General features: G+C 39.0%; 3 protein-coding genes and 2 non-coding genes across 9 annotated transcripts in view; 1 reads left to right on the top strand and 4 right to left on the bottom strand.

Moving 5' to 3' along the window:
• Positions 1-418: 418 nt before the first annotated feature.
• atg16l1 (ATG16 autophagy related 16-like 1 (S. cerevisiae)) lies at positions 419-73,671 on the bottom strand. 3 transcript variants are annotated; one of them, XM_028794800.2, is made up of 20 exons: positions 73,524-73,671; positions 64,645-64,760; positions 64,410-64,503; positions 60,601-60,706; positions 60,247-60,320; positions 40,929-41,180; positions 40,461-40,526; positions 38,762-38,848; positions 37,468-37,524; positions 37,068-37,115; positions 35,826-35,928; positions 35,133-35,238; positions 31,132-31,202; positions 25,315-25,386; positions 18,608-18,728; positions 15,464-15,569; positions 12,968-13,117; positions 12,143-12,190; positions 6,852-6,953; positions 419-3,067 (listed from the first exon to the last, which is right to left on the bottom strand). In XM_028794800.2, exons 2-20 carry the CDS (start codon positions 64,754-64,756, stop codon positions 2,974-2,976), a joined length of 1,869 nt encoding a protein of 622 aa, XP_028650633.1. In that variant the 5' UTR covers positions 64,757-64,760; positions 73,524-73,671; the 3' UTR covers positions 419-2,973. The 3 variants fall into 3 exon arrangements, with proteins under 3 accessions (XP_028650633.1, XP_028650634.1, XP_051779541.1); XM_028794801.2 differs by lacking the exon at positions 37,068-37,115; XM_051923581.1 differs by lacking the exons at positions 37,068-37,115; positions 37,468-37,524.
• On the bottom strand, positions 33,946-34,224 carry LOC114647471 (small Cajal body-specific RNA 6). The gene has a single exon (XR_003715532.1). It is a non-coding gene; the product is annotated as a small Cajal body-specific RNA 6 (non-coding RNA).
• Positions 35,396-35,675, bottom strand: LOC114647470 (small Cajal body-specific RNA 6). Its single transcript, XR_003715531.1, has one exon. It is a non-coding gene; the product is annotated as a small Cajal body-specific RNA 6 (non-coding RNA).
• A 31,152-nt stretch (positions 73,672-104,823) lies between the features above and the next one.
• On the bottom strand, positions 104,824-232,740 carry inpp5d (inositol polyphosphate-5-phosphatase D). Its single transcript, XM_028794802.2, has 27 exons — positions 232,317-232,740; positions 222,506-222,569; positions 182,864-183,011; positions 179,905-180,070; positions 175,495-175,635; positions 173,667-173,757; positions 165,168-165,248; positions 164,908-164,985; positions 164,559-164,682; positions 159,804-159,910; positions 154,964-155,066; positions 154,139-154,335; positions 153,917-154,034; positions 149,071-149,167; positions 147,896-148,034; positions 147,577-147,685; positions 145,543-145,631; positions 144,647-144,728; positions 142,609-142,698; positions 142,329-142,442; positions 142,164-142,243; positions 131,218-131,305; positions 128,570-128,716; positions 120,900-120,987; positions 109,102-109,344; positions 108,552-109,015; positions 104,824-107,200 (listed from the first exon to the last, which is right to left on the bottom strand). The coding sequence occupies exons 1-27, from the start codon at positions 232,454-232,456 to the stop codon at positions 107,151-107,153; spliced, it is 3,438 nt and encodes a 1,145-aa protein (XP_028650635.2). The 5' UTR covers positions 232,457-232,740; the 3' UTR covers positions 104,824-107,150.
• Positions 232,741-265,760: 33,020 nt separating this feature from the next.
• Positions 265,761-288,358, top strand: part of sap130a (Sin3A-associated protein a) — a 102,842-nt gene continuing 80,244 nt past the window's right edge. For 2 of the 3 annotated variants that reach the window (XM_028794803.2, XM_051923587.1), the window contains exons 1-2: positions 267,074-267,292; positions 277,182-277,286. In XM_028794803.2, the coding sequence (XP_028650636.1) occupies positions 277,193-277,286 (94 nt within the window). In that variant the 5' untranslated portion in view covers positions 267,074-267,292; positions 277,182-277,192. Of the gene's footprint in view, positions 265,848-267,073; positions 267,293-277,181; positions 277,287-288,358 lie in introns of those variants that run through there. The other variant, XM_028794804.2, reaches the window with a different exon arrangement.

Consider the following 288,358-nt stretch of genomic DNA (forward strand, 5'->3'; position numbering starts at 1 on the left):
ACACTGAAAACAAATGCTAACACCATGGGAAAAAGAGTACTTTTTTGAAATATTTTATTTATTACATCAATTTTTATATAAAAAAACGTTAAAATATACACATATGTACATATTATACTTTTTTGTTACACAGTGACAGAGAGGCAAGACAGCTAAACCTAGTTTAATCCACAATGCAACATCAGTACCAACTCCCACCACGTTTCTTTATGTAATATGTAAGCAACAGACTGCTTAATGGAGAACATGCAACCTTCCAATCTTGCACTCTTAACAAGGCTGTATAAAGCACTAAGAAGTATATTTAAGTTGTGTTTTAATTTGCACTTAGTATACAAAACTTAAAAATACTGGTGTATTTTGAGATTTTTTATTTGTGGAAACGCCATCATTTAAGATTGTGACAGACACCCCCCCCCCCCCAAACAAATACAAATCACAAGACTTGATTTTCTAACAAAAGTAGCTAAACGTTGTTTAATCCATTTAACTGATCAGCAAATTATAGATTTCCATGGGTGAACTACAGCAGGGTTGTGATAAGTTTGAAACAGTTACACATGAATTGAAACTGTATGTGAAGGATTCAGTTATGGTCACACAAACCTTTTCTGTGATTATACACTTGTGTATAAAGGTTTATACATTCACAGTCAAAGCATTGACTTTAATGATTCTCCATTAGAAAAGCTGCTAACTCTACCTCTATACAGTATAATTCTAACATCCATTCATTTTTAAAACTGGTCTGTCCCAGTTCCAGGGTGCAAAGGCCACTCTCTATCCCAGCAGCACTGGACATAAGGGGAGATTCAGCCTACTGTTGAGTACAATCAACCACTGATAAAGACAATTTTAACATGAAATCTGCAAATTTCAATGACATTTTTACAGACTCAAAATAATTATTTAAAAACAAAAGAAAAAAAAAACCTAAATATATCTCCTGTGGAAAAAAGTAGGCATCTGGTTCATTAGGACTTTGTAACACATTTGACAGAAGTAGCAGCTTTCATACATTCTCTTTTGAAAAAAAAGCAATTCTGTTCTTGCTTTTGGAATTACTTCCTGCATATTACAGGATTGTCCTAGCTAGAAAATACTGGACTTTTTCTTGAAACGCTTGTCTTTTTTGTTAAACATACATTTTTCAGTTCTGATACAATATTGCAATTTATGGTTCCAAAGTCCAAACCACTCAAGCTTTCAGCTTATAAAGGTTTACAATGAGGTCAAAGAAGGAATTTCCATTTGGCAGCTCTGCCTTGAAAATGATTGCTAGGTAAATCGCATTGCATTGTGAAAATTTTCAGGTAGATTCATCTAAGAGTTTCAAATTTTTGCAATTCAACTCATTAAACTTCTGTTTCTTGATCATATTTATACTGTTATCTAGTTTTGTAAAAAAACAATTAGTTATTTTCAAATCATCACACAAGTGCTCTTCTAAGCTTTGGATAGAAATAGTCCAATTTCAATTTTTCTAATGGTTTAACTATGAAAATATCATTTTTCTAATTACTCAGTCCATAAATGTGAACTAATGGGCTTGTTAGAAAGTGAGTGTAACCTTCAATTAATGCAATATTATATTTCCTTTCATTATTTTGAGTCTGTAAAAGACGGACAATTTATTAAAACGTGTAAGTGGAGTTAATTTCTATAATGAAAAGGCTATGTCCGTTTATGTTTACTTAGGATAGTGATTCTTAAAGCTTGTCCAAGGACCTACTGTGGCTGCTTGTGTGCATCCAAATCAATGGATTTATTAGATGCCAGTCCCTTAATTGTCTTTATTCAGTACTAAACTGCTTGATCCAATCAATCTGTTGGCAAACTTAAAATTACCAATATTTTGAACTTTATTCTTTTCAAACAGCTATATTTCTAATGGACAGGAGTCAACTCACTGATCCCTACCCCCTTTACTTCATTTACCAGTTATGATTGAGCTTACTAACTGCTAACCACAGAGTACCTAACAATGACATGCACACAACAAGGTAACAAGCAGTGGAACAGTTACTTTGGAAGATCTTTAATCTTAATGTATCCAACATTAAAAAAGAAAAATTTTAAAACCCTGCCTGAATAAAAAATAAATAACACCATATACCTTAACAGGCAAAGTTGAGTAGTCCATGTATTTCACTTCCTCTCAGGGGTAAAAATAAACACTGGTTAAAATCTGATAGAGCAGGAACATCATGTCTAACCCAATAGGTTAATGCCTTGCATTGCTCTCTATTTAATAAATTCAATGGAGTGATAACAGTCAGCAACCACAGTGGACCCTTGGGGGTAGTTTTATGAATTTAACAGATGAATTAAAACATACACTTTGACCAGTCATGGTCAAAATTTCTCCCAAAGCTGTAAATGACACTGATCAAGAAACATAACCTTTTAAATGAAGAACTGAATAATTAATTTCTCAGAGTGGGACTAGACATGATAAAAACTTACTGAATGCTTGATAAAGACAGGAGGGGTCATTATTGTAGTGATAAGTCTGAAATTATTCAAGTTATATGAAGATGACCTCTCTTTATTGCACTTTATAGCTAACCATTTAACATAATTTCCTCTCATTCAAGACCACCTAGACATTTTGCTAAACACAGAGTTCCTGCCTCTCAGATTTTTTACGCACACACAGCTATTGTCAACGCAGTACTCATTCAAAACATTACACCACTCATTCTCAAATTATATTATTTTCTGAAAATTAAAAAAAAAAAAATTATATATATTTATATATAAACATTGGAAAGATTTCCATAGTCAGCAGCTTGCTGGGAGAGGAGATCCTTCAAGGAAATTTTCTGGGGAGTAAAGCAGGCAGTCCCCATATCTTTAAGGCTATCAAAGTGCATGCAGGGGAGCAACTTCATGTTTTATCCTTTGTCCACCTGGTTGCTGTATACAATGTTGCTCAATTTCAAACAGCTTTTGGAAGTGACTTGGCCACAGTTAAAGATCTGACCACAGTACTGCTTTATTACCCTTTTCCACACTGACTACATACGTCCCTGATGGAGACCAGGCTACAGCATTGACACATGAGCTGAAATGGAGAAAGAAAAGAAGTTAGCTTAAGTTGACCATGTGGTAAAGGGGTGTACATCTGATTTTGACAGGTTCAAGAGAAGAAATTCACCTTCAATCTGTTAACCATTTCTGATCTAAACTGTAAACACAGCTACACTTAAAATGCAGAAAGTATGTTTCTGATGAAAGGGCTCAAAAACATAAAACATTTTAAAACGTTTTGTTTAAAACGTTTTGGTGTTAATTTTGTCTACTAGTGGCTAAAAACAGTTGTACATACAGTAAAATAGAGTGCCACTTTAATTAGTACATCCACCAAACATTATCGAGTCTAATAAAATGTGCTACTGTATGGTATTACTGATCTGTTATCTATTAATTGTAAGGAAATGCAAATTTTGTAGGAATACAAAATTTGATCACATTTCATAATCAACAGTCAACCTCATTTGATTGATTTATAACCTGTAGTCTATAAATAGAGACACTTGGTTTAATACCACAGAAGTTAATGCAAGAATATTTTCTTTTTTTACAGAAAGTTTTATTAATGTATTATGTATACAAAACGAAAAAGAAGTCCAAGGGTGTGGGTACGAAGGGATAAGGTGAATTACATGGTAAGCTGTGTGTTTGGGATACCACCGATTTCATCTGGTAGTCCACAATAGCTACATAGGTGAGGTTTACCTCACAGCTGTGAGCCCAATCAAAAATGCAGTTCAGAGTTTGGGCTTATGCCACATTCTCATTTTATTTAACAGACAGGAAAGGAGCTTTATTTATTTAAAAAAAATAAATAAATAAAGTGCTCTTTCTATATTTGCAGCATAAGCTAGTTTGAATGTTCAAAAGGTAAAATTTACAAAAAAAAAAAGTGCATTCCTCGCAAAACATTGATAGAAAATTCATATTAACAAAATGACGTGGGAAGTAACACCCAAAAATACCAGAGCACAAAAATGAAGCATAATCATCAGAGGAAAGCTGTTTTTCAGCCCATTCATCTATCAGGCAATTTCTTTTTTCTTTACAGTTGCTGACAATCCCTCAAAATGGACTGTGGTAATCTGGATTAATATAATTGATCAGATGCTGAAACTGTACACAACCTCTAAATCAGTGTTTCTCAATCAGTGAATTCTGACACAGTACTGGGTCAAGAGCTGCTGCAATTGGTTTGTGAGTTGGTATTGTTTTAATAGTAGTGGGATTGTGCTTGATTCCCATCCCCCCTATAATGATCGCACTGTAAACAACAAGTGGGGAATGATGATTGAGCTAATATCACCAAGGGGAAAGGTAAGTCACGAAGACACTTTCAAAGGAAAATGTGGGTAATGACAACAAAAAGTTGGGAAAACTTTTTAAAAAATTCCTGACTATGCTACTATGGCAGATTGCTACAGTGCCCACAACAGCAACATGCTTTTTTTCCAGCATGGTAATGTATTGTTAACATTGTGCTTCAGCACTTCAGAACACTATGCAGCAATCACCACCATCCGGTTGAAATGCTGAAAATTTGAGATATGTTTAGCATGTTCACTTTTGTTGAACATCTGTTTTTCTTTATAGATAGAAGATCTTATTCACCGTCATCAAGGACTAACATAACGGAATATGTCAAAGTCTTTATCAGGCATTGCAATGCAGCAATTTCCTATCTCAACTGTAATGGTACATTCAATAACACAGTATAATAGTTTAAACTGTAATGCAAGTTAAACATGAAAAACTCCTTAAAAATAAATTTAAAAAACATTTTTATAAATGTAATGCTTTTCAATGATTACGTATGAAAGATATCCTAAAAAAAGTAGACACTCTGCATACTCAGTTATATACTGTTCCTACTGGTTTTAGAATGCAACAAAATTCTGACTTTGATTAAAACACAATATCCTATCCCCTACTCAAATGATATGAACAACAAAAATCAATAAAAATGGGTGTATTCACACCTCTGGCTTTCATATTTCATTCAAATACAATATTAAGTATGAGATTGGGATGGTTTTGCTACTGAAGTATATAAAATAAAAATTAAAGGACATGCAAAATTTCAATTTTTAACATTGAAAAAACTGGCTATTGTACTATTTGTTAGGCTTTTAGTGGCACACAAGGTCTTCTCTGGGGTGGAGGAAGACTAATAGAGATGCAAAAAAGTTTGTTGCTCCAAAACTGGTTTAACTAGTGTGAACTCCAATTCAATTAATTTTCAATCAAACCTGGAACAATGAATGACATGCAAAAACATACAGCACTGGACATCACCCTTAAAAGGTAAATGTACAAAATTCCCTGCTTGATGCTTAACCTAGGCAAGACACGCCCCACAAGACTATTGCGCATGCATGGTGTTTTGTTCCTGAATTGTAACATACTCACAGTCTCTGCCTGCTTGTTTGCGTTTTTCAAGTTATAGTTTGCTGCTACCTTTTGTAACTGTGTTGTGTGTTACTGACAAAGTGGTTTCCTTTTTTGCAGTATTCAATGTAGCTTAATATCTTAGCTAATACTATAACATAGTAATTTTCAGTGCAAATATACAAAAGCGCTATTATGGCTATGTTTGCTGTTTATGAATGAACATATTGTTAAATTTGTGCACTGTTGACCTTTAAGGAGAGATGCACTGTACTTTACTTCGATCCAAGACGTTAAAATGTCGATTTTTGCAGTATTGAAAGTTTTTTTTTTTTTTTTTTTGGTAAACGAATGCCTGGGCATTATGCTGTACTTTATTCTGGTTAATAGTGCCACCTACTGGTTTGATTAAACAACACGAAAAGTTGAGGAATTGATGTTTAGCATTGCTCTTCCTGAATACTATGTAATAATGTTCCAGTTTGACATTATGTTCATATATGTATTCCATTTGTATCTGTGTACTTATTGTATTCATTTATTTCTGTTTAGATACCACACATGCACTTACATATACATATCTGTTAAAGTACTTGAAGCAAGCTGGAAAAGGGTGTTATCTACTCTGGTGTAGCTGCGGTTATTTCTAGCCAAAAAATTAGGCCAGCAAGTGTACAATCAGGACAGTAACAAACAGTTTTACTGTGAGGGACAGGTGTACATCTGTGCCAAAGTAAATTAACATTAAGCAGTTAGTAAACTGGACCTGCTTTTTCATGAACAACAGTGTCAGGTAAACTTCTAGCTTTTATACATTTTTAATTTAGTGGGAGACAAGCAGCCCTGAGTTGCCTCATAGTAGTTTAGCTAACTTTCACCCAGAGTTGTGCATTTCAGCAAGAGGGGAGCATATTGAAATCACACAAATTCCAAAAGAGAAACTAAAACCAAACATGTTGTAAATTAAGAAAACCGGCAAAGACATCTAAATTAACAGGTGAGCCAGCCTCCTCTTTGTTAAAGACTTGACACATCAATCTTGATTTCCCTCTTTAATGTTGACATATAAGCAGTTATCATATATGTATAATGCTCATTTTAATCAATAAATAGTACTGTTCCGTTTCTTAAAAGAAATGCGGTTCAGTTACTTTGATATACTGTACATCCAATGGTCAGGAACACCCTTCTACAGAAAAATGTCAGGAAAAAAGACTGAGGGACCTTACTGAATTGTGTACTTAATAACTTGGACAGCCACATCTACATAATGCAAATTGATGAGAATAATAATATTTTGGACGCATTTTTAAAATACCAGACTCTGACAAAGCAAAATCAAAGTCAAATAGAAAAAAAAAAAAAACACAAGAAGGTATTTCAATCCAATATTTTATCTGCTTATCTGTATATTTCTAATGCATTACCTGTGGTGTTTTCCTAATACCTTCTCCACTTTTCCTGTCAGAACATTCCATACATACAACGTCCCATCAGCAGAGCCTGCTGCTACATAACCACCATCAGGGCTGGAGGAAGAACATGAAAGCCAATGAAGAGAGACACATAATTAGCACTCGAAATGAAAAATCATGTTCAATTTTCTTCTTTTTAAAGAATGTTAGTGTGCAGGATATATGAGGGACGTTCAAAAAGTTTCAGTATTTTGACATTTTCATTGGAAACAGTGAAGGTGGTGGGAGTAGTAATTGGTTGTGTCTGATAGTGTCACGTGACTAGTTCTGTCTGGCAAGCTCGCTGCCCTTGCAGTTTAGTATAAGAGTTGTCACCCTGTGGTAAAGATAGATGCAAAACTTTGCACCAAAGAGGAACAGCATTCGGTCATAAGCCTTTTATGGGCAAAAGGTGTGCCGGGATCACAAATTCATCTCTGCATGTGTGCTCAGTATGGGGATAAAGTTCTCTCTATCTATGAGTGGATTGAAATGTTAGAAAATGGCCATACTAATGTGATGGATGCAGAGCACTCTGGACGTCCAGCTACAGCAACGATGATGTGAAAGCAGTGGTGCATCAGTGGCTACATGCTCAACCAAAACCATTTTTTTCTGATGCCATTAAAAAGTTGGTACAACATGAGGAAAATTGCATCGCAAACGAAGTTGACTATGTAGAAAAGTGATGTAATTTGTTTTTGAAATTCTTAATAGAGTTAAAAAAAAAAAAGTGCAGAAACATTTTGAATGTCCCTTGTATTGACAACATGATACATTTTAGATAGTATTTCCATAAAAGTTCTCTCATTACATGCAGCATTAAAAAAAAAAAAAGGAAAAGCGTTACTTGCCCTGCATTTGGTTTAACACTAGAATCCCTGAAGCCTACGAAAAAAGTTGTAATTCTGGGCCACCTTAAATTCCTTTGCACCTCCGCATCAGCATGTGTCTTCCAAACGTGTTGATCGGCATTGGCAGTAGGCAGCTTGCTCACTCATCCCCCCACCGAGGTTCATTGTCCTTTTTTTTTTATTACTAAATTACTAAAAATTATTTTAGTAATTTTCATTGTAATCATTCCATACAAATAGATCAATTTATAACCCAACGAAATTGAAGACAAATCAAACCCCACCCCTGAGAAGGAGAGCTCAGCTAAAAGAAAATTGCTTAGGGCTTTTTAATAAAGCAACATTAAACAAAAGAAAGGGAGAAGTAAATATATATGTAAATATGAGATGGAGAAGGGAATTAAATGCAGTAATAGTTATTTCTCTTATTCTAAAATAATATTGATTAAATCCTGCCAGGTTTTGAAAAAATTTTGTATAGATCCTCTAACTGAGAATTTGATTATTTCCAATTTCAAATAATATAAAACGTCGGTTTCCCACTGACTTATCAGAGGAGAATTAGGATTCTTCCAATTTAACAAAATAAGTCTGTGTGCCAAAAGTGTAGTGAATGCAATCACCGTTTGCTTGTCCTTCTCCAATTCAAGTCCATCTGGAAGAACACCGAACACAGCTGTTAATGGGTTAGGAGGGATTGTGACCCCAAGGCTGTCTGAAAGGCACTTAAAATTTTTTGTCCAAAATGATGTTAGTTTGGTGCAGGCCCAGAACATGTGACCCAGTGAGGCAGGAGCTTGGTTGTAGCGTTCGCAGGTTGGATCCTGCCCTGGAAACATTTTGGACAGTTTTAAGCGAGACAGAGGAGCTCGATATATAATTTTTAGTTGAATAATTCTATGCTTTGCGCATACAGAACTCGAGTGAATTCTCTGCTTTGCTACCTTCCACTCCTTTTCTGATATATTGATTAAGAGATCTTCTCCCCACTGTCCTCTTGGATCTTTGAAAGGTAGGGACTCTAATAAGATTTTATATAATGCGGAAATAGTGTTTAATTCCTCGAAATTGAGCAGTATTTTTTTCAGCATTGTTGAGGGTGCGAGGTGGGGGAAATCGGGCAATTTCTGTCTAACAAAATTTCTAGTTTGAAGATAGTGAAAGAAATGTGTAGCTGGGAGGTTGAATTTTGAACGTAATTGTTCAAAAGATGTAAATATGTTGTCTATATAAAGATCTCTGAGCATTTTAATCCCAAAACTTTTCCAGGTATTAAAAACTGGATATACTTGCGAAGGATGAAAGAGGTGGTTCTCTTGCAGAGGTGCCACTGATAGAAAGCATTTTAAGATGGAAAATCTTTTAAGTTGGTTCCATATTCTGAGTGAGTAAAGCACAATTGGGTTATTAGTATATTTGCGATAACTTGCATTTATTGGAGAGCAGAGCAAGGAGTACAAAGAAGTACTACAGGATTTTAATTCTATTGCGGACCAAGCCTGTGTATGTTCATTTATTTGTGTCCAGGTTTTTATGGCTTGTATGTTTGCTGCCCAGTAATAAAACTGAAAATTAGGTAAAGCCATGCCACCTTCTGCCTGAGGTCTTTGTAGGGTCGCTCTTCGGATACGTGGGTGTTTTGAGTTCCAAATGAATGTGGTTATTGTTGAATCTGTTTAAAAAACGATTTATTGACATATATTGGAATGTTTTGAAATAAAAAGCTTAGGAAGGATATTCATCTTAACAATGTTAATTCTTCCGGCTAGAGTGAGATGAAGAGTTGACCATCTATGCAAGTCTTGCTTAATTTTTTCCATACAGACGGCAAAATTTTGTTGATAAAGAGCTTTATGTTTACTTGTGATATTTACCCCTAGGTATTTAAACTGATCTGCTATGGTAAAAGGTAGGGTGTCTAATCTAATATTATATGCTTGTGAATTCATCTTTTGAAATTGTGTTTTCTGGGTCTGATATATACAAGACCATATCATCTGCATATAGAGAAATTTTCTGTTCCAGTCTTTCTCGGACAATCCCCTTTATCTGATAAGAATTTCAGCAGTGAACCGCCAGTGGTTCAATAGCGATTGCAAACAACAGTGGCGACAAGGGACATCCTTGTCTGGTACCACGTTCTAGTTTAAAGTACTCTGAGCAAATGTTATTAATACAAACTGAAGCTTCTGGATTGGTATACAGTAGTTTGATCCATGCACAAATATTCGGGCCAAACCCAAATTTCTCCAATGCGGTGAAAAGGTAGTTCCATTCAATCATATCAAATGCTTTTTCTGCGTCTAATGATAGTAATAGCTCTGGGGTGTTTAATGTTATATATTCACCAGCAAAATCAAACAAGCGTCGGAGATTGGAAGATAGGTGTCAGCCTTTGATAAATCCAGTTTGATCCTGTGATATTATCGAGGGCAGCACTTTCTCCATCCTTCTAGCTAGGATTTTTGAGAGTATCTTAACATCATTATTCAGGAGTGAAATTGGTCTGTATGATGCACATTGTAACAAGTCCTTATTTTGTTTAGGAAAGACAGTGATTAATGCTTGTCGAAATGTCTGAGGTAGTATTTGGTTGTCTGTAGCTTCTGTAAATTTTGCCAATGGGGGGAGCTAGCTGAGTGGAGAATTTCTTATAAAATTCTACGGGGTAGCCATCAGGGCCTGCTAATTTCCCGCTTTGTAGTGACTTTATAGCGTCTAGTAATTCTGTTAGCGTTAGAGGTTTATCCAGTTCCTCAGCACTTAAAGCATCTATTTGTGGTATCTGTGATGTATCCAGAAATGCATTAGATTGTGTGTTGTCTTCTTTGGGCTCAATAGAATATAAAGACTTATAATAATCTCTAAATGTGTGCATTATATTTTTATGGTCAAGAATTTCTTCTCCATTCTTGTTGGTGATTACTGGTATTGCATTGCGAACTTCTTGTTTGTGAATTTGTTGAGCTAAAAGCTTATTAGCTTTTTCTCCGTGTTCATAGTAATGATGTCTAGACTTCATCTATTCTACTAATTTCACTTCTTACCTCTGACACTTTCTTGGTTTCTAATTTATTTCTGTGGGAAAGATATGAAATAATCTGTCCTCTTAAGAAGGCCTTTAGAGTTTCCCAGAGTGTTCCTGCAGAAACCTCTGTGGACGTGTTTGTCTCTAGGAAGTAGCTGATTTGTTTGGATAGAAATTCTGTGCAGTTCTCGTCTGCCAATAAAAGAGGGTTAAGACGCCATCTACGAGGTGAGTGTGAGGGGCTTAATGATTTTAGCTCCAAGACTAGAGGGGCATGGTCAGAGATAACAATTGTGTCATATTTGCATGATTTAATTGTAGGCAGGAAATTATTATCTATAAAAAAATAATCAATTCTTGAGTAGTTATAATGCACTGGTGAGTAGAACAAATATGTTCTTGAGTTTGGGTTAAGAAACCTCCAGGGGTCTGATAAGTTGTGATCATTTAAAAACTGTGTAATTGTCTTTGCAGTATTAGATGTCGTCCCCCCTGTCACAGAAGTCCTATCTAAGAGTGGATTTAGAACACAATTAAAGTCCCCAGCCATTATAATTTTATGAGTGTTCACCTTGGGAATGGATGCAAATAGATTTTGCATGAATTCCTTATCATCAACATTGGGTGCATAAACATTTACCAAAATCATTTTACTGTTATATAAGTTGCCCATGACCATCACATATCTCCCTTCAGGGTCCGATACTACATCTGATGCTACAAATGGAACTGTTCTGTGTATGAGAATTCCCACCCCTCTAGGTTTCTTTATAAAGCTAGAATGGAACATTTGGCCAGTCCATTCTTTTTGTAGTCTGAACTGATCCTTGGTTAGTAAGTGGGTCTCCTGTAAAAATACTATTTTAGCGTTTAAGCCTGTTAGGTGAGAGCATACTTTCTTTCTCTTTAATTCGTGATTCAGGCCTTTCACATTTCAGCTCACAAAGTTAACTTTCCCATCATGGAGACATTGATTCTGAGTTTTTAATGTCATTTTATAGTTTTAATTGGTAATGAGGCAGTTTTAATCTTAGTTTCAAGATTCCCCGTTACTGCACTTTAGCCTGTTGTTGCATTGATATTTATAAGGATTACAAGAATAGATTAGCTATAACCTGCTCTCCTTCTCTCCCCCCTTTATCCCCCACCCCCATTTTGCCTCCCCACATGAGGCTAGGAATTTAAGGTGGCCTTTAATATTAACTTTTTTCATAGGTATCAAGGATTCTAGTGTTAATTCTTCCATTTTCAGTGGGTACATAAACACCTTAGTGGGTATTTTGTGGTCTTCCACAGCATTAACATTAGGACTACTTTTAAAACCTTTTTTTTTTTTTTTTTTAAGATTTGTTAAAAAACAAAGGACCAAAATTTATAATTACCTAAATGTCACTCTTGTCCAGTCAGAGCCACATTTGAACCCTTGAACACTGTAAAAGCCGAAATGAAATCATCAGTCAGGAAAGAAAATCCACAGAGAATCATGCTACTATTGTCTCAACAGTGATGTTGGATTGTGTCTTTCACCGTGCTTCATGACATACCACACATACAACACATTTTGACAGTATAAATTGTATTAGCATTATGTTTATTATTCTTTATTATTATTATTAGTAGTAGTATCATTATTATACTTTCTACACTTCTGACTTTGTACTTTAAGTGTTTTCACATTTTAGAGTAGAAAGATCAGATTTAATAAATGTTATTTTTCAAGCCAAAAAATACAAAGCTTTTTCCATGTTTTTTTCAGAAAAAAATGTAACGTGAAGGAAACTACAATCAATATATCAATTTATAATCCCAAAATTAATCAGCAATATACACTGAAGTCCCTATACCTGCATAATTTCTTATGTGAAATGTAGGTATGAGTGACATTCCTTGCACAAGATTTTCGTAGAATTGACCATATTTTAAATCAGTAAACACTTAAGCACACCTTATCAAAATATTTTAATGAATAAAATGCAGCATAATCGCAATGCATCTTACTACAGGACAGCAAACAGAATTTCAATGTGCAAAATGCAAGTACTTCAATATTATGTTTTGATTTCTTTTCTATTCTCATGCAGGACAGTAAATTTTACTGTACTGTCCCAGTTTTCCCAATATGCTAATGCTTGATTTACTGCAACACTAAAACAAACCAATTTAGCTCTCCACAAATAATCACACAAAACATAAAACTCCACTCTTACGTGAACGTTTGCTTCACAGTGTTCATCCGCAAGTCAATAATTTTTAACAGATCATCCCTAGAACAGGTAAGTAGCTCTGTCCTCTCTGGATTCAAGTCAAGTGATGTGACCCTGCCAAGCAGCTCCAGCTCCCGTACAATGCATTCTGACCTGTCAACAAAAACAAAACAAAACAAAAAAACAGTAAATAAGCTTTTTACACTACACACCACACTTCTTGCAACAATGTAGGATGGCCTTCTCTAAATGTAAGGAAAAAGCTGCATTGGTTTTTGTGTTTTACATAGCTCTTCTAAATAAAGTCAATATGTCATTTTACTTCTCATTTGGAGAACTAGAACTTATCAGACACACTTTCAAAGTTGGCTTTTCTCAGAGGTTTCTACAGTAAATACTAATTTTGGTAGGCTGGCACTTTGATACAGTGCTCTATTATCCTAGAATAAATGAAAACACACTGATGAATATTGGTAGTTTTATAGATCCTATTAATGACCTCTTCAATTTTAAGTGTGAATATTTAGTAAATTGGATTTGTTTTAGTGCAAGTTTCAATTTTATGCCTGATTTAATATTTACTGTACTCAGATTTGATTATTAATTGTACTTGTTTTATCCGAGTGTTCTATTATTCATGGAACTTTTCCACATTAAAAAATAAGCGGGCTAGCCCACAATGCATCTCTCAAGAGTGTATAAAGGTAAAATACAATGTATCAAAAACAATCTTCAAACCTTCACTTTAAAATCCAATGCCAATTAAGTGCCTGATAAATAGTCAGTCTCTCTTTTTTTTTTTTTTTTTTACACTGTAGCAGGTGCAGAAATTTATTTTTGTAAAATGTGGAATGAAAGTAAGCATATGCATGTCTGAGCTAGTGTGCAATTATGAAAGAAGCCTACCTCCACATCAAAGTGGACAATTGTTTTGCAATGGGATGTTAGGATTCTACAAGTTTGTGTTTAATATTTTGGGGCTGGGCTATTTCAACTCCCAAATTTACCTATCATGATGCAAATAAAGCTGGCATATATAGCAAACTATCTATATAAAACTTTTTGCAGTCTGTATAACCTAAGCTGCCGGCTGCAGTAGGAATACATTGAACTGAAATTGCTCTCTCTGGACTGCAAACCTGAAAAACCTTTGGCTTTCTTGGCTAAGTTGTATTTGAAAAGTATGTGTTTCTTGAGTCAAAAGATGTGGTTTTTAGGAACATACCTAATCAACTACAGTCAGTCTAAAACTCTCACTTGTGTGAGACAAAGGTTTCATATCACATGATAGGAAAGTGAGTGGTTTGAGATGTGTACTGCCACAGGTGAAATGGCTACAGATTCTTCAATTGTTCATGTTAAAAAGGGTCGAAGACGGATCTGCTGCTAAAACAAAGGCGGCAGAGACAAAAACATTTGGCATAAAGAGGCAATCTAGTCAAACATACAGTAGCTTGTCAATCCTTAGGCACTTTACTTTAGGAACCATCTTACATATTTTATTACAACTTTTAACTGAAATATTTGTTAACTATCCTATGCTTAAATGGAACTCTCTTAAGTTAGTTTTACAACAAAAATCCAGTGAGTGGTCTTTAAATTAACAGCGATCATCTACCCTTTCAGGTCCCTTTACTAACTTCTGACTTGCTCTAAAAATCTGTATCATCTCAATATTAAATACTCTTCGATTGGTATAGTAAAAAAATAATGAATACTGAAATCCATCAAGCTTTCTTGACAGCTGATATGTTGAAGAACTAGAAGTAACCCAGTATTTCCATTCCAGAATTCTTCTAGCACCGTTTTGTCTCTTCAGTAATATGTAGATCAAAACTGCATACAAAATATTTCAGACAAGGCCTAACAAGTGTATTATAAAAGTTAAGGATAACCTCCCTTGACACATTTACTGGAAAATGCAGGAAATGCAAACCTACATACTATTTGTCTGCAAAATCCAATGCCCATTTAATTTTAGAATTTTGTTCAACAGTTATGGATTCATAGATCTGAATGACACCACAGCCATCGCAGACTGTTCCTTCACCTGCATCCAGGAGCTACTGGCTTATGCAAAGTTGCTGAATAGCATATCCAATGTGTCAACAGTTTGCTTATCATGTAAAAACTATAAAAAGTGTGGGAGTACAGCACATATGCAGTATTATTTAGTAACAATGGCACAAGATGCTACTGCCGACATTCTACTCATCAGATGATAATTCAGGGCAGAGAAGGGGGTGGTTATGGACACATCCAATGACTGCAAGTCTTGCATTGATTTACAAGAGGACTAAGACAGGGTAGACAGGGTTAGAAGAAAGCAGAGATACACTAGTCAGCTGTGCAACCTTTTCTGGTCACAGGTCTGCGGTGAGTATATACAACACTGACTATATCAAGAAAATAAGGGAACATTTGCATGTGTTCTTTAGCATTGATCTTCACATCAGAGCAAGTCCATTTTTGACGTTGTTGAAGTCTGCTATATCTCACCTGATATCCCAGTAACGGATTTTCTTATCAAAGTGGCCACTCATCACACACTGCTCTGTGCACACTATATCATTGCAGCTGGATCCAGCAAACACAGTCTTTATACCTGGATTTGAAAAGAAAAAGGGTTTTTGCTTGTTTTACTTCAATGTAAAGCATTTAAAGAATGTATACCTCAAGTAGATGATATGTAATGTCTGTGAGGACTGTGAATGAATGACTCACAGATCATGATTCAATTTTACTAAGATTTCAAAACACTTTCTCCAACACTGGTTTAAAACTATTAAGGAAAAACTGCATTTCTCTTTATTTACAAATTGTTGGTGTTTGCTTTTCATAAGGTTTTCCTCCTAATTCCACAGAAATGTACTTTGTTGTTATGCCATAAAGTAAAAAAGACATTCCGTTGAAGGTCTGTTTTTACAAACGGGGAATCTTCCCTACATCAACACGAAACACTTCATCATTAATATTTCAAACTGTATATTCTCCTTTTCTCTTAGCACTGCAGATCTGAGGAGTCATCCATTGAATTTCACCGCATTTCTCTACTAATGAGTGTACACAATTGATTTTTTGGCAAAAAGTGTTCCTTTAATGTTTTGTAATGAGCTTGTAGACAGAAAAATCTATTTGGTTTGGCTTCCGCCAGGATGTACAGGATGTGTGTAGTCTCAATTATTCATCCAAAGAGTTTTTTTTTTTTTTTTAAATATTATGAAACCTAACATTTTACAGACCAACTGTAAACTGCTATAAAGAAGAAAAATGCTAATATTGCTTCAGAAGAAGCTATGGCTTAAATGGGCTCAGTTAAAAGGTTGGATGAGCCACTTAATCAGTTAGCATTATAGTTTAGGGGCTGTATATAAGTATGAATCTGTGTTAAGGATACTTCATAAATAGGATGAATCTTTCTACATTTCCAAGGCAAGACCCTAGAATGGGTCCAGAGTTAGACTATACTGTTCTTGAAATTTTATTAGCAGGCTGCTCATAAACGCTCAGTACTTGGGATTCAACATACTTACACCCATTTAATCAAATACAAAACCATGGATGCAGTGGCCATCCCAGCAGCATTGGTAGGAAACTGCCAGTCCACCCTGGCATAGGAGCCAATTTGGAATAACAAATAAACCTTACCTATATACATATTTACTGAAGCAGTACTGGTAACTGCTTTGAACTGTGCCTAGTATTCACACTTTATTTAAATGTACAACTCATTAGGATAATTAAATATATTTTAAAGACACTTTTTTGTTACTGTTCTAAAATTAGATACATGCTCAAGAAAAGTAACTGAAATTAACCCTCACTGCCGGCATTCAAAGCTGTAAAATCTCAAAAAAATGCATTCTTTAAAACAACACCTATCTGCATTTAATAATTCAAAGAAAAGACAGAATGTGCACATACACAGAAAAACATGAAAGTGCAGCTGAACATCTTGCTAATTTTACATGGAAAAAGTGTTAAATTGTATTTCTCATTCTTAAATTACTACTTCATTGGCAAGTGTTAAGAAAATGGAAACAATGTGATCTTTGCACTACTCTCCAACCGATTACAATACATGTTGCTTATCTTATGCTATTTGTATGTGATGTTATTTTCTGTTACAAGTGTATCCAAAGCTTCTAAGTAAAAGTCCTGTACATTAGGTACTAACAAATAAAAGGGATTCTGAAATTCAGAGAAATACTCTGCAAAGAGCACGATTGTGTCTGAGTACAGTAATCCCTCATCCATCGCGGGGGTTGCGTTTCAGAGCCACCCGCGAAATAAGAAAATCCGCGAAGTAGAAACCATAGGTTTATATGGTTATTTTTATATTGTCATGCTTGGGTCACAGATTTGCGCGGAAACACAGGAGGTGTAGAGAGACAGGAACGTTATTCAAACACTGCAAACAAACATTTGTCTCTTTTTCGAAAGTTTAAACTGTGCTCCATGACAAGACAGAGATGACAGTTCCATCTCACAATTAAAAGAATGCAAACATATCTTCCTCTTCAAAGGAGTGCGTGTCAGGAGCACAGAATGTCACATAGATAGAGAAAACAATCTCTAGCAAACAAATCAATAGGGCTGTTTGGCCTTTAAGTATGCGAAGCACTGCGGCACAAAGCTGTTGAAGGCGGCAGCTCACATCCCCTCCATCAGGAGCAGGGAGAGAGAGAGAGAGAGAGAGAGAGAGAGAGAGAGTTTGTTTTTCAGTCAAAAATCAATACATGCCCTTCGAGCTTTTAAGTATGCGAAGCACCGTGCAGCATGTCGTTTCAGGAAGCAGCTGAACAAAAGATAGCAACGTGAAGATAATCTTTCAGCACTTTTAGACGAGCGTCCGTACCGTCTAGGTGTGCGAACAGCCCCCCTGCTCAATCCCCCTATGTCAGGATCAGAGAAACTCAGCGCAAGAGAGAGAGAGAGAGAAAGTAAGTTGGGTAGCTTCTCAGCCATCTCCCAATAGCGTCCCTTGTATGAAATCAACTGGGCAAACCAACTGAGGAAGCATGTACCAGAAATTAAAAGACCCATTGTCCGCAGAAATCCGCGAACCAGCAAAAAATCCGCGATATATATTTAAATATGCTTACATATAAAATCCGCGATGGAGTGAAGCCGCGAAAGGCGAAGCGCGATATAGCGACGGATCACTGTACACCTTATTTTATGTTCAACATCTGATGAATGATGAAATTACACTGAAAGTGATTATCCAAAGCTTTCCAAAATAAACAGTTAATGAACTAGAAAGTATTTCATTTATTTCAGACACTGCGACAATTTAATGGGAGTGAATGTTCCTTAAAAGTGAACAAACTCTCAGGAAGTACACAACACGTCATAGAGAAAAATGACAGTCTATCAGTTCTACTGAAGTTTTGCTGACTAGAGTATCCCTTTGAGAGTTTTACTCTGGAAATATAAAAACACAAGAGTACATCAATTAAAGGAAAAAGGTATTCACATTGACATTTTCAGCTGTTACTTTATGCTTTGCTCTAATTACATATAACAAATTAATGGAGGAATCTCAAGACAAAATCTTGGACATCGGCAACAGTATTCATAGTGCTTGCCATTAAAAGCAACTGATTTCATCTTAAGCTGCTGTTAAAAAAAAATGCTTACAGACTTTGCTGCGAAGATCCCACAGTTTAAGAGTTCGATCATGGCTGCCAGACACAATACGAGCATTGTCCAGCAAGAAGCGAGCAGACAGCACCTTCCCACTGTGTCCAGTAAGCGTATGCTAATGGATGAGAGTAGAAACAAACAAGTAAACAACTATTTGACTGCTAAAGACTGCTTTGTACAAGCAAAGCATAGTTTACTGGAGCAGGTCCAGGGGAAACATAATTTGACATTCACAGTTGTAGTAACTATCACAGCAAAACCAAAAACTGAAGATTATAATCTTCCTTTTATATCATGCCACACCAGGATTTTCGCCATGTAATTATGCTCTAAAAAAAACAATACCTGCTGAGTTGATGATGTTGTGATGTGAGATTTTATATATAACTTGATAAATATTTTGTATGTCTTTATTTGTAATTTAGTGTTACTTTGGTGAGAGGAATTCATGTTTGCCCCCTTTACGACCGAGTCTTCTTGAATTTTACAACAGGATTTGGGGTGCGTGTGTGTGTGCTTTAAACCAGTTTGGCGAGTGTTTCTCTGCTAAAGTCTTTCAACCACGGCATGGATGCCAGGTTACTTCAACAAATGGTTTTGGGGAATGGCAGGTATTAAGATGTTCTATTTCCCCATTGGTCTGGGGTATGATTGTTTGGAATTGGCTTGTCTCAGAGGCCTTTAAGTACTACGACGCCCTATTGGCTGTAGGGGTTGGACAGAAAATCTCTATATTTACTTGTTTAACCTCACACTCTCTCTCTTACCAACTAACATATGATGAAGTCTCTCTCTCTTGCTAACCTGTGATGATGAAGACAGCACAATGAAGAGCACAGTTTAGCAGCCATTTTGAACAGACATGTGGCTGAAAGCTGAGCACAAATGATGCCTTAACTAGAGACATTTAAGTAAGTACAAGTCTGTGTGCCGCCTGAACTACATATTACCATTTAATCAGGTTGTATGGTTGCCAATATTCAAATGTATTTTGCATATTGTTATTATTTATGAATATTACCAATAATACATTGTTTTGTGTGTAACTTAATTCCTGCTTATCTTTTTACTACACCTAATTGCCTATAGATATAGAAGGGAAGGTGGGGATAAGTTTTATATACTATAATACCTTATAAACAGTGGTAAATCTGTGAGATTAGGCATTCTGACAAAGGCTACATATTAATAATATAATAGGGGAAAGTAGAGCAATACATTACTCTACCAAGACAAAACAGATGGTAAAGGACTTTCAGCTCTAAAGGACCTTAAAGACAGGAGGTTGAGCTAATGGACATTACAAATGCATTTTATGATAAGTCATGAAGTATAGAAATGGAATGTTTTGAAAGCAAAATGCCAGAAGCAGTGAAACAAAACTAATTTAAAAACATTTAGCAAATTGTTTCATTTCACACATTCTACTTCCACACAGTATGGTATAGACTGAAGGGTACAAAACAGAACTAAATGTGATGGATTGAATAAGCGGCTAAAGCACACTTTTCACGAGAAACAGCAACTTTTTCACAAAATTATGGGACACTTACTGTAAGCAGAATAACAAAGGGTAAAAGAAGCTTGCAGGGACATTGTGTATTATGAATTTTTTTTGTGATAACTGGGTAGTTTTAAGCATTTTTAAGCATTCAGACTCAGTTCCGGCACCGCCGAGAGTGGCAGCCTTGTCAGCAGCTCCGTGTATGACTGTATGAGTATGTGTACTTTTCTACTTTTATTTTTCTATTTATTTTTATTTATTGATCACTCCTATCACTTTATTTTATGTGGATTCGTTCCCTGGACACACTTACTTTTACAACGTGGGCATGGATTTTTACACGCCAAGACTCATCTATTCAAGTACTCAACTTCGAGCGCGGAGAACAAATACCAGTGCCGGTGTGGTTCCCGATTTACCCGACGAGGTAAGAAGAAGGCGGTATCGTGGCAGCAGAGCCGGCACTAAGCTAAAAATGAAGCAGCTTGCGAGAAAGTGGCGTTTTAAGCCTTCAGTGCCTTCTGTGATTCTGGGAAATGTGAACTCAATCTCAAATAAGATTGACGAACTGGCTGCGCTGGTGAAAAATGTCAGAACCTACAGAGAATGCAGTTTGTTGTGCTTTTGCGAAACGTGGCTAACTACCACCATCCCAGATGCTAACGTGGAGCTACCCGGGTTTAGCACAGTTAGAGCGGACAGAGATGCAAGTACCTGTGGAAAACACAAAGGAGGAGGACTCGCTCTCTGTGTTAATACACGGTGGTGTAACTCTGGACATGTTAACGTCAAAGTCTCCACTTGCTGCAGGGACATCGAACTGTTGGCCGTAAGTTTGCGTCCCTATTACTTGCCCAGAGAGTTTGGACACGTCATTGTTGTCATCGTGTACATCCCTCCTCGGGCGGACCTGGAGACAGCAAGTGACATCATCCATTCTGCTGTTGCTAAGTTACAAACGCAGCACCCTGAGGTGCTTGTGCTAATCGCTGGAGACTTTAACCATGTGACGCTGGACAAAACATTACCTGCCTTCTCCCAGTATGTGGACTGTAACACCCGGGGAAATAAGACTATGGATTTACTGTATGCAAACGTTAAAGACTCATACAGCGCTACCCTGCTGCCTGCGCTTGGGAAAGCAGATCATAACCTGGTTCTGCTTCAGCCTCACTACAAACCAAAAGTGAGGGTCCTACCTGCAACCACACGATCATTCAGGAAGTGGACTCCGGAGGCAGAGAAGGCTCTGAGAGAATGTTTTGGAACTACAGACTGGGATATCCTGCAGGGATCACATAGTGAGAACATTGAGGAAGTTGTTGACTGCACTACTGACTACATCAACTTCTGTATGGACATTGTAGTTCCAGTAAGAACTGTACGCTGCTATGCTAACAACAAGCCATGGATTACAAGTGACATCAAGGGCCTTTTGAACCAGAAGAAAAGGGTTTTCAAAGGCGGTGATCGGCATGAGCTCAAGAGCGTGAAGAAGGAACTCCGAGTCCAGCTCAGGGTGGCGAAGGAGCAGTACAGGAGAAAGCTGGAGCAGAAGTTGCAGAATAACAGCATGAAGGAAATGTGGGATGGGATGAAGATCATCACTGGCTGCAGCTCGAAGCGGGGTACCACCATCGAGAGAGACGTGAAGAGAGCAAACCAAATGAACAACTTTTTTAACAGGTTTGACCACCCTAACCCACTCTCACCTCGGAGTACTGCACCCTCCACACATCCTTCTGCTGATACCAGCATAGGAGAGACATCCCCACCCATAATTACAACAGCGCAAGTGAGCAGAGAGCCGAGGAGACTTCGTGCCAGCAAAGCAGCGGGTCCAGATGGAGTATCGCCACGACTGCTGAAGGTCTGTGCATCGGAGCTGGGGGGTCCTCTACAGCGCATCTTCAACCTGAGCCTGGAACAGGGGAGAGTCCCGAGGCTTTGGAAAACATCTTGCATCACCCCAGTCCCAAAGGTATCACGTCCTAGTGAGCTGAATGACTTCTGGCCTGTTGCACTGACATCACATGTGATGAAGACCATGGACAGGCTGCTGCTTCACCACCTGAGACCACAGGTTCAACACGCCCTCGACCCTCTGCAGTTTGCTTATCAGGAGAAGGTGCGAGCGGAGGATGCCATCATCTATATGCTACATCGATCCCTCTCCCACTTGGACAGAGGCAGTGGTGCTGTAAGAATTATGTTTCTAGACTTCTCTAGCTCCTTCAACACAATCCAACCTCTGCTCCTTAGGGACAAGCTGACAGAGATAGGAGTAGATTCATACCTAGTGGCATGGATCGTGGACTATCTTAAAGACAAACCTCAGTATGTGCGTCTTGGGAACTGCACGTCTGACATTGTGGTCAGCAACACAGGAGCGCCACAAGGGACTGTACTTTCTCCGGTCCTGTTCAGCCTATATAAATCGGACTTCCAATACAACTCTGAGTCCTTTCACGTGCAAAAGTTCGCTGATGACACTGCTATCATGGGCTGCATCAGGAGTGGGCAGGAGGAGGAAGAGTATAGGGACCTAATTAATGAGTTTGTTAATTGGTGCGACTCAAACCACCTACACCTGAACACCAGCAAAACCAAGGAGCTGGTGGTGGATTTTAGGAGGCCCAGACCCCTCATGGACCCCGTGATCATCAGAGGTGACTGTGTGCAGATGGTGCAGACCTATAAATACCTGGGAGTGCAGCTGGATGATAAATTAGACTGGACTGCCAATACTGATGCTCTGTGCAAGAAAGGACAGGGCCGGTTATACTTCCTTAGAAGGCTGGTGTCCTTCAACATCTGCAATAAGATGCTGCAGATGTTCTATCAGACGGTTGTGGCGAGCGCCCTCTTCTACGCGGTGGTATGCTGGGGAGGCAGCATTAAGAAGAAAGATGCCTCACGCCTGGACAAACTGGTGAGGAAGGCAGGCTCTATTGTAGGCACGGAGCTGGACAGTTTAACATCTGTGGCAGAGCGACGAGCGCTCACCAGGCTCCTATCAATTATGGAAAATCCACTGCATCCACTAAACAGTGTCATCTCCAGACAGAAGAGCAGCTTCAGCAACAGACTAATGTCACTGTCCTGCTCCACTGATAGACTGAAAAGATTGTTCAACCCCCAAACTATGCGACTCTTCAATTCCACCCGGGGGGGTAAACATTAACATTATACAATGATATTGTCTGTTTTTTACCTGCATTATTATCAATCTTTAATTTAATATTGTTTTTTGTATCAGTAAGGTGCTGCTGGAGTATGTGAATTTGCCCATGGGATTAATAAAGTATCTATCTATCTATCTAGTTTTATCACTAGGGAACTGCCTATTAACTCATTTTACTCTTTTAATGAGATGTATTATTTGTGTTGTCCTAATATGTTGAGACACATGTATCCATGCTGCAATGCTTGCACATCATATTTATTTATACAAATATACACATACAGTACTGTGCAAAGGTTTTAGGCAGGTGTGAAAAAATGCTGTAAACAAAGCATGCTTTCAAAAATGGAAGTGTTAATCATTTATTTTCATCAATCAACAAAATGCAGTGAATGAACAAAAGAGAAATCTAAATCAAATCAATATTTGGTGTGACCAGACCACCCTTTGCCTTCAAAACAGCATCAATTCTTCTAGGTACACTTGCACACAGTTTTTGAAGGAACTCGGCTGGTAGGTTGTTCCAAACATCTTGGAGAACTAACCACAGATCTTCTGTGGATGTAGGCTTCCTTACATCCTTCTGTCTCTTCATGTAATCCCAGACACACTCGATGTTGAGATCAGGGCTCTGTGGGAGCCATACCATCACTTCCAGGACTTCTTGTTCTTCTTTACGCTGAAGATAGTTCTTAATGACTTTGGCTGTATGTTTGGGGTCGTTGTCCTGCTGCAGAATAAATTTGGGGCCAATCATACGCCTCCCTGATGGTATTGCATGATGGATAAGTATCTGCCTGTATTTATCAGCATTGAGAACACCATTAATCCTGACCAAATCTCCAACTCCATTTGAAGAAATGCAGCCCCAAACGTTCAAGGAACCTCCACCATGCTTCACTGTTGCCTGCACTCATTATTGTACCGCTCTCCAGCCCTTTGACGAACAAACTGCCTCTTCTGCTACAGCCAAATATTTCAAATTTTGATTCCTCAGTCCAGAGCACCTGCTGCCATTTTTCTGCACCCCAGTTCCTATGTTTTCGTGCATACTTGAGTCGCTTGGCCTTGTTTCCACGTCGGAGGTATGGCTTTTTGGCTGCAACTCTTCCATGAAGACCACTTCTGGCCAGACTTCTCTGGACAGTAGATGGGTGTACCTGGGTCCCACTGGTTTCTGCCAGTTTTGAGCTGATGGCACTGCTGGACATCTTCCGATTTCGAAGGGTAATAAGCTTGATGTGTCTTTCATCTGCTGCACTAAGTTTCCTTGGCCAACCACTGCGTCTACAATCCTCAATGTTGCCCGTTTCTTTGTGCTTCTTCAAAAGAGCTTGAACAGCACATCTTGAAACCCCAGTCTGCTTTGAAATCTTTGTCTGGGAGAGACCTTGCTGATGCAGTATAACTACCTTGTGTCTTGTTGCTGTGCTCAATCTTGCAATGACATGTAACTGTCTTCCACAACCTCACCTTGGTAGCAGAGTTTGGCTGTTCCTCACCCAGTTTTAAGCCTCCTACACAGCTGTTTCCGTTTTAGTTAATGACTGTGTTTCAACCTACGTGTGACACCTGTTTGGAATAATTGGTTGATCATACACCTGACTATAATCCTACAAAATCCCTGACTTTGTGCAAGTGTACCTATAAGAATTGATGCTGGTTTGAAGGCAAAAGGTAGTAACACCAAATATTGATTTGATTTAGATTTTTCTTTTGTTCGCTCACTTTGCATTTTATAAATTGATAACAATAACCATTATTTATATTTCTGAAATCATTCTTTGTTTACAGCATTTTTTTTTACACCTGCCTAAAACTTTTGCACAGTACTGTATATACACATATACATATATACATAAAATAAAATGGTTTATAAGTATGACAAAAAATCTAAATGCATTACAAATCCTTACTGTATAAAACACCAAACAGAATCATAAATATTAAACAGTTTAAAAAAAGATTAAATTTAAAAAGCAAAAACATTAAAATGGCATATGAAATGCATACCCGCAATCGGTAGTCATCAACTGTCCATATCCTGCTAGCAAAGTCATTAGAGGCAGCAAGTAAGTGGGTGCCCTAAGACAAAAATTAAAAGATTTTTAAAGGATGGTTGTCTAGCTTATGGTACTGCATGCTTAAACTGTGTAACATTCACATAATTCCACTGTAGGAAGAAGTTTATATAAAAAAACAAACAAAAAAAAAAAAAACTTCAGATGCAAAATGCACTTTACAGCAATGTTACCTCTAAGGCAAGGGTGTCAAACTCCGTTTTAATGATGGACAAAACTAACATTTTATATAACTAACATGAGTTGGAATATATCAAAAGCTACCACCACTGCTTTTACTTCACAAACAAGATACACAGGTACCTCCGTTTTTATCATAATTTTATGTTCTGCTGCAGAACATCATAACCTGCATGTCTTCTCCATCAATTTTTCTTTTCTTGGATATTATAGTGCATTGAGAAACCTACCAGCAAGCCTGGGACTGAAATCAGCACTCTGTGTAAAAAGTCTGTCAGTGCCAGTTGGAGAGTTTTTGATCCCCTATGTAAAGCTGTAAATGTTGCCACTATTGTGTCATGGAAAGAATCAGTAATCGCTGCTATTTTACACTTCGCTATAGTATAATTGTACCTATATACTGTATAACATTTTCCTTGTAATCTGATAGTTTAAATGGATTACAATGGTATATTTACATTCATGTTGTCTTTTATATTCATGCATTTGTTTTAATGAATTTCAGTTTTTGGCAAATGATGCCAAAGAAATATTGCAGTTTATTACACACATTAGGTAAGTGAATATAGGTTTGGCTTAGCGTTTTAGAAATGAGTACATTTTAGTTTAAAAAAAAAAAAAAAAAAAAAAAGTATTCAAGCAAATAAAACAAACTAATACACAAGTTAACTGCATGATTACAAACAGAATACCAGTTTTAAAAGTAAATAGTATGTTTAGTTCTTTGATAAAAAAAAAAAAAATCACAAAAATTGAAAATTGCTTTTTCCTTCTCTTTATCTTTGTGAACTTCCAGTGTCTTTAAAATTTATTGTTTGCACTAATTCACTCTCCACTGGCAAGATTGCTAACAATTATATGAAACATAAGGATACACATTATACAGTGCATCCGGAAAGTATTCACAGTGCATCACTTTTCCCACATTTTGTTATATTACAGCTTTATTCCAAAATGGATTAAATTCATTTTTTCCTCAGAATTCTACACACAACAACCCATAATGACAATGTGAAAAACGTTTGAGATTTTTGCAAATTTATTAAAAATAAAAAAATTGAGAAAGTACATGTACATAAGTATTCACAGCCATTGCCATGAAGCTCAAAACTGAGCTCAGGTGCATCCTATTTCCCCTGATCATCCTTGAGATGTTTCTGCAGCTTAACTGGAGTCCACCTGTGGTGAATTCAGTTGATTGGACATGATTTGGAAAGGTACACACCTGTCTATATAAGGTCCCACAGTTGACAGTTCTTGTCAGAGCACAAACCAAGCATGAAGTCAAAGGAATTGTCTGTAGACCTCAGACAGGATTGTCTTGAGGCACAAATCTGGGGAAGGTTACAGAAAAATTTCTGCAGCTTTGAAGGTCCCAATGAGCACAGTGGCCTCCATCATCCGTAAGTGGAAGAAGTTCAAAACCACCAGGACTCTTCCTAGAGCTGGCCGGCCATCTAAACTGAGCGATCAGGGGAGAAGGGCCTTAGTCAGGGAGGTGACCAAGAACCCAATAGTCACTCTGTTAGAGCTCCAGAGGTCCTCTGTGGAGAGAGGAGAACCTTCCAGAAGGACAACCATCTCTGCAGCAATCCACCAATCAGGCCTGTATGGTAGAGTGGCCAGACGGAAGCCACTCCTTAGTAAAAGGCACATGGCAGTCCGCCTGGAGTTTGCCAAAAAGCACCTGAAGGACTCTCAGACCATGAGAAAGAAAATTCTCTGGTCTGATGAGACAAAGATTGAACTCTTTGGTGTGAATGCCAGGCGTCACGTTTGGAGGAAACCAGGCCAATACCATCCCTACAGTGAAGCATGGTGGTGGCAGCATCATGCTGTGGGGATGTTTTTCAGCGGCAGGGGCTGGGAGACTAGTCAGGATAAAGGGAAAGATGACTGCAGCAATGTACAGAGACATCCTGGATGAAAACCTGCTCCAGAGCGCTCTTGACCTCAGACTGGGGCGACGGTTCATCTTTCAGCACACAGACCCTAAGCACACAGCCAAAATAAAGGAGTGGCTTCAAGACAACTCTGTGAATGTCCTTCAGTGGCCCAGCCAGAGCCCAGACTTGAATCCGATTGAACATCTCTGGAGAGATCTTAAAATGGCTGTGCACTGACGCTTCCCATCCAACCTGATGGAGCTTGAGAGGTGCTGCAAAGAGGATGGGCAAAACTGGCCAAGGATAGGTGTGCCAAGCTTGTGGCATCATATTCAAAAAGACTTGAGGCTGTAATTGCTGCCAAAGGTGCATCGACAAAGTATTGAGCAAAGGATGTGAATACTTATGTACATGTGATTTCTCAATTTTTTTATTTTTAATAAATTTGCAAAAACCTCAAGTAAACTTTTTTCACGCTGTCATTATGGGGTGTTGTGTGTAGAATTCGGAGGAAACAAATGAATTTAATCCATTTTGGATAAGGCTGTAACATAACAAAATGTGGAAAAAGTGATGTGCTGTGAATACTTTCTGGATGCACTGTATACAGGGTGAGCCAAAATGAAAAACCACGTTTCTCAAGTTCACTGCGCGAGGTAGAGGCAGAGGGCAGGGGTGAGAGTCCTTTGATAGGCGATCCCTTATAGTTTTTGGTTGGCAACATGCCATCATCACTAGGCAAAGCACCTTCTGAACTCATGGCAGCATTCCTCCCAACGATGACATCCCAAATCAGAAAACAATTCTTAAGTGGGTGGCTAAATTTAGACAGACAGGTACACCATTGAACAGAAAATCTCTCATCATTTGCAGAGACAAGGCACATTTCCATTTGAATGGCTGTGTAAATAAGCAAAACTTTCTCTATTGGGCTGAAACCAACCCTTGTGAACTTCAGAGACTCCCTGCACAGTGAGTGTGTTACAGTTTGGTGTGCCGTTGCAGAATTTGGCATTGTAGGCCCTTACTTTTTTGAGGAGGGGGGAGCAACAGTCACCGTCACTTAAGAACGTTACATTGAAATGCTACAGAACTTTTTGTGGACCCAACTAGAAGAAATGGATGTGGTGGATGCCTGGTTTCAACAGAATAGGGCAACAGCTCATATGGCACGGAGATCCATGCAAGTTTTGCAGGAGATGTTTCTGGGGAAGCGGATCTCCCTGTGCGGAGATATTGGGTGGCCTTCACATTCACCTGATCTCGCTCCGTGTAATTTCTTGTTGTGGGGCTCTCTCAAGTCGAAGGTATACACACACCAACCTCAAAACCTTGAAGCCCTCAAGGATACTATTCCCAATGAAGTCACCTCTATTCCCCTTGAAATGGCCAAATGAATCATGCGAGCGTTCAGGAATCATATCCAAGAGTGTATCACTAATGAAGGACCAACACCTTGGAGACATTTTTAAAACAGTGAAAAAAATCTATTTTGTATACCCTTTCTTGTGTTATAAAGAAATTTATTTTATCTTGAACCATTTTTGTAGAAAATGTTTTAAATGTGGTACTTCTTTTTGGCTCACCCTGTATACATATTATAAAGAACACACTGCTGCTATGTTGTTTGACCAGGTTTTTCTATAATATTCACAAAGTTCACAAATTATTATTTACATTAATACTAATACAGAATAACAATAATTATAGCAATAAAACATGCCCAACATACATGAGACTTATTGAATTGCATATTTAATGTCAAGGTTATAAAGTGTGTGCTGACCAGTTCATTAATTAGGCAGAAAACCAGCCTTGTAATATTTAAGTTCCTCATCTGGTGCAGATAAATTCTGTCTGGATTCATATCAGACACATAAGCAATGCTTCTAGAACTACTCAAAATGGCATGCATTGTGCTTGCAAAGTAAAGGAGGAAACAGTTATTAAAAAAAAAAAAAAAAAATGCTGAAATAACCCAAATCTGCATCAATAAGCAAATTAGGATTTAAAATAAGATAAAGAGCAAACGTGCTGCAGGATAAAAGGGAAACAGCACAAAACCAAAAGTAAAACTAAACTAAAAAGATGTTCAGCATAAACAGGGCTTCTGTGAAGTCAACTACATTTTTTCCCCCAAGATGTGGAACATATAAACGTTTATAAAAGTTTTGTGTAGGTGCCCTGGTCAGCAGAAAGTTTATTGAAGATACAAATCTGTAGTTAAAGCCAAATACATCGATCTATACCTGCATTACAGCTGCATGGCACTTAACCGTATTAAAAAACCCAGGTGTAAACACCCTGGCAGTACATCACAGAGAGCACATTTGTAGCTGGCTAGAAACAGATAGCAATCATATTTAATATAAGTCAAAATATAAATTTATTTATTTTTTTTAAACTACATACATCAGTCAGGTCAGTACAAAAAAAACAAAAAAAAAACAGAAGAATCATGTAGGGCGGTGGCAGAAGTCACATAAGCCAAAGATGGGAGGCCAGTCCTGAGACCTATACAGTTTTAAAAATTAATCAGAGCAGCAGCAGCTGTGGTTTTTTGACTTACTCGTTCCTTCATGAGACTATCACATATTTGACATGCTAAAACTTTTTTTACCATAGCATTATATGTCACATTCTTTTCACTTTTTCATTATAAGCAGCCAATTTGTATTTTAACCAAAAGGTAGTCTCTGTAGTCAGCTGTTCTGCGCAGATAAATGCAAGTACAACTAGAAACACATATTAATGCCAAATGTAAATATACAGATATATGGAAAGAAGCTATATGAAATGCACATTTGATGGGGATCTTTGTTAAGTGATCAAGAGCCCCATGTAATATGATTTGAATATTTATGATGCAGGCCGCATTTAAAAAAAAAACAAAAAAAACGCAAAAGTCCAAGTAGAACTTATACTTCAGTGCATAAGATTTTCCATTAGCACATAAAGAAGCAAGTCAAAACATAAATCAACCTACACCTCTGATTTACAAAAAGGACAAATCCTACAAGGTCCATAGACAAACTTTAAAAAATTAACATTAATAAATGACCCAAAAAACAGACAGTCTTTGGACAACAAATTAGACACGAGGGAGCCGATTTCCATATATTTTCAGTATATAGAGTACAACCGAATACATAGGGAGAAACAGATGGTGAACAGACAAGACACAGGAATAAATTAAGGTCCATTTCATTTCAACTCTGCTTTTAGACCCTGACGTCAACAGCTCTCAATTATTATTTTTTTTATTAATTTAATTTCAAATGCTTTCTGTAACACATACAAATGTTTTACATATGAATAGATAATGAATGACATGATGCAACAGTAAGTAGTGCTCACAGGGTGATAACTGAAAATGTTGAAGAAAAATATTTTTGCTCATGCCAAACCAATGTTTAGAGCATGTCTGTTGCTTTCCAGTGTCAAAACTCTGTATGGACTTTGAGGATTCCTTCAGAAATATTGGGGCAAGCATGATGACTACATATTAAAGCACCTATTACAAGATCTGAGACAAGTATTCACTTTAGTGACTCTAAGAAACCAGATTAAATAGTTCTACAGTCCACAATATTTTAAACATTAGGCATGAAATATTATGTAAGGAACATTTATGAACTGATCATATCCCATACAGTAATCTAAAACTAACTGGAAAAACTTACCGCACTATCAAATTCTATGCTGGTGATTCCTGCATTACTGCCCATTAGAGATCCTTTGAGCTCACATCGACCTAGAAACAAAGCAGCACCAAAACAAAGAGCACAATATTTAACATAGCAAAAATAAGGAACTTAAACTTATTAATAGAATTTGAAATAAATACAGAAAGGTTAAAAATAGATAAAATGAAATGCTCTTTTATACGTAAACTGAACCCAATGCATTTTAAGAAACTTTTTATAAGGTTTTTTCAAAAGGCCCGCTCTTCTAGAACCAAACACTAATATAGAAAAATGCCTTGTAAGAATGTTTTACTATTTTGCTATTTAACAAAACATGTATAACAATGAAACAAAAAAGAGCTGCTGGCAGCAACTTCATTAGTATTGTTTCCTCACTTCTTCAGAGCCAGGGGATTCATTATCCAGCATAGCGGTTACATGTGTGAAGTTTAAACATTCTTTAAGTGACACCTTGGGCTGTCTTTCTTGACTTGTTTCTTCATCAATATTTCAATAACACACACTCAAACCAACTGGCGCCTCTAATGGTCTAAAATAATTTTTTGTAGGTGTTTTACAGATTGTGCAGAAATGAACTATGAAACATTCAGCTCTGATTTTCTCTTAAGGGTAAATTATGCAGACAGGCTATGGCCGTGAATTAAGCAGAAGCACATTAAGAAAATGCCTGGATGGAAGAAAGATTGAAGATACAGTGGTGTGAAAAACTATTTGCCCCCTTCCTGATTTCTTATTCTTTTGCATGTTTGTCACACAAAATGTTTCTGATCATCAAACACATTTAACCATTAGTCAAATATAACACAAGTAAACACAAAATGCAGTTTGTAAATGGTGGTTTTTATTATTTAGGGAGAAAAAAAAAATCCAAACCTACATGGCCCTGTGTAAAAAAGTAATTGCCCCCTGAACCTAATAACTGGTTGGGCCACCCTTAGCAGCAATAACTGCAATCAAGCGTTTGCGATAACTTGCAATGAGTCTTTTACAGCGCTCTGGAGGAATTTTGGCCCACTCATCTTTGCAAAATTGTTGTACTTCAGCTTTATTTGAGGGTTTTCTAGCATGAACCGCCTTTTTAAGGTCATGCCATAGCATCTCAATTGGATTCAGGTCAGGACTTTGACTAGGCCACTCCAAAGTCTTCATTTTGTTTTTCTTCAGCCATTCAGAGGTGGATTTGCTGGTGTGTTTTGGGTCATTGTCCTTTTGCAGCACCCAAGATCGCTTCAGCTTGAGTTGACGAACAGATGGCCGGACATTCTCCTTCAGGATTTTTTGGTAGACAGTAGAATTCATGGTTCCATCTATCACAGCAAGCCTTCCAGGTCCTGAAGCAGCAAAACAACCCCAGACCAACACACTACCACCACCATATTTTACTGTTGGTATGATGTTCTTTTTCTGAAATGCTGTGTTCCTTTTACGCCAGATATAATGGGACATTTGCCTTCCAAAAAGTTCAACTTTTGACTCATCAGTCCACAAGGTATTTTCCCAAAAGTCTTGGCAATCATTGAGATGTTTCTTAGCAATATTGAGACGAGCCCTAATGTTCTTTTTTGCTTAACAGTGGTTTGCATCTTGGAAATCTGCCATGCAGGCCGTTTTTGCCCAGTCTCTTTCTTATGGTGGAGTCGTGAACACTGACCTTAATTGAGGCAAGTGAGGCCTGCAGTTCTTTAGACGTTGTCCTGGGGTCTTTTGTGACCTCTCGGATGAGTCGTCTCTGCGCTCTTGGGGTAATTTTGGTCGGCCGGCCACTCCTGGGAAGGTTCACCACTGTTCCATGTTTTTGCCATTTGTGGATAATGGCTCTCACTGTGGTTCACTGGAGTCCCAAAGCTTTAGAAATGGCTTTATAACCTTTACCAGACTGATAGATCTCAATTACTTCTGTTCTCATTTGTTCCTGAATTTCTTTGGATCTTGGCATGATGTCTAGCTTTTGAGGTGCTTTTGGTCTACTTCTCTGTGTCAGGCAGCTCCTATTTAAGTGATTTCTTGATTGAAACAGGTGTGGCAGTAATCAGGCCTGGGGGTGGCTACGGAAATTGAACTCAGGTGTGATACACCACAGTTAGGTTATTTTTTAACAAGGGGGCAATTACTTTTTCACACAGGGCCATGTAGGTTTGGATTTTTTTTCTCCCTAAATAATAAACACCATCATTTAAAAACTGCATTTTGTGTTTACTTGTGTTATATTTGACTAATGGTTAAATGTGTTTGATGATCAGAAGCATTTTGTGTGACAAACATGCAAAAGAATAAGAAATCAGGAAGGGGGCAAATAGTTTTTCACACCACTGTATATCTATCTATATATACAAAAAAAAAAAAAAAAGAGACAACAAACTGATGAGAAAAAAAAAAAAACAAATCCAAACCATCAACATTCACAAGTTATCATCTTTAATTACCTGTTGTTGTGCAATGTGAAAATATGCAGTATAAGCACTGACTGCCAGTTAATTTAAATAAATGTTCCAGCTGTGGGTGAAAGGTAGCCGATTCAATCAGAAACATAAGCAATTGTGTTTGGGGGAAAAAGAAATAATGAATGAACAGTTAGTGACAGGTTGCCATGTCATCTAGTAATTATTTACCCAGCCCACATTGACGAACTATTCAGTTAGTTGTTACGGAAGCAATCAAAAGTGTCAAAACTGATAAGAGCATGATAACCCAAACTAGTCAAATGTGTACCTTAAATACGAGTTTTGTGGGTTATGTAATTTTCATGCTTGTGCAATGCCACTCCTTAGTAAAGACAGACACAAGAAACAAGGTCTCAGATTGAAAACTTCAGATCATGCTTTGCCCCTTTCTCTTCAAGCCTATTAATTCTCCTTTACCATTATTTTTGTTGGGTGCATCTTGCTGCCATGACTCTAAGCTCTCAGAAACTTGGACAGGCTAGATACCCATTTAAGATGTCAGGGAGCATCACAACCAGTCAAGCACACCTTGAGCTAGACTGGAATGTAAGAGAGAACCCTGGGAGAGCAAGGCTCTGAAAAGTAGAGGGGTGTATAGCATCATACCTTTTACCTATCATCACAGACCTTGTTCCATCGATATCATTAAAAGGTGATTGAAATCAAAATGGCAGACATAATGTATGCCGAATTAACCAAGGACTCCTTTATTAAGTACAACCAACTATCACACACTTTTCAGCTACAGAAAAATAAGTATTAATAGTGGGATTCAGCTCACTGAAGCCAAGAGAATGAAATCAAAGAAAATATGAAACGTTGCCTAACAAAAACAGACAAAACAACACTTTAAGAACCACAGATCCATCCTACACCCGTCACTTCAGACTGCCTAGTTACAATTTACTGACAAAGCAGATGACTTTCAGTCTCTGAAAGATTTCAGTGCCTGTGTGGGTTTTCACTTTTCTAATGATCCTAAGACAGTGTCAAAATGATTGGAACTTCCAAAAATATAACTAATTATAGGCACAATATTCGAAAAATTGTAGGCTTGAAAATCATCGCTAAAAATTTTAGTATGCAGACAGAAAGGAGAAAAAAAAAAAACCTAAAAGCTGCTCAGAGTTCTGTACATGACATATTCTGTCTTATCTTTCAGCAATATATTTAATATTGTACCATGTAAGCACCAAGCAGGCGTGCAATTATTTGCATCTTCAAAAGCCCACTGGCTGGGTTGGGAGTCCAACCTGCTGGCATAAAATGCATGATAATCTATCCACAAGCCACACTCGTGTACATGCCCATACTCGCACCAGGCCAGCTCAGAGTCTCTAGATCATTATAACCTACATGTCTTTTGGGATTTAGAAGAAACAGTTGAAAAATGAATGAATATACAAATGAAACAAAGTGACCAGGCTGGAATTTTAAAGAGAGTCTGGATGCCACACCACTAACTATTGTGTCACAATACATCACAAAACAAGGACAAAAATTAATGAAACTGTTCCTCTGAACTATTTACTGTACCTGAAATGGTCTCCCAGAGTTTTACTCTTCGGTCCATACCCCCTGTCGCCATTAAGCGTGAGCCAGGACTGAATCTTACTGCATTTACCTCTCCATCATGGGCATCCTAATAGTCAGGAGCAAGCAAATGTTAAAAGGAACAGTGTTTGAGGCTTCTTTGGTATTAAATAGTGAAAGAAATAAGAAACCTAAAAAGTAAAACCATGCAAGGGAAAATACTGAATAAAAATATTATTTAATAAAAAAAATTTTAAAAATAAAGAGGTCTCAGCTTGAAAACTTGATATCACATGCAGGTCAAATGCCCAAAGCCAAAGTCCTCCTTACTACTTTAAAATGTAAGATAATCTTCATTGTTCAAAGCTCCAGAATCTTACCGGTGCTCAGACATGAGAAAGAGATTATCTAAAATGTCAGTAGCCATTCTACACCAAAATGCAAGCTTTCAGCATATTGGAAACAGTATGAGAATAGCAACTGGGAGCCCAGGCTTGGATGGGTAAAGAAACCATGCATCAGACCTTTTACTTTACATCACTGACCTCAAACTTAGAACAAATATTAAAAAAAACCATCATAGTTATGTCAATGTCTATATATTTATTTTTATATAGAAGAGAAAAACAAATAACCTTGATGTGAATGCTATGGTTCAATTTTTCATCCACATCAAGAACAACACATGATACTTACAAAAACATGAAGTGCTGTGGATGGAAGGCGTACTTCAGTACACATCCCCACTTGAACCTCCGAGTCTGCTGGTGTGCCCCCATATGAGTTCACAGAGAGACGTCTAACAGATCAAAAGACAACAAATTCAGAATACTGCAGATATTACAAGCAGAAAAACTCCACTGCCTCTCCCCTACGGCAATATGCCTCAATCTAGTGTATAACATATCCAGGGTAATAAAAAAAGGTAGTTAGCAGGCGTCCAGCAAAACACTCAGATTACAATGGCCCTCTTTAGGTAAACTGGGTAACACCTTTAAATATTACAAATGAGATTTCTATGCAAGAACAGCAGAGAGCTTCCACTGGGATTACACATACAGTAAATACATAATATGATGAGATTGCCACACTAAGAATTGTAATAGGATAAAAAAATAAGTGGGTTCAATAATGATTTTGAAGTGTTTACTGTGGGGAAAAAAGCTATGCAGAATTGTCAGTAAGGAAGAAGCCAAACTACAGTAATGTCAGCAAAGAGGAAGATGGAATCACAAATAGTACTAAACATTTTTGAATTTTATTTTAGCAACACAGGCATTTTAGCATTTTATTTTAACAGTATAGGCATTTTTGGGAAAACTACGTAACATTGTAACCAAAACTATCAGGATCTTTGTCTAAACATTAAATGTGAGATTCAGCAAACATGGAAAAAACTGAAATTTACTTAAATATAGTAAGAAAACAACATTATCAAATTTGTAGAAGAAAACCAACGTAGGAATGGATAGAATGTGCAAATTTCACACAGATTGCAACCAGGCTTAAAAATCCAACCCAGTCTTCTAGATCTGTGTATTACACAGAATAGGTATACTACAAATAATGTCAATTTGACATAAAAATTAGTTAGTTTTCTGTCTTAACTAACAGCTGTAGGATTTAAACTTGGGGAAAAAAAAAAAAAAAAAAAAGTAGTAATACTCTAAGAATCATGCCAGCACAAAATCTATAGCTATCAGTAATATTGTCCTTAGCATCATTAAAACATAGCCTGATGAAAAATTAAATTTCAGAGCACTAATCTGTTCAGAAAAATTGAGAAAAAAAAAGGTAAAAAGAGAAACATTTATAAGGCTCCAACCATGATGCTTATGGCAGAAGAATATATGTAATATTTCCCCTAATCTTGTACCTGATGACTGAAACTAAACTATGAACAATATCTGTCTTAATGTTAGGTTCATGATGCTTCACCTTGTATTATCAGGAAGATGGTGTCCAAGGACTGGAGACTCAGCAAGGCTTGCCAGCATAGAAGATAGAAAAACCCAAATGCAAATCCCAGAGAAAAACAAAGGACCAATAAGTAGGGCGTTAGGGTTAAGGGGAAATGGAGAGGGAAGGGAAGAAGAAGAAGAAGAAGAAGAAAAAAGGAGAAAAAAAACACAGGAACACATTTGAAGACAAATCACTTTAAAATACAGTTTAAAAACAGGACAGGTAAGATAGGAAAAAAAGACACGCTAAAGAGTAAACAGGGAAACTGAAAACACAAAAATAACCTGCAAGAAAGGTTCTTCAGGTTGGAAGGTGGCCAGACCACAAATAAGTTTTAACAGTTAATAAGTACCAAAAAGAGGAAAAGGGTTCTTACCCAAATATATTAGACAGAGAGTCCAAAAGTCCTAATTGTGGCTGAGAGGCTCGTTTACTGTAAGCATTACAAAATAAGGCAATTCAACAGAGCAGCTAGAATTATGGGTATTACACTCTATAGTGCATTGAATCTACTTTTATTAGAAAACAAACCTTCAGAACTTAACATTATTTTAAAAGTAAACGATATTTCATACTTTAACAGCACAGTATAATCTTTTGCATACTACAAAAAGAACAATGGCTGAGTAAGTGACTTGATTAGGGTTACCAAGTACAACATTTCAAGTGCAATAACTGTTTAATTACATTTAATACAAAGAATAATGTACATGTAAGTAAAACTGTAAAAGCAGAACTATTAAAAAATAAGAGAAAAAGCTAGGTATGGAAAGCAAATGGACATAAAGATATACTATTATGGCACCACTAACAAGATGGTTTTTTTGTTTTTCATAAAAAGCAAACATATAGTATTTCATCACAAAAGCACAATCACCACAGTTCTTGCTTATCATTTTACTCAAGTATAACTGCATATAGAATGATAAAGCATTTCTACAAATATTTGCACAGGCAATAAAGCAAAACAAATTAATCTAAAATACTAACTTTTAATATTTATATCCATCTTTGAATTTAAATTTAGCAACAATTTAAAAGAAAATTAGGCATCTGTTGAAGAGAAAACATTGAGAGGTTACAACCTTCCTGTTCACTTTCCAACTACAGCCTACATCAGATTATAATCATTAAATAAGCAAGTTGGCCACTCTTTGAGCAAAATTACAACATATGCACTTACCAAATCTGTAAATGCAGTTACAACATAAACAATTATTTTGCTGAAAAGTAGCAAATTTGAGTCTCATGGCTGGTGTGAAAATGGTAGAACAGTCACCCAAAGACAGTAAGAACTACTAAAATAATCTCTAGTTTTTATAAGTGACTTAAGATTTAAATATTTAACGACTTCCAACTTTGAACACTAATATCTGATGCCTCCAACATATTTCTTTGAGCAATAAATTCTGTGCTTTTATCTAATAAAAAAACCTAAGATTTAATTTACTCTAAAAATATTTATTTGCAATATGTTGGTCATAATTTTATTGAAAAAGAGAAGGAGAAAAAAAAAAAAAAAAAAAACACTAAAAATGTTTGTACTGCATTTTAGTTCCAGCAATCTAGGGATGCATTCAAAATTGTTTCTGACCTATTACATAAATCATAATTACAACCAAAAATGCACAGTAAAAAAGTCTTAATTTATTGCCAAACTTGTGTCTCACCTAGGTGTGCGTGTTACAGTTCTGGATGGTGACGTCTCTCCAGCCTGTTCAGGGGCCTCTTCTGCTAGCACCTCAATGTCATCATCCCTGTAAAAAAAGAAAGATGACAAATTCTTTTTTGTGTATAAATACAATCATTCGTCCAATGGGGTTGGAAGCTGTAAGTAACTAATCTACATGTAGCATTTCACACACTGACAAAAGACACCTATAATAAATAACAACAGGCAAGCCAATTTAAAATAAATAAAGAATTCTGCATCAGGAGGAAACAAGCCAGATGATATACAATATATTTTTATCATGCTCTGTAGCAAATACAAGGTGGTACTGCAAAAATTCTTTCTGCAGTAGTAGTACATTTAGAAGTAAATGTTGCCTATGTTGAATTCATACATTACAAAAGACTGTTTTGTTGATTTATGGATTTAAAATTGTGCATGACTAACATTCTGTAAGGAAAATAACTAGTTCTTTCTTCAAAAGTTTAAAATGCTCTGAATCTGATGCCAGTTTGTTGCATGGACATATTGAAAGATTTTCTTAATATATAGAGAAAAAAAAAACCTTTCCCATTAAGCAATTATTCAATCATATGAGGAGGACAACACACACTATGCAATATGCTAGCAGACCATGCTTAAAAATGTTTTGTAAGCAAGACCACACCAGAGCAAAATAACCACCACACACACACACACACATTTGGATAGCCAAACAAGTTTAAGTTTGGTGTCATAATTCCTAAATTAAAAAAGTTCTTTTTTTCCTAGACCACAGGTGTGGAACCATTTGCTTCTCAGACATTACAAGAAAGTGTTAAAAACATGAACATATAAACACTAAAAATTAAAGTAGGGCAAAAAAAAAAAAAAAAAAAAAAGACATTTGCATAAAAGGCTGCTAATCACTAGCCATCTTCCAGGCTATAAACTATCAAAAGTTGCTAATGTGCCATTAGTCCTACATGACATATGCAACAAAGCATTTCAGTACCAATTGAAAAACTGTTGAGCTGCACAAAGATCCAAAACAATAGCATGGCTAATGGAAGGCAGCAAGTACATCTCTTATCACCTAGAAGTAAAAACACCTGGTCGTTTAGTAATAGTTTTTTTTTTTTTTTTTTTTAATTTCCAAAAGTATTTTGTCAGAACACAAACATGAATCATTTATATTAGTAATATATACCATACCATTTTTATTTGTTAAGCGCTTAAAACACAGCATTACAACTGACCGAAGCGCTGATGATACATTTTTGTATCACAGAAAAATTTTTTTACAAATTGATTTCTACTTATTGACTTATTTTAACCAATAAGTACTAATTAGGAATGAACACAGGTAAAGCCTGGGTATAAGAAACCTTCTCACACAACTCAGGTCATCACAAGTGTGCAAAAGGGTTCTACAACTCCACTTGGGCCTGTTCATTTATTGGCAAACTTCTTATACTTGTCTAACCATTTGCTTTAAAACATGCAAGGAATAGGAGGGAATACTGCTGTCAACTTCAAATGCAATTCCTAGTACAGATGATATGCCACTAGCTATGAACAGAGTAAGTGTAATATGCTAGACATAAAGTCCAACCTCCTGCTAATAGATATATTGGAAATTCATAATTGTATTATACTCTAAAAAAATTATCGTTGAGCATTATCCAAGTGCAAGTGAAAAGATATAAAGTACTCACTGGTCCAGTGGTAGGGGCTCTTTAGCTGCATCAGCTAACTCCTTCTGCAGCTTTGCCTGTCTCCGCCTAAGATCAAAAGAGCATTTTTTTTAGTAATATGCTTCAACTCTAAGTACATTCCAGCTTTTACAATTGTTAGTTTTGCTATTTACTCTCTCTTTCAGCTCAACAGACCAGAAAACAACACTGCAAATGAATAGACAGAGACCAATTCTCTATAATAAGGTCTTCCTCTCCTACACCCTTACTCAAATCTACTGGCACACATTCAGGTTGCAAAGAGGTCTCAGCTGCAACTTTCACAAATGTTGTAGTTGAAATTTATAATACAGTGAAAATGAAAGGCACATATTTAACATTTTCTGAACATTCAATATATTATTAGGATATCAAGAATACTACATAAAAAGATGGCTCGGTACTTTGTGTTGTCATTACGTGTTGTGCCCAGTGATATGCCAATATTACCTGCAGTCCTTCTCATTTTCTGCATTAAGTTTGTTGGCTTCCTGGGCTTTCTCTGCCATCCACCGAGTAATAAGCTCCTGATTATCTTCAGTGGTACGCCGTAATTTCTCTTCCAGAGCGCTGAAAGTGATCTGAAGAGCATCATACTCATCTTTCAGCGTTTGGTTGGCTTGTTCTAGGTCCTGCAAACTGGAATGAAGCTCCTTGCACTCATCTTGCAGTTCAGAGATTCTCTGCTGGAACTCCATTATCCTGAAAATACAGATACAATAAGACATAGATGAGAGGAACAGAATATGCTGCATGTAACAAAGAAGATTAGTTGGTTCGAACAGCAAAAACTTAAAGTAGCACTGAATGTAACATTTAACATCCACCTTTTTAATATATCATGATTATGGTAGGGGATAAAAGCCGAAAGGCCTATGCATTAAAAACTCATTAAAAACTCAATCAATATTGTCCTATCCGTCCGTTATACCTAGTATTTAAATATTTCTAAAAATCCCCTTAATTTTTGTTTCAATTTGTTGATCTCAAGTAGTTGGTTGAAAAATGACAACCCTATTGGTCAATTTAAAAACTATTCAAAATTTTAAATTTTAAAACTACATAAGGTCAACAAACAAACAACTAAGTTCTACGTAAGGATAGGGGTAACCTTAACCTCAGGGTAATATCATTTTAGCCTCTGGGCCCCATTATAGTGTGGTTAAGGTTAGGGTAAAGGGAAGGGCAAGACAATCTAAAAAAACAGCTTAATTGACTACAGAATTGGGGAATCTTAAGAGCCATGGTACCACAAACTACAGCAATATTTCTACCGAATGACATTTAAATGTCAAAGCACAAAAATACAAAATGCAATGGAAAAAAGCAATTGACAACAAGCAATTGTGTGCTTACCTTTTAAGCCATAAATCTTACCAGTTAATCATATTTTATAATAGTAGAAAAAACAGACTTCTTCAAAAAATGAAGGAACAGGGATGAGTTTTTAAGTTTACATTTACGTAACACTTATCAGATGCTGCAAACATAATTATATTGCTGATCAATCAGTTGACTGCAGTCATGTTTCAATGCCAATGAGGAAAAGTTCTCACTATAATCAGATTTTTTTCTTTTAAAAATAAAACATTCCAACCACATTTATCAAATTTAAATTAGCATTTATTGTTAATTTTCCCTAGATGTAAAGGCATCAACAATGTATATTAAATTTTAAAAAATCTGTTGGAAAATCTACTGCACATTCTATAAATCACACTAAGCACCAAAATCAAATCAATTTTCAACAAGGAATTTAAACAAGTTATCATTAAGCAAATTACACTAATTATCTGCCATTTGAACACAACAAAATATGAAAACACCAGGGGCCTCAAGTCTAAAACGTGCTGGGGATACTCAGAGTTTTATTTATTTATTTATTTTTAAAGGGACAATACCAACAAACAATTTCATATTACTGGATTGGAATTGGCCAATTTTATTTTTTCTTGATCTCTTCAAAAAAAACTTTTTTATACTAAGGTCCTGCATAACCACACACGTAGCAGCTTTACGTTGTATTTTGTATTTTAAAGTGTTAACTTTGTTATTTTTTGGGCTGGGAATTGATTAAAAGAAAAAAGAAAAAACCTACTTAAATTGCATAAAGATATGTAAATTAATTGCAATTAATAGCATCGACTATTAAAACATCCATCCATTATCCAACCCGCTATATCCTAACTACAGCGTCATGGGGGTCTGCTGGAGCCAATCCCGGCCAACACAGGGTGCAAGGCAGGAAACAATCCCCGGGCAGGGTGCCAGTCCACCGAAGTGCACACACATCAAGCACACACTAGGGACAATTTTGGATCGCCAGTGCACCTAACCTGCATGTCTTTGGACTCTGGGAGGAAACCGGAGCACTCGGAGGAAACCCACGCAGTCACAGGTAGAACATGCAAACTCCACGCAGGAAGGACCCAGGAAACAAACCCAGGTCTCCTAACGGTGAGGCAGCATAGCTACCACTGCGCCATCCACATATTGAAACATGTAATTATAAAATAAATATATAAATCAAGAATAAATACACACTGAAACACAAATTTAATGTAGAATCAACACAAAGGAATTAAAAAAAAAAAAAAAAAAAAAAATTAATGGCATAATTTAAACTTAAACAATGACCTTAAACTTGAACTCTTAACAAAATACTACTTGAGCAAGTGCAACCTGAATTTAAATGCCTCCCTAAAAGGAAAATTGAAAAGAAGTCAATAAGAAAATAAGGCCAATGTACTAATTATCAAATTGGCATAGTATGAGACACAGATGTGTCAAAAAAAAAAAAAAAAAAAATTAATCTGTTGAAATGACTGTTGACTTTGAATGCGCTGCTGAAGACTGATTGAATTAAAATAATAAGCTTCTCTTAAATGAGCATAAATTAAAACTTATGCTGAAACTCCATAAACACTATTCTCAACTGTTCATCACCATCAATGACTTGATGATTATGCCCTACGCAAGTGTCTTTCAAATGGTGGAAACAACAGTGTAGTGCCCCTGGGTACTGACATGACAGAGACACACTTCTCAGATGGTCGAGACCTGTCTGAGGAGGGTAGGACTACCTGGAGAAGTTAGCATAAAAGCAGCAATATGATCACCATTTTACAGACACAGCACTTTACCAACCAGATGTAGTATCGGGGACCCATCTGCCTTGGTGTGTATTCGCCAGTGACTCTCACAGAGCATACAAGTTGCCTCTGACCTCGGATCAGTGGAGTGAGGACAACCGTACGAGTGGGCAAAGGGATGAAGAGGCTGGAAAATGCGTCCAAAGTGCTCACAGAAATCTCTGAGCTGCCTTTTTTGCTGCTCCCTGTTCCAACCCTTTGGACAGTTTAGCATGTGTATAGATTTAATGGCTTTGTGGTTGGTAGAATCTGTGTGCCTTGGGATTTTTTGGGTTACAGAAAGTGTGCCAACACAATGGTTGGGAAATACTGCTCTACCTGTACATTTGCTCCCGATACGCTAAGAAAAATCTGTGAAGCTGCAATCTTGCTTAAAAGCAGACATCATGCATTTACTTTATGTTGTGTTCTTTGCATAAATAGCAAAGATACTGCAAACTTGAATTATGGGAAGGGATAATCATTGCACTACTATTTCACAGAATTTTATCATTATATTAAGGCAGTCAGCAATGTAAGCCAGCAGGCAGACTGGCTAGTTAAAATAGAGAACTTTAAGAGACTTATTTTGTTTTTAATGCCACTCAAAGACAACTTAATTAGCATTTATGTAATATGGAATTGATTCAGTTTTCTTGTAGAAACAATTTTTTCCTTTACAACTTCTCTAGCATTGCACCAAGACTGCCATAAACTCTCTCTCCCCCCCCCCCCCCCCCATGTATGTAATCAACAAAATGACCACCAGTGCTAAGTACTGACATGTGGCGTATCACTGTGAACTGCGTAATACGAAATGTTAAACTAGTGCTGGGCGGCATAACCAAAATTCTATATCACGGTATTTTTCAAAATTATACCGGTTTCACGGCATTGGACGGTATTTTTTTCCCCTATGCATGAGTGGATGTTAACCAAATTTTCCACTGCAATTACTGGCTAAGAATAACCTATTCCACTCTCATGAGAATTGTACATTGTACAAAAAAACATTTTAATGTGTACACAAGTATTAATACAGGTTTGCATGGCCCCATAAAGTGATAGTTTTCAAGGGGGTGGCAGTAATGAAGAGAAGGAATCTCATTGCATGACAGATGCAGTCAAAATATAGAGCCTTTTTATTGAACAATGTTTGCAAACAACTTAAACTAAAATTCTGACAACATATTTTCAACCATCCAAAGAGGCATTTAGACTTATTAAAATATCCAGAGGTGCTTGTCAAAAGTTTTATTGCACTGAACATGTCTTAGAAAAGGAATAAACAGTAATTATTTTTTGTAAACCAACTACACTTTGTTAATGTTAACAATCTATGTCCACTGACATGTTAGTGACTTTTTAAACAACTTTACCATCATTAAACTGCATAATATTTAAACTAATTAATAATAAAATAAATAATAGTACAACTTCCAGTAATAATACTATTACTTCCAAGACTTGAAACCCAGGTGCATTACATAGTATTCACAGTATTTAAAATAAAATAAAACAAGTGCAACTTGGTGATGACATCTTTACCAACTGAACCATCATTAAGGCAAACTGCATTAATATGGACCTTGCTTCAAGCTAAGCTATATACATAAATAATAAAACTGCAACTTGCATTTATAATGCTATTTGTGGTATAGCCCTACGGAAACGTATTAGGGCCACAGTGAAGAAAAAAAAACCCAAAAAACTATATGGTCAAGATTAAAGTCGACATTTCCACTTTATTCTCAGTTTATTTTGTCATTAAAAGCAGAATGTCGTAAACAAATCTTAATCCTAAAATCAATGTTTAATTCACTAGATTTTCTCAAACCCCATCACAAGTTATGTAGCACATTAAATGCTTTGTGTTGTGTTCCCCGACCCAGTTGTTAATCACTACGCGTTTCTTAAACGGACTTCCTCCTCGATCACCGCACAGAATACATTCACTTTATGATATTCCTGCTCTCTGAAAATGTAGAATGCTAAGATCATTTTCATGATAAAATGCATTAAAGTACGTATTGAACAAGCATGGTAGTGTGGCGGTAGTGCTGCTCCCTCGCAGTAAGAAGTCCCCAGGTATACGTTCAGTGTAGAGAATTTTATGGCAGGTGTGATGAGGCTCCAAAAAACTGGATGTATGAATGGGTATCGCACAGGTTTAATTTAAATATTGTGTAAATTTTGGGTTTGTGATCTGGTGGTCGAAGACACGAACACAGAATTCAATGGATGTTCTTCTGAGCGGGCTTTCTTTATTGCATGCGTGCTGTCTCTTTCTGACGTACAAAACCCCCAGTTCCTATCCTTCCTTTTTCTTTCTCCACATAACCAATCGCCACACGATAAACGTCCTTGTGAAATTGAAACTAGTTATAAAAACTTAGACCACGGAGTGTTCAGAACTTAAAAAAAAAAAAAAAAATCTTCGTTATACATGTTTAGTTATGCCATCCATTCAGGGTTGCGCCCATCCCAGCATGCACTGTGTGCAAGGCAGGAGGAAATCCTGAACGTGGCACCAGCACATCGCAGGGTGAATACGAGCAATACATACACTAGCAGGGTTAATATAGCATAACAAAACCCGCCATCCCACAGGACTTTGAAAGGAAACTGAAGCACGGCAAGTAAACCCACCAGAAAAACATGGAAATTCAAAGCAGGGAACACCCCCATTGCTGTGAGGCAGCAGTGCAACCTTCACACCACTGTGCCCCCACATGATTAATACATGCTTTAATGCATTTCATCATGAAAATTATATCAAGTATTTAATCTTAGAATTCTAAATGTTTAGGGAGCAGGAATATCATGAAATTAATGTATTCTGTGTGCTGTCTCAGTTTAAGAAGCATGTAGTGATTAACATGGCTCCAGGAACACAACACAAAGCATTTAATGTGCTATATAACTTATGACAGCGTTTGAGAAAATCTAGTAAATGTAGAGAATAAAGTCAACATATTGTCACACTATTACACAGTACCCAGGTACATTACACAGTATTGAAAAAAAATAAAACAAGTACAACTTGGCTTGCAGTATTATCCAGTAGTATAGAAACAGTATTCACATATTTGAACATAATGGTCCACATCCGATCTTTTAAATCCAAAGTATCTCCAAACAACAGACGTGACTCCTTTTTCCAGCAAAAGTTCTTCTGTGTCATCATGTTCAACTTTATCGTCTGCTACAGCTTCAGTTTCAGAATGTTCTCTGTCCATTTTCACCGCACAATACCTCCACTAACGCATGTACTCCGTTGTATGCTTGTTTAGCGGTGTTGCAGTGAAAAAGGTCCCCCTTAAACAGTTTCCCGGTGCGCCACATTCCGAATGCTGTTTAGGCAATTTAAACCGGTGTTGCGGTATAAGAAAAATCCATATAACAAAAAATTAAAAACAGTTTTCAGTATGAACAGGTATACCGCCCAGCACTATGTTAAGCCTTTCTATGAAAATTTTATTTCATACAATTTTAAACGTAGTAATAAAATATGAAGAAAATATATATAATGCAAATGGCATAAAAGAAATGCTTCTCATAATTACAAGCTGTCATAGTTTAATTATTTTCTATATAACCCATTTTAAGTGAAACAAAAGCCTAACTACAAGAAAAAAAAAAGTTTTTACCATTTGTCTAACAAAAAGTCGCACAATGATTTTAATTAACTGATAATGGCAGTTAAACACTGCTTAAATGTAAATATTCACGCACTTACAGGTTTTAATCATTGATTCCACCTCAGCCTCTCTTTTGCTGTAAAAATATGTGTAACAATATTTGCAGGGTTTTTTTTTCCATTTTTCTGAGTGTACTAGCTAGATTACCAATTCAAGTGTAAATACAGGTAAAAATTCTGTTACAACAAACTGCCAAGGACCTAAAAAATATTTCTTAATGAAAATTTCATAGTAATGAGATTCTGTATTTGTTACTATACTGCTTTCTTTAACTTGCGTCCAGGCATTTGCAATTATTTCAGTAGCTTCTTTCACGTTAATTTTAATCTCCTCCCGTCTATATATTATGCTGACGAGAATTTTTCTCAGCATTTCCTTGCAATAATATGGGGCGAATGATGCCCAACTCCAATGGCTGAAGCACTGCTGTGCAATTGGGTAGGAGGAATTCAACGCAAACATTATCTAAATGTAGAAGCATGTTGTGGGCAGCACAGTTATCAATCAGAAGCCGAATCATCCTTTTCTTGTTCTTCATATTGTGAGGTTTCTGAACTCTTTTGGGATCCTCCCCACCCAACACCGAACGGAGTGACATGCCAAAGTGCGTCCCAAAGCACGGTTGCTGCGTCTGTGGAAGATTGCCCGTTGCCGGGGCAGGGCAACAGCAGGCTCACAACACTGCAGTGATGCCCCACAGAAGCAAATCATAAAAGATTGTGGTCGTGCTATAAGTCCCTGTCTTGCACCCCAAAACATGAGGCTGAGTCTCGGTACTTTAGCAAAACCAACTTTATTCAGCTTGAAACTGGAACAGCAATTATTTATTGTCGCATGATCTGCCATTCTCCTATACACAGACACAGCAGTCAGGCAGGATTGGGGCCAGGTTAGTGGCCAAGTAATCCAGTTTCCTGCATTTACAATGTTACTTGCATCACCAATCGACAATTTTTCTGTTTGCTTCAGTGAAGAGCCGCAGAAGAGCTGTGAGCCTGCTGTTGCCCCGGCAATGGATAAAATTTCTTCCACAGACACGATAATTGCACTTCAGGATGCTCGTCGGCATGTTGTGCATCTGTGGGAGGTCCCAAGAGAGTTTAGAAACCTCGTATTTTCTTGAAAGAGGGCCGCATTAATAGGAATGTTTGAATTTGTAGCGAAAATCAGCCGATTTCAATTAGCAACCAATCTATCGGAGAATCACTAATGTTCTTACACTTGGGGAACATGAACTTGAATGTGAAAACTATATTAATTGTACAGTAATTCTGTAAGTATTATGCAGATTTTTTTTGGTGTTCGCAATTTAGTGTCCCCTGGACAATAAAGTGCAGAGAAAATCTTGTTTTACTATACATTTAAATGAAGTGTCAGCCACATTCCAATGATCCTGAACTAATTATGCTACAGGTAACTGACATGTTCTCTCAATACACAGGTCCTCACCATTGGTGATAACACACTTAACATTATTTACCGTAGTGTGTAGCCTATTTATTTTATCCATAAAAAGGGTGTGCTGCTTTTTGTAGGACATAACTGTCAATGACAGAATTGGCTACTTTCTGAGGGTATAACCAATAGCAGGCATAAGGGATCACTGATTTTTTGGCTAGTAATAATAACTGGCTTATAAGTCAACTTATGCTTCTTCAATCCATCCTCTTGGAGTAGTGAGCCGAGCTGGAGACTAGATTACAGAGACCATGACCTAGAAATTATGTGCCCCATGTTTTGTCATAAGTTTTAATAATTGTAGGGTAACTGGCGAGTGCACGTATGAACACCCCTATGCTTGAACATGGTGTTCGTTATGGACAATCCGTGTCGAGCACAGAAGTCCAATAACAAAACACCACTCGGGTTCAGATCAGGGGGGCCATTCCAGGTCTCACTGTCATTGCACAAGTGAGCATTGAAGTCTCCCAGCAGAACGAGGGAGTCCCCAGAAGGTATGCCCTCTAGCAACCCCTCCAGGGACTCCAAAAAGGGTGGGTATTCCAAACTGCTGTTCGGCGCATACGCACAAACAACAGTTAGGACCTGTTCCCCCCACCCGAAGGCGGAGGGAGGCTACCCTCTTGTCCACTGGGGTAAACCCCAATGTACAAGCTCCAAGTCGGGCGACAATAAGTATACCCACACCGGCTCGGCACCTCTCACCGGGGGCAACTCCAGAGTGGTAGAGAGTCCAGCCCCTCTCAAGGAGATTGGTTCCAGAGTCCAAGCTGTGCGTCAAGGTGAGCCCAACTATATCTAGCCAGAACCTCTCGACCTCGCGCACTAGCTCAGGCTCCTTCCCCTTCAGAGAGGTGACATTCCACGTCCCAAGAGCCAGTTTCTGTAGCCGAGGATCAGACCGCCAAGGTCCCTGCCTTCGGCCACCACCCAACTCACACTGCACCGGACCTCCTTGGCCCCTCCCACAGGTGGTGAGCCCATGGGAAGGGGGTTCCATATTGCCTCTTTGGGCTGTGCCCGGCTGAGCCCCATGGGTGCAGGCCCGGCCACCAGGCGCTCGGCATCGAGCCCCACCTCAAGGCCTGGCTCCAGAGGGGGGGCCCCGGTGACCCGCGTCCGGGCAAGGGAAAACGCCGTCCAAAGTTTTCATTCATCATAGAAGGTTTGTTTAACCGCTCTTTGTCTCATCCCTCATCTAGGATCAGTTTGCCTTGGGTGGCCCTACCAGGGGCATAAAGCCCCGGACAACAGAGCTCCTAGGATCATTGGGACACGCAAACTCCTCCACCTTTATAAGGTGGCGGTTAAAGGAGCCTGTACATTGGGGTTAACCCAAGTGGACGAGAGGGTAGCCTCCCTCCGCCTTCGGGTGGGGGGACGGGTCCCAACTGTTGTTTGTGCGTATGCACCGAACAACACTTTGGAATACCCACCCTTTTTGGAGTCCCTGGAGGGGGTGCTAGACGGTATACCTTCTGGGGACTCCCTCGTTCTGCTGGGAGACTTCAATGCTCACGTGGGCAATGACAGTGAGACCTGGAATGGCCCCCCTGATCTGAACCCGAGTTGCGTTTTGTTATTGGACTTCTGTGCTCGTCACGGAACACCATGTTCAAGCATAGGGGTGTTCATATGTGCACTTGGCACTGTGACACCCTAGGCCTCAGTTCGATGATTGACTTTGTGGTCGTGTCGTCAGACTTGTGGCCACATGTCTTGGTCACACGGATGAAGAAAGGGGCAGAGCTGTCAACTGATCACCACCTGGTGGTGAGTTGGCTTCGATGGTGGGGGATGATGCCGGTCAGGCCTGGTAGGCCCAAACGTGTTGTGAGGGTCTGCTGGGAACGTCTGGCAGGGAGCCACCTGTCAAAAGTAGCTTCAACTCCCACCTCCGGCAGAACTTCGACCACATCCCGAGGGAGGTGGGGGACATTGAGTCCGAATGGGCCGTGTTCCGTGCCTCTATTGTTGAGGCAGCTGACCAGAGCTGTGGCCATGAGGTGGTCGGTGCCAGTCGTGACGGCAATCCCCGAATCCATTGGTGGACACCGGCGGTGAGGGATGCCATCAAGCTGAAGAATGAGTCCTACAGGACTCTTTTGTCCTGTGGGACTCTGGAGGCAGCTGATGGGTACCGGCACGCCAAGCAGAATGCGGCTTTGATGGTTGCCGAGGCAAAAACTCTGGCATGGGAGGAGTTTGGGGAGGCCATGGAGAACGACTTTTGGACGGCTTTGAGGAGATTCTGGTCCGGCGTCTCAGGAGGAGGAAGCAGTGCAATGTCAACACTGTATATGGTGGGGATGGTGAGCTGCAGACCTCGACTCGGGACGTTGTGGGTCGGTGGGATGAGTACTTCGAAGACCTCCTCAATCCCACTAACATGTCTTCCAATGAGGAAGCAGAGCCTGGGAACTCGGAGGTGGGCTCCCCCATCTCTGGGACTGAGGTCACCGAGGTGGTCAAAAAACTCCTTGGTGGCAGGGCATGGGGGTGGATGAGATACGCCCGGAGTTACTCAAGGCTCTGGATGTTGTAGGACTGTCTTGGGTGACACGTCTCTGCAACATCGCCTCTGGATTGGCAGACTGGGGTGGTGGTCCCCCTCTTTAAGAAGGGGGACCGGAGGTTTTGTTCCAACTACAGAGGGATCACACTCCTCAGCTTCCTTGGAAAAGTCTATTCGGGGGTCCTGGAGAGGAGGGTCTGTCAGATAGTCGAACCTCAGATTCAGGAGGAACAGTGTGGTTTTCGTCCTGGTCGTGGAACAGTGAATCAGCTCTACACCCTTAGCAGGGTCCTGGAGGGTGCATGGGAGTTTGCCCAACCAGTCTACATGCGTTTTGTGGACTTGGAAAAGGCGTTCGACCATGTCCCTCTGGGAATCCTGTGGGGGGTACTCCGAGAGTATGACCCCCTAATATGGGCTGTTCGGTCCCTGTACGATCAGTGCCAGAGCTTGGTCCACATTGCCGGCAGTAAGTCAAACCCGTTTCCAGTGAGAGTTGGACTCCGCCAGGGCTGCCCTTTGTCACCAATTCTGTTCATAACTTTTATGGACAGAATTTCTAGGAGCAGCCAGGGCGTTGAGGGGGTCTGGTTTGGTGGACTCAGGATTGGGTCACTGCTTTTTGCAGATGATGTTGTCCTGTTTGCTTCATCAGGCCGTGATCTTCAGCTTTCTCTGGATCGGTTTGCGGCTGAGTGTGAAGCGGCTGGGGTGGGAATCAGCACCTCCAAACCTGAGACCATGGTCCTCAGCTGGAAAAGGGTGGAGTGCCCTCTCAGGGTTGGTAGCGAGATCCTGCCTCAAGTGGAGGAGTTCAAGTATCTCGGGGTCTTGTTCACGAGTGAGGGAAGAATGTAGCATGAGATTGACAGGCGGATCGGTGCGGCATCCGCAGTAATGCGGGCTGTGCATCGGTCTGTCGTGGTGAAAAAGGAACTGAGCCGCAAGGCGAAGCTCTCAATTTACCAGTCGATTTACGCTCCTACCCTCACCTATGGTCATGAGCTATGGGTAGTGACCGAAAGAACGAAATCGCGAATACAAGCGGCTGAAATTAGTTTCCTTCGCAGGGTGTCTGGGCTCTCCCTTAAAGATAGGGTGAGAAGCTCAGTCATGCGGGAGGGGCTCAGAGTAGAGCCGCTGCTCCTCCGTATCGCGAGGAGTCAGATGAGGTGGCTCGGGCATCTGATCAGGATGCCTCCTGGACACCTCCCTGGTGAGGTGTTCCGGGCATGTCCAACCGGGAGGAGGCCCCGGGGAAGACCCAGGACACGCTGAAGGGACTATGTCTCCCGGCTGGCCTGGGAACGCCTCGGGATTCCCCCGGAAGAGCTACAAGAAGTGGCCAGGGAGAGGGAAGTCTGGGCATCTCTGCTCAAGCTGCTGCCCCCACGACCCGACCTTGGATAAGCGGAAGAGGATGGATGGAAGGATGGATGGATGGATGAGGGTAACTGGCGATGGTTGCTTATCAGCATGCCTAACCAGTAAGAAATCTCGCAGTCATCCCTATGCCATGTCATGCCATCTCTTTGGGATGTTACAATTAAGATTCTACACAGCCACATCCAATTTCCATCAAAAGGAAATTTGCAGTGACTGCAGATTTTTGTAATGTAATTTGCACAACAAACTGCAATAGAGTTGTAAAAAGAATCAAAGCATTAAGTGTTAATTCTAACATTTTAAAAATTGTTTCAATACTCATCTTTCATGTTATCAATTCTACAGTCCACATTATGAATGCACTACTAGTTAATTCTGGCTTTTGACAGTTGATTCTCATAAGCTACCAGTGGGCATAGCTCTATTTCTTAAAGAATTTTATTACTAAATTATGGAAACAATCAGTGTAAGCCTGTAAACTGTTGCATTTGAAGCAGGGATGTGATGTTTGTTGTTTGAGAGGCTAAAAACGTTTTTTGTAAACAATTGCGCTACTCCTGCTTGTATACATGACTAAAGTGAAAGTCAAATGGATTTGGCTGGCTGAGGCGACCATTTCACGGATGGTGTCTAGAGGAATGCAGGAGCATGGTGGAATTTGCTTTAAGTGGTATCACAAAAACAGCTGCTCAGCACAGCAGTGTTTATGAACTGATTTTTTTTTTTTACTTTGACATCCCAATTTTGGTGCAGTGTCCCCAATACTGTTCAAAAAACTGGCTCAAAACTACATAAATCTGCCTATATAAATAACACTGCAGATGGATGGGAACTTTATTCTTGAGGATGGGCCATAATACATTTAAGATTAATGCCAAGGCTATTGACTAATACTGTAGTTTATTATTATGCTTTACTGATTAAAATTTCTATTAGGTGTTTTTAAAAATGTAAGATTTGAATTTAAAATGTTTCTTTATTGACCATTATGTACTGTATACTGCAGTAAAGACACCACCACACATGGGTGGACCTTGACATTTAGGCTGGGTTGGGGCCTGACAAACAAAGCATTTTTACAGTTTTAAAACATACTGATACATATTTATAGCACATCCCATGACATATACAGTAAATTGTTTATGGTATAAATATACATTATAAAGTCTCACATTAACGTATTTAAAACTTTGAAAATTACAAAAAGTACACAACAGCCATTAATATTTAAATGATAGAAAACAATAAGTTATGTTTGTCCGTGTATTTTAATTGTGGCAAAATAAGCACTTGAGTGATAATTGTGTACATTTTTAAATTATTAAAATAAAGTGCAAATGTATTAACGGATTTGAAAATTGGAGTTTTTTGTTATTTGCTTTATCAAAGAGACATACCACATTTTTGTTTTTTTGTCACAGTTGTGTGACACGTGACAGAGGTTTGCTCAGACTGCAATGCTGTCAATGGCAGTGCATGCTGGCAGATACTCTGCTGCTATTTCAATCACTCGTGTTGATTATTGAGGTCCAGCTCTCATATATGTAAAAGAGGAAAATACTGTGGACAAAAATCTACAAATTGAAATCTCTCCTTAGCTAAACCTGAAGCAGTAAACTAATCTGTAAATGCATAATCTATCTTTTTAAATCAAAGGTGACATAAAAGAGAAATTTAGTTTAGGTAGGGCATATAATAATATTCATTGATTCATTTGTCATTTAAACATACATATCTAGGGCAAGGGGCAGCTGGAACCTATCCCTGCAAGCAACACGTACAGGCAGAAGCAATTCCTAGACAGAATGCCACCCCATCACAGGGTGAATAGACAGACAGACACACCCCAGAGGCTAATTTAGCATTGGCAATTTACTTAAACTGTATGTCTTTGGACTGTGAGAGGAAACTGGAGTAAACCAACACAGACCACATGCAAATTTCATGCAGGGTGCAACCACCTGGACTACTTGCAACAGGCAGCAGTGCTATCACTGCATCACCATATGCCTAATCTTTTGATTATTAACATATTTAAATTAACTGGGGCCTTAAACACAGAGGAAAAAATACCCTCTATTCAGTAACATCCCTTAGCTGCAACTCCACCAATGTCAGGAATATATTAAGTTCAAATTCACTTAAGTTTTGTTTCCTCTGTTCTCCCAAGGTTCGTAGTAAAGACCTCACTCAGGAAGATGGCCAAACTGATAGTGATTAGAATCAAAAATATATTTTTTTTTAAGCCATACATGGCACCTTGCCTTGTTTTTCCCCCCAATTCAGACTGTACTCGCAAGGAAAGAATTCACAATTTCAAGTGAATAAATCAGTCAGAGTGACCAAAATTACCACCACATGTACTTTATCTTAGTGCTGGGCGGTATACCGGTTCATACCGAAAACCATTTTTTATTTTTTTTATGATATGAATTTTTCTTATACCGCAACACCGGTTTAAATTGCCTAAACGACGTTCAGAACGTGGCGCAGCGGGAAACTGTTCAAGTGGAGACCTTGTTCACTGCTACACCGCTAAACACAGATTTGTTGCACTAGGGCTCTTTTTCACTGCTACACCACCAAATAGGTAGCATTCCAAAACTGAAGCCGACGATAAAGTTGAACATGATGAACAGAAGAACTTTTGCCAAAAAAAAGAAGTCACGTCCGTCGCCTGGAGATACTTTAGTTTTAAAAGGTCAGATGTGTAAATACTGTTTCTATACTACTAGATAATACTGCAAGCCAAGTTGTACTTGTTTTATTTGTTTTCAATACAGTGTAATGTACCTGGGTACTGTGTAATAGTGTGACGACATGTTGACTTTATTCTCGACATTTCCACTTTAATCTTGACGCTTATGACGAGAATAAAAGTTGACATGTTGACTTTATTCTCGTAATTTGTCATTAAAGTAGAACATCGTAAACTAAACTTCATCGTAAAATGAATATTGAATTTACTAGATTTTCTCAAACCCCGTCATAAAGTTATAGAGCACATTAAATGCTTTGTGTTAAGTGTTCCCCGAGCTTCTTAAACTGACTTCTTCTTGCACTAAGAGGAGGCGCCGGCAGCGATCGCCGCACACAATACATTCACTTCATGATCTTCCTGCTCTCTGAACATTTAGAATGCTAAGATAAATACTTAATATAATTTTCATGGTGAAATGCATTAAAGCATGCATTAATCATATGGGGGCACGGCGGCATGCCTGCCTTGCATTTGCATGTTTTTCTGGTGGGTTTATTTGGCGTGCTTCAGTTTCCTTTCAAAATCATGTAGGATGTGGGGTTTTGTTGTGCTATATTGACCCTGCTAGTGTATGTTTTGCTTGTATTCATCCTGCGATGTGCTGGTGACTCGTTCAGAGATGGGCGCAACTCTGAATGGATGGCATAATTAAACGTATAACGAAGATATTTTTAAAGTTCTGAACACTCTGTGGGCTAAGTTTATAACTAGTTTTAATTTCACAAAGACGTTTATTGTGTGGTGAATGGTTATGTGGTGAAAGAAAAAGGAAGGATAGGAACTGGGGTTTTGGCACGTCAGATAGAGACAGCATGCATGCAATAAAGAAAGCCCACTCAGAAGAACATGCATTGAATTCTGTGTTCTTGTCTCCGACCAGCAGATCACAAACCCAACATTTACACAATATTTAAGTTAAACCTGTGCGATAGCTATTCATACATCCAGTTTTTTGGAGCCTCGTCACACCTGCCATAAAGTTCTCTACACTGAACATACACCTGGGGACCCCTTACTGCGAGGGAGCAGCACTACCGCCTCACTACCGTGCAAGTGTAATACCTGCTTTAATGCATTTCATCATGAAAATTATATCAAAGTATTTATCTTAGCATTCTAAATTTTCAGAAAGCAGGAATATCATGAAGTGAATGGATTCTGTATGGTGATCGCTGTCTTCTCTTAGTGCGGAGGAAGTCAGTTTAAGAAGCGTAGAGATTAACCACTGGGTCGGGGAACGTAACACAAAGCATTTAATATGCTGCATTAATTTATGACAGGGTAAATTAAGTAATTGATTAAACATTGATTTTAGGAAGAAGTTTAGTTTACGACATTCTACTTTAATTATGAAGTAAACTATGAGAATAAAGTGGAAATGTCGACTTTAATCTCGACATAAACGGCGAGAATAAAGTGGTAATGTTGACTTTGTTCTCGACATATAGTTTGTTTTTTTCTTCCCAGTATAGCTTAGCTTGAAGCAAAGTCCATATTAATGCAGTTTGCCTAAATGATGGTTCAGTTGGTAAAGATGTCATCACCAAGTTGCACTGGTTTTATTTTAATTTGGTGAATACTGTGTAATGCACCTGGGCTTGAAGTCTTGAAGTAATAGTGCAACTATCAGTAATAATACTATTATTTATTTTATTGTTATTATTTATTAGTTTAAATATTATGCAGTTTAACGAGGATAAAGTTGTTTAAAAAGTCACTTTAACATGTCAGTGGACAGAGATTGTTAACATTAACAGAAAGTGTAGTTGGTTTACAAAAAATATTTACTATTTATTCCTTTTCTAAGACATATTCGGTGCAATACAATTTTTGACAAGCACTTCTGGATATTTTACTAAGTCTAAATACCTCTTTGTATGGTTGAAAATATGTTGTCAAAATTATAGTTTGTTTTTGCAAAATTTGTTCAATAAAAAGGTTCTATAATTTGACTGCATCTGTCATGCAATGTGATACCTTCTCTTCATTAGTGCCACCCCCTTGAAAACTATCACTTTATGGGGCAATGCAAAACTGTATTAATACCTGTGTGCACATTAAAATTTTTTTTTGTACAATGTACAATACTCTTGACAGTGGAATAGGTTATTCTTAGCCAGTAATTGCAGTGGAAAATGTGGTTAACATCCACTCATGCATGGGGAAAAAAATACCGTCGAATACCGTGAAACCGGGATAATTTAGAAAAATACCGTGATATAGAATTTTGGTCATACCGCCTACCCCTACTTTATCTTTTATTGAACTTATTAAAAGCATGCAATATTCAATATAATCAAGTCAAACTTAACAAAACTAAATTCAATTCAACACCCACCTATGAGAAAGAAAGGCAAACAGCCAGATTAAAACATTTGAGAGTAGAAAAGAGAGAAGGAAGTCTTTCGGGCCCATACTACACTTAACACAAGACCCGACTCTGTGAGACTAGCAACTGTAGCTACACAAGGAAGGCAAAAGTGAGGGGCGGGCAAACAAAAAAAAAACAAAAAGTTTGTGAACAAGTATATTAGTGTGCATTGTGATTATGCTGAAAAAACTGGTTTGGTTACTGGTGTTTAATAGGTCAGGCTCAAATCGTTTATCACCACTCATATTAGTGTATTCATATTAAATAATGAGTAAAGTCTTGTATCTAATAAGGAGTGGAGTCCAAAGAAAAAAATGTTAAGGTAAAAAATTAACTTAGAATTTTATTACATTTTTTTCCCCATTGTATTTCAAAAAAGAATTTGTTAAGAACTATTTGTGCAGAAAATAGCATCAAACAGCTTGATGGAAACATATAAAGGAGAAAAATTACAAGCAGTCTTGTTACATTTAAAAATTTTCAGTTCAACATTTGTCAAACTGATGGAAACATGTTACGTCTATATTTCTAAAAATGAAACAGTATAAGTAGAATAAAGAAAATTTAAAATCTGCTTAACCTATGTTAAGTGATCTTAACTGCTATGATGCCTTATACACACACACATACACAAACAAACACCCACCCACACATTTGAATACTGGATAGACTGAGTAATCCAAACATATCAAACAAAGCCATGTTCCCGATGTTCAATTTATAATTACATGGGAGGATACATTATTCAAAAATTAAAAAAAAAAAAATATATGGAAGTTACACACACAAGCAATGGTCATATGTACAGGATAAATTTACCATTACGTACTGGAGACAAAGGAAACTACAAAGAATGAAGTAATGATTTATTGGCACAGAACAAGACTACGTTTGGGTATCATTAGTATCAAATCAAACAACTGTTATCAAAGTTCACACTATGTCGAAGTACACACTTTCTACATCCATGTATGGACGGGAAAGAGTACTAACATTACAGGAACAGATATAACAGCAGACAGCATCCAGATTGGCATCACCCTACTAATAAATGGCAATAGACACAAAATATCACACAACATTACTGGTATATATTTAAAAAAAAAGATGACATTCATGCAGAGCCAAATTGCCCAAGTTGCCAAGGAGTTTGTCCAAGAAATTTCACAGGATTACCTCCTCTGCACAAAAGTTAAATCATCCAAGAATATGCTTTGAATTTAGTCATTGTCCACATGGTCTTTACTTGCTAATCCTGTGATCAGCCTAAGGGCAAGAAACCATGATTTTGAGACCTTGTCTCTGAAGATATGCCAAAGCTACAGCTGCTTGCACTGAAGTAGACACAAATGGTAGAGGCGTCAATAGCAATTACCATAATGAAAGCCAAGAACTGGGTTAAATTTGTTACCCAGGAATCACACACTTCTACGTTTTTGTAGATGGAAAGAACCCAAACAGAGGCTGTAATGTTCAGATGCATGATCTGTAGGTACCCTTATGGGTTTTTTTCTCGGAGTTTCCCAGATCTCTCCCTATAGGCATGAAAGCCTATCTGCGTTATTAGCAATAGGTCTACACGATCAGGCTTCAAATACAAAGAACGTTAACCCTTTCAAAGACAACCAATTAATGAATACATGGCAGTTTTTAGTATATTACACCTGTTTTACACCTAGAAGAACAGACCTTGAGTAGCAATCTTAAGTGTAATGGACACAGACCTAAACATGTTCAAGCCATGCTGATTATCCATGCCAGTTTTCACACAAACTGGAACATGGATACTACTTTGGTGGGGGAAGAGTACAAGCAACAATCTAAACAATGTATCACATACCTAAAATCTGTATAAAATGAATATTTGTTCATTTTGCTTTGAGTAATGGTTTAATTCAAGTTGCACTTCTAAAGTAATAGATCAAGGAGAATCAACATGTTAGCACATTTTTGTTCCAACCAGCCTCGTAATCAATGAATCAATATCCCTGCTTTTAAATGAGCTCGCTGGTTAAAACAGTAGAATATTTCTAACATCATATATAGGAAAAGAAACCACAGTATGTGACTTACAACTCTAACATTTATTTTTGCTATATTATATGGAATTTACTCTTAGTCAAATTCAAATTTGATCATTTACAAGGTACAGAGCAAGAAAAGGTGCAACTTGTTAATGATTAAAAAAGGAATAACTATTTCAATGTCATGACCACCTGTGAGCTCATGAGTAATGGCTGGAGAGAAAAAAAAAAAATCCAGTTTATTCCAGGACTGGAGTCAACAGTTCACGCACACCTATAGCAGAAAATTCATACGTAAAATTTGTAGCTTTTGCTCCATGTATCATATCTCACATTGAACAATATTTAAACTAAAAACACAAAGAACAGAATCAGACAATGTAATGTTACCTCACATATCGTGATTTGTGAAACTTACTTCAGTTCATTAGCCTGGATCTCTTTATCCTTTAGCTGCATTTGATTATTCAATTCTATGACACTCTGGGCAAGCTGAAAATTAAAGAAGTAGCACTATAAGTGAAACACAGACTTTATAATTTAAAAGATTAAATTACAAATAAAGTTATTTATATCACATAGTGGCTACAACTTTTGTGATCCATAGCTTAGAAACTACAATGAATGCCTCTTTGTTGTGTAAAATACCTTGCATTACTGAACCCTGGGAAAAAGCTCTATAAGGACTAAATTAAAAACCATTCTAAGAATAAAAAAGTCAAAGTGAGTAAATACTGAATGTCATACTGGTAGGTTCTACCAAGACCCTTACCTCCCCACGCTTCTTGTGCAACTCAGTGAGCTCTTCTTGATGTCGGATTCTAAGCTGGGCAATTTCCTGTAGCAAGGCTTCACTTCGTGCGCCATCACAGCTTGGACTGCCATTAAAAACACACACAAAAGAAATAAGACCATATATGAAAGTAAAACATTACAAGAATTTGCTTGTGCACTAATTTAATTTGCATACACCTGTGGTGTAGCAGGTCCACAGCTCACGTCAAAAAGGCCATTTTTTAAAATAAATAATCGCTGCACTTGCAGCTTAGCGAGGGGCGTTGTATGTGTGGCCGAAGCAGTTCCCTGGTGATGCGTGATGCAGATGGTCCTCACTTAAGTGCACAGGTGAGGAGTCGTCTGCATCCGTAATTGGTGCCGGGAGCTGCTAATTGCCACATCTGGTCCACATTCCCGTAATAAATAGAAGCGCAAGGCAGCTAAGGGGAGAGAGAAAAAAAAAAAAAAAAAAAAAAAAAAAAAAAAAAAGAGGACGGAGGTTATGAGTGAGGAGAAGGAGGCTGGAACCAGGTAGAGGTAAGCCGGTACAAGAGAGCGAGAACGAGTGAGCATAGGCTCACGGGCACCTGAGCGATGACCCTGGGTGTTTGCCAGCACCCTGGTAGCAGTCGATTGTGGTCGCTCCTGCTGAGCATTTTGTGAGGAGTGGGAGTGACCGGAAGAAGGATGGCTCACCACGTAAGGCCAAGAAGGCAGTGGGAGTCAGGACTTGGGATTTGAAAGCCCCAGCATGAGCGCCCTTGTCACTGGGGAGCCCAAGTCACGGTCTGGTTAAGCTTATTGGAGTTAGGAATCAGTGAGGCGAACGGATGAGCAGGAGAAGGCAGAGAGAAGGTCAGCTACAGGTAGGGTGGCTCCCCTGGTGCATAGCCTGTATGGTAGAAGCAGGGGAGTCACCAGTAGAAGAAAGGCACCGGGTTGATTTGTTTAAAAGGACAGCTTCCTTCCAGCCATTGTTTTAACCCCTTTTTTTTATATAAAAGGATTTTTTTTTTTTCTAACGGATTTTAACCTCCACCTTTCACTTGTTTTTATGGGATTATTTATTTAATGACTTATTTTTGAGACACTGCACTATTTATATGAACACTGTTTTGATTTTGCTGATTTTAATAAAAGCACTTTGTACTTTTGCACTATCTCCTTGCTTTTTTGTGCCTCACTGCCTAGCTCATCTATGACATTACCGACGGTGTCGGGTTCAAGGGCCCCCAGAAGCAAGATGGGAGCATGGAGTGAACCCACATCGTCACAACACCCTACAGCAGCTTGAACAGAAATATTAAAACAAATGCATTCTAAGCCCCCTGCATATTCATTATCTCTATCCCTTAAACTGGAAAGACAACCACTATTTTTTTTTTTTTTTTTTAATATACATAAACACAAGTCCATCCTTGAAGCTTATTAGCTTAACACACAAAAACAAAGAATACCCCTTATTCTGGAACATCAACCAATACTTTTTAAACACAAGTCTATCCTTGAAGCTTAATATGCAAAAACAAAGAATCAAATTTAAGATTCAGAAAGACAACAAAAAAATGTCTTTTTTTTTTTTTATATATATTTAGTGTGTGGTAATGATGTCAATAAATATACAAGTGAAAAGAATTATGGATCCATCTATTTTCAGATCCACTAAATATGAGGCAGAAATCACAAATCCACACAGAGGGTGCAGTTAATACCATTCACATCTTTAAGATGCAAAAAAAAAACTGGAGAAAAAGTACAAGCCAGGATTGGAACATAGGGCTCTGGGGTTGGGAAACATCACTGCTAACCACTGCCGTGGCTTGATGCTCCACCCTTTAATTTACATCCGATTGTCCAGTCTTGGGTGACTTGGAATACTGGGCACAAGGCAGGAACCAATCCTGGATGAGGTGCCAGCCCATCTCTCATATTAGCAGGGCTGACAAATATCTATGTGAGCAGGAGGCAATAATGTAATATTATGCAGCACCACAGAAACATAAGCAAACAAAATGTGAGGTGATTTTCAGTGTTCTAAATGTAATCTGAAATTACTTTTGCATACCTATTGTACATGCTGCTCAATAAGAGTTACAAATTCTCAGTATGCAAATTTAAATACCTGTAACCATTTTATTGACAAGATTTAATATAGGCGACATACACGCTACTGTTATACACAACAGTAATTTAGAATATTGAAGCAACTTTATTTATGCTTCCTCAAGCTGTATATTCCTAGTCAACTTGATAATGATAATAATAAACAACAATACACTCTGGAAAAAAAATGTTTTTATGTTAAATACTCATGATTACTTAAAAAAAAAAAAAAAGTCATCTGATCTTCAACAAAGCCACAATAATCAAACACTATTGGCCCACAAAAGAAGTGACACACTTTGTGGATATTGCATGTTTATTGTTTAGAACTTTTTCATACAGATCATTTGTACACTGCATGTACTGGAGGTATGGGTTACATATATAACTGTCGTCATTTGATTTTCTGTGATTGTGCAGGTGAAATCCAGTTATAGCGAATACTGAAGTAACAAAATTTTCAGAACAATAAATATCTTTTGTTGGCCTGGACAAACGTTTATATACCATCATGTTTAATGGATTTTGTTTTAATGAAATGTGAACTTCAGTATAACAAATGCTTTTCGACCAAAAATGGCCACCAAAGATAATAATGTGATGAAAAAAATACTTAATTTGTCTGATGCAAGAAAGGGTCCAAGGAAAATTCAAGACAGACTTGCAATGCAAACAGAATATATCACTAAATAAAAGGGTGGTGAATTACAGTGGATTTGTCCAGTATAAGGCGTAATATTATCGTACATAACTCAAAACTGCACAGACACCGACAACACAGCCTACATAGGTCAGTCAAACTGGATTTCAGTTTCAGATTGGAAAGTTAACAACTATTTTGAATTAAGCTACATCTTTGCTTAGAAATATGATAAAGGCCAAAATGAAATTAATTTCAAAAATACCTTAAAGCCCACGTGCTGTACACTGAATTAATTTCACTGATAAAAATACAATCATTGAAATAAGTACATGAAATCTATCAGCTACATTAAATAGTTATAGTGTAATTAACAAGCAGCAAACAGCACCCATACATTGAACAGTGGACCTCGGAGAGAAAAAGTCAATGAATCAGTCCTAACGGGACAGGCAGCAAACTTCCAAATGAATGGATTTATACAGCAACATCCAACCAAAGACTAAAGAACTGCAAGACATTAAACTTAAATAACATGCAACCTCCACTCAGTCAACAAAGATATGCAAACCATTTGAACGGTGACACTTGGGATTTTGGCTGTTTGTCAATTGCTTTAATAACTGCCAAGTTTGAAGGCAAACAGTTTAGCTCTCCTGTCATAGCTGTTTTAAACAAACTTCAGGCTATTATGCAATAAAGCGATCTGAACTAAAAATTGTCCCATCCTATTGTATTGTATTGTATTGAGAACCTTTACTTCATAGCTCACTCACTCCTAGATAATACAAGACAAATAAGGGACAAGATGGCAGAGATTAACTGTTATAGTATCAGTGCCCCATCCCACCACTACTCCGGGAAAGGTATTAATCTAGGACTCATTGCAAAGAAAAGTAACAAAGAAAGAGTCTACTCTTGAAAAATTAGACCTAGAAATATAAATTTTAAGAAATGTATGAATCAAACAGAACCACTACATTTATATTAAGTAACACTAATAATATGCAACAGTTGTAATAATAAAATGCAAATATCCTTGTTGATTTGTAGCAAAATACCTGATGTCATGTCTGTTCTGGGAATCAAATTTCTCTGCCTGTAGTCTTTCAGATAAAACGGCCTGTAGGTCAGACTTCTCCAACAGCCGGTTATCTATAAATGAGAACATTTGAAATGGGGATTAAAGGAATTTTCCATCTAAGCAAAAAATCATACTAATCAAGACACCATGGGGTCCTACTACAGAGGACAACAGACATTTCATGGACTTGAGTGGGACATATCCATACTTACACTGCTGAATGATTTCTTCAAAAGCTTGTCTCTGTAGCCTGTCTCTCCGTTTCAGCTGTTCTGCAATGTGCCGCTTCCAGGTGCGCTCTGCCTGGCATGCTGCCCCAAACATTGTCCTAAAATAAAATGAGATTTACACTTTAACGGAAGAAGCACGAACGCCGGTTTATTCTTTCTGATCAACTTAGAAGCACAAACAACTTGTTTAGAACCCTTCTACGGACCAGTACTGAAACTGTACTGCCCTAAAAAAAATTATGGCCATAAATGTAAGAATATAGGGCTAATGTTTTCACTTCTGCAAACAATTATGAAAGAATGCAGCATTTAGTAAAACTTAAAACTGTTTCAGTTCATATACACACCAAAAAAAAAAAAAGAAGTAATTCTGTCAAAATGTAGCCATGACATAAAGGGATGTTTACAAATTATAAGGAGCCTCTGTACAGGAACAGGGAGACCAATCTTATGAAATGATAAATCTCATTTGAAATTAAATAACAATAAAACAAAGAACCAGTGGAAAACTTTACATAAAGGAATTTAGATCCAAACAGCCCAAGTAAAAGGGGAGATATTGTAGCATTGCATAGGCAGGGAATGAGAATTATGACTTAACTACACCACTAGAATAATAGCAGTACTGACAGAATGCTGTATCACAGGTCAACAAAGAGGTAGAACTTCAACAGCAAAGTTGGTAGAGTTCAGTTTTCAAAATACACACTGGATGACCCATTGTTTGATGATGCAGGAAATTTTAAAACTGAATTGTAAGAAGAGGGCCACCAGTTGTTCATGGTAACAAGTTTAAGGGCCTTCAATCAAGGGCTAGTTTAGCTGCAAAAACAAAGAACAGTTTACAAGAGGAAGCATAGGTCTAAGAGATGAAGAGTATGCCATCTTCAACAGGGTGCAAGGAGCTTTTCTGCAGTGATGTGTTCTACAAAACAGATACCAAGGAAAACTTTAATATTTATCTTTAGAAAGGCAAAAAATGTCCTGAAGAAAAAATGGAGAAGTAATAGCAGATTCTTTGAGTACCCCTGGCGGTAGATGGGAAGGATGACAATATCATGAGGAAAAACGTCAGAAGGTGAAAACCCAGTGGTAGAATTTTAGCCCAGAAAGTGATACTCCATTTACACTACAGTAAAAACACTTTCACTTATGTTCTCCCTGTAATTGCAAAGGTTTCCACTGGGAGTTCCAGTTTCTTCCCACAGTCCAAAAACATGCAGGTTTGGTGGACTGGCGGAACTAAATTGGCCATATTGCATGACTGGGGTGTGTGTGCGTGCCATGCGATGGACTGGCACCCTGTCCACTGTTTGTTCTTGCCTTGTGACCCTATGTTAGCTGGGATAGGTACCAGAATTCCCCATTGACCCTATTAGGCTATCAAAAGACACCCATTTATTGCTGCAAAAAACAATAGAACTAGAGAACACTTATTGATGAATAGGCTATCTTGGTTAATGTACATAAAGAAGGGCCTTTATAAGCATCCAGGGGCTGAAAAATGTTATCTTTGTCATTAGCTGAGAAATGTACTTTGTGCTGTAAGAAAAGGAGCAGATATACACATATTGTAGTGCTGGGCGGTACACCAGTTCATACCGAAAACCGTTTTTAATTTTTTTTATGATATGGATTTTTCTTATACCGCAACACCGGTTTAAATTGCCTAAACGACGTTCAGAACGTGGCGCAGCGGGAAACTGTTTAAGTAGGGACCTTTTTCACTGCTACACCGCTAAACACAGATTTGTTGCACTAGGGCTCTTTTTCACTGCTACACCACCAAATAGTGGGCGGTAGCATAGGTATTCTGCACCGTGAAAATGGACAGAGAGCATTCTGAAAGTGAACTAAAAGTAAAGTTGAACATGTGATGAACAGAAGAACTTTTGTCGAAAAAAAGGAGTCACATCCATCGCCTGGAGATACTTTAGTTTTAAAAGGTCAGATGTGTAAATACTGTTTCTATACTACTGGATAATACTGCAAGCCAAGTTGTACTTGTTTTTGTACTTGCTAGTGTATGTTTTGTTTGTATTCATTCTGCGATGTGCTATCGACTCGTTCAGAGATGGGCGCAACTCTGAATGGATGGCATAATTAAACATGTATAACGAAGATATTTTTAAAGTTCTGAACACTCCGTCGGCTAAGTTAATAACTAGTTTTAATTTCACAAAGACGTTTATCGTGTGGTGATTAACACAAAGTATTTGATGTGCTGCATTAACTTGACGGGGTTTGAGAAAATATAGTAAATTAAACATTGATTTTAGGATGAAGTTTAGTTTACAACATTCTACTTTAATTATAAAATAAACTGAGAATAAAATGGAAATGTTGACTTTAATCTTGACATAGTCAACATGTTGAATTTATTCTTGACATATAGTTTGTTTTTTTTCTTCCGTGTCCATATTTTTTTTTCTTCACAGTGGCCCTAATGCGCTTCCATAGGGCTATACCACAAACAGCATTATAAATGCAAGTTGCAGTTATTATTTATGTATATAGCTTAGCTTGAAGCAAGGTCCATATTAATGCAGTCTGCCTAAATGATGGTACAGTTGGTAAGATGTAATGACATTGTCATCACCAAGATTGCACTTGTTTTATTTTAATTTGGTGAATACTGTGTAATGCACCTGGGCTTGAAGCCTTGAAGTAATGGTGCAACTATCAGTAATACTATTATGTATTTTATTTTATTAGTTTAAATATTATGCAGTTTAATGATGGTAAAATTGTTTAAAAAAATCACTTTAACGTGTCAGTGGACAGAGACTGTTAACATTAACAGAAAGTGTAGTTGGTTTACAAAAAATATTTACTATTTATTCCTTTTTCTAAGACATGTTCAGTGCAATCCAACTTTTGACAAACACCTCTGGATATTTTACTAAGTCTAAATGCCTCTTTGGATGGTTGAAAATATGTTGTCAAAATCATAGTTTAAGCTTTTGCAAAATTTGTTCAATTAAAGGTTCTATATTTTGACTGCATCTGTCATGCAATGTGATTCCTTCTCTTTAGTGCCACCCCCTTGAAAACTATCACTTTATGGGGCCATGCAAACCTGGATTAATACTTGTGTGCACATTAAAATGTCTTTTTGTACGATGTACAATTCTCATAACAGTCTAATAGGTTATTCTTAGCCAGTCTACTGCAGTAATTGCAGTGGAAAATGTGGTTAACATCCACTCATGCATGGGGAAAAAAATACCGTCTAATACCGTGAAACCGGCAGAATTTAGAAAAATACCGTGATATAGAATTTTGGTCATACCGCCCACCTCTAACATATTGATCTGCATATGTTTCGTGGTTGGGTTGGCTATAAGTCACTGGGGACTTTACAACAAGCCAGTTTTTAATGGAAAAAGAATACCATTCCATTGCCCACAAATCATAAAAGAATCTAGTTGGCATACTCTGAATAGTGAAATCTACAATATTTTTTAAAACTTGGTAGTCCTATTCTTCATAGGCCCCAAAAAAATGTATCACATGATGCAAGTTTTTTTTTTTTAAACTCTCAATTACACAAAACCTTGTGATACCTATTATAGTCCCATTATGTATGCACTGTGCACACACAAATAAACAGAAGTCACTATTTAAATTTGTTGGGCAATTTTAAATTGGGAGCAGTGCATACCTACGACAAATATGGATTGTGTTATGAAAATGAACAATGAAAAGTGCAAGGAGGAACAAATATATATTCAATATGTTAAAGGGCAGTTTAGATCCAGAAAGGCAGAGAAAACACTGATAAAACAGTGGTACTTTAGTTTTATGAGCTTGTTTTTATTATAACATTAGAACAATCTACACGAGAACAGACCATTCACCCCAACAAAGCTCACACTCCAATCCACTTAGTTCTTCTAAAAAAAAACATCAAGTGGAGTTTTTAAAGTCCCTAAAGTCTGTTTACCACAGACGTTCTTAGTTTATTCCAAGTGTCTGTGGCTCAAAAACACTTCTCAGGAGTGGGCAGGAGAAGGAGTATAGGAACCTCATCAAGGACTTTGTTAAATGGTGCAACTCAAACCACCTACACCTGAACACCAGCAAAACCAAGGAGCTGCTGGTGGATTTTAGGAGGCCCAGGTCGCTCCTGGACCCCGTGATCATCAGAGGTGACTGTGTGCAGAGGGTACAGACCTATAAATACCTGGGAGTGCAGCTGTATGATAAATTGGACTGGACTGCCAATACTGATTCTCTGTGCAAGAGAGGACAGAGACGGCTATACTTCCTTAGAAGACTGGCGTCCTTTAACATCTGCAATAAGATGCTGCAGATGTTCTATCAGACGGTTGTGGCGAGTGCCCTCTTCTACGCGGTGGTGTGCTGGGGAGGCAGCATAAAGAAGGACGCCTCACGCCTGGACAAACTGGTGAGGAAGGCAGGTTCTATTGTAGGCATGGAGCTAGACAGTTTGACATCCGTGGCAGAGCGACGGGCGCTCAGCTGGCTCCTATCAATCAGGGAGAATCCACTGCATCCACTAAACAGTGTCATCTCCAGACAGAGGAACAGCTTCTGCGACAGACTGCTGTCACTGTCCTGCTCCACTGACAGACTGAGGAGATCGTTCCTCCCCCAAACTACGCGACTCTTCAATTCCACCCAATGGGGTAAACGTTAACATTATTCAAAGTTATTGTCTGTTTTCACTTGCATTTTTATTACTCTTTAATTTAATATTGTTTTTTGTATCAGTATGCTGCTGCTGGAGTATGTGAATTTCCCCTTGGGATTAATAAAGTATCTATCTATCTCTCTCTCTGTGTAAAGAAAAACTTCATGATTGTGTGAAGTTTACCCTTAACACGTTTCCAACTGTGTTCTTGACGAACTCATTTTAAAAGAATAGTCTCGATCCACTGCACTAATTCCCTTCAGAATTTTAAACAACTAAATCATGTCACCTCTTAATCTTTTTCTTAAACTGAAAAGTCTCAGCTCTTTAATCTTTATTCATAACACATCCCCCAGGAGCACTGAAATGAGTCTGGTCGCTCTTCTCTGGACTTTTTTTAGCATTGCTACGTCATTTTTGTAGCATGACAGCCAAAACTGCTTACAGTACTTGAGATTAGGCCTCGCCGATATATTATAAAGCTTGAGCATAACCTCCTTGGACTTATACTCTATACACCGTGCTATGTAACCTAGCATTCTGTTAGCCTTCTTAATGGCTTCTGAACACACTATGACTCCTAAATCCTTCTTATAAGGTCAGTCAGTTAGTCATTGTCCAACCGGTTATATCCTAACACAGGGTCATGGGGGTCTGCTGGAGCCATTCCCAGCCAGCACAGGGCGCAAGGCAGGAACAAAGCCCGGGCAGAGCGCCAGCCCACTGCAGGGCACACACACCCCAAAGAATTTAGGATCGTCAATACACCTAACCTGCATGTCTTTGGACTGCGGGAGGAAACCGGAGCACCTGAAGGAAACCCACGCAAACAAGGGGAAAACATACATACTCTAAGCAGGGAGAAACCAGGAAGCGAATCCAGGTCTCCTTACTGCGAGGCAGCAGCGCTACCACTGCGCCACCCCCTTTTAATAAGGTGTACTTTCAATTTTCAGACCTCCCGTTGTGTATTCAAACCTAACAATTTCACTTCCTATGTGTAAGCACTAGCACTGACCTCTGCACAACACCACTCTTAACATCAGCCAATTCTGATAAGGTTCCCCACACCATCACCTTCCACTTCCTGTTTCTGAGCCAACTCTACGACCATCTACAATCATCACCCTGAACACCACTTTATGTTCTGGCAGCAAACAATGGCAAAACTTTTTGTAACTTTTAAAACACATCACTAGATATACAACAATATGACATTAGCTAAACCACTTAATCCAATTTAAATACTTTTTTTTTTTTTTTGGAATAAAAGTATTAAAATCCTATAATTATAAAATAAATTCCAAAAAAAGTCCTCCGTTACATCATAAGCATGCAATATATTTTTGGATGAGTTTAGTGCACATCGCCAATTTTACTTGCAAACAAAAATCAAGATGTAACAAACATTGCATGTACAAAAACTCAGCCAAATAAACCTATACTCTTGCCAATGTTTCACCCTGCAGGAAAGAACAATTCAAATAAACTTTAAAAGGAAAAATAAAGAAAAACAAACAAACATCTTCATTCTTAATCACCCATCTTCAAATGTCAGTTTCAGGAGAATACACCAATATGTCAAGTGCAAACATATAGCTAAAACAGACTGATCATTACCCAACTGGTCATACCACATTCATATTTTCAAATCATTTACCTTTTTTTGGTTTTTTTTGCCCAGCACCTTCTGGCTCATCATACGATATACTGTTCAGCTCACCACTGATGTTTAGTTATGCAAGACATCAGGCATTTTAACCCCCCACTCCCCTTTTTTGGCCCTCTAAACCCAGTAACCTAATTTTCAGGTCACTTTTGGAGCATATTTTGTGCAGGAAACTCCCTTACGGTAAAAAGTAAACCAACAGGTGCCCTCAGCAAAAATGATCAGAAAGACTTGGAACTTGTGGATGCCACATCAACTGACCCCAGAGGTCCACTAATGGGTTACAAGGTGTCAAAATTATATCTTTTTGCAAAACTTAGAAAAAATGGGAATCGGTAAAATATAGGCGTGTGGTGTCTTGTTTTATGCTAAAGTTAGTGATGCAACTGTCCAATTAAATAAAATATTCAATTTAAACTATTTGTATACTTTGTCTACTTGTGTTTAGAGAAACAATGATGCCGAGGCTTTACTGTTCTCTTGCAACCCCCGATTTCAACCACATCTCATACAAGTCAAGTGGGCAACTTTCAAATTTGCAACTTTTATACTACAAATCTTACCAAGATTACAAAAAGAAATATATTTTATGCCATGCAGCAGCAGTAATTAATACACATAAAAAAAACCACACCATTTGCCTCCATTTAAATTAAGGGTGTCCTGGAGGGCCACAGGATTTCATTTTCACCATCTTCTTAATTAATGGCGGAGTGTTGGCTCGGAGGCTAGGGATTTGCACAATCCCATAAATGCCAGAAAAGACTCTACTCTGATGGACCCTTGAGCTAGGCCCTTAACCTGCAATTGTTCCGTCCTGGGTATGACATTAATCTGCAAAATCTGCCTCCAGTCCTGCAAGCAGGTCCTCCGACTCCAACTTGCAGGGAAAACCTGGGGGTTGGTGGCAGGATTGGCACTCTAACCACTGTAAAAAAAATAAAAAAAAAACCTTAACACTCTTCAGTGTGGTGCTGATGTGTCACCCATTGCACAGCTGCACTCAGATCTCACTCCGGGTATTTCGTTGTGTGGTGGGTGCGGCAACGTGCATGCTCCCAACCTCTTAATTAGCGACCTGATCCTTCTCCTAATTGACTTCTTTTACCATACTTTTAATTAAGTTGACTCCGACAGCTTAGTTGTTTCTTTTTCCATAATTTAACAAAACAACCTGACACATGAACAGTTCACCAGAGTATATGAAAATAAAGAAACGGGAGGTAAAGCAGGGTTGATCTGCGCAGGTCACCACAGCATTTTGATGGTGTTCTAAAAATAAATAAAAAATGTAAAAAATCATAAGTTTTGGAAATGTCTGCTGTGGCAGAATCAGAAAAGCAACAAGCAATGGAATTAAATGATGGGTTTAATTTACAGCAAAAATCGACTTCTCATTACGAAGATGGCTGGTCATCTATTGGCTCCTTGCACGTCTCAATTCTGTTTAGCTGTCATTTAATGAAGAAATCAATTCAGATGACCGAATCCTTAAAACTGGGTTATTAAAATGAAGGAAACGTTCATTAGCAGTGAAAACTGGTCACTGATTTGGAAAAGGGTTATAATGAAAACCTGCAGCCACACGATCTAAATGTATACAAAAGTGTTGTGAAAACTTTTATTTTTGTACAAACGCAGACTGTTACATAGTACAAGCCGAGTTGCTGGAGTTAAGCGCCAATGGAAATTCCTATATTCCAGTGAAATTGCAAACATGCGTACCTAAAATTCAAAATAAAACACCAAAAAAAAAAAAAACATTTTGGTAAGCGAGCTAATGGAGACAGGGGCAGCATGCATATTAGTAGTAGAGAAAAGTAAAGTAGATTTAATCTTCCGCGTAAAGAGTTAAATCCCTACACCTTATACATGGAAACACAGTAAACAAAGAAAAACTTCCCTTTGCCATCAACTTTTTTTTTTGACCGAATCGGTAATGATTCGCCTACTATCAATCCTAACTTGGTATTTTCCTTATAATTTGAGTAGTTTAACGCCAAAAGGAAAATACTGAAAAACTGCCATACAACTTTCCACTTTTGCCGGCGATCGAATTCAAAGAACAGTGCGGCTTTGTCAAACAATTATTTAAAAAAAAAAAAAAAAAAAAGTTTAACAAAAGCTCGTGCCGCGATATTATGCACATTCATTAACTTACGTAGCAGCAGCTCACACGTTGCACCATCATGTCGTATAAGATTCAACGTTTAAAACATGAAGCAAAAGTAACGAAGACACAAATTTATTAAAAGCACTCCCGAATAAGCATCTTTTTGAAGAGGTGACCAACATTTTTTTTTTTTAAAGCAGCATTCTCGGTAATAAGACAATGAAAATAGTGCATCTCTACCAGTGTGCAAGATAATCGATGCGTATCGCGAAAAACAGGTTATTAGCAGATATTCAGGTAATGAATGTATGAAAATTAAGTTTTCGCATGCCAGCTGTAGACATATTTCTTCCGAACGCCAGTCACATGAGCGACAGACAGGTATATGGCAGAGTGTTGTTTCCGACATTAGCTCAGCCTACCTTTCGGTTTGGCAGCCAGATTTTCACTTCGTGCGATATTTTTTTCTACTATCTGTGTTTGCTTGTCAGCATTCAAAGGCGATCACCACTTGTTTTCAATCACCCACAAAGCCTCGCCTCCTTTCCGCCATTTTCGCTTCAGCAGTGGTCCTTCCAGCTGGAGGCGCACGGTATGAGCGTCACGCTTGGGCGGGAAGTGAGGCGATTATGTCAACGCCTGATTTATAGAGAACTAATGAAGCAATATGATACATAGATTGATAGATAGCTCGAGATATGTCTGTTTGACTAAGTAATTACGCATTTTACTCCGAAATAATATTATCGTCTGTCTGTCTACTTCTGAAGTCGCACAGATAACGGGGGCGGGGCCTAATCCTATCTACGAGACTGAAGTGTCCGTGTCTGTATTTATGAGTAGCCGCCGGTATTTAGAGTCGACCGCTAAGGGTAGAAGGCACATTTCAAGTACATTTTCAGCTATCACAGAATGCATTGCAGGATATCTGAAAAACACTTTTTATTATATCGTACATTTACCTCATATACATTTTCTAATATCGGAAGATCACTTTCTATTATTGTTATTTTTAACAGCTTTTCTATTTTCAGATATCCGAAAATGTTTTATATATCTGTCTGTCTATATAAAATGCTAAGGTTTGTTTGCCTGCCGTTACTGTCAAACGAATCGGGCTAGAACATTGATCTGGATAGTTTTTATTTTAATTGCGAAAAATAATATACCGTACAGTCAAGTCGAACTTAACAAAAATAAATTCAATCTCCTCCCGAGAACAAAAGAGAGGAGAGCCAACAGCATGGGAAAAATAATTTGAAAAAAAGGAAAATATCCACCTGGGTTCGCTTCCCGGGTCCTCCCTGCGTGGAGTTTGCATGTTCTCCCCGTGTCTGTGTGGGTTTCCTCCCACAGTCCAAAGACATGCAGGTTAGGTGGATTGGCGATTCTAAATTGGCCCTAGTGTGTGCTTGGTGTGTGGGTGTGTTTGTGTGTGTCCTGCGGTGGGTTGGCACCCTGCCCGGGATTGGTTCCTGCCTTGTGCCCTGTGTTGGCTGGGATTGGCTCCAGCAGACCCCCGTGACCCTGTGTTCGGATTCAGCGGGTTGGAAAATGGATGGAAAATATCCTTTTCACTACTATAAATGCTTATTCTAAATTTTTATTAATTGCATCTTGCCATATTTTGAAAAAGTTTTGAACAGATCCTCTAAGTGAGAATTAGATTTTTTTTCCAGTTTCAAATAGTACTGTATAGAACATCAGTTACCCACTGACTTATAAAAGGTGGGTTGGGATTCTTCCAGTTGTGCAAGATAAGTCTACATTGGCAATAACAATCAATGTGTCCTCCATTTTAAACCCATCTGGGAATACACCAAAGACAGCTGTTAATGGGTTTGAAGTGATTGTGACAGCAAGACTGTCTGATAGGCTTTAAAAGATTTTTCTCCAAAATGATGTTAATTTGGTGCACTTCCAAAACATGCGGCCCACTGAGGCTGGAAATAGATATCAACGCTCACAGGATGGATCTTGACCTGGATACATTTTGGGCAAATTTAAACAAGATAAATGTGATTGATGAAAGATTTTAAGTTCAATGATTGAATGTTGTGCACATATGGTGCTAGAGTATATTCTATGCATGACTGACTTCCACTCTTTTCTGAGATATTAAGTGAAAGCTCCTTTTCCCACTGTACCCTAGTATTTTTGAAAGGAAGAGACTTTAATAATATGTTTTTATATGTTGTTGAGATGCTGTCTGAGTCTTCAAGACTGATCAGTATTTCTTCTGGAATAGAAATGACTGGGAGGTGAGGAATATTGGGTAGGTTTTTATGGTCAATGATTTTATCTCCATCTATGCTGGTAATTTCTGATATTACTTTGTGAACTTCTTAGCTCAACAAACCACAAGCAAGATCTTATTAGCCTTCACTCTACGTTCATAGTAATGATGTCGCAATATAAAGATTAACTGTTCTATTTCTTCTGTTGTTAAGAGTTTAAATTCTGACCTCCATTTCCAAGCCAGTCTATTTCTATACAGTACCTCATTTGGAGACCTGGCATATTCTTTATCTATTCTGGTAATTTCACTGATTAACTCTGGCACCTTCTTGGTCTCCAGTTATTTTTGTGGAAAAGATATAATGTGTCCTTTTAAAAATGCCTTCAGTCCTCTGAGAATGCATTTGTCTCTAAAAATAATCAACTTGTTTGGAGATGAATTCTGTAAAGTTCACATCTGCTAATGACAGGGGATTAAGATGCCAGCTACGAAATGAGTGTATAGAACATAGTGATTCAAGCTTCACGATATGAGGGGCAGGATCAAAGATAATAATAGCGTTATACTTACAGAATTTGATAGTGGGCAATAAATTATTATTATTAAAGAAATAATCAATTCTTGAGTAACTCTGATCTACTGGTGACAAGGAATATTCTTGGTCTGATAAATTATAACCCATTACAAACTGTGTGATTGTCTTTGCAGTATTAGATGTTATCGCCACTGCAGCTGCAGATCTATTCAGTTCTGGATTTTAAACACAGTTAATGTCTCAATTTTATGAATGCTCATATTGGGAATTGATGCAAATATGTTTTGGATAAAATCTCTGTTATCCACATTTGGTTCATAGATATTTATCAAAATTATTTTATATTTGAATAAATTATCTATCACCATGACATACAGTGCATCCGGAAAGTATTCACAGCGCATCACTTTTTCCACATTTTGTTATGTTACAGCGTTATTCTAAAATGGATTAAATTCAACACAACACATACACACAACACCCCATAATGACAACATGAAAAAAGTTTACTTGAGGTTTTTGCAAATTTATTAAAAATAAAAAAAACTGAGAAATCACATGTACATAAGTATTCACAGCCTTTGCTCAATACTTTGTCGATGCACCTTTGGCAGCAATTACAGCCTCAAGTCTTTTTGAATATGATGCCACAAGCTTGGCACACCTATCCTTGGCCAATTCCGCCCATTCCTCTTTGCAGCACCTCTCAAGCTCCATCAGGTTGGATGGGAAGCGTCGGTGCACAGCCATTTTAAGATCTCTCCAGAGATGTTCAATCGGATTCAAGTCTGGGCTCTGGCTGGGCCACTCAAGGACATTCACAGAGTTGTCCTGAAGCCACTCCTTTGATATCTGTGTTTGATATCTAGGGTCGTTGTCCTGCTGAAAGATGAACCGTTGCCCCAGTCTGAGGTCAAGAGCGCTGTGGAGCAGGTTTTCATCCAGGATGTCTCTGTACATTGCTGCAGTCATCTTTCCCTTTATCCTGACTAGTCTCCCAGTTCCTGCCGCTGAAAAACATCCCCACAGCATCCGCTTCACTGTAGGGATGGTATTGGCCTGGTGATGAGCGGTGCCTGGTTTCCTCCAAACGTGATGCCTGGCATTCACACCAAAGAGTTCAATCTTTGTCTCATCAGACCAGAGAATTTTCTTTCTCATGGTCTGAGAGTCCTTCAGGTGCCTTTTGGCAAACTTCAGGCGGGCTGCCATGTGCCTTTTACTAAGGAGTGGCTTCTGTCTGGCCACTCTATCATACAGGCCTGATTGGTGGATTGCTGCAGAGATGGTTGTCCTTCTGGAAGGTTCTCCTCTCTCCACAGAGGATCTCTGGAGCTCTGACAGAGTGATCATCGGGTTCTTGGTCACCTCCCTTTCTAAGGCCCTTCTCCCCTGATCGCTCAGTTTAGATGACCGAGTCCTGGTGGTTTCGAACTTCTTCCACTTACGGATGATGGAGGCCACTGTGCTCATTGGGACCTTCAAAATTAGCAGAAATTTTTCTGTAACCTTCCCCAGATTTGTGCCTCAAAACAATCCTGTCTCGGAGGTCTACAGACAATTCCTTTGACTTCATGGTTTGTGCTCTGACATGAACTGTCAACTGTGGGACCTTATATAGACAGGTGTGTGCCTTTCCAAATCATGTCCAATCAACTGAATTTACCACAGGTGGACTTCAAGTAAGCTGCAGAAACATCTCAAGTATGATCAGGGGAAACAGGATGCACCTGAGCTCAATTTCGAGCTTCATGGCAAAGGCTGTGAATACTTATGTACATGTGATTTCTTAGTTTTTTATTTTTAATAAATTTGCAAAAAGTAAACTTTTTTCACATTGTCATTATGGGGTGTTATGTGTAGAATTCTGAGGAAAAAAATGAATTTAATCCATTTTGGAATAAGGCTGTAACATAACAATATGTGGAAAAAGTGATGCGCTGTGAATACTTTCCGGATGCACTGTATCACCCTTCAGGATCAGCTACTACATCTGATGCTACAAATGAGATTGTTTTATGTATTAAGATTCCCACATCTCTAGGTTTCTTTGTATAGCTGGAGTGAAACATTTGTCTGCTTCATTCTCTTAGCAGTCAGAACTGGTCCTTATTGTTTAAGTGAGTCTCCTGTAACAATACTATTTTAGCATTTAGGCCTGTTGGGTGGGAGAATACTTTTTTCTTTAGATTGTGATTGACATCTTTGACATTCCAGCTTACAAAGTTCGCTGTTTGGTCAGAGAGACACTGCTTCTGAGCTTTTGAAGACATTTTGTAATCTTAAGCAAAAGTGGTGTGTTGTTTCATGAATTATCTTTAACCTTGATTTAATATTATTGCCAGGTATTATGGCTAAAGAGCTCATTATTATGTTGGCACTTACAGCTGTGGTGGTAAAAAGAATAAAAAGAAGTAACTTGCTTTCTTTCTCTCCACCCCAAAACCTGCCTACATTTTGCCTCCCCAAGTGAGGCTAGACTACACGATCTTTGTCTTAATCAAAAGCTGATGAATTAAAAAAAAAAAAAAAAAAAACGAGATAGTGGCAAAATGGTGGCCATAGGGCAGAAAAGTGACCTTTGTTTGTGTATTTATGGCAAAGAGTTTGGAAGACCACATAACAACCACCATGATGGCACAAAAAAAAAGAAGAGTAGCAGCATCTGCTGAGCATCAGCCAAATCATGAAAGGCAATCAAGTGACAAAGAACAAAAACAAAATAAGAAGACAAGATACTGTAGCACATAGACAAGTAAGAAGTAGTCCCAAGTACAGCATGATATGTTCTGGAAATTCAAAAACGTTTAGGTCAGGGCAACCTGGTGGCCAGAAAAAGTTTATTTTAATAAAAGCATGGTCCCCTAAAACCCATCTATTGATAATGTGACATAGATTATTTTACAGAAATGTGAAATTAAAAAAAAAAAAAAACTGCCAAAACAGTCCAGTTGCTACATGTTTTGCAGATAGATTCAACAGTGATGATTCAGCACAAAACATCATTGAGCAGTGACCAAGTTACATCTGTTTGATTATTTAATTTTTATTAATTTGACAGATTTAGTATAGATGTTGGTACACAGTCATAACAGATTTGTATCACTTGCAAAGTTAATATGAACAGTCAAATTAGATACCACATATGAGCCAAAATACAAAGCTGAGACACTTAACTGCGGTCTGAGTTTCTGTAGAGTCAAATGTAACCAGTATGGATTTTTCAACTCATCTTTAAAATCACAACTTTTCTCTAGTATTGCTCTAGGATTGCACCATCTCAATAGGCAGCACCTATGGCGATTTGTAAAAGGCAGGGAAATGAATAGCAATACTGTGTACTGACATGGAGTGTCGAAATGCGCATGTGCCATGTTGACTCTTGGGTGCTTGCTTACTGCCAGCATAGGTGTGGAGTGTGGCATACAACAGTGGTTCACAAGTTCATTCCTGGGGTACAACTGTGGCAGCAACTCCCACAAAAGACAAGTGTATAAAAATACTGACAATAAAGTGATGAGCAGTGTAATAGGTGTGCATGGTATGTACAAATGATATTGAATTTCACTTGAAGTAAGTATTAATTTAGTATATTATGATAAATACAAAATAATACTCCAGATAAATGTCAAAAAATGAAAGCATGCAAAATAGAAAACTGTCTTTTGTGATAAGGCACTTTATTGGCACCGACCCAACACAGACTGACACCAGAGGCACGGGTAAAATAAACACAAAAGATTTATTTTTTCTTCCCCGTGTCCCACTGGCCCTAACACAGTCCCAAAAACACCCCAAAGTAAATTACACCCCAAATCACACTCTTCTCTTCCTCCCCTCCTCCCAGGGCAGCTTCGTCCTCCACCTCCTACCGACTCTGGCACCCTGAGTAGTGGCTTCAGGCTCCCTTTATACTCCACCCGGAAGTGCTTCAGGTGGTAATTAACCTCAATTTGACTGTACTTCTAGCTGTGGCTGCGTTGTCGCCTTGCAGCTCCCCCTGGCGGTGGCCACGGAGCCCAACCAGGATGAGCTCCAGTGTTCCATGCTATGGGCCCTGATGCAACCCTGGGGGGCTGCCACCAAGTGTTCCAGGGGACGTAGAGTGCATCCCATGGCTGTTCCCCCGGATCCAGTGTTGAAGGGGCGTCTTGGTAGGGCATGGGTCCTGGCCGTTCACCACACTTTCTAATTACACAGTTACATCAATTAGAAATAAGTCTGATTTGTTACACTGGTGGGAAAGAAAACTGCCAGCCACAGTGGAACGACAGCACTAAACCTGAGGACCACTACTGCAAAACATGGTGGAGGAGAAGAAAACCTCACATTCCTTCTTTTTCCTTTCACATTAAAAAATAATTAAACTTAATTCCATAATTTAACACATTTTTAATTAAAATTATGTATCCCTCAATGATTGTAATGTAGCCTGAATTTCTTTGTACTTTATATGTGTCACACTGTAACATTATATATTCAGCTGTTCTATATTTATGACAATACTTTTACAACCATGAGTGATCTTTTCAAATAAGACATAAACAATATTTAAGTATAGTGTGTCCAGTTCTAAGGTGTGTCAAAATAGATATTTATTTAGTGTCCACACCTTCACTTTTTATAGAAGTGCTCATAGGAGGCATTTTTGGGGCTTGGCACAGTCATGCAAAGTTGCTCCCCATGGGGGATTTTCTCAGTGAAATTTTGGCTTGAGGACAAAGGTTTTTCTGCTGGTAAATTTATATAGAGACTGTACATACACTTTATTCCACCATAGGCAGCTCTGGGTATGCCCTCTAATATGATAATATAAACAATATTCAGGAATACATTATACGTTATAAATCAAAATTATTAACAGGATTTCAAAATCCAATTCAGCATCATGGGGAGCTGGATCTCAGCATCCCTGGGTGCATGGCAGAGAACAGCCCTGGAGAGGATGCCAGTCAATCATAGGACTAATTTGGAATTACCTCCTAATGTAGCTACATGTCTTTGAGGATGTGGAAGGAAAACTGAAGTACCCAGAGGAAAACCCAAGCAAAAGTGGGGAGAAGGTCGAGACTCTACATGAGCAATAATTAATTCATGAGATTCAAACCCAAAATGCTGGATTTGTGAAGCAGCAGCACCACCATGCCACCTCCATTATAAAGTATTTTTTATTAAGTTAATATTTTATGACAGTTTACAAGAGGAAGATCCTGCAAGACATTTTTGAAGTAGTCGACAAAAGCAAAGTATACAACATCATTTAAGGAGTTTCAAAAAAGTTTTTTTTTATATATTTCTACAACAAAGATGAATTTAGAAAGAATTGCTATTAGGGGCAACTTATGAAGCTGGAGAAATAGCAAATACTATGCAGGCAGCAGAAGAAATTCAAAATAACTGGGGTCAAATTTATGAAATTTTCATACGCAGAAAAAGTGGCCCAAAATGTACGCATACAGCTTTCCAAGCAAATGTCAGAATTTTTAAAATAATACTTGATAATAGAATGTGCACATATTTATGACAAATCTGACCCATTTGTATGCAAAATTTTGCAGAAACTGGGAGATGATGACAACCTTGATAAAAGTAGGGAATCAAAGAAAAAACAGCTAACTGACTACTCATGCATATAATAATTCATATCACACAGCCATTATTATAATGTTTATTGATGTGACAAACATTAAACCTTAAAATGAATTAATGTGGTGTATAGACTCTATTTTAGTTCCCTTTTAAGAGGGCAAGTGCTGAGTACTTGCAATGAGGAACATTTTTTTTTCATCAGTTTAGCCTACCCGTTGTCCTGTCTCAACGAACTGGCCGATAGGTCATGAATGTCTCAGGCAAACTTAACTCCGTCATGCCTGCTGTGCTGGAAGCCATTAACTGACTGACGAGGTGTTACATTCAGTTTTCCCATGGTTGTGGGTGTAAATATATTAAACATAACGGGATTTTGCCAACATCAAAAGGCAGTTTGTAGCAGTGTCCGGTTTTCCTAATAGAATCGAAACACTTTGCTGAATTCATATTGCAATAAGGGCACCTAGAAAGAAAGCAGCTCCTTTTTTTAATTGTAAGCAGTGACATTCCATTAACGGACAAGTCATCTGTGATGTCAAGATGAGACTGACAAAAGTCATGTCTCAGCGGCCTGGGCTGCCCCATAATTCATTTATTTGGAGCCAAAGTAGCTTTGTCAGACATGATAGTACTGTATGTGGTGACTGGCTTGTTGGTAAGATATCTGATTGAACCCTCCCTTTCTCATATGGCTTATTCTTTTCACTGTAATAGCAATCATGTCATTACAGGTGATAGTGGGTACCCATTCAGATGCTTGTGCCTTACACCTTTGCAGACCTCAGAGTGAAGGGGAGAGGAACGACAATGCCACTCATGCTCCTGGTACCCTCAGGTGCAGAGTGTAACATGATGGATCAGGAGAGAGGCTGCTTTGCCATCCGGTGAAGGTGTGTTGCATCATGATGGCATAGTTCATACAGGTATGTGTTTTTTTCATGGTGGCAACTGGGTGGAGTTTAAGGGGTATTTACATATGTACATTGTCACAGACGGCCAGGGTCCTTACCCAGCCAGGAAGCCTCTTTGCTGAGAGGACCGGGGGAGCAAGCATGGGCATAACTGTACCTCTCCCAGGACGCTAGATGTTAGCCCCCATGGGTTGCAGTGGTGCCTTGAACTCTTGCTGGGCTTCATGGGAGATGGAGTTATCTGCAGCCCTGTTGGGATCTGAGAGGTGCTGTCAAGGGACACTGCAGCTGCTTCCAGAGCCCGTGTGGACGGTTCTTCCACCACACCCAGAAGTGCAGCCGGAAGTGGGGCAACGAGAATTTGGAGGACTTCCCAGGACGTTATTAAAGGAGCCAGCAGTCACCACTTTTGGGTTGGCGGGGGGGGGGGGGGGGGGGGCGCGGGGGGGTTATAGACAAAGCTTGCTAGGAGGAGTGGAGGAGACAAAAGAGGAGAAAAGAATAGAGGAATTGAGTTTTGTGTTTAGCTGTTGTGCTTATTGGGACTGTGTTGTGCCTGTGGGAAACGGGGAAGGCGTTGCCCACAGGTGAAGTAAGGAAAATAAAACATTTGTGTTTTATCAGTGTGCCTCCTGCGTCTGTCTGTGTTGGGGTGAGTGGCTGCTACGCCCTCTACATTTGTCACAATATTTACAAGGTGATTGTGATTTATAAAGGTAAATTGTGTAGAAATGTGCATACACCAGGTTTTTTGGTGTTTGCATTTTCCTGTTTTTTGGTATAAGCATATTTTCATACTCCAATCCAGGCAAAGTTTTATAAATGAGACCCATAGACTGTTTTTAATACTGTGTGAACTCTTGACAGATACATTTTAATGCAGAGAAGTTCAAAGCTCTGCGGGCTGGAATTAGGAACATTAATTATAAATACTTCATAAGTACTGCTGACCCATAGAACCAATAGTGTGCACATTTTGAAAGTGGTTTTGTTGTATATAAATCAAGGGATGTCTTACTCAGACACGGCACTGCATTATACTGAGTATTCTGATCTACTACATAGTAGAAATGATAGTGTTTCAATCACCATGTTAACTTTTTTTTTTTAACACTGACTGTACAAAATTAACACCCTAAAGAGTAAAATGTCTCTCAGTGCTGATATTAAAAGCTGGAGTTAAATTGTGGAGTTAAGTTCAATGTTAAACTCCACCCATTTACATATGACAGCTTTGAGCAGGACCCACCCTTTCTTTGACGTCGTCTAAGTGACTTTCGAGGCATTACATATTGGAAATATTAAAGTGAGCAATCTGTGATTGATTGGTTTGAATTTAGCAACTTTAACAAGATAGATTCTTTTTTTTAATCATAACAAATGGTAAGCTTTCAGCAGCATCACAAATCTCCACGGTACTTAATCTATATATATAAAAATGGAATGGGTGGGTCGTCGGGTGGGCCTTTTTTTTCATTCCGTCGTTTTTTCGACGTTTTGAAAATGTAGAATGATTATTTGATTTTTTTGTTTTTATTTGATCGTGTCTATGTAGCCGCCGTCGTAATAAAGTATCGCTAAAATCGTCATTTATCGTAATTTATTTTTGACGTATAACGTCGCCGTCGTCGAGGTCAGTGATACCAGTGCAAAAAAATCTGCTTACGGTTGAAAGACACACCCTACTCACTGGACAGTTAAAAACACCAATCAAACTAACGATGACATCAAGTATTACCCAATCAAAAGTAGGAAAGGAGGCATCTTCATAAAATGCGTGTGGGATGATTTGCATGAGACGCTGCTTTAAAAAAAAAATGATAAAAAAAATACGGGATAAATCCCGTCCAGTATTGATTCAAAACGGGACGCGCAATTTCATTCTCAAACGCGGCACGATTCCGTATTTTAAAGGACGGGTGGCAACCCTACAGTGCCAGGTAACCACCCATACAATCACAATGTGATTCAGACTAGGAATGCAATGAATGTAATTACCCCGATCTACATACAAGGCGAAAGTCTTGCAACATTCAAAGATGATGGTTTGGGATAAGTACACCATACAACATAAAAGAGCTTATGAAGCCTTGAACCGAAAAAAGCAACATCTCCGAGATCGTAAAAAAAAAAAATACGAGCTAATGTCGTTTTACTCGCTGTAGATTTTAGTCAAACATTACCAGTTATTTCACGAGGGAGACCAGCACATCAACTCAACGCGTGTTTAAAATCCATGCTTCTCCCACGCTCGGTTATATGTCGCGTGTTCTCGGGTAGGTGCACCAAAAAATGTATACATTTAAGCATGTAATGGGCAAACAAAAAATGAGGTATACCCGAAGGCACAGCAGTAGTACTTAATGTAACTTTACTTCTTAAATGTTAATGTTTTACTGTTTAATAATTTATACGCTTCTTATATGTTGTTCAAATTCTTTTATCAAAATACCACTGACAGCGCAATGCACGATAACATCGAGTGAATACACCATACGCATCCGCCCACGGCTGCCCTGCTGTGCGCAGATAGGACTTGATTGTACAATAAAATAAAATAAAGATAAAAAGACTAAAACAATCATCACCCATAAAGCGGATAGTAGACGTGACGTACTATATGTGTACCACATTTCAAGTGTATAGGTGCAACGGTTTGCGAGCTACAGGTCATTTAAAATCCTGGACAGACACACAAATTGCCACGGTAGCAAATTACAGAAGAAGATTTTACTGTTTAATAATTTATATTTATATGAAATGTGCTTCTTATATATTACTTCATATTCTCATATGATAATGATGTTAATGTTTATATTGATTTCTGTGTTATTAAAACTGCATGTATGTGTGTATATGTATATATATATATATATATATATATATACTAGCAAAATACCCGCGCTTCGCAGCGGAGAAGTAGTGTGTTAAAGAGGTTATGAAAAAAAAAAGGAAACATTTTAAAAATAACGTAACATGATTGTCAATGAAAGCCCGTTTCACTCAGTAAGTCTTATGTGTGTGTTTATGTATGTGTGTGTATATATATGTACATGTGTATATGTAGATATGTATATATATGTATATGTATATAAATGTTTATGTGTGTGTGTATATTATATATATAATATATATATATATATATATATATATATATATATATATATATATATATAAAAGACAGCAACAGTTATAACAATGACAACACAATTACATTGACAATCATGTTACGTTATTTTTAAAATGTTTCCTTTTTTTTTCATAACCTCTTTAACACACTACTTCTCCGCTGCGAAGCGCGGGTATTTTGCTATATATATATACGAGCTGTATATACCCGGCGTTGCCCGGGGCAGAAGTAACCTAATCGGTCAAACACTTACATATATACCAAAGTAAACCTAATCGGTCAAACAGTTACATATATAAAAAAAGCGAACCTAATCAGATAAACAGCTTCATATATACAGAATCGAACCTAATCGGACAAACAGCTAATCTATATACATAAGCAAACCTAATTGGTCAAACAGTTACATAAATACAAAAGCAAACCTAATCGATGAAACAGCTTCATATATACAGAAGCGAACCTAATTGGTCAAACAGTTATGCATGTGCAGAATAATTTTACAAAGATTATGCGTGTTAACAATCATTAAAAAGAAAAGATTGAGGAACTCTTCTTCTATATGTGATGAAGCTGGATGAAGCTGACTTGACGAAGACGTAGGTGGCATAGATTGGTTTTTCTAAAACAGAAGAAAAAAATGAGTATCTATTATTATTTTAAATTAGAATGAAAATGAGAACCTGGATTAGAGATAGATTATCCGTATTAAAATATGTGCATGAATAAACTTTTGCTAACTCTCTAGCAAAAGTTTATTCATACAAATTGGCATGGGATGGCTTTGTGAAAAAGTAAAAATTAGATAAAAATAAATTGAGAATGCGTACTTCGATTTGACTGAGATTATCTGTAATGATGAAAAAAAGTTTAGTATGTTTTTTTTTCCATACGGGAAGGATGTAAAAACCTTACATAGGCACCCTTCAGCCCGTACTGAAGGGTACTGTCAGATTCTTACTGACTAAAAAACACCCTTTTTATTCCACAGCTACCCCAAAAACCACTATTAGGCATTACTTTGGGGTGGCAGTAGTTTAGTTATGAAACAGCTGGGTCCTGAAAAAAATCTGTCTTATTAGTGGCTTCATCACATATAGAAGAACAGTTCCTCAATCTTTTCTTTTTAATGATTGTTAACACGCATAATGTTTGTAAAATCATTCTGCACATGCATAACTGTTTGACCAATTAGGTTCGCTTCTGTATATATGAAGCTGTTTGACCGATTAGGTTTACTTTGGTATATATGTAAGTGTTTGATCGATTAGGTTACTTCTGCCCCGGGCAACGCCGGGTATATACAGCTCGTGTAAAGTTAAAACTCAGTTGAGCAATATGTATCATTCGATAATGTATGTGAATTATATGTAAATACTCAGCTGGATAATGCATAACAATACACAGTAAAGAAACTGAACACTGTAGTGTAGTCCCTGACACATCACAGAGTGGGTAAACTTAACTTTAACTGTACCTTGTAGAGTATTAAATAAAACCCCACAGTGTAACAGAAGATTTGAATCTGTGTACACTTCAGGGAGTTAAAGAAGTGTTAGAGTATTTTTTATTTAACATTCAGGGAGTTGGATAGTGCCAGTGTTATACAGGTTGGTGTAGTGTAGTGTTAGAGTCTAACACAAAGTGGAGTAAAAACTACACTGGAAAATTTAACACAATACAAAGAGTAATCTGTAGGGTCGGACCAAATGTTATCTGAGATAGTGTTTAATCTAATACTATCACACACATGTGCGCACATTGGGGACACTTTACAGGCTCAAATTGTGTTATTTGTCAGCCAGACCAGGGGTTGGTGCTCTCACGTGATTCTCTCCCCTCTCCTCTCTGCAGTTCAGCCGAAGGCCCTGCCTCTCAATGACATCACCACCGGTCCTCCCACTGTTGACCTCACTTCCTGCAAACCCTGATAACATAATTTCCGGTACCCAGAATCTGCCATCCTTCCTCATCAGTTCCTGTTCCCAGACTTCACCTCTTCTTCTTATCCACCATTTTATAGAGATGACTCAACCTGTTAGTCAGTTCAGTTGTGAACTCAGCTTATGTAAAAACTTATTACTTTTCCTTTGCTGATTTTTGAATATCCCCAAAACTTTTTCTGTCTGCTGCCTAATTTTTTACCACAATGCTTAAACGTAGTATAATAAATTAATGGTGTAGTTACAAAAAAGACAAAGTATCATTACAAACTGTGCAAGAAATGAACAAATAAGTACTTCCATAGACTGAAGGACATTTCCTACTCTGACAGAATAAGACAATTAAACTTACAAAGTCTTAACCAGAGAAGGGTGTGTGGAGACCTAATCCAGGTCTTCAAAAAGAGAATGGTAATTCAAATACAATTATTTTATATACCTGTTAATGAAATATTCAAGGTTACTGATGGAAAATAAGAGGAAGGGCTATGAAGACATAATTCAGAAACCACTTTTTTACAAAGTCATATAGAAAAAATAGAAACTCAAAAATGTTTAAAAATATGTGGATGAAATATTATGGCAATGTAGCTTTAATCTCACCAAACAATCTTCTTAGACTGAATGGTCTTCTGCAGTCTGTAAAGCCTCTTATGTCCTTACAGTACATGCACATTTTCCTATTTTACATTATTATTTTTCTTACTCATCTTTACATATAATACGCTACCGTGGCTGTTCGTTTGTCTGTCCAGGATTTTAAATCACCTGTAACTCACAAACCATTTGACATATTGACCTGAAATGTGGTACATATATACTATCTGACGTCTACTATCCGCTTTCGGGGTGATGATTGACCTCTAAGGTTATTCCTGTATTTATTTTTATTTAATTTAATGTAGAATCAACTCTCAGCAGCGGCCAGCAAGGCAGCTGTGCTGCATATGTGTACGGACGCCGTTCTCATTCCTACCACCTTTGCCGTCACTTCCCCTACCTCTTCATATCTTAAATCATTCTTGAGATAGATTGAAGACTAAAGTGCCAGCTTAAGTGAAAAGTTAAAGAAAACATACTAAGTAACTGCAACACAAACACTGACTTAATCAGTTTTAACGTGAAAAGATGCAGACGAAAGAAGAGAAGAAGCGGGTCGCTAGAGTGTAGAAAAGAAGAACTGCTCAGGAAGCAGCAAGCGCATCAACCTCTGAGCAAACGAATGCTAAACTTACAGAGAAAGAGGATGAATACTATGAATGCTCAAATCAACTGTATTTACTGCGTATTGTGCAGTGCACCGTTACTTGTAAAATATAATAGAATGTATATTAAACTTTAATTTGTAATATTTATTATAAATATTATATTACAGCACATTGAAAAATGCTGTAATGAAGATGTCCAAAGCAAGGTTTGTGTTCTCTTCACAAAGCAATATAAAGTAAAATTCAAACTAAACAGTCACTTTTTTTGTATTTTTTTCTTTTTTGTTTTTTTGGTCAGCCTTTACAGTACTTAAATGGACCCAGACTGCTTTGTGTTTTGCCTGTCCTACGTAAGGAAGAAATGACACACAACAATATATTTGGCATAGCACATATGTTGTAGCATAAGATGAACTGACATAGAGAGATCTCCAGTTTACAGGCTATTTGTCAGTGAGTGAGTGTATGGAGCATTGGACTGCTGATTCAATGTTAGATATGGCACTGACAGTCAAATCATTTGGCACTGAAATGAAAGATTAGTGCTCTAATCTTTGTTAAATATGTTAACAATTGTTAAATGCAAATAAGATAAGTGAATGTACAGACAAAAGCACTTTCTTGGTCACATAAATTTAGGTTAAAGCAGTGATGAAAGTGTGCATCCTTTGACAAAAAGCAGTTTTCTTTGTGATATTCCTATGTGACACTGTATCTTGATGTACATAGAAATAGCTTGTTACATTTCATTCACATCAGAGTCTGCTTAGTGTCACTTTCCTGCTATTTAAAATAGCATTTAGGGAAAGTCAAGCACAGGGAAATAATTCTGTTTCACTCCTTCTCAGGAGAAAATCTAATTCAGAAAACAGAAATGATATAAAACAGGGTGCTTTTTGGGGTTTCCAACACATGAGATGTATATAACATGACCTTGTGCACAAGCAGCACCGGTCATGTAATATAGTATGTCCTGATAGTTACACTAGTTCTTTGCAGGATGCAAATGCATAATAACACTGACTAGCATACAAGAAATGAAGTTTTTGTCAATCTGATTTATGTCATTGCATACTGAGAAATCACTAAATTCTGACATTATGAGGAAATGAATCCAAACACTTGGAATAATGACCATATAATATTTACACCCTCATAAACCCACTTGTTTCTGTACAAAATAAAAGTACAGTAAGGTAGGAATCTATCCTGGACAGGACAACATTTTTACACAGGTCTTTGAATCCCTCATATTAGGCTAGTTTAGAGCTGCCAATAAACCCAACCTTCACATCTTGAGGATGTGAAAGAAACAGTTGTACCCAGAGAAAACACATTGTGGCGGCCGGGACACCCTAAGTATGGAAGGACCGGGAGCGAGAGACTGTTTGCAAGACCATTTCTCCCCCAGACCAAGAGAGGGCAGCCCCCTTGGTTTGCAGCGAGGTCAAGGTCTGTGAGCATGGAAGCTAAACCCTTCTGGGGCCCATGGCCACTGCCAGGGGGCGTCTGGACTTTTACAGGGCCCTATTTGGTAGCACTTCTGCCACACCTGGAAGTGCTGCTGGAAGAAGCTTGTTGGGAACCTGGAGTACTTCCGGGTACCCTATAAAAGGAGCCAGTCACCACCACTCAATGGCCAGAGTCAGGAGGAAGAGGACAAAGCCTGAGAAGAAGTAGAGGCGGGAGGACTGGCGGCAATAGGGACTGTGTCTTGTGTGCTGTGGAAGACAGCAGTGTAAATATTTGCTGTGTGGCAATTTGTGTCCTGCCTGTGTCGTGGTTAGGGTGGCTATACGTGCCGTGGGCTTCACAACATGCAGACACAGATGACTGGCCACCTTGGGTTATGAACAAAGGAATCTTGAACTGTGGGGAAGCAACACTAACCTCAATGACACACTCCAGTAATATTATTTACTACTAGAAACATGAGGACCTCTGGTCCTCCCAAGATCAAGTTTCCAGCCATAGCAGTTTGTGAGTACTAGCAGCTTGACATGCCGCATGTGCTTGACACTTAGCAGATGATGGAGCAATCATTCTTCTTCATAGCATGTATATAGCTTCTGCAATTTACTTCTCACTCAAAAGGTGTCACTACTGTTCTTTTCCTTTCTGCCATGTCACCTTCTCAATCAGTTACCTTATGCAGTTTGCTGTAGGGAAGACATAAACCCCAGTAACTTCATGGAGGTTCACCAGCAGGTACCATGTCATAAGATTTTGTTTAAGACCAAGTTCAAGGGTCAAGCCCCTGTGGTTCTCCAATACTCATGTGGCAGACAGACACAACCCTTAGCATTTTATATATATTACAGGATTTCTTGTAAAATGTTTCAAAACATCTTCCTGTTTTACTTTCAATTACGTAATCTTCAGTCCCACTGTGAAACATTTCAGTTCCTTTTAATTATGCAGTAGCTACTCTGTCACTAGGATTCAAGAATACTTATGAAAAAAAATAATTTGTGTATATTTAAAGCTCACTTGTTGTGATACAGTTTGGGGGCTTAATCTATCCATTGAGCACCAGATGGAAAGCAATCCTAGACAAGGTGCCAGTTAATCACAGGGCACACATATCCGGCCAGTTTAGTTTCTAATAAACCTAACAAATGCAGTAGAAGCTACACTTTTTATAATTAGTTCTCTCCTCTCCTAGCACTGAACATCTAGCTAATCTTTTAGTGTCAACTTGTTATGTATCCCCCTTTTGAACCCACTTTGGAATTCCACTCTTTTTGTCTCCTTTTCCTTTGTTTAATTCCTGTTCTTAATCATCAAAAACTATTCTACAAAATCCACTCCAGGTACACATATATTTACAGTATGGCTCAGGCAATGTATTTCTAACTTTCTTTTTACTTTTTTTCAATGTGGAATTAAGTTTTAAGTATTTTATTTGAGTTTAACTACCTCATTTCCCATAAATAGTCATCAAATACAAGTACAGCTATATCTTAACATAGAATGAATATGAAACTTTGGCTTTAATTAAGTGAAAAAGCCACACATAAACAGTCCTCTTTGATTCGAGACAGATTAGAAGATACATGTGTTTGCTGCAACTGAAATTATATCACTAAGCATGTACTTTACTGTACTGTACTGACTGGCTGTCTTCCTTATCAAGCCACCATCTTGGCTTACTCATTGAGTCCAATATTGCTGCCCCTGGGTTTGTGCCAGTTCTTCCATTAAGGCTTATTAAAGTAAAATCCAGAGCTCCCAACTTGATATCTTAAATTCACATGTAAATATGTTGCAAAGTTGAGAAGCACCTGGGCTCTTTTCCAATGTATACTCCAATCTTCAATAATCCAGACTTTTCTATTGATGGCAACCAATACAATGTTATTTTAATGACCTGAAAAGAATAACTGGGATTTGAGCAACCATATCTTTCCCTTATTTACTTTGTTAGGATATTGTGAATCTTTGGGATGTTTTTAATAATGCTACTCTCTGAGGTCCATCTTCACTATCATTACACAGTATGGCTTTGCAACTTTTCTTCGACACAGTTTTTTTCAGGAAATCTGTTTATAAGGAAAACCTAATCATATGTTTATCCAGTATAAGTTTGTGCATTGTTTGGATTTCATGCCTTGCAAGGATTATGCAGCAGGGTTTGGTTAAAGACCCCTGTTGCTACTCTTGCTCTGTAAACGTTTCAGGCACTTTTTATGTATAGACTGGGAGTCCATCTTTTGGTCTTTGTTAACTTTCTGTCTGCTGCTCTGTCTATTATATACTATATTAGGGGATATATATTATAATATACTATTCAGCTTCTCGCTCAAATATTCCTCCTGTTGGACCGCTCTACTTTTTTCTGTACTCACATTCAACCAAAGCTGTTCCATTTAGATATGATTGCTGCAAAAACAGTCCTAGCCTCTCATTAGAAATTTTACGAACTCTTCTCTTGCTAGAAAGCTGTCTTTGTCGACCTTCTTCTTTTGTACTTTCAACAGCAAATATTAATGACTCATCTGGAGCCAACATTTCAAGGTGTGAGTCTATGGTGCAGCTTGCCTCATGCGATCACTGATAGCATCCTATCTTTTAATTTCTGTTCCCTGCTGTGTGGGCTGCATCCCCTCATTGCCTTGCTTGGGCATCTTCAGACTCCGACTTCTTTCCTCTATAAACATGGGTGGAGTGTGGGTAGTGGTGATGTAGAAATGAGGCTGATGAAGTGGTTTCTTCTATCTTATTCTGATTTTTTTTGTTGTTGGTTGTTAAATATTCATGATTTCTTGTTGTAGTTTGTTTTCAATACATTCTGAACTTTAAAAACAACATAATTATACATATTGTATTAGTTTGTCAGTGTTTCCTGCCTTGTGTGTCAGTGCTCTAGGGATAGGGTTCAGCCTTCCATGACCATAAATTGGATTAACCAGAACTGAGAATGTTATATTATTTTGTAATTTCTTATGTTCCTTGCAGACAATTTTTGCTTTTCATTAATATAACACCATCTAGTGGCAAAATAGAAAACTATAAGAAATACATATATAAATAATGAATGTAAATTTCATTATTTGGATATGTTCGTGCTTTGACAGAAGGATTCAAGAACAGACATTCATGAAAATCATTTAGATTTTAGATATTTCTTCACTGGATCCCCTGCAGTTTACTTACCGCCAGAACCGTTGAACAGATGATGCAATAGCCACCACTCTCCATCTGGCTCTCATTTATCTGGACAATAAGGACACATACATTCGAATGCTGTTTATCGACTTCAGCTCAGCATTCAACGTGATCATTCCTCAGCAGCTGACGGAAAAGCTGAGCCTGCTGGGACTGAACACCTTCTCTGTAACTGGATTCTGGACTTCCTGACTGAGAGACCTCAGTCAGTCAGGATTGGAAGCAGCATCTTCAGAACCACCACACTGAGCACGAGCCCCTCAAGGCTGTATGCTCAGTCCATTACTGTTCACACTACTGACTCATGACTGTGCAGCAATGTACAGCTCTAATCACATCATAAAATTTGCAGATGACACGACTGTGGTGGGTTTCATCAGCAACAACAATGAGTCAGCATACAGAGAGGAGGTGCAGCGGTTAACAGACTGGTGTAAAGCCAATAACCTGTCTCAGAATGTAGACAAAACAAAGGAGGTGATTGTTGACTTTAGGAAGACTTAGAGTGACCATCTGCCACTGAACATTGATGGCTCAACTGTGGAGTTCGTCAATAGCACCAAATTCTTGGGTGTCCACCTGGCAGAGAACCTCACCTGGTCCCACAACACCAGCTCTTTAGCCAAGAAAGCCCAGCAGCGGCTCTACTTCCTGCGTAGGCTGAGGAAAGCACATCTTCCACCAGCTATTCTAACAACATTCTACAGAGGAACCATAGAGAGCATCCTGAGCAACTGCATCACTGTCTGGTTTGGAAATTGCATGGTCAAGGATCGCAAAGCCCTATAACAGATAGTGAAGACAGCTGAGAAGATCTTCGGTGTCTCTCTCTTCCCTCCATCATGAACATTTACACCACAGGCTGCATCTGCAAAGCAACCAGCATTGTGAATGATCCAACACACCCCTCACATTCACTGTTTACACTCCTACCATTGGGAAAAAGGTACCGAAGCATTCAGACCCTCACCTCCAGAATGTGTAACAGTTTCTTCCCCCAAGCAGTCAGACTCCTGGACACTCATGGACTGGACTGATATCTGATATATGTGTTCTGTTCTGCAGTGTTTCATATGGTTGCACATGTTTGCACATTTGACTCACATGCACCTTGTTATATATTATTTGTCTTTATGGTATGTGTCGTGGATTCTTCGTTGTCCTGTGTTTTATGTTGCACCATGGTCCTGGAGGAACGTTGTTTCGTTTCACTGTATGCTGTACTACTGTATATGGATGAAATGATAATAAATACTCTTTACTTGACTTGACTTGACTTCATGAACCTACACCCACACAATATACACATAAATTGTGCAACTATACATACATCCATCCATCCATCCATTATCCAACCTGCTATATCCTAACACAGGGTCACAGGGGTCTGCTGGAGCCAATCCCAGTCAACACAGGGCGCAAGGCAGGAAACAAACCCTGGGCAGGGCACCAGCCCACTGCAGGGCGCGCACACACATACACACCCACACACCAAGCACACACTAGGGACAATTTAGAATCGCCAATGCACCTAACCTGCATGTCTTTGGAGTGTGGGAGGAAACCAGAGTACCCAGAGGAAACCCATGCAGACATGGGGAGAACATGCAAACTCCACGCAGGGAGGACCCGGGAAGTGAACCCAGGTCACCTAACTCACATATGCATACTGTATATACACATACACAAATATGTTAGTCACACATGCAAGCCTAGGAGCATCTGTCCGTTACTGATAAGATAAGAAAGATGGAGAAGGAAAATAAAGAGACACAATGAATAACTGCCATTTACTGTTCATTTTTAGAATGGAGCAAGAAAACTGGGCAGAAAAATGACATTGATTCAATTACTGGCAATCTGCCCTTTCTGGTACCTTCAGGATATAAGTAACCTGAAAACTGGAACATTAGTGTTCTTTTGGGAACCATTTTCTTTAGAGGACAGAACCTCCTTATGGGTAGTTCAAATATGCACAGCGCAACACTCTGCCATTAATCTAGTTGAAGCCAAGGTCAAATGAACATGGACGTTCCTCTGTGGGATTGCACCATTGTTGATTTTTTGGCCAGAGGGGTTGAAACCTGCTGAAATTCACTGAAGGATGTTGGCTTGTGCAGAACAGTAAGCTGTTTGGGAACCCAAGTTGTCCAAACTTTACGGTACCCCAGGTCATCATGAACCATAACTGATACCTACATCTACAACAACAGTGGGCAACATAATCTGTTGGTCTTTTGTGATGAAGGCATTCACAATGTTGATGTGAGCTTGTGTGCCCGATGTGGACAGTCGACCAGATCGACGAACTTTGTCTGTTACACTTGTTCTTCCCCCTTTAAACACTTCTACCCATTTGTAAACTTTTTGTTGAGTCATGCTGTTTTCACTATGATACTGAGCCAACATCCTTTGATGAATTTCAGTAGGTTTCACATCCTCTGCACACACAAATCTCACTGCAGCTTGTTTTTCCACAATGGTGTCATCCTACAGCAGGGCATTCATGTTCATTTGACCTTGGCTTCAACTACAACTTTCTTCACACAATTTTCTTATGTGCCCTATTTAACTTCCTTTACTGTATTTATCTATTTGATAATCTACCACTATGTGTATTATATGCTCATATTTTTCACACATTTTGGATAGTTTATTACCCCCTTTCTGTATATTTTATTTATGATAGGTTGTGTTTCAAATTACCTTTCTCACCTTTCAGCAGCTTAACTTTAAAGCTATAATATCTAGTTTTGGTTCAATCTATCCATTTGTATCCAGTATCTATTTATCCTGAGTTTTATGTCTTCCGGGCGGCACAGTGGCACAGCGGTAGTGCTGCTGCCTTGCAGTTAGGAGACCTGGGTTCGCTTCCCGGGTCCTCCCTGCATGGAGTTTGCATGTTCTCCCTGTGTCTGTGTGGGTTTCCTCCGGGTGCTCTGGTTTCCTCCCACAGTCCAAAGACATGCAGGTTAGGTGCATTGGCGATCCTAAATTGTCCCTAGTGTGTGTGGCCTGCGGTGGGCTGGCACCCTGCCCGGGGTTTGTTTCCTGCCTTGTGCACTGGGATTGGCTCCAGCAGACCCCTGTGACCCTGTAGTTAGGATAAAGTGGGTTGGATAATGGATGGATTTATGTCTTCCATGTGAACCTTTTCTGAAAACACAGCTACTTTTATAATATTCACTGTGCCACTTTTTGGAAAACAATATTTCCCGGGGCCATTCTTTTTTTTATGTAGGGTCTGCATGAATCCGACAACCAAAGGGCTATTAATGAACACCAGTTTAAAGGTTTCCTTGTTTGGAAAAGCACATGTAAAGTTTCTTGCCTTGGAATGAAGCAGAGTTTTCCCAGAAGAATAAAGGTTACAAAGTCCTTACAGTTCATCTTTTCACTTCTGTGCAATATGACCTACATGCCGCCAGTTTGGAGGCACCAGTTAAACTAATACACACTGTACGTCTTTGGGATATTGAAGGAAAACAGGAATACTTTGGCAGCATATAAAGTCTACATAGACAGTGTTTGGGCTGGAAACTGAACAGAGTACTCCATGGTTTTTGTGGCAGGAACACTAACTGCTATGTTTCCATGTGCCTTCTGCATGTCTGAAATACTAAAAACTCTGTTACTTTAACGAGATACAAGAATGTTACTTTAACGAGATACAAGATTCATAATTTAAAATGTTATCAGCTTTGATGTTGAGCCAAATGTGATAACTGATTCTGACTTTATATCAAATCATTTCAATATATTATCATTTATGTTTAAAAGGTGTCACACACAAGCGATTAGGGGGCAGCCAAAGGGCTCGTTATGCCACGCGAACCTGCAAGACAGGTGAAAGGAACAGTCTACTCACCACTCTCTTTTTTCTCTCATAGGAAAGATGATCCACAAAAGAGCCCGGTACTGTGAGTTCACTTCCAGCCTTCCATTCAGATGGCCGGGCTACTTCCGCAGTTCCCAGTCATGTGCCGTCCTTCCATGATAACATCACTACCATCCCAGAATATCCCGCTCCTCCAGGCAGCCTCTGCGCGGTCCCCTCCTCCATAAATTCGCTGCCCGTTCATTAGATGGTAGCTTGTAGATGTTTACAGTGTTGATACTACTGTATAACCTTGCTCATCCTTCACTATACGGGGACGGATCCCCAAAACTTAACGTTGAGTTTGTGTATTCTTTTACAGTGGTGTAGTCGGCAGGATATTGTCCGAAGAATGTCTGAAGGACAAGACCTGAAGGTAGTATTGAACACCTTTATGACTGAGCTCTAGAGTCTAAAGTCGGAGATGGAAAGTACCCGGATTGAGCTTGCAGAGACCAAGACGCAGCTGGAGGCAGCTGAAGGAGGCCAGCACGGCCTCCGCCTTCTCAGTTAGTAATGCTGACCGAGCTGGACGACATTGAGTCTTACTTATTAATCTTTGAAAGGACAGCCTCTCGAAATCAATGACCAAGGGTGAATTGGGCCCACATTTTTGCGACATACTTGAAGGGGATGCGCAGTGGGCCTATCATGATCTCACTGAGGAGGAGGCCGCCAATTATGACCTCCTGCAGGCCGAAATATATAAGCGCTACCGCGTGATCTCCAGCCAGCAGGCGAGGGAGTGGTGACAGTGGAAGTTCGACCCCGAGTGCTCCGCAAGAACTCAGGCATTTGAGTACTGGGGCAAGCTCGGCCACTGGCTATGGCCGATATTAACAACACGCAGCAGGTGGTCGAACAGGTGGCCTGTGAAAGTCTAGTCCACGCCTTGCCCAATCACCTCACCCATCAGGTCCAGAGACATCCATACCTGCTGGAGGTCAGAGCGGCAGCTGGTGGTTACCCGACTTGGGGGGTCAGAGCGGTCTGTTTGCGGAGCTCGACAGGGATGCATCGCTACTCCTGAGCCCACTCGTCATGTCACTGAAGCTCCAGGAAGACCCAAAGAAAAAGGTCCCAGTCTACCCCGCGTGGGGACCTGGGACACATCATCACCACTTTCCCGTTGAATGTGGAACCAATGGACTGTACCTGGCTGAAAGGAGTGAGGTACTGTGCACTGTCTAATCCCCTGTCTATTCCAAGTACGGGAGTGGTGTTGGTAAATGGGCACAGGGTGCTGGCATTGTTAGATTCCGGGAGTAACATCTCTATTGTTGCTCACTGTTTTGTCTTACCGCGACAGTGGTTGGCTCAGAAAACGAGTGTAACGTGTATTCATGGGGAGACCAGATCTTATAAGTCCGCTAAGTGTTTTATAACCTGGGAGAGGGAACCTAAACAGATGTTGGTCACTATGTTACCCGAACGCCCCTATCCGGTTATACTGGGACGAGACTGGTCGGAAAACAAAAGTGATAAGCTCTTCAGCCCTCCCAATCCTAAGTTGGGTCTAGTTATGGTCTACCCTGGCTGTTCTCACGTTGTGTTTACCGGCAACTAGTAGTGACATTGAGACCTTGGAGACGGTCCTTCCCCCTGCAGACCTTGACCCGGAAGTACCTCTGGCCGGAAGTCCACGAGGCGACGTCGACCCTTTATTCGGCCTAGATTTCCAATTTCGCTCTATGCCAGCCACCATTAAATGTTAGCAGTGTAATGATGATTCCCTGAAGTTGGCCAGGAACGCAGTTATCTCCGTTGAGGGAAACCCCCTCGATATTTAGCGAAAACGTTTTGTTTTTCCTTTTGCTTTTTCTGATTTTGCCCCTGTTCTGGTTAAATTTGTTGTCCAATTCCTCTCTTCATTTCCTGGTCCACTTCACTTAAACAGTCTAGAGTAAAACTAGAGTAAAATGTTTGCATTGATTGACACTGTATGTAAATTCAATCTATACTAATAAAAGGCAAAGCCCTCACTGACTGACTGACTCACTCATCACTAATTCTCCAACTTCCCGTGTAGGTGGAAGGCTGAAATTTGGCAGGCTCATTCCTTACAGCTTACTTACAAAGGTTAGGCAGGTTTCATTTCGAAATTCAAAGCGTAACGGTCATAACTGGAACCTCTTTTTTGTCCATATACTGTAATGGACTGCAGCTCGCTGGCCGTGGGAGGCGGAGTTGCGTATCGCGTCATCATGCCTCCCACGTAATCACGTGAACTGACTGTGAACGCAGTACGTAGAAAACAAGGAAGAGCCCCAAAGAGCGCTGAAGAAGACATTCATTACACAATTGAGAAGGCAGCGAAACAATAAGAAGCAAGCGAGTGACGCATACAAGCATATTCATAAGTGCAGCTAAGGCGGAAACAAAGCACGGTGTAAACCGTAAGTTTAAATTAAGTTTGGCAAGATTGCTTTTCTCCTGTACAAACTATACGTTGCATTCTCAAAAGTAAGCTTGCACAACTTGGTCATATTACAACCGGAGTGCTGAACTGACAACGTGGTATACAAAGAGAACTATAACAATCGTAATAAACAAACAATAAAACAGCGGACAACCCGTGGATTAAATAAAAAGGCTGCTTCCTTGGCGAAGCAAGGAAAAAGGATGGCCTTATATGGCGTTCATTTATAAAACAGTGCAGAACCTGTGTAAAGACTGCTTCACAAAAAAACAGCAGAGCGCCTTATATGAGCAGGCAGTCAGCTAAAGAAGGGAATCAATAAATAACTATAATCGTAATAAATGAACAAAAAATAGCGGAGAATCCACGGATTACATAAAGGAAATGGGTACCTGAACAGAAAGTGAGTCTCAAATACCTACACAATAACTATAACAATCGTAATAAACGAACAATAAAACAATACAGAACCGCTAAGCAAGGAGAAAGGACAGCCTTATATGGCGTTCGTTTATAAAACAGCGGACAGGCTGTGTAAGCACTTTGAGCTACTTTTTGTATGAAAATGTGCTATATAAATAAATGTTGTTGTTGTTGTTAAAGGCAGCTTCACAAAAAAACAGATCCTTAACAAATTGTTATTAGTATATTTTCCTTCAATTTAAAAAGGTTTTCTTTTCTTCTTAATTAAAATTTAAAAGCAATACTTCACCGCTGCAAAGCACGGGACTTTGGCTATATGCGGTGAGTGTGTAAGCCTGATGAGCCCAGAATTAGGGCGAAACACGTGTCGCGTACTCTTTGCATTATTTAACAGTAAACTATTTTCAACCATTCTATGATCTGTTTCTCACAAATGAGGTCACCGTAGCGGATGTTAGCTGACTTGCTGGCCAACCACAAGCGTTACCTGGTAGGTAACCACCCATACAATCAGATTGTGATTCAGACTACGAATGCAGTGAATATATATATATATATATATATATATATATATATATATATATATATATATATATATATATATTTATATGTGAATGTATGTATGTATGTATATATGTATGTCTATATTTATATATATATGTGCATATGTATATATATGTGTATATATATATATGTAGATATGTATATATTTATATGTATATATATATATATGTACATATGTATATATATATGTAGATATGTAAATTTGTATATGTATATATATATGTATATGTGTATGTGTATATGTATGTATATATATATGTATATGTAGATATGTGTATATTTAGATATGTATATATATGTATATATGTCTGTGGTGGGTTGGCACCCTGCCCAGGATTGGTTCCTGCCTTGTGCCCTGTGTTGGCTGGGATTGGCTCCAGCAGACCCCCGTGACCCTGTGTTCGGATTCAGCGGGTTGGAAAATGGATGGATGGATGGATGGATGTATATATGTATATGTATATATATGTTTACATAACCTCTTTAACACACTACTTCTCCGCTGCAAAGCGCAGGTATTTTGCTAGTAGTTTATAAAATGAACCTCTATTCTTTGTTTCTCATTGTGCCGAGGAGTAATTAAAATATACAATGAACAGCTTTTCTCCTGCCTGATTATTGATTTGTCCTATTAGAGGATAAGTTGCTTTCATTAATTAAGATGTTGATTTCTACCACACAATCTGCCTTTATTTGGAGGCCAGATTGAGAGAACCAGCCAGTGCAACAACTGAGTTGTTGTTTGGGGAATTTGCAAGTTTTGGTTTATTTTTGGCATTTTCTGGTTGTGGATTTTTGCTTCTGTTATTGGATTTAGCTTGTGGATTTTGTATTGGGACTTATTTACCTTGGATTGCCTTTGTAGGCAAAAAAACGAATTGAAATGAAAAATAAATTTACTAATAGATACTTCAAAACCCTAAAACTCTAGAAATGATATTCAAAATAATTTTAATAGACGAAATAACTTCAGGAAGATCATGACATGGGACTGATTATATGTTAGGTAAGCACTTGCATCTGTCCATATACTGACAAATTAGCTAAGAAAATCATTGCAGATCTATAATAATAAAAGGCAAAGCCCTCACTGACTGACTGACTGACTCACTGACTCACTCATCACTAATTCTCCAACTTCCCGTGTAGGTGGAAGGCTGAAATTTGGCAGGCTCATTCCTTACAGCTTACTTACAAAAGTTAGGCAGGTTTCATTTCGAAATTCAAAGCGTAATGGTCATAACTGGAACATATTTTTTGTCCATACACTGTAATGGAGGAGGCGGAGTCACGTATCGCGTCATCACGCCTCCTACGTAATCACGTGAACTAAAAACAAGGAAGACATTTACAGCACGAGTCACACGTGGGAACGAAGGTAAATGACGTTAATTTTTGACTGTCTTTTAATACTGTGTAAGCATACATATTAACACATGTGCAATTAAACGTGTGCATTTACGGGGTGATTTCTCAGGCTTAAAAGCTCGCCTTTTACTAAAAAGGTAAATGCAAAACTATTTTCAATCACTTTATTGAAACGCTCCCGTTAAGGATTGCAATAACATATTCGCGAGATAAAAGAACGAAGTAGGGGGAAATGGAGGAACAGCCGCAAACAGCGAAGAGCAAAAATTAATTAAACAATTGAGAACGGAGCGAGTTAAGCATACAAGCATGTTCATAAGGGAAACAAAGCACGGTGTAAAACGTAAGTTTCAATTAAGTTTATAGAAACGCTCCCCGCTGCGGATTGCAATAACATATTCGCGAGATAAAAGTTTAATGAGAAGACACGAGGTATAAATGAACCACACGCCGTGGCGCAACGTTAGGGGCAACAGTTTCAACCATTCTATGATCTGCTTCTCGCAACTGAAAGACGGCACATGGCGGATGTTAGCCGACTTGCTGACCGCAACGTTAGGGGCTTCAACTATGGCGCTGACGCCACATCTCAGTGCCAACACTTTGCAGACTGTACTTAAAAGACACGCCCTCCTCACTGGACAGTTAAAAACACCAATCAAACTAACGATGACATCAAGTATTACCCAATCAAAAGTAGGAAAGGAGGCATCTTCATAAAATGCGTGTGGGATGATTTGCATGAGACGCTGCTTTAAAAAAAAAAATGATAAAAAAAATACGGGATAAATCACGTCCAGTATTGATTCAAAACGGGACGCGCAATTTCATTCTCAAACGCGGCACGATTCCGTATTTTAAAGGACGGGTGGCAACCCTACAGTGCCAGGTAACCACCCATACAATCACATTGTGATTCAGACTAGGAATGCAATGAATGTAATTACCCCGATCTACATACAAGGCGAAAGTCTTGCAACATTCAAAGATGATGGTTTGGGATAAGTACACCATACAACATAAAAGAGCTTATGAAGCCTTGAACCGAAAAAAGCAAGATCTCAGAGATCGTAAAAAAAAAAATAGGAGGCGATGTCGTTTTACTCGCTGTAGATTTTAGTCAAACATTACCAGTTATTCCACGAGGGAGACCAGCAGATGAACTCAACGCGTGTTTAAAATCCATGCTTCTCCCACGCTCGGTTATATGTCGCGTGTTCTCGGGTAGGTGCACCAAAAAATGTATACATTTAAGCATGTAATGGGCAAACAAAAAATGAGGTATACCCGAAGGCACTGCAGTAGTACTTAATGTAACTTTACTTCTTAAATGTTAATGTTTTACTGTTTAATAATTTATACGCTTCTTATATGTTGTTCAAATTCTTTTATCAAAATACCACTGACAGCGCAATGCACGATAACATGGAGTGAATACACCATACGCATCCGCCCACGGCTGCCCTGCTGTGCGCAGATAGGAGTTGATTCTACAATAAAATAAAATAAAGATAAAAAGACTAAAACAATCATCACCCATAAAGCGTGTGTGTGTGTATATATGTGTATATATATATGTTGATATGTGGATGTGTATATGTATATATATATATATATATATATATATGTACATATGTATATATATGTGTATATGTATATATATGTTTATATGTGTGTGTGTGTATTTTATATATATACAACACAATTACATTGACAATCATGTTACGTTATTTTTAAAATGTTTCCTTTTTTTTTCATAACCTCTTTAACACACTACTTCTCCGCTGCGAAGCGCGGGTATTTTGCTAGTTCATCAATAAGACATTCATACTTAGCTCCTAATTTTCAGGTTAGCACTGGATATAGCAGGGCGTCTAGCTCTGTATGCAATTCTCTTTGTCTCCTTGTCACTGCTCAAAGTCGCACGTGACTCAGTAACATGATTTGCAACTCCTAAATGATTTTTTATCTAATTTTTCTTGCCAGTTGAGATGTGATTCATAAACTTTACAGGTGGTAGTGTTGGAGCTTCTTTTAGTACACTTGTGGTCAGATATTTGAAAGTTATACAAAAATGTTCAAATTCCTAAAACAAATTAATAACTAGAAAGCAACTTAAAGCTTTCACAGTTGACTTTGCCAGAGGAATAGTTAAGTTCAACCACATTTGTTAAGGAAATCCATTTTCATGATGTCAGTTTCAAATCTTAACACGTCCACTTAACGTCACATCATGCACTACAAATGTAAAATGCAAATAAACATGGAACACAATAAAGTAAAATAGCAATCCAGAAAATGTTTTTGAAATATAACAATACTCACATGGATTTTATAATTTTTTGCTTTATTTATAACTTTTTTTATCACTCAGGTGCTCATAGCTTTAAAAGCCAAATACAATCAGTAATAACATAATCAAAGCAAAACAGTAAAGAGTTAAAAATAAATGGAAATATTTGGAGTACCGTCTGCAATGTTAGAAACATTAACAGTCATTCATGTTTTTCAACAAAAGATTAAAATAAAATAAATGCATGTAGATATTTTCTCAACAACCTCTCATCAGCTCTTGCAGAATTTGGCCAAAAGAAACCCTTGCTGGTCATTTTGACAGAATCGTTCACACACACAGTACATTTTTTAAAAGCTGAAGCTGTGTGCTTGAAGTTTGCAGCTGTATGGTACCGTATGGCTGAAGCTGGCTGGATGGCTGCCCTGTTTGGTCTGATGTATTTGCATTTGTTAGACATACATCTGAAGTTGACTGTTTCAGGCAGTATAGAATAAAGACAGACAAAGAAGATGCAATCAAATCCATCTGATTCATCTGAACTGAGAATGTCACAGTAATGCACTGGGTAAATTTGCCTTTTCATAGTCTTTAATTTTTCAAGATAGAATTTACCCCTTGTGCTAATGTAGCCCTTCATTTCATAATCCAAAGCCATGTTGTCACTTTCCCCCAAACCTAAAAGTCTGATTCATGATTTATGAATGCTGCTAACAGTTTAGGGTTTAGACTTAGAAAGTGACCCAGTATGTATTTGCTTCAACTAAACCATCAAGCATTGTGTTTCTGACTTCCTAATTAGACAAATATCAACCTTCATAGCATGCAAAAGTCAAAACCTTGAACATACAGTATTTTCATGCTGAACCATTCATGTGGCTCATGCAGCATTGTGCAAATACCACTGAAGATTGTTTCTATAAAGATTGTCAAAAGGTAACATGTTCAGGACATAAAAGTGGTTGAGGTGGTAATCTGGGTAAATAAACAAAAGGCAGCCATACTATTGGATGTTCTTGGTGCTAGCGTGATCAGATATTTCCAGTGGACATGAAATTAGAGGGGTGAGATTAGACATGCAATAGAATTTGTGATCACATCCCAGCATACTAAAACTGCAAGGCAAGCCCAAAGGTAAATGGTGTTTTCTTCTAGATTTGGACAAAAATTATGATGAAATAGAAGCCGACAATGTATTCATGGCAGAAAAACAAAAGCTTCATGGTTAAACCCTGTGGTTTTCTGAGAGCTCACCATCTATGGCCCTATAGTTCATTAGCTTCAGAAGATATCATTTGTGTAGTTCTATCATAATACCACACACATTCTAGGTCAGTATTACAATGTTTTTCTAAAATGCCAGTCAATATACTTTTTTTTTTTTTTAAAGAATTCCACCTAACTCATGCATAACTTACTCCCAGAAATCATGTGTGATATACTTATAAGAATATTTACAGGCAATAGAACTGCAGTGTGCTGACATCCCACCAGTGAGAATTCTCAGCCTTGACTCATCCTTCGGAACAGAAAATGTTAAGGTTTTTATTGGGAGGGAGGACATACCTGTTGTCCATTTTCCATCATGTTATATTAGTATGGTAGATCATAGGTTTAAGGTAGCCTCATAACTCTTTTTGTACCAGGTCTGTGCTACATATTCACTGTCTACTTGGTTGCATCTCGTTAGGCATAACTAACAGAAAACAAAATCAGTAATGCAGTTAAGTTAGCATTTGATGTATTTGTTCAGTAATAGCTGCTTGTCATGAACTCAGCATCCTTTCCATGGCTGAAATCGCTCAAAGATTTCATTTTTCAGATGGATACTATTACTGTTTAGGATTAGCTGTGTGCTTTTGTTCCACTCTGGTAGAACAGAGGGAAAGCAGTATTTACAGATATTAGAAGGGATAAAAGAATTAAACCACTTCTATAATATGGAAGTTTTGGGGTTAAGTTGCCTTTGGATTTCCTGACTAAATTGAAATGATATAGGCTATAGTATTATCTATATTACTAAACGAAGGTTGTATATATGCACGGATGCCAGATGCCAGAAGCCAGCAGTGCCAAAAGCGCACAGCGCCTCAGCGCCCCAGAGTCACACTCAGTGGCTTCCCAGAGTCAGTAGGTGGCACCCAAACAACACAACACAACCTGTAAACTAAACTTGAGGTAAAGCGTGCACGCCAGGTTGTATATATGTACGGGTGCCAGAGGCCAGAAGCAAGCCGTGCACAGTACAACTGCCACATATACAACTTTAGTTTAGTAATTTAGACCTCCAAGCCCGGATCTGCCGCCATGGTCACTTCAGCACGCGAATCCGCCGCCATCAGCAAACGACTTCTAGCTAATGATACAGCCATAGAAAAACAAACAGAAACTGATTGCCATTCTTGGATTTGCAATTCTTTCGAGAATCGGGGGTTTGCTGGTAAAATTATAAGAGACAATGAAGATTTATTTTCATTTGACACCCATCCATTCATCCAATATCAAACCCTCCAACTCCTTAAATATAGTGAGAACAGTCAAACACTGAAGGTTAGATAAGACACAAATTTATGGCTTGGGCCATAAAAGATAAGTTAGGTAATGCAGGCATCAAGACATTTGGGAAAGAGGACACCATGATGACAACTATCACATCTCTGTGTTTCCTGCAAGTCACCACAATGTGTTTAGCCACTTGAGCTTCAGAAACAAGGTTAAATGATTGTTCCTCAAGCAACAGCCTCTGTAGCTGTTGTAGGAATGGCATTAAAAAAGTATTGTCCTCTGATGATCTCCTTCCGACAATACAGCATGAAGCAGGTCTGTGACACTTGGAATGTGCAAGGTGGGGATAAGGTTGTGATATGAATCCAAGCAGAAGCTCATCTGACCTGCCATCCCTTTTTAGTCCCTTGGACAGCCTCCTGATTCACTAAAAAAAAGAATCACATAAATCATTATCCACAATATTCACATTCACTATTACAAGAAAATAGACATCTTTCTTTGCAAAAACCAAGTCCCTTCAACTTCAGAGATTTACTTATCTAAATAAATTGTGAAGTCACATTACATGAATTATCTATTTAGTGGTGATCACTGTGAAAAGCACTATATAAAATATTTATTAATTGATTACTTCTTTCATTGACTTAAAATAGGAACTGATCATTAATCATTTACAGGAGCAAAGAAGTGCAACTTATTGTTAATGCTGTCTTAGAAGAAAAAACAAGAACAAGGGTGGAACGTGCAGTATATGTACCCTGGAATTTACAAAGTTAGCTGAAAATTCAACTTTTATTCTGATATCACAGTTATCAAACATTGGATTTGTTTGTGCATCTTATCTCAGACAGCTGCCTCGCTGTCTGCCATGTTGTTAGCCTGGCCATGTCTATGTCAGTGACTGCACAGAATTGGATTGATGCTAAACCTGCTAGAAGTGGTGACAACAGACTTCTCTTGACAAACTGTAAGGTCATTCTTCTTAATCTCAACTGCAGTATTTGTAGCTTATACAAAATATACTTTTTTTAAATGTCTGGTATAGTTTTTATCACAACAGGGTCTTTTATGTCTATCTCTTTTCAACTTGTACAGTCTCATTATAGTGACCTGCGAGAGATCTGCTCTGATCATGTCTGACTCATGTTAACCAACCAAGAGTTATATTTTTGTTTAAAAAGCTTTTTATTTCTGTCTGATTGGAAAGTTTTATAAGTTTTACAGGCATTGAACTGGGGCACCTATAACTGTCCCATGTGACTGTGTGTGAGTGTGTATGTGTATATAAAGAGCGAGTCAAAATTATATTAACATTAATGGTACTGCTGTGTATATACTTATATACAATTTTTGTGGACAATACACATATATATATACTGTCATGCACATTCACATGGGAGACAGCTTAAGGACTCTAATAATGGTAATTACCCACCAAACCAGAGGTTGGCGCTGTTCTGTAATGCCTATTCTCTTCCTCCCTCTGCAGGATGGAAGATTGATGATCTCACCATCTCTGCCGTTATTTCCGTTGTTCATCCTCCTGGAACCATCCCTTCCTACCTGGGCTATATAAGACCAGATACACCACCATTTCGAGGCTACTTGTTCACTCCCATCTAAAAAGACTTTCTTGTGTTTTTTTTTCCTTTTGCTTTCATCCAGTTATACAGGGTTTACCACAGAGGTAAAAAAACCTTGCCCCTACTATATATACTATAGTATAGTCTTAAATGTACATATAGCTGAAATACCAGCAGCTCTCACTCTATTACCTTCTTTACTGGTTGCTGGGCCGGATCTAGTTTGGCTGCTGTCTGCACCCCAGGCCTTTCCTTTATTTGGAAACTCAGAACTTTCCCGGTAGTCCTTTACAGTAGGTACATTTTTGGCTGGGAGTGGTGGCCGGGATTGAGGTCCTGCATCAGAGCGCTGTGCAGCAATTGGTTTCTTGGAAGGAAAATTAGGGGGCTGTAGGTAGGAAGGGCTGGGCCCCTTGTTCTCTGAGACAGTTAAGGAGCGCATCCTGGGGCCAGGTATAGGGGGAGCCTTATCTGCTTCAGAACCTTGGGACCTCTGGCAATCTTGGGGTGCTGGTATCTCTTTACGGGCAGCAAATGAAGTATCCTGCTCTTTGCGGGCTGAATGCTTTTGCTTGTGTGACATGGCTCCATATAAGGGATTATCAAACATCTCTGGAGCCTTGCCATCTTCTGAAGTAGTGAGAGATTTCTGAGTACTGCAGTGGGAAGGAAAAAGAAAAAGAGAGATGATTATTTTAAATATCACAGTGAATGGATGTGTCTTTATGTAGCCCATGTGTACCTGAACTCTGTAGGTTTTCCAGGTGGGCGACTCACTGCCCCTTGATTGCTCTTTTTTGGGGAAAGTGGTGATCGGTTGGGAGGGGGTGAGCCTGCATGGCCCAAAACCCCTGGTGGACTTTGCTTTGGTGCCATATCATAAGTCCATGATCCCCCTGACAAAGCAGCATCTGGCGATCCCCCTGATTTCAAGCCCACTCCCATGTAGCTGGGATTGCTAATATCCATAGGGTTTTGAGGTAATCTGTAAGAAAAGAATATCATAAAAAAACTGTGATAGAGAAAACAATTAGCCAAACACCTCATAAATTTCGATTCACTTAACATGTCCAAAACAAAATCAAGCTGAGTTCTGAATCTCTTTAGGGTGCTATAACAACACTAATAGGCAACTTTTTATGTGTTTCTAAAGTTTTCTGTGATTATATTGTTTTAACATTTGTATAATCTTTACTGGGGCGGCACGGTGGTGCAGTGGGTAGCGCTGCTGCCTCGCAGTTGGGAGACCTGGGGACCTGGGTTCGCTTCCCAGGTCCTCCCTGCGTGGAGTTTGCATGTTCTCCCCGTGTCTGCGTGGGTTTCCTCCGGGCGCTCCGGTTTCCTCCCACAGTCCAAAGACATGCAGGTTAGGTGGATTGGCGATTCTAAATTGGCCCTAGTGTGTGCTTGGTGTGTGGGTGTGTTTGTGTGTGTCCTGTGGTGGGTTGGCACCCTGCCCGGGATTGGTTCCTGCCTTGTGCCCTGTGTTGGCTGGGATTGGCTCCAGCAGACCCCCGTGACCCTGTATTCGGATTCAGCGGGTTGGAAAGTGGATGGATGGATGGATAATCTTTACTATTAACAAACTTCAAAACTTCCCTATGTTCTCACTGAAAGAAATAAATGAAGTCCATTCTACATTTCCCTTCAAAATGTAAAAAATTTCAAATATGTCAATTCTTAATTTCCATTTGCTTTGCTTAATAGCTTCATCTCTTTTCTTCATTCCTCAAATCCGATAGATAGATAGATAGATAGATAGATAGATAGATAGATAGATAGATAGATAGATAGATAGATAGATAGATAGATAGATAGATAGATAGATAGATAGATAGATAGATAGATAGTGTGGCACCCGGTGGGGTTTTTCGCCCGGCCGGGATGCCCAGGAGGAGTGGAGGAGGGCTTGTGCCTCCTCCAGGACACGAGGGGGCGTCCTCCCTGGTTGCCTTGGGGACCACGGGTACAGAGCTTGGAAGCTCAACCCTGTAGGGGCCCGTGGATGCCTTGGGAGCCCTGGACCTCAGTACTTCCGCCACACCCAGAAGTGCTGAGGGGAAGAGGATTGGGGACACCCAGTGGACTTCCGGATACACCGACAGAGCTGCCGCCACACAGGGGTGTGGCTACAGAAGCCCTTAGGATGCACCTGGAGCCCATCCGGGGTGTATAAAAGGGGCCGCCTCCCTCCAATCAGGGGCAAGAGTCGGGTGGAAGAGGACGAAGCTTGGTGGAGAGGAGTGGAGGTGGACCAGAGACTAATAAGGCATTGTGTTGTGGCCAGGACTTAAAGGGGTGATTGGTGCTTCGGCACTGGGTTTGTGCTCACGATAAGTGTAAATAGTAGTGTGTACAGAGAAAGAGTATGAAAACTATGAATGCTCAAGTCAAGTGTATTCTGCAATGCGCAGTTACTGGTTAATTAATAATTATTAATTAATAAACTTGTGCAATTCGTATTTTTTTATTTCTCTTCATGCAGTAAACAAGAAAATATATGTAGACTTGTAACAGAATGTAGCAGAATAGATTACATATAATATGCAAGATTTCAATTAACTCTGTGGAATGCCTTTTAATACATCACTGAGATTAAGTGTTAAAAATGTACCTTGTTATCTTTTTTAATTTTGGAATTTTCAAACTGGTTGCAAAGAATTAGAAAGGAGGGTGAAGGTAAGAGAAGGCTACAAATTATGGACATTACATACAACAGGTAGTTCACACCTAGACTCCCATTGCTATTAAACTGTGATACTTTGGTGAACTTAACAAAGTTTTGATAAAGGCTAATGTGGCTGTGTCCTTAAAAACACAAATTTTGTGAGTTATGGATTATGGATGAAATTCAATTAATTCATCCATTTTCATACCCCCTTAACCTAAAAGTAGGGTCAATACTAGGGTAATTTAGAACTGGCAGTCAACTTAACATGCATGAGTTTAGAATGCTTGAAAGAATATTGGAGCATCATCAATGAATGCCACACAGAGAAAATGTGCAAATGCCACACAGACAACATCTGAGCATGATGTTTAAACCCATTCTTTTGGAGCTGTGAAAGAACGCTAGTAAAGACTGTACCACCATGCAACCCTCACAAGAACAAGTACAATATTATTTATAAGCAATAAAATCATCTATTTCTAAACACCCATGTTTCTTTGCTTCCCTTTGTTCACAAACACAATCAAGTTTCTGCATATGTTTAAAATTATATTTGTTTATTTTACCAGATTAAGATATATTAATTTTTTTAAGTAATATTAAACTGCACAGCCCCAGGTCAGACTCCCTCATGATATTTTACTTCCTACTATATGTTAAAACTTTACATTTGTTTCCATTAAATGTGACTTGTCATATAATGTCTTATCTATGAATTATGTCAGTAATTAGTTAACATATTCATGGGCATTGTTATGATTATATTTGATCGATTAATTGATTTTAAATCTTTTCTAGCTTGTTATGATGTTTTCCTTCTCTTCAGGAGGTTTTATTTTAAGACAGTTAATTGTTTCTCTCATCTTATTTTTGTTATTACATGAAGCCATTTTCTGTAAATGCCATTGTTTTGTGGTTTATTTGTGTCATGGACTAGGAGTCCCAAGTACTAAAGAGTTCCAAAGCACCTTAGAAGGAAACCCATCAAATCTGGTTAACAACAAGGGCAAACAAGAATCTTTACATATAAAAATATTTATTCTTCACAAGAAAAATGCTCTGAAGCTCTGAAGAGCACAAAAGGCATAAAATGCTTGTTAAAGGCAACTCCAAATTTAAACAGCGTCCCAATACAAATTCCCCAGCATAGTCGAAAAAAAGCAATACGTCAAAAAAATCCAGTGGATCATTAAGCACAAACAAAACACAAGAATTCACCACTCTGAAGCACATTCACAATGAACTGCCCGTGGAAGACTCTCAAGATTTATAGAACAGATGGCAGTTCCTGGTGGTTATTGGCAGGTGGACCACCCCAAAACACATGAAACATAAGAAAGGAAGCTTATATACATAAACAAAACCAAAAATAAAGAATGATGCACATAATCAACACAAATCAAAGACAAAAGGCATAAAACATGGATTTGAACCCATGACAGTGGAGGAGCCCTGGCTGAGACATGGCAATTTGTTGATGAATGCTGTCTTGTTGCCATACTGGTTACAGCCAGAAGTGAGCAGCATATGACATCATCATCACAACGGTTTAAAAGTTAGCATTGTGCACCTCCTGGTTGTTCAACATAGTGGATGCTAGTAAACCTTTCTTGACTGCATTTTTCAATATAGTTTTTCGTCTTCATTACTGGCTTTTTGCCTTCTATTTGGTTTTTGTGATTTGTCTGGGATGTTTTGATTTTATGATATTCTAGTTTTGTACTGCCATGACAAGGAGGCAGTAATCATTAAAAACAGGACCACAAGGCACTCTTGTGAACAAGCAAAGGTCAAAATCAAGAAAAATCAGAATCAACCAAAATACCAAACCAAAGGCAAAACTCTTACTTGTAGTCAAAGTACAAAGTGTTATTCTAGCAATACTAGCAAAAATATTTTGAGATGTGAACAGAAAAAGAGACAAAATCTGGAAGCCAAAAAAAGGTAAATACTGGAAGGACAGCCACAAAGTCACTAAAGCCAAAGCTTGACACAAAATCATAGTCAAAATATCAGACATGAAACAAAAAATTGGAGTTTCAAAGAAATTAATAGTTTTGAAAAGCAAGAAGGGTGTTTTGTATCCATTAGCTCAGGTAAGAAAAAATCCCTAGGGTTAGCTTTAAACTCATTGCATCTCTGACAACGGGGAACAACAATGCTACCCTAACAATGAGAGCACAATTTAGCACCGGATGCAAATAAAACAAAATGGTGGCTAAGGACATTAAAGTATCCTGTTTTCTTGACTTGTACCAGTATCAATCACAGTGGCATCTGTTTAAACTGTGCAGAAAATCCACAGAGATGCCTCAAGCTGCACTGATTATTTCATCACCTATGAAGAGATGGGCATCTAGGACTAAAATTGGTTTAAAGCCTGGGAAAGGAAGAGATGCCGATGCTTCAAGCTGTATCTGATTACTTTACAACCTGAACAGGTACATAAGGCAGTGACTTCAAAGTAGACAATCCCAAAAGCAAAGCATTCCCAGGATGAAATCCAAAAGCAAAGTCAAAAAAGATCAGAAGTCACAAAAAATTCAGACTAAAACAAAAACACAAGAATGATCACAAATCCAATTGAACTCACCACACCATGGGTGCATTCACAATGAACTGCAAGGCACTATGGGTTGTCTTCAGCCTTTAAAGTGCTGAGGGCAGTCCCTTGATGATGACAGACAGGTGGTCCAGCCTCTTGAGCAACCACCCACAAAACACATGAAACACGACAGAATACACATTGACATAAAGAAACTAAATAATCAGAAGTGTTAGCATAGAATATAAACACAATAAACATAAAAACAGCATTTAAATCCCAGCCATGCTGGCAGAAATAACACACACAATAAGCAATCAATCATCGAAATCTCACAGACTCACCAACACCTCAAGCACATTCAATGAACTGAAAGTGTCTGCTTGTTTCCTCAGCCTATATAGGGTTGATGGCAAACTGTTGATGAAGATAGACAGGTGGCCCCGCCCCTTGGGAAACCACCCACAAAATACAAAGAACATAACAAAACAAGCATAGACACATAGAAATTAAATAAAATAGAAAACTAATAAGAAGCAAAGAATAATGTAAATAATTAACAAAAGGAACACCATTAACATAAAAAGTATCACAAATGGACAAAACCAAAAAATGGAATTTAAACACCAGACAGTGAGTAGACTTGGATGAAATATAACACATGTGGGGCTCAATCAGGCACATTAAAAAAAGGATGGACGCTGTAGCAGAAACCTATGAACGAGGTATCCATTTAGTTGTATTCTAATTACTTATTCTATATAATATTCAGAAACAAGGTGCAGTGCCTAGCTTTCTTACCTCACAGCTTCAGGGGCTCAGGTTTATTTCTTAGCCTTGTTACAGTTGCCTTGTTCGTGTGGGTTGATTGCTCTCTGTGACTGTGTTCACTGAAATACAAGGGCTCTTTGCAGGACTGATTACCACCCTAGGCCCATGATAGAGGGTACATCACATATTCAAGGGCACCAGTGGAATTTAAGGAGAAGTGCATTTGACACTGAAGCCAGAAAGCACTTCTTTATGCAGAAAGCTTTGGAAATCTGGTACAAAGTACTGAGATATGTAGTTGAAGCCGAAACCCTGAGAACCTTTGAAAAGTATCTGAATGAGATATTTGGATGGATTAGCTATTAGGTAAACAAACGAGCTTGAAGGACTGAATTGTCTCCTCTCATTTGTCAAATTTATTATGTCCTTCTTATGTTTTATAGACATTGACATAATATATTTCTAAAAGATATTTGTGAGCAAAGTTGCTTGCATGCTGCCAACCAGCAGACTAGGACATGAGAAAATATATTGAGCAAGTACCATGGAGGACACATGTGCATACCAGCTGGACGAGTAAACATCTTTTTGCCCGGATGGAGGGATATAAAGGATGGACTAGAGGAAGTCGGAGGACAGGAGCAGTTCCATCTCCCATACGACAGGTGGCAGTAGTCCTCTTGAGGCATCCCAGTTTGGACACCCACAGGGGTACATGGTAGTTGGAATCCAGAGCCCTGTCAGGGTTCATGGGTGCTGTTAGTAGGGAAGACTTCCACATGCCCCAGAAGTACATTCAAGAGAACACCCTATGGCACCAGAAACATTCCTTGGTGCAACTTATAAGAAGTCCGCCACCTCACCTGGATGAGTCAGAGTCATGAGAAAGCAGGCAACACTCAACAGGAGGAGCAGAACAAGAAAGAAACAAAGACAATTCACTTGCCTATAGTTGTGGTTTGGTTGTTTTTGCAAACTTGTTGATTTCTATTGTGTAATAAAATCCTTATTTGAACCCAGGACTGTGTTGAGTATTATTGTGTCTGAGGTTTGGTACTTAGTGGCACCTGCTTGTGGTCACCACAGTAATGCTTATAACACACATGTAACAGTGAGGAGCTAGCAATATAGTGACAGAACATTGTTAAAATGTTTATTGCATATTGCTTATGTAGTGAATAATTTGAGATGCTGTTATCACAGAAGTACAATATGTGATGAAGATATACTTTTCGAAATGCACTATAAACATGGCACCACCTTTCTGCAATTACTATTGTTAATATAGTTCAGGTAGTTAAAAATAATCAGAGTAAGAATTCCCAGAGAAAAATACACTTTCAAAGTTCAGAAATGTCTAGATGACATAGTCAGCATCAACAAATATCAAAAATAAATATAGCATAAAAGAATATTCACAGCTTTCTTACTGATTGCAAAGGTGATTGCAAACTGGAAATGAAATGGATTTTGAAATTAAATAATAATTTTGCTTAAACGTATTGAAGGTTGTGAAAGTAACAAGTAACAACAGAGCACACTAGTTATTTGATTCTTGCATCTTTTAATTGCACTGGAAATCCTTGAACTGTCATCTTATAATTAGACAACTGAGCTCTGTCACTGGTATTAAAATTGCATGGTTTATGTATTCATGTACTAAGTTAACCAGTACGCAAGAAAATGACATAAAATATGACAACTATAAAGAAAATTGTATTTTTAGACTTGCAGAATAGTGTGTCCATGTTAACATATTTTAGTATTAAAATAGTATAAAAACTAATAAAATCAAACCAAAATTTGTTAAAAAACTAAAACTAAGAAAAGAATGATAAAGTAAATAACAACTAAAACTATAAAACAATGAAAAACTAAAACTTATTAAACACTAAAAATTGAATGAAAAATGAAATAAAACCTAAAACTAAAAAAATGCTGTCTCAAGGAGTTCTGTGGTTGCATTTATTTTTGTTTTGGTGAATTTTTGAATATGATTCATTTTGAATCCTATCTCTCACACTGCCATTATTGTTGTGCAGTTGCTAGGCTTATCAACCAGAGGTGTCTGTTGTGTCTTTTCCATGATGGGATAAAAGTTGGTGTCACACTTTCTGAATTGTGTGAGTTTGCAAATCCTAAGAAAGAACTTTGTACTACTTATTACAGATATTAGGTTGATCTTCCGGATTTGAATCTACTTTGTTACCTGACTTTGATTCTCGTCTCTCGCTTTGAATTAATCTCCTTTCGGACTCTTAATATTCCTCACTGTATCTTTATTTAATCTGATTTTTGTGTCATCTTTTGGGACCTGTTTAATTCTCATTTTCTAACTTACTGGTGTTTACTTTAGTTTGCTTTTCTTACTCCCCATATCCTGATCTTTAATTAAAGGCCGTTTTTTTACTGCTCCTATATACACAGTCATTACAACAGTAACAAAACCAGATCACTATAAACAAAATGGCCGCCACACTCAAAAATCAAGTACAAAGTGGCTATGCCCACAAATAACAAAATGGAGGTGAAATGTAAAATAAGCATAACAGTAAAAAATACTAACATCATGTAAATAATCAAAATTAATTCAGTGGTTATAAAAAATAACAACTAGAGTGCAAAAAAAATCACAACAGGCATTTCATCTGCTGAACACTTATTAACTTGTCCTAATTGGTTGCCTCAATGCCAGAATTAGGCATGTTCTTATCCAGCTAATATTAACATGATTTACAAATATTATTAGCTTAAATTCTGCATTTTTACATCATTTACATACATTACATTTACAGAAACAGCTCCAATTCTTTTAATCAAATTGCCCAACACAAGGGAAGAATACAGGGGAAAACTGTGGTAAATACGCAGTAAAATAATAAAATGTGTGACCTTTTTAAGACACTTTACACAGGTTTTGAACATCTGTCTACCATGTAGAGCAGTTTGTTGGCCACAAATCCCTCCCAAACTCAACTACTGTCTCTCATACTCCCTTCACTCTTGTCTAGGTCTGATTTTGTACTTTTTAGACCGTCACAGGTGGAAACGTCATCCACACATGCCTCAATGGTTCAGGACAAATCTCCGCCTCTTGATCCTCCCTCCCAAATTAATTTTCAATTTTTTAAAGGAAGGAATGGAATGATGACTCCCTTAAATTTGAAAAAAAATGCAGTTGTTCTCGTTAATGGCCAACGCACGCATCAGTCCATGCCACAAGGACCTCACTTCGTAATAGAGAATGACTTATTATATCGGGTCACCGAGCAGGAGGGGGAGGTCTGGAAATTGTTGTTAATCCCACGAACCTTCTAGCGGAAGGTTTGTGAATTGGCACATTCTCACCTCCTTGGAGGCCATTTAGGCACCAAAAAAACCTTAGAGCGGATTAAGCTCAGATTTTATTGGCTGGGAATTAATAAGGATGTTCGCCATTTTTGTACTTCTTGTCCGGAGTGTCAATTATGTCAAATTCCTTGGAGGGACCGTGCTCCTCTCGTTCCCCTTCCCCTAACTGACGTTCCCTTTGAAAGAATAGGGGTTGATATAGTGGGACCCTTAGAGCCCTCAGCCCGAGGACACAAACATATATTAGTCCTCATGGATTATGCAACCTGATACCCGGAAGCTGTTCCTTTGTGCTCAGCTACATCTAAAGCAATCACACGGGAACTAGTAGGGGTCTTTGCGCGAGGCGGCATCCCTAAAGAAGTCCTAACAGACCAAGGGACGCCTTTTACCTCGTAAACGTTTAGGGAAACGGCCAAATTACTGAAAATAAAGCACTTAAAGACCGTGGTGTTTCATCCTCAAACCAACGGTCTAGTAGAGAGGTTTAACCAGTCTCTCAAGCAGATGCTTCGCAAAGTGGTCAGCGGGGATGGGAGGAATTGGAATCAACTCCTGCCGCTCGTTCTATTTGCATACCGGGAAGTCCCACAAGCCTCTGCATGGTTCTTACCTTTTGAATTATTATACAGTCGACAACCCTGGGGTATATTAGATATTTTGAAAGAAGGTTGGGAAGGAGAGGCTCTTCCCTCTACAAATATATTGGAATATATTGTGCAATTACGTGATAGATTTGTAAAAATTCGGCCTATTCTAAAAGTCATATGGAAGAGGCGCAAGCAGCACAGGCCCATTATTATGATTGTGGCACAATGCTCTGAAAATTCCACCCGGGGGATCGTGTCATGGTGTTGGTTCCCACCACCCATTCTAAATTACTCGCCCATTGGCAAGGCCCTTATGAAATTAAGGAGAGGAAAGGACTTGTCGACTATTTGGTGAAACAACCCAATCGTCGACCAAGCGAGCGGATTTACCATGTGAACTTGCTGAAGCCATGGAAGGAGAGGGATCCCAATCCCTCCTCCGCTCAGCCATGCTCATTCTTTGCTCTAATAGACACCCTTAATTTCGGTGAGGAATTAACTTTCAGACAGAGATTGGAGCTGGAGTCAGCTATCCTGTCTGTTCCAGTGGTGGTGAGTGAGAAACCCGGAAGGACCTCTCTGATTGCGCATGACATAGTGACTGAGCCTGGAGTTATCATCCCAGAGGCAAAGAAAGTCGAAGTGGAGCTTGAAATCAAGTGAATGCTGGAACTAGGAGTGATAGAGGAAAGTTTTAGTCCCTGGTCCAGTCCAGTCATCTTGGCTAATAAGCCTGATAGCAGTTGGAGGTTTTGGCTTAACCAAGTCTCCCAATTTCATGCTTATCCTATGCCTCGCATGGACAACCTCCTCGAAAGGCTGGGCCAAGCAAGGTTCTTGACCACACTTGACATGACTAAGGGGTACTGGCAGATCTATTTAATGGATTCCGCAAAGGTGAAGACAGCGTTTAGCACCCCTAGCAGACACTGGCAGTATTGTGTCCTTCCATTCAGGTTACATGGGGCTCCTGCAACTTTCCAGCGTCTGGTGGACAAAGTCCTTCGTCCCCATAATGCGTATAGTGCTGCCTATCTGGATGACATTGTCATCTATTCCAGCACATGGAAGCAACACATACAGCAGGTCAGAGTGGTGTTGCGGACACTAGGATTAGCTGGGCTCCGAATCAGTCCAAAGAAATGTTTCTTTGGACTGAAAGAAGCTAAATATTTGGGCTACCTGGTGGGTCGGGGCACCGTGAAGCCACAGTGTTCAAAAATAGATGCCATTTTTAAAATGGTCCTGTCCGCGAACCAAGCAGCAAGTCCAAGCATTTCTCAGATTAGCTGGGTACTACCGCCGGTTTTCTGAGAGAGCGGCACCCTTGACTGATTTTCCGAAGAAAAGTGCTCCTAACAACGTGGTGTGGACTAGCAAGACGGAAGCTGTGTTCTGTGACTTAAAACAGGCTCTTACTTCAGCACCAGTGTTAATCGCTCCTAATTTTTCTCTCCCATTCATTCTCCAGACGGATGCTTCAGACACAGGCCTCGGTACAATTTTGAGTCAAAGTGTCATGTACCTGAGCCGGAAACTTCTGGGTTGAGAGACCAGGTACGCGGCGGTGGAAAGGGAAGCCCTGGCGATTAAATTGGCGATTACGCAGTTGAGGTACTACCTCTTGGGCCGACAGTTCACTCTAGTGTTGGATCATGCTTCTTTATAGTGGATGGCCATTCACAAAGAGATGAATCCACGGGTCACTAGGTGGTTTCTTGACCTACAACCTTACAAATTTTCGCTCATTCATCGTAAGGGCTCTCTTCATACCAACACTGATGCCCTCTCTCATGCTCATGACCTCTTGGTGCAGGTCGCACCAAGGGGGGGGGGGGGGCTTGTCACACACGTGTGAGTAGGAGGCAGCTGAAGGGCTTAAGTAATGGTAATACCACATCTGATCAGGGGGCAGCGGGGTGCACTAACTGTCTTTCTCAGTTCCCTGCAGACCTTTCCCGAGAAATCCTGCCAGGTTCAGGTACCTCAGAAGACGTCACTTCTGGGTCCGGGCCCTTCGATGACATCACTTCCAGTCCAGACCATGTCACTTCCTGGCCCCAGCCCTCTGACGACGTCACTTCCGGGCCCCGGCCCTTCGACAACGTCACTTCCAGGCCATGGCCCTTCAATGATGTCACTTCCGGTCCAGACGAAGTCACTTCCAGGTCCGTCCCCTTCAATGACGTCACTTCCTATATGAGCCTTTAAAGCTGCCATCTTACCACCAAGGAATCAGTTCTGTTTTGGAATCAGTATTGTGAACATCTCTGTCAAACTCAAAACCTTTTGCAGCCAGGCATATTATATGGGTGGCTACCCCAAACCTTTTTATGATTTCTGGTCTGTATAGTGCTTTTATTTTAACTACAAACATCTTTCAATACAGGAATCAGTGGGCATTTTTGACATAGGCTGACAAAGTGAGTTATTACTCAGGTTGGAGTGCTAGTGTCTAACAGTAACAAGGTGGTATTGGTAAAAAGAACAATCCGCAAAATATAATTTCTTGCAATGTAGAGGAAATTGGCCTATTTTTTTATTTAACTTGTAAACCCATATCTACAAAGCTTAGGAAATACAATAACCACAAAGCAGTAATTGAGTCTCACCTGATCGCTTGCTGTAAACTTTGGATTGGATCATATTTGTTGGACTTTAGCTTAGAGGTTGCATCATCTGCTTCAACTTTCACAAAATCTGAGCAAAAAAAGAGAATGTATGATGAGATACAACTTTGTCCTATTTATGACCCAAATGCTTTCTGAAACTCTTTTAAATCAAGTTTTCCTGGAAACTGCAAAATGGAAATCACCTCCTTCACCAAGCAAGGACTCTTGAATTAGTGTTCCCAAAACCATAATGTGTGCAAGCCCATATAAAAGCAGAGACCCCCTAAACCTATCAAATTATTTGATGCCCCCCAAAGATGAGGCCTACTCTCTTGAACGTCTGCGACATGGTTCCAACACAACAAATATTTATGTTCACCCTTAGGCCCCCTCACCTTGGCAACATATAAAGAGTCACATTGTCAAATTTAGTCAAATATTTACCATTCAACAGTGATTGATAGCTTTCAGATTCTTCATTATAGATTAGTTGTTTTGTACCCCCTCTCTTTTTAGATTGCCTGCTCTGTTCTGTCTGCGGTAGGTTGGCGCCCTGCCCGGGATTGGTTCCCTGCCTTGCGCCCTGTGTTGGCTGGGATTGGCTCCAGCAGACCCCCATGACCCTGTGTTCGGATTCAGCGGGTTGGAAAATGGATGGATGGATGGTTGCTCTGTTCTGTTGTCATTCTCGTTTATGTGATTTTTGTTTATGTTTAGATTTATTCTCATTTCTTTATCCTCTTCCTTATCATTGTTATTATTTATCAGCCTGCTTTCTTTTCACATTTCTTGACAGCTTCCCTTTTAATTCTTTTTCCTTCTAATGCTGTCAGTTTACCAGAGCTTACTGGTTCCACATTTTAATTGCCCCCACCCCCACTGTTTCTAATGCATCTTCCTTTCATTTCCTTTTTAAACTTAATAAATAAAGAAAAAGAAACAAAGCACTTTAGCAACTGAATTATCAGAAATGCTTATTTGTTTTAATAGGAAGTAACAAGTACAGTTTGTTTGAATCATGATGAAGAGTTAGGAATGTACTAGCTGGTGACAAAAACCACCTGAGATGTTAACTGATAGTATTGTGCCCTATTTAGTTCATTCATTTCAATGAATATTTCAGTAATTTTGTGTTTGGTGCATAGATTTTCCAGGATTTTTAAACAAGTGCAAAGACAGCTGGATTGTTCGGGCTCTGGTTGAACAAGCTAGGGATAAACTGAGCCACTACTTGTGAGCCTCTGCTCCATTCTATGTTGCTACACGATGGTAATGTCCAAGTCAACACTGAAGGACAACTGAATGTCTTACATTCATTTCTGTAGGTTTATAGATTTATATTGATAGGGTTATTACTGTCACATATGAAAAGAACAGAGATTCTTCCATGCATGTGCTAATCTATTTGCAACATGTCAACACTCTCCGGCTGTATGTAGTTGTTTAAGTTGTAAGGTTGCTGTGAAATGTATTTTTCTACAGGCTGTTATATTTTATATAATATATAGATTGCATTATATAATTTAGAATTTATTTATGTGACACTCTGAATATTGTCACATAACTGTTCCAATTGTATTTCTGATTTCACAGAATGTTTTACTTTAAAAATTACAAAAGTCACTACACTGCAATTACTATCCCTTCAAATCTCTTAGTTTAAGGTAGGTTTTCTTACCAAGTAGGCCCTTATGTTAGGTTCTGAATTCCTTTTGCTACTGATTTTAGATTCTCATGACCCCCTTTTGTTTTGGTTGCTCATTCTCTCTGATTTCCTGGCTCTAACACTCGACTGCATTTGACTTAATTTCGGTACTCTCGTTTCTCATCTTCTGGCCTTGCAATAATCCTTAGAGACAATGCAATTTGAAACACTTGCAGGGAATCCCTGATGTGTAAAAAATGAGAAAGTAAGAAAAATAACAGAAAGAAAAATTTATATGAAGTAGAAAAATTGAAAATTGTCTGCATCATAAAAAGAAGTCCAGGTGGAATGTGTCAGTCTATAGCAGCGTTTCTCAATCTTTAAGTATTTGCGACCCGAGTTTTCATAACAGTTTTAATCGCGCCCCCCCTAACATTTTTTTGAAAGGAACCCACTAATATCAAGTTGTTCTTTTTTAATTAATGATATATCATAGATGCATATTTTATTATACCTACTTAACTTTTATCGACATTTATCTAACTCTATATTTATTTTTCTAGTATCAGAATGTAGTTTAAGTTCATTTGTTTTGGTTTCAATAGAAGTATTTTTCATATTTTCGATTCTTGTTTTCTTTTTTTCACATCTTCGCGCCCCCCTTTTTATTACTTCGTGACCCCCTAGGGGGGCCCGCCCCACAGTTTGAGAACCACTGGTCTATAGGGAACTGGATACAGTACAGACACTTTTATTCACTTGGAAAACAGGAACTGATGCAATGTACGTTCAAGAGTAAGCAGTGTTTTTCAAATATTTTTGTGATTAAAATCTTTAGGCTGAATTGACTATCAAGAGAGTTATTAGAAAATTAACTTTGGATAAAATCACAGAGTTCAGAACCCCACATGGGGAAAACAGCATAAAAGATGGATCTTCTGAGGCTGACTAGAAGTAAAAAGGCTCATCCATCTGCATGTCAGCCACAACATTCATGCACCAGCCTGTCTTCTGAATCAAAACAAACCTTGTCTCTATCCTTCATCCAGATGCATCCTTTATGGGCTCATCAGCTTTCATATCTGTGCTGAAAGTAATATTTGGATTTGAGTGTTGTGAACCTTTGTTTTTGAGACAAGGATGATTTTTATTTGGGCTTTATATCCAGACTTCATGATTATTCACTATTATTCAACTAATGTTTGCTATTGCTTATATTTAATACTGATTTCCTTTAGATGTCATGGTGGCGCAGTGGGTAGCGCTGCTGCCTCGCAGTTGGGAGATCTGGGGACCTGGGTTCGCTTCCCGGGTCCTCCCTGTGTGGAGTTTGCATGTTCTCCCCGTGTCTGCGTGGGTTTCCTCCGGGCGCTCCGGTTTCCTCCCACAGTCCAAAGACATGCAGGTTAGGTGGATTGGCGATTCTAAATTGGCCCTAGTGTGTGCTTGGTGTGTGGGTGTGTTTGTGTGTGTCCTGCGGTGGGTTGGCACCCTGCCCAGGATTGTTTCCTGCCTTGTGCCCTGTGTTGGCTGGGATTGGCTCCAGCAGACCCCCGTGACCCTGTGTTCGGATTCAGCGGGTTGGAAAATGGATGGATGGAATGGATGTCTATACTTTGTCTGCACATCTTGTGGGATTAACGTTATAAAGTAAACACAGGGCTCTTTGTGCAGGTAGTCACCTCTCTCCCACAAGGTGGGAGACATTCCTCTGTTATGATGCAGTCATTTTTAAAACTTTATTAAACATTTAATACATTTTCTCTAAGCTTTCTTGTGTGGATGTTTTGAACATCAGAGAACAATTATAATTATTTTACACAAAGCAAGTTTTAGAATTCCTTTTGACTTTGATTTTTGGTTAGCATTTTAGGCTTAAGCAACAGTTCTTTTGACTTGCATGTTAAGCTTACTAGAGTTAATTTTATATAACAGGATAATATTTGCCATTTTCCACTCCTTCAGAATCTCCCCATAAAAATATTTGTCAAGGGTTTATATGTACTCACTAGCCTCCTTAAGAACTCTAGGGTAAATATTAAATGGTCCTGATGATTTGTTTGATTTTCGCTTATTTAATCTGAGCAGCACTTCTCCTTCTACAATTTCCAAATCCTTCAGTACCTCCTTAGTAGTCCCATTTACCACTGGGAGGTTATCCACTTGCTCACTTGTAAAGACCTCAGAAAAATGCAAGTTTAGAGTGTCCGCTATTTCACTGTTTGTATCTTTTAATTCAACTTTACTATTCCTGATGCACTTCACCTCCTCCTTGAATGGTCTTTTAATACTAAAATACTGAAAGAATCTCTTAAGGTTGTTTTTCGCCTTATCTTCTATATGTTTCTCAAACTGTCTTTTAGCCTCCCTAATATCCTTCTTAATGGTTGCCCTCATGTTCTCATACGCTCTATGATTCACTTTGGAGTTATTAGCCTTATATGCCTTATACAGCTGTTTTTTTTCTTTGCAGCTTTAACTCTTTATGAACCCAATGCAGAGCTTTTTTAAATTTCCTATTAATTCCAATTTTAGGTATGTACCTGTCCTGCATTATATGTAAAACATTTTTAAACCTGCTCCACTGCTCCTCGACTGTCTCAACAATTAAAAGCTTATCCCAGTTTATCTGCCTTAGACTTTGCTGTTTCTGATCAAAATTTGCCCTACCGAATATAAACTTAACAATTTTGCTCTTTGCATTCACACTCAAAACACTGAGAATTGTATTATATTATGGTCACTTGATCCTATTGGTTCAATCACCTCTACACCCTCAATTCCATCTTGATTATTACAAAATACTAAATCCAGACAAGCTTCACCCTGTGTTGGTGCTTTAACATACTGTGTTAAAAAAGTCACTAATTACTTCTAAAAACTCCTGCTCTTGTGCTCCGCCATTTGAAAGGTTATCCCAGTTAATATTCGGATCATTAAAGTCCCCCATGACTGTAATATCCCCCTGTAAACTTGCTTTTTTAATAATACTAAAAAGATGTGTGTTGAAATTACTGTCTGCATTGGGTGGTCTATAACACACTCCTAAAATAAGGTCTCTTTCCCTAATGCTGTCCAAGTGAAGCCACATGTCCTCACTAAGATGAGGTTCATCATCCAACTGAAGAGGTCTCGCATTTAAGTTCTTTTTGACATAAACAGCAACCCCACCTCCTTTTCTGTTCTGTCTATCCTTCCTACAAAATGTGTATCTCTCTATGTTATACTCATGCCCATCTTTGTTATTTAGCCAGGTTTCCGTTATTGCTGTATCATCATAATTATGCTCTGCTACATACAGCTCCAACTCACCTTATTTTTTATCCTTCTAGCATTAAGGCAAGTTATTTTTAATGTGTTACTCCTTCTACATGTAAATGTTGGGTTAGAATTTATATTGCTACTCTTCCATGTATAGTTCTAAACCTGGCCTGTCCTAAACTCCCTGTGTCCCCTTTCCCTAGTTTAAACAATCCTTGACTAACCTACTCATATGTCTCCCCAATACACTGGTGCCCCTCCAGTTCAGAAGTAACCGTTCACGATAGAACAAGTCACATCTGTTCCAGAAGGAGTTCCAATACCCCATAAACTTATACCCTTCCACCTTGCACCAAGATTTCAGCCACACATTAAGCCTTCTAATCTTCTCAGTCTTACTTGGACTGGTGCATATCACAGGCATAACTTCAGAGAAGACCACCTTGCAGTTCTGCTCCTCAGCCTGACACCTAACTCTTTGAATTTGGAATGCAGAATTGACAGACTACCCTTATATATGTCATTTGTTCCAACATGGACAATGACAACTGGATCCACCCTACTCTGGACAAGTGCCTATCCACCGTTCCAGGGAGGTCTCCTGCCTGTGTACCCGGAAGGCAACAAACTCTCAGACTCTCTGTCTCTGGAGCAAACTTGTGCTTCAATCCCCCTAATGATTGAGTCCCCAACTATCACTACCTCTCTCTTTCTGGGAACTGGTTTTGAGGTTGGGGCTCCTCATTCCTGCCTACCACATCAAAATCATCAGAGACACCATCCAACTCTGCAAGGACCTGAAAATTTTTGACACTTCTAATCCTGTCGTTGATGCCTCTGGACAGTGTACACTCTTTACCTTACGCCTTGTGACTGTGGCCCACCTTTCTCTACCTGTCTAGTCTGGAATCTCCTCCCATGCCACCTTAGGGGTGCACACTCTCTCTCTAATGGACACCTGGACAGGTCCATCAGTTCACTGCTACAACCCAGGCCAGCCAACTCCTCCTCCAGTTCAGCAAACCTGAGCTTGAAGTGTTAGATCAGTTGGCATCTCCTGCAGATGAAGCCCTCAAAGACAACTTGCTCCTCCAAGCCATCATCTAAAAAGTCCAACAACCAACAGGATTTGCACTGCACTGGGCTCATAATTAAAATTTTGGATTACAGAAACTGCCTTAATGTTTTTTCTTTTTTTAAATTAAAATTAAATGATTTAACTAAAATGGTAAAACTAAACAAATTAAGCCAAAGAAATTAGATTATTTAAGTGCTACAGCTATTTTACACCTTCGGGCCCCTTAAGCTCCTGTACTTTTCTCCAGCTCAACTGCCTGCTGTTTGTTCTTCCCTGGGGTTAATTTTACTTTTCTCTGTCTGTTCTCCTACTTTGCGCTCCTCTAATTCCTTACTTAAAAGCTCTCCACTCACACTGTTTGTATTCACCCATATTAACCCATAAACACTCGCACCATTTCTCATCTAATAAGTATTCATGAGGTGTACTTTATGCAGCAGTGTTAAAATGGCTATTTTTATGCACACTGTGAGGTTGTAATATAAAATACAGCAATAATTTTAAATTATACTGTATATGTTGTTAATGTAATTTAATACCACATTACTGAATAGTATGATACAGTCTATAATATCTGAAAATAAACCTGATCCAAACCTGTGTCACATTTCACTTCAGTTGCTGAATGTTCTTTGCAGACAAAGTCATTGCAAGAAGAACATCTCATCGTTGTCATACATATGTACAGTAATTACCCGCACTGTGTACCAAATGCGCCATATGGAACTTGCGACTGTGCATCCACTCATAAAACAGGTGGGGGCACACTGGAGAAAAACATTGCGACACTGTGCTTGTAATGAATCAAGCTGAGGATAGATGCAGGATGCTGCTGATTGGTTCAAGTAAAAGGACGTTGGACAAAGGTAACTTGAGATTGGTGTACAAAATACACCAGCGCGAGTAGTTAAGGGTTAATGAATTCTTGTCGCCCACTTAAGTGCTCTCCCTCCGGACCGCTAAGAACTGTTTAAAACTAAGATAGATAGATAGACAGACAGATAAATAAATAAATAAATAAAACTTGGTTAGTGAATATCTGCTGCCAGTTGAATTTCTTACTATCATATCAGCTCTTACAGCCCCTTGTGCCTGATCGGGCGTCTTAACGCTGGCCGCTTAGTTACGCACAGCTGAACTTTCCCGTTTATTGCTTCGAAGTCAGCAGCCGCGGCCTTTTTCAGTTACTTATAAACAATTTATTGCTATGACGCGGTTATTTATTTACAGATGCCAATATCAGTTACTACTGCTTTCTACCCTGCCTCCTTGATGCTTGTTCAAATACAGATAACAAGAACAAGTTCTTACAAGTACACGTACAAGAACTTTTTCAAGCGCACTTCCAAACACCTAACTGCTTTTGCTCCAGTGCGGGCGAAAAAAAAGCAAAAAAAAAAAAAAATTCTAATTGAAATGAAAAAAGTTTTAAAAATCTCCGCAAGGTTCCAAAACCCAAGTTTATAAGAGCAAAATGCATTTTTTCAAATTAACTTTCACACCGAAGAAAACACAAAAACTCTCAGCAACTGTCAGCCGCCTGTCTCGTTTGCAAAGTTGACGTCAGCACGTACCATACTGATATACTACTACTTCTATATTACTTAGTTTTGTGGCTTTCAATACTGCAAGGAAGATTTTCATGTTTATTCATGGTCATACTCCACATTAATTTGTCTCCCTTACCATAAAGTTTCTCTCTCTGTTTGCCTTCAGAAGTTTGCAGCTGGATGCTTCCACTGAAGTTCCCAGTGTATTCTCCATGATGAGTCAGAGGAATATTAAACTCATAGGTCGAATTTTCTGCAGCTCTGAGAGCCACAACAGCTTGCCCTGAATAAAGAAAAGAAGATGTGTTTGTAGTACTTACTAGCCAAGCAGACAGGCATTCAGAGTAATGAAAAGCTTCAAAAGAAACGCTCTTACCAGAAGTAAGCCCTGCATTATGCATGTGATAACTTTAATACTAATTGCTGAATTTCATGTTGAGCGACATCACACATATAATGGTATGCTGGCATCCACCATTTTTTATTGTTATGTAAAAATGACAACTTTTGCTTAAGTGTTCAGCTACTTCAACACAGGGCTACAATATGAGGGTAAATCAAAAAAGGCAATTTGAATATTATGTGGTAGCCACAATGGATAGAAGCTGACACAATACAACACTTTTCGCAATGGCTTATGGGTTGTTTGAACACGAACAATGCTGTGCTCTGCTGTTAGTCTAGTTGAAGCCAAGGTAAAATGAGCATGGATTGATAAATTGTGGAATAATGTGCCGTAGTGAGATTTTTATGGGCAGATGGAGTGAAGTCTGCTGATATTCAAAAAAGTGTGTTGGCTTGTTCAGATCAGTAAGCTATTTGGTACCTGTCTCGTGCAAACCTTCGGTATCACAAGTCATCATGCACTTTGGCAGATCTATAGCTGATATCCAAATGTGCAGCAACAGTGGACAACATAATTTTGCTGCTCTTCTCTGATGAAGCCATTCACCATATTAATATGTGTTCATGTACACAATGTTGATAGTTGACCAGATCAAGCTTCATCGGGTACACTTATTCTTTCCGCATTAAATCTTTCTTACCATTCATAAACTTTTTGTTGAGTCATATTGTTTTCACTTCTGTACTGAACCAACATCTTTTGCTTAATTTCAACAGGTTTTACTCCCTCTGCCAAAATCTCAGTATGGTGCATTACTCAACAATGGTGGAATCCCCAGAGCAGAGTCCATGTTCATTTCACCTTGGCTTCAACTAGACTAAAATCATTGTGCTGCGCTATGATGTGTTCAAACTACCCATAAGCCTTCGTGATTGTGTTGTATTGGATCATATTGCACCTGTTGCAGTTATTGCATCATTTTCAGATTGCCTTTACTTTTGATTTACCCTTGTAGGTGTTGTGGATCAAGCTCTCTTAAACCTCTGTTGTCTAGTGCAGACAAACTGTAGCAGGACAAGATTTTTTGTCATTTACAAATCAAGTGTCAGTACGTGCATTTGCACTATAGTTGGAGTCTATTCAAATGTTGCCACATTAAATGCTGCTGAATGAGAAGACTTATTATACTGAACTGAATCCACTTTAGCCAAAACCATTGGATTGTCTGGATTAAGGTGTTGTTGCATGCCCTTCAAGTTCCCAAATGCTTTGTGTACACTCCATTGATTGACTGATCTCATCAGTGCAAAGATATAGTTTTTGGAACTGTTTCAAAGAAATATGGCAACAGAGGAAAATAAGAAGTAAGAATTATTATAATCTTATATATAAACATCTATGCCTGGAAGTGTGTGTATCTGTCCAGCCCGGAACTGAGAGGTGGAGTCGGAATAAGGGCTCTACCTCTGAGGAAACAGAAAACTCACTTAGCCACTAATAACACAAGGGAGGCCAGCACGTCAGCAAAATGAAACCTCCAAAGAAAGACAAAGTCGCTTAGTCGCTAACATCAACAAAACGGTATCCCCTTTACTTTTCCTCGTGCCATTAATGCACAAGCGATGCAATCACATCTGCAAAATGAATCCTCCTAGGAGAGAGATGCCCAGAGTAGTTCCTTTCAATTACCTGACATCTCTACATTTCAATTTTTTTTCTAATGATTTCAATAGTTTCTACGACCTTGTGCTTTTTACAGCACGGGCTTAAACAACTCGTATAATCTAATCTAATCTAATATCATATAATATAATATAATATTAAATATTTGATAGGTTTTGTACTATTACTTCAGAAAGATCAATGCCAAAACACCAGAGTGATTCGGATTTATAATATTTCACAAGAAAGAACATCCAAAAATTCACCTGTCCATCAATTTTCTAGCTTGCTTGTCCTGGTTAGGGTTAGGAACTATCAGGACCAATCCCATTATCACTGGGTGCAAGGTGGGAACCAACCCTAGACAGAGTGTATGTTTGATGCAGAGTACACAAAGACATACTCATTCACAATGGGCCAATTTAGTGTTGGCAGATAAACTAACACACATCTTAGAGAGCCCCCAGAGAGAGACATGATGAAAACATGCAAAATTGACACAGACAATGACAAAGTTGATTTTCAGACCCAGAACTCAGGTATTTTGAGTCTAACAAATATGCCATCATTCTGTCCATAAACATTTATACTAATGTTTAATGTTAGGCATCATTTGACATAGATCCAAATTTATACTGTACACAGATTCCATTCTTTCCAAGGTCCTGACATGATGGGAAGCTCCAGTGCCACCTTCAGGTATCATTCTGGTTGTGGGTATTGAGAAATAACTTCATCTTTACACCTCCTGCCTAGGCCCTTGATACATTTCTTACCATAGGACTCATCGCAGTCTGTGGACTTGACGCAGATGCGGATGTGCTGGTCAAGCAGGTATTCTGGATCAGCAATAAAAGGTGTCAGCTAGGTGAAACAAAATAAGGCAGGCATTATTAGAAGATAAAGGTTGCAGATTATAGTTGTTACTTTTAATGCTATTTTTGCTAGTTTTGTAAAGTGCCTTGTGCAGATGTGCTCCATGAAAGGTTCCATGTAAAAGATTGTTTGCATTATTGAGAACACTGCTTTGAGAGACTGTCCTCATGAATCTGGTTAACCATCCCATAAATATAGTGGATATGCTCATTCACACCTATCTGAATGACCTTTACATTTTCCCAGTCTTTAGCCTTTCCAGATAAAAGTCCCAAGTATGGGACAGTGGACAGAAAAGTAAGCAAAAGGTCCGAAACCACCAATTTGTGGTCACAGACAATTTTATCTTTGTAAAAGAAATTGACCAGTGACCACAAATGATAATTTGTTGCATTTGTTTTATGAGTGCTAAACTTTTTTTTCTGTGCACAAAGAGCATCACAAATGCAATTGAGACAGAAACATTCCTGAAGTTGAGAGCCCAACACAAACCAACAATGACCTGAAGCTGTATGTTATTCATTTTTACTCATCTCAAAGGCCACACAAGGTTTAATTTACAGCAAATTAGCACCCTTTTACCATCAGTTTTTATTTTACTGCCAGCTGAGCTTCCCACACCCTTTGGTGATTGAAAAATGCTTCCAATTTACTGATGTGGAAGCAGCCGTGAATCAGGTAGTGCTTGGTTATGTCTGAGCGATATGAGGCTGCATGCTTATAAGTGTGGCCTGAAGGGGGCATAATAGAGCCCCAACCCCAGACACAAACTGCACAAACTCACTCCGAAGTTCAAATGACCATTCATGTTTAAAGAATTATGCCTTACACTGGCTTCTCTTCCAAAAATCAGCACAATCCCATTGTACAATTTTTTTTTATCTCTTTCTGTCTTATCTTCTTTCTTACTCTTTCCTCCATTCCTCCCAGGCAAGCATTGCCCATTCTTCCTCCTCCTGGGTGAGGCTGAGGGCTCCTTTTAACCCAGACCCTGGAGTACTTCTAGTGTGTCTGCACTAGTAATATAATGAAACATCAATACAAGGAAGGCAGCAGGTCCTGATAATGTGCAAGGACGTGTGCTCCAGGCCTGCGCTGACCAATTAGCGGAAGTATTTACACACATATTCAACCTCTCTCTCTCCTCTCCCCTTGTGCCTGAAATCCACAACCATTGTACCTGTTCCCAAAAAACTGAGGATAACCTGTCTTAATGACTATCAATCAGTTGCTCTCACCCCTGTCATCGCAAAGTGCTTTGAAAGACTGGTAATCACCCACATCAAAGCCTCCATCCCAACTGATCTAGACCAACACCAGTTTGCCTATTGGTCAAACAGATTAACTGAGTACACCATCTGTGTGGCTCTACATGCTGCCCTCTCGCACCTGGAAAAGCCCAACACCTATGTTAGGATGCTCTTCATTGACTACAGCTCTGCATTTAATATCATCATACCTAACCAGCTGATCAAAAAACTCTATGCACTAGGACTTGCTCTGTCCATATGCAACTGGTTACTGGATTTTCTCACCAACCACCCCCAGTCTGTCAGGATAGGCAAACACACATCCTCCACCCTTACCCTGAGCACTGGTGTGCCTCAAGGATGTGTACTAAGTCCCCTTCTCTATGCACTCTTCACCCATGACTGTCAACCCATCCACCAATCAAACATTATTGTTAAATTTGAGGATGATATGACTTTCATTGGGCTTGTAACAGACAACAATGAAGCTGCATATAGGGAAGAGGTTCAGAATCTGAGAGCATGGTGCAACACCAACAACCTGGTCTTAAATACCAAAAAGACCAAAGAAGTTATTCTGGACTTTAGGACCACTAAAAAGATCAATCACAGCCCGTTAATAATCAATGCAGATGCTGTAGAGAGAGTATCCAGCTTTAAGTTTCTAGGAGTCACCATCTCAGAGGACCTCTCCTGGACTGACAACAACTTGGCTATAATAGGCAAAGCACAACAACGCCTCTATTTTCTCAGGAAGCTAAGGAGAGCTGACCTCCCCCAGAAGTTGCTGGTTAATTTCTATAGATGCACTACAGAGAGCATCTTAACTAACTGCATAATGGCCTGATACAACTGCTGCACCAAGGCTGCTAAAGAAGCCCTGCAGCGGGTCGTAAAAACAGCAGAGGCCATTATTGGGACTGAACTGCCATCACTCAAACTCCTGTATAAGCCTCGCTGTGTGAGAAGGGCCAAAAACATTCTCAAGGACAAAACCCATCCTGGAATATGGTGTTATATGGTGTTCCACAAGGCTCTATCCTGGGTCTACTGCTCTTCTCAATCTACATGCTTCCATTAGGTCAGATTATCTCAGGGCTCAACGTGAGCAACCACAGCTATGCTGATGACACACAGCTGTATTTATCAATTGCACCTGATGACCCCGAATCTCTTGATTCACTAACACAATGTCTAACTTGTATCTCAGAATGGATGAATAGTAACTTTCTCAAATTAAATAAAGAGAAAACCAAAATCTTAGTGATTGGCAATAATGGATACAATGAGGCTATTAGAAATAAACTGGATACATTAGGATTAAAAGTCAAAACGGAGGTAAAAAGCTTAGGGGTAACTGTTGACTGTAATCTAAATTTTAAATCGCATATTAATCAGATCACTAGGACAGCATTTTTTCACTTAAGAAACATAGCAAAAGTTAGACCTCTTATATCATTGAAAGATGCGGAGAAATTAGTTCACGGGTTTGTTTTCAGTCGACTAGATTACTGTAACGCACTCCTCTCAGGACTACCCAAAAAAGACATAAATCATTTGCAACTAGTGCAGAATGCAGCTGCTAGAATCCTTACCAGGAAAAGAAAATCCGAGCACATTTCTCCAGTTTTGATGTCACTACACTGGTTACCTGTGTCATTCAGGATTGACTTTAAAATTCTGCTTATGGTTTATAAAGCCTTAAATAATCTCGCCCCATCTTATATATCGGAATTTCTGACACCTTATATTCCAAATCGCAACCTCAGATCCTCAACTGAGTGTCTCCTTAGAATCCATCCATCCATCCATCCATCCTCTTCCACTTATTCGAGGTCGGGTCGCGGGGGCAGCAGCTTGAGCAGAGATGCCCAGACTTCCCTCTCTCCGGCCACTTCTTCTAGCTCTTCCGGGAGAATCCCAAGGCGTTCCCAGGCCAGCCGGGAGACATAATCTCTCTAGCGTGTCCTGGGTCTTCCTCGGGGCCTCCTCCCGGTTGGACTTGCCCGGAACACCTCACCAGGGAGGCATCCAGGAGGCATCCTGATCAGATGCCCGAGCCACCTCATCTGACTCCTCTCGATGCGGAAGAGCAGCGGCTCTACTCTGAGCCCCTCCCGGATGACTGAAGTTCTCACCCTATCTTTAAGGGAGAGCCCAGACACCCTGCGGAGGAAACCCATTTCAGCCACTTGTATTCGCAAGTATTTCGGTCACTACCCATAGCTCATGACCTGAGGGTGAGGGTAGGAACATAGATCGACTGGTAAATTGAGAGCTTTGCCTTACGGCTCAGCTCCTTTTTCACCACAACAAACCGATGCAGAGCCCGCATCACTGCAGATGCCGCACCGGTCCGCCTGTCGATCTCAGCTCCATTCTTCCCTCACTCGTGAACAAGACCCCGAGATACTTGAACTCCTCCACTTGAGGCAGGATCTCGCTCCCAACCCTGAGAGGGCACTCCACCCTTTTCCGGCTGAGGACCATGGTCTCAGATTTGGAGGTGCTGATTCCCATCCCAGCCGCTTCACACTCAGCTGCGAACCGATCCAGAGAGAGCCGAAGATCACGGCCTGATGAAGCAAACAGGACAACATCATCTGCAAAAAACAGTGACCCAATCCTGAGTCCACCAAACCGGACCCCCTCAATACCCTGGCTGCGCCTAGAAATTCTGTGCAAAAAGTTATGAACAGAATTGGTGACAACGGGCAGCCCTGGAGTCCAACTCTCACTGAAAACGGGTTCGACTTACTGCCAGCAATGCGGACCAAGCTCTGACACCGGTTGTACAGGGACTGAACAGCCCTTATCGGGGGTTCGGTACCCCATACTCCCGGAGCACCCCCCACAGGATTCCCCAAGGGACACGGTCGAACGCCTTTTCCAAGTCCACAAAACACATGTAGACTGGTTGGGCGAACTCCCATGCACCCTCCAGGGTGAAAGTGATAAATAAATCAGGCTTTCCGAATTTATGTCTCTGCAACATCGCATGGACATCAGGGACAGTGCCTCTGGATTGGCAGACCGGGGTGGTGGTCCCGCTCTTTAAGAAGGGGGACCGGAGGGTGTGTTCCAACTACAGAGGGATGACACTCCTCAGCCTCCCTGGAAAAGTCTATTTGGGGGTTCTGGAGAGGAGGGTCCGTCGGATAGTCAAACCTCGGATTCAGGAGGAACAGTGTGGTTTTCGTCCTGGTCGCGGAACAGTGGACCAGCTCTACACCCTTAGCAGAGTCTCCTTAGAATTCCAAGAGCAAAACTTAAAAGAAGTGGTGAGGCGGCCTTTCTGCTGTTATGCACCTAAAATCTGGAATAGCCTGCCAATAGGAATTCACCAAGCTAAAACAGTGGAGCACTTTAAAAAACTGCTGAAAACACATTACTTTAACATGGCCTTCTCATAACTTCACTGTAATTTAAATCCTGATACTCTGTATATCCAATTCATTATAATAACTATTTATGGTGGCTCTAAAATCTGTACTAACCCCTACTCTCTCTTCTGTTTCCTTTTCCGGTGTCCTTTTGGTGGCGCAAAGCACCATGATGTTCCAACAATGATGGATGGATTAAAAGCCAGAAGTCTGTATGACAATCAGCATCAAGTGACTCCGTGAGAACCCTAACTACAAAGAGGACTATTTCATTTATGTTAGGTAGAATGCGAAAAGGGTCTGGGCAGTCTCGTGGCCTGGAACCCCTACAGATTTTATTTTTTTCTCCAGCTTTCTGAAGTTTTTTTTTGTTTTTTCTGTCCACCCTGGCCATTGGACCTTACTCCTTTTCTATGTTAACTAATGTTGTCTTATTTTAATTTCTTATTTTGTCTTTTATTTTTCTTTTCTTCATTATGTAAAGCACTTTGAGCTACTTTTTGTATGAAAATGTGCTATATAAATAAATGTTGTTGTTGTTGGAAATTCTTTGTTTGAGCTCCTCCCGTCAGGCAGATGCTTTGGGTCAATCCGTGTACGCACAAACAGACTAAAAAATACCTTTTTCCCATCTGCCATAAACTTTATGAACTCTGAATCTCCTCAGTCTGAGATCATTTTTAATTGAACATGTGCAATAAGCTATATTGGTAATGTGCAATATACTAATGTAATACAATATATAATACTAGGCGATGCCCGCCGTAGCATACGGCGGTGTAAGAATAGGAACAGAAAACGGTGAGAAAGGAATTCAGAAATCAAGAAGAAATAAATACTTCTTGAAAGACGCAGTGTTCATGTAGAATTTCAGGCCAAGCAGGATTACATGTCAAAGTGATAAATAAATCAGGCTTTTCGAATTTACGTACTATGGCATCCTGATAGTTTTGTTGCATGTATATTGGACTTCCTGGAAATGTGGACGGTAATAAGATCATTTTGGCCTACACGTTCAGTTAGGTCCATAAATATTTGGACCGAGACAACTTTTTTCTAATTTTGATTCTGTACATTACCACAATGAATTTTAAATGAAAGAACCCAGATGCATTTTAAATGCAGACTTTCAGCTTTAATTCAGTGGGGTGAACAAAACGATTGCATAAAAATGTGAGGCAACTAAAGCATTTTTTAACACAATCCCTTCATTTCAGGGGCTCAAAAGTAATTGGACAATTGACTCAAAAGCTATTTCATGGGCAGGTGTGGGCAAGTCCGTTGTTATGTCATTATCAATTAAGCAGATAAAAGGCCTGGAGTTGATCTGAGGTGTGATGCTTGCATGTGGAAGATTTTGCTGTTTTAATCAGACAACATGCAGTCCAAGGAGCTCTCCATGCAGGTGAAAGAAGCCATCCTTAAGCTGCGAAAACCGAAAAAACCCATCTGAGAAATTGCTACAATATTACGAGTGGCAAAATCTACAGTTTGGTACATCCTGAGAAAGAAAGCAAGCACTGGTGAACTCAGCAACGCAAAAAGACCTGGACGTCCACGGAAGACAATTGTGGTGGATGATCGCAGAATCATTTCCATGGTGAAGAGAAACCCCTTCACAACAGCCAACCAAGTAAATAAAGGGGGTAGACGTATCGATATCCAAGTCTACCATAAAGCGAAGACTGCATGAAAGTAAATACAGAGGGTGCACTGCAAGGTGCAAGCCACTCATAAGCCTCAAGAATAGAAAGGCTAGATTGGACTTTGCTAAAGAACATCTAAAAAAGCCAGCACAGTTCTGGAAAAACACTCTTTGGACAGATGAAACCAAGATCAACCTCTACCAGAATGATGGCAAGAAAAAAGTATGGAGAAGGCGTGGAACAGCTCATTATCCAAAGCATACCACATCATCTGTAAAACACGGTGGAGGCAGTGTGATGGCTTGGGTGTGCATGGCTGCCAGTGACTGGGACACTAGTGTTTATTGATGATGTGACACAGGACAGAAGCAGCCGAATGAATTCTGAGGTGTTCAGAGACATACTGTCTGTTCAAACCCAGCTAAATGCAGTCAAATTGATTGGGTGGCGTTTCATGATACAGATGGACAATGAAGGGATTGTGTTAAAAAAATGCTTTAGTTGCCTCACATTTTTATGCAATTGTTTTGTTCACCCCACTGAATTAAAGCTGAAAGTCTGCACTTCAACTGCATCTGAGTTGTTTCATTTAAAATTCATTGTGGTAATGTACAGAACCAAAATTAGAAAAAAGTTGTCTCTGTCCAAATATTTATGGACCTATCTGTATGTTGTTATTTTCAGCATTTGCTTGCAGTCCTTTGTATTGTTCCACACGCAGATCTTGTTGATGTAATCCGAGATAGTTGAGACACGCGCCCTCTGTTTTAACATACGCATCTACGACGTACTGTTGGAATAGTTTGCCGCTGGAGTGCAAAATACTAAATGTATTCCCCATTGCTAATCTATATGCGTAAAATTGGCATTGACTAAGCCTTATTCTATTGGCGGTTCTTTTATCGGGAACATGTTGTAAATCTTTGTGCCAGCCAATGTCTCCGTAAGGGAATAAAAGTGGATAAACCATAGGATCGCAATTCATATTGAGCATGGAAATCTGTTTACAGGAGTTGCCTATGGGACAGATGCAAATGTCCCTTTTGGCAGGCGGTTCGCCATCTTCTCCGACGAAAATCACTGCAACTTTGTACAGATGCTTTTGGATTGGACTGAGCGATTTCATGCATGTGTTTGTATGATTTAGCAAAGGGGTTGATGTTTCTGAGCATGGAATCTAGCTGGAGAAGTAAATTTTTGCTGCATGCAGAGTTTGCTTTATTTTGTAAGCGTACTTCAGTAGCTTGCACTGTGTCAAAAACATACAACTGTCCATATCCTGGAGAGGTAGAAGTGTTAGCGTATAGTGGAGTGATTTGGTGATAAATTTGCCCGTATATATTAAAACAGTATGGTCCGTGGCCAGGAGGTTGAGTTATCTGTGCACCCATGGAAGCAAACCCTAGAGAAGAGTTGCAATCTCGAATGTGTTCACGATAATTTTTAGCTTCTGATGTTTGCTGTGTAAGAAGCTTTTGTAAAGACACAGGTGGCTCCCGCAAAGGTGATAAAGCTACTTTACTGTTGTGGCAGCACCTCGAGTAGCATACAGCGGCATAAGAATAGGAACGGATACAATACTGCCCTATGTCGTAGTGAGAGTGCATTGCCTTCGTCAACCATTTGTGTCAAGAAATAACCCACTGATAGAAACAGGCAGTTGCCGGATCGTTGTACAAAAATCCGTCAACCAAGAAGATACTGTTGTTCATTTTATAACAAAGGCTTAGGAAACGACCACCGCAGTATAACGAAAATAGCAAGGTGTATGGGAGGTCGCAGGCAGCCTGTGGAAGGGTTTGGAAGAGGACGAATAGGAATCGAGAAATGCCGTGTCAGCTGCGTGTGGGCAGGACCGGTTTTGAAGAGGAGCCGCATGCAGCGTGGGGAAGGGTTTGGAAGAGGACGAATAGGACTCGAGAAATGCTGTGTCGGCTGTGTGTGGGCGGGACCGGTTTTGAAGAGGAACCGCAGGCAGCGTGGGGAAGGGTTTAGAAGAGGATGAACAGGAATTGAGAAATGCCGTGTCGGCTGTATGTGGGCGGGACTGGTTTTGAAGTGGAAGCAGGAAAAACCAGAAGAGAAATATATATAAGAGATGTAATGTACTTTTCATTAACAGGTGCAATAACAATTTATGCTGCTGTACTTTGAGCAATAATAATTTTCTCTGGTTACTTGATCACTTAACACTGTAAACGACATATTTGGAATTATTTAAGTTTTCTTTAAATGCACCTTGGGGCTGTCACAAAAAGTAATTTCGTTGTGTTACACAATAACAATAAAGTGCTTGAACTTGAACTTTCCATGTGACAGGGGAGTCTCCTCCCAATAGCACCCTCAAGTGGCCTATAAGGACCCCACCAGGGCCACCTTCCAGATCTGCAACTCCCATGAAGCCCTTTGAGTGCCCAAATGGGAGCTATGCCACCTGTCCTTCCAATATAACATCCCCCAACCAGGAAAGGGAATAGCAACCATCTCAGCTGAAATGTACCTCTGTGTGCTCCATTCATGCATAACCTCCTAGCTGGTTAAGGAAACACCATACATCCTAGTCAGGATGACGCTCCATCCATTATAATCATCACACTAGCTACTGCAGGAGTAATGAATAAAGGGTTTAATAGTGGCTCCAGATGAATTTCAGTAAAGGCCATGTCACACTGCATGACTTTTCCTGCGATTTTCAGTTACAGACTTCATTTACATAATCTTACCAAGTTGGAGTCAGTCACGGCATGGTCCCATGACTGCCAGCTGCGTAGCCTGAAATATCCAGTGACTCTCTGAGGGTGAAGCATGGACTAGTTACAGTGAGTCACTGGGTTTGATTTTGTCTTTAGCCATAGGGTGGCTTGAGAGCATATGAAAGCTGACAACCAATGAATGCTCATTTGGAAGTGCAATAAGTATAATACAGCAATGAGGAATTAGGAACGTTGGTTGTTTGATCCTTGTAAACAGAAGAGAAGCTTGTCTGTCTTATGTTTCCTACTTTATGTACCGCAACAGAATGACAAAAATGAAAAAAGTCAAGAGATTACGTCTGAACTCATCATATCTGTAAACCTTTCCTACAGCTCTGGCTTTGACAGGCAGCACATTAATGGCTGTCAGAAAAAGAGACGAACATGTGATTGTTTGAAAGTGCGAAACTGTGCTGGAAAGTCATTATATAACTGAGATAACAAGATCAGCGAATGCAGTCTGCAATGTTGACATCTCCTTTGACTCAAAATTGTGTGATGTAACATTGGCTTAAGTATAAACAACAAATGAATGCCTGTTAATGATATTTCACCTTGTCTAGCCTTCCAAGAAAGAGTAATACAGAAAGCCAGAACTGTCTGAGTGTCTAGTGCTATATGGCACCACAATGATATTTTAGGGTAAAAAATATGCAGAAAAGGGTGTGAACAATTGATTTTTTAAACTTGATTTGAACATTGATGGGATGACTTAGAGCAGGTCCATTATGGAACCCAGCAAGCGGTGTCCTTGTGCTTAATGAAAGACTAATATGTCCCATTGCTTGTGTCCCAGGGGGCTGCTGGTGGGGATGCAGTTTTATATTAATTAAAACAATTTCAGACTTCTTTCTAGTAATATCAGTTTGAGTCTGGAGGACAAAATCTAAGCTTTGTGCTAAATTGGGCAGATTAATCCGCTAGTGCATGAGTGCATGCATGTTTTTGTATCAACCCAATTTCTATATAAGAAGTCAATTTATTGCTCGATGAATATTTTTATGCATCATTTTAGTTGTCTCACTTGTTAAGATTCCTTACCATTAATTGCTTATTTTATTCTGAAACAGCTTCATTCTGCTTTTAATGACTCCTTATTAGCAATAAGAAAAAAGCAAAGGACTGAGAAATACAAATCTGCTTCAGGCTACAAATCATCCTTAGAAAGGAAAAAGTTATAGAAGAATGACATGGCAGAATGAACACACTACCAAGCCATAAAATTAAATAACATCTGCCATTGGCAAAGATTAATTTCTAATTAGGCAATTGAGTCAGAACAAAAAAACGCAGTCACTATAGCCCTCCAGAACTGATGTTGCAGACCCTGCCCATGGAGGAACTAAAATTGGAGTTCTTTTCCTCAACCTCTGGCTGTAAGGACACTGGGGTCTAGTGACTAAGATATTGAATGTTCACCCATAAAACTAGTGAGAAGTCAAGCAAAATGAAACATTTTACTGGCTAACTAAAAAAATTATAATATGCAATATATATTGTAATCTTTTTAGTTAGCCAATAAAAGGTGTCATTTTGCTTGATTTCTCACTACATTCATAATGGCTAACACGGTACAACACCCTAGTACTACCCATAAAACTGATATTTATCCCCTCCATAAATTTAATTTGGGAAACTCAGCATATCAGGTCCCTTTTGAGCAATTTTTAATAAAAGCTTTAAACAGTTGTAATATTGTGATGTGTACTTTATTGTGGATAAAGAGTGTCAACAAAATATAACTCCGATTTCTTGGCAACAGGAGGATCAGCTTAATGCTCTTCATCCAGTATCTAAAAAATTAATTAATTTACCTCAGTCACTCCAGTAAAGTGCACCCGGAGAAAGCCTTCTTTGTGCTCCTGGTTCTCTCCCTCATTGCTTTTCACAAATTCTGAAACACAGATTAGGACCGTTCAGTTACTTTGTTATGCATGAAGTCTTGGCTATTGTGTTCAGCTCCCTCCCCTCGCACTCACTTTCCAAGCAAGATGAGTGGTACTCGACCAAGAATTTCGTTTTAGACTTGGTCAAGAGAGTCGCCACACAGTTCATGAGCTTAATGGCTCCTTGGCAGTTGCTGTTGTTGGGATCTAAATTAAACAAAAAAGATATAGTACCGAAAAAGACAATTAGAAATCTGAGTGGCCATGCTCACACAGAGACAACAGATTTCAACCATTACTGTTATTGGGTGAATATTGGTCATATTTTGTAATAGGAGAAGGGAAAGGGGACATAAAAAACATTGATACTGACCATTTTTAGACACAAATTGTGATGTCACTTCAACCTCAAATGTGGCAAAAACTGGAGAATGGTCACTCGTCATTATATTATTTGTACACCCTACAGAAAAGAAAAAAAAACATTTATGGTTGATGGCCACATAGTAAATGCTTTTGAAAGAATGAACTAATCACCAATTATTTGTAAGGTGTATAAACTGTGTGTTATTAAAATATGGTGTACATCCAGTGCCACTTAATAAAAAGCAAATGCTGGCACAAGAAGGTGATGACTAATAATATAAAAAAATATCTGGTTAGAAATTGAAAACTGTACATTAGGATTCGCTTATCCAAAGTCGTGAAAAGAAAAATCCATGCCACTAAGTGTTTGGCCAGGTGTGACTATAGTCCAAAAATTGGATTACTAGTCCTAAGAAGGAAAAGACCTCACAGCCTCACAAAAGTAAGACCACAAATTAGTCTGGCTAAACCGGCAACAGCATGAGTTCTATATGGCAACCCACAGTCAGCTGTTCTTCTTTAAAATGTGTAGCCAAAGCATCAAGGTATATCCCTGAAGGCCACCAGGGGGCAGTATTTATCCTGATCCTGGAATTTATTTTAAAATGGGTTGCGGCATGGTGGCGCAGTGGGTAGCTCTGCTGCCTCGCAGTTAGGAGACCCAGGTTCACTTCCCAGGTCCTCTCTGCATGGAGTTTGCATGTTCTCCTCGTGTGTGTGTGGGTTTCCTCCGGGTGTTCTGGTTTCCTTCCACAGTTCAAAGACATGCAGGTTAGGTGCATTGGCGATCCTAAATTGCCCCTAGTGTGTACTTGGTGTGTGTGTGTGTATGTGTGTGCGCCCTGCGGTGGGCTGGCGCCCTGCCCGGGGTTTGTTTCCTACCTTGCGCCCTGCGTTGGCTGGGATTGGCACCAGCAGACCCCCGTGACCCTGTAGTTAGGATATAGTGGGTTGGATAATGGATGGATGGATGGATGGATGAAATCCATCCATCCATTTTCCAACCCGCTGAATCCGAACACAGGGTCACGGGGGTCTGCTGGAGCCAATCCCAGCCAACACAGGGCACAAGGCAGGAAACAATCCTGGGCAGTGGATGGATGAAATTCTTACCACAAATCTATATATATAAATGTCAATGTATGTGTGTGTGTGTGTGTGTATGTGTGTGTGTGCGTGTGTGTGTGTGTGTGTGTGTGTGTAGGTATGTTCCAGCATCACTTCCAAATGGCTGGAGCGATTTTCATGAAACTTGGTACACATGTTCCCAATTGGTCAACTAAAAATACTGTAGGGTGAAATCAACCCTAACCCACACCCACCCCCTTCTGGGTAGGGTGGGGGGTGATCTTGTGGTCTTGTATGCATGTTGTCATCCAGTTGGCACTCGGAACAACCACCAGAGGGCAAACTGGAGGTGACTGTCAGCATTCTTAAAGTTTGAGCACCACCGCGCCCCTGTTGCTTTTGAAATGAAAAAAAAGAGCGTCAACTGGATGATAACATACATACAAGACAGCAAGACAAGCACATTAGTGAGTCTTCATTGTTTGTTAATTTATTTTATTTTTAAAGTTGTCTTTTTTTATTATATTTTTCTTAAACAATAAAAAAACCACTTTATTTTCCTCCCGGGCAACACCGAGTATTTCCAGAGGCATAGCTAGGGTTTTCAGCACCTGGGGACAACTGAAGATTTTGCGCCCCCTCCTGTTTGCCAAAATGCAATGGGGAACATAAATTCAGCACCCCCTGGATGCTGCGCCCGGGGACAGATGTCCCCCCTTGCCCCCCCCCCAGCTACGCCACTGGGTATTTCAGCTACGTTAGCTAGTACGGGATAAGAAGTCAGTACAAGAATTTACTGATGAACAGAAGGGCAGTCAAAGAAAAAGATGCAGATAATGACTCAGATTAGTAGTCTCAGCCTATAGCTAATATTGAAGTTTGCTGACAGGTGAAATCTGTTATTTTTAATTTTTAGGACTACTGAGTTTAGTAGCCTCAACTTTTACAAACTGAACAGTGGCCAATTTTCAACTCACCATAAGACTGGCAGACCACATGCATCATAGGATAAGCCTTCCACAGAACTCGATCACACCAAGATGGAAGATTGTATTTGGTCTGAAGCAAAAAGAATAGATATCTTAGTTGGTTAGCAAATTAATGTTTAAAGCATTGGCTTAGGTATCAAAACAACAGCAATGTCAAAAAATGATGACTCAAATATAAATTTGATTATGGAAGCAATCAAATACTGACTACTAGCTGATCTTGACTTTGTGGTATAGTTCACTTTAATCTTGTTTTCATACTTGAGCTGAGCAGTCAAGTCTAACGTACTAACAGAAAATCAAAGGCCTGTGGAATGACATATCTTTAATGAGGAATCGTACATTCCTGAAACACAGATTGCTCCAGTATACTAATACCAGAAGCCCATTTGGGATGGCCAATTCATTACCTAAGGTAGTCACCTCATCGTTAAGATCCTAAAAGGGAGCGGAAGTAAAGGTCTATGCAGGTCAAATTTTTATTCTTAGTGGCAGAAACCTTGGAAATTTTACTGAATAATAGTAAAAATAATAAACTAATAATCTTGACAGGATTAAGGTTCACAGGAATTTTGCTTTAATTCATCTGTCACAAATTGACAAATATGGCGCAGTAAGGGTAGAATATTGGGACTGAACAATATGCAATATGAATCCTCTAAACTCCTTAATACTGTAGATTCATATATTTTGATTAATAATGATAATCATAAATAAATATATAGCAGATAGCAGACTAGGTAACCATTAAAAAGCCAATGTTTGTATTTTTAGAGCAATGATTACTCAGTTCACTTTCCTTGTAAGCATACATTAACATTCCCCGCACCCTTCCTCCATATCCTGCAACAAAGAGCAGATGCTCTATCGAGACTTAGACTTACTCCTGTGGTCTTGATTTTGGTGTAGGCATACTTTTCTCGGGTGTCACGTTCAAAACGATAAGTAGGGGCAAATGTGATGTCTTCTTCCTCTGGTAGGAAATGAGAAGAGAGCATTTTAGAACGAATTTCCTTGGCAATTACATGAAAAGCAACCTACAGACTGGGAATTATGAAATTTAAGAATGTGAAAAGTTCTGATGATTACAGAAACTCTGAACTGCACAGTGAAAAAAATATGGGATAACCCTTATTTCTTACGTTCTCTAACGGATGGCCAGGACCATTACAGGATGGACCGAGGAAGAAAGCACGGTTGGGTCATTATCTCCCCCAAGACGGTAGAGGGCAGCCTCCCTGGGTTGATACAGCGCCACGGATCCTGCAGGGCATGCCAGGAGTCATAGTTTGGAGCAGCCCTGTTGGGTTCCGTGGGCGCCGCCAGGGGGTCCTGCAAGCACAGCTGAGCCCTTTGTGATGCTCCTTAAGGCACACTCAGAAGTGCTGCCGAAAGAAGGTCAAGGAACACCTGGAGCACTTCCAAATGCACTATAAAAGGATCTGCCTCATTCCAGTCAAGGATCCAGAGCCGGGAGGAGGTGAACAAAGCTTGTGGGAGGAGGAGTGGAGACACACAGAGAGAAAGAGAGAGGAAGAAGGAAGGTCTGTGCTTGTTTGTACATTTGGTGCTTTGCATTGTGCTGTGTAGTGGGGAGCAACAGAAAAGCACTTCTCCAGTTAAATAAAGGCGTGATGTCTGGGAAGCCTTGTGTCTCTGCCTGTCTGTGTTGGGGTTGGGGGAGCCATACTCCCCCTGGTGGTCCCCAGTACGTAGATTATAACCCAGTTAGGAGATGAAAAAGTTAACATGATCAGAAACAGGCAGGGCCCATTACTGGGACATCAAAAAAAAACAAACATAAAGCCTAAAATGATATCTAACTAATTCAAAATCGAAAAACACTATGAATCTAAATGCCTGAATGTCTTTACACACACTGTGATAATACCTTTATTTCTTTCTTTAAATTATCCAGAACCCTAAATGCTTGTGATTGTATCACATCCCAGCAATCATTAGGTGTCAATGGGCAATGTCACCAACAAGAATCTGGCCATGGACATGCAAAAACAAACAAAACAGTGGCAATGCTGACCAATGATGACCAAAAATGGATTCTGCATGGAGCAAAACCTTAAAATCATTATGGCAATAATGCAGCTTGTCAAGTCTTGCTTTCCTACTCTTCCCTCATATCTAAGCTAAGATTTAACTTTCTCAAAGTATTGATTTCAAAGACAATGACACATATAGGTGACTGCTTAATATAAATATAACATTTTCAGAAGATTTTATGTGTATCTAGTCTAGCTATATAAAAATGTTGTAGTTTCATGGAAGCCTTTAAGGCAGTTTTCAGTCCATATATATCAAGCATATCAACTTTGACCTATTAGCTGCCACTTGAAAATTCTGCTTGCTGAAGCACAGCTACCTAGAAAAGAGTGAAGCCATTAAACGCTATTATTCTGATAAGAGCACCTCTGACACCCACACACTAGACTAATCAAGGTTTAAACGTTCTTAGAGACCTCTAGTCATTTTAAGTGGGAAGACAGATTTATGTTGCACAAATTGGAAAGCTAAACATTGGTCAATAAAACTGTACCAAGAGGACAAGTTTATAGTAAAATATCAGTATTAAGTACATAGGGGTGGGAAGTAGTTTTATTGTGGTCCCTTGACTGTCAAAAATGATTTTAGAGTCAGGTTCTGTTATTGTCTCTACAACAGCATCCCTAAATGTGAAGAAAGCACGCACGTGTTGGGTTAAACATGCTCAGGCTGAATGGCCTTTGATAATGAGGGCCTGTACTTGTGAACAGTATGTGGAGATGCTTTGGAGTAATGATGGCTAGGAAATACCAGGGGGAATGGTAGCCCTCACAGGACAGGACACCTCATGCAAAGGTGACTATTTGGGAATGATCACTGTGAAATGGATGTTGGGCAGTAGTAAGAGTTCATTGTCTCACCAAAGTGGAGGAAGACCTTCCCCTCATTTCGTTCAATGGTGAGCTGGTCTCTGCAAAGCAGCTCTGAGTACTGCTGTTGTCGGATCTTTGCAATGATGTTTTCAGCCTCCTGTTCAATATATAACAAAAAACATTAAAAATTAGTTTAACTCAATTGTCATTTGCCTAAAATGCATTCTCACATAGCAACAACCATCTGCTAGATGACATCCAGTTTCTGCATTTCACCCATAAAGTTCAACAGCACCCCTGTCTTGTTTTTCTTCAGATTTCATTGAAGCAACACTGTGAGAGGAAATGGTACACTAAGGGCCATTACCGAGGAGGGCATCTCAATTCGATAATTCAGATCTCCCAGCCAGAAGAGGTACGTGAAACAATGGGTGATGTCGAATGGATTCAACTTCTTATCCACCAAGTTGAGGAAGCGTAGAATGCTGAAGTAGTTTTGGTTTCGTCTATAGGGAGAGAACACAAAAGACAAGGTAGGCAAACCTCATATCTGTTTTATACTCTGCTTAAACTACTGTGTGTTGCCTCTAATTTAGGCAAGTGAGCGAAGCCTTGAGCAAATAGATAAATGCAACTGCTTGGCATGATAGTCCAAGAATGGCAGCAGAATACTTTTTTTACATTGATCTATTTTGATATAAGTGAACTTCTTGGCATTATCCCAGGTGTGAAGTGATACTAGTTAGGTATTTTTCTATTACAATGTGATTGTTGGTAGGAAAATCGTATGTGACAAACATTTATCTATCATTGGTATAGTAACTGCATATGATATTCTAATTGTGGATTTGAAAATATGGTTGTAGTGGCTTGCAATGCCTTTGGTCAACTCTGATTAATTATTATAGTTAGGAAACTTCTGACAGACTCAACCAATCAATCGGAGTTGAGGTAATTATCTTTCTACAGTGCCTATCATAAAAGGCAGTATAAAGAAATCACAAGAAGGATAGGAATTACAAAGTGACATTATAGGTTAATCTAGTGTGCAAAACAACATGAAACATATCATTACTCTCTAGTGCCATGATGAGATGGTATAACTACAGTACCTTGAACTGTCTATTTTCTTCTTCAAAACAACGGCTTTGAAGGTTCTCAAAATCCCATGGTCTACAGTACTACTTGGTCACTTATTTCATGAATCTATGGCTTTTTGTGTGATAAAAAAGTTTGTTCTAAGTTCTAAAGTTTTTGCTTTTCAGTGCAAATGACTGTGCCATTAGTAACCAGTGCAAAAACAACACTGAAATTAAGCACAGCTACATGGTAACAGCTTCTTGAAATATAAAATATGAATCAAGGAAATGTGTAGGTAAGTGTGAACATTGTGGAAACTATTAATTAGCATCAAAACTGCTTGCTACTTCCTGAAACCCAGCTCTCTAGAAAAGAGTGAAAGCAGCAAAATTTGATTTTCGGATAAGAATATTGGTGTCCAGAGCTGTTAAGCAAATATCTCCTTACTGTCACAACACATACCTGAGTTTCTTTTCACTACCAGAGGTTAGATGGCTATTTACAAATCCAAAAGCTGTCCCGTTGAACATGAAGGAGATCCCTACAGCTCCTTTGTTGCCTGGAAAAAAATAGTATTAACAACATTTGTTTCTAGCTAGTAAAAAATAAACAGTGACAGGAAATTAATGAACATGTTCTATGAAACACACATTTGATTTAAAGATTTTAAAAGCCAAGAAATTTGTGCACTACTGTACCCCCTGGGACATAGTAAATTAATTGTAAAAACTGTGGCCCAGGATCTCAGTGACAGGAAAAGGTCATCTTTATTGTAAAGGTTATGATAAGATGCCAAGTATCAATGCCAAGTAGCAATCTGTGAGAACTATTTCAACTATTCTTGCAGGCTGGAAGTTAACAGAGAGTAAATGTGCAAAAGGAATTTCAGTTTTGCTTGACAGCTCCAGGCCTTCTCGCATAGGAGCTGGATGAGCTCATGATGTCATGCTCTGGCTTTCCAGCAAGCCCCATCACTTACCAATAACTGTCTGTTAGTTTCAGATTTTCATCCATAAAAAGTAAGTACCATTGTAGCAGACCTAAACACTGTTTTGGCATTTAATTCATGGTATTCTCAAACTGTTCAGGAATGCTATATCTAAAGTTGCACTTATTTAATTAGATTATATTAATTATTTATTAATATTTATTTTATTTGTATGTATATTATATATTAATTACATTTAACTCTCATTTAACCTTAGGTAAAGAATTTACTTGCCAGATAGTGTACAAGATCTGCTTCTTTGACCGCAATCCTGTCATCCACTTAAAATCAGCCTGTGCTGACAAAGGCAATCAGTAGCACAGAAGGTAATGTAGCATTGAAGATTAGCTGTGTAAGTAAATTACACCAAAATATACTGAAGACTCATACACCTAGAGTTTCAGAAGGTGAACATCAAATAGAGGCTGAACAGTTAAGTACTTTCTTGGCAGCTCACAGGTTCCATAATGTAGCATTCTGCTGCTATATTAGTCAAGATAGTGGTCACTAGAACCCATTGTTTCCTCTTCCTGGTAATTTCAGGTGTCTGTTGTGGCTTTCTAATACAACTTTCAATTATATTTGTGTTCTCTCTTTGGTTACATACAGAATTTGTCTTTGGACTGTAAATACTGGAGTTTAAAGAGACTCCCTTCTATAATATTTTAGTGATTTTTTTTAAACATAAGTTTGTATTGATGCTTGATATGCCAAAAAAGGAGGCAGTTGTTTGCAATTGGATACTGAATGGTAAAATGTAAATATACAATCTACATGCATTATGTGGCTTTTATGGCAAATAAGTTAAACTTTTTTACAGCAATTCACACAAATGGGTTTTGCACCCATACTAGGTCCTAGTCTTAATGCTGTTGTTGTACTTAAAAAAGTGTTTTGATATATGTTGGAAGAAAGAAAAAAAGGCCTTGATGTTTAGGATGATCAGTAGGTATGAAGTTTTAAGACAACAGGCAAAAATCGTGATAAAATAAATGGGATTCAGAGGAAAACATTATGGTCAGAACACAGGGAATGGAGATAAGTCAGAGTACAGGAGGCTTGTGGAGGGCTTTGTCTTGTGGTGCAAGGAGAATCTTCTGCAACTCAGCATCAGGAAGACAAAAGAGTTGGTGGTGGACTTGTGACATGCCAAGGAGCTTCTGAGGCCAGTCACCATGCAGGGTGAGGATGCGGAAGTAGTGCACTTCAGTCTTCTTCTGTGATGAGTAGTCCACGGAGCTGTGCCAATTTATAAATAAATAAATAGTTGGACACGCTTGCACTGGGGAGTGGAGCAGGTGCTAGCAATTGCTCGTCTCAGGGTTGATACAAGGCAGTCAGCTGACCATGTGTTGCCTAACTGGCATGTGTGGACGGTCTGATTGTCTCATTATCAGCCTGGGGCAGCAAACAGGTAGTCTCACCTGCAGCCATTCCCCTGCATATAAAAGGGGAGTGCAAGGGGAGATCTGGAGGAAAAACAGAGAAATGAAAACAGATCAGAGGTTAAAGGGAAAGAAAGAGAAGCAGGAAGGAAGACAGGAGAGAGCCAGTGCAGGTGTGATCAAGAGTGAGAGAGAACGAACCAGGAGGCAGGCAGCTGTGAGGAGAGTCCCTCCTTGGGCTGTTGTGGGGTATCGCTACAGCTGAGTGACTTGAGAGCTGGTGTGACCAGGTGGTGCAAGCGGCTACCCACAGAAGTCAGGGAAGGCAGCAGGAGTCAGCGAGGCTCAGACGGGAAGCCCCATTGTGAGCATCATGGCCTTTGGGGACCTGAGCCTTGGGTCCAGAGTGGGAACCTTGTTATAGCCATGGAGTGGTAGGGACCTGGACTCAGAGAAGGATGGTAGGTGCCTGTCGGATATCTGTCTCCTTGGCTGCAAGGTACAGGCAGGATAAGCTGAGGAGACAGATGTTTTAAAAAGAGTGCATCCGTGCACATGTTTCTAAAGATACTCTACTGCTGTGTTTTAACAGATTATTTATGGGATTGATTTTAACCTCCACAGCACTGTGTTTTATGGGATTATTTATTTATTGAACATTTTACACTGCACAATTTTTGAATGCTTTTTGATTTGTTTGTTTTAATAAAAACACTGAACTGTTTTTCACCATCTCTTTGTTTTGTTCGTGTTTTTCCTCATCTGCCAAACTCATCCCAGTCATGACTATTGATGGTGTCAGGTTCAAGAGGCTCCCAAAACTGAAATGGGAGCATGAAGATGACCCGCACCATCACAACTTCACATAAACAGCAAACTGTACTGGTCACAGTGGTGTTATACAAAAAGGGCCAGAGCAGATTGTACTTAGTAAGGAGACTAAGCTCTTTTGATGTGTACAGCAAGTTGCTGGAGATGTTTTACCAGTCCATAGTAGCCAGTGTATATTATTCTACTGTACACTATGGTCTCCTGGGAAGGCAATCTGAGTTCAAAAGAAGCAGAATGCCTGAACAAAATTAACAGGGAAGCCTTCTCCATCACAGGGTGATCCCTGGACACAGCAAAAGCTGTTGTGAAAAAGAGGATGGTGGCAGAGCTGGATGCCATCATGAAAAATCCCTTCCATCCCCTCGAGGAGACACTGGCTTGAAGCATTTTTAGTCACAGGCTCATTCCAAACATGGTGTCCCAGATTAATATGTATACTATTTAATTTGCTATTACTGTGCAAATACACATTTATTTTTTTATTTATTATTTATTTATCTGTATATTGATTGATTGTATTACTTTCCTTGTGAGTCTGGATGTTTGTTTCTAAAAAGTTTATCTAATCTAAACCTATGTCATGTTTTAGGTGAGGCTGAGAGAAATCCTCTTCTATAATAGCAATATATATGAGTAAACATATGTATTAAACTGGTTTTAGACAGATACAAGAAACAAAAAAAACATTTCCTTCACACTGCGTTAACCAGCATCAGCGACCATCCAATGCAATACCTAGAAGTCAGCTGTTTGTGGTATCACAGATGCTGGTCATTCTCACCACTATTACTGCTGATGCTTCTAAGAGATCTTTAAATAAAATAGAGGGGCTGTTAACATAATGGCTGCTATCCAGTATCAACTGTAGAAGGTATAAAATGGTGGCTTCCTATATCCGTTACAAAGAAAATCAACTTAATGTTGATCTGCTTGTCTGAAATAAACAGGACTGTCCTGATGAGAGCTGCAAAAAAAAAAAAAAAAAACTCCAACTGAGCTTCATTTGAAGCTGGGTGATTGTGAACAGTGACATGCTCTCTGACATTAGGACCTGTACGGAGGGGAAACCTGCTGGTTATATAAATAAAGGCGGTCAGAAAACATAACAGGCGGTGTTAATTGGGTTTGTGCCAACCAATGGAACCCACAGGGGGTGGGAATTTGGCACCTAAAATAGGGTTTCACATGAACCAATATGCAAAACAGTGACTTAAAAGGTGAAAGTAACATTACCTTTGGTCAGGCTGGATAAAATCCAAAATACTAATGTGGAGGTGTGACTAGTAATAACAGTGCAACAAGCAGCAAATTATGGATGAGTGGTGGACAGGTGAGGATCTGTGCGAGGCTGCGGCCGGAGACAACCTAGAAACTTAATTGTAGCAGGAGTGAGAGTGACAGCAAGAGCAGTATATTTGAATACTGTTGTGTCTGAGTGGTATTTGAGGAGCAGTGTGAGATTTTCACTGCAGTGAACAGCAGTACATAATACACAACATCAGTTAAAGGAGTAAACTATGTTCAGGAGAGGCATGATGCCAGGTGAGAGACTTAAGGCTGAGGTGAGGGATAATATGTATCTTAGAATTTCAGACCAGGTTAAATAGGGCATCCTTTACGGTCATCAGTACAGTGAAAGTTTGATAGATTTGTGCATAATTTTAATGTTAGTCCCCTTCAGTTCTATTAGCATCCTTAGTGAATTGTACTCTATTGCTTCTGATTGGGTTCAAGTAATTAAAAAAACTACTCTTCAAAACCACTATATTGTCCTTCTGCACCCTCTTAAACCAAAAGGGATTGGGATTATTTTCTTTTAAGACTTCCTACTGCTGATCCAGTGAAATCAGGACATTTGAAGCGCTAAGTTAACATTGTTATTATTGATGTTGAAATCAATAAATTTCAGAAGTCATGTACTTCTGTAAAGTGCCAGAAAAATTAAAATAGGACTGGTAGCATGTAGAATTCTCAATAGCAGCATTCCAATGACCTTATTCACAATCCTGTTCCCAGGTATTTTACTTTTTGTGATTGGTGATTTTTATACAAAAAGTGAAAAGACCCATCCCAAACACATCCAATAAGAGTATTCTTTGCTTACCAAGAGTGTTGGCAATGCCGGTTTTTACACTGTCTACAAAAATGTGGCTGATTCGGTTTTCATGTTCTGGTTTGGCCAACACAACAATCCGGATGTTCCACAAAGTACAAGAGCTAATCTAAAAAAAAAACAAAAAAAAAAAACAAGGAATACTACTTTCATGTCCAGCATGCCCTCAAATCACTCATTTAAACAAAAGTTTAAAGCAAAAACCCACACTACCATTTTAAAATTGATGGTTGTGATGTTTTTCAGGGTCTTCTTTAAAATATCAATCCAGTCTTTTTCTCCAAGCGTGTCCTCTTGGGTGCCAATCACATAGATGTCATGAGGGATGTGATCAGCCGTGTCATCACAGGTCTTTCCTTGGCCTTTTGACTTGAACCATGAGCTGATGTCAGATGGTGGACTAGCATTACCTATAAAATGAGCATAAAATGAACAGTTCAGTTTGTCACCTCCGCCCCTCATGCTATTGTGTGAACATTAGAACAGTAACACAATCTGGATGAGAACAGGCCATTCAGCCCAACAAAGCTCGCCAGTCCTATCCACTTAATTCTTCCAAAATAAAATCAAGTCAGGTCCTGAAGATCATTAAACTCCTACTGTTTACAACACTAGTTGGCAACTTATTCCATGTGTATGGCTCTCTGCATGAGGAAAAATTTCCTAATATTTGTGTGAAAATTACCCTTAACAAATTTCAAACTGTGTCCCCATGTTAATGCTGAACTCATTTTAAAGTAAAAGTCTTCATCCACTGTACTAATTCCCTTCATTATTTTAAACAGTTCAATTGTGTCTCCATTTGCTTAAACTAGAAAGGTTCAGCTTTTTTAATCTTTCCTCATAATTCATCTGAAAACATATGAATGGAACTGGGTGGGGGACAAATTCAGAAAGAAAAGTGAATGCATTGGGACATAAAGGGAAATCTTTGTAGGAATGTGAATTTTATATCTTCTGACAGTATTATTAATGTTTTGGCCACAATTGAGCTTAACACACCTTTTGACAACAAGTTGTCCAGATTCTGGCACTCACCCATATTCCATGTCCCAATGAAGACAGTGATCATGTCAGGTTCCAGCTTGTCAGAGTGCTTATTCTTCATTTGTTGAAGCAGCTGGCAGAATCCTTCCCGTTTCTGAAAGACAAACAAGTGTGGTGTCACACATGAGCACTTGGGAGACAACTTGGAGGCTTATCTAATGGTATTCCTGCTCCAAGTTGAGGGCTGGCACTGTTGCCTAATGCTTTTCCTCTTTTCTCTCCTATAGATCAGAGGGCCACCAATCCCAGTGACACCACTTCTAGGTCATGGTTTTCTGGTTCCACCCCTTCTGGTCTGTCATTTTGAAGCAGTCTATATTTTGACTCCAGTCTTTAGAGACCTAATTGAAATGCTGTTGTTATTTTATTGTCCCATCAGTTATTTGGGGTTCGCCTTCAAGGTGCCCCAACATTTTATCTTTGTCTTGACTTAGCTTACTGTGGTTTGATTCATGGAACTCTTTGTGCTGTCATAATGAATTGGCTGAGTTGTGGTGGCAGGGTAAATAAGTAGAGACAAACATTTAGAGATCCCTCATCATTATTTTATTTTATGGTTCAGTTCCCATGGCTGGCCATTGTTTGCATGGGGTTTGCACTTCCTTCCGTTTCCTATGTTGGTTTTCCTCCAAGTACTCCAGTTTTCGCCCACATCCCACAAAGACCTGGAAGTTAGATTAACTAGTGAGTCTAAACTGGCTTCAGTGTGAGTGAGTGTGAGTGCATGCTGTCACACGGGTGTGCCTAGTAAACAACCTAATTGTAATTTACCGCCTAGACATGAGGGGGCATTGTGTAATAACATTCTCTCTTCTCCTTCCATTTCTGCAGAAAGGAAGATTGACATTTTAACAACCGTAACATCACTTCTGGGGTCAGACATACCTGGATCCGCCTCTTCCTCCAAGAATCCATCTTAAGAGAAAAGAACACAATCATGGGCAGACCAATTGATTGATTTACATGATGTCTCAACTTAGGGCTCTACCATGCATTTTATTTTATGCCTTTTGTGTACTTTTAATAGATGGAGTTTGTCTTCAGGTGCCCCAGACCAGGGGTAGGCAACGTCAGTCCTGGAGAGCCGCAGTGGTTGCAGGTTTTTGTTCCAACCCAGTTTCTTAATGAGCAATCAATTATTGCTGATGAAACACTTATTGCTTAAGTGATAGTTTGATGCTTCATTTTAGTGGTCTCGCTTGTTAAGTCTCCCCGCCCTTAATTGCTAGCAGCTAGATGGAGAACTTCTGGCTGCTTTGTCTTTTACATCTTATTACTAAATAAGGAGCCATTAACACACTGAATGCAGCTGTTTAAGATTGAAATAAGCAATTAAGGGCAGGGAGACTTAACAAGCGAGACCACTAAAATGAAGCATCAAACTATCACTTAAGCAATAAGTGTTTCATCAGCAATAATTGATTGCTCATTAAGAAACTGGGTTGGAACAAAAACCTGCAACCACTGCGGCTCTCCAGGACTGACGTTGCCTACCCCTGCCCCAGACCCTTTATCTTGTGCTTTTGTTCTTTACAATGGATAGTTGTGCTTTGCTCAGGAATGGTAGCCTGTCCAATGTTTTTCCCACCTTGAACCCAGTGCTATCAGGATCCTGAATTGGATTATGCAGGTTTTAAGATGCATACATGAAATTTGGCCCAATTATGTTAATTTCCTTCTAAAGGAAATATAAGAAAATTGTTTGATGTATTAACTAATAAAGAAAAGTCATGTTTCAAAACATTTTCTCATCCAGTAATTACCTTGTCTTAAAGAGTTAAGCTGTGAAATGTGGATGCAAAATTAGTCAACAAGTTTGTCCTGGAATGGAAAATCTTCAATGTTTGAACTGCAAATTGATTGATTAAATTTTAATTATTTTGCTCAAATGAGCCTGGATAAACTAAACTGAATTTACAGGACTTTAATTACAGATGTTGCAAGCATCCTCTCTTGTACATTCTTCCTGTATTGTACCAATACTCTATGCATGTGTTCCAGTCAGGTTTCTTTTCCAATTCGTTTATGACTTTGGAAAAGGAAATAAGTGCAGATGCCACAGAACCTCTTTTAATTAATTTATAACCTGGAAAAGGATGGATCCCGTAGGACTCAGAATTATAGAATAAGTTTGCATCTTGAGAAAGGAAGAAATAAGGTGGTACTTAAAAAATCAAACTATTTCATCAGAGTCAAGTCATTCATCATCAGGACAAGACAGCCAATCAAATGTGTGCAATGCCACATGTTCTGACACTCGTTGTAACATAAATACAGCTTGTCCGAGAGACCAAACATGATGATGACAGAAACAACATCAGAAATCAAGACACGTGTAACCATTTCATCTGGACATCAGAAAATGTAACCTGTGAATAATCCATCCATCCATCCATTATCCAACCCGCTATATCCTAACTACAGAGTCACGGGGGTCTGCTGGAGCCAGTCCCAGCCAACACAGGGCGCAAGGCAGGAAACAAACCCCGGGCAGGGCACCAGCCCACCACAGAACCTGTGAATAATACTGATCACTAAATCAAAAGCCATCCAGGACAACATCCACCTCTTGACATTTCTGATTTTAAGTAAGCTTTTCTAAGACTGTTCATATGCAGACTTTGCTATCTATTTTATTTTCTTATATTTGGTATTGTTACATATTAATAAATAGAACATTGCTTCAATATTTTCTATACTTTGTCTTTTATCTAGAGTGACTGAACTAATAAGAGGGTGCCAAGTGTGAGCAAAATTGCCACTTTCTTGCCCACAGGGTTTATCAAGGCTATTGAGGTATCTCCCCAATAATTAGAACAACTGCAGTGAAAGCAAAATATAGTTTGGTTAGTAAGTGGCATATAAACAAAAGAGTTGCGGTTTTATGTGTGTTGTGATGACACCTGCATGTTTGTTAGAGCTGGTTATAGTGAATCCCTATATAGAAACTGTTATGCTGAATATTGCGGAGTGACTGGCAACTAATACCATGCAAGATATTATCTGGCTGGGATCTCTGTGTTTTTGTATGTGCATCTATGTGTATGTTAATCTTCCAGGGTTGGAGTAGATGATCTCAATAAAGTCTCACAAACTTCATAATAATACAAAATGTCACTAATATTTAATGTGGGTAGTGTGCTGATGCAGTGATTAGCACAGCTTCACAGTCATGATTTCAAATCATGGCCCCATCCCTGTCTATGTGGATTTTTTTCCAGTTGTTCTGCTTTTTTTCCAACACCACAGAGATGGTAACAGGTTAAAAGTTGACTTGGACCCATATGAGTGAGTGAGGGTGTGTATGTGAGTACACCCTGTGACAGACAGGCAGCAGATGTGGCGTTTATGTACCTAAAGTAAATTAAATGAATTGGAAAATGTATGTACATATGATATTTAATATTTGGTTTGGCAATATACTGTAATAAATTTGTTTCGGTTTTGCTCTATAATTTTTTTTTTGTCTTGACCCCATCTTGGCCTTTTTAGTTTCTTTGAGACCCATACCTTTGTGAACACCAGGTTCTTGGAGAATCATTGACGATCCTAATCAAGGAGGGTTATCAACGACATTTGTTGGAGCAATTTTGATTGCTTAATCAACCCACAGTGACCCACTGCAACCCATCATTACCATTAAATACAACAGTAATTTCCAGACCCATAATTTAAGAAATCTTGTCCAATACTCATCAATTAATCATGCATAATGTTTACTAACTTATTTAAATTTGTAATCTCTACACATATGGTTATAAGAAAACAACAGAAAACAAGTCAAGGAGTACCTCATGGCTTCAGTACCAAATATACTTCTGTTTAATCTCCTACAGCATCTTTGAGTGTTGTGATTCACTATTTAACTTAAAGAATTCTGCTGGATCAGCTTTATCAATACTTTTGATAAGTTTTGAAGGCTTTAATTAGGTTTCTAGTAGTCTTGTCTGCTTGAGGCTAAATAGATTTAATCCCCTTAGACTGTTGAAGTAGACCTGGGATGAGTTTTTGGTTTATATATTTCCCTCATTTATTCAGAAACATTACACTTACGTTTTAGCTATATGTTAAAGATACTTAATGTTTACATTTTTGTGAAATATGCTTAAATACATAATTTGAATATTGTGAAACATTTTAGCACATTAAAGCTGTGTGTCACACATGCTAGTAGTAGGACCATGCAGGCTTTAAATGTGCGTTCTCTTTTAAGTGTGCAGATGATTTAGAATTAGACCACATTCATAAACTGGTAAGTGTATTTAAAAATATTTTGTGATTCAAACCTGTAACCTATGCGAGGTATTTTCTGGAAAAAAGGAAATGAAAATTAAAATTAAAAAATGAAAAATACCTCTCATTGTAACCTGCTCTTAGGCGCATTACTGTGGCAATACATTAATATATCTGTCCATTTTATGAGACCACATAATTAAGTTCCAGGGCCGTAAGAAGTTAGGCTATTATATGACCATTTTATCTGTAAGGGGTGCCATTTGTATTATACTTAAAAAATAAATATGTAGTTGAGCTGTGGTTTCACAATATATGGCGCCTAGAAATGTGAAAATATATATCTAAAACTGCTCAGACAATATATGTGAATGATGTGTGGTTAAATGCAGGTCATACAGAGTTACACATTGTATCAGATGGAAAATTTGAATACAGTCTATAACCACCAGGCTTTGTATTATGCATCTAAAAATGTTTTCATAGAGAAAAAAGGTAAGGAGGTGATTAGAAGCAAAGCCTGACAGACAACTGCACACCCTGTTCCTGATAAGATGGCAAAGCAGTCCTCATCTACAGAGAGTAACTTCTACCTCACCTTAGAGTCTGCAAAGACATATTCCTTCTTCATGGTCTTATCCTTCTCAGTGCTCAGCATAATCACCAGCTTGTTAGGGACCCTCTGAGATTTGATCAGCTGTAGGACTGAACATACAGACATGTCAGTAGCACAAATGTAGGGCTCATGCCTTGTACTAGACACACATTTTTTTCTTACTGTTTAGCACAAACTGAAAGATCGAATTGATTTCCAGCTGCCTCATGGACATATAAGAGAGATTAGAGAAATATTTTGCATTTTTTATTGCAGTACTGCAGGCCTTGGATCAACACTCTCTGTGTTAAAGTTTAAAAGCTTTAGTTCTAGATTTTATTTCATTCTTACCACTGTCTAAATGATTTTGAGGTGACTCAGAGTCCTAGCATTCTCGATTATACACAGGAATATTTTTATCATTGGCATCTTACCAGTTATAAAGGTTATCTCATAATGCATGGAAATCAAATTTAAAGCCATATGCTAAATTCCTGAATTTCCTGATAGCTAATCATTAACGTTAAACTGTAGTCTTACCTGGCATGAACATTCATAACTGTTAGAGTCAGCTTCTGCTCCTCCTGAGCAAGTTAACTGGGTGAACTGTCTCACAAAGTGAATGAAAAGATTTTGTAAACTGAAGAATTTGGGCTAATAATCAGCAAGAATAAGATGGGACTTTTGCAAAAGCCTGACAACATTTACTGCTACAGTACTACACATATCTGTGTCAATGGCTGCTTTTATTATAATTTATTTATTATCATAATTTATTTTAGCATAATGTCAGCTACAACAGCTATGCTGATGACACATAACTGTATTTATTAATAGCACCTGACAACCCCAACACTCTTGATTCACTGATACAATGTCTCACTTGTGTTACTGAATTTATGAGTAGTAATTTTCTCAAACTAAATAGAGAGAAAACAGAAATTTTAGTGATTGGCAATAATGGATATAATGAGGTTATTAGATATAAACTTGATGCATTAGGATTAAACGTCAAAACTGAGGTACAGAATTTAGGGGTAACTATTGACTCTGACCTGAATTTTAAATCACATATTAATCAGATTACTAGGACAGCATTTTTTCACTTAAGGAATATAACAAAAGTTAGACCTCTTATAACATTTCAAAATGCTGAAAAATTAGTTCACGCTTTTGTTTTAATTTGCCTAGATTACTGTAACGCAGTCCTCTCAGGACTACCAAAAAAAGACATCAATCGATTGCAACGAGTGCAGAATGCAGCTGCTCGAATCTTAACTCGGAAAAGAAAATCCGAGCACATCACCCCAGTTTTGATGTCACTACATTGGTTACCTGTGCCATTTAGAATTGACTTTAAAATAGTGCTTATGGTTAACAAAGTCTTAAATAATGTCGCTCCATCTTATATTTCGGAATGTCTTACACCTTACTCTCCAAATCGTAACCTTAGATCTTCAAATGAGTGTCTACTTAGAATTCCAAGAGCTAAACTTAAAAGAAGTGGTGAGGCCTTCTGCTGTTATGTACCTAAAATCTGGAATAGCTTGCCAATAGGAATTCGCCAGGCTAATACAGTGGAGCACTTTAAAACACTGCTGAAAACTCATTACTTTAACATGGCTTTCTCATAGCTTCATCTTAGTTAAATCCTGATGCTCTGTATATTCAATTAATTATCATTATTATTCATGGTGGCTCCAAAATCCATACTAACCCCTACTTTCTCTTCTGTTCTTTTTCCGGTTTTCTGTGGTGGCGCTCTGCGTCACCACCACCTAATCAAAGCACCGTGATGTCCCTACATTGATGGATTAAAGGCCAGAAGTCCACATGACCATCATCATCAAATTCTTCCATGTGAACTCTAAATACAATGAGGACTAATTGAGGTCATTTATGTTAGGTAGAATGCCTAGAGGGGGCTGGGCGGTCTCGTGGCCTGGAACCCCTGCAGATTTTATTTTATTTTTTTCTCCAGCTGTCTGGAGTTTTTTTTTTGTTTTTTCCTCCCTGGCCATCGGACCTTATTTTTATTCTATGTTAATTAGTGTTCCCTAATTTTAATTATTTATTTTGTCTTTTTTCTCTTTCTTCATCATGTAAAGCACTTTGAGCTACATTGCTTGTATGAAAATGTGCTATAGAAATAAATGTTGTTGTTGTTGTTTATCATGTTGCTGTACTTTCATTGGGGTTGTCTAATTTTTATGGTTTTGTGCCTTTTCTACCTGCTTATTATATGTGAGTGTGTGCAACCATGTGCTTTTCTTGTATTAAAAGTGTTCTGCTTCTGCAGTTTTTGTAGTTTCTTTTATACATTAGTTTCTTAGTTTATTTTCAATAAATATTTTGTTAGTTTCTATCTGCTTTAATACATTTTAATAGAGGGCAATGATGCTCTTCTATACAGTATACCTTTCTCTATCTATTATTATTTTGTTTTTATTATAGTTGTGCATCTTTTATTTAATTTTACCTACCTTTATTATTATTGTTTTTGTTATATTTACACTATATAATTTTGTTCAGATTTTACTTGCTTCATTGTTTTTGTAACACTTCGAACTATTTTCGATCACTATTTATTATCATCGCTACTGAGTTACATAACATTGCCTAGGTGAGAAAACTGAAAGGTGGAAAGGTAAAAAGTAATTACAAATTATACATTACCGAACTCCAATCTCTTGCACTTAATACATAATAAACTTAATAAACTATTGTTAATATTGGAATGTGTCATTTGTAGGACACACTGATATCAACCATTCGGTTGTTTTGGCTGAAACACAGATCCTAGTGTCGCAGGTGGCTGGGGGGGCGTCCCGAGGACCGGAAGAGGGCTTACGCCTTCCCCAGACCACATGGGGGCGACCGCCCTGGTGGCTATGGGGACCACGGGTACAGAGCATGGACGCTCATCCCTGTAGGAGCCCGTGGTCACCGCCGGGGGGTGCCCGAATGCCTTGGGAGCCCTGGATCTCAGCACTTCCGCCACACCCAGAAGTGCTGGGGGGAAGAGGATCGAGGACACCCGGAGTGCTTCCGGGTACGCAGCCGGCACTTCCACCACACTGGGGAGTGCTGGTGGAAGATTTCCGGGAAGCACCTGGAGCACATCCGGGTGAGGATAAAAGGGGCCGTCTCCCTTCATTCAGAACTTGAGTCGGGTGGAAGAGGACGAGGTCTCTGGAGGAGGCAAGGAGGTGGCCTGAACAGTAAGGCATTTGAATTGGCCTGGACTTGTGGGGACTTTTGGGGGTTTGAGTGCACTTTATTGTAAATAGTAATGAAAAATAAATGTGTGTTGGGTGACATGAACGTGTCCGCCTGTCTGTGTCTGGGCCGGCTTCCACACTAGCTTAAAAAAAACTAAAAAAAACTACAATGTCTCTGTCTGCATGGTGGGGCCCCTCACCGGAATGCAGCTTTGCACCTTATCTGTTAAGATGATCGATACCAGATCTTATAAAATCACACAGATGTCTCTTGGAGGCACAAATTGGGTGGCCAGGTTCTGAAGAACCATAAAGCAAGGATGACCAACATTGATGGGCAGAACTGTTTACCATTGGTCAACTAAGAAGATGTGCTTATGTATGCCCAAGAAGCCAATGACAAGACCTTTACTCCTTCCTTTAAAATCATCAACCACAGTTTAACTGGCCACATCTTCTCACCAAACTTAAGCTCAGCCTGGCCAACTTTGGCTGCACATAGCCAAAATTTGTAGCTGAAAGGGTGTGGTCACCAGAGAGGTTGAAGCAATCCCTTTACTCCAAAGGGCAACTGTGTTGGACTGGAAAGGTAGAATACTTGACCGTACTGGAGTTTGGAGAAGGTTGCCATAAGTCCAACCTTCCTGAGGAACAGCAAGTGCACAAGAGAGATCAAGAGAGACCTATGTAACTCACACATACACCTTAATAACAACCAGGGTTCATTGAACATCAGCTGACCAAGCAGGCAAAATTTTGCTAGCTACCAACTACAATGTATGTCCTACCAAAGGCAAAAAAGGAGATGAACTCCTGAAAAAGAAAGAAAATTCTTCCACATGTCCAGAGATTGCTGCCAAGGAAAGGAACAAACAAATACTCACCTCATTAGTTTTATTCTAAGAAGTATTAATTGTAATTTAATAGCTAAGAGAAAGCCAACAAATGCATTATGGTATTGGTGTAACTGTAACTGAAGATAATAACCTTGTGATGAGTACGTTCTAGCACTGTTATAAGTTTTTGCCTAAAATCAGTCAGAAAGTGCAGAGCAGCATCTCACATGCACCCACAGAGAGAGAGAGAGAAAGAAAGAGAGAGAGAAAGTTCTATGTGTGGGTTGAATGTTACACAGTGCAGAGGCTACTGTGAGCAATGAACACCATAGTATAAAACACGAGAAGCTTAATGACTAGCTAAAGAATTTATATATCTTGAAAATATGAAAGTTCAGAATTCCGAACTCCAACAGAGAAAGTGGAAGTATTAATGTAGACTTTAGGCAATTTATGAACTTCATTCATAAATTGTAAAAATCTCTTCACAATTCTGCCATTTCCACCGGAAAGTAATATACTCAATATACATTTAACTTGTTTCATTCACTTAAGTATAAATGTGAAATAACATAAACAGGCCAAACAAACTTAGTTATCCAGTCCAATGGGAAAGACCCAAGAATACATTAATAATGGTAACCTCTTCCTTTATTAGCAAAAAAAGCTTTGACGATTGCCAGCCAACACATGTTTCTTACTTTGTGTTGGTGTGTAGAACTTATCTTCAGGGCCATCTTTGGATTTCTTGACGATTAGCTTTCCCTCCTCCACATCTACTTTGAGGTGGATTTTTGTCAATATGGCCAGCATGTCTGATTTCACCTAGAGAGGCAGAGAGGCTTTGTCAAATTAGGACTTTCTTTTAGGGTGGTATCTTGTATCAGAATGGCAGTCACTCTATAAATTAGCCATCTCTTTAATATCTAGATAAAATGGCTACTGTATGTATTCATCTCAATTTAGAAAGAAAAATCTAAAAGTCTTCTAATGACTTAAGGAACAATTTGACACATCCTGGTCATGTACAAGACAGAAGCCTGCATTTACCTCAAAAGTGACTGGGGGTATTAAAGAGTTGCGATGTCCTCCTTCATAGCCTACAGATTCCAGGATGATACCTTTTGTCTGAAAGATAAAGTATGAAAAATTTAAATCTTACGCAGTTGCCATGCCATGTTAGAAGTGGGTATTCCCAGGAGTAGCTACTGTGTAGTCAATGCCCTATATTAGCACCAGTCATTCTTTGAGGATTAATTCTTATACTTAACATCAGACAATGACAGACCATCAGCTTAATCAAAAAATACCTTTTCTTCTATTGTTTGCAACAAGAAAGTCAATTCGCTCAGTCTGGAGAAGTCGGGACTTTGGGATCCATCACTTGAAATCTTTACAAGACAGAAAATCATGATAACATGTTAAAAACAACTGAGGTGGGAGGCCGATCAGCTAATCCATCAGTCAATCTTCTTAAAATTAAATTTAGAATATATTGATAAACATGTTTTGTTAAAACAGGCCATTATGTAATATATACTTAATTATTTTTTTAAATGTTGCCCATTCGATAAATCTTATATACACACATACTATTCATTCTCAGACCTAATTAATTCAATCAAATATCATAGAGATCCGGAGCAATGGATGCAAGGTAGTTAAAAACTAAGGACAGGTCCATCACTGGCAAACTTTTCAACACAAGCACACTCTAACAAGGTTGATTTAGTATCACCAGGCTACTTAACTCAAAATTTTTGGAATGTTGAAGAAAAACCCTGAGTACCTTAAAAAAAAAACCCATACAGACAGAGGAAGAATGTAGAGACCAGTCAAGTCAGGTTTACTGTTATGTATGCATAGTACTGTACAATGATGTTTGAACTAGCATTTCTACTTGGAACAGTTGACAAAAATATAACACAAACTGAATAAATCAATTAAATTTAATTCATGAATTAAAAAAATAAAAAAAAAACACCTGGATCTGGCATTCAGAATTAGCATAAAAGATCCATGAAGATGCAACACCCAGAACTACGTACCTATACTGCTCTAGTTGATACAGTATATCACCTTACCTAAATTAAATGTATTTTCATCGCACCTTTTAGAAGTGGGCTAACTCAAAGCACTGTAAATCTAATCTTGGGATGTGTGAGGTCCCTTAAGTCATATAAAAGGTCTACATGAACTCAAGGACAGCACTCCAAATTAATGTGGAAATCATCCCAGTTAGGTATTGTAGGTGCCATGGAGGACAGGCATCATGGCTGGAATAAAGGATGGATTCTTACTGGGACAGGAAGCCATAATGGATGAACTTGGCGAACAGGCACATCGGGAGAAGTTCATTCCCCCACATGACCGGTGGCAGTGTTCCTCAGGGCTGAACCCGAGTCACATGAAGGGTGGCATGGCAGTTGGAGTCCAGAAATGCAGCCCTGTCAGGAGCTTTGGGTACCTACAGAGGGCGTGGATGGGGGAGAACTGCCCTGGTCTTCACATGACCCGGAGGTGTTCTGGATGACCTGGCCATGATACCAGAAGCAGTTTCTGGGTTGGATTTAAAGGAGAGCTCGCAGCCTCACTTAATGGAGTCGGAGTCAGGAGGCAGTTGGCAATATGGGAGGTGGAAGGAGAGGATTTATATTTGTATATTATGGCTGGTGATTCTGTAAGAAAGGTGTTGGAGGTGAATAAGTCACTTTTATCAAACCTGGGCATTATTATGTCTGTGGTTTGGGGCTTAGTGGTGCCCCCTTGTGCTTACAGTATCAAAGCAGACTCTAAACGTTGCAAGACTACATGTAGTGCTGTTTTCATCAATTCAGTCATTTGTTTTTGGATTGTTGTTTTTATCTGTCTTTCACTCACTGATAACAAATTGTGCTGTGGCAGTATAGCAGGAACCTGCCCTTTACAAGGCACTATTCCATCATTGGTCACACATTAGCACTCTTCAAGACTATTCAAATACACAAAGAAACATGTCTTTGGGCTGGGAAATGAAGCTCATGCCAAATCGAAGAAAATGCCAACATCAGAGAGAGTGCACCAAGGCAAGCCCAAAGTGAGCCATGATTTAGGTGTTATGAGGAGACATGTGCAAAATCAGCACTCAAAACACAGTATCCATCCATCCATCCATCCATCCATCCATCCATCCATCCATTATCCAACCTGCTATATCCCAACTACGGGGAAACACAGTATCTCCATTACTTATTCCACATAAATGTGTATTGTAATAGAAATCAACTTCCAGAATGTCAGGGCAAGCTTTTTGGCCAATGCTGATTCAGTTGTATATCTTCTGGTGATGCAGTAGCAAATCTTTCAATCTAGGTATGATTATTACCGGTACTTTACAGCTAATGCTGCCCATGATCCTGATTTGAATAGGCAGGTTCAAGAAATGGGTAATATGACTGATTTGAAATCCCATCTGTTAAGCTGTGAATGGTTATTAATTGCTTGCCTTCTTCATACTGTTTTAATTATTGTTTTCTTTGTGTTGATGCTTATTTATTCAATTGGGGTTTTCTTCTTAAATAAGGCATTTGAAGCCAGTATTCAGACTAATGGGTGTTATGAAATTGTACAAGGAAGAATCACAAAGTAAAGGCAACATACCATTTAATACCAGTTAACTGTGACCATATGAACATACCAGTTAAATTACTTCTCCACATAGCCTCAATGCACTTCTTGTGCTGTTCAACTATCTTCTTCATTCCTTGGGAGAAGAAACTTTTCAGCTGCTCCTGGATCCATATGTGCACTGCTTCCTTAACCTCATCCTTAGAGGTGAACCTGCGACTGTGTAGAAACTCATTAAGGGGGGATATGGAAGACGTTCACCTGTTCAATTGCCTCCACCGTTGCATCCACTGCATGGGGACGTGTGTTGTCATGGAGCAGCTATGAAGTGGTAAACTTCAGCTTGTTTCACTGCCTCTGACTACAGCATGTTGTTCAACAATGGTGTAATCCCACAGTATAGCGTCCATGTTCCTTTGATCTTGGCTTTAAGTGGACTAATGCAGAATGCTGTGTGGTGCATGTTCAAACAACCCATAAGGCATCACAAATGTGTTGTATTGCCTCAGCTTCTATCTGTTGCGGTTACTGTTTAATTTTCAGGTTGCCCTTATTGTTTGATTTACCCTTGTAAGAACATGTGGAGATTATAGACTTTGTATATAAATGCACTCTTGACAATTTAAGCTGCAAATCAACTGCGATAGCAGGAGGACTAGAAAAAAAACCAAAAAAACTGACTCTGCTGCTTTTCTGCTAATGTCAGGAACCATGCAAAACCAAGTTAAAGCCACTTCTTGTTTTGTTTCAATTAACTCATTCTGAAGGTTCACGACATCAGCCATGACACTTTTTATGGTTAAGTTGGTTTTATCCTTGGATGCAGAAAAAGCATTTGATACGATTTAATGGAATTACCTTTTCACTACATTGGAGAAATTTGGGTTTGGCCCAAACATTTGTGCATGGATTAAACTACTGTTTACCAATACAGAAGCTTCAGTTTATATTAACAACATTAATTCAGACTATTTTAAACTAGAACGTGGTACCAGACAAGGATGCCCCTTGTCACCACTATTGTTTGCAATCGTCATTGAGCCACTGGCAGTTCACTTTCGAAATGCTTATGAGATAAAGGGGATTATCAGAGAAGGACATGAACAGAAAATTTCTTTATATGCAGATGATACGGTGCTGTATATATCAGACCCACAAAATACTGTGCCTACAGTCCTAACAGCACTAACAGAATTCCAAAAGATTTCTGGTCTCAGAATTACTTTGACTAAAGGTGTGCTCTTTCCAGTGAATTCTCAAGCACACAATATTAGATTGGACACCTTCCCTTTTATCATCGCAGATCAGTTCAGATACCTAGGGTTAAATATCACAAGTAAACATAAAGTTCTTTATCAACAAAATTTTGCTGTCTGTATGGAAAAAATCAAGCAAGACTTGCATAGATGGTCAAACCTTCATCTCACTCTAGCTGGAAGAATTAACATTGTTAAGATGAATATCCTCCCTAAACTTCTCTTTTTATTTCAAAATATTCCAATATACTTGTTGTGATGTGAGATTTTTCATATAACTTGATAAATATTTTGTATGTCTTTATTTGTAATTTAGGCAAAGGAATGTAATTTAGTGTTTAAAAGCCCCCTTAGGAATGGGTTTGTTTGAATTTTACGACAGGATTTGGGGGATGTATCTTAAACCAGTTTGCCGAGTGTTTCTTTGCTAAAATCATTTCTACCCCCCCCCCCCACCCCCCCTCAAATAGGCTAAGGTGTACTTTAACATATGGTTTGGGGGCAGGTTTTAAGATGTTGTATTCCCCCATTGGTCCTAGGTATGGCTGTTTGGAATTGGCTTGGATCAGAAGCTTTTAAGTACCATGATGTCCTATTGGCTGTAGGGGTTGGACAGAACATCTATAAATGTATGTGTTTAACCTCACAATCTCTCTCTTACTAACCAACATCTGAAAGAAGCATCTCTCTTGCTAACCTGTGATGATGAAGACAACACAATGAAGAGCACAGCTCAGCAGCCATATTGAACAGACATGTGGCAGAAAGCTGAGCACCAATGATGCCTTAACTAGAGACATTTAAGTAAGTACAAGTCTGTGTGCCGCCTGAACTACATATCACCATTTAATCAGGTTGTATGGTTGCCAATATTCAAATGTACTTTGCATTTTGTTATTATTTATGAATATTATCAGTAATTAGGGATGGGAATTGATAAGATTTTTACGATTCCAATTCCATTTTCGATTCTGTTTAACAATTCGATTCTTTATCAATTCTCCTATCGATTCTTATTTTTAAAAAAGGAGAACACACAGGTCGATTAACTTAGAACTTTGTTTTATATCTTATCTTTGAACAAGATAGAAATTTAGGAGTAGCATGACCTTACAAACCCAACAGTGAGATCTTAAGAGATCCACAGCCTACGGCTCCTCGATGGGGTGCCACGGGGTCCCCAGAAAAAAATGTGTAAATGTAAAATAATAATAAAATAAATATTCTTCTGTAGCAATAACAAAGTATAACATCAATTATTCTGTGGCAATTACACAAGAATGTCCAGTAACATTTACACTCTCCTTTTTAAAAGTATATATGAGCTGAGCACTCAAAAATAAAACTACATCAGCCAGCAACAAATACAATCAACTCAAGTCCAATGGAACTGTGCACAGTGCAATTCTGCAACCATCAACTATTTTGACAGCTACATCCATGTTGGCCGCATTATCAACAGTGGCTGCCACAACCTTGTCTTTGATACCATACTCCTCCAAGATCTCATCAGTCTCCTCTGCTACAGCTGTCCCTGTCTGTGCCTGGTACACTGGTTTGGTTTTGAGGACTTTTTCTTGAGCCTGGCCATTCCTGACATAATGCAGCGTTACTGTGAGGTAATGATCTTGACTAAAACTTGCCCATCCATCTGCAGTGACGGCTGCCTTCAACACGTTTCAGCTCAGAAATGGAAACGGATGAAACATCTGGTAAGAGGAGAACACGCAAATTTGACATTCCCTGACTTAGCCTACAATTAAACACATTCACTTACCGAAAATCGGGGGCATCTACTGTGGCAAATGGGTGCAAGCCTTTTACCACAAACTTAGTCACTGCTCGGTGACATTCGTCTATTCTGGCCTGTGTCATTTTACTTTTCCCCGCCTCTGTGAAAGGAGAAGCTACCGGTAGACTGCAGCGAGAACTGCCAGCATCTGAGACAGCCAGACTCTGTCTGTCTCTCTCGTCATGGTCATCTAAATGCAATGCACAGCAATAGCAGGTTTTGCAATAAGGCAAATCGCGCTAACATAATATGCAATGTTAGTTGATTAGTTACCTGCCGTATTAACTGGAGAGGACCTGCAAACGTTACCGCTGCTGCTGGGTTGAGATTCACTAGTCCGGAGCGGATCAAAAACACAACATTCATTTAAGGTTATTGCGTGTTTTGTGTGCAAATGCTTTTGCATATTCGTAGTGTTTCCTCCCTTTGATGAAATATCTACTTTGCAAGTATTGCAAGTTGCCCTGTTGTCATCCTTTCTCATAAAGTATAACCAAACTTTTGAGCATTTGTGCCGCTTAGGCGCCATGTTTCCTGCTGGGTAAATGATGCTACGCAACGCGGTGACGTCATTCGAGGCGACTGGAATCGATAGGGGAATCGTTTGCAAAAATGGCAAACAATTCCAAGGAATTGAAACAGTGGGAACCGGTTCTCAACAAGAACCGGTTTTCGATTCCCATCCCTATCAGTAATACATTATTTTATGTGTAACTTAACTTCTGCTTGTCTTTTTACTACATCGAATTGACTTAGGTTATACATATAGAAGGGAAGGTGGGGATAAGTTATATACAATAGTACCTTATAAACAGTGGTAAGTCTGTGAGATTAGGCATTCTAAGGCTACATATTAATAATACAATAGGGGAAAGTAGAGCAATATATATTACTCTACCAAGACAAAACAATACTGTACATCAATAAATCGTTCTTTAAGAAATTATATTCAACCATAACCACATTTATTTGGAATTCAAAACATCCATGTATCCGAAGAGCGACCCTACAAAGGCCAAAGGCAGAAGGTGGCATGGCTCTGCCTAACTTTCAATTTTACTACTGGGCAGCAAACATACAACATATAAAAACCAGGACATTGACACAAATAGATGAACATATCAGGCTTGGTCTGCAATAGAAACAGAATCCTGCAGTTCATCTTTATATTCCTTGCTTTGTGCCCCAATAAATGAAAAATATTGCCAATATACTAATAACCCAATAGTGCTTCACTCACTCAGAATATGGAACCAATGTAGGAAACATTTTAAGATAGTGAATCTTTTATCGGTGGCACCACTGCACGAGAACCACCTTTTTCAACCCTCGCAAACATATGCAGTTTTTAATGTCTGGAAAATATTTGGGATTAAATCACTTTGAGATCTGTACACAGACAACGTCTTTGCATCCTACGAACAATTACATTCTAAATTTAACTTTCCAGCAACACATTTCTTTCACTATCTTCAAATTAGAAACTTTGTTAAACAGAACCTGCCCAATTTCCCTCATCTCCCACCTCCCTCTATACTGGAAAAAATACTCAACAGTTTCAAGGACTTAGACAGAATCTCTGCAATATATAAAACCATTTTACAGTCCTTCCCTTTCAAAGATCCAAGAGGACAATGGGAAAAGGATCTCTCCCTCAACATATCAGAAAAGGAGTGGAAGGTAGCAATGCAGAGAATTCACTCAAGCTCCATATGTGCAAAGCATACAATTATTCAACTAAAATGTATATATCGAGCACATCTGTCTCGCTTAAAATTATCCAAAATGTTTCCAGGGCAAGATCCAACCTGCGAACACTGCAATCAAGTTCCAGCTTCACTGGGTCACATGTTCTGGGCCTGCACCAAACTAACATCATTTTGGACCAAGATTTTTAAATGCCTTTCAGATAGCCTTGGTGTCAAAATTCCTCCTAATCCACTACCAGGTGTTTGGTGTACTTCCAGAGGGGCTTAAAGTGGAGAAGGACAAACAAACTGTAATTGCCTTTACTACACTATTGGCACGCATACTTATCTTGCTCAACTGGAAGAATCCTAACTCTCCCCTTTTAAGTCAATGGGTAACTGATGTTATATATTATTTGAAATTGGAAAAAATAAAATTCTCACATAGAGGATCTGTGCAGAAATTTTTCCAAACCTGGCAGGATCTAATCAATAACATTTTAGAATAAGCTTTTAAAGCACTGAGGAAGCAGATTCTCTTCTTTTTTTGTCTTCTCCATTTATCTATATTCATTTATTACTCTATCTATTTGCTTATTTTTACTAGGTTTAAATTGTATTCTTCTGGCCATGCTATCTTTCTCAGGGGTGGGGGTTGATTGGTTTTCAATCCTATTCTTGTAACATTGATGTATTTGTATGGAATGTTGTGTGCTTTCGATAAAATCAATAAAAATTAAAAAAAAAAAAAAGTTGGTTTTACTCTTTACATGGAAATGTACCAATGTATCCAATCACCGATTGATTTCAGCATTGTGCCCACATGGAAATGACAAGCCTTTGTTCTTGAATTATTATTTCTCTTTTTGTTGTGCTTCACTGCTTGTTTTGCGTGTTTGAATTTTGTACAATGCTTGGTTTATGTGCATTGAAAACATTTATTGCAAAAATTAGCCTTACAGTAGTTTTCTTCATATTTTCTTTGTGGTTAAACTAATTTAATCAAATCAATATACAGTTAACTCCTCATTTAGTTTACAGGATTCCAGTGGAAAAACATTTGAGAACCAGACTGTCAGCATAATTGAAAAACAGCATGTTCAATATAGTGGACAATTTATTCAGGTTTGAACCAAATTTGAATGGTCAGCACTAATTCTTATGTTGGTTGTTTCATAAACCGTCTTATGATGTTGTTTGTCTTGAAAATGCTTCAATAAAAAAATAAAGTTACAAAGCATTGTTAACCAGAATAATATAATATACTCAAACCTGTTTTACCCAATTCAGTCTGAGCCTATCCAGGTGACAAGTTCCAGTAAAATAAGAGCACTGGTACCATGTCTCCCTTCTTTACAAAAATAAGCAATCTATGACTTCCCACCACCAAGGGTAAGCTGTTTCCCTCTTCTGATTCGAAGTGTGAGGACTGTTCTTGTGTGTGTTTGCATTGACAGGAGCTCCTACCTGGTTCCTGAGTCGCCCTGGAGCAACAGCAGGCTGATGATCCAATACTTTTCCAAAGCATTCAAGTGAAGGCATGATGCGTGAAATCTCACTGGAAAAACAACATAAAGAGGGTAGTCTGCAAGTATCTTAAGAGAAACACTGCAAAGAAAATGCAAACCCCCTTGTGAAGAGGGGCAGGGTTCATCCACAGTTTACTGCTGGATGGAATAACAGTTCTGGAAAAGCATCTTTCAAAAACCAGTTATATACATTTATTGGTTTGACCGGATTAATAATAGTGTTGTGCAATTAATTAAGAGAAAACAAAACCTAGAATAGGAAAGCCATGCTTGGGCCAGACTCACATCCTTAAAAGCAGAATTTTACCCATATAGTTTTAGTAGTTGCAGAAGGATAGTGAAATTTTTACTTGCATGTCTAAACCATATGCAACACATTACCATTCCATGGGGCCATGATAAACACTGTTGAAAGACCCAACATCAACTGATGTCAGAATTTCTGTCTGTTGTCCCCAACTCCTCCCCTCCCCCCTTCTTCCACTTAAAATACTGACAACGCCAAAAGAACTTTATCATTTACAATTTGAACACCATCCTGAGCTGATCTCTCTGACACAGACCCTTTCCAACACACACCACATCACTAGTGACAGAGTCATGTACTTTTTTTTTCTTTTTTTACACTGGACACTAAACAGGTTTACAGGTGGTACCCCAACCCTTCATCTTTTGCTGTGTTTGCTTTTACAGTGGTTATACAATACTTGTGCTATACCACTTTCTGCGTAATGTTCTTTTCCTAGATTTGTTTTTATATTTGCACTATACTCTTCCTTTTCTCATATATCAATCTCTTTCTCCAGTACTCTTCCAATCTGGGAATTGTGATTGTGTCTTTGTGTTTCCCTTCCTGGTGTTGTGTACTCATCATTAGTGATGCATACATATTTCTATTCTACCCATATGTTTCCCTTTTGTTATTTTTAATTCTTCCCATACTTTTCCCTAACGTAGTGTTTCATTTTGTATTTTCCTGCATTCTTTCCCTCTTTATGATGTGAGTTTGCTAATTCCTAAGGGATGTGCTTATACCTTTGCCTTCCTGAGTATGTATAATTTTCCTTCCTAGGGGTGTTTATAGGCCATTCCTAGTGTCCCTGCTTGTAATTTCCCATCACTCAACACTTCCTGAGGGTGCACCTTTGTTATGTTTGTTGTCCTGTTTTCTTGATTTGTATCCCTTTATAGTTGCCATTCACTCTTGACAAAATATAAAACCTGACTTTTATGTGAACTTCAGAGAAAATATTTACTGACAAGATAGGCATCTGTGAGAAACTGTGTTTTTCCTTAAAGTAGTCAATTTTACAGGAAAAACCTTTTGAATTTTTGAAGCCAAGAAGAGACTCTGGTTATCTGAGAATCAGAAAGAGAAGAGAAGCAGAATGCTCACTTCCTTTTTATGTATGACTGTTTTAAATCAGCTACAAGTCGCTAACCGCCTTTCACTTCCAACCTGTCTGCAAGCATTTCCTCAAACTCATCAACTTTCCAACTGGAACAGAGAACTTGATCCTAAAAGAGAAATCTCTCCTCTACTGTAATTGCTGGACTTCTTGAGTGAACACCAATGAAGGGGTCATGCTTCTTGATTAAATCTGATCAATGTAGTTAGACAAAATATGCATAGAAATTCAGAGATGAAGAATAAAATCAGAACACTGCTGACGGTTTGAAGGAGCCATCTATTAGATTATCCTGTTATGATACGGAAAAACAAGTTTGTGGACAGTGTCTTAAATGTATGATTTGTAAAAAGTTACCTGTTCAAATTCTTACAGATCAGTTGAATTAGCTTCTTAAGGTGGGGAAGATTTGTGTTCCCACTCTGCACCTGCTCTGCATCAAGATTGATAGAAGCTCTGAAGTACTCCTGGATGGCTTTTAGATACTCCTCAGGCAAGCTGTATCAACAAGAAACAGAAGGCCATGACAGTATAAATTTGGAATTTGCATGCTTGCTGCCTCACTGCCTAGAGGCACTCCAATTTAAATAACACACTCTCTTGGAGCTCTGTAGCAAATGTTTCTCTACCACTTCTGTTATCTGAAGGACAATTAACACTATTGTTAGTATTTGCTGGGCAGCACAGTCTGTTATTTCTTCACTTTAATAAATCATCCATATTACTAACCGAGAATGCTAAACCGGATGATGGACGCAGGCACATCCGGCAATGGGCCGTAGCTGCAAAAAGACGTACTGCGCAGGCGCAAAAAGAGTCCGCGAGGGTCGGCTGAGGAGCCGAGAAAGGCGGATAAAAGAGGGCGAGAGAGGCGGATGAGGGGCCGCGAGAGGCGGACAAGACCACAGAAAAAAGGAGTGAGCACAGGAAAAATTGAGAAATGAGGTGCAAAGAGCACCGAAAAAAGGAAACGGCACATAAAAAAGTATTCAAACGCAAGCAAAGCACGAAACACATTGCACACGAAACTAGACCCAAAAAAAAAAAAAAGAGGCTCGCGCACAACAGCAAGGCACACCCCCCCCCCCCCCCTACAGGCACCGGACGGGACACACACCAAGAGGGGGATTCAACAAGCCCATGGAACACAAAAAAAAAGAACACAAAACCACCCCACAGACCCTACAAGCAAGGGACGGGACACACACAAAGAGGGGGATTCGACAAGACACAGGAACACAAAAAGAAAGAAGACGCTCGCGCGACAACAATCCTCAACCCCCCCCAAACACACATCCATAAGAAGTGACACCCAAAGCCACATATTCTAAAGTGAACATCAACACCTTCACACTAGACGGCATAGGTGTCAGCATTGGTGGATCTCCTTACAATAAAGCACTATTAACCGTTCAACTGCAGAAAAAGAAACATATTAACAGTGACTGCGATCCTCCTTATTACTTATCCATATTTCGCATGCTGAGAAAGAAACAAGTCATGAATACACGGTCACGGGTACAAAACGAAAAGGAAATGATAACAGGAACAAACACACGAAAACGAAAGAAACAACAAAATAGACGGCTATGCAGCATAGGTGGATCTCATTACAATAAGGCACTATTAACCGTTCAACCGCAGAAAAGGCTCCATATTAACAGTGAGTGCAATACTCCTTATTACTTATCCATATTTCTAAAAGAAAAAATGTCTCGACTCCAAAAATGCAAAGCTCAACTAAAGCTTCTAACTAACGATGTACCTAAAAGTAAAAACTTTATGAACTGCATTAGATCCTACAATGGTTCATTTGCTTTTGCATATACCGGAGTAAATATCAGGCCACCAAAAGGCAATGGCCCATACTACTTTCGCATATGTGCACAAATACTGCATCGCATTGGAACAGTGCACCCTGAAACAAATCAACAACGCAAATATGCACAAATCTACATCCTAGATCCACATTACGCAAACTATCAATCAAAGTGCTGCATCGCAACAGGCACGGATTCAAAACGAAACACCTCCCGTCTCAGACATACGTTAATGGCAGCGAAGGCTACAACGGGCTTCTCACACAGCACAGGCAAATCGATTACAGATCCAAAACAACACGTCCCAAATACTACACATGCAACAACGCGCCTCTCAAACGGCACAAGAAAAACATACACCAGTACAATTCATTCGGATTAATGAATGTCATTTGCAATCATTGTCATTCAGTTCACTTCCCTGAAGAAACAACTGGCAATACAAGTTATACATTTACACGTTGTTGTCAAAAGGTTCAAATTAGACTGCCTTCTTTACATTCATATACTGAATATCTACAGAGGCTTATAACTGACGATGTACCTGAAAGTGAAATCTTTATCAACTACATTAGATCCTACAAATCGGTATCCACTATGAACATTAACGGTGGCACTGCACGTGACATCCGTCTTGAAAAAATGTTGTTTATTGATGAATGTTCAATGGCATGAAGTCACTTACTCAACACCATTCATAAACTTCTACAAACGTTTATGAATAATAATATTCGATTTGGAGGAAAGGTACTTTTATGAGGAGGAGATTTTAGACAGTGATTAGCTATTCTTCCAGATGCCATGCACTCAGCTATTGTTCAGTGCACCTTAAAATACGCAGACAATTGGCATTGCTTTCAAAAGATACAGTTAGTAAAAAAGATACGATGTCCAGAACCAGATCATAACAATTGCTTATTACAACTGAGAGATGGTACACTCACCAATACAGCTGGACTTCAGGCACATATTATTACAATTCCTCAAGCCTTTATCTGCGACAACTTAGTTACAGAGACATTTGGAACAGCAATCTCATTAGACCAAATGCCCCTTTTAACACAACGCACTATATTATGTCCAAAAAATATTAATATGGAAAACATTAATACCCAAGTCATTCCATTACTTCCTGGAGAGACACAACTCTTTCTAAGCTCTGACAAACTTGACTCTGATCACAACAATAACCATCTTAAATGACCTTACAAGTTCTGAGCTGGAATTACCTTTTACAATTAAACGGCGTGTACAAAGAAATTTTCAAATAAACCTTTACACTGTGCCACACACTTTATTGTTTGCTTTCTATTTGCATCATCTACACCGTCACACTATTCTATATCTCATTCATACATCACGCTCTTTGTCATTCCCAACACCAGGGGTTGGCGAGCGAAGCGAGCAGGGGGCGGAGCCCCCTAGTATTGAATATAATTCAATCATGTTAGTAGCCCCAGTTTGTATTAATTTTCTATTTCAGTGCCCTTACTTTTACCCGCTATAACAGCTACTTTAATTGACAAATTTTAAATTGGCCCTTTATAAGTAAGTGAAGGTGTGTGTGAATTTACTTTTTACACAAAGTGTAATGGGAATCTGGAACAAACTACTGACAAATGTAGTTGAAGATACCTTGATAACCTTTAAAAAGTATCTGAATGAGATTTTGGGACATCTTAGCTATTAGCTAAACTAACTAACTTGACAGACTGAATGGTCTCTTCTCCTTTATCAAATTTCTTATTCTCTTATAAGCATGGTCTGAAACAGAATTGTGTCCTGTCCAAATTTTGGTTCCAGCCTTGTGTCCAATGCTCCAGTCCTCCATGACTCTGAGTGAGTTAAGAGGGTTTGAGAATGTTATGCTTTGTTATGTTGTAGCAGTGCTATTGGGGAGTGAAAACTTCAACTCCCAACAGACCCTGCAATGGTTCTGATTGGTCATCTGCTGAGGGCACAGGGGCTGCTGGGGACAAGGAGGCTGGAGCAAGATTTGAATGGAGGCCAGTTCCACAGAGAAACAAGAAGTCTTTTGTTGTTTTGTGTCTTGAGTTGCCTGTCTGTTTGCCTTCCTGTTGTCCACCTCTGGATTCTTGTTTTGTCCCGGATTATCTTCTGCGCGTGTGTATGGAATGTTTGGTGTCTGCCTGCTGCATGAGGACTGATTTGGATTCTGTGTCGACCTTCGAAGAAAGGAACGCTTCTGATCTCATCATTTGTCATCTTCAGGAGATAGTGGTAGGACTGTCTTTACATTCACATACAGAGAGCTGGTATCTGGACTATCTATCTCCATCATTTCATACAGTGGTTGCCGTTATTTATGGACTTAATTGAGAATGGTTTTTGTTGGTCGTTTGTTATTGTTAAATTTGTCTTTATTGTATATTGCCATAAAAGGAACTGGGGTGGGATCGTTGTAGTGTGTATAGTTATATTTTGTATACTATTGTTTAATACAGTCTTCTGTTTCTGTTTTACTACCGGTTGCTTTTTTGTCTCTGTGAGGGAGTGTATGTGAGTCGGGCAAAGGCTGGGTGCGTTCCTGAGATCCCCACCGAAAAAATTAATAAATCACTGTCAAAGGTGAAAGTGTGAATCTTAGCTGGGTTTTTTAGTCCGCTACAATGTATATAATCCACTCTTCCCTGATGATTTATGGGGTTGGGAGAACCAGGTATATTTCATTTCTTTAAAGCCCTAACATATGTCAACTGGCTAGAGCAAAGATATTTTGTTGTCTGGGGTGGTGTTTTATTACCCCAGCCTATTAGTTAATTCACCTACACCACTCTTTCCCCTTCATATAAACAAACCTTTTCACATTTTTGAGTAACTCCAATTTTCTATTTTAAGTGATTTTTGTGTTTTGCTTACATCTCTATATAGCATGGACTCTTTATGAATTAAGGAAAACTTGTTTTTTGTTAAAGATATACAGTACCTGCTGGTGTCAAGGTGCTGCAGCTTTTGCAGGAAGGATTCAGAGGGCACAGCTTTCGCCAATTCTGGGCATTTACATATATCACTTGGAGACTCCTTGTTCTCCAAGACTGGAGAAGCCTGAGGGAAGTTTCGAGGAGGAAGCTGAGGAGGGATGATGGCTGGTTCTGAAAGAATTATAGAGAAGAAAGACTTCATTAAGCTAGGTGGAAAAGTTTTATGACTTCCAAAACAAGATCAGGATTGCTCTTTCTGGTACATTGTACATATCTCCCTTGGACCCCTGTGGATCTCACTGCTTTGTTCTAATATGATTCAATTGCATTACAAATTTCTGTAATACTCCTCTTTAAGTAAACGAACTAAGCTGAAAAAAAAATGTGAAAAGGCCAAAAGGGTACTGAAACCAAAATCCCCAGTCAGATTCTTCATTACTTTTACTGTAACTACAACAGACATTTGGAAAGAAGGACATGAGTTTGTAAATGCAATTGTAATGAGATGTGTCTAACGAATTCAGTATCAACTCCTCTTTCTAACAATCATTATAAAAAGTGAATTAAACTCACTAGATAGAGTAAAGGTGCAGTCAAGTAGCACTTTATTGAAAAGTTTAATTATGTCATACATGAATCAAAATCTCTATCACTGCCTTTTACAGATTCAAAATAGATCTGTTGGAGGAAGACATGTAATCCTGCAGCAAGGATTTAACTGAAGAAGATACATATATTGAACACATTTTGATGGGAGGAGCAGTTGAAACTTTAGAGATTTAGTCCACAACCAGCCTTATTCAATTCAATGTATTTTTGTACAGCACTCTTCACCAAGTACAGACTCTGAGTGTTCGCACAAGTTTACAAATAAAACGATCAGAGTTCAGTACTTAACCATACGACATACAAAATTACACACATCAGTGGTTAAACAAAATCATACCAATATAAACACCTTGTAACAGCATTCCTACAGAAAATAAACCTTTGGAGACCACAACCATTTGTCTGGTTATTACTGTGATGGGAGTAAAGTGATTTGTTGTATTGCCTCAGGATTTTTTAACAATCTAATAGCATTTATTACACCAGGTGCAAAAACTGAAAATGTTTCAACAAGCTGTACATGCCATTTTAGCACCATCTGACCCCTTTAAATTGTTAGCAGGCAGAGTGGATTGTGAGCAACTGCAAAGAAATTGTTAAAAATGGTTCGGGAGATGGGGTTGTTTTTAAGAAACCAGAACAAGACATTTTCTAGAATACTTAAGTATTGCTATCAAAAACAAAATCCAGAACCATAAGTGAAATCAAAATCATTAGAGCCTGAATATTAAAACTATGAACCGAATTGAGAAGTAGGAAACAATGAATCACTAAACAGAATACCTGACACTATTCGAGCAGGCAACTGAAACACTGCACTGAGTTTTATACAGAACCCTTGTCGTGTCTCTTGGGAGGCATTCTTTCTCAACACTGCAATAGGTCCAAGCAACTTACCTAACAAAATCTGAGACTCTAAAATAGTTGTGTGACATACTTAAAATAAAATAACAAAAATATTAATATCTTTCTCAGACTAAAGAATACAAATCACACATTAAGACAAAAAGCTTTTTTCAGTGAGATGTCCAATGTTTCATGTATCTTAATAGCATTGTCTGTGGGCAAGTTTACATGGGTACAGCATATAACATCTAGATGTAATAAAACTGCTTCTTCTCCCTCTCCAGCTGCTGGAAAATTCTACATCTATTTATGCATCCTGCCAAATCTGATATTAAAACAAAATATCATATTTATAGTTATCATCGCTTACACAAAAATGATATATAAAGGATAAAGAATATTGCAAAAACACACTTTGCACTAATGTGTACTGTTTAAGTTAATGGAAAATGCAATGCCATTATGTGGAAAACTATTATAACACTCTTATCTTTATCATACCATCAAAGACCTTAAATTAGAATCAGGCACACCCAAATAGAGAGTAACCCCTTTTTATTTAAACATCAGAAACCAGTGCTGTGGTTTGGTCTTAACAATTGAGATGGGTGGCTACATAATGCCAAGATTAAAAGAGCCTCTAAAGCTCTCAAAACAGACAGTTAAGGCCTCTTAGTGGAAAAACAGTTTTGAAGTGCCAAGCAATTTGTATTTGATCCTAAAGATCATCAAGACATGAAGAAAATTTCAAACATCTGGCAATATATCCTGGCCAGGACATCCCATTAAACTCAGTCCAACAGTTGACCAATAGATGTTATAGTAATTTTAAGAGCCCCAGGATAAAATCAGAGGACTTCCATGTTAGTCAAAGGGCATGTGACCAAACATACAAAAGGGATTTTACAACCCTGCTCTACATGCAAGGTCAGGAAGGAAATATCACCTGCTCTCAAAAATTAATATAAATGCATAACCTGAAGATTGCCAGGCAACATCAAAGTAAATAACACGACTATTGGAATGATGTGCTCTGGATGGAAGACAGAAAATTTGAGATGTTTGGCAACAATGCCAGACATCATTCCACCGACTGTAAAGCATGGTGGTGGAAGCATTTTGTATTGGTGCTGCTTTTAGATTACATTAGAATCAATTTAGGATAGATTAGATCAGATTTTATTCCTAAGGGCCTGGCCATGTTGCCATCATGAAGTCAACCATGAATGAAATATGTCATAGTTGAGGAGAATGTGAAACCATCTGCTTTTAAGTTGAAACTGACCCATAAGTGGACCTTGCATCAAGACAATGACCACCCTATTATTTGCTAATATCAAAATAGCTTTAACTGAAAATTATTGCCCAAGACCTGATTTTTCTCTACATCATACTACTAGTTCTTAATTTGGTAAACATTGCTTAAGTAATAACAGAAAAAGATACATATTTTTTATCAATTGAGTGAGTATTGCTTTGTGCAGTAGAATATAACAATAACCTCCTTACCAGACTCCTCTTCAGGCTCCTCTGCCTTCTCCTCTTCCCGGGGCACTGAGAAGCGCAGGTGTGTCACTAGACCCATATTCTCTTGCATGTAATGGTCTATTAAGTCGGAAAGATTTGTAAAAAATCGGATTGGTACCCCTTCTGAAGCCTGAAAGTGAAGTATAAAGAAGTAAGAATTAGGTTTTTCAGAAGAAGTGAAAATGTGATTGGCTACTCAATAATGCAATGATAAAATCCATCCATCCATCCATCCATCCAACCATTCAGCCATTTCCAGGAGTCTAAGCAATGATGTCCATTTTTCTCTCCACCTCTATCAAGGGGATACAAGCCAAGAGACATAATCTCTCCAGTATGCCTTGGGTCTGCCCCAAGGTCTCCTCCTGGTTCAACATACCCGAAACAACTTCCAGGTGCAACCAAATGCAATCAAAAATGAAATGCCTTAAACTCAGAAAGCAGGACTGCTTGTTGACACAATGGCTTGTGTTGCAGCCTCTCAGCAATTTGGCCACCAGATTCAAACAGCTAGCCTGTATATTTCCCATTAGTTCACATCTCCAAAGAAATGACTTAAGGTTAATTTTCAACACTAAAATAATTTGTTGTTTATGGTTGTGGATATGTGAAGTGTTCATTATGTAGTCTTGCTTTGTCCATCATTGGTTATTAAACATGTTCCTACTCTCCTGTAAATCCAAATCAGGTAAACATTTTTTCAACATAAAACAACTAAAAATCAGACAAGAATAGACTCCCTTTGGTTAAATAATGCCATTGCTGACATTTTGCTCTAGCTATTTCATTGTAGGACAGTATAAACCCTAATATACTCCTGATGTGTCCTTCCAATTATGTCATTAATTCTTTAATTTATTGATCAGCTTACATTGTCTAAGTATTATCTGGTTAAACGAAACTTCGACAAGAAATGCTTTATTCCTAGTTCCAACCAGCCAGAATTCCAATAATGTACTTACATGGAACTTTGACATTGGACAATGTAGGTAATATAATTACTATATTTAAATATTAAACAAAATACAGAGCAAACATTCAACAGTAATATTGAATAGTATTTAATCTTTATTTCAACTTGCTATCACAAAACACGGTAAAAATGAATTGTAAAGACACACTAAATGGGTTAAGAAACTGGATTCATGGATTACATTTCATATTTATACATTTTATAGATTTTTCCTATTTGACATTGTGATCTGTAGTGAGAGTAGACAGCAAGTTGAGACGAACCTGAAGATTTGGAGGTACACGAGTAAGACTGAGTACACATGCGTGAAAGACAGGGAAGGTGGTTGAAGAGTGGGACTGCAAGAAGCGGAGGTGGTGAAGGTAGATGAATTTAAATACTTAGGTTGAACAGTCCAAAGCAACGAATAGTGCGGTAGAGTGGTGAAGAAGAGAGTGTAGGCATGGTGGACTGGGTAGAGAAGAGTGGCAGGAGTGATTTGTGATAGAAGAGTATCTGCAAGAGCGAAAGGAAAGGTCTATAAAACAGTACTGACACCAGCTATGTTGTATGGTTTGGAGACGGTGGCACTGACAAAAAGGCAAGGGTCAGAGCTGGAAGTGGGAGGGTTGAAGATACTATGATTTTTGCTTGAGAAAAGAGAGTAGACAGGATTAGGAATGGGTATATTAGAGGTATAACTCATGTATGACAGTTTGGTGACCAAGGTTGAGATGGCGTGGGCACATACAGATGACATCAAGATGAAGGGTACATCGGGAAAAGAATGTTGAGGATGTAACCACCAGGCAAGAGGAAAGGAGTAAGGCCAAAGAGGAGATTTATGGATGTGGTGAGGGAGGAAATGAAGGTAGTCGATGTGGCAGAAAATGATGTATAAGACAAGGGTAGATGGAGATGGATGATCTGCTGCGGCCTCCCCTAAATAGGAAGTTGTATCAGAAGGTGCCAAGAGAAAAAATCAGGCATTATAGTGACTGACATCAGAAAAAATAATCAAAAGCAACAGTCCAGGCAATCATTATTTTATATTGTGTGTTTCACTTTTGGGCAGCACGATGGCGCAGTGGGTAGCGCTGCTGCCTCGCAGTTGGGGGACCTGGGTTCGCTTCCTGGGTCCTCCATGCGTGGAGTTTGCATGTTCTCCCCGTGTCTGCGTGGGTTTCCTCCGGGCGCTCTGGTTTCCTCCCACAGTCCAAAGACACGCAGGCTAGGTGGATTGGCGATTCTAAATTGGCCCTAGTGTGTGCTTGGTGTGTTTGTGTGCGTCCTGCGGTGGGTTGGCACCCTGCCCAGGATTGGTTCCTGCCTTGTGCCCTGTGTTGGCTGGGATTGGCTCCAGCAGACCCCTGTGACCCTGTGTTCAGATTCAGCGGGTTGGAAAATGGATGGATGTTTCACTTTTCTCACAATCACAGAATGATGTAGAAAGCAATCAAGGAAAGTATAATATAATCAAGCTGTAATGTCTTTTACCCTATTAAATGCATCAAAATCAAAAGTTTTCATTTTTAATATGGGCTTTTGAAGAGATCACTAATCAAAAAATGATTATGCACAGAGAAATAATACAATTAATCTGTCTAAAGTTCCATTCATAGGAAGCATGGCACAAAGAATCAAGAATAAGTTTATGACTGATCATTTTATATGCTGCCTTTCATTGAAATTCAGTCAATATTTATTATTTACACTACTGAAAAGAAATAAAATGAATAAAGAAAATAATGACCACAGCAATTCAAGTGTAAGAATTTCAGAACTAAACACAATGGCAAAATGTGAGAAGATGTCACAATGGCACAGATCTTATTGTAAGTCTTCATTTGTAGCTTTACAAACAGATTCATTGCTAAATGCTCTACAGAACTACATTGGTGGGCTAGAAGTACACTCGGCATGTAGTCACCAGGGACAATTCATGACTAGGCAAAGGGGGATTGTTATGTTCTGTGTCTTTACATACTCTTTTAATAGAATAATTCACACAAATTTCAATATTTCCCAGTTGTTTTCAGCCCCGTTAATGGGCAATTTTTTGGTATTTTATAAACAGGTCCCTAACCTAACCCAATGTAACTCTGTAAAGTATACACTCTCTGAAATATTGAAGTCTCCATTCAGTAGCTAAACATTTCAGCAAAGTATGTATGCCCACACTGATAATGTAAATAAAGTTATTTTTGTTATTTTCCTTTCATATTTTTTATTTTGGGCGGCATGGTGGTGCAGTGGTAGCGCTGCTGCCTCGCAGTAAGGAGACCTGGGTTCGCTTCCCTGGTCCTTCCTGCGTGGAGTTTGCATGTTGTCTGCGTGGGTTTCGTCCGGGTGCTCCGGTTTCCTCCCACAGTCCAAAGACATGCAGGTTAGGTGCATTGGTGATCCTAAATTGTCCCTAGTGTGTGCTTGGGGTGTGTGTGTGCTTGTGCTCTGCGGTGGGTTGGTGCCCTGCCAAGGGTTTGTTTCCTACCTTGCGCCCTGTGTTGGCTGGGATTGGCTCCAGCAGACCCCCGTAACCCTGTAGTTAGGATATAGCCGGTTGGGTAATGGATGGTTGGATTTTTTATTTTATTAACACTACATTAAACCAAGAGTAAATGCATTTTGTAGGTTTTATTGCACCATTTATACACACACATATTTTCTAATGTTGCATGCATTTTTAAGCTAAACATAACATTTTTGAACTGCACTACATCTGAATATGAGGAAGTACTGGATTTTTTCTTTTTTTTTTGCTAACAAGAACCACATTAATCTGAAACAAGAAACAGCAGATGAGGAACTTGGAATTTAAAGCAGTCCAGGCCTCACCTGCAATTCACTATGTTACCAGGAGCAAGGAGTTTAACTTGCTCATACTGTAATTGTAGTAAAAGCAAACACTACAATAACTGTAATATTGCTTGGTCATTTTTAAACACATTGGAATGATGCTGCAGTATGTAAAGATTCCACACAAAATAAAAGATTTTTTGTACTGCTTGCAGCTGTGTTTGTCAGGGGTTCCAAGTATCAAAATAACTTTCAAAATAGTTCAAAATGTAGCTACCAGAAACACATTCCGGTAGTTAGTATGACTTGTTGTATAAAAAAGAAAGTGTCTTTGTTTTAAAAGTTTCAGTGATATTCACAGAAACAGTTCACACAGGGTCACGGGGGTCTGCTGGAGCCAATCCCAGCCAACACAGGGCACAAGGCAGGAACCAATCCCGGGCAGGGTGCCAACCCACCGCAGGACACATACATACACACACCAAGAACACACTAGGGCCAATTTAGAATCGCCAATCCACCTAACCTGCATGTCTTTGGACTGTGGGAGGAAACTGGAGCACCCGGAGGAAACCCACGCAGACACGGGGAGAACATGCAAACTCCACGCAGGGAGGACCCGGGAAGCGAACCCAGGTCCCCCAACTGCGAGGCAGCAGCGCTACCCACTGCGCCACCATGCCGCCCTAGTATCTAGATTACATTTCTTAAAGTTTCTGTTATCACATACACTTGGACCTACATACATAGGCACATACACTCTTAAAAATAATGGTTCTTTACTGGATTCTGTGGTTCCTCAAAGAACAATTCCTTGACTAAGCACCATTTCGATCTGGGACAATCTCTGTACATGAAGTTGGTTCTTTGTGTTTTGAAAAACTTCTTAATGTCAGTCAGTCAGTCATTTTCCAACCCACTATATCCTAACACAGGGTCACAGGGGTCTGCTGGAGTCAATCCCAGCCAGCACAGGGCACAAGGCAGGAACAAACCCTGTGCAGGGCATCAGCCCACCGCAGGGCACATAAACACACCAAGCACACACTAGGGACAATTTAGAATCACCAATGCACCTAACCTGCATGTCTTTGGGCTGTGGGAGGAAACCGGAGCACCCAGAGGAAACCCACGCAGACAACATGCAAACTCCATGCAGGGAGGACCCGGGAAGAGAACCCAGGTCTCCTAACTGCGAGGCAGCAGTGCTACTACTGCCCAACTTCTTAATGTGTAGAAAAATATATAATATATGGTAGGTTACCTAGCAGAACACTAACAGTGGTATTTCACAAATCTGTTACCATCTATTCATGGTTATTTACTAGATGGAGCCCGTAATGGATCTAAATAAATGAAGATTCTTTCTGGAATCTTTATATGGATGGGTCTTTTGGGTGCCAAAAATGATTCCCCTATGGCATCGCTCTTAAGAATCATTCTGGCACTTTTATTTTAAGAGTGTAGCATACATAACGTACATACTGTCAGAAAACTATATACCTTTAATACCATTCTGTCTAACAGTTCTTGTTTCTTTATAGCTGTCTTAATTCATTCTGTCTAAATACAGAACTATAACAGAGCATTAAGAACATTCCATTAAGTTGTTAGTTTATGGGGAAAAACAGAATCTTCTATTTTCAATGTGAAGCCTGCATTCTATTCAAATTAAGAAGAAACTTAAGTACATTTACTATTAATATTAACGTTAATGATTTGGCTCTTACACTGCTGTTTTGATAAAGGAACGCTATACTCAACTGCTAAAGTGTTCTTAATGTACTTTAGAGAAGTGATAAAGAAAATATAAGAACAAAGCTGTAGTCAAGTAATCAAATTTGATTTAGTGTAACAGTTTAATTGTACCTTAGCAGAGCAAACCTCTAATTACTATACCAATAGCATACCAATTGGAGTCATGTCTCTCCAAGTAATCTTGCATTATAGTTTCACAAGACGTACAGCTCCATATGGTCATTTTTATGCATTCTAATAAATGCTACACAAGGATTGCAAAAGATAACACATTATTGCATTACACAAAATCCTGTGTTATTTTGAAATAAATTACATAATTAGATGACCTGACTGACTAATAATAGATTTCAAGTTTTGCAAAAGTTTCAGCTGCCAAGAACCTGCATTATATGAAGACTTTGTTTTATTTCAACATTTGTTTTGTCAATTTCCTTACATTTTTTCATGAGATTTAATTAATTGGAAATATAGAAACAGGAGTAAAGAGTACATCATGTGTATTTTAATGCTTTCATGTTTATCATGGTGCCAGAGAGCACTGATGTGTGACATTCTGTTAATCTAGACCAGGGGTGGGCAATGTCGGTCCTGGAGAGCCGTAGTGGCTGCAGGTTTTTGCTCCAACCCAGTTTCTTAATGAGCAGTCAATTATTGCTGATGAAACACTTTTTACTTAAGTGACATTTTGATGCTTCATTTTAGTCGTCTCACTTGTGAAGTTTCCCCACCCTTAATTGCTTATTTCAATCTTATACAGCTGCATTCAGTGTGTTAACTGTTCTTTATTTGCAATAAGATGTAAATGACAAAGCGGCCAGCAGTTCTCCATCTAGGTTGTTTCCATGTGTGTTCATCATGCACTTTTTGATTTGATTTAATAAAACACTTGATAGAAAAATGTGACAGACTGAAAATGATCAGTTTTAGGCTTCAAATCATTTGGATGATACCCTTGGAAAGGAAAAAATCTACAAAATAAGAAGTTAACATTGTAGACTAACAAGCAATAAAATTAAATAAGGTCTGAGATTGGCAATCATTGGTTTCTAATGAAGCAATTGGGTTGGAACAAAAACCTGCAAACCTGGGTCTTGCTCTGAAGGACCGACTTTGCCTACCCCTGATCTAGACAAAGAAGGAAAGGAATACACAAGACTGTACATGTCACAATTAGAAGGCATTTTAAAAAAAGTAAATATAAAAAATATGTTTCTATCACTCTGTGTGGGTTTCCTCCGGGTGCTCCGGTTTCCTCCCACAGTCCAAAGACATGCAGGTTAGGTGCATTGGCAATCCTAAATTGTCCCTAGTGTGTGCTTGGTGTGTGTGTGTGTGTGTGCCCTGCAGTGGGCTGGCGCCCTGCCTGAGGTTTGTTTCCTGCCCTGCGCCCTGTGTTGGCTGGGATTGGCTCCAGCAGACCCCCGTGACCCTGTAGTTAGGATATAGTGGGTTGGATAATGGATGGTTGTTTCTATCATATATATGCCATTTTTGTTACAGTAAAAGGAAGAAAAATGCACCTAAAGGTACCTGGAGAAAAAGCACTGACAGGTCCTATCACTACCCTTAAGAAGAAAGCTGAGTGGCAGAATTAAGTTTAAAGATTTTTTTATTTAGTTAAGTTTAAACAAGAAAAGAAGAAGTTTGCTTTCTGAGTGGTATCTTGTCAGACATGAATAAAAAGCACAAAGAGTTATCAGGCTAAATCTTTCACACAAAAAGTGGAAACATTTACATAATTTAAAAGTATACTTAGATAATTGCCTGTAATCTTTGTCAGTAGATGTTTACCTACATATGAATACACTCTTCTCTCCTCAGATTTTATTACCTCTGCTGATTTTTGTTGAAAAGCTATATGGCGCTGGGGAAAAAGAAATTACTGCAGGAGTTTAAGTGGTCCTTAATGTGACTTTATTAACTAATTTGTTGAAGGTAAGTGTTTCACAAAGTGGGTGTCTGTTCTCAGCTAACGTGATATCTTATTTCTTCCTCAACTCTCTCTGGCACATGTTTATCAAGCCATCCATTTCAGTTCCAGTAATTTTAAATGCTTATCTGGTAATCTCTGGAAGCTTTTTAAATTGTGATTTGTTAATCTACCAAACCAGGTAATTGAACTGAGAAAGAGGAGCACACAGCATGAGATTCCTGTCCATTTTGAATAGTCCCAGTTATATTATATTTAGAACTGATATATTTTACATGTATATTCAATTGTCGATTATTATCAATGTGCTTTTCCAGATATTTACCATTTTTTTTCCCAAAACAGTGACGTCTTTGCCACATTTTGTGATATTGATAGAGATTTCCAGTCTTAGATTTTATTCACATAGTCTTACCAAGTAGGAGGCAGGTAGCAGAGCACTCCCATGAATCCTTTCACCAAATGTGACAACAATTGAGACCAACTAGTCTGCAACTGGCTCCGTTAAAGTAAAACAGATTTGATTGTGTCTTTAATCCTAGGAGTAGTTCTGTGCATGACAGCTGACAACTGATGAATGTTCACCAGGAAGTACAATGCACATAATATGGCGATGAGGAATATGGAGCGTCGGTGGTTTGGACCTCACAAACAGAAGAGAAGCTGTCTGATGTCTCATGCTTTATGTACCACAATGGAATGTAGTGGAGAGGAATAAGGAACACTGTGTTTTGAACTTCACAAAAACAAGAGATGCTTACCTGTCTGATGTCTTCTTCCTATGTACTATAACATAATGGAAAAAAGAAAAAAAGGCCCGAGACTGTGGCTGAGCACACCATAACTGCTGACCCTTTGTACAGCACCAGTTCCATCAGGCAACACTGGGACTGTGGACCTCACAAACATTAGAGAAGCTCTTATGTCTCGTGTTTAACATACCATAACAGAATGGAAAAAAGAAATAATGTCCTGAGATTGCTGCTGAACTCGGCACAGCTATTAAGTGTTTGTACAGTGCCACCTCCATCAGGTAGCAGGGTATCACAGAAAGGGCCGAGGACAACATGATTGGTGCTCAGTCAGTAAATGTGACATGGGCTGTGTTTTGCAATCATGTAATCTGACATTATGCACTGACAAGACCAGAGACTGCTGTCAACAAATCTGATATAGCCCATGACAAAAAGTTACCTAATACTATATGACATCAGCTTACTGTAAGCAGTGAATATTCTAATTTGCACTTTCTAAAGTTTAATGGCAGTTATTTTCTCTTTTTGACATTCACAGAAAGACAGTTATTATTGCCCCAATTCACTAAGCAGTCAACATGACTGGAGTAAAGACTTCATACACTCAAGATATGTGTCCTATCACCATAAAGTCATCAGCATACCTGATAACAAAGCAACAGTGATTGTTCTGTCCTAGGTCACTGGTGTGCAGTTTAATAGATAAAGGGCCAACATTTAGCTTTAAGGAGCTTCTGTTAGAGAGAAACACCATTATATTCAAACTCTTGTTGAATATTTTAAAGGAAAGTTTTGAATCCATAACCTATTATATGAATTTACATTCATACACTTCTCTTTCTCAGTCAGTATATGAAGCTGGATAATATATAATGGTAAAGAAATGTCCAGAAATAGGAACTAAGCTTATTAAGATAAGAGTAGACATTATATAAAATAACAAACACTGTGTGTCTACTACACTTTAGTTTGCCTAGTAAGCAAATTCGTGGTTATCTTGAAGAGGTTTAGCCTGCGTTTTTAAGATTTTTTTTTTACCAAATTTTCAAAATATTTCATTGGAATAGAGGTAAATGCTGCTGGCCTATAGTTTTGCAGACTGTTTGGCTTAGATATCTTAGGAACTGGGGTAATGATTGACTCTTTCCACTGCCTAGGCTCAACACCATAGCTCAGGACCAAGTTAAAAAAGCAAATATAAAAACAGGAGAAAGCTGCTTGAAGCAGGATTTCATCAGCTCCCTTGATCTGCATTCTGGCCCCACTGCCCTGTTGGTTTTGATTTGACACAGAGACTTCTTTAGCTATGCTGAGCTCCCTCCCAGTAACATTTCTAGAAGCTTTACAAAACATCACGCTGACTTGTTCATTTAAACACTGTACTTTGGCAGTTTTCTCCTTAATGTTCATTGACTCATTGAAATTTGTATACTTACTGACATGCATGCTAGTGAACTTATTTAGTGAGTGTTTGGACATAGTACATTCTAGACCTAGACAGTGCAAAATAAACACTTCCCTTTCTCTGCTACAATCTTACTGCTCTAGGTCTGAGTCTTGCACATGGCTGTGTTTTTATGTTTCAGTTTCTATTTCTATTTTAATATTAACTGAATAAAGTTGTGGTCAGATGTACCCAGAGTTGCTATGCAAAGCGATTTGTAAGCACTAGAGGTATTTCCATAGAATGTCTCCAGTATGCTCTTCCCCCCTTGTATTAATAATGAATAAACTGAAATCAGTCTTCAAGAGTTTGAATGAGCTAGATAATTGAGTTTACAGTTCTTCTATAATTTTGTAGATCATTTCAGCTGTAGCTATGACATCTGCACACTGTGACACATAAGGTACTGTAACAAAGATTGATGTAAATTCACAAAGCATATAGCATGAACACAGTTCAGTTGTTTGTAGTTCAGTATTTGAAGAGCAGATGTGTTCTTTATACACCATCTTTTATTTATATACAAACAGACCCCTGCTCCTGCCTGCTTACCAGATGTTCAGTTACTGTCTTGCCATTCACAGATAAATCCATCTATTTCAATGTTTTTATTCAAGTTGTTATTCTTAAAACAAGCTGCAGCAAAGCACAGGGAGAGATTGACTGAGATACCCTGCCTTGACCAGAGAGGGTCTTCACAGGAACTACTAGTTCCTAGGGTCACCTAGAAATTACAGAGAGCTTTCAAGATCAGGCTTTACCCTCTGACTCTGCATAGTCAGAGTGAGAACCTGACTACTCAGAAAAAAGGCAAACTGTTTACAGATACAAAAACTCAATTCTATAGCACATCACTTTCCATACATGAAGCTGTAATTTTATAGTAAAATATACAATACTGATAATTGTGCAACGTTTCATTTGGATTGAGTAATTCAGGCAAACACACAACTTATATACAAACATCACACCACCAAATGGGTGGTGTGACATTTGTATCTAAATTCCTAAAATGAATAAATCCATTAAAAATGTGAATTTGAATACAATAGTACATGAAATTATATATACAAGGGCCAGAGTTCGTCAATACATTAAGCGACAATGGCAGCTGCTTAGGGCTGGCCCTGTGTACGTCCATTGACTCTCCCTACAGCACCTGATTTTTGTGCTGTTGCTTCCTCATAGATGTGTAAGTTTCTTTCACCGTCTTTTCTGCCCTCTTATTCTGCTAGTTTGGTTTTCTTCTTAGGTCTACTGATCACTTCATTTTTGGTTTTGGATTTTTGACCCTATTCACTTTGCATTTCGAAATCATGTGTTTTAGTTGTTTGAAAGTTTGAATTCTGTTTAAGCTTTTGTTGTTGGTTTTGGATTTTTTCCTCCTTAGTGAGGTTAAGCTTCTGATTTACTTTAATAAACTAAATTAAATTACATGTTTCCTTTTTTATTAGAATTTTGCTGTACTCTGTACATGTGACCCTATAAAGATATAAATATTAACGATTTTGTTATTGTCCAAATGATCTCACTGTTTAGTCTAACATAACAGCATAAAAAATAGGGACCTTTATTTGCATATGTGATCCTAAACAATTTTATGCAAGAATACTAATAGCTGAAATGTTCCACAGTGACCCATTCATAGCTGAATATTGTTTTGTGTCCACAAAGGGAATGTGTTACAGTTGCTACAGTCGCTAGCTGAAAATGTGCAAAACAAATGCTTTTTTGTAAAAATATCTTCTTATATAATACGCTACCGTGGTTGTCCATTTGTCTGTCCAGGACTTTAAATCGCCTGTAGCTCACAAACCGTTTGACCTATTGACCTGAAATTTGGTACACATATACTGTGTGACGTCTACTATCCACTTTTGGGGTGATGATTGACCTCCAAGGTTATTCCTCTTCTTTTAATTTTTATTTTATTTTATTGTAGAATCAACTCTCTGCAGCGGCCAGCAGGGCGACCGTGTGGCGCATGTGTATGGGCATCATTCTCATTCATACCACCTTCTCCATCACTTCCTCTACCTCTTCATATCTTAAATCATTCTTGAGGCAGATTGAAGACTAAAGTGCCAGCTTAAGTGAAAAATTAAAGAAAACATACTAAGTAATTGCAACACAAATACTGACTTAATCAGGTTTAATGCAAAAAGATGTCGACGAAAGAAGAGAAGAAAGTGGGCTGCTAGGGTGGAGAAAAGAAGAGCTGCTCAGGAAGCAGCAAGCGCATCAACCTCTGAGCAAACAAATGCTAAACATACAGAGAAAGAGTATGAAAACTAGGAATGCTCAAGTCAAGTGTAATCACTGCACATTATCATGTAGTGCGCAGTTACTAGTTGTTAAATAGTTACTTTGTGAATTATCGGCCTACGTGTCAACAGGAAACTCAAAGACTCATGGGAGTGACTTTTTGAATTGAAGACAGCAGTCTTTACCAACGAATGACAGGGAGAGGCAGGTCTTCAAGTCTAAAAGTCAGTCCTATGTGGCTTTGGGTTTACTGTTTCCATACATATTGATATTTTAGGTAGTAACTACTTAACAAATTTTAGCAAAAAAATCATTCATTTTGCAAGTTTTGACTTAGCAACTCAATTAAAGACATGTAGATATGTGACGTGAGTGAATGTGAGATTTTTCTTTTTCTTTTTTACATGGACGCTTTCACAGTGTTTACCACTGTCCAGTGCTGGTCACGTATCAATCCCAAATATGAGAATTTTATATACAGTACTTTCTTCAAGAAAACATGAGATTAAAAATTTTTCTTGGCCACCACTACATAGTACATGGGAAAAATAACACAAAAAAAATTCATTTTTGGGTGGAGTATTTTAAACAATTTTGCCTCGTTTTTTTTATTTGATTAATCAGTGCCATTTTGAGAAGCCTGTTTTTTGAAACTCTGCTCTACTGGATATTTGCCTTTTGAATGAGTTTATGGTTTTAAGAAGTGGGCAAATACTCTGCAGTAATCGGGGGTCCCATTAATGCTCCATTTTTAGCTAAACACTATAGCTCTTACAGTGGAATATACAGTTAGCTTTATAGAATGCAATCAGTTAGGATATACATGACTTAAATAGACAAATCTCATTTTACACAAATACAAAATCTGAAAACAAGTGCCACACCACCTTGTACTTCTGACCAGTAGCATGCAGAACAGCTACTATTCAATACAAACATGTGCTTCTGTGAAGAAAAGCAAAAGCTGCAAAGTCAGTTGTTGTAGCCCTCTTTAGGCTTCATTGAACAGCAGCAAAACCTTTGGTTGAAATTCCATGATTTGGGACTTTATGGTTCTGTTTGACCTTTTAAATAATAAATCTAAAATTCTGGAGAATCTTTCCTTTTTTCTTCAAAACCTAGGCTAATGAACATAATTACTATCATTCTGGCACAGAGCATCTTTGCAGTCCTAGTTAGTTAGGAGTGTGGATTGCAGAAACACATCATGTCAAGAGAAAAGCAGGCTCAAATAAAAGGAAATATCTTAACAATAACCTTCTTAATTCTGAAATAACATTTTAACATACTTTCTCACAGGCCCAGTAATGGGAGCTAATTGATTCTTAACATCACAACATGTTTTTAAAATTTATTTTCACTGACCTCACCCATAAGTTTTAATTTGAGGCTTTGACATGTTCCTAAGGGTTATTCAGGGTGTCCCAGACCCACTAGGACAATTCATAGTTCGCACCTAGGTTATAAGGCCCAAATTCTAGTTCCTGATCTTGGATCTGTCTCTGTACCACATGTTGTAGACCATCTATATATTTAATTCACTAAGCTGCTGACAAGTAGCCACCCATAGAAAGCACGCCGGAAGGGGCGTGGATTCACTAAACCACCGACAAGTAAGACGCCAATGGCGCACGCAGGAAGGAGCCACGCCCACCAACTCTTAGACCATTGGATACAACGAAAACTCGCAGAGCCACACCCACCAACTTGGACACGACGCCTCGGAAAACATGCCATCATTTCTGTTTGTCTGTGCCACAGTCCACTTGCAGCTCTGAGCCACGTTGACTTTTCATTAGTCAACCTCAGTGCAACCTTGGTTCACACAGAGGCAGAGCCAGAGAGAGACAGAGGCACACACACACACAGGCAGCGCGAGAGAGAGAGCCGCGCACACACAGGCAGCGCCAGAGAAAGACAGAGGCACACACAGGCAGCCCGAGAGAGACAGCCGCGCACACACACAGGCAGCACCACAGAGAGACAGAGGCACACACACAGGTAGCGCAAGAGAGAGAGCCGCGCAATCCCTTAAAACTGAGGATAAAACACAATGAAGGAAGCAGTCTTTAAAAACCAATAAGCCCTGTGCCTCTTTTTCATTAGCGTCTCACCTGCTTCACCGATGCAGGACCCTGCAACAGTCGAGACGCTCTCTCACCAGCTGACCTTTTCTGTGCCTGACTCCACTACTGTCAGTCGCCTGATTAAAAATGGCCTTTTGAAGGGGAGCTATGGACCCGCTATACCACAGGAACACATTGCCTTCGAGCCTGCTCTCGCTCACTCTAACGTACCGGCTTTCTCTCTCTCTCCTCACTCGCTCACACACTGCACAGGGGAGAAATGCCCGCAGCACGACTCCACCCAGAAACTGTTTCAGCCACACTTCCACGCCCCTCGCTACGCTGTGAGTGCGATGATTATTTATTTAAAAATGGCCTTTTGAAGGGGAGCTGTGGCCCCGCTATACCACAGGATCACCTGTGACATTGCCTTCACATTGTTTTCCTTTTATTTATAATCCTGTTGAGCAGATCAGACACCCAGGCAAACAACACTGAATAATCAATAGCTGCAATCACTTTGCACGCCCCAACTCCTCACCTGAGTCGGTTTCGTCTCTGTTCAGCAGTGTTTCCCAAACTCGGTCCTGGTGAACCCCTGTGGATGCAGGGTTTTGTTCCAACCAGATTCCTAATCATTAATGCCGGTGAAACTCATCAGGGATAAGTCGGTTTTTCAAATGCAGCCGTGTAGCAAATTAGTCTAGCAGGATGTAATAATCCGAGATGAATGCGCGCCCCCGTGCTGAGTGAAAAGCCAATGTATATTGAGTCTAAAAAACATGATCAGCAAGTCTTTGATAGGCTGCAAAAAATGATGAAAGAACGGGCGCATTTTTTTCTCACAAGCTGGGTGGGTGGGTGTTAGTTAGTTAATTAGTTACTTGAAGGATTTCAAGATTTAATATGCACAAGCGGTAACACTGCAAAAGAAGCCCAAACCAGAAAAGACGGCTGGCAAAAAGTGGCCGACAAATTAAATGCATGTGCATTGTACTTACTGAAAGCAGTGTTACGGATTTTGCAAATGTTCATTTTTTCCCTCTGCTTAAATAACATTAAAAAAGCGGCGTGATTATGCGGTGTATACTACGCCGCGGGTTGGTATGCAGCGTGTAAAACAGTTTGTCGCGGATAATTTGCCTTTTACTTTAACATGAAGATAATTTCCTGTTAGATTTGCCTTTGCGATGACAATTAATAAGGCACAGGGCCAAACTTTCAAAAAGATGTGCATGTATCTGCCAAAACCAGTTTTCAGTCACGGACAGTTGTATGTTGCTCTCTCCAGAGTTCCATCTTTTCTTTCACTTACTGGTATGCCTGCAGGAATACGTGCAGCGAGCGAGCTACATACACACACATACAGGCGTGCGCGCGAGAGAGAGTGAGCGCTGGACGCATAAGAATAAGAATACTGCATTACATTGATATACCGGTGTTTTCAGTATTCAAAGCGCTATCCACACAGCGAGAAACCTAGAAGCGAACCCAAAATCTTCCACAGTCTCCTCACTGCAAAGCAGCAACACTACCACTGCGCTACAAGGCAGTTAAAGAATGCACTGGGCTCCATATTGTTTTCACTTCTGTTTACAGCGATTGGATTGTAGCGTGCATTATTGCAATGTTACTTTTCTTGGTGGCTTATTACATTACGGATGTTTCACATGTTAATTTTTTTCCCTGTGCTTAAAAGACATTAAAAAAGTGTTTCTCAACTGTGACTCCGGAACAACTCAGTACGCAAACTATATTAAGCGTCAACAACGAAGACTCGCTACACCTTAATGAACAAGTGCTGAAACTTATCCATACCGACGAAGTAACTTTCATCAGCGTGGCCTCCATCGTCACAAACGATCCCCCTTTCAGTCACGGACAATTGTATGTTGCTCTCTCCAGAGGTCCATCTTTTCATTCACTCACAGTGGTATCCACAAACCCACCCCATTTGAACAACCGTGTCGTTCAGGAAGTGTTCACCCATTAATACATAATTATGCGGCGTATGCTACACCGCGGGTTGGCTAGTTTAAAATATTACAATCAAATTCAACTTATTATAATGGTCAGCAGGTTTGGTTGCCCACCCTAAACTTCCAGTTGAGAGTTCTTTCATGGAGTCTGGCTCCTACGTTTATTGGTCCTTACAAGGTAATTAAACACTTAAGTCCAGTACCTTACAAGTTGACATTACCATTGTATTAAAAATCTCATTCCATTGTATTCCTGTCAATTTTAAAGGAGAGCTAAAATATGTGGTTCAAAAAGATATTGTCCTATTATTGTCTGACATTTAACAAGCTATATTTGATCCATTGGAATGGAACATTTCTGGGTTATGACTAAGGTTGTTCATGATCTTTTTCATTACTTTAATATTATCAATGGCTTCCAGGGTCTTTTAATTCTTGTTATCGTTGACATTATTTTGTCAAGCCCATTGTATGTCACAGCCTAATAATTTTAAAAAGACTTGTGTATAATTTGGTATTTGTTCTCTTTACATGCTATGGTTTAATGCTTTAAACAATTTGGAAAATTCCCTGATGTTTTGGTTTTCTCAATCCTTGCCCAATTATGAGTTTAGGATGCAAATACCATTTTTGTTTTTGCTAATTGTTCTTTACTTTACTTGCACGTCTCACTGCCCCCAGTCTTTTTCCTGGACCCGCCTACCCACCTCAGCAGCCAACCGGCTGCTACACTATTTTCTGAGCATTACACTCCTGTATTTATATGAAATTTCTTGGTTGCTTTTTTTTGAACTGCAGTAAAACTAACTGGCAACCTCTTTCACAAAGGCTATGTTGCCAAAATGATGTGAAGGGTGTGGGGAGAGTAATGCACTTCTGAAATCAAGAAAAATTCTAAGCACAATGTTATAAAAATGATTCATTCAGAAAGGCATGGTAATCCTTAGCGAACAACATCCAATATTAAAATAAACACTTTTGAAAAAAGATGGCAAATGAAACGCTCAGAGGCCCAAATATGTTTCTTGTTAATTCTGAGCCACACAGCAACTACAAACTTTGGCTTGGGTCCATCAAATTTTATGATGTGAATTACTTAGATTGGTAAATATTTAATAATAATAATTTTTTGCATTTATATAGCGCTTTTCTCATTACTCAAAGCGCTCAGCAATTGCAGGTTAAGGGCCTTGCTGAAGGGCCCAGAGTCCCTTTTGGCATTTACGGGATTCGAACCAGCAACCTTCCGATTGCCAGTGCAGATCCCTAACCCTCAGAGCCACCACTCCGTCCTCTATTTGTTATGGTGAGAGAATAAATTATTTAGATAGATAGATAGATAGATAGATAGATAGATAGATAGATAGATAGATAGATAGATAGATAGATAGATAGATAGATAGATAGATAGATAGATAGATGTTTGTTTGTTCCTGGGAGAAACTTGGCAATGTATTTGTAATATGTAATATATTATAAAATATGCAAGATACATTATAGATAGAGAGAGAGAGAGAAAGGAATATAGTATTTATCATGTGTGTAAAAAATCTGATATTTTGTTTTTGCTTAACTTCACTATTCAGTGTCAAACGTTCAAAAAGAAACAGAAATATACAGCATTCTATTTTATATCAAACAGTGAAAACATTCACTTTGTCATTATTTTTCATACATGCATCAGTGCTGGTTCACATTTACAGGTACCTGGTTTCCTTTCCCAGCCTGACCACACAGTGTACAAATTGTATATTCTACTAGGGGGTTCGCCCCCTGCTTGCTTCACTTGCCAAATGCCTGTGCTACGCGCCTGTCACTTCGCGTCTCTGCCGCTTGTGTTGTGAAGAGGGGGGGGGGGGGGCTGAACACACCCCAGGGAGACGTGGTCGTTCATCCGAAACCCCCTCTTAAACGTTGATACAATGGGAAACAAATACAGTTTTTTTTACCTCCTCTTTGCTCGATCAGCTGCTGGCTTGCTGCTGCCGTGCTGCGTGATCTGCATCTCATGCAGTGCTTATAACATTTAAAATCCTGTACAGCAGCTGTCCTACTCTTTGTCTTTTATTTCTGGCCCTGGGTGTGGTTAAATCTCTTGGCACAAAGTCTCATCTCACGGGAAGTGAGTTCTTGATATTTTTTAGTTTATAATTTAAAAACAGAATAAGAATCTGAAAATCTAACAACATCAGATTAAAGTTCGATAATTTCTGAAAAGAATGATACCAAACATATATAAGTAGGTTTTAAAATAAGCCTGATTTAAAGCGTGACAAAAAACGTGACATAAAAATGTCACATAAAATAGTTGCACAAAATCGTTGTACTTTTAGGCTTGCCTCCACCACAATGACTTTTTAATTAGATGAGCTATTTGAGAAAAGCATTGAGACATTCTGGTATCAAAATTGATCAACGGCTACACAACAATAATGGTTTAGCACACCAACGCACTCTCCTTTTAAACCAAAGCAATGTGTTGATGCATCTGCTAAATGATTTAAAGATATCTGATTGGTTCAGTTAGGGGGTTGGGGAATTTACATGGCACCTTATAATCAGACAGTCATTTCTATCTTTTCTCCTGCCATTGTGGACATGAAAAACTTAATGCAAAAGACCAGAGTTCTTTCTATGGCTTGGTCTTCTTTTCTCAAGTTGAGCACTGTGATTGTGTTATGAATAACAACAACAACAACAACAACATTTATTTATATAGCACATTTTCATTCAAAATCAAAGTGCTTTACATAATGAAGAAAATAAAATAAAAATAAAAGACAAAATAAGAAATTAAAATAAGACAACATTAGTTAACATAGAAAAAGAGTAAGGTCCAATGGCCAGGGGGGACAGAAAAAACAAAAAAAAACTCCAGACGGCTGGAGAAAAAAATAAAATCTGTAGGGGTTCCAGGCCACGAGACCGCCCAGTGCCCTCTGGGCATTCTACCTAACATAAATGAAATAGTCCTCTTTGTAATTAGGGTTCTCACGGAAGGACTTGATGATGATGGTCATGCAGACTTCTGGCTTTTAATCCATCACTGTTGGAACATCACGAATAGGGTAAGTTTTTTTTTTTGGAGGACTTTGGGTTCATTGTGTTTTTGTTTTTGAATGTTTTTTTTCAAATATTCTATTTGTATTTATTTTTGAATGTATTTTGAAGGTAAAATGATTTTCCATATTCCCGTGACGCCATTTAGTTTTGTTTAAGGTTATAGCATTGCTAGGTAGGTTAACCATACGTGTGTATGGAATGACATCACCAGGTCAAAGATATTAAGATCAGTGTTGTGCACTGTTGTTCATGATTACAGATCCCAATCCAAAGAATGAGTGAGGTTTGTGTTTCTTTCTAATGTTTAAAAGTTATTAATTTCTTACAATGAATTAGAGCTTAGTTAGAATTTTGAACTCTGACAATTCATTTTTGATATCTCTGTGATGCACTGTACCCACCACATTCCTTGCAATAGTTAACCCATGGGGCATCTACTAGTCATCAAGGATAAACCAGGATGAGTGAGACAGACACAGACAAGATGCTACAAAAGAAGGCAGTTCTTCATTAAAAACAGGTGATATCAAAAATATCTCAATATCAAAAGTTGAAGCGAAGTGAAAAATCACACTAGTAAGTCAATCAATATACAGTTCATATCTGGGTAAAAATGATGGAATAAAGATTCCAAAAACAGACCAAAACACAAAAAGTCCCATTATTTCCCTTCACTCTTCTGTGAAAAGGAAGACACAAAAATAATCCCAGTTGTTTTTCCTTCTCCCCTTTTCAGGCTGATCAAGGAACAAAGGACTTCTTAAGAGAAAAATAAATCAAACAAATGTCCATGCTCATCACATTATCCTGACTTGTTAGAGTTCTAAGGAATAATCCAAGAGTATGTGCTCCCCCTTCTATCCTTACTCAGACTGCTCATGAGTGCAGCCTCTACTAACAACAGACACAGAGCTGCAAAATGAGGACGATCCCTGATGTTCATCTCTATGTTTTAATATGCCCAAAGGTTTCCTTCCTCAAATCCCAAAGGAGGCCTCACATAGCCCCTTTCGATTATATATCTCACATACACAAACAAACCAATAAATTTGTGCCCACACTAGCGCATGCATGAGCAACTATGGACACTCATCTCTAACTTGGGCCCTTTGCTCATACCCAAATGGCTTCGCTAAGTTTCATTCACTTTCTCACAGCTCAATTCCTTGCTCCTGGATGCCTCCTCACGTCACGCCTCAGATGAGCAATGTAGCGCTCCACTGCTTGACTTGTTTACTGCCATCGACACACACACACTCCCATGCAGCTACCTTGCTGCTTCCTCTATAGATAATAATAATAATAATAATTCATTACAGATCTCTCATCAGCACCATCTTTCAAACACTCAAGGTAAACACCCCTGTGTTACCATTTAAACCAAAAGTGAGAATCTATAAACAGTTACACACATGGTTTGTTTTTTGTACACGAAAAGGTGGTGGTACACATACATTGCATTTGGATCAAGTTTGAGGTACTGTGAACTGTTAGCAGCACTGCAACATAAACAACAATGGCAGTGTGGTGACATCACCATGGAATTATTAAACAGTGATAGCATTTTAATAAAACCAAATAAGGACCAACAAGCCATTAAGCAATATGGACGAATGTAGTACATATTGGAAGCAGCAATGAGTAAAAGTATATTAATCTGTACAGCACACAATTGATTATAGAATTATTTAATATGTAGTCGATGCCATGACCAGTTGTCATGGCTGAGGTACCGGTACGCAGTGCCATCACAAAAAAAGCTGTGGTTATACACACAAAACCATTGCCATCGCACAAACTACCACACTCCTGGTTTTGAGTCTTGATCCACTTTTATCTTGCTGTGCTTCTTGAGTGGTCTGTTCATGCTAGTTGAACTCCAAAAATGGGAAAGCCAAAACCACAAAAAAATCTCAAATTCCAAACTAAATTAAACCTAATTATTTTTTAAATTAATTGAAATAAAGAATTCAAAATGAACAGAAAAAGAAAATGCAAAAGCCCATACACCACATATCCAAAATCTGAACTCCTAAATCACAAGCTAAAATCTGAACCAGAACAAAAAGAACTAGGTGTTTATTAGCAGCTTATGAGTATGCCCCAAAAAAGCCATCAAACGGAAGGGAAACCATTAAAACCTTGACCTCAAAAATCCAAATAATTAACTATAATAAAGTTTTAATCATTTAGTTTAGTTTATTAAGTTGAATAAACGTTTTACAATTGACCCCTAGTTATTTTTTTTAACAAATGGAGAATGGGGAACAAAGAACACAGTTTCTAAAGCCAACAGTGCCATAGGAAAAAGTTCCAGTCTTTATTTAGTCATCCCAGGTACAGTAACTGCGTCCTCATGACTGTAACACCTGAGAATCCTAAATGAAAATAATTTCTTGATGCTGCAGACAGACACAACTTAGAGTAAAACAAATATAAAAAACAGGTCGAAATAAAGGGAACTTTAAATATAAAGAGAAATTAGTATGGAATGATTCATGCTGTATTTCCATGTAAATGTCACTAACACAGGAAGTCACCTAACAGATTTTTGTATAATAATATCCAATCAAGTACATTAACATATATAATATTTATTATGTGCTCAAATAAATGTTGAGTAAAATGACCAGGAAATAGAATAAAGAGAACAACCTTAATAATATTTAATTTGAAGTAAACAAGCTGCATAGACCGACAGATTGGCACCTTTGTGCTTGTCAACCTTTACAGATTTATTGTGTGTGTGTCTGCTTGTGTGTGTTCATTTCTTTCTCTTCATCATCCATCATGTGCTCTGGACAAAGAAACTGTCACCTGTTTTCCCATATACATTTCTTTGAGTGTTTGAATGTGTGTGCCTCTGTGTGTATACATGTATATTTACATAAATAAACAAACAAACAAGCAAACAAACAAATAAATGAATATAACTATAACTAAGGTATATCTCAAAAAGAACTGCTTTTGCAAATATTTTGCATATCAATAGGCCTGGTCCCATGACTCTACAGAGCAGACTGCAAAAATCCCGGTTAAATTAAACAATTGCTATGGCAGTTATCATTGGACAAAGGTCACGCCATTTTTGAAGGATATGAGGAAAAATACTGGATTGAACTAGTCCAAACACAATAGACCTGGAACCTATTATAAGACAAACATGACGCAACATGTTTAAAAAATCTTTGTCATTTTTTTTCTCTAGTTATTGTTTCCACACGCATACAGACACCACGCTGAAATCAACTTCTCTTGATGTTATAATGTCATAGAATCAAAATCTGAAGTTAAGACAAAGGTGAATTTTCGACTCCATCACCAAAAGTTAATCTACTTGCAAGTAAAAATGAAAGCAGCAGGATTTATTCAATCCTAATTGTGAACTGCTATACTATATTTGAGCCAGGCTTTGTCTTTCGGTTTTCTTACAGCCACAGCCATCTACTAGTTTCAGACTACTCCACAGCCACAGCTAGTTGTAACTTCTGCTCACCATGGGCTCGAATGAAATTGCTTGCCTTGCCAGCTCAGAATTCACAAAATGGCCCAAGTGAGGTGACACAAGCTTGTGTGAGGTTTTGCGATATCTCAGCTGAGCTGTCAGTGATAAGGAAACAGCTACAAAGAAAAGAGGACAACTTTGTAGTTCCTCACTACCACAAAGAGGGACAAAGAGTGACAAGACATAGCTGTTTCTGTATCTAAAAATAGAGAAATGGCACCTTATGAGAAAAACAGGTTAGTGAAGAGGTCAGAAGAGGCTCATGAAAAGTTCCATTCCTTGCCCTTAAAAGGCCTTTTGGAAATGCTATAATTCTGAGTAGTTGTTTCCAGTTTTTACTGGTTTGAGTGGGTAGGGTGAAGTGGGATATGGCACCACATGTTAAATCAACTCTAGTCAGTGTCATTCACCCTGCTAAAGTAAAAAAATAAAAGGTGTTCTTGAAAATTCAGAGGATGATGGAAATGGAGGATATTTCAGATTATGTAATGTAGTTGATGGAGGAAAGGAATGCTTACGACAATACTTCTTACTTTAAAATGAGAGCTGTCGAGGTCTTCTGTGTCTTCACTGAATAGATATGAAAAAAAATTGATACTGAATGTTCAAAACCTACTCAACTACAATTTTTTGTGCAAAGCTACTTATCTCAGTACACGGTTTCTCAGAGATGACATTTATCCTGAAAGCACTTGGAACAACGCTGGAAGCACACTTGAGCTGAGTGTCAGGGCATCATGCTAAACCAACTTTGATTTGTCAACCTGTCTATCTGAAAAAACTTCAGTTCCTAAAGAAGACCTATGCAGACAAGAAGGTATAGTGTAAACTCAACAGTATTATGATATTATGGGTTTGCACATCACAGAACCTGTTTTTGTAGGAATCTTACCCCAGTATTTTGATTTTATCCTTGTTATGTGATAAGGTTTTAATGTTAATTTAGTGATGTCAACTCATGTCTGCTTATGAAATATTGCCATTTTATATTTTTTGTTTAGCAACAGCCTCTTTGTCTCTAACCTGGCATGGCGTTGCTGCCACATGGGGGCTGGTAATGCAGTGAGTGATGTTATTGTATTAAGGTTTATCCATATTTAAAACAAATAATGTGGTTTGTTAGTATAATGAGGGCAAAAGATTTCAAGATATTTTGATTTTTGGTAAAATCTTTTCTGACTTTCATTTCTGATTTCTGATTCATGTTCTAGTTGTTGCAATTTGGATTTATTTGGTTAAGACTACTGTCTGTTTTTCACCACAGTCACTCTTTTATCTTCCCAGTATTGCCTCATTCCTACTCACAGGCCTAAATTCTGTTTTAGGCATAACAACTGAAAAGTGTGACTGGACCAAGAGTTCAACCCCGGCTCTGGTGCAGTGAGACTACAGGAGTTTTTCAGAAGATATTTTTCTACATAGGTTTCCATATCCACACATACAGACAGTGCACCACCATGCCTCACGGGAGTATTAAAATACATTTGTGTAACTTGGTGTGTTAATGAAAGTTGGGTTGCTGCCACAGGTACCTTAAGGCTAGGGCATACTTCACACTTTGCTTGATCTTGCTGAAATCGAACATCACTCCCTAAAAGTGCTTTTTTGTGTGATTTCACTTGGAAGATTTGTGTGTGAACATTCCAATCCTGTAGATGTGGTAAGCATGACAAGCAGCTGTCACATATGAGTGTCAGAGGAACATCTTACTGACTCATTACAGGTACACAATACCCCGTTGGGGCAAGAGGGAGTGCTGTCACTAATAGCCTCATCTTTTCTCTCCTCTGCAGCATTAAGAAAACACCCTTTGATGGAAAGTAACCCCACCCTTTCCAGCCATAGGGCTTTAAAAGTTCAATCCCTTCTGACATTAGCGTCTCATTTGGATCCGAACTTGGTGAAAGGATGGAGTTTCCTATGACTGACCTGCTCTCAAGTGTCATGAAGACCACTTTATATTATTTCTATTTTGTGCCCTCAAAAATTGATTTTGAGTTGTCTTCTTCTTCTTCTCCTTCTCTTTTCAGCTGCTCCCATTAGGGGTCGCCGTAGCAGATCATCTTTTTCCATATCCTCCTGTACTTTGCATCTTGTTCTGTCACACCCACCATCTACATGTCCTCTCACACCACATCCATAAACCTTCTGTTAGGCCTTTATCTTTTCCTCTTGCCTGGCAGCTCTATCCTTAACATCTTTCTCCCAATATACTCAGCATCTCTCCTCTGCACATGTCCAAACCAATGCAATCTCACCTCTCTGACTTTGTCTCCCAACCATCTAACCTGAGCTGACCTTCTAATGTACTCATTTCTAATCCTATGCATCCTCATCACACCCAGTGCAAATCTTAGCATCTTTAACTCTGCCACCTCCAGCTTTGTCGCCTGTTTTCTGGTCAGTGCCACCGTCTCCAACCTATATAACATAGCTGGTCTCACTACCATCCCGTAGTCCTTCCCTTTCACTTTTGCTGGTACCCATCTATAATAAATCACTCCTGACTCTACCCACTCCAACCTGCCTGTGCTCTGTTCTTCAACTGAGCTGTATTGTTTGAACATTAAAAAGGGTTAACCCTTTTAACATCCCCAACACTTTTGGGACTCTCCCTGCAATTATTCACATGTCCGCACAGTGAAGTTCCGTGTTATGATGTTCTGATCACAGCAAGGTGGAAGATGAAATCTTAAACCAGATTACGAAATTACAACTTTTCACTTGGGTGAATCACACAATGACTTGGAGAGCTGCAAGTCTTAAAGACAGCTTGGCAGTGAAAAGATATTTTAATGAGTTTGGCTTCCTTCATGTTGTTGTTTCACTTCCTTGATAAAGAACATTCACTGCCCTGTACAAGAATGTTAACTTGAAAAGAGTGGTAACTCAATAATGTCCATTGCAGCTCACCACAAATCAGATAACGGCAAAGCATTGTAACACTTAATGGAGTGTAAGTGGATTGTAAGCCCAAGTGATTGTTCAAACCTGCTCGCTAGTTAATAGAGTAATTTTACATCATGGAAAAAATTAACAAAGCTGTTTGACATGCACCAGCTAAATAGTTGTCAGCGGTACCTTAAGTTACATAGGTAGGTTCAAGTTCTTACACTTTGCTCCAGCTTTTCTGGCCAGTATGCTATTCATGCATTGATTTGCCCTACTGTTTATTACAATTTGTAACAGCTCCATAATCTGTTGGACTGTGTGGTGTCTGCGTGAGCATTTCTGAGTACTCCAGATTTCCCTATATCACTCCAGGAATGGCAAGAACATTAACTGAAGGAGATACTGGTTAGTCTGATTGATGACCCTATGATTGTTTTTCCCTGTCCAGAAATACTTTCTGCCTTTCTCCTGATGCCTAGATAGGCTGCAATCACCATAATTCTGAACTGGATTACATGGTTTTAAAAATAGATGAAACTTCAAACATGGATCTGTTTTACTTCGAAGCACAGCTTTGTTTTTTTCACTTATGTCAAGGCAGGGGGATGAGCTCAAAACATCATTCTTATCTCACTTCATCCTGTGCATTGTGTTAAATCATTAGTAGCACACAGCACAGCACTGTAAATCAATCCATGAAAGTTTTTTGGCTTGGTTTGCAACAACTTTATTCCATTCCTTTCACGTGCAGTGTGCACCAACACAGACTTTTTCACAAAACCAACGTATGTTGGAAGTTTTTGTCTAAATTCACTTAGTACATGTTAAACATGAGGAAAATCAGAATTTGAAATCAAGAGATGGTTTAAATTGTATTAACCTGTGTCCCTTAGGAATTGAACAGGCAATAAACTAGGACTTCAGGATACAATGTGTTCAAATTTCCATATTTGGGAGAGGAGGACTCTGAATTGGAATAGCTAGATGTGAAAAAAATTCAAAATCAGGACAAGATTATACTCAGATCAATTCAATAATACACAATGTATGCACAGTAGACATAGGTGCTGTAATGTAATTAATAAGGTAGTAAGACAACTAATAAGGGAAGTAAGCAGGCTGCTGCATAATAGTAGCCAAGCAAGCAAACCATTCATTTCAAGGGAGCTTTGAAATTAAGGTTTGTTCTAATATTTGTATTTAGAACTATGTGTTTATTAGCAGATACTATTATAAGTATGCCCCAAAAAGCCATAAAGGGGGAGGGAAACCATCAAAACTCTGGCATGAAAAAAACAAAATATGTATCCTACATTATTTTAATCAAATAATTTAGCCTATTAAATCCAATACAAGTATTAACAAACGTTGATAATATTTTTAAGCAATATTACATTTCCAAGTAGGGTGGAAGGGAGGTGAACTTAAAGGATTTGCTTTTATCTGTGATTACAGACTCAAGTACCTATGTATTTTTCCATATTAAATGTTAAGACCTGCGTCTATAGAAAAGCTAAACTGGTTCAATAAAATGGTGAGATTATCCCAATCTACAGGTTATTATTTAACTAGCAAAATACCCGCGCTTCGCAGCGGAGAAGTAGTGTGTTAAAGAGGTTATGAAAAAAAAAGGAAAAATTTTAAAAATAAGGTAACATGATTGTCAATGTAATTGTGTTGTCATTGTTATGAGTGTTGCTGTGTTTTATATATATAAAATACACACACACATAAACATATATATACATATACATATACACATATATATACATATCTACATATATATATATATATATATATATATATATATATATATATATATATATATATATATATATATATATATATATACACATCCACATATCAACATATATATATACACATATATACACACACACACGCTTTATGGGTGATGATTGTTTTACTCTTTTTATCTTTATTTTATTTTATTGTAGAATCAACTCCTATCTGCGCAGAGCAGGGCAGCCGTGGGCGGATGCGTATGGTGTATTCACTCCATGTTATCGTGCATTGCGCTGTCAGTGGTATTTTGATAAAAGAATTTGAACAACATATAAGAAGCGTATAAATTATTAAACAGTAAAACATTAACATTTAAGAAGTAAAGTTACATTAAGTACTACTGCAGTGCCTTCGGGTATACCTCATTTTTTGTTTGCCCATTACATGCTTAAATGTATACATTTTTTGGTGCACCTACCCGAGAACACGCGACATATAACCGAGCGTGGGAGAAGCATGGATTTTAAACACGCGTTGAGTTCATCTGCTGGTCTCCCTCGTGAAATAACTGGTAATGTTTGAGTAAAATGTACAGCGAGTAAAACGACATTACCTCCTATTTTTTTTTTTTACGATCTCTGAGATCTTGCTTTTTTCGGTTCAAGGCTTCATAAGCTCTTTTATGTTGTATGGTGTACTTATCCCAAACCATCATCTTTGAATGTTGCAAGACTTTCGCCTTGTATGTAGATCGGGATAATTACATTCATTGCATTCCTAGTCTGAATCACAATCTGATTGTATGGGTGGTTACCTGGCAGTGTAGGGTTGCCACCCGTCCTTTAAAATACGGAATCGTGCCGCGTTTGAGAATGAAATTGCGCGTCCCGTTTTGAATCAATACTGGACGGGATTTATCCCGTATTTTTTTTATCATTTTTTTTTTAAAGCAGCGTCTCATGCAAATCATCCCACACGCATTTTATGAAGATGCCTCCTTTCGTACTTTTGATTGGGTAATACTTGATGTCATCGTTAGTTTGATTGGTGTTTTTAACTGTCCAGTGAGGAGGGCGTGTCTTTTAAGTACAGTCTGCAAAGTGTTGGCACTGAGATGTGGCGTCAGCGCCATAGTTGAAGCCCCTAACGTTGCGGTCAGCAAGTCGGCTAACATCCACCATGTGCCGTCTTTCAGTTGCGAGAAGCAGATCATAGAATGGTTGAAACTGTTGCCCCTAACGTTGCGCCACGGCGTGTGGTTCGTTTATACCTCGTGTCTTCTCATTAAACTTTTATCTCGCGAATATGTTATTGCAATCAGCAGCGGGAGCGTTTCTATAAACTTAATTTAAACTTACGTTTTACACCGTGCTTTGTTTCCCTTATGAACATGCTTGTATGCTTAACTCACTCCGTTCTCAATTGTTTAATTAATTTTTTGCTCTTCGCTGTTTGCGGCTGTTCCTCCATTTCCCCCTACTTCGTTCTTTTATCTTGCGAATATGTTATTGCAATCCTTAACGGGAGCGTTTCAATAAACTGATTGAAAATAGTTTTGCATTTACCTTTTTAGTAAAAGGCGAGCTTTTAAGCCTGAGAAATCACCCCGTAAATGCACACGTTTAATTGGACATGTGTTAATATGTATGGTTACACAGTATTAAAAGACAGTGAACAACGTCAGTTACCTTTCTTCCCGCGTTTGATAAAAGGTGAGCTTTTAAGCCTGAGAAATCACCCCGTAAATGCACACGTTTAATTGCACATGTGTTAATATGTATGCTTACACAGTATTAAAAGACAGTCAAAAATTAATGTCATTTACCTTCGTTCCCGTGTGTGACTCGTGCTGTAAATGTCTTCCTTGTTTTTAGTTCACGTGATTACGTAGGAGGCGTGATGACGCGATACGTGACCCCGCCTCCTCCATTACAGTGTATGGACAAAAAATATGTTCCAGTTATGACCATTATGCTTTGAATTTCGAAATGAAACCTGCCTAACTTTTGTAAGTAAGCTGTAAGGAATGAGCCTGCCAAATTTCAGCCTTCCACCTACACGGGAAGTTGGAGAATTAGTGATGAGTGAGTCAGTCAGTCAGTGAGTGAGTGAGTGAGTCAGTCAGTCAGTCAGTCAGTGAGGGCTTTGCCTTTTATTATTATAGATTTAATAAAGTTAGCTTATCTAAAAAGGCCCCTACACATGTATGCACCACTGCTGAACCAGAGTTCCTTACTGTTTGATATGTGTTGTGTTGTAATTGTCCCCTTTATCTCTGATCTTTTAAAAACTGTAGAAACCTAAAGGAATACTCCACCTAAAAATGATATTTTTTATATGTTACCTACTCCGTGTAGTGTGAAAAAAAAAAGTGGAGAAAGTACGTAAGAGAGATTCTCATAAATGAGAGCAATAGATGACCAATCCATTTGTATGGTCAAAATGTGCAAAATGCATGCATTTTTTACTGAAACATTATTAACAGTGCCACCATTTTAGAGGTTTGGGAAGCTATATGGTTGCTAAGGCCATGCTGACCATTCCATGTTACCATTGACATTATGGCAGGAACTATTTAATAAAATGTTTATGTAGCAATATATAGTCCCAAAAAAACTTTTTTGAGCGCTTTCCTTGTCATGAAAATTTTGTTTTTGACTGATGTGGTTTTGATTTATTCACAATTCATGAATTTTAAGCTATTCTATTAACTTTGAAAATCAATCACTTGTCTTACAGACCTACCCATTTGTGGCTACTCTAAAATCATGTGATTAATATAAATTGTCTACATACTATGTATATGGAAAATGGTCATGGCAATGAATTATGGGTTATATAGTGAGCCATATCGGCTTGCAGCTGTATGGCGCCAGGTGTTACAAACCTCCCACCACTTAAATAGGATACATTTTGAATTAGGTGTCATCCCAGGCTGTCCTTGTGGGAATGTTACCACATACTTGTCAGTAATGTCACTGATCTTACATGCCATCTTTTCTGTGGTCATTTGTCACCACAACTGACCTCCCTTTTTGTCTGTCAGTGCCCCGTGTGCAAATTTTGGTGATCAGCTATATAAGCACCATGTGACAAAAATTATTGTAATGCTTATATGGTACAATTTTCAGAAAATGGAAAGAAAGATCAGAAAGGCAGTGCATACACTTGATTTGGTTTAACTTAATTCAGCCACTATAGGTCCATATAACATACCTGTCACCAAAATTACTGGAGACCATCAGATCATAGCAATTTCAGGATTCTTTTATTCCTTCTACAAAACATCAGTAATGCCTCGAGAACATTACTATCATAACATGAAATTTGTGCATTAAAGGCCAGTGGAGCACAGCTCCACCAGATGTTGTGCAAAATAAGCAATAAGCTTCCCTCGGTAGTTTAACCTATTATTAAAATGTTTATAACAATCCTCAAGTTTGTCTTCTTAAGCATTTTCTTCCAATTTTCTTCCATATACTTAATGTAATTTCTTATCTTGAAAGACATTCCTTCTTGTAGTATGTAAAATTGTATTTGTGCAGGGCGCTGAAGGCCTGCTTCCAGCTGAGGAGCAGCACCAATTGGCCCTGCAGTGTCCTCAATATCCTTGAGTGTGTGTACATGTTACCCTGAGCTTTCCAGTTCAGTGATGGACTATGGCTTGCCTGCCTGATGAAATTTTCTGACAAGACAATGCCTGATCACACCCAGCTGCCATCTTCCAGGAATGTCTATATACATCAGCAACTTTGTCTGGCCAGTCATGCCCCTACAGTCTCTGAAGAAACTACTGCAGAACGCTTTGCTTGATGTGCCTCAAGTCACCCACTCTAGCATTTGTACAACTCCATGCCACAAAGCAGATATTATCAGATGATGTAGAGGTTTCATGCAAACATAAAGACACCAAAATTTTAGCTCCATTATGGACAAAATAATTTCTTACTCATGTGTTACAGTTTTCATGTAAATTAGACCACAGCTTTGCACTACAACTATTTTGGTCACAATATCCATTTTGTTCTTTAGAATATATGCAAATCTCCCCACATGAATGAAAGTGAGCATTACAGGTACACTTCATGCATTTCAGGGATTACCTGGAGGACATCATACTTTTGGGAGGGATCAAGGACAGCAGTGCTGATGAAAAGTTGGAACAGATGACTTGTGTATCCATCTATCTATTGTAGCTCAATCAAAGTCCTTAATCTTCATGATAGAAAAATTATGCAAAATCCCAAAATAGTTGAAGAAAATAAACATTACATTTAGAGTACTGCAAGGGGTGTGTTTCTGTACTTGTCTATATAGATCAGTGTGATTGTGTGGGAGAAGGCATGAATGGCTATTAATGCAGCCACAAACTTTGTCAGCTTTTTAAAATGTGGATAAAGTACTGTGCTAGGGATATAAGAGAGGCAGCTTTTCAGTCTTGAAATTAAATTCAAAAGCAGCTTTGTTAGCATCTATTCATGATGTATTCTTGGTAGCAAGTACTCCATATGCTACAAAGCTTGATATGTGTACACACAGAAGTTAGAAATACATCTTGGAAACTTATTTCAACATTGCCAAGTGAAAGAAAAAATCACAAACAAGTAAGAGACAATTTGGTGTCATCATCCATGAAGAAGAAAACATGCCAGTATATATTTGTGTGATGGTATCCATGCATTTTCGAGTATTATTAGCATTTGTGGTGGGCAAGTGGAAAGCAAGCTAGCCAACATAGACATAGCACATGACACTCCAAGAAGATCTCCAATCTATAAAATTCAAAAAAGTAGATGCATAAGACATAGCATATTGAATTTGATGGGATGCATTTGTTGCCCAGTCTGCCAACTGGTACAGAAGGACCTAAGTCTAAGTATGTAGTAGTAGTAGTAGTAGTAGTAGTAGTAGTAGTAGTAGTATTATCAGATGTATGGTGGAATTTTCACTTGCATGTCCAATCAACTTCAACAACATAGCACTCGCTAGTGCCATGATAAACAAAAATGCATTAAAATACATAATTTCACCTTATTGACTAGAAACCAAAAATGAGCTCCTTGCTCCTATTTCTATACCCACATTTTCTGAACCCTCCGAAAATAAACTTTCAGAAAAACTCCATAAAAATATTTTAAAAATGTTTAAAGAAAACAAAATCCTTTAAAAATGGTTCTTGTTGATTAAAGTTCTTGGTGATTAAATCTTTAGAGCAGCTGTTATTGGTCAGTCACCTCTTTGATTAATATATGGAAATGTACATGAATGTTCTTCTTAGCATTTAATTATCCTGCTTTCCGAGCTTGAATATGCTTATTAGGGTATATAAATGACACATGTGTGCATAATTATGTACATATGTGCACATGTGCATGAAAATGCATGCATTTACATGCACATGATACTATACAGTCATGTACATACATATGGGGGTGCACGACTTTACATGTTGGGATAAGGGTACAAGTAACTTTGCTTTTGTGTGTGTGATGAAAAAAGTAGGAAGCCTAGGCATTAATGAGGCTTTTAGAAAACTTTACTTTAGCAATCTGTTGAAATATCTCATGTGTGTCTAATACACCGCCATTACTAACAATAATCACAAAGAAGGCAACATATCTGTACTAGTGAGGGAGTGGGTGTTAAAAAGAGAAGAAAAAAAACCCACAAAAGCAAAATCAGCAGCCATGCTGACACACTTAAAGAGTAACAAGCTGCTTCCTGTATAAGCAACACTTTATAGTATCAGAAATGGGAGAAAACGAAAGCAAGATGCAGTGACCATGGCCTGGGCATCAAAACAGGCCACAACTGAAAGAGTACAAGAGCCAAGTAGCAGAGGCTGTTTGATCACTTTAAGTAAGGATAGATGGAGACAGAAATTCATCTATGATCTTTACCCAAATACCATACCAGAAAAAGTACTACCCATATTTATAAGGCCTTTTCAAAAAGTTCCCAACTTTAATGTCACAAGGAAAGTAAATTTATTATAAGAAATAGTAGAACTGCAGATATAGGTTCCTGGACTTGTGCTTCACACTCACCGAGGTACAGTATATGTTACTAGAACTTCTGGGATAGCACTATTAACAACAACAGGTTTAATTTTCTCTATCTACTGTGTGCAGCACCTTCCTTATCTATTAGATAATAAATATCTGTCTCTTTCTTACTTTCTTGTTTCACACACAGAAACACATATTTCACAATAAATTAGTCTCTTAAGTGTGCCAAGAAAGGTAGGCTTTTGAAAACAGGACAACACCACTTGCAGCTGACCTCAAACTCTCCTGCACACTCTTGTCACAGATGAAAGACCACAGCTCTTGTGAGATGTTTCACATTTGGCATTAAAGGTCACCATGTTCTTAAAAAAAGACCATTTATGAAGGTGGCACCATGTAATAATTTGGGCCAAAAAGAAGGACCTGAATTAGTGGCCTGTGGCGGGATGTATAATGCAACATTACTACACACAATAAAGACCCAACACCATCCTGTTGTCTACGTAAGAGAGTGGGAAAGGAGAACGGTAAAAAGTAATTACAAATTTTAGATTATAAAATGTTATTACCCTTAAATGTGTTGTGTTTAGTACATAGTTACTGTCAGCATTTGAAAGCATCTTTGTATAGAATATTCTTGATTTTTATTTCAGGTGTAAAGAACCTCAGGTTGTAAACAAAAGTCAATGGCTTGGGACCATGACAAAAATCAAAATGTAGTATGTGGGATTGAACATGGGTCTCTTGATTGAAAGGCATCACAGGGACCTAAAGGTTTAAAGGACAGGAAGTCAACAATAAGAGGTTCAATGTGATGATAATTCTGGTTCATTGACTCTTTCCTTAAATAAAATAAAGTTATATTTTTTAATGCATCCTTGATTATCATGACATTGGAGAATAATGATGTGTTACATGTTGTTTGGACAAGTAAGAAGTTCATCCTACTTTATACATGTGACAATATTAATACTACAATAGCTACTGTAACTTCTTCTACAATATTGTTACACAAAACAAGGATTCTTACAGGCAATACATTCTAGTACATTGTATCTTTGGCATGAATATTCTATGGGGCCATGTGGACCCGGAAAAGACTCGCTGTCAGAAAAGGCGAGAAGCTATGTAGAGGGGTGTGTGTGTGCGTGAGTGTGTGTGTGTGTGTGTCATTGTGAGAGAAGGAGAGAGAGATGATCGAGCACATAATAGCAAAACTTACAAGTTCCACTCCTATCCTTAAATCAATTGACCTGGGTTGCCAGTGACCCTTAGGAAGAATTCTGGTTTAGATTGTCTGAAGGAGTTGCAGAACAAGATTGCAGATGCTGTTTCTTCTAACCCCAAGTGAGTGGTATGAGTGGGATCTGGCAGCAGAAAAAAAAGATTCTTGGAACTGCATGGGAGTAACTGGAAGATTGGAGCTGTTACAGTGACATTGAAGGGCAGCCAGGGAAGGAGATGCCCTTCAGCAAACCTCATGTGAGGGCACGAGTGAGAGATGGTGCCTTTTATAATGTATTAGGCTACCAGTAACACTAATGATACAATATCAGTTGGATAGTGCCATAACAAAATCACATCAAATGAAAATGATTAACTGCTCAAGGAAAATTTTAACAGATATCTCATCACCAGCATCAAATACTCAACACTGAAAGCAGACCTTCAAATGAATATTAATAAATTTCCAATTTTGTGTGCAATGCACAAAGTACTAAATCATACATAAGCAATCAGCATGATTCATGATAATAATGATCATAGTAATGATACTCAATAAATAGTGAAATGTGCATGTTCACTTAGAAAGCGGTATAGCTTCCAATCCCCCCCAACTCAAAAGATCAGACTGTACATGCACACTCCTAAGAAAAGATAAGCCAATAATGTATATGGTAGAAGGGCCTACCCAAATCACCCAGAAATAGGCAAGTGACACCAAGCAGAAAGAAAATTTCACAAAATCCAAAAAGAAACATCTTTCTAGATAACAAATTGCTTTTAGCATCTAATAGAAAATTAAAAAGAAAACTGATTCTCATGCCTAAGATGAGTTTGATATAATCATTTGAACAATATGTTATTGTGACAAGTTTACTACTTCTTTGTTTTTTGTTCAACAGCACCATCTGCTAGAAGGTGTGTGGGCAGTTTCCCACTTGCCCTGAATGCAGAGGTGCATAATTACACAGAACAGGAATTTCTACAGTCAATGCTATATCATCGTATACCTTAAGGTCCTGTACAACCAGAGTAATGTAATTATGAACTATACTAACCAGAAAATTTAATGCAATGTTTCATAAATGTAAAGTAGGCCCCTCCGTGTTTTACAATCTGATAATACACCAAAGACAAGTTTGCAGGCTGAGCAGTTTTATTACACAAAATAAGGGCAACCTCAGTAAATGCAAAATTAATAAAAGCAAGATGATTTGATTCCTAAAGCATTTTGAGCCTTCTTTCCTTGAGGAAATGGAAAAGTCACACTGCATTTAAAAAATGTATGTGTTTGTTATACAAAATCCATTCATTATTGAACCACTTAATCCAGAGGTTTATCACTATTGTATTGGATGCAAAGGAAGAGCTAACCCTGACCTGAACACCAGTCCATCACAAGATTAATGCACCAACACCCCTCCACACATGTAATTTGGAGATGCAGGAAATTTCTATGCAGATGCAGTGGCCAGGCTAGGCTGTCAGGGTGCAGTATTAGAGACTGTGCACCATGCTACCCCAGAAGCAGACCTTCCATCAGGGCATTCTAGGTGAGCACCCAGGGGCCCTTGACAGTAAGAAGCCTTTTCTCTAAAAGCCACCCTCTCACTTGATAAAACAATGGAGAATCAATCCATGATCTATAAGAGACCCAACCTTGATTAATTGATAATTTATGTGTGAGATTAAATGTCCCCTACAACTTGGTGAAACAATGAAGTGTTCATGGGCCAAAATGATTAAGGAGCAGGGGAAGATGAGTGATAAAGTCTATTGCTGAAATCAAGAGTGGCAAATGCTGCGCTGCATTAAAAACAACCCTATGTCCACTTGCTATATTGTTGAAAGTATAATCACTTTCTGTTAAGGAGTTATGTCACCCAGGGGCCTATGGGGGTCTTAATCTGGCCTTGATGCCAAACTAGGACCACATGCATTAGGGTCCCATCCCATCTTGGTAATGACCTTAACCTGCCAAGGCAGCCTCATTATCCATAACAAGAAAATGCAACAGTCAGGTGTACCGTATATACTCACATATAAGTCGGGTTTTGAAACTCGAAAAATAGATCATAAAATTAGACCCCGACTTATACGCCCATTCAAAAATGCGACACTTAAATTATAATTTTTTTTTTTACATCTTCTTGCCTCCTCCAATCTCGTATCATTTTCTCAGACACATTGAATTTTGTTGCAGCAGCGCAGTTTACCAATTTTTTTCGTTACTTCAACAACGTTGAACGCTCCATCGTAGATAAGGGATTCTCTTACGATAAAGGTGTATGAGGGTGTGAGATAGAAGAAACACAAAACAGTGCAAATGTTGCTTCAGAATAGTTCGGGTATTACTGTGTGGTCATGTGAGCACAATAGAGAGAGAGAGAGAGAGAGAGAAAGAGGTTAGGAGCACACGCTGATACAGCGCATTGCCGCACCCACATAGAAAAAAAAGGCAGTGTTCTCCATGGTTACTCTCTCAGGTGGGTGTTACCATATCATAATCTCTTGGACCAATAGCGTGAGTTTTCTGCATTTGACTTATATGACCAACATTATAAAATACCAGAAATTATATGATAAAATCAAGTCCCGACTTATCTGCGAGAGAACTTATCCAGGAGTATATATGGTAAATAATGTAAAAGAAGCACCCCTACATGCACAGCAGTCATAAAATAGAAACCCAAATAGAAAATGCAAGATAATATCATATAAAAGAAATCCTTATAAACTTTACAGTTAAATTATACCAAAACCCCCGGCAGCCTGACTGTCTTCATGCAGCAGGTGGGTAGCAGTGGCAGTCGCAGTGTGATGCAATATGGTTTGAACTTCTTGTCAACATAAGTGGCTGACCTCCCTGGCCTACCTCCATAGGCGCATCAGCTACACAAACGTGTTCAGCACCACGATCAGCTTGGGAACAATTGGCTAATGCTGATACCTCACTTTAGTTTTCAATCTCCATCTCCTGATCACTAGCATCAAAATCAGAGGTCTGACAGGTCAGGGTCCGATACAGTCATAATACGAAAAACGACGTCCACAGAGTTTTTTGCTCTGTGCATTCGCTTTGGTCTCTCGCCACATGTCGATGCTATTTTAGAGACTTTTTGCTCTTCGCTAACTCATACACGTGCAGGAAATTGAGGGCAAATCAACAAAGCTAACTTTCCTTCGAGCAAAGAGAGTCAAACTAAAATGTAACGGCAAGTTTTGTAGCAGTTTACAACTGATTACTGTCCCCTAATCCTGAATTTCGACAAAAGTCGACATTCACCCTGAAAGAGTTAATCATGTAATTATATAATACAGGTAAACAGCAGCATTCAAAAGTTTGGAATCAACCAGATATTTATGTGTGTTTGACTAAAATAGATACATTTTCATTAAAGTACCATTAAACTGATTTTAAAATATACAGTGGTGTGAAAAACTATTTGCCCCCTTCCTGATTTCTTATTCTTTTGCATGTTTGTCACACAAAATGTTTCTGATCATCAAACACATTTAACCATTAGTCAAATATAACACAAGTAAACACAAAATGCAGTTTGTAAATGGTGGTTTTTATTATTTAGGGAGAAAAAAAAATCCAAACCTACATGGCCCTGTGTGAAAAAGTAATTGCCCCCTGAACCTAATAACTGGTTGGGCCACCCTTAGCAGCAATAACTGCAATCAAGCGTTTGCGATAACTTGCAATGAGTCTTTTACAGTGCTCTGGAGGAATTTTGGCCCACTCATCTTTGCAAAATTGTTGTAATTCAGCTTTATTTGAGGGTTTTCTAGCATGAACCGCCTTTTTAAGGTCATGCCATAGCATCTCAATTGGATTCAGGTCAGGACTTTGACCAGGCCACTCCAAAGTCTTCATTTTGTTTTTCTTCAGCCATTCAGAGGTGGATTTGCTGGTGTGTTTTGGGTCATTGTCCTGTTGCAGCACCCAAGATCGCTTCAGCTTGAGTTGACGAACAGATGGCCGGACATTCTCCTTCAGGATTTTTTGGTAGACAGTAGAATTCATGGTTCCATCTATCACAGCAAGCCTTCCAGGTCCTGAAGCAGCAAAACAACCCCAGACCATCACACTACCACCACCATATTTTACTGTTGGTATGATGTTCTTTTTCTGAAATGCTGTGTTCCTTTTACGCCAGATGTAACGGGACATTTGCCTTCCAAAAAGTCCAACTTTTGACTCATCAGTCCACAAGGTATTTTCCCAAAAGTCTTGGCAATCATTGAGATGTTTCTTAGCAAAATTGAGACGAGCCCTAATGTTCTTTTTGCTTAACAGTGGTTTGCGTCTTGGAAATCTGCCATGCAGGCCGTTTTTGCCCAGTCTCTTTCTTATGGTGGAGTCGTGAACACTGACCTTAATTGAGGCAAGTGAGGCCTGCAGTTCTTTAGACGTTGTCCTGGGGTCTTTTGTGACCTCTCGGATGAGTCGTCTCTGCGCTCTTGGGGTAATTTTGGTCCTGGGAAGGTTCACCACTGTTCCATGTTTTTGCCATTTGTGGATAATGGCTCTCACTGTGGTTCGCTGGAGTCCCAAAGCTTTAGAAATGGCTTTATAACCTTTACCAGACTGATAGATCTCAATTACTTCTGTTCTCATTTGTTCCTGAATTTCTTTGGATCTTGGCATGATGTCTAGCTTTTGAGGTGCTTTTGGTCTACTTCTCTGTGTCAGGCAGCTCCTATTTAAGTGATTTCTTGATTGAAACAGGTGTGGCAGTAATCAGGCCTGGGGGTGGCTACGGAAATTGAACTCAGGTGTGATACACCACAGTTAGGTTATTTTTTAACAAGGGGGCAATTACTTTTTCACACAGGGCCATGTAGGTTTGGATTTTTTTTCTCCCTAAATAATAAAAGCCATCATTTAAAAACTGCATTTTGTGTTTACTTGTGTTATATTTGACTAATGGTTAAATGTGTTTGATGATCAGAAACATTTTGTGTGACAAACATGCAAAAGAATAAGAAATCAGGAAGGGGGCAAATAGTTTTTCACACCACTGTATGTAAGACATCACTAATGTTGGAAATGGCTGTAACAGGATGATATAACTGATTTATAATCTATTATTCACATATGGCACCATAGCCTCAGTATCATCAGCCACTACTCCAACATCCTAATGACAAACTCTTTTAGTTCATCTATAATTAATCATTTGACCAAGCATATGCTCATACTCTTTAAGTGTGAACTGAAGCAGTCCCTACCTGGACTGAGATCCTCTTCTCCTCATTGGGAAGGATGCGGTAAGTGTAGACACAGTTCTGGTAGCTGCAACAAAGAAAGAAATTTTAAAATGCTTCTTGGTAGTTTGGGATAGTTAAGAGTATCTGCTACAATACTGGTAATAAATTATTACTTAAATTACATGTTTTAAACCACATTACAGAAGAGGTGGGTTTGTCTGGTGTGTCGTGTTTACAAGTTGCTAACAAGGCACCTCATTGAGAGAAGCTGCTAAAACTGAAACTGAAACAAAATTCAGTTGTTGCATAAAGGGATTCAAAGTTCATCTCACTCAAGTTTGAGGACACAGTCTCAAGATCTGTGGAAATTGGTGCCCCATGCTTCTTTCACAAATAACAGGGAGTGGTGACTGTTGAGATTTGCATAGTTCTTTGTGTGCTTTCACTCCCTGGGCTTCCTCAAAAAGTCACTGAACACTTACTGCATTATTAGTAATTGGTACAAATTAGATCTGTTCAGTAGCCATCACAAAGGCAGTAAAAGAAAAGTGAAGCATTTTAAGAACAGTAATAATAAGATGAAGAAGAAGAACAGAAACTGACCCACCCAGCTATTGGATACTAGTGCATAATTAATTTTAATAAATGCAGTGGCCTTAAAGTACCTTTTTATGTATGTCTTGATCCTTTTCTGTGTTTTTTTAGACCAAGTGTTGTATGGATGAAAAAAAAAAGTTCATTTTTTGAAAAACATGAATGTGAACTGTACTTGAATGGGAATGAGTATTTGCTCGTTTGTTTGGTGGACTGAAGTTCAGGACTGGTTCCTGCTTTGTGCCCAATGCTGCTGGAACAGGCTCCAAATCCCTATGACCTCAAGATGCATTAAATAAATTGATTAGATTAGATTAGATTAATTCTAAAGAGAAATTCAGCTGCATACAGTACAAGAACATAAAAAATGGACTGGTGGAGCTGCAATTGATTTGCCTTTCAAAGTGATCATATTATTATGATGGGTTAAGGGCTGGTTGCTTTGCAATGTGTACTGAGGGGATGCTTAGAATGAAAGGTGCCTTAAAAATGAAGTGTGATATTAGGAAGAATGAAAAGGCACTATATATCCATCCATTTTCCAACCTGCTGAATCCAAACACAGGGTCACGAGGGTCTGCTGGAGCCAATCCCAGCCAACACAGGGCACAAGGCAGGAACCAATCCCGGGCAGGGTGCCAACCCACCACAGGACACACACAAACACACACCAAGCACACACTAGGGCCAATTTAGAATCGCCAATCCACCTAACCTGCATGTCTTTGGACTGTGGGAGGAAACCGGAGCGCCCGGAGGAAACCCACGCTGACACGGGGAGAACATGCAAACTCCACGCAGGGAGGACCCGGGAAGCAAACCCAGGTCCCCAGATCTCCCAACTGCGAGGCAGCAGCGCTACCCACTGCGCTACCGTGCCGCCCAAAGGCACTATATAATATATTAAATATTAACCTTATAAAGACAACTGTTATAATGCTATGTAACATACTATTTGGCTGCTTTACAAAGTGTATTGCAATAGTATCCATGATTAAAGGCACTATCTAAAATAAAGCTCAAGTTATTGGCAAGTGTTCAAAATGAAAGTTGTTACATAAAATAAAGACTGGAGGCTTGGTAAATCACATTGTAATTTTGCTTAGAATGACAGCAACTACAATGCATTAAATTATTAGCATATGAAAGTTAATATTATTAGTTTATGATAGTGCTCAGATTAAAATCCACTGCAGAAAGACATAACTTTTCTAAGAGCATAGCGATCATGTTCGAAATGAAAGATGCTATACAAAAGTTTGGTTTACTTCGTAAAGCTCATTAAACCAGCCACAGTGGATGTACAAACTAGTGTTACTTCGCGCCAGTCCCAAGCCCAGATAAATGAGGAAGGATACATTAAGAAGGGCATCTGGTGTAAAATTTTGCTAGATCAATATGTGGACAATACAGATTTCCAAATCGGATTGGTTGAGACCCAGGTTAACAACGGCTACCACCAGTACTCTTAGCCAACAGGATGCTGGTGGAAATTGGGCTACTATTGGCTGAAGAAGGAGAAAAAGAAGGGGAAGGGGAAGGGGAAGGTATGTCCAGAGGCAGGAGGAGAGGAGGAAGGTAAAGAGAGTGGAAATGTGGGTAGGAACTTTGAACTCTGGCAGTATGACTAATAAGGGGAGAGAGTTAGCTGATGTAATGGAGAGAAGGAAGGGTGATATAGTGTGCTTGAAAGAGACTAAATGGAAGGAAAGTAAGGCCAGGTGGATCAGAAATGGGTTCAAATTGTTCTATCATGGTGTGGAAGGGAGGAGAAATGGGGTAGGGGTTATTCTGAAGGAACATTATGTCAAGAGTGTTTTGGAGGTGAAAAGAGTGTCAGACGGAGTGATGATTATGAAGCTGGAAATTGAAGGTGTGATGATGGATGATATTAGAGCATATGCCCCACAAGTAGGGTGTGTGATAGATGAGAAAGAAGATTTCTGGAGTGAGTTGGATGAAGTGGTGGAGTGTGTACCCAAGAGAGAGAGAGTGGTGATTGGAGCAGATTTCAATGGACATGTTGGTGAAGGGAACAGAGGAGATGAGGAGGTGATGGGTAGGTATGGTGTGAGAGAGAGGAATGCAGGTCAGATGGTTGTGGATTTTGCGAAAAGGATGGACATGTCTGTGATGAATATATATTTTAAGAAGAGAGAGGAACATAGGGTGACATACAAGAGTGGAGGAAGATGCACACAGGTAGATTATATCCTATGCAGGAGGGTCAGTCTGAAGGTGACTGAAGACTGCAAAGTGGTAGCAGAGGAAAGCATAGGTAGGCAGCATAGGATGATGGTCTGTATGATGACGTTGGAAATCAAGAAGAAGAGGAGAGTGAGGACAGAGCCAAGAATCAAATGGTGTAAGCTGAAAAAGGTAGACTGCAAGTTTGAATTCAAAGAGAAAATAAGACAGGTACTAGGTGACGGAGAAGAGTTCCCAGACAGCTGGTCAACTACAGCAGAAGTAGTAAGGGTGACAGCAAGAAGGTGGCTTGGCATGACATCTGGGTAGAGGAAGGGGTAAAAGGAAACCTGGTGGTGGAATGTGGAAGTATAGGAGAGTATACAGAGGAAGAGAATGGCAAAGAAGAAATGGGATAGTCAGAGAGATGCAGAAAGTAGACAAGAGTACAAGGAGATAAGGCGCAAGGTGAAGAGAGAGGTGGCAAAGGCTAAAGAAAAGCCATATGCTGAGTTGCATGAGAGGTTGGGCACTAAGGACGGAGAAAAGGACCTGTACTGATTGGCTAGACGGGGGACCAAGCTGGGAAAGATGTGCAGCAGGTAAGGGTGATAAAGGATAAAGATGGAAACATACTCACAAGCGAGGAGATTGTGTTGAGCAGATGGAATGAAAGACAGAGAAGGTTGGATGATGTGGAGATAGTGAATCAGGAAGTACAACGGATTAGCATGGAGTAAGTAAGGACAGCTATGAAGAGGATGAAGAATGGAAAGGCCGTTGGTCCAGATGACATACCTGTGGAAGCATGGAGGTGTTTAGGAGAGATGGCAGTGGAGTTTTTAACCAGATTGTTTAATGCAGTCTTGGAAATTGAGAGGATGCCTGAGGAGTGGAGAAGAAGTGTACTGGTACAGATTTTTAAGAATTAAGGGGATGTGCAGAGTTGTAGTAACTACAGAGGAATAACATTAATCAGCCGCAGCATGAAGTTATGGGAAAGAGTAGTAGAAGCTAAGTTAAGAAGGGAGGTGATGATTAGTGAGCAACAGTATAGTTTCATGCCAAGAAAGACCACCACTGATGCAATGTTTGCTCTAAGGGTGTTGATGGAGAAGTATAGAGAAGGGCAGAAGGAGTTGCATTGTGTCTTTGTGGACCTAGTGAAAGCATATGACAGGGTGTCTAGAGAGGAGTTGTGGTATTGTATGAGGAAGTCAGGAGGGGCAGAGAAGTGTGTAAGAGTTGTACAGGATATGTATGAGGGAAGTGGGAGAGTGGTAAGGTCTGCTGTAGGAGTGACGGATGCATTCAAGGTTTAGGAGAGATTACATCAGGGATCAGCTATAATCCCTTTCTTATTTGCAATGGTGATGGACAGGTTGACAGACAAGATTAGACATGGGTCCCCGTGGACTATGATGTTTGTGGATGACACTTTGACCTGTAGCAAGAGCAGGGAGCAGGTTGAGGAGACCCTGAAATGGTAGAAATATACTCTAGAGAGGGGAGGAATGAAGGTCAGTAGGAACAAGACAGAATACATATGTGTAAATGAGGGGGAGGTCACAGGAGTGGTGAGGATGCAGGGAGTGGAGTTGGCAAAGGTGGATGAGTTTAAATACCTGGGATCAACAGTACAGAGTAACAGGGAGTGTAGAAGAGAGGTGAAAACGAGAGTGCAGACAGGGTGGAGAGGATGGAGAAGAGTGTCAGGAGTGATTTATGAGAGATGGGTATCAGCAAGAGTGAAAGAGAAGTTCTACAGGACGGTAGTGAGACCAGCTACGTTATACAGTATGGGTTGGAGACAGTGGCACTGACCAAAAAACAGGAGACAGAGCTAGAGGTGGCAGAGTTAAAGATGTTAAGATTTGCATTGGGTGTGACCAAGATGGACAGGACTAGAAATGAGTACATTAGAGGATCAGCTCAGATTGGATGGTTTGGAGACAAAGTCAGAGAGGCAAGATTGCATTGGCTTGGACATGTGCATAGGAGAATTGCTGGATATATTTGGAAAAGGATGCTAAGGATGGAACTGCCAGGTAAGAAGAACGCATGAGTGGAGGTTCATGAATGTGGTGAAAGAAGACATTCAGGTGGTAGGTGTAACAGAACAAGGTGCAGAGGACAGGAGGGTATTGAGAAAGGTGATCCGCTGTGGTGACCCCTAATGGGAGCAGCTAAAAGAAGAAGAAGAAGACTTCGTAAAGCTCATTGTGGTAGTGTTCACAATTAAAATTACATTAAGGGCTATGAGTTAAATCCATCTATCCATTCATTGATTATCCAACCTGCTTATCCAGTTTAGGGTCAGGGGGATCACTAAATACAACATGAGAAGCAATCCTGGATAGGACAGCAATCCATCACAGGGCATATTTACATGTGGCCAGATAAGAATTGTCAATTAACCTAAAACCAATATTTTGGGAAAGAAAACTGGAGTATGTTGAGGAAACTGAAGTATGCACAGTCAATACAGGCAGTGCCCAAGCTGGGATCTGAACCCAGGACTTCACTCAATCCACTTTAATGTCACAGGGCTGGAGCCTATCTTGACAGTGAAAGGATATCGTCAAGTGACTGGTGCAATACAGCATAAGACAAAGACTGTCCAGTCCTTCTCTAGACAGATAATTAAAAAAAAATAATTAAGGAAGAGCTTCAGAATAGACCTTCCTGTGTCAGACAGGCAATCCATGATTTATATGGACAGTTCTTTCCTTTGAATTCACCTCAACCTCAGTATAGCTCTCTGCTTTTCTGGTTTTGTCCACTCCATGAGCAGAAGGGTTTTCTTTTTAATATATCATCTTATCTCATATGGCATTTATCATAGTGGACACCATGGTGACCATGTGGGATATTTGATCCTGTTGTGTCAATTTCTGTAGACCAAACTGTTATCAGCTCAGTAGAATTATTGCCCTCAGATCACATGGGTCAAACTCCTATACACCCCCTCAGCAGTATTCTTCAGTCCTTGCTCCAGACGTCTTACCTCTTTTGTGGATTATCATGGACAAGCCTTTCATTTTCTTAGTTTTCCTTTTGCCACTGGGTCTACCAGAGTTGGGTCTAGTAACCTGATTAAAATTCCAGTCTGCCCGCTCACACACTTCTCACTGTCTAGCTGGTGTCTTTGAATATGCTTAACAGTCAGCTCAAGGACCTGCATAATGAATGCCACAACCCTGCACTACTTCCTCTTTCACAAACCAGCCACATCTGCACACTCAAGCAAGCTTACTGGCTTTTGAAGTACAGTATAATTATGCAAATTTCAAATTAAGGATAAGAAAAATAGGTGCTTTTTGAAGGGCAAGCATAGGCGGTGGAGTCCAGTAACCTCCTAGACTGTGCCACAATCCACTTTGTTATGTTTCAGCTGGGGACTTGATAGAACAAAAGAGAGCAAAAAAATTCTGTTTTACACAAAAGAGTTTAGTGTACTGGCTTAAAGGTTTGAAGCATAATCTACGTGACTGCTAGTGAATTCTTGAGTAAGTGCCATGTTGATACACATCATATGTCAAATGAGCTGTGCACTTCCCATATCATTTGCAAATATTGTGAGAGGCGACAATGAATAAAATGACACGGTCAAGCAACATCATCTTTTCATATAGATATGTTACTTATTTAGATGTATAGGATTTATTATAATCAAGAGAAGTTCCATTAAACACAGGTGGTACTTTAATGACCATCAGTGCCTGTTGGCACGAACCCATTATAACAGTATAAAGTAACAGTTACTCACCAGCCTACTCACATAAGCACCATTCAGCTCTTTATATTGTACAACACCTTTCATAGCAACAATCATCAGAAGATGCTGATCAATACAAAAAAAGAGTACTAGCTAAAGAGTCAAAGAAAGAAAAGAAACAGCATTTTGCAGCAAAGACCCCAAATATCAGTAAAGGAAATTCATACAACAAGCTTAGTTATCTTGTCCACATCTCAAACACTGGTGTAGCATGACATTTAGAAAAATGTTGATTGTGTAAGGTTCGATGTGATAATAATTGATTGATTGGGTGATAGCAGCATGTTGGCTCAATGATTTTTCCTTCCTGCTTCAGGGAGTTGCATTCAAATTCTGTGGCAGGAAAAGGTTCCAACTTTCTCTCAAAGACAACAGTTTCTTTTTGTTTTCTGGATACCTCCCACATCCCAAAGATATAGGCTGATTGGTACCGCTAAAATGTCCTAGCATGAGTGAGAAGATGTGAACATGTACTACTTGGGAAATGCATCCTAGAAATAATTAATTTCCAACTCTTTTCAGAACCCATTGTTGATTATGAGTATTGAGGAAATGGGTAGATGGTTAGATGATAAATTACTAAAACAACCACTTAGTGCTTTCACATGTTGGCATTGTTTGTTGCAGCTTTCCTAACACCTGGAGGGATCGTTACCTTCTACTGAAGCTTATTGGAATTTAAAAGACTAATTTAAAAATAAAAGAAATTGAACAACTTTCAAATTTCAAAGTTTATGCTTGATAAACTGACTGTGCTCACTGCAGCAGTCTTCCAAGAAGCATTTGAAATCCAATAAGATTGCCAACTTTGTTTACAATGTCTTTCAGAGTCCATTTTTGGGATTTTTAAGTTAAGGTTAAATTTCTTTTTGATCCAATAAACTCTGCAAGGTGGGCATCTAATGACTTGTGTCAAAGAAGAAGCCCTTACTGGCTGATTTCAAACCCAGCCTTAATGGGGATGTATGTTTATGTGATAAGATATGAAGTGAGACATGAGATGTGAAGGCCTATTATATCTGAGAGCAGGTAAAAAATGAGGCAGGGTGTGAATGAAGAAATCTCCCATCTGTGACAAGAAGCCTTATATATCTAGATCCTGTAAAATGGATTGTTGCAAGGAATTATGTGGTGACAGTCTGGACAGAGGAGATCACAAGGGCACAACAAAGAAAGCAAGGGGGTGTCTAAAACTACTTTTACAAGTGTCAAATTTTATAACTGTGTGTGTGAGCTGACTGCATGCATATTGGTGTGAGCTGTATCAAAGTGTCATAATAACAAATTCTGTAACATAAAAAAACACTTTTTAGATAGATAGATAGATAGATAGTGCTGCTGCTTTGCAGTAAGGAGACTATGGAAGATTGTGGGTTCGCTTCCCGGTTCCTCCCTGTGTGGATAGCGCTTTGAGTACTGAGAAAAGCGCTATATAAATATAATGAATTATTATTATTATTATTATTATTATAGATAGATAGATAGATAGATAGATAGATAGATAGATAGATAGATAGATAGATAGATAGATACTTGCTGATCTATAAAGTATCTGTACTGTCACATACTGTATGTACAACAGAGGCTACAATTCAGGGCACATTTGAGTTATGTAACACCAATCTAGGACTAGTGGGGGCGTTGTTGCTAATTGTGTCACCTCCCCTTTCCACCACAGTGCAGAGAAGATGCACAGTGAGGGCAGTCGACTCTGCCCGTTTTGGTCCAACCACAATAAAGTCTACTTGTGGACTGAGCACACTGTAGAATGGAGCTCTGACACGAACCAACTAGCTCAAGAGAGCCAACTGACAGGCTATTTTTAGTTTTTTGTTTCTCGTGCCAGTGGCTGCCTGTTTTGCTTTAAGTTGTTTAAATGAATTAAATGGGACAACCTGGTTGGCGTCCCAACATTTCTTTTGGGTACAGTGATTCCCTTGACTGACAACAATATATATATTTGAATTTTGGATTCTGTTTATGCTTGTAACTTGTCTATTTATACAAACTTCCATGGGTGTATTTGTAACATCCTGGGGGCATGTCTGTTTCCAGTTGTGTATTTGCTAGAAGTGCAAGACAATGTCATATACTGTACATCCTTGTCATTAGCTGCATTGCAGCAATAAGCGTGTTTCAAAGTTTTGTCTCATTGTCTGTGCTCGCATTGGCATATGTGATCGCGTCAGTGTTTGAGAGTGTGTGAAGTCACAGTATGGTTGTGAAATTCTCCTCATATTCGCATACTTTTCCACATCTGTATGTCAAGTTGCTTTGGTTTGTCTCAGAACATAATTGTGTTTGAGTCTCTGTCTTTGTAGACACTCTAGGCCAGGATGGTTGTGTGTCATAGTGAGACTGTGCATGCAGGTCTGTGCCTTTTTGTGCCTATACATGAAGTTTTGTCTGTTGTGTATATCACATCACAACCACAAGCAGGTCTACTCCCAATATGGGATCGCAGATAAATTAACTACTAGAAGTGTCATGGAACCATGCTAATTTTGCAGTTGCTTCCCACTGAGCTTCAGAGTCTCCGTCTCATTCCCTTAATAACCAAACTTGAAATTACTTAACAGCTGCACTTGCCTAGTTTTGCGAATATCCTCTAGTGAGACGAACTTTAAATGCCCATTTTGCTATAGTCCAGTTATGAATTTACACCTTTTTATTTGGCAATGGGAATGTATGATGCAGTTTCAGCCTGGCATATAGCTCGAGCCAATTTTCTAATGGAGTTTGGGGCCTTTATTGCACATTTGTTTCAGCCTGCAGAAACCCAATTAGACCACTATTACACATTTGACTCTCTGCTTTTCTGTCAAAGAGCTGTTCTTCTTTCTCCTTTGCGGTGCCCAATTACACCAGTACTGCTAAACTAGAGACAGAGAGGGTGACAATTTTGGCTGGGAAGTTGATTTTTGGTCAGATGACAAAGCATTTTGCAAAGGGCAGTCAGTTAGAAAGTGTGGGAAGAGCTACTGAAAGAGAGAGCTGCACGCAGGCAGGCAGATGATGCCATCTCGAGATTTGAAGATGGACATGCTGCACGAAGACAGAAGTTTAGCCACACATTAATGCTACTAAAGCAGAAAATGGGAGAGTCTTCTCCTCCATCCTAGGAATAGGACCAAGGCAGAGAACTAGAAGTTAGCATTATTTCTCAGGCACCCACTATGCATAGCTCACTCTTCCTATATAAAGCACTACATGTATTGCAAAGCTAACATCCACCCTCCAACCCCTAAATGTTGACCCCAAGAGGCTACTTACAGTAAGCAGAGGGCATAGGCCCCTGGAATAGATTCACTGTCCCGTAGCAAGAAGCTGCCATCCCGGGATGCCTTGGATAGCAGCTCCTCAGCTTTAGTGCGAGTGATATTTCCATGGTACCAGGTCTGCGAAGTCGTCATGCTGCTTCTAGGAAGAAGATTTTTCTCTTGAAGAGGAGAAGCAGGGATGGGGCAGGGGTTGGGGTGGGGGAGGTGAGAGCACTAATGGCAGGCGTCCTCTTCTGTCAGCTCGACTCGTCTCCCACTGGGGTAGCGGGTATGCTGGCTAGTTGGCAGTCTGGCAAAAGCCAGAGGTGGCTGGAACGACAGAGTTCGCTGCACACGCTGCAGGGCCTCTTGCTGGCTTTTCTATGAGCTCTTCCTGTATGTAGCACAAAGAGGAAAGAGCCGAGGCAACTTCCTCATTCAGATTTCTTAGCAAGTGCTGAGCCCAGCACCTCTGCAGAGCCAACTAACTTGTACATTGTGCTGCCAACAACACCCACAGAGCCACTTGCCCAGCAATCACAATCCTTGGTCTCAAGAGCTGTTCTTTAACTTGAAAGATGCCAGCTGTGCCACCTGAGAATACTAAGACAGTTGCAAAGACTCATGGGAGAACATTTCCCTGCTTGCTCAACAAGAACAGCCCAACCATTCCATTCTTTTCCTTATACTTCTCCATTTGGGGATGGTTAGGGTCAGGTTGGCATTAGCTTTTTTTTAGATCGGTGGAGCTGATCATTTAGGCTTAGGCCTCTTCACAATTTCTGCAGACTCATAAATGCACCACACCCTCCAGTGTGGCATATGCTTGCAATGCTGGAAACTCCCAGGCAAGCAGCTTTAGGGAAATCCTCATCCATATTTATTTTGATATAATATTAGGGTGTTTAAAAGGCACTTTATAGTATAGCTTAAAGTGAGTCCATGTATCTTCTCTGCCTTTCTGCTGGAGAGAAATCAAAGCTATAGTACCAAGGATCTAAAGTTGTTAAGTCATATGAGAAAGAAATTTAGCAAACTGAAAAAAAACAAATGAAACAAAAAAGCATATATATATATATATATATATATGTGTGTGTGTGTGTGTGTGTGTGTGCGTGTGTGTGTGCGTGTGTGTGTGTGTGTGTGTGTGTGTGTGTACAGAATAACAATAAGTGCTTAAATTACAATTACTAATGGCACTGCATAAACACAAACAAAAAAAAGCAAATACTCAGGTCTTTCAAAGTGCCTTCTTGGGCAAGAAATCTTGGTTCTAAGAAATGACACCTCCTTCCGGGGCTGACTGGCTTTTATAAGACTGCAACCAGAAGGGGCGGGGCCTTCTCTGTGTGTGCCATATGCACTTATTAGGCAGCTTCTTGGTGCTGCAGGAGGAAGAGATAGAACAGTTAGAGTCAGTGCCCCATTGCGTTCTGGAGTGGTTTTACCTACTTGGTTTGAGCCCTGAAGTTGATCCTCCCTCGGCTCAGCCCTAGAGGTCGTAAAGGTTGTGGACTTGTGACAGCTGGCATGGAAGGTCCGGTGCCTGTGTAAGACTATAAACTTATAGGGCTGCAAACTCTAGAACCACTTGATGACCCAGGGTTTGGAGACCTTATGTGATGACAACCAGAGTATGGGTGGCATGGTCAGTCACTAAAGTAATCTCCTGCCCAGGAAGGGGTAGTATCTGAGTTGGGTAATGGCCCACTAAATCACCAGGGCCTCCCACTCAATCACTGCATACCTCAGTCCAGCAGTTTCCAGCTGAAGTACATCATGGGGTGTTCTTGACTTAACATGGCTTCAAGGCTGGTGTCTGAGGTGTTGATCTGGAGGAGAAACTGGGAGATATTAACATCAGAGTTGACATTAGGGTCATTTTCATGTCACAGAATCCTGCTTCTGTTTCTGGGCTCCATACCAACTAAATGGCAGTTTGTTTTCATGTAAGGTTTGCTAAAGGCATTGCCCTCTTAGAGAATTGCAGTACAAACCTATAATAATAGTAACTTGTTAAACCCAGAAAAGCTTGGATCTGCTTTTGGTTTGCACTCAGGGCCAATCATGAATGGCTGCAGCTTTGGTCCATTGGTGTTTGACTCATCCTACCCCAACACACAGCCCAGATATTAAGCCTCAGTCAATCCAAAATAGCATTTTCTTTTAATTATCCAGAGACTGGCCTTGTGGATGTGTGGAGAATGGCCAACACATGCCAGTTGTACTCCTCCCAGGTGCTTGAATTTATGATAAAGTCATCAATGTAGGCATCACTATAGACATTATAAAGCTAAAGCAGTCTGTCCACTAAATGCTGGAAAGTTGCTGGCTCCCGGTGCAGCCCGAACAAAAGGATTCAGTACTGCCAGTAGCTGCTAGGGGTGCTAAAGGTCATGTTGAGAATGGACAGGATAAGAGAACCTCAAGTGCTCCAAGAGGTTGTCCACCCTCAGCATGTGATAGGCATTAAAATGGGAGACCTGGCTGAGCTAACAGAAGTCATAGCAGAAGCATCAACTTTCATTGGGCTTGGGGACAAGCACAATAGTGCTGTACCATGGACTGTGGCCCTTCATATGATCCCTAGGTCCAGCATGTGCTTTATTTCCATCTCCATCTCAGCTTTCTTGGCTTCCTGCAGCCGGTATGAGTGTTCCTGGATTATGACCCCTGGCTGAGTAATGATGTCATGGGTGATCAGTGCTGCCTAACCCGGCTTGGGATCTACCACTCTGATCACAGAAGTGATGGTGGCTGTCAGCTGGAGTTTTTGTTGTGGGAAAAGGGATTAACCAAAGTTGAGGTCCTCTCCATCCTATTAGAGCACAACCACGGCACTGCCGCCAGACAGTAGTTTTGCCGATCTCGCCAAGGCTTAAGAAGGTTGATACAGTAAACCCGCTCCTGCGGACGTCAGTTGGACTGACAGATAAAATAATCCACTGGTCACTTCTGCTCTCAAGCCTCATATGGTCCCTGCCAATGAGCTAGCAGCTTTTACTGGGATGTAGAAATAAGCACCATCACTCTGTCTCCCGGATGGAACTCCTGGAGGCTGCAACCCCAATTATACACCTAGGCCTGTGTGTGTTGAGCAGCCTGCAGGTGTTCTGGAACAAGGGGAAGTAACTTTGTGAAGTGTTCGCATAAGTCTGTGATGTTGTTGATAATATTATGGGAGGAGGGTGTTGTGTCCTCCCTTCATCTCTCTTTTATGAGATTGAGCAGGCTGTACAGCTGTCACCTGTATAGCAACCTTGAATGAGGAGAAGCCTGTTTATGGGGCGGAACATCCCAGAAGATGAACCAAAAGGCAAGAGCTGGGGCTTTATGTATAAATGGTGCATACATACAAATATGTTGTGTAAGCCCGTTTCCACGTTCACATCGCGATGTATAAAACCTAAACTTGGTGTAAAGCCATGCACATTTTCACGCTAGCTAAATGCTTGGCGTACGCAAGTTCTCTGCTCGGTTTTGCAAACTGGTGGCACCCAGAGTCAAAGCAGTGCTTTTGTTCCAGTGTGGTTTCCCTTTCTTTTTTAGATCCACATCCCTGATGTGGCTTTATAAATACACTGAAATTAACCGTATATTGTTTATTAGTTTAAGGCATCTGATTGTAATTAACCTGTAACAATATAATGGTCCACGGAATGGCCAAACTATTCCAAATACTATGCCTGCTTTAGCGTTGTTCCTCTCAATGCACCACTCAGACTATTTATCCCACTGTATCTGAGTGTGCAATCTGATCGGAAAGAGAATTATTGGTATACAGCATCAAGCACAAGCTGCCTCAGCCATACTGTTGAACTACAGGAATTGAACTACTCTCAAACGGCAAAAGCTTCAAAGCCATTCCTGTAGGGACATCGCGGTTCAGAAACAGTTTCATTCCAAGAACTATAAGCGGACTCAATCCGTCCATCAAGTGCTCCTTGTAGAACTGTTTGTACTTATTAGTACAATTACCTCACTGTAAACTTGCGATACAGTTATAATATTGCACAACCTGCGCCACTTTATAAAGTGCATATTTACATATGACGACGATATCATTTTAAGATGAAATGCAGCAAAATATGTTTATTACATTATACAGATACAATGTTAACATCATTTAAATAATCTATATTGTTAATAATTAAACATGCGAGGACATGGTGTCGCAGCACTAGCAAGGAGCTGGCGCCCATTCAGGGATTGTTCCTGCCTCATGCTGTATTCTTGCTGGGGCTGGTGCGACACTGGAAGGATAGATGGATAGAATAATTAAACATGTACTATGAAAATATTTCAATGTTCCTTAAAAGTTTTGAAGAATCTGCGTTCTAAGCTTATACATGGCTTAACATCTATTAAAGTGCTGATTGTGTCGCGATTGGTTACTTGTAGAAAGAAAAGGAAGGACAGGAATTGGGAGTTAGTATGTTTGAAAGAGACAGTACTGCTGCAATAAATTATTTCATTGAAGGTCGCGCACGGCACAGCAAGCTTCTTGCGTGAGGCAGTCTCTGGACAGGGCACCAGCTCGTCACTATTACAGCGCCACTGTGTTGCCATGTTTAATAACATGTTTTAACTCCTTTCATTATGAAAATGATATCAAGTATACATCTCAGTATTTTAATTATTCAGAGAGCTGTAATATCACGAATGTAATGGATTCTGTGTCCTGTCAGAGGAAGAGAAAGCCTGTTTAAGAAGTATGTAGTGATTCATACACGTAGACCACATAGAAGAACACATACAAAACAAAGCATTTAACATGCTACTATAGTTACTATGGTATTTGAGAAACTAATACTGTAAATTAAACAATTTAAAGATCAAGTTTATGATGTTCTACTTTAATGACAAAATAAACTACGTGATTAAAGTGGAAATTTCATATGACACTCAGACGGTGGGCTACAACTCGCCTTTTCACAGTGACTTTGATATCTGACAACTTCTTTTTTATTTTGGGCACTGTGTGAGTTTGTAAACTTGAGCTTTCGAGTTTCTCTGACACTATGTCACTCGATCAACTTCCTTTTGTTGTTTATACCACTGTTTAAACTAGGGGTGTGCAAAGTCATTCCTGGAGGGCCGCAGTGGCTGCAGATTTTTGTTCCAACCCAATTGCTTAATAAGAAGCACTAATTGCTCTAGAAACACTTCTGCCTCATATTAGTTATCTCCCTCGTTAAGATTTTGAACCCTTAATGCTTATTTAAGTCTTAAACAGCTGCATTCTTGGTTTTTAATTGCTCCTTATTAGCAATAAGATGCAAATGAAAAAAGAAACCAGCAGTTATCCATTTTGCTTGTTACCCTTTACGCCTGTGTGTATTTATCAGGCACTATTTGGTTTAATTAAATACTTGGAAGGAAAGAGAAGAGAAAAAAGTGAAGGATTGAGAATTACCCATCCGATTTACACTTCAAAATATTTGGATGATATCTTTAGAATGGAAAAAAAAATCTAGGATTTGAGAATGACTTGACATAGCAGAGTTAAAGCACTAACAAGCCATGAAATGTAATTATTGGCAAGGATTGTTTTTTAATTAAACAACTGGGTTGGAACAAAAACACGCGGCCACTGCGGCCCTCCAGGAATGACTTTGCACACCCCTGGTTTAAACCAACAAATAGTACGTTTTCCCTTGCCTCCACTTTGTATTCACTGAAATTCTTCTATTTTTCCCTGTGCTTTTGCCATTGCCTTTTCACATAATGCTGAGCTTAAGGGCTATTTATATTGATTTGCATATTCAAAGAGGCGTAATTCTGAGAGGAGTTTGGGTGGGGCAGCAGGCGTGTGCACGTGCGTTTCTTTTCACGCTGACCGGGATTTATGTAGCGGAAGAATGTGGAAGTTAGCGAACGCACAGATTTATGTATCAGGATTTTATTGAGCGTACGCACATTTACGCTTTTGTCTTTACGCCATGTTTTAGTGTGAATTTTACGGACGCTATTATGCATGAGGCCCCTGGTCCCAGCCTCTCCCGTCTGCCCATACCACTCACCTCAACCTCTGTTTGAGAGTCTGGTTGAAGCACTCAAGCAGACCGTCAGTCTGTGGGTGGATGATGACAATTTTGAGATGTGTAATATGCAACAGTTTGGCAACTTCTCTGAACATAGCAAACGTAAAGGGCATCCCCTGATCCATGAGGATCTCATTGTGTATGCCGAACCACACAAAGACCCCAACAAGTTCTTAGGCAATAGACTTAGAGTTTGATACATGTAAATGTATGGCCTCCTGGTAGCAGGTGGCGTAATCTACGAGAACCAGTATGTATTTGTAGTCCCTTGCAAAAGCATCGAGCGGTCTGACAATATCCACACTGATCCACTAGAATGGGTTGTTGATGATCTTAAGGGAATAAGAGGCATGTGGTCCCACCAGGATGACTGGGTCAATTGACATGACCTGCAAAAACAATACACCTCTTTGTGCATACAAGGCATATAAAATGTGCAATAATGTGCTCTACATGTTTTTCTGTTCTCATTTGAGCTCCAAGGAGTTGGCTCTTTGACTCATCTTGGTGATCTGCCCCCCAATACACCAGATCATTTTCCAACACAAAATAAGGCTTGGGCAGCAATGAAGGACCGAAGGGTTGTCCATCAACAGAAGCAACCACATTCCTTGAAAATTTAAGTGAGTTGTCATGACACTGTTCACATTTAAAGCAAGCAAGATGTGAATGAAACCTTGCAAGGAGGTAAGGGAATTGGATGTTGCAACAATTTCGATTCCAGGAGTGGGACCACCTCCAGTGTTTAAGCCATGGTGATGTTAGTGTTCCCAAAATCAGCCATATCATACTAGGAGGCCACACTCTTAACTGATCTTTTGTATTGTGGGCTGTCATCATGGGATGAAGGTTTGCCATTCATAACCAGGCTCCTTTTCCTTCTTAGATGCAGCTAGTTTCAGTAGCTTTTACTTTGTGACTGGTCTGTGCCCAGTATGACATTGTATGGCGGCCATGGCAGCACCACCACTTTGAGTCTGTAGAGCTGACCTTGGGTGTACAGGAAACAGATCACAGTGGGGTAGTTCCAGGCCCCAGCATTGTATACAAGTAAGATTGTCCTGGTTTCCATTATAATGTTCTAATGAGATGTAACAGCGTGCAACAATGGTGGCGTTGCTGCCAGAGTCAAACAGGGTGTGCACAGACTATCCATTCAACAAGGTTGCACATGTAAACGTTACACTGAGAGGGTTAGGTGCAGCTTCCATATAGTATCTATTTGCATGGGCCCAACTGCAGTCTGTGTCATACTCTTGTCTTTCCAGGCAGGGATAAACCTGAGGCAAGACTAGTTTTTTTATGTATTGTGCCCCCCTCCTTCTATTTATTCTTTGTTGGTTATTATCCTACCCAACATTAATAAATAACCATTGTTTGGATGTTTGTTGGTGCCTGTCTGTCGGTTTTGTTTTGGGGCACACTGAAAAGCACCTCCTGCATTTCGCTCTATAGAGAAAGGAATATATATTTATTATGCGCAAAGGGTGTCCCTGGATCTGTGAGGATCACCCTGGGTATGCCGACTGTCGTGTAACTGGGGAGTTCCAAAAGCACAAGTACCAAAACTCTTTCAAAAGTTGCCCACTAGAGGGGGAAAGACACCATCAAAACCCCTAAATAAAAATCAAAAAGGACATTACACATTTTTTATAAAATAAAAGGTTTATTTTAACCAAAGGCTGTACAAGCCCAAAAGCTCCAAAGAGCACAAAGGAATTGTCAGAAAGACAAGGTAATTAAGCAAACATAGTCCCAAAACAGAATCCAACAATCATTATTGAAAACAGAGCAGAGGTCCAAAAAATCAATAAACATAATCCCAATAAGAAATCTAGAGGTGTGGTCAAAAACAGAGCAGAAGTTCAAAAATCCAGAAAATCAAAACCAATAACAAGGCACAGATACAGTACTCCCCACTCCCTAGTGTGTTTGAGTGACCCGCCAGGAATTAAGGGAGGCCCTCCCTTAAATAGGGTGGAGGGACCATTCCTTGTGGTGTTTGGCAGGAAAGTTACCCCTTGGGGTACCACCCACAAAACACAAGGGACATAACCAATGCCACATTCACGTATAAACAAACACAAAGAAAAATGTACATACATAGAAGAAACATAAATACAAATAAATGACATGAAATTAGACACTACAAACAAAAACGCAAATGTGAACCCCAGCTATGGGGAAAATGCTGAATGAAACAAGATACCAACCTGTGCCAGGAAGTGACATGAACACACAAAATTGTTGGCGTACCAATCAGGTCACCCTGTTTAGATGAAAGAAAAAGATGGCTATTGGGACCCAAACAACAACCATAAAGAAGTGGCTTTTCACCTTAGGAATACAATAAGGTTTTGCTTGTCAGTTCAGACTGCAACACCACCTTCTAGCTCATTTTTTTATTGTAGTGACTGGAAGGTGAAGGGGCTTCTCAAGTCTTTGAGGGTGTGGCTGAGTGTCCCCCTTGGGCGACTGTTTGGTTCTGTAGGGAAAGGAGAAGATACAGCAACTCAGAGCTCGCAAGGTGGTCCCTATGTGTACATGCATGAGAATAAACACACACACACACACATATATATATATATATACACATATATATACACACATATATACTGTATATACTGTAGATTGTCACAGGAGGCTGGGGGTCAGACCCAGCCGGGATGCCTGGAAGGACCGGGAGGTGTCTTATACGTTCCCGGGCCACGAGGGGCAACCGCCCTGGATAAGGAGGGGACCACAGGGAAGGAGTAAGGAGCCTCAAGCCCACTGGGGACCGTGGCCACCGCCAGGGGGCACCCCAAGCATCGTAGAGCCCGGGAGATCGACACTTCAGCCACACCTGGGAGGGTAGAGAAAGGACCTTCCAGGGACCCCTAGAGTGCTTCCAGGTGCAAGGGCAGCACTTCCGCCACACCAGGAAGTGCTGCCGGAAGAGTGTCATCAGGCACCTGTAGTACATCTGGGTGGGAATAAAAGGGGCCGCCTTCCTACAATCAGGGAGATAGAGTCGGGAGTGGGAGCAGGACGAAGCTCCCGTGAAGAGAGGAAAGGCAGCCCACGGACAGGGAGAGAATGGCCCGTGTGCAGGGTGATTGGTGCTGGGAACACTGTGTGCTGTGCGGGAATGTGTTTAATTTAGAAAAGTGTGGTTTTTATAAAGAAGTGGTGTTTGTCTGGTGGTTTTCGGAACCGTGTCTCACAATATATATACAGGTGCTAGTCATAAAATTAGAATAACATGACAAAGTTGATTTATTTCAGTAATTCCATTCAAAAAGTGAAACTTGTATATTAGATTCATTCATTACACACAGACTGATGTATTTCAAATGTTTATTTCTTTTAATTTTGATGATTATAACTGACAACTAATGAAAGTCCCAAATTCAGTATCTCGGAAAATTAGAATATCAATTAAGACCAATGCAAAAAAAGGATTTTTAGAAATGTTGGCCAACTGAAAGGTATGAACATGAAAAGTATGAGCATGTACAGCACTCAATATTTAGTTGGGGCTCCTTTGGCCTGGATTAGTGCAGCAATGCGGCGTGGCATGGAGTCGATCAGTCTGTGGCACTGCTCAGGTGTTATGAGAGCCCATGTTGTTCTGATAGTGGCCTTCAGCTCTTCTGAATTGTTGGGTCTGGTGTATTGCATCTTCCTCTTCACAATACCCCATAGATTTTCTATGGGGTTAAGGTCAGGCGAGTTTGCTGGCCAATCAAGAACAGGGATACCATGGTCCTTAAACCAGGTACTGGTAGTTTTGGCACTGTGTGCAGGTGCCAGGTCCTGTTGGAAAATGAAATCTACATCTCCATAAAGTTCCTCAGCAGCAGGAAACATGAAGTGCTCTAAAACTTGCTGGTAGATGGCAGCGTTGACCTTGGACCTCAGAAAACACAATGGACCAACACCAGCAGATGACATGGCACCCCAAACCATCACTGACTGTGGAAACTTTACACTGGACCTCACGCAACATGGATTCTGTGCCTCTCCTCTCTTCCTCCAGACTCTGGGACCTTGATTTCCAAAGGAAATGCAAAATTTACTTTCATCAGAGAACATAACTTTGGACCACTCAGCAGCAGTCCAAAGGCGAGACGCTTCTGACGCTGTCTCTTGTTCAAGAGTGGCTTGACACAAGGAATGCGACAGCTGAAACCCATGTCTTGCATACGTCTGTGCGTGGTGGTTCTTGAAGCACTGACTCCAGCTGCAGTCCACTCTTTGTGAATCTCCCCCACATTTTTGAATGGGTTTTGTTTCACAATCCTCTCCAGGGTGCGGTTATCCCTATTGCTTGTACACTTTTTTCTGCCACATCTTGTCCTTCCCTTCACCTCTCTATTAATGTGCTTGGACACAGAGCTCTGTGAACAGCCAGCCTCTTTAGCAATGACCTTTTGTGTCTTGCCCTCCTTTTGCAAGGTGTCAATGGTCGTCTTTTGGACAACTGTCAAGTCAGCAGTCCAGCAGTCTTCCCCATGATTGTGTAGCCTACAGAACTAGACTGAGAGACCATTTAAAGGCTTTTGCAGGTGTTTTGAGTTAATTAGCTGATTAGAGTGTGGCACCAGGTGTCTTCAATATTGAACCTTTTCACAATATTCTAATTTTCCGAGATACTGAATTTGGGACTTTCATTAGTTGTCAGTTATAATCATCAAAATTAAAAGAAATAAACATTTGAAATACATCAGTCTGTGTGTAATGAATGAATCTAATATACAAGTTTCAGTTTTTGAATGGAATTACTGAAATAAATCAACTTTGTATATATATAGTGAAAATGAACAGACTTGACACACTTAAAAAGGTTTGGGGCAGGCACTCGTATAATATTCAGTTATGTAGCACTTGTTGTTTCGGGTCTGGCTGTCATACAACAATGCCCACATCATAAATGGTGTCGCCTCTAGAAGACAGTATAGTAGTCGTTAGAAACTCTGTATTAATTAGAAGAGCAATAATGGGTGTGGAATGTTTCTACATTGCATCTAGATCAAGACTGAATAATAAAAAAAAGCTCAATAAGAGGAATGGTACCGTGATCTGCATTTTTTCCTATCCTGTCTTCTATGGCCAATAGAGCAGAGAGAAAAGGAGACATAGTATAGGCTGTACAGAGATAAACCTGGCACCAAACCTGTGATTCTGACTGAGGGGGAACTAACTTCCGGTTCAGACAAAAAATGTGAAGTTGTTCACATCCAAATTAGGAAAATGTTCCAAATGTTCATTATTTGCCTATAGAATTCCGGCTGAAACGATCTAAGATTCTGAAATCACAGAAGTAGCAGAAAGAAAGAGAGACAGACAGACAGACGCAGTCCCTAACCATGTAGTTAGGTGGTGGTGTCCCTGTGATCTAGAAGATGCAATATAAATAAACCTGCACTCACACAGGACATGTAATTCCAATCCCAGAGGATGGAACTGCATGTACACTCTGAGCATTTGTGATTTCCAGTAAATTATGTCTGTATTAATAAATAGGGATCTATTATGAACTTGAATTCTTTTCATAAATTATGACTGTCTCATTGTATTTGTAATAGTTTTATTTCATCCAGATCCAAGTTAGAAGCATGGAGAATTAGATTTTTCACAACAGTTTTCATTTTTAACATTGTTAAAATAATTTGGCGAAATTTTTGATGTCATCTTTGCTTCTCATGGGCACCAACACTTTTGAAAAGTGTCACCTAGGAACTGTCCTGGAGTGACAAGGTAAAAGTTCAGCGCTAGCATCTCATCTCTCTCTGAGATTGGCCACTACAGGGGGAAATCACCATTAAACCCCAGCTAGTAAGTAAAAGGGCCACGTATAATCATTATAAATAAAAAAAATTTCTTTTGACAAAAATTCTCTGTGGCAAAAATAAGCTCAAAAGAGCAGTGGCAGAGCTAGATTTTTGGGGCCTTGAAGCTTGAACTGCTATGGGTCCTCTTCATAACCAGCAAAGAGGTCTGGATAACCACTGTTATCTTCTTCAATGGGGTTGTTCCATGACAGATCACTACAATTTTTTATTTTAAATTAAATTATTATTAATTATTACTGGATTATCTCACATGTCAAAGTCATTGGTGTGAATGGAAATTTCATATGCCTTATAGTTTTTGAGTTATGGGGGATGAAAATTAAAGTTAGCTCTTTGGCCCTTCCAGGATTAGGGGCCCTGAAGCTTTAGGTTCATTATTTTCATAGTGGGTTCACCCCTGCAAAAGAGCACAAAAGGTACAGAAGACAAATCTTTAAAAAGCCAGTCCTAAAAGTGAACAAAGTTCCAATTTATATCCAAAAAACAAAGCCCTAAAACAGAGCACAGTCAAAACAATCAGTATAAATCAAATAAAGCAATAAAACAATAATCACTAGAGCAACTCACCACCACCAACAGGCCATTCAGAACGAACCATAAGGGACTGTGGGTTTCCCCAGCCTTTACAGAGCTGAAGGCAGCCCCTTAACAGTGATGGACAGGTGTTCCTGCCTCTTGGGGAACAATCCACAAAAAACACACAGAACGTAAAGGAAGATACATAGGCACATACAGTGGAAACTAAATGATAAACAATATTAAAATAAACAAAGGAATTAAAAATGAACATAACAGACATAAAAATGATATTGGAACCTGGCTGAAACATGACACTTTTCAATTCCACAAAAGCCCTGTGGAGCCAGTCATAAAAATAAACATTCATGTGTGCAGCAATCTGGAAGGCAGCATTTCTTCTTTTTATATGCCACCTGGAAATGAGTGTTCCTCTGGGACAAAACTTGAAGCGGATTGGTTACAAGGAAGATGCAAAACAAATTCTGTGAAAGTTTGGAAACTTTGGACAGTTTTGTGATTGTATGAGATAGGCTGTCAGATATAGCCAATGGATGCTGTGTCATGATTTAATGTGTGTTTATGTGTTTGATTGTTGTTTTTGAAGTGATATTTTTTATATTTTTATTTATTTAATGTGACATTTGCAATTATGTACCGTTCCTTTCAATTTCCTGATTCTTCTTGTGCATTGTGGGTCGACACCCAGGAGGCAGGGCCACCCTGACATCATTCCTTCTGAGCCCTCACTCTGCCTATTTAAGGTCACAGCTGAGTAAGCTCAGATCAGGAGATCATTGCTCTTGTCTTTCAAGATTTAGCGAGTATTGATATTTTTGTTGGATTTACAGGTTTTTGTGACTTTCTTACTTCTGTTTAAGGATTTCATCTTCTGGATCGTAAATTGGACTTGTTTTGCTCTTTCCACCTTTTTACTTGTATTTTCTTTTTTCTTTCTAAAACATCCTTTATTTATGAAGATTCTCTGCTTGCCATGTTTGTACATAAACTGAGTGTTTTATGGTCACTTCTTATTTTGTGGGAGTTTGGCAATATTTTATGACTTTGCTAGCTATTTGACCCAGCTTCCCATTTTTGAGGTCTGCCAGGCTGGAAGTCTGCAGTTAGCAGCTTTCAGGCTAGCTGGATTTAGAGTGTGTCTGTTTGGGAAGGCTGTTTAATTTGTGGTCCTGCCCTTATGGTTCTTTTATGATGCCTCACACTCATTGTGCTGTGTTTGGGACTCCTATTTACAACTTGTTGCAGCTCAAGAGTGCCAAAACAATGCCTTATAGACTCAAATTTCTCAGTTTTGGAGGGGCAAAAAGCAAAGTGAAGTTTACATGCTGGGATGGTCCTTTTAGGAGGCCTCACACCCATTTTGCTGAGTTTTGGACTCCTAATTTCGACATGTTGCAGCTCAGAAGAGCCAAAATTATGTCCTATAGACTGAGATTTCTCAGTTCTGGATGAGCTGGAGTAAAGTGAATTTTACTTGCTGGGAAATGTTAAAACATTTTGGCTGTATTGAAAGATTCCTAGGTGAAACTTCCACCCAGAAAGACCAAGTATATCCAGTGATGTTTAAAAAGATTGTGGGAACACAGAAAGTGCATTGCCCTCCAGGCACAGAAGAAGAAGCACCTGCAGAATTGTTTGAATATGTCACAGAGAGGTGAGAGACAAGAAGGGAAATTCTTGCTAGACAAATGGTAGAGCCAACTTACCTGAAATAAATGATTTTCCATTTCATAACTTGTATGTGTGTTATTGTTGCACAGGCAGAAAGTGAATTTTTTTTATATTCTCTTCAAGCAGTGGAGAAAACAAGAATCTAGCCCTGTGTGATGGCTAGGGGGCATCACAAAGCCGCAAACCCCAAACACAAACACACAAACAGTTCCAGGCTGAAAATGAAGGGGTGTTTATTACACAAAATACTGCACATTTTTACAAAGAATGTATACAGTGTCTGTCTCTCCCTCCCTCCCTCATTCTCTCCACACTGCCAATCCTCCAGTTAAGTGTTGCTTTCCTTCCTCTAAACTAGATAAAGAAGTACAGTCCCTTTTATTGGGGACCTGGGAGTATTTCCGGTGCCAGGGCTTCACCAGTTGGGAGCACCCAAAGGACTCCAGCAGGGCTGTGCTACCGGGCTACAATTCCCAGTATTCCCTGCTGGTGTCACAATGGATATCGATATCCAGGGCTGCTGCCATCTAGCTTCTGGGGGGAATAAACAGCCCTTCCTGTCCTTCCCTTTTATCCAAACCAGAAAAGGTATTGTAAATACATCTGGTCAGGTTGCCTGTCCATCAATCTGGGGCTTCCCATTCGGGCAAGGAACCTTTCTCTCTCCTGGTCAGGATGCTTGTCCATCCCGTATGGCACTTACAACTGTTACTAATAACATTTATGGTGCAAACACATTTATTTTATTTCTTTGGGCTTTGCCCAGAAAATCTGTGGAGGAGTTTCCCAAGAATTTCAATTCTGTAATAGAGTAGATGTAAAAATGATATTGAATGATATTGAATAATAAGATTGCACAAGGTTTAAGGATGGAAAATCAGTCATCTGATCTTGTGTTATTTCTGTTTGGGCTGTCTTTTTGTTAAATACAACCTTAATGCAAATCTTAAGACCCTTCAGTCAGTACTACAGACAATCATACCAAGTACTAAAGACAGAAATGTTAAACAATTCTGGACTGCTGCCAAATGTTTCTCTTAATTTGTCTTAGATTTTAAAAAAATTTTATGCCTTAGCTAAGAATCATTATCCACCCACATGTCAATGGATGAAATCTTGCTTTTGGCTAACAACATATTGTAGCCTTTGCACATGCATTTCTGAAAAACAAACAAACAAACAATTTACCTATTAATCTGTTTACCCTCTACCTACATGTGTGCAATGCCTCTTTGCCACTTCTTCACTATACAAGTTTTTTTTTATTAAAGATTGCTTATTTTAGACACAAATTATTTTTTAGAGAACTTTAGTGCAAAGTATGAACCAAATCTGCGTGGGGAATTGATTTAGTGCAAGGCGTGTGCACACAACTGCAATCACTTATACCAGACCAACTTAAATTTGACGATGGAGTGTTTATTCGTGTTTTACTGTGCTTTGCACCTTTTAGGATTTTTCAACTCGTGCTCTGTTTTTGACTTTGTTATTATGTCCAGATCTTAATGAAGAATTTCATCCCGAAGGGTTATCAATAGAAGAAAAGAGTACACAGGCAATCCTAGCATCGAGAAACGATGAAGTCAAACGAATTAACACGAAAATTGTCGATCGGTTACACGGAAAATTAGTTAAATGTGTATCAATAGACTATGCTGAAACAGTTGGTGGTGATGGTGCAGAAGATGAAAACATCAACTTACAATATCCCATAGAATATCTACAACCGTTAACACCGTCCGGTCTTCCACCGGCCAAATTATTGTTGAAAAAAGGATGTATCACAATGTTATTGCATAATTTATGTATGAGTGATGGGCTATGCAATGGGACAAGATTAGTTGTATTCAAAATTGGACGAACAATTCTGACATGTAAAATTTTAACAGGCAATAAGAAAGGTGATGTAGTACATCTTTTGCGGATAACATTAGACACCAAAGGAGATCTTGATATGCCATTCGTATTAAAAACGTTTACAGTTTCCCGTTAGAATAGCTTCTGCTATGGCAATTAAGAAATCACAGGAACGAACATTCGAAAAAGTCAGTTTATCTATTAGAGAGAAAGAAACGATATTCACTCACGGGCAGTTATACGTTGCGTTGTCACGATGTAACTTCAAAAACGGAATCAAAATTTTACAGGAAATCAAAGTTTTACAATAAAAGTGTAAGTTTAAAAAGTATTTGCATGTTAATTTCAAAGCCAAACAGAAAGAAAACGTATAACACAATGAATACCTCTAATGCAACATGAAACATAATTTTCTTTCAATTTATTACGTTCTACTATTTTTTACTATGGTTAATTACTTGTTGCAATGTAAAATAGTTAGGTCTATTATGCATATGTAACAATTCCCATGAAAATAAAAATCTGTTTAAATTGTATATATCCACTTCCCCATACGCGAATGGCAGAGCTGCTTAGTGTCTAGTGTGTAGCACCCGCATGGGGGTTGGCGAGCAAAGCGAGCGGGGGCAGAGCCCCCTAGTTTGTAAAAAATAAGTTCCTTTGAAGCCCTTTTTGTTGCTAATCAGGGTCAGTCAGTCAGTCATTTTCCAACCCGCTATATCCTAACACAGGGTCACGGGGTCTGCTGGAGCCAATCCCAGCCAGCACAGGGCGCAAGGCAGGAACAAATCCTGGGCAGGATGCCAGTCCACCGCAGGGCACACACACACACACACACACACCCACACACCAAGCACACACTAGGGACAATTTAGGATCGCCAATGCACCTAACCTGCATGTCTTTAGACTGTGGGAAGAAACCGGAGCACCCGGAGGAAACCCACGCAGACACGGGGAGAACATGCAAACTCCACGCAGGGAGGACCCGGGAACCAAACCCAGGTCTCCTAGCTGTGAGGCAGCAGTGCTACCACTGTGTCACCATGCCACACTTCTAGTCAGGGTTCTAACAGTAATCCCTCCACCTTAGAGGACAATTTTAGAAGTATTTATGGAACTTACGTGCTTTTGGAACTCCCAGTTCATGACAGCAGGGCCACCTGCCAATCACCTCCAGGAACTGCCCTCTAAACTATAAACTGTAGGGTCTCCCATAGTTCCTGATGGTTCATTTCAAAGGCACTAGAAAGGATTAGTAAGTTCGGACATTTTACTGTGCATTAGTGATTTTTTTTGTGCGTGGTTTGTCCAGATTCCTGACCTTTTTTGCTGTTTTCTGACCATTCTCTGGATTTGTGATTTAGAACTTTGTCCGCTTGGCTTGCCTTGTGTTTTAGACAACTCCATTTTGTCATTGTGCTCTTTGAAATTTCACTCATTTTTATAAGGTTTCTGTGTATGCCGGTTTTTTTCTAGCCAGGGTTTGGTAGTATATCTCCCTCCAGTGGGCATTATTGGAAGTGCTTTTGTAAATTTATGCAAATTGTTTTTTTTTTAATATAGTTTTGGAACTCCAAGTTCACAGGAGGAGACAGGTGAATTCCCCATTGGAGACCCATATTACCTTGAAGATGAAAAGAAGGCTGCACACAATAATGTCACAGCAGGCAATGATTCCAAGTTCAAGTGCTGTTAGATGCCAGTGCTTCGTTTGACATCTGCTATATACACATTGTAACCTCTCAGAAGGTTTGACAAACTATGAGACACAAATATGCAGAACTTTTTAATACCAGATATAACTGTATCTTAATTTAGTGCTATTTACAGGGGTTTTAACTCTTGGATTCACTCTGTCTTCTAAGAGTGCTGGGGAATATATTCAGGCAGAACTCTTTCTTCTCAGAAGAAGACAAGGGAACTTACATTTTCTGAAAGGAGTAAAACTCAAATGGTCAGTCCACATCCTTTTCTATTGCCATACTTGAGTGTTAATTTGAGGCCTTCAATTCTTCAATACCCTGCTCAGGCATGTCCTGTTGTCCACATTTTAGGTGCCCTTCTGAGAATAGGACAGTACCTGAGGCATATGGAATACTCAATCCCTTTTTCAGTAGCCTCTCCTTTGCTCTAAGAAGGTTCAGCATAAGCTATGAATCAGCTGTGATAATATATATGAAGTGAGGCAATTTGCATTTTTCTACATTAAATTGCATTTTCCACATTTTATTTCCCTTCCATGAAATTTTAATTTTTAGATATTTTTAAATTTTCCTTCTTTAAAGGTTGTCCAAGTCTTATCTTGAATTGCTTGTGCTGCATCTTCAGTTCCCATTTTACTGTCTGCTGTCATGCATGGGTGCCTGAGGATCCCCCATTGGACTATACTGACGCTTGCAACACTGCTCCCAGGAAAGATGGGGTTCCAACACTAACTGTATTTTCTCATTTTCCCTCTGCAGTGCTGAGAAACCAACCAGTGAGGACAATTGAGCCCCGCCCATGACACTCCCAGAAACCATGCTCCTCAGAACCCTGTCTGATGTATCCAACTTTGACCAGCTTGATAGAGCCTTCAAAGTAGAAAATCCAAGTAGGCCACCCAGACACTTTGCATGCCTGTTTTTTGTTCTTGGGCCACCCAACACTTATTTTAATTCTTATTTTTTTTTTACTTTGGCATTAAACAGGGTGGCCCAGTTGGTCCCCCAACTTTTCAAAAGATCTCCTCCACTTTTTTGTCCCTTTACCATGTATATTTCACAAGTGTATTCACTATATCTGCATAAATGTTATTATTACAGTGTAAATTAGAAATAGTAATGACACTCCACTGGGACTCCATTGATGACCACACTCCATGAGGAGAATCCTCCACTTATTGGTACTCTTTGTGTGCAGCCAATTAATCTTCATTAAATTTAGTTCTGCAATTTACCTTGGATATCAACAGCTTCTAGTGCCAAAATTAATCTTTGGTGTGGATCTTTATCATAGGCTTTTTAGAAGTCATGGTGCAGGTTTCGCTATTATCTTCTGTTCCAGTTGCTTGTATACAAAAGGTTTACAGATTTATTTGATAAAATCTTTCTCTCATAACCATATATTGTATTAGTATTTTGTTTTATTTTACGGCTTAACTAAAGTTTTTATTGTTTGTTTTTTTCTGTCCTTACCATACTCATCTTTACAGAAATAGAATGCAATATTATATATTAGAATCTACTTTTCTACTCATTATACAGTATATTATATATATATATATATATATATATATATATATATATATATATATATATATATATATATATATATATATACAGTGGAACCTCTAGATACGAGTTTAATTCGTTCCAGCACTGAGCTTGTATAGCGAATTTCTTGTATCTAGAACAAACGTCCCCATTGAAAATAATGGAAATCCAGTTAATCCGTTCCGCATCCCAAATATATTAACATAAAAATCAATTTTCCTAACAAATAACACTGATAAATTATATATACTGTAGTCTACCTTTAATAAATAACACTGGTAAATAATATAACTGATTATTAAAAGAATCAAAACAGGTGTCCAAAGTGCAGTAGAGCATTCAATAAATCTTTAAATAAATAATCCTTAAAACAGTTGTGAAGTGGAGGTTTAAAGTACATAAGAATAACAATCCTTTAACACGAGGTTAAAACGTCAACAGGAAGCAGTCTTCAAAAAACAGATGACAATCCCCGGTGCTTCTTCTCTGTTAGCGTCTCACCTGCTTCTCCCATGCGGGCTCTGCAACAGGCGAGACACTTAATGCAGCTGACCTTCTCTACACCGTCCTGCTTCAGCTGTTTGGCTCGCCTGTTCAGCTACACGCGAGCCTGTACTCGCTTGCTCTCTCGCACCGACTTCCTACTGCTGCGGATTCCTGCCTCCTCCTGCAACCTCCGTTCTCTCTCCTCTCCTCTCTTTTCTTTTACTTCTTCTCCCCCTTAACTGGCTCGCGCTTCTCTATATATGCGGGGAAGACATGGCAGCTGCTAGGGTTACCACTTTTAATACAAAAAAATAAGGGACGCATATGTATTGATTCAAAACGGGACGCGCAATTTCATTCTCAAATACGAGACGATTCCGTTTTTTAAAGGACGGGTGGCAACCCTGCCCAGCCCATCAGCCACAGGACAAATCATGGATGTGGGCAGTTTCCCACCTGTGCACTTAGGTGAGAAACGCAGACACCGCAGATCGCCCTGCGGCTCGCTACAGCTACCACGCCCCCTCGCTAAGCCGCGAGCTATACCCACAGCCTGGCTCGTGGCTCGTTACGTGAGCCAATGCTCGTATTTAGATCTGAATTTTTCGCTCATACTTTCCTCGTATTTTGAATTTCTCGTATACAGAGGTGATCGTATCTCGAGGTTCCACTGTATATATATATATATATATATATATATATATATATATATATATGCACCCTGCCCCGGATTGGTTCCTGCCTTGTGCCCTGTGTTGGCTGGGATTGGCTCCAGCAGACCCCCGTGACCCTGTGTTCGGATTCAGCGGGTTGGAAAATGGATGGATGGATATATATATATATATATATATATATATATATATATATATATATATATATATATATATATATATATACACACACACAGTAGAGTCTTGCTTATCCGACATAAACGGGCCGGCAGAACGTTGGATAAGCGAAAATGTCGGATAATGGGAGGTGTAAGAAAAAGCCTATTAAACGTCAAACTATGTTATAATTTTACACATTACGAGCCTAATACAGTGGAACCTCAGTTCACGAACATCTCTGAACACGTACAAATCGGGTTATGACCAAAAAGTTCGCCAAACTTTTGCCTCTGTGCACGACCACACACTCGGTATAGGAACAAGCCAGTTTCCCTTTCGGTTTGTGTGCGCCTATGATTTCCGCACGTGTTCAGTCTGTCCCTGTGCATTCCCTGTGCAGCATTAGAGAGAGAGCGCAAGAGAGAGACACAGGCAGACACATGCACACGCAAGAGAGAGAGAAACACGCACACACACACACGAGAGAAACACATGCACACGCGTGAGAGAAAGAGAGACACACACACGCACGAGAGAAAGAGAGAGACACATGCACGGACACATACACGCGCGAGAGAAAGAGAGACACATGCACACACACACGCGTGAGAGAGACGCATGCACACACACGCACATGCACACACACACGCCAGAGAGGGCCAGCCACATAATCCACTGTAATCATGTTTTACAACAAAACAACAGAAAAATGTAACTGAAAAAATGAACTTAGCAACAATAAATAGACTACGCTCACGCTCGCAACTTGCAGTTCTTGTTGCCGATTGATGCATTTTTTTTTTTTTTTTTTTTTTTTGCGGTGGGACGTCGGATAATACAGAAGGTTGGATAAGCGAGACTCTACTGTATATATATATATATATTTAAGCCTGGATTGATTTTTTTTTCACTTTCTTCATTATTATTCTTGACATAATTCACTTGTTTATCTTTTCTTCTGACTATTTCTTTAACATGTTGTTAAGTACTTTAAGCTACATCCTGTGCATGAACATGTGCTACAGAAAAATGTCATTGTTTTCATATAAACACCCTTCTAATTTATTTCTGAATTTGAACTTGAAAAGTGATATAATGGAAGCATTCACATTAAGATTATGAAAATGAAAGAATTTAGTTATGATAAATTCCTTACATTGATTATGAACTCTCAAAATCACATATTGATATTTATTTATAAATAAATATTAATGTGTTATCTTTTAATCATTTTTTTAGTTCTTATTTATTTACTTAAGTTTATTTTTCAAGATTTAGTGAGTCAAATCATTTATGGAAAATTTCAATAAAAAGCGCTTTGGAGTAATTCTAAATCAGATTAACACCACACTATGAAACTCTGATTGTAATATCCCATACATGCATTTACAGAATCAGCAGAAGCAGTCTAGGCCTGTGTTAGAAACCCAGGTGTCATTTTTGACTCCAATATCAAATAAAGCAAATAAATGCTGTGCTTAAAATGAGCTTTTTTTATAGGGACATCACTAAGCTATTTGTGACTTTTACTGATCTGTAAATATGTATGCATGCCTTTAATGTAGTTTTATCTGTACTGGTATTTGCCAAACACCACCAATTAATTCAAATACTGCTGCCAGAGTTTTGACTGGCACTAATGAGACAGAACATATTTCACCTATGTTAGCTTTTCCCCATTGGCTTCTTTAAAGGTACAGAGTGAATTTTAAGAATGTATTGTTTGTATTCAAGTAGTAGTAGTAGTTTATTTATATAGCACCCTTCACAGACAAAAGGTCACAGAGTGCTGAACAGCAAATACAGTACAAATAAAACAGTTAAAACAAAACAAACAAAACCATAAAAAACAATAAATAAACAAACTGGAACTATTCAGCACTGATTAAAAGCTTGTTTAAAAAGAAATATTTTTAGTTGTTTTTTAAAAGAATCAACAGACTCGGCTCCATGCAGACCACAAGGCAGGCTATTCCATAGTCTTGGTGCCACAGACTGAAAGGCACGATCCCCACAGGTTTTTAGCTGAGTGCGTGGGACAACTAGAAGGCCCTGTTGCCCAGATCTGAGAGTCTGGTTAGGTACTCAGGAGCTTGTCCATGCAAAGCTCTGAAAGTAAGTACCAAAACTTTAAAATTAATTCTATAAAACACTGGGAACCAGTGCAGTGTGTATAAAATGGGGGTGATATGATCACTCCAGCTATCATGAGTTAGGAGCCTGGCAGCTTCATTTTGAACTAACTGAAGGTGTGAAAGAGAGGACTTGCTCAAATCTGTAAAGAGAGCGTTACAGTAATCAAGCCATGAGGAAATAGAAGAATGAACAAGCATCTCCAGTTCTGGTTTTGAAACAGCATTTCTTAGTTTTGAGAGATTTCTTAAATGAAAGAAACACGATCATATTCATCAAGCATCAGGGACTGGTCAAAAATAACCCCAAGGTTACGTAGACTCGACTTAATAACAGGAGAGACAGAAGATAATTTTAAACTGATCTCAGAATGAAGAACAGGAGGAGAAACAATTAGTTCCTCAGTCTTTCCTGAATTCAAATAGTACCTATTACTACTGATCCAGTCATTAACTTGAGACAATTGACCAATGTCACCAAAGTATTAATTTGGTTAAGCTTAAATGAAAAATAGAGCTGTATATCATTTGCATATAGATGATACGAGATATCCTTGAAAGAGTTAAGAATCTGTGATAGGGGAAGAATATATAAAGAGAAAAGTACAGGTCCAAGAACTGAGCCCTGTGGCACTCCACATGTCAAAGGAGCAGAGTCGGATGAAAAGCCAGCCACACTGACTACGAAACTCCTATTCGACAAATAAGAGGAGAACCAGTCCAAAGCAGAACCATAGACACCTAACAGCTTTCCATGGTCATTCCCAGCTTATCTTGCTCATCTCGTCTGTCCTTATTCATCCTCCAGGTTTCTTAGGTCCTCCGATCTACTATTACGGTCTGTTCTGTATACATGATTGACTCTTGAGTGCGACCATGCTTTTGTTGTAGTTAGTCTCAGGTTGCCCCTCATAACAAGATCAGTCCCTACTACTGACAATTTTAAATCTCAGTTACAAATGTATTACTATTCACTTTCTTTTATGGTGTATTGATGAACAAGTTTTAACCTTGTAGTTTTATCTCTGTTGTTTTGTATATGTAGGTTGTATATTCAGTTGCTGGCAACTTTGTTGGCTTTGTGTTATTACTTGTTTCCTTTTATTTTAACTTCTCATAATTTCATTTTTTACTTTAGTCTGTTATTGGCCTTCTTCATGGAATGCACTTTGGTCAACCTTTAGTTGTTTAAAAAGTGATATATAAATAAACTTGACTTGACATAATTATACCACATGACTTGCATAAAGACTTATTTGCTCTAGTGGTGCAGAATGGCTGTCATTGCATCATAAAGGTGTATGCTGCACATTAGTGGTTGTTGAAGTGTCTCCCCACTCACTATGTAAAGCATTTTGAGTGGTGAGAAAAGCACTATATAAAATGTGAAAAAGTATTATTATTATTATTATTATTGGTATTATTATTATTAACTACTCAAGTAATTTAACTCTCTGTTTTATAAATTCTGTTTTATAGAGTTTTGTTATTGCATTTTGTTATTTAATAAAAAGGGTTCTGAAAACCTTCATTAAAATTCAAGTAAATTAACTTAAAATTTTTGAAGCAACAAAATACTGTATGTTAATTTGTGTAGTATTTTTTAGCTTTATTTGTGAAGAGTGTACATTTATTTATTTCTGTCTTCATAACACTTCCAAACCATCCATAAGGTTTGTATTCATCTCAGCAACTTTATTTATCTCCAGGGGGAAATTTGGATTTTTACAAAAGCCTTTTAAATAAATAGTAGATAAGTTCAGAAACAAAAAGAAAAACAGTAAGAAATATACAGCTTAGAAGCAGCTTCCAGAAATATGGAGTCTTCTCCTATTAGTCCTTTACCATTTGATTACCATGTTGCTCCTCTACATATGACTTTCCAACAAATATTTAAATACCAGTAATGGCACACTGCACGATAACATGCAGTGAATACACTTGACTTGAGCATTCCTAGTTTTCATACTCTTTTTCTGTACATTTAGCATTCATTTGCTCAGAGGTTGATGCGCCTGCTTCTTCCTGAGCAGCTCTTCTTTTCTCCACCCTAGCGGCCCGCTTCTTCTCTTCTTTCGTCTTCTTTCGTGTTAAAACTGATTAAGTCAGTGTTTGTGTTGCAATTATTTAGTATGTTTTCCTTAATTTTTCACTTAAGCTGGCATTTAAGTCTTCAATCTGCCTCAAGAATGATTTAAGATATGAAAAGGTAGTCGAAGTGACGGTGAAGGTGGTACGGATGAGAACGGCACCCGTACGCATGTGCCACACGGCCACCCTGCTGGCCACTGCCGAGAGTTGATTCTACAATAATATAAAATAAAAATAAAAATAAAAATAGACGTTACATAGTATATGTGAACCAAATATCAGGTCAATAGGTCAAACGGTTTGCGAGCTACAGGTGTTTTAAAATTCTGGACAGACAAATGAACAGCCACGGTAGCATATTATATATAAAGATGTGCGATCCTTCAACAAGGACTGTGAATAATGTGCTTTGTGTTAAAGATATTTGTAAACTGCAACAATGATCAGACGCATTTTAAATAACATGTTTTGCTCATTTTTACATACAACACATGGGTCCAAAATTGAAAGTGGAAATGTCGTTATCCAGAGAAACAGGACTTCACTGGAGAGAGTATTTAAAAAAGAACTACAACTCCCAAAGTGTTTGACTTGGTATGAAAAACACCAGAAAACTAATAAAGTTAAATTTCTCAGTAAAATCCTCATGAACACCATTACCATTGTTATAACATCAACTAAGCTGTTGTAGATAGATAGATAGATAGATAGATAGATAGATAGATAGATAGATAGATAGATAGATAGATAGATAGATAGATAGATAGATAGATAGATAGATAGATAGATAGATAGATAGATAGATACTTTATTAATCCCAAGGGGGAATTCACAAGATGTTGTATGTATGTATGTTTCTAAAATAAAATGTTTTCTCTTGTTTGTGCAACTAGCTGGAGATTCACTAACCTAGGTAATGTACACAACTTCACTACTTTTGTCTGCTCTCCAATTAACATGAACATTGTTGCCATTTGTCACCCTTCAGGTTTGTTCAGGAACTTCCTGGATGAGCTGGATGGACCTGCTCTCTTCCCTCCCAGATGATGGCAGCCCACTTCTAATTCTCGGGGACTTGAACATCCACCTGGACAACTCTCCTGCTGCTGACTTCCTCGCTTTTCTTTCCTCCCTCAACACCACACAGCTCTACATCCCACTGACTCACAAGGCTGGCAATCTTCTTAAACTCATTCCCTCATGCAACTGTACTCCCACAAATGCAACTGTCACTCCTACGATGCTTCCTACTTCTCACTCTTCTCCTCTCCCCCACTGTATCATTTTGCCATCACCACCTCTTCCATAGTATCCTCTGCTCTCCATCCTCCTCTTTTGACACCAATACTGCCATAGACACCACCCTATGCTACCCTATAATACAGGACTCTGTACTCCTGTCTTGACAATGTTTGTCTTCTATCATCCAGTCCTGAACATGAAAGACACTCCTGTCCTTGGCTTTCTGAAGCACTCCACAATCAACAGACCAAACTCAGCCAAAAGGAAATGGAGGAAGTCAAAGGCTCAGGCAGGCATAGAAAAGCACCAATCCCTTCTTGCATCCTATTCTTCTGCCACTATCAACGCTAAGGTAAGGTTCTATCAAACCAAAATTAACAGCACCATTGACACATGCTCTCTGTACTCCACTTTCATCTCCCTTCTTTACCCTTCTCCACCCCCTCCCCAAAACTCCTTGTTTCCTGATGACTTTGCCTCCTTTTTTCAGGATAGAGTGGCTGCTATCAGCAATCAGTTCTCACCCTAAATGTCACCCATTATGCCTCCTCCCAAGCATCACCCAATATTCTCCATATTCTCTCCACTCTCTGCCACTGATGTTTCCGACCTCCTTTCCAAACAGCCCACTACCTGTCCACTTGACCCTAACCCATCACATCTCCTACTGGCCATCTCCCCTTCTCTCATTTCTGTAATTACACACATCATGAACACTTCAATCAGCTCAGGCACATTTCCTACTATCTTCAAACACACTCTGATAACCCTGCTTCTCAAAAAACCAACACTCATTTCATCCCAAGTTAACAATTACAGGCCTGTCTCTCTCCTTTATTTTCTTTCCAGAACAGTTGAATGTGCTGTTCCTAACCAGGTTTTTTCCTTCCTTGTACAGAATGAACTGCTCTATATCAAACAGTCTGGCTTCAAGAGGAACCACTTGATTGAGATGGCTCTACTGACTGTAGTTGACCAGCTATAATTTGCTAGAGCTACCAACATATCATTGGTCCTAATCCTTCTAATCTCTTGATTCGCTAACACAATGTCTAACCTGTATCTCAGAATGGATGAATAGTAACTTTCTCAAATTAAATAAAGAAAAAACCGAAATCTTAGTGATTGGCAATAATGGATACAATGAGGCTATTAGAAATAAACTGGATGCATTAGGATTAAAAGTCAAATCGGAGGTAAAAAACTTAGGGGTAACCGTTGATTGTAATCTGAATTTTAAATCGCATATTAATCAGATCACTAGGACAGCATTTTTTCACCTAAGAAACATAGCAAAAGTTAGACCTCTTATATCATCGAAAGATGCAGAGAAATTAGTTCATGTGTTTGTTTTCAGTCGGCTAGATTACTGTAACGCACTCCTCTCAGGACTACCCAAAAAAGACATCAATCGTTTGCAATTAGTGCAGAATGCAGCTGCTAGAATCCTTACCAGGAAAAGAAAATTCGAACACATTTCTCCAGTTTTGATGTCACTACACTGGTTACCTGTGTCATTCAGAATTGACTTTAAAATTCTGCTTATGGTTTATAAAGCTTTAAATAATCTCGCCCCGTCTTATATATCGGAATGTCTGACACCTTATATTCCAAATCGTAACCTCAGATCCTCAACTGAGTGTCTCCTTAGAATTCCAAGAGCAAAACTTAAAAGAAGTGGCGAGGCGGCCTTCTGCTGTTATGCACCTAAAATCTGGAATAGCCTGCCAGTAGGAATTCGCCAGGCTAATACAGTGGAGCACTTTAAAAAACTACTGAATACACATTATTTTAACATGGCCTTCTCATAACTTCACTGTAATTTAATCCTGATACTCTGTATATCCAATTCATTATAATAACTATTCATTCAAAATCTGTACTAACCCCTACTCTCTCTTCTGTTTCCTTTTCCGGTGTCCTGTTGGTGGTGGCGTGTGCCACCACCATCTACCCAAAGCACCATGATGATCCAACAATGATGGATGGATTAAAAGCCAGAAGTCTGTATGACCATCAGCATCAAGTGACTCTGTGAAAACCCGAACTACAAAGAGGACTATTTCATTTATGTTAGGTAGAATGCCCAGAGGGGACTGGGCGGTCTCTTGGCCTGGAACCCCTACAGATTTTATTTTTTTCTCTAGCCTTCTGGAGTTTTTTTTTGTTTTTTTCTGTCCACCCTGGCCATTGGACCTTACTCCTTTCTATGTTAACTAATGTTGTCTTATTTTAATTTTCTTATTTGTCTTTTATTTTTCTTTTCTTCATTATGTAAAGCACTTTCAGCTACTTTTTGTATGAAAATGTGCTAAATAAATAAATGTTGTTGTTGTTGTTCTAGATCTCTCATCTGCCTTCAACAGGGTCAAACACGATATCCTTTGTGCCACCCTTTCTGACCTCACCATCACAGGGACTGTTTTCAGATGGTTTGAGTCCTACATCTTGGTAGATCCTACAGTGTGTCCTGGCGAGGTGAGCTGTCAAGGGCGCATCAGATATGCACATGGGTGCCCCAAGGATAGGTGCTGGATCCTTTACTTTTCTCTCTGTACACCACCTTGCTGGGCTCCATCATCCAATTACATGGGTTCTCTTATCAGTGCTATGCTGATGATACACAGCTGTACCTGTCATTCCCTCCTGAGGACAACACGGTATCAGCTAGAGTCTCTGCATGTCTTACTGATATCTCAACCTGGATGAAGGACCACCATATACAGCTCAACCTGGCAAAATTTGAGCTTCTTGTGATCAGAGCCAGGCAATCTGTTTAACTTCCCATCTCTGTACAGCTTGGCTCACTGTTGCTATCACCAGCCAAGTCAATACACAATCTTGGTGTGGTGATTGATGAGCAATTACTGTATCTTTTTCTGATTACATTTCTACAGTTTCCCGTTCATTCAGGTTCACACTGTACAACATCCGCAAGATCAGACCTTATCTGAGTGAATATGCAGCACAACCTCTGGTCCAGGCTTTGATCTTGTTGCGTATGGACTACTGCAATTCAGTTCTGGCAGGAATACCCCCATGTGCTATCAAGCCATTGCACATGGTCCAGAATACAGCAGCTCATCTTATATTTAAACAGCTTAGACAGGCATTAGTCACTCCTCTCTTCAAGTCACTACATTGACTTCCTGTAGCAGCACGCATTAAGTTAATTTCCCTGATGCTTGCCTATGGGTCAGCATTTGAGTATATGGAGACACTGATGAAGTACTATACTCCTTCTTGCGCACTCAGGTCTGCCAGTGAACACTGCCTGGTGATGCCACTTCTGCATGGTGTCAACTCTCAATCCAGACTCTTTTTCTGTATAGTTCCTAATTCGTGGAATGAGCTGCTCTCCTCCATCTGAACTGCTGACTCCCTCAATGTATTTAAGAAGCAACTGAAAACCCATCTGTCCTGTGAATATTGTAATAATTGATTGAAAAAAAACAACTTTGCCCTGTACTCTTTCATATTGTTGGCGATTTGTTATTACACTAAGTTTAACTGCTTTATCGATTGTTAATCTATGATTGTAAATTATTAATTATTACATCCTTTCACTTGTGGCAATCATATTTTGTTACCTGTCTTATTACACTTGCTGAAAAAACAGGCCATAGCCTAATGTTACTTGATTATGTTTAACTCTTTTGTAAGTCACTTTGGATAAAAGAGTCTGCCAAGCAAATAAATGTAAATGCAAATGTAGTTTTCTTTAACTGGTATATTGTTTACAGCATTGGCATGGGGTGTCCTATGAAGGTAGCCCTTCAGAGTAGGGAATGGATAATGCTAGTGGTGCCCTTTCTTTGGGTCTACTATACAGAGAAGCATTTGCAACCCAAAGAAAGGCATTGTCATGAAGCACAAAGGGAATGGGTAGCAGTTTTCCTTGCTTCTTTTCTCTGAATGACTGCTGCAAACACCAATGAACATCAACATAATATGCACTGGATAAGCAAGAATTTTTAGTCATAAAATCAATATAAACTACACCCTCAGCATCATAAAAAATAGATATGATCTGGTAAACTCTGACTTCCACCTTAATTTTTTGGTTTTGGAAAACCCCCATAGTTCCATATTTTGACTATTGCTTGGACATAGGTCATAGAGATTTAGCCAAGATCCATCCTTAGTTCTGAAGTACTGTACTTCTGATGATTTTTTTTTTCAGGGTCAACATTCTGGGCACCTAACGGCTTATATTTAATTGTTCATGAAGAATTGGTTCTCCTGTGCCAAAACTAATGCTTATAGTGTCTGCTATCTCATGCTTCATCTTCCTTTCATTCCCCCTTTATGATTCTCTACATAGTGGCAACATTTTCACCAGTAATCAGAGTTAAATGCCACCCAGACCTTAGGTCATCTTTGAGAGATGACATGCCATTAAGGGATTCTAAAGTACATCTCTTCACTTAGGCAAATATGCAGTCATGGCCGAAATTATCGGCACCCCTGGAATTTTCCTTGAAAATGCACCATTTTTCCCAAAATGTTTTGGTATACACATGTTTATTTCCTTTATGTGCATTGGAACAACACAAAAAAAACAAAGAAAAAAAGCCAAATCTGACATCATTTCACACAAAACTCAAAAACCGGGCTGGACAAAATTATCGGCACCCTCAACTTAATATTTGGTTGCACGCCCTTTGGAAAAAATAACTGAAATCAAGCGCTTCCTATAACCATCAACAAGCTTGTTACACCTCTCAACTGGAATTTCCGACCACTCTTCTTTTGCAAACTGCTCAAGGTTTCTCAGATTTGAAGGGTGCCTTCTCCCAACAGCAATTTTGAGATCTCTCCTTAAGTGTTCAATCGGATTTAGATCCGGACTCATTGCTGGCCACTTCAGAACTCTCCAGCGCTTTGTCTTCAACCATTTTTGAGTGATTTTAGAGGTATGTTTGGGGTCATTGTCCTGCTGGAACACCCATGACCTCTGACGCAGACCCAGCTTTCTGAAACTGGGCCCTACATTGTGCCCCAATATCTTTTGGTAGTCTTCAGATTACATGATGCCTTGCACACAGTCAAGGCATCCAGTGCCAGTGGCAGCAAAACATCCCCAAAACATTTTAGAACCTCCACCATGTTTGACTGTAGGTACTGTGTTCTTTTCTTCGTAGGCCTCATTCCATTTTCTGTAAACAGTAGAATGATGAGCTTTACCAAAAAGCTCTACCTTGGTCTCATCTGTCCACAAGACGTAAACCCAGATGGATTTTGGCTTCCTCAAGTACATTTTGGCAAACTCCAGTCTGGCTTTTTTATGTTCCTGTGTCAGCAGTGGGGTCCTCCTGGCTCTTCTGCCATAGCATTTCATTTTGTTCAGATGTCTACGGATAGTTCGAGCTGACACTGTTGCTTCCTGAGTCTGCAGAACAGCCTGAGTATGTTTTGAAGTTGATTGGGGTTGTTTATCCAGCATTCGGACTATCTTTCATTGCAGTCTTTTATCAATTTTTCTCTTCCGTCCACGTCCAGGGAGATTAGCTACAGTGCCATGTGTTGTGAACTTCTTGAATATGTTGCGCACAGTGGACAAAGGAACATGAAGATCTCTGGAGATGGACTTGTAGCCTTGAGATTGTTGAAAGTTTTCCACAATTTTTGTTCTCAAGTCCTCAGACAATTCTCTGCTCTTCTTTCTGTTCTCCATGCTTAGTGTGGCACACTCAGACACACAACAGAAAGGTTGAGTTAACTTTTCTCCATTTTAACTGGCTTCAGGTGTGATTGTTATATTGCCAGCACTTGTTTCTTGCCACAGGTGAGTTCAAATGAACACCATATACTGTACTTGAAATAAAACGATTTACCCACAATTTTGAAAGGGTGCCAATAATTTTGTCCAGCCCATTTTTGGAGTTCTGTGTGACATGATGTCAGATTTGGCTTTTTTTCTCTGTTTTTTTGTGTTGTTCCAATGCACATAAAGGAAATAAACATGTATATACAAAAACATTTGTAATTGCAATATTTTTTTGGGAGAAATGGTGCATTTTCTGGGAAAATTCCAGGGGTGCTAATAATTTCGGCCATGACTGTAGAAGACATGCCATGGTACATGCTAACTAAACAACATTATATATTGTACCTTAGCATTAGATATTCAGTGAGAGCAGAATACTCTATGTTGTGGTTTGTAGCATTCATGCTCACTTGGTGCTGAACAAGGAACATTCATTGCAAATCACAAATACCACAAGCTTCTAATTCAAATGTTTTAGTATACATGAGCTAATTTTTAGACAGCATTGTACTGTAGAATACCTCACTCAGGGGCAGGCTGAAATCAATCAATTTTTTTACAGAACAGTTCAGGGAAAGTTGTTGTCCAGAATGTGAAATGGTGTTAAACTCTTAACAAACGCAACAGAGAAAAAAAAAATTAAGAAAATGAATTAACATTACAAAAAAGTTAAGAAAAAATTGTAAATGACTAAAAATCAAAAGAAAAATAAATCAGTCTTTTAATAGATTTATAGGTTGCAAAAAACAAACAAAACAAAACGTAGATCTCCCAAAGGATCTTAAGGGATAAAAGTAATCGAAAACGCTAAAGCAATATTACATTCTCCTTTTTGACTATTTGACTTACTTTAACAGTTCTAAACTTAAATCCTTCTTTAAGTGTAATAACGTTTTAAGAATTTCACTGTATTATGTAAACGCGACAATAATCTTAATATGTATTGGCCCATTATCGTCGAGATTCTGCCATAGAATGATTTGTTTCTTTTTTTTTTTGGTCAGCAATGTGTTGGAGTCAACCACAAATGACTCCCAGTGGTTCTGTTAAGGTACTGTATGCGCCGCCCCGTGACAAACGGCATTGTGGAGTCAGGAGGAACTAACTGAAAGTGAACTTCATTGTTTTCAAAAACTGTAAACACTTCCGACAGTTTAATTTCGTATTATACACAGACAAATTAAAATCGTAGGAGACTTGAAACGACGAGACAGTACCTTCATGACGGTAGATCCCAATACTCTCTGAACCCGTCTGCTACAGCAATACTTATTTTTTCCATGGACTTTTAAAATGAGTAAGAGTATATAAAAACGAAGTGGCTCTTCATGAGTTCTAAAAGTTAAGAATGATTATTTAACGAGGGCTAACGGTAGAAGGCGAATGTGTTTTGTGTTCATGAAATCTATCAACTTATATAACGATCAGACGCGAACTATTTTTTAAGTAAATCACATGGGTCCAAAATTGAAAGCGGACATGCCGCTATCCAAATAATCATTCAGAAAACGGAACTCCCCGGACGTTATTGCAGCGAGCAGTTAATAAAGAACTACAATTCCCAAAGTGCTTTCCTCGTTTTGCGTAAACATGTGGGAGGCTGTGTCGCAGAGTATTCAATCGTCGTGGCTGTTTTGAGTGTGGTTACCCGGGTAACGGAGTTACCAACCAATAACCTACAGCTAGTATATGTCACGTGGGGAGCGGGAGGTTTGGTGAAAGCACCGGAAGAGTACGATCACATTCAGTACAGGAAAATAAATACGGAGCTGCTGACAACCAGTTAAAAAGGTACTCTTGAACGCTTGCAAGTGTTATTTTGTATGCCGACATTCTTGTGTCAGTATATGTATAGCATGTTCCGATTATCTGAACCGCAGTTACTGCATATGAACAACCTGGGCGTACGCGTAAACCGCCTGTACACGCATGCTGGGCCACTTTGAGTAACTTGTTCTAGACAGAGCAAAGCTTCTTAAAGGGTACGAATGTAAAGAAATTGTTCAGTAATGAATTTCGGCAAGATAGTGGTCTCCTGATGTTGGGCGCAGCCAAGTGCCGAATCGTACGGTTGTCTTCACAATCTCACTCTCTTTGTGTGTTTATGTCGTACATCCACACCGCGATCTTAAGTGGGTGGAGGCCATCGTTAAAATAAATGTAGTGTTAAGATAGTTCTTTGCATAATACTGAAACGCATACTTTACTCGTCCTCGCTCTGTCCATTTACTATCGATAAGTGCTTATCCCTTGTTGTGCCTTGTTAAATGCTAAGATTCTATATACTATTTTCAAGTTTGGCGCCTTGGTGTTAGCCACCTATGTGTACAGTTAACCGATCTCTTCACTGTTAACAAAAATGAGAGAAAAGACGGTCGTATGTGTCAATCGAAAGGGCTGACTCAAGCGAACCCCTTGAGGAGAGAGAGGGAGGGAGGGGGCGAGATGACGTTGCTTTGTTCACGCCTATTGACCATGACTTCGCTTCTGTTTACCCTTGATCCACGTTTAACAGTGCTACTGTTATGTGTAGCACGGCTGGATGGATAATATAACATACCTACTATTCGAGAGCGTTGAAAAGTACTTTTTCGTGCTAGTTGTCCTCGCGCTTCTCCTGTGCATTGCAAAATAAAAAGGCGCGTTTTTTAGATTGAGCGCCATGTCTTTTATCACATAATTGTTTGTCGTTAGGGAAGTACTGTTGCATGATATATGTTCTTTTGTTGCTGCTCCTTGTCTATTTTCCTGCAGTTCTCTAAGCCAGCATGCATTTTAAAAATTCTGCCCCGTAAAGCAATCATCCCGGAACTCGCAGAACTGATTCAATCTCCCATTGGACATACGTACGGGTTTTTCTCCTAAAGTGGACGCTGATTGGTCACACTGCATGTAGAAGGCCGATCTTTTAGGTTATCAGTCCGAGAAGCCAATAAAATTCCCTCCAAGGTAACGCTTTCTTCATCCTGTGATTGGAGGGCTTACTGATGGAGTGGGGGTGGAGCTTGTGATTCGCTGAGGCGCCCTCCTTTGCTGAAGCTCAGCGGTAGCGAGCAAGGCCTGCCTTATGTATGGTTATTGTAACGCATGTAAGGGCAGCTGAGGAAGACGGAAAGTGGCAAAATTCGAAAACAGACGTCTGGATCTGCTCGAGAATAACATCTACCTTTACTTTGTGCCTTTACTACAGTGGTCGAATGTGTGCTTCCTGGTGAAGAAGTCGAGGGATCAGCTGGGTAAGGGAGCCGATGCACCTGGGAGTTGGTCACTTCGTATCTCCGTGTTAAAATGGTTAAAGGAAAGAATGGAATGAATAGTTCGGACAGTGGCATTCGATGGTCGAGTGCTTTCCTGCAGAATATCGAGTGTTTCCTATTATGGATGAGCGCTATTGATAGGTCTATGTTGGAGCGTCGGTATCCTCTCTCTTGTTCCAGGACTGTTCAGTTTACTGACTTTCTGATTTGCAAAATCCATCAGTCAACAAGGCAGATATTATTGTGTTCCGCGAGTGATTGTGACTGACAGCCATGCAGCTTGTTGTTTCTTGTTGATCGACCTGATTATGGCAGGTATTGTGTGTTGTCTGGCATATCAATACTAATACCAGCCACCCCCTCCTCGACCCCCGAAAAAAATGTATTAAAATCAAGCTCCAAACTGCCTGTAGCACAGTAAAGAGGATAGTTGCTAAAGGTTCGCTTTCATCATTTCATATTAGAAACGGAGACCCCTTTACGCGCTTGCAGACTACAGGTCATTCAGAGCTTTGCCTTTCGAGTAACATCGTATCGCATGGTATTCGCGAGGAACTTCAACCTCCCTAAGTATGCATTAACGACTTTTTGCAGAGTCATAATTCTTCCAGTAAAGATACTAGAAAATCATATTTTAGATTAAAATACGTTTTTACGTAGTTTTTTAAAATGTTTTTACGGACGATGTCAAAAATGTTTTCTAGTTACATTATTTCGTTAGTGACTGAACACTGTGTCCCAATAAAACTGCCAGTTTCGCTATGGTAGCTTTCATTAGGTTTGAGGACAGATTTGGAGACCATTGATGTAATAAATCAACCATCATTACCAAACCGCCTTGGTGGCTGGCTACCCAATCCCATTTGTGTACACCGCGTGTTAAGAGAGAAATAAGATATTTTTATTGAATGGAATTAAGGTTACTTATTCAATGAATCTTCCTTTTATGCCCTGCCTTTTGTGGTGTGGGCTATTCTGAGGGGCTTTCCAGTTGACTAGAACAAATTAGTTTCCACTTTTATAAGTAATAAAGATAGCCTAACTGTTTAAAGTAATCCATAAAGCGTTTCTAACAATTCACATATCAAATCCTACATGGTTTACAGGACAGTGCATTTCTGAAAATTGTGCACCGCATCAGTTTACTCTCCCTCTCCCTTGTATAATAATCTTTAGAAATCCGCTACCTGCTTACAGAGCTGTAAAATTTGACACTTCTGGGTCCATTACCAATGCAACATTTTTTTAGAGTTCTCCAGTTTAGGTTACTTGAAGATGGGTCCAAGATTGGTCCCTTTTGTTTAGGATAAACTGTCATATATATATTTAGTCGGTGCTTATCCACTTTACTGATGTTGATTAAGACGTGATATCTATTGATTATTTCCAGTGTGCTTGTTTTTCTTTTTCTGACACAATAGCAAAAAAATTTCCAGACTTGTAAAACTGCTACAGTACTTCAGTGGAATTTCTTAGGTTGCTTATGACACAAAGATTCTAGAACCAATTGCTTTCATAGTGGTCAATATTTTTTATTTTTCTTGTCCAGTCTTTGAACCATAAGTTGCTTAATATCAAATTACTAAGAAATTTGCATAGAAGCTTAGCCTTTTGTTGTAATTCTTTTTTTTTTTTCATTCCCTTCACATTGGTAGCATTGACCCTTTATTTTAGTAGAAGATTTATTTAAATAATAGGCAAAGTTTAGTGCCACCACTTTTTAACAGATAACAATATCTATCCCTGGTGTTTCATCCAGGGTTGGGCTTGTCCTTACATCCAGTAGACTCCATCTTGCTGATTTGGATTAAGGTGATGGAAATTAGTGAATTAATGTACAATCCTGCGGTGGGCTGGCGCCCTGCCTGGGGTTTGTTTCCTGCCTTGCGCCCTGTGTTGGCAGGGATTGGCTCCAGCAAACCCCCGTGACCCTGTGTTAGGATATAGCCAGTTGGATAATGGATGGAATGTACAATCTTATTCCTGAATCGTATGAACTATCATTAGGCTGCATTAGTGACTAGACAATGTGAGTCTTTCCTCCTACAGTATGTATGCATCTTTTGTGTAGTTCAACAAAATTTACCATACTTGTGCATCACCAAAGCTTTATGATTGTTGCTATTTTGCTGCTGTAGAGGTCATTGCTGAACATCACAATGTCACAGTATTGTGAACTTGCACAGCTGTAAACAACGCAAATGTCGTTCTTACTTGTGAGTTTGTTCATCTGTCATATCTTAGTAATTTAAAAAAAAAAAAAAACTCCCGTAAAGCAAATTTGTGTGAATTGATCAGAAACACGTTTCATTGTTAAAGAAAAGTAACTTTTTAAAAAGCATTGGACACAAAAGCACAAAGCCTAATAATATTGCCCACACTGGCTTATTAGAAATTATGATCTGAGCCAACTTGTCAGAATGGTGTTTCAGTATCATATGGAGGCAAATGGGGGGGGGGATGATTTCTATGTTTTTTCACTTCTTGTTTCATCCGTTTTCTGATATTCAAGTTAAAATATCTTATTCACAGTATAAGCTGAATCTAACAAGGTGAGAGGTTTTGTCTAGAATTTTATGTGAAAAAATTTAGATTTGTTTGATGCAGTTTGAATCAATTTTACCGAGTGCATATATCAAAATTAATTAATATTATATACTACTACTGTAGATCTTGTATATGCCCAGCATTTTTGAAACACTTTAAAGTCGTTAAGCCTGACATATACTTTTGTTTTATAAATACATTTAATTCTTCATGTGGTGTGAAGTAAATCATATTCATCCTCTTTTTATATTCTAAACCTGAGCCACCAATGATTCAGTGCATGAATACTGGCCACAGTGTCACCCGATCACATTGTTTCAACATACTGTATCTAAAGCAAATAGCTGGATTAAAACTAAACTGACACTTATTAATATGTTTCTGTTACTGGATTGCATACAGCACACTGTTTTCTGTTTGACTGTGTGATTGAGCCCTGCAAAGGACCGGCATACTGATATGTGTGCTTCTTGCCTTACTAACCAGCGCTACTGGGATAATAATAACATAGGCATTTTTACTTCAATAAACTATGTATTTTGTTAGGTTACTTTAAAAATGAACTGGACTTTGACTATGTAAGGCACATGTTAGCACTGTACATTTAGCTCATCAGCATGACTTTAGCAATTTCTAAAATATTGAAACAGAATATTTCAATCAGAAGAAGGAATAACGTGATTGCCTGAGCATTTCCCTCCGAAACTTTATCTTGTGGATACTTATGTCTGTGGCCGCTGAAAGAGTGTATGAAGCTAACACATGCGCAGGCAAACAACAGACATGTGCAGACTGCAAAATCCTTAAGTGTAGTGCTGGGCAGTATGACCAAAATTCTATATCACGGTATCTCTCTATTATAAAAAGAAATCCTGTCCCCTGTCCTGATAGTCTACGATACGTGATCTTCTCAGAAGATAATTTAAAGACCCGCGAGATGAAAAAGACCTGCCACGGTGCGTCTCACGGGAACATAGAACGAGAGTCTTGCAAGACACACCCTACTTACAAGCAATATAAAAAAAAAAAAAACAGATCAGTAGTTGAAAGGCAGTCATGCAGCACACACAGCTCCAGTGCTCTCAGTGCATATAAAGTGTATAAGGTCAATACGGTAGAAATGAAACGTCGACGATTAAATGAAGAAGAAAGAAAAGCGCGAAGAAAAGAGACCCAAAAGCGATGGAGAGAAAAAAATGCTAAAAAGAAAAACCATAATCTAGGTGCAAATTTATAAAATAAGGAATGTGATGATCAGCCTGGAACAAGTGGAATGGGAAAAGAAGCACGTCCAATCAGGCGCAGAGAAAAGAGACTCAAATGCGTTGGACAGAAAAAAGAGCAAAAAAGAATAATTGAGGTGCAAATTCAGAAAATAAGGAAAGTAATTATCAGCCCGGAACAAGTGGAATTGAAATAAAGCACATCCAATCCGGCTCAGAATTAAAAGACAATGAATAAAAGAAAGTAGAACTTCATAAAGACGTTTATAAACGTTGACACTAAACACATGCAGAGCAGGTTAGAGACTATGAAACCAGTGAAATTAGAAAGGCTCAAAAAAAACAAAAAACAGCGCTATATACATGTGGAGAATGCTGCGACAGCAGCTACCCCATCCTGCAAGAAAGAATTCAACCGCTCCTGTGGCCAGAAATAAAAGACAGGTATGCTTTTACAACGTCACGCGAGACCAGGTAGTGAGCCATCATTTAAAACAAGTCAACAGACCTCTAAGCTAGCAGTTGTTGCATTGCTTTTGGCAGGCAAGCATCTTGTGTTCCCAGCTCTTAAAACAACGACATGCAACAGGCAGAAGAGGCAGCTAGCAAGCAGCAAAAAGACAGCAAATGATCCAAAGGCATATCCTTAGCGTACGTTCAGCTGCAACACCCTTCACAACATGAGCAGTATTATACGTCTGGGAAGAAAGAGATGTAACCTCGCGTGAGGCAGGGAATAAAGAAACAAGTATTGTTTTTACAAAAGTTTTTAAAGTAAAAGTGAAAATAATGCATATGTAACAATTCACAAGAAAATAACAATCTCTTTAAATTGTAGATTGCCTGCCTAAGGTAAAGTCATCCTTGATGAATGGGGACGTGGGAATGAGGGGTCCTTTCATCGGATTAGCTGTATTTCAGATGTGGAATGGCAAAATGGGGGAGGCAGCTTGATGAATGAGGTCTCCAGGACTTAAAACAAATCCAAATCATATTATGTGATTTAGAATTTTTATTTTTATACTGTATTGAGGATTTATTCTGTTCTATGTATTGTACTATACGGCTCAGAATTAAAAGACAATGAGTAAAATGACAAAGTGGAACTTCATAATGACGTTTACAAACATTGGCACTAAACACATGCAGAGCAGGTTAGAGACTATGAAACCAGGGAAATTAGAAAGGCTCAAAAAAAACCAAAAAAAAAACCGGCGCTATGCACGTGGAGAAAGTTAAAAGATATGAAAGTAGGAAAATTTAAAATATAAAAAAGGAAAGTAAAGATCGCAGTAGCGCAAACAAACAAACTGCCTCATTTAACTATGCACCAGTCTAACTTTGATTTTGCACAATAATTACTACACTATTGCACCTTAACACTTAATTCTACCTTATTCACATAATTTTACTTATTATGTTCTACTATACTGTTATCTTTCAATCTATGACTTTTTGTTAATCTAACTGATGTTCTTCTAATTTTGCACAGTTTTTGATAAGTGGATCAGGATGCATTTCACTGCGTGTTGTCCTGTATAACTATGCATGTGACAAATAAAGAATCTTGAGAATTTCAAAAACTGAGTTTACCGCACATGCATTATTTGGGTACTTTGTTCATGTATATATATATTTATCTGTCTTCTTATTTAAAAAGCTACATTTACCCCAGGAGTCACAAATGTTCTCTCTAGCCCTTGTACAAAAACCTAGACAAAAGCTAGGGTATCACCTTGGTAACCCCATGTACTTTTGGAACTGTGATTGGAAAATAGCACGACTTTACAGACAGGAGTTCAATGCAGAACTATACTTACTTTTTTACTTTGTAAAAAAAATATATTAACTGCTGATGATGTAGATCGTTTTGTCTGTGCTGAAATTCCAAACCAAGAAACCTATCCTGAACTCATTAAAAAGATTCAGCATATTGAGACTCACAAGATTACAAATATTATTTTTACAGAAGTTCTGAAATAAAAGTGAAACTAATAAAATAGCAACAATTCAAAGAAAAAAAAAATCTTAAAAGTGTGCATCCGGAAAACCAAACACGGGGGTTGGCGAGCAAAGCGAGCAGACGCCCCCTAGTTTTTTCAAAATTATACCGGTTTCACGTTTTTTTCGACGGTATTTTTTTCCCATGCATGAGTAGATGTTAACCACATTTTCAACTGCAATTACTGCAGTAGACTGGCTAAGAATAACCTATTCCACGGTCATGAGAATTGTACATTGTACAAAAAAAACATTTTAATGTGCACACAAGTATTAATACAGATTTGCATGGCCCCATAAAGTGATAGTTTTCAAGGGGTTGGCAGTAATGAAGAGAAGGAATCACATTGCATTACAGTTGCAGTCAAAATATAGAACCTTTTTATTGAACAAATTTTGCAAACAAGTTAAACTAAACTTTTGACAGCATATTTTCAACCATCCAAAGAGGCATTTAGACTTAAAATATCCAGAGGTGCTTGTCAAAAGTTGTATTGCACTGAATATGTCTTAGAAAATAAATAGTAAATATTTTTTGTAAACTAACTACACTTTCTGTTAATGTTAACAATCTCTGGCCACTGACACGTTAAAGTGACTTTTTAAGCAACTTTACCATAATTAAACTGCATAATATTTATACTAATTACAGTAATCCCTCCTCCATCGCGGGGGTTGCGTTCCAGAGCCACCCGCGAAGTAAGAAAATCCGCGAAGTAGAAACCATATGTTTATATGGTTATTTTTATATTGTCATGCTTGGGTCACAGATTTGCGCAGAAACACAGGAGGTTGTAGAGAGACAGGAACGTTATTCAAACACTGCAAACAAACATTTGTCTCTTTTTCAAAAGTTTAAACTGTGCTCCATGACAAGACAGAGATGACAGTTCTGTCTCACAATTAAAAGAATGCAAACATATCTTCCTCTTCAAAGGAGTGCGTGTCAGGAGCACAGAATGTCACACAGATAGAGAAAACAATCTCTAGCAAACAAATCAATAGGGCTGTTTGGCTTTTAAGTATGCGAAGCACCGCGGCACAAAGCTGTTGAAGGCGGCAGCTCACACCCCCTCCGTCAGGAGCAGAGAGAGAGAGAGACAGAGTTTGTTTTTCAGTCAAAAATCAATACGTGCCCTTCGAGCTTTTAAGTATGCGAAGCATCGTGCAGCATGTCGTTTCAGGAAGCAGTTGCACAAAAGACAGCAACGTGAAGATAATCTTTCAGCATTTTTAGACGAGCGTCCGTATCGTCTAGGTGTGCGAACAGCCCCCCTGCTCAATCCCCATAAGTCAGGATCACAGATAGTCAGCGCAAGAGAGAGAGAAAAGTAAGCAATCTAGCTTCTCAGCCATCTGCCAATAGCGTCCCTTGTATGAAATCAACTGGGCAAACCAACTGAGGAAGCATGTACCAGAAATTAAAAGACCCATTGTCCGCAGAAATCCGCAAACCAGCAAAAAATCCGCGATATATATTTAAATATGCTTACATATAAAATCCGCGATGGAGTGAAGCCGCGAAAGGCGAAGCGCGATATAGCGAGGGATCACTGTAATAACAATGAAATAAATAATAGTACAACTTCCAGTAATAATACTATTATTTCAAGACTTCAAGCCCTGGTGCATTACACAGTATTCACCAATTAAAAATAAAACAAAACAAGTGCAACTTGGTGATGACATCTTTACCAACTGAACCAAAATTAAGGCAAACTGCATTAATATGGACCTTGCTTCAAGCTAAGCCATATACATAAATAATAAAACTGCAACTTGCCTTTATAATGCTATTTGTGGTATAGCCCTACGGAAGCGTATTAGGCAAACGGTGAAGAAGAAAAAAAATACGAACACCATGAAAAAAAATAAACTATATGTCGAGAATAAAGTCGACATGTTGACTGTTAATCTCGACATTTCCACTTTTCTCACCATTTATGTCGAGATTAAAGTTGACATTTCCACTTTATTCTCAGTTTATTTTTGTTAAAGTAGAATGTCGTAAATTAAACTTCATCCTAAAATCAATGTTTAATTTGCTAGATTTTCTCAAACCCCGTCATAATACAAAGCATTTAATGTGCTACATTAATTTAAGTGTTCCCCGTCCTAGTTGTTAATCGCTACGCGCTTCTTAAAATGACTTCCTCTGCACTAAGAGGAGGCACAGGTAGTGATCGCCGCACAGAATACATTCACTTTATGATATTCCTGCTTTCTGAACATTTAGAATGCTAAGATCAATACTTAATATCATTTTCATGATGAAATGCATTAAAGCAGGTATTAAACATGCACGGTAGTGTGGTGGTAGTGCTGCTCCCTCGCAGTAAGGTGTCCCCAGGTGTACGTTCAGTGTAGAGAACTTTACGGCAGATGTGATGAGGCTCCAAAAAAACTGGATGTATGAATGGGTATCGCACTGGTTTAACTAAAATATTGTGTAAATTTTGGGTTCATGATCTGGTGGTTGGAGACACGAACACAGAATTCAATGGATGTTCTTCTGAGCGGGCTTTCTTTATTTCATGCATGCTGTCTCTGTCTGACGTACCAAACCCCCAGTTCCTATCCTTACTTTTTCTTTTTCCACATAACCAATCACCACACGATAAACGTCTTTTTGAATTTAAAAAAAAATTTGTTATACATGTTTGTTTATGCTATCCATTCAGGGTTGCACCCATCCCAGTAATCATTGTGTGCCAGGCAGGAGCAAATCCTGAACGGGTGCCAGCACATTGCTGGGAGAATACGAGCAGTACATACACTAGCAGAGTCAATATAGCATAACAAAACCCCACATCCTACATGACTTTGAAAGGAAACTGAAGCATGCCGAGTAAACCCACCTGAAAAGCATGCAAATTCAAGGCAGGGAACACCCGGGACCCCCTTGCCGTGAGGCAGCAGTGCAACCTCCACGCCACCGTGCCGCCACATGATTAATACATGCTTTAATGCATTTCATCATGAAAATGATATCAAGTATTTATCTTAGCATTCTAAATGTTCAGGGAGCAGGAATATCATAAAATTAATGTATTCTGTGTGGTGATCGCTGCCTGCTCCTCCTCTTAGTGCAAGAGTAAGTCAGTTTAAGAAGCAAGTAGCGATTAACATGGCTCGGGGATAACTTAACATAAACCATAATGTGCTACATAACTTATGACGAGGTTTGAGAAAATCTAGTAAATTAAATATTCATTTTAAGATGAAGTTTAGTTTACAATGTTCTACTTTAATGACAAATTACGAGAATAAAGTCAACAAGTCGACTTTATTCTTGTCATAAACGTCAAGATTAAAGTGGAAATGTCAAGAATAAAGTCAACATGTCGTCACACTATTACACAGTACCCAGGTACATTACACAGTATTGAAATAAAATAAAACAAGTACAACTTGGCTTGCAGTATTATCCAGTAGTATAGAAACAGTATTCACACATTTGAACATATATCTCCAGACAAAAGACAAGGCTCCTTTTTTCAGCAAAATTTCTTCTGTGTCATCATATTCAACTTTATTGTCTGCTACAGCTTCAGTTTCGGAATAATGCATGTACTCCGTTGCATGCATGTTTAGCGGTGCAGCAGTGAAAAAGGTTTAAAGGGGTTAAACAGTTTGCCGCTTTAGGCTATTTATTTAAACCGGTGTTATGGTATAAGAAAAATCCATATCATAACAAAAATAAAAAACAGTTTTTGGTATGAACCGGTATACCGGCCAGCACTACTTAAGTGTAACCTGGTTAAGGGCTTACATGGCCAAGTATTCACGTTACTTGTAGAGAAACCTAGGTTTCTGTGAGTAACTGAGTTATTAAAGGGCATGTACACTCACAGCACATACAGCACACTTGTGAAACATTGAGAAGACTCAAAAATGCCCACTGCTAAGCGACACATAATATATTTCTTGTGGTTGTTACCTTTTGATTTCTGCCACAATGCTAAAATATTTTTAAGTTCGGTCAGTCATGATTAGGAGGTTTGGGATTTTCCTCTGTATTAAAGTATTAGATAGCCAGTGCAATAAATAGCAGACTAAATGTTGCTCATGTCTTGTTTAACCCTTGTGTTTTTCAGGTTTCCCAACAATGAGCTCCCAACAATTTTCAAGGTCAGGGGTACCTACTACTGGCCTTGGTCAAGTACAAGCGACAGGCAGCAGCACAAACCAGACTAATACAGGTAACAAACAAAATCCCGGAAGATTGCATTCTCTGACTGTAGACCTTTGCAGTTACTTCCTCCCTAGGTTTGGTTAGGTACCAACTGCTGGTTTCTTATAAGTACATTTGAATCGATGACTGCTTTTGGAGGTGTTTCACTTTTGTTCCAGGTTGTTTTCTGGTTTTCATCCCAGGTTTCATAACAATGTTGTTGTAAACAGCTTCCTGTATAGTTGGACATAGCCAGTAAAATGGTCTGTCAGTTTTGTCAGCAACTTGCAGGAGTAAGAGCATGTATCAATGATGGCATTAAAGCCTGAAATCTTCCAGTTTGGAGGTGAGTCAGACTATTTGATTAGTCATGTAGTTGTATTACCTTCATGTATGTTGCTGTGTTCTCAATTGATTAAACCAATTGTTACTTAGTATTACGCAAGCATGAGAAAATTGGTATGTATGTACTAAAGCAGTAAGTGTGTTATTTGCACAAATTGTATTTACAAAATGTTCTGGTAACTTAAGAATTTAAATATGTATCATTTAAATATACTGTTCAGCATAATTTATTCAAAAACAACTAATGCAGGTGTTAAAAGTACACAAGGAGTTTACAGTGATCCCTCGCTATATCGCGCTTCGCCTTTCGCGGCTTCACTCCATCGCGGATTTTATATGTAAGCATATTTAAATATATATCGCGGATTTTTTGCTGGTTCGCGGATTTCTGCGGACAAAGGGTCTTTTAATTTCTGGTACATGCTTCCTCAGTTGGTTTGCCCAGTTGATTTCATACAAGGGACGCTATTGGCAGATGGCTGAGAAGCTAGATTGCTTATTTTTCTCCCTCTCTTGCGCTGAGTTTCTCTGATCCTGACGTAGGGGGATTGAGCAGGGGGGCTGTTCGCACACCTAAAATGCTGAAAGACTATCTTCACGTTGCTATCTTTTGTGCAGCTGCTTCCTGAAGCGACATGCTGCACGGTGCTTCGCATACTTAAAAGCTCGAAGGGCACGTATTGATTTTTGACTGAAAAACAAACTCTGTCTCTCTCTCTCTCTCTCTCTCTCTCTCTCTCTCTCTCTCCCTGCTCCTGACGGAGGGGGTGTGAGCTGCCGCCTTCAACAGCTTTGTGCCGCGGTGCTTCGCATACTTAAAAGCCAAACAGCCCTATTGATTTGTTTGCTAGAGATTGTTTTCTCTATCTATGTGACATTCTCTGCTCCTGACACGCACTCCTTTGAAGAGGAAGATATGTTTGCATTCTTTTAATTGTGAGACAGAACTGTCATCTCTGTCTTGTCATGGAGCACAGTTTAAACTTTTGAAAAAGAGACAAATGTTTGTTTGCAGTGTTTGAATAACGTTCCTGTCTCTCTACAACCTCCTGTGTTTCTGCGCAAATCTGTGACCCAAGCATGACAATATAAAAATAACCATATAAACATATGGTTTCTACTTCGCGGATTTTCTTATTTCGCTGGTGGCTCTGGAATGCAACCCCCGCGATGGAGGAGGGATTACTGTATCAGAAATGTTTTCCTGTTATCCTACAACCATTATGCATTTTACAGACTGCTTTGCCCAAAAGCATGTTCATATTCCATAGTATATGATGTTCTTGGCTTAAAATTTAGAGTCCTTTAACTATTTAGCCTCACAGTTTAGACTTTGAACCATTTAAAGTGTTTTCATATTTAAGCAGATCTAAACAGAGGTGTCATTTTATTATATTTAGTTGGTAAAACATAAATTATATACATAATATTAATATATTTAATATTTAGAATATACGTAGTATTTACTATTTATTCACACATAATATTTTATATACTGTAACTCACAGTTCAGAGCAAAACTGAAAAACTATTCTACATTTACAACAGTACCAGGAATCAAGTGGAAATAGACTAAGCTTCATTCCTGTTTTTTCCCCCCAAAGGTTGTATGAACAAGCCATGGTTTTTATAGCTTGGCTGGTTTCTGCTCTATTTGAGAAGTCTGAACTAACCTGCGAATGCCTAAATGAAACCATGGTGACTTCACAGTTGTAAATTTGTTTTGACTTAATGTTCTCATACATACAGTTAGGTCCATAAATATTTGGACAAAGACAACTTTTTTCTAATTTTGGTTCTGTACATTACCACAATGAATTTTAAATGAAACAACTCAGATGCAGTTGAAGTGCAGACTTTCAGCTTTAATTCAGTGGGGTGAACAAAACGATTGCATAAAAATGTGAGGCAACTAAAGCATTTTTTTTAACATAGTCCCTTCATTTTAGGGGCTCAAAAGTAATTGGAGAAATTAAATAACTGGAAATAAAATGTTCATTTCTAATACTTGGTTGTAGAGAAAAGCCAAGCAAAATGACACTTTTTATTGGCTAACTAAAAAGATTACAATATGCAAGCTTTCGAGGCAACTCAGGCCCCTTCTTCAGGCAAGATGTAATCAATACTTATGTAATGTAATACTTGGTTGAAAACCCTTTGCTGGCAATGACGTTCATGAGTTCAAGACTTCAGGCTATCACCAGATGCTGGGTTTCCTCCTTTTTAATGCTCTGCCAGGCCTTTACTGCAGCAGCTTTCAGTTGCTGTTTGTTTGTGGGCCTTTCTGTCTGAAGTTTAGTCTTCAACAAGTGAAATGCATGCTCAATTGGGTTAAGATCAGGTGACTGACTTGGCCATTCAAAAATTTTCCACTTCTTTGCTTTAATCAACTCCTGGGTTGCTTTGGCTGTATGTTTTGGGTCATTGGGCGCGTTTCATGATACAGATGGACAATCAATTTGACTGCATTTAGCTGGATTTGAGCAGACAGTATGTCTCTGAACACCTCAGAATTCATTCGGCTGCTTCTGTCCTGTGTCACATCATCAATAAACACTAGTGTCCCAGTGCCACTGGTAGCCATTCACGCCCCAGCCATCACACTGCCTCCACTGTGTTTTACAGATGATGTGGTATGCTTTGGATAATGAGCTGTTCCACGCCTTCTTCATACTTTTTTCTTGCCATCATTCTGGTAGAGGTTGATCTCGGTTTCATCTGTCCAAAGAATGTTTTTCCAGAACTGTGCTGGCTTTTTTAGATGTTCTTCAGCAAAGTCCAATCACGCCTTTCTATTCTTGAGGCTAATGAGTGGCATGCACCTTGCAGTGCACCCTCTGTATTTACTTTCATGCAGTCTTCTCTTTATTGTAGACGTGGATATCGATACGCCTACCCCCTGGAGAGTGTTGTTCACTTGGTTGACTGCTGTGAAGAGGGTTCTCTTCACCATGGAAATGATTCTGCAATCATCCACCACTGTTGTCTTCCATGGACGTCCAGGTCTTTTTGCGTTGCTGAGTTCACCAGTGCTTGCTTTCTATCTCAGGATGTACCAAACTGTAGATTTTGCCACTCATAATATTGTAGCAATTTCTCGGATGGGTTTTTTCTGTTTTAACAGCTTAAGGATGGCTTCTTTCACCTGCATGGAGACCTCCTTTGACCGCATGCTGTCTGTTCACAGCAAAATCTTCCACATGAAAGCACCACACCTCAAATCAACTCCAGGCCTTTTATCTGCTTAATTGATAATGACGTAACGACGGACTTGCCCACACCTGCCCATGAAATAGCCTTTGAGTCAATTGTCCAATTACTTTTGAGCCCCTGAAATGAAGGGATTGTGTTAAAAAAAAAAAATGCTTTAGTTGCCTCACATTTTTATGCAATCGTTTTGTTCACCCTACTGAATTAAAGCTGAAAGTCTGCACTTCAACTGCATCTGGGTTGTTTCATTTAAAATTCATTGTGGTAATGTACAGAACCAAAATTAGAGAAAAGTTGTCTTTGTCCAAATATTTATGGACCTAACTGTATAATAAACTACTCCTAAATACATTATTATTTAAAATGCCTTTTCTAAACCCTCTTTGTATTTGCTTTGATTTGAGGAATAATACTTTATTTGTATGTGTAATGTGATTAAAATAGGTTAAAAATAGGAAAAGAAAGCTGCTAATAAGTACTACATATACTGTAGGCCAATGTTAAAGTAGTTGACAGACATAGAAATCCTGCTGAGAGGAAAATAGTTGGGTCAGATTGGGAGCATGCATTGGTATAGCGCGTTGCCACACCCACCTCATTACAAAACTGCTCAGTATCCTGGTTAGAACCCCCCCAAGCCCCAAGGCAGACCCCTGGTCCATTCCCGCCCTCTGAAAATGACCATCTATCTGCCGCAGCTAGATGTTATGTGGGAGTCCTCTTGGTTTGGTTCAGCTGCTGTGAGCCAGATCAATCTCGGGGAGTCGTGCCACATGACCGTAGTGCTGTAACTAACGCTCCCTCACAATACAGGTAATGTGCTTCATTTGGAACTCTATGAGCAACTGCCTGTTTGACACAAAGTCAAACCAATGGTACCCAAGGATTCTGCAAAGAGAGACAGTACCAAATGAATCCAGTCTTCACCTCAGGTCATTGGATAGCATCCATGGCTCACAGCCATATAGCAAGACGGGAAGAACCAGGACTCTAAAGACTTGGACCTTCGTCCTTTTGCAGAGATTTCCGGAGTACCACACACCCCTTTCCAGCGCCCCACCATGCTCTCCCAGTCCGTGTATTTACTTCATAGGAAGAGCTACCATAGACATGAATGTTGCTGGCATGGTAACTAAACCTCTCAATGACGTCAACATTCTCTCTGTAGACAGACACATTGCTGATGGCTGTGCCCAAGAGGTAATTAAGGGCCTAGATCTTGGTTTTTATCTATGATACTTACAAGTCCAGACACTCAAGACTCCTCGCTCAGTCTCTCAAGAGCCCCAATTGGAGCCTCCATAGACTCTGTGAAGATCACAGCATCATCGGCAAAGTCAACATCGGTGAATCTTTCTTCACCAAATGGATGCCCCACAGCCAGTTCATGCAAGCATTGAACAAAGTAGGACCAAGAACACACTCCTGACCCACAGAATCAAGTGGGGGAAAAAAAGCAGAGTTTGCGCCTTCACTCTGTACAGCACTCATAGTACCAGTGTACAGGCTGCCATAATATCCATCAACTTTGGGGGGAATCCTGCGATTTCTCTGGAAGTCCCACAGGGCAGTCTGATCAGATCAGTCAAATGCTGCAGAGAAACTCTGTTGATATTCGCATTTGTGCTTGATGAGAACCCTCAGTGCCAGGATGTGGTAGAGTTCTAACGGCCTAAAATCAGACTGCTCCAGTTGATGGTAGTTGCTGCAATCCAGGCAACCACCCTTCCGTACAAACAGTCCAAAGTCAAAGCAGCAAACAGAAAAATTAGCACTATAGCAGTTTTCCTCTTTTCTAATATAGTATATGTTATACAAATAAAGCTCCATAAATTCTTTCTTATAATGGAGAAAATACATTGGCTTAGCCTCATTGTGGTTCTTGTAAACGTTCATGTAAACTTGGTGGAAAAAGCAGCATTATACTTGTTCCATTTCAGACTGGAACCCACAATTGCACATTTTTCAAAAACATTATTCCAGCATTCAAAGCAGGCTACCTGAACTCCGTCTGATGCTTATACATTTTCTCGGTGTAAGTATAAGTTACGTTTAATTTCATTACCACAAAACATAAAGCTGAATTAATGGTTTATATGTTTCATATTACCATTCAGACTGATTTTTTTCCCATTCAAATAGGCCATCTTGTTCTTTTATTTCTTAAATTCACTTCTCACACCCCTAGGAATAAAGTTGCAAGTAACTGTTGAGTGATAAGTGTCAGCTGTTCTAGCTGAAATGGGATCAGTTTAAAAAAACAAAAAAAAACATGCAGGCTTTAAAATAATATCCCACATTCCTTCCACTTCTTAAAAACAAAGGTATGATTTTGCGTAAATGTTTATTTTGGTGTTTTGATTAGTTTTTAAGGTTTAAATAATTCAAAATTTTATATATATACATACAGTATACGTACTAGGGGGCTCCACCCCCTGCTCGCTTCGCTCGCCAACTCCTGGTATTGAGTAACCCGAAATACATTGATGTATGTATGAGATATATTGGAGTGTAAAGGTGTAGATGACAAACAAAGGAAGTAAAGAACCCATAGCATGGCACATTAGAAAGATTTATTGGAATATTTCTTTATACACATATAATATATACAACATTTGTAGTAAAGATGGTGTGTTGTCCTTGAATGAGTTCTCCTTGGTATGGAGTATCTATAACTTTAACTTTAATGTCAGATGAACGCCGAATTCTTGAGAAGGCCACATAATGTTGTCCATGTCCAAATACAGGCTCAGAGAGGTATATGCCAACTCTGTCCATGGTTTGTCCTTGGAATTTGTTGATTGTCATGGCAAATGCAGGCTTAATGGGGAATTGCCGTTGTTTAAGTGTAAAAGGTAATTCCAGGTCAGAACTTGTAAGGTCAACTCTAGGAATCAGAACAGTATTGTTAGAATGTGATTCTGTAAGTACTTTTGCTTCAATAACATTGTCTGTCATGGTGTTGATGACTAAACGTGTACCGTTGCATAAACCTTGTTTAGTATTAAAGTTTCTTAATAGCATGACTATTGTCCCGATTATAAGGTTAAGATTGTGTTGTGGTAATCCGGCTGGGTTAATAGTGTTTAAATATTCTTTTTTTTTTTTAAATATTTTTATTTTATTAATTTTCATTGTAATCATTCCATACAAACAGATCAATTTATAACCCAACAAATTTGAAAACAAATCAAACCCCACCCCTGAGAAGGAGCGCTTAGCTAAAGGAAAATTTCTTTAAGCTTTTTAATAAGGCAACATTAGACAAAAGAAGGGGAGAAGTAAATATCTATATAAATAAGAGATGGAGAAGGGAGTTAAATGCAATAATAGTTAATTCTCTTATTCTAAAATAATATTGATTAAATCCTGCCAAGTTTTGAAAAAATTTTGTACAGATCCTCTAACTGAAAATTTGATTTTTTCCAATTTCAAATAATATAAAACATCGGTTTCCCACTGACTTATAAGAGGAGAATTAGGATTCTTCCAATTTAACAAAATAAGTCTGCGTGCCAAGAGTGTAGTGAATGCAATCACCATTTGCTTGTCCTTCTCCAATTCAAGTCCATCTGGAAGGACACCAAACACAGCTGTTAGTGGGTTAGGAGGGATTGTGATACTGAGGCTGTCTGAGAGGCACTTAAAAATTTTTGTCCAAAATGATGTTAGTTTGGTGCAGGCCCAGAACATGTGACCCAGTGAGGCAGGAGCTTGGTTGCAGCGCTCGCAGGTCGGATCCTGGCCTGGAAACATTTTGGACAGTTTTAAGCGAGACAGATGAGCTCGATATATAATTTTTAGTTGAATAATTCTATGCTTTGCGCATATAGAACTCGAGTGAATAATAGTGTTTAAATATTCTAAGGGAAAATTAAGATGCTCGTTCTCGCCTTCAGAATCAACATTGTCAGTACTTAGAAAGAGGCGGCTTTCTCCAGGAAGTAACGCAATGACCTGGTTATTTATGCGATCAATGTCAATATTCTTTGGACATAATATAGCCGTTGTGTTAATAGTGGTATCTGGTCTAATGTGATTGCTGTTCCAAACACCTCCGTCACTAAGTCGTCGCAGATAAAGACTTGAGGGATCTGAATAATATCTGGGTGAAGTCCATATGTATTGGTAAGGTTTCCATCTCCTAGTTGCAATAACCAATTGGTATATTCTGGATCTGGACATCGCATGCTTTGTACAAAATGTATTGTCTCAAAGTAATGCATATTGTCTGCGTATTTCAAACTGGACTGAACAACAGCTGAACGCATGGCATGTGGAACAATAGTGGACTCATTACAGAATGCGCTGTCAGCTAATTGGCGGAATTGTTTAGCGGCTGTTTGTCGTTCCTTTCTTTACCGTTTATCTATTGCCTGTGCTGTTTGAGAGGCGCATTGTAGGCGCCTGCGTTCATTAATTGTATTCAGGCGGGCTCGTTTCTGTATGTCTGTTAGTTGAGATGTTTCGTTTTGGAGCCGTGACTCCTTTGGTTGCGTTGTTTGAGAAATGTGTTGTAGGTGCCTGCGTTCATTGTTTTTATCCAGGCGGGCTCGTATATGTAGCCCCGTCAGTCGAGGTCTTTCTTTTTGGAGCCGTGCCTGCTTTGCTTGCGGCATTTCAGACGCGTGTTGTAGGCGCCTGCATTCATTGATTTTTATCCAGGCGGGCTCGTTTTTGTATATCCGTCAGTTTTGGTTTTTCGTTTTGAACCCGTGCCTGCTTTGCTTCCGCAGTTTCAGATGCGCGTTGTAGGCGTCTATGTTCATTGTATTTGTCCATGCGGGCTCATTTTTGTAGCTCCGTTAGTCGAGCTGTTTGGTTTTGGAGCCAAGACAGTTTTGCTTCCGTGGTTTCAGACGCGCGTTGTAGGTGCCTACGTTTATTTTTTTTTATCCATGCGGGCTCGTTTTTGTAGCTCCGTTAGTTGAGCTGGATCGTTTTGGAGCTGTGACCGTGACTCCATTAGTTATCCGTTGTCTACCATTAGTAATATGGATAATTGCACTTACTGTTAATACGGAGTGTTTTCTGTGGTTGTACTGTTGTTAATGCATCATTGTAATGTGATTCACATATGCTATATGGTTTGGACGTGTGAGGATGCTGTACGTTTCATACGGAGAGTTTGTTTATTTTTATTACCCAGACCATGCTGTGTAGTGTGGACCTGCGCCTTTCGTACTTTCTGGCGCCTTCCGTACTATCTTTGTGGACCTTTGTGGACTCCGTAGTGTCTTCTGTTTGACTCTGGGGTGCAGCGCAGAATCCTCTTTTCTGTGTGGCTGTGTCGTTAGTCGTTAGCTATGGGCACGTTGTTGCTTCATGTCTCATTTACGTTAGTTGAGCTCTTTCGTTTTTGAGCAGTGACTCCTTCATTCGCGGTGGATCAGACTTCGCTTGCGGTTTATGAGACCCGCGCTGTAGGCGCCTGCGCACTATGTCTCCTGGGTCCATCTCCATGTACCTGCATCCGTGCCTTCCGGTTTACCATTCTCGGTTAGTAATATGTGTGTGTGTGTGTGTGTGTGTGTGTGTATATATATATATATATATATATATATATATATATATATATATATATATATATATATATTTTATATACATGCTTCTATAATATGCTACCGTGGCTGTTCGTTTGTCTGTCCAGGATTTTAAATCACCTGTAGCTCGCAAACAGTTTCACCTATTGACTTGAAATTTGGTACATATATACTACGTGACGTCTACTATCCGCTTTCCGGGTGATGATTTTATTACTCTTTTATTTTTATTTTATTTTATTGTAGAATCGACTCTTGCCAGCGCGCAGCCGTGCAGCGCATGCGTACAGGCACCGTTCTCATTCCCTTTCACCTTTGCTAATCATTCTTGAGGCAGATTGAAGACTTAAGTGCCAGATTAAGTGAAAAATTAAAGAAAACGTACTAAGTAATTGCAACTCAAAAACTAGCTTAATCAGTTTTAACACGAAAAGATGCTGATGAAAGAAGAGAAGCAGCGGGCCGGTAGGGTGGAGAAAAGAAGAGCTGCTCAGGAAGCAGCAAGTGCATCAACCTCTGAGCAAACGAATGCTAAACGTACAGAGAAAGAGGATGAATACTATGAATGCTTAAGTCAAGTGTATTCAGTGCGCCATTACTGGTATATACAGATATATTAGAGAGAGAAATCTATAGATATATATCTAGATAGAGATATGTATAGAAAAGAATCACCCAATTGTTTTGCTTTACAGCCTTAAATGAAAATGCACACAAAAAATATTTCTTCTCAGCTTTACTTACTCAATGCAACCTATAACATCCAAGTAAAAGATATCACAGCCACAGTTCAGAAAAATTATAAAAAATCAAAAACAAGACATACTGAGATTAATTAAGGATCACCCACCAATGTCAATATTTTGTTGAGCCACCTTTTGCTTTAATGACAGCCTTGAGTTTGTTGGGATACTTCTCTATCAGCTTTGCACTCTTCTTTACAGAACTATTCAAGTTTGATCAAATTGGATGGTGAGTGTTTGTGGACTGCTATCTTCAAATCTTTCCAGAGATTTTCAATGGGATTTAGGTCTGGACAATGGGCCAAATGAGGACATTCACTTTTTTCTCCTTCAGCCACTGTGTGGTCAATTTTGCTATGTGCTTTGGGTCGTTATTTTGTTGAAAGGTGAACATTCTGCCCATCTTCAACTTTGTGGCAGAGGGTAGCAGGTTTTCCTCAAGAATGTAACAGTATTTTGCCCCATCCATTTTTCCTTCTACCCTAATGAGAGTCCTAGGTCCTGCGGCAGAGAAACACCCCCCCACAACAGGATGCTGCCACCTCCATGCTTTACTGTAGGTATGGTGTGTTGTGGATGGTGAGCTACATTGGATTTCCACAAGCTGTACTGTTTGGTATTGAGGCCAAATAGTTCGATTTTGGTCCCATCTGACCATAAGACCTTTTTCCACTAGGCATCAGAATCTTCAAGGTGCATTCTGGCAAAGCTCAAACGATCTTTAATGTGGCCTTTCTTGAGAAGTGGCTTTTTCCTTGCGACCCTCCCAAACAAGCCACAGTTGTGGAGCGCATGTGAAATTGTTGTCACATGCACACAATGGCCACTCTTTGCCATAAAATCCTGTAACTCCTTCAAGGTGGCCATTGGCCTGTTGGTAGCCTCATACCAGTTTCCTCCTTGCTCTTCCATTCAGTTTGGAGGGACGACCGGTTCCAGGGAGGGTCCTAGTGGTACCAAATACTTGCCACTTCTTTATTATGGACTTTACTGTGCTCCTTGGGATTGATAAAGCCTTAGAGATTTTTTTTTGTATCCATCTCCTGTCTTATGTATGTCCACAACTCTATCCCTGAAATCTTTTGAAAGTGGCCTGCCACCCACAGTCAGTTGTTTGCTGTCAGTTGCACTACCAAGCAAGGGAATGCTCCAGGAACAGCTCTGTTTATATGCTTCACTAATCATACCGATTTCCACTGCAGACCATGGATACTGGCTTTCACCTGTGATCAATTGTAATGGTGGTTACTTACCCCTGA

The sequence above is a fragment of the Erpetoichthys calabaricus genome, chromosome 2 (assembly GCF_900747795.2).
Source record: "Erpetoichthys calabaricus chromosome 2, fErpCal1.3, whole genome shotgun sequence".
NCBI classification, from domain to species: Eukaryota; Metazoa; Chordata; class Cladistia; order Polypteriformes; family Polypteridae; genus Erpetoichthys; species Erpetoichthys calabaricus.

Coding starts and splice junctions, on each gene's coding strand:
- inpp5d (XM_028794802.2), bottom strand. CDS start 232,456: ATGACGACTTCGCAGACCTGGTACCATGGAAATATCACTCGCACTAAA. Junction 154,035..154,138: donor CAACCATCAATTTTAAAATG/GTAGTGTGGGTT, acceptor TTTTTTTTTTAG/ATTAGCTCTTGTACTTTGTG. Junction 144,729..145,542: donor CCAAAATCAAGACCACAGGA/GTAAGTCTAAGT, acceptor TTTTTGCTTCAG/ACCAAATACAATCTTCCATC.
- atg16l1 (XM_028794800.2), bottom strand. CDS start 64,756: ATGTTTGGGGCAGCATGCCAGGCAGAGCGCACCTGGAAGCGGCACATT. Junction 35,239..35,825: donor CCACAGCACTTCATGTTTTT/GTAAGTATCATG, acceptor CCTGACTATTAG/GATGCCCATGATGGAGAGGT. Junction 18,729..25,314: donor TTGATGACTACCGATTGCGG/GTATGCATTTCA, acceptor CTCATCCATTAG/CATACGCTTACTGGACACAG.